This window comes from Corapipo altera, unplaced genomic scaffold (genome assembly GCF_003945725.1).
Source record: "Corapipo altera isolate COAL_440 unplaced genomic scaffold, ASM394572v1 0, whole genome shotgun sequence".
Taxonomy (NCBI): Eukaryota; Metazoa; Chordata; class Aves; order Passeriformes; family Pipridae; genus Corapipo; species Corapipo altera.
The window spans coordinates 59,549,511-59,812,095 of NW_020884872.1; the positions used below are offsets into that span (position 1 = coordinate 59,549,511).

A 262,585-nucleotide genomic window follows, 5' to 3' on the forward strand; every position below is an offset into this window, starting at 1 on the left:
ATTTTGACATATACACTTTTCTTTGGTCAGTGGATTAAGAAGCCCAAGAGCAAAATCTGCTTAATTGTACTCTTTTAGAGTATTCGTTGCAGCAAAGGACCATCATTAGAGGATAATTCAGCCCCCCTCTCCTTCCTGTGATGGCTATTGAAGGAGCCAAGGGCAACATCCTAACTTCAGTGTTTTAGGTAAGTGCCCAAATTAGGTGAAATTGATCCTGACCTGATGTGATGCACTAGCAGGATTTTTTTTTTTATTGGAACTGTGAAGACTGAATATGTATCAAAATACTGCAATTGGTTATTTTGAGACAAGGGTAATGTTTTTAATTAAACATACTCATCTGAAATACATTATATGAACAGAACCAAAGGATGGTAATCAGTGTTACAGCTATGTGCTTTGGAGAAGGCAACACTCACTTCCAGGCTGAAGCCCATTTAAGCATCCTCAGGCCTCTTAGAGAAGCCAGTGAGCTCTGATGCCTTGGGAGAATGGAGGCACAGACTGTAGTTTTTAAAAACCTGAACTGATAAACATTTTAGTTTTCAAAATGTAGATGTGAAAGAGTAAAAGCAACCAAAGCACTCAGGTCCCTTTTTATTGACAGGCCTATTTTAATAGGTCGATCTACAGCATTTAACTGACAGCTTTGAATCTGTAAGAAAAAAAAAAAAGGACCTTGAAAAGATCGGGTTTACAAGTCTAAGCTGATGAGGTATAGCAGCCAGGATCATCTTACATTTTAGTGAAGTTATTTAGACAGCCCGAGCGGTTAGCCAGGCTGCAAGGAAGTCAGTAATGTAGAAAGTAACATAGAAAACACAATTTTCTCCCATTGAGAATGTGGAGTTCATGCCGTTAGTATGCAGAGCTGGATTAAATTCAAGAGCTGCTGCAGTCATATTGGCTTTGCTTCCAAACATCACAACGTTGGAAGTTTCCTTCCAACAGTCTAGCAGATGTCATGTCTAACACACATAGGCACCTCCAGATAAACAAAGTCTCACATACGATGGGCTCCAGTGCAGTGCAAATACCACCTGGATAGTCAGCTGGGTCCACCTGAGTCGAGCTCCAGAGTTCTGCTAGAGACCCATGCTGGGTCTACTGAAAAGTGTGTAACAGTAACAAAGAAGGGGAAGAATCACCAGGACAACAGGCTGTGGGAGCCAGTAGGGGTAGAGCCCTTCCCTATAAGCAAGTTCTGTCACTGCCAACGCAAAACAGTTCTCCTCCCTCCCAAAAACTCAGTTGTCTGTCAGTGCATCAATAGTGGCTTACAGACGCATGTGCAGCCAAGGAAAAAACATAAATTCCTCCTTTGTCTTGTCTCTCTCTCTCTTATTAAGGTTACCAAGCATAATGTGTTACTACATATCAGCTGAGCCTGGGTGATGGCACCAAGGACACAGGCAGTTAATAGCAAACCCAAGATAAGATACATTGACTCAAGCCTCGGTGATGGAGGCTTAAACTAATCCAGTTAACCTGGAATTTGCGGTAGGTAAAAAGCATACGTGCAAATAATTGTTGCACCTCACCTCACACACCTTAAGCTGTGACAATGCATCTGCTTAGTCTAAGCTGCTTGTTTCCATTTCTGGGTGTGTGGTGTTGGCACGACAGTGCTGAGACTCTCTTTTGAATTCAAATTCAGCATCACAGCACAAGACTGAGGTCAAAACAAGGATTAAAAAGTCAGCCAGGCCCATTAGGACAATGCAATCTCCAGTAATGTTCACTAGGGATAGTGTTGCAGAAACCTTTTCTAGCAATGCATTTCTCAGGGCCATATGTAATCAGATGATGAACTTAAGTCATATGCATACTCCAGTGAAATGACATCTACATTAGTGCCTTCCTTCTGACACAGCAAGATGTTCAAAATTGAACATAAACTGGAGGGAATTCAGATAAACAGCTCCACAAAAGACACTCCCAGATTTTGCAGTTGATGATCTCCAGAACTGCTGTATAAGCAAGAAGTCCCCACCTGTTCATGCACAAATAAGATTAAAAAAACCTCAAGCAGATGGTGACTTAATCCCCAGCTCCATCACCAACTGATGCTAGACAAAATGAGGAACACGCCTCACGCTTTAAATCTTTGCTTGTAATGGAAAAATCTTCAAAATTGTGTGTCTGTAAGGACAAAATACTGCCATTCCAAAGTACTGTACTAATTTGGTGATTTCACTCAATAAAGGGAGATATCCAACTTTAAATACTGATTACAGGCACGGGGTATTCAACAGGATCAAGCAACATCTGAACATGCAGAAATTAAGTGGAAAACTCATCCTCAATGCCTCAAATAATAGAAACAGAGATGCAAACAGCTGTCCATTCCCCCTCACCTCATGATCGCTTGAAGTGGCCTCCTCTGAAACTCATGGCTTATTTAACACACACAAAGTCAGGGTACTCTGCCTTCAGGATGGTATCATGCACTCACCACCACTCCACTGTTCATGCTAACAATAAGGATTAAAATGTAGAAAACCAACCAAAACTGCTCTTGCTATTCAAGCAGCTTTAAAAACATGCCTTATGCAAATGATGTTTCTTAAAAGAAAAGCACAAGCTTGTGTCTGCTGTCCTGGTTCCCCTTCCCTCTGCTCCTGCTGAAAGGCACAGCATGTCTACATTTAACAGCAAGTCCTACACCAGCCAGAGGAATCCTGCATGCTGGCTTTGCAGAGCAACACATCCCTTCACATCTGGGATGGGGGAGGAGGGTCAGGTTCCCCTCTCAGTTCCACAGAGGCAGCAAAAAGGAATATTTGCTTCTGTGTGTTTACAGTAGAGTAGCAGTGAATTTTCACTGCTAATAAAGGGTTTCCTGCAGCGCAGGAGCCTATGAGAAGGACCCAGAGCAAGCAAAAGCACATCACTGTCTCAAATCTGAGTCATCCCACCTTAGTTCACAGATCTGAAGTTAACCTATAGCAGACATGAAACTTTATCCTCCTAAATGAGTTTACTCCACTTCTATACTAAGGGACAATTTACCAATGGAATCTTTTCAGCAGTAGGAAATGCCAAAAGGAGTTTTTAGTCTTCAAAAACACACTCCACCACACACCCCTCCACTTGACATTGCCCTTCTGCCTGAAAGAAGGAAAAAACCCACACAGCCACATCAAGGTTATTTCAGACAGATTAAAATGTATCAAGTTCAGAATTTCTCTTACCAATGAATAGAACAGAAAAAAATCATATGGTGTTTAATAAACCCAAGTATTTTGTTCAACTTTTAGGAAATCTGAAAACCAGGGAGACAGATCTGCACCATTCTTACAGCATTCCCATCAGGAAATACACAGTAGGTTTTCTCCAACTTGCAGAAGGCAGGTCCAAATCTATCCTTTAAAGTCCCCTGAGCTGTGCCACAGGTACATACACACTCCAGACACATGCAAAGATAACAGACCAAGGGGTCACAGTAACTGAAGCACTCATGCAACTGGTCATGAGACTGCTTTGGTCAAAATAAGAGCTGGAGTTCAAACAAGCCCAGCTCACATGGTCTGAGCGGACTGGAAAGCAACCGTATGCACAGCTCAGACAGCAGAGCCAAGTGTAAAGCCTGCAGCAGCTGGATGAGAGGTCACAATGACATCTCCAGTGCCTAATGCATATGGAAAGAATCAGGTTCTTGTGAAAATCCAGGTTAACCATTCCTCTTTCAGCATAACACTGATGTCCAGGAAGTCTTCTTAGAGTGCTTGACTGTTCTGGACCCAAGGGTCTGGTATCAAAAACACTCAGACACTTAAGTATTTTCTTGGTGCTACAGGACCTCCATACCTTTAAACTGATGGGCCAAATATCTGACCTCCCAACTAGTCCTTCATGTCAAATGGTCTGCAATTTTAAAGCTAGCTTTTACATAAAGTTTAAAATACGTGTTTTTGTCCAAATCTTTAATAACTCACTGTTATTAATTTGTATTAAAGCAAATCTGAAGTAACAGTTTGACCAGTTTTATTATTTTTCCAATTGCATTAATTTTACACAGTACAAAATTCTCTTATTTAAGCAATCACATAAAACTAGCATAACAAATTTTGCCAGACAGGAAATACACCTTTTTCTAGATATTTTAAAGTATGTTGTTTTCAATAAGAGTTTAATTTGTACTTATGTTTCAGAGTTGTCATGTACATAGGAAGCTTCCAGACATCCAGATTCCAGTTCAGGATTTATTTGCATATAAAAATATATTATAATGGAAAAAAGCATTAAAGTTCTCAACTATATAAAATTACAAATATATTTGCATAAAAGCAACTTTAAATTACAATTTAAACTATATTTTAAAGCAAAATAGAGCTGTAACATTTAAGTTATCTTATTCCATCTGCTGCAACATAAAAAAAAACTGGTATCACCACAGTTAAATACTTGTAGGAGTTTACAAAGGTTATGTGCAGAAGGTGAGTATCTTGGGGAGCAAAGTTACCAGACAAGGGCAGCAGTTCTCAGGCACTGATGTCACTTATCCTTCAGAGGACACCCACAGGCAAGCACAGTGCCAAAAATTAATTTCACATACCTGAAAATAAAGAAGATATATCATTACATTCTAAATTGAATAAGATTGCATGCTGTTGACACACCAGACACCCATCTACGCCCAGGTTGCTAGACTGCCTGACAGGCCAAATTATGTCTTTTTTAAATTAATATGAAAGTTGAAATGCTAGTGTGTAAAAATATAAGGCAAGTACTGTTCTAACAAATGCCTTAGGCTTGAAAAGGTATCTGTACAAAGTTCTATGTAACCTCAAGCATACAAATACAACTCCTCAAAAATGTGATGATATAAAATATCAGATAGAAGTTGGACCTCCTCACTGTACAAATGAGGCTCTGCTAAAATCCCTAGAGATTTGTTTAGTTGGTATTGAAAAAACCACACCAAAAAACCACTAAAACACTAGATCAGGTGGTAGTTTCTGCCCTCATCTTTGACACGCCTTGCAAGGGAAAAAACCAAAATCTATATACTATAGGCAGTCCCTTAAGAGTTAGTTGCAATGTGGCTGTGTAAGATACAGCAATGTAAATATTTACTGCTTTAGGGTTTCATTGTCCTACACAAACCTTCAAAAACTCAGATTTATTTTTTTTTTTCGGAAGAGCAGTCAATTAAAACTCAGTGGGAAAGATGGAGTTCCCTCAAGCACACATCCATGACAGAAGACAAGAAACTAGAAGTATATTTTAAATAAGAGAAGTGAAACCAGGATTAAGATACAAGTAAGACAGCAAGGAAGTAGGAAGCTCATAAGGGCAGGTGTCTTGAATTAAGTCTGGGTCTTCAAGAAATACAGGGAAGGGAAAATACCTAATGAATATATGAAACTCTCAGTTCATAGTTTGAGAAGACTTTGTTTATGCTGCTATTTAGGTCTACTCCTACAATTTGTTAGTTTGGGCTCTATAGCTTAGTTGCACACAAAACAAACAAACATACCAAAACACAAAACAAACACATATTTTATGTTTACAACAGCAGAGGAAGAAGCAAAAAGACTAGGCAGAGTAACTGGCTGGCAATAGGTGGCCAGTTTTTTAGTTTGTTTTTTTTTTTTCTTTAAAAATCATAATGAAGAATCCATTACTGTGACTGGAAGATACAATTTCTAGATAGTGAGAGAAAATGTGATCTAAATTCCATTTGTGGTAAAGACAAGTACAAACAGGATTTTGACATTTAGTTTAGGTCAATAGATACAGTTATCTGACTCCTCAATTCTTTCATAAAGCAAAGTCCAGAATAGAAATGTTTTCCTCACCTATTGTTATTCCTCCTGTTATTTAGCTTTATAATGAAGGAACAAATCCCCACTTTTTAGCTGAGTTTTGAGTATTTAGGAAAGTGATGTTTACTTGATCTGTACACTGACAAGGAGTGGTGAATTACAGCTGCCTCAGAGGTGGAGACAGGGGTTCATTGCCTTGAACTGCATGCCTTGAACATTCAGGCAAAGATCTGAATTTAGGCTCTTTCACCTTCTTATACACAATGATCCATAAGACTAGTAAACTAAAATAAAACTGCACTATATAAACTATTTCTATTTTTCCCTTGGTCATTGGCTTTCATCACTCTTTCACAGTACCAACTGACATGCAACTTACTAATAAAAATCTACTTACTTGCTAGTGTTCTGTCAAGATCAGCAATGAAGTCCTCCAGTTCTTTTGTGTCTCCAAGCTTTGCTGCAAAATAAGAGCCAATACTGCTTAGACATGCTATATTTCCCTGGCTAGAAGAAACACTGGAACCACACAGTCATCCAAATCATTTTCAGTGGTATCTAACATGCTGTGGATTATTGTCAGTCAAGTTCAATAAGGTTGCTGCAATGTCCAAATACACTTAGACAACAGGGGAGACTGAATTGAAATTCTAGCTTTCATAGTTTTCCATTGGACAGAAGCAACACGAAGCAGTCCTTTGTTTAGTTTCCTTGAAAAGCAGAGGTTGAAGTGAAGAAAAAAAAGCTATATGTCAACTAATCCATGCCCTTGCTACTGTGGGCATCTTCCTCATTTAATCTATTCAGATACTGTATGCATTGCACAAACAAAACCCCAGCCAATTACCTCCCAGTCCAACTCAAATCTCAGCCTCCTAAAATCATGTCAGTATCAATGGTTTGTCCTGTCAGATCCTTTGATCTTAGTCCATACACTATGAATTTGGAACCAAACATCCAAAGTTTTCACTCCTGACACCACTGGTTCCATTCAATCTAGTTTTGCTACAAGTGGCTTCCTTATTTTTCTAATCTTCATTTCTGTGGTCTATTATAAGCTAGTTTCCAACTCTATTTCTGTCTTTCTGTCTTCTCAACAGGAACAACATCTTGACCTTTAGTGTAATTCCTTGCCAAGTATTTCCTTTCAGTTTAACTGAACTCTTTCGCTACTTCATATTAACTATTACTCGTTATTTCTTCCTAGTATCATGCTAATTGAAAAGAAAGCATTTAACTTGTTTTTTCGTGACTGGTCACTGTGGAAAAGACATGAAAGCGTGAAAGGCTATTCAACATTCATATGAGAAGACTAGTTGTAATGAAAGCACCATGTAGTACATACATATGTGTTCATTTATTGATATGTCTGCTCTAGAGTTAATCCAAGTTAATCTGAATGAAACACTGTCACGGGAAGTTACATCAACTGCAAGACAGAAGCCACTTTGAAACAGCATAGCTTCAAAGGAGGCTTGTATCAGCAGTGCAAAGGTCTATATGGATCTGGGTAATTTTGTTAACTTAAATAGCAGCATAGGGCTTCAGAGGAGTCCCTCTACCCCTGCATTCAGTCTAAGTGTTTTTATAGCAGGTGGGACACAAGCTACTTAGTTGCTTCAGTAAAGAAGTAACACAAGTTAATAATATAACTGTTATGTAAGTTTTACAATTAATCCTTATCAGGTAGAAAACCGTAATTTTCTTTAGCTCAGTGTTTCAAAACCAAAAAAGAGTTGCCAGGTCACCTGCAAAGAAGTGCAGATACAGCAACCTACTGCCACTTAGAATCCAGACAATAATACCTGGATCTGAGATGTGTTCAACAGTAATCCTTAGTTTTATTATCATTAAAAAAAAAAATAAAGTCCGTGTAAGCATGAATCCTGGCTCACAGAAAGAAGTTGAGGAAGAAAATGCCAATGGTTAAAAATAAGCATACCTTTACATGGCGTTACAGATGGAGATGGCAAGCTTGGAGTAGATGCAGTTGGAGAGTTGAGTTTTTCATCACTGAGACTGAAACTATTTCTGTAGAGTGAATCTGCACCTGTTAAAAAGTAACATTATAAAGCAAATTTAACATCTGCAATTTTGCAACATAATTGAAATCAGAAGTGGGGCCTTTCCTATATGGTCTATTGAACTGAAATCTACAGACTTCAAAATTAGAGGAATAAATAAATAAATTCTGTATTGTTGAAGGCTGTTGTTCCCACTCCTACTGTTAAAAAGCAAGCAGTTCTAGGCTCTGTCCTCACCCCCAGTATGTAAAGTGTTAGCTTTCCCTGAAGTCAGCATCATTTGAAAAATATCATAGGAATGACAATTATCCCACATCAGCTAAATTAGACCTGGTAGGATCCATTTAACTCACAATATCCTAGGAAATTTTGTTACCTAAACTTTGCAAAAGTTATATAAAAAAGCTGAATAGAGAGCTCCAGGAAAAGGACAGCCTCCCAGAATGGAGAATATATTTAGTGTTGCTCTCAAAGTAAATGCACCCATTTCTCCATACATTACTCTGCTGCTTTAGATCTACAGCCTCTTTTCATTTTCTTTTATTCTGTGACTCTCTGGAGTTCATGAAGCAGTACATCAGTACACAAGATATTCTGCAATCTTATTTAAAGTCATCTTTCAAAGAAAGATTTATATGCCCTGGAAAGCAACAGGAAAAGTTCCAATATCATTTTGATGTTCTTGTATTTTAGACAAGGCCTTAAGTTTCAAAAGTATCAAAAAGTATCTTTACCTTGTCTTTTTTCATATAACCAGTTCCATGATGCATAGTGCACACAAAGTATTAGTCATGGCTCCACTGGAAGGAGGAATTGTCATTGTGCTAGAGACGCTAAAGCTGCTAGTTCTGTAGTTTTAAGCCAGTGGTCTGAAAACTGTAGTTGTATAAAAAGAAACCATTGTAACACGAACATGTCAGTGGTCTCTATTTATTTGGTACATTTCCTACGACATAAATTATGTCTTATTACATGGGGTGGTAACTACCACTGCTTACCATTGAGGCAATTCCGCCTCCCTGCAGCACATGCAGCATTTGTCTATGGAGCCTAGAAGGTGGTCGCACTGCAGCATTAAGTCCATTCAAGGAAGAACTGTCACACTTCCTTGGATACCTGTCCTATACCAGGAGATGACTACCTCAGTTAAATTAAGGATGTCTTGCTGAAATAGCAAAAGGGAGCAGGACCACAGCTTGCCTTGCCAAAATCTGAACATCTACACCTCCACTGAACATTGCCATGATGTTTCCAGGTATCAAACAACAAGACCATCCTCTTGCAGACTACTCCTTCACTGCAAGTTCCACCATCTTTGGGAAGAAGAGTGTGTGTCCATACCCCACACCTCCTCTAGCCTGCTGTCCCCACCAGCACAAGACCACCTTCCACAGGAGCATACAGTTACAGTGACAAATCAGACCAGACGACTGCACCCACGAAGCCTGTCAGATCTCTCCTCAGCCGCAAGCTGATTTGTTTCTTCTGTGCTGGCTTCCAAGCCTACCTATGTTACAACATATGCTGAAAATGCCTTTGTGAAAAGCTTCAACCTGGAACACTTCCCTCCTTCACATGCATTTTGGTCCACCATTGTACTGTATCTTTCAGTTTGCTCTGCAATCAGCTCTGACCGTGTTCTGGCAAACACACATGCTACCCACAGCACCATGCAAACATGAGTGATGATGTGACTGACATCTGTTGCCTGGGACCACTGCCACCAAATCAGCCACCAGTTGGTATTTCTTGTTTATAAAGAAAAGTGTGTTTCTTCATGCAATCTTTTAATTGTAATTTCTTTATCTTCACTCTTAAGAAGTGCCTGTTCTCTCCAAATTTGAGTAGATCCAAACCAATCTACTTGAAACTTCAGATACAAGAAAGATTCGATGAATACAGCAGAATTGAGATAACTTTAGTTAGAAAAAAATGGGAAAAGGAAGCCATTTTAAAAGTGGCTCCTAAAAACAAAAAATAACTTAAGGGGTAAAAAAAAAAAATAATCTAACACTGCTCTGCAATGATGAGTGTCACCAGTCCTGTACTATTATGCAGCATGAACCCTGTACACTAAGTGTTACTTTCTCTCCATTAAAGGTATTCCCTCCTGAAATCAGCTTACAGATTTCCTACTAAAACTACACTTCTTTTCAGCCAAGATGCAAGCCCAAGTGACCAAGAAACATAGAATCAAAAATTCTAGCTGTTCAGGACAAAACCCCCACCATCACCAAAAAGCCAAGTAACTTGTAATAAACAGCTCCTCACACAAACAGTGCTGTAGCCAAGACTGTAACTCACTGAAACACTGACAAAACAGACCAAAGATAAAACACCCTCCAGGTTATGTATTTGAAAAAAGGAGAACAAAAACTTGCAAATTATTTCATATTTCAAAGGTTTTACAGCTCATTGAATTAATAAAAAATAATCCAGAGAACAAAGACTACAAAACTGAGCATACTTTTAATGTGGAGTTTATGCTACTAGAATCCAGACACCAAATGTAGTGATGCTAGGGATTTATATTGCAAATCAATCCTTCTCACACACAAAATCCAAAGCCACAGTCGTTCTTATCTAGAACTGGAATAAAAGCTTCTTTCTGTGAATGTTTGTGAGGGCAACTCATATTGCAAAAGCCTTAGTAAGCCATTAAAATTGGCCACAAACTATTCACACAATTCTTTCTTTATATCCATGTACACATCCAACCTAGCAGTGACCTCTGACACGTTTTGTGGTTTTCTCTCCATGTTCCTTCTCTAAGTAGTTCAAAGTACTCACTGCTCACTTTGCAATGTATGGACACCAGAAAATGTTATTTCATACTGGCTTCCACAAACATCGTGCTGGGAAATATTTACAACTGGGCAAAGATAAAACAAAACAGAACTGTTGCTTTAAATACCTGAATGTTTTTCTTCGAGTTTCAAAAGGTAAAATATTTTCACAGAACAGTGTTATCTTCTGATGGACTATTGAAATTTTCCTGAAACTTTCTCAAAGCAAAAACATACTTGAGCTACTAGCTGTGGCTTACACACAGCACCAAGCACCCAAAGTTCTGGTGGTACAAGGAGGAATGCATTGACTCCACAATCAAGGTCACTATAACTGCTGAAAACAATGTACTGTTAAAAAAATACTTGGGACATCCATTGCAGAAAAATATCTGGTTTGGCAAAGAGTGGCTGTAGAGCTGAAAGCTCTGGGAAAAGGACACTTCAGTCCTTGCCCTCTACCAGCTGCCATGGCCAAGATTTGCTCATTCACCTCCAATAATGGCCCTTGGAAGGGTTCCACTGCTACACAAATACAACATCCTCTGCAACCCAGTAAACAGAGGCTAATGCCAAGGATCTCATTGCTGCTGTCTTTCCTCATCCAGCTCCTTCTCTCCCACTGCAAGTTTATCATTCACTACTTATTTTTCACTTTGCACTTTGATTCTAGTCCCTGTGCATATATATAAACTATGCCCCTTCCACTGTTTTAAAAAACACTCAAATTGTCTCTTTAAAAAAAGGCCTTAAAATCTGAGAGTTAAGTTACTGAGTTCATTTACATCAGTCATACTAAGCCAATAGCTACAAAATTAGGGGGTAGGAATAAATATGGCTGTATTTTACTTTGGCAGAGTACTCTGTAGTTAGTATTGACCTTTCCTGTTCCAATATACGGTTAAACCACAAAAAAAGAAAAACAGGGCAACACCATGTAAATATAGAATGTCCTCATGAAATGAGCAATTGATTGGTTCTGGGCAGTAATTAACTGAAGGAGGAAAACATCAAACTTTTCATTTCAATTGGAAAAGTTCAGCTGTATAACTTCTTTAATATTATGCTCTTTCTAGTACCATAGTTCAAGATAATTTTAAAGAGCATTGGAAGTAAAACTTTTACTGCAGTTTTCAATGGGAAAGTTTTAGAGGAGAATAATAAAGCACAACCCTAAAGCTTTCAGAGAGGAGCTTTAAAATTCCACTCAAGTGTCTGCAAACTATGAATTTATTATAAAATAGTAGCACAGAATTTAATGAATAGACTGCAAAACTAATTCCTAGTTAGAACATAGCCTACTTGCTAATAAAATAAGAGAAAATCAGGAAACTGTAATGCCACCAGTAGAAGTGAGAAATATTCATGATACAAAGAACTTGTTCTACAACACATATGTTGCAGCCCTCAAGGATAGTGTTTGTTTTTATCTAATCACAGTTACAGCTGGCTGCATTGTTTATTTTTGTGGGGTTTTTGCCTAGCTAATGAACATCTGGTCCCAGACTGACAAAAACACCTTTTCACTATCGACACATCTAAGCTTCATTACTTAAAAGATTTCAAATCACATACTTACAAGAAAGTGATCTAGGAAGCCAGAAATTCAGATCATGATATACACAAAACATATTTTCTCATTATATACAAAGTTTACCTTTCCAATTCCCTGCCACGCTTACACTCTACAAGGCTGCGTTTCCAACTCCAACCTTCCCCCTTACTAATCTTCCTTTCTAATGAGTAAGAGCAACAGAAATGCTAGAGTGGTAAGAAAAAAGCACATTTCTCAGTATACTGAAATACCTAGAGAGAAGGCTATGCATCTGAAACTTCTGATTTTTCTTCCCCTTGGACATATCAGTAATTCAACAGTTTCTTAATTTAATAATTTCTCAGATCATTTAATAAAAGGTTATTTCTCCATAAGAGTCTCACTTCATTTCTTTCATTATAAATACTGCCTTCTTGTTTGAGACAGGCCATTGGAAGTTCACAGACACAATCTACCTCCTCCTAAGGTTCCTTCTTCATTATACTGGGATTTGCTACAAAGACCAAAGCCCCATCTACTTCTACATCCTGTCTTTCACAGTAACTCATAGCAGATGCCTATAGAAGAGCTTAAGAGTGGTGCAGTCACACGCTGATAATTTCAAGATAAGCTCTACCAAATTCTTGTAGAGCACATATTAGTATCTTTTCTGAGACAGCAGTAGCATCAGCCTAAGCAGACCACAATGGCCCCATCCCTCCTGCTGTGATTTTATCTAGTTATTTTTGAGTATGTGAACTTTTAATATCCATGATACCTTAAGGCAATATATTTTACAGTTTATCTGTTCACCACGAAAGAAATAACACCCTTTTTTTTTTAAACATGTTAATTTAATTTTATTTCCTCATACTGGTGAGGTAGCAGTCACTTAGGATTTTCCAGAAGACTAGTTTGTCCCCACCCAAGGGATCTCTTCTTTAGCCTGACTGTCCCAGTCTATTTAATCATTCAAAAACTATTTTATGTCTTCATTCATTTCTGTTGCCTTTTTCTTTACCTTCTTTACATCCACATATTACAAGATTGCCAACGTAAATAGGCTTTTCAGGGTGAGTGCTTCAGCTCTAGATAACATAGGCATTAGTACAAGCAGATGGAGACATCCATGGCGTGTAATCACAAATCCTTGCACTACACCAGGCACTCAGTGTTAACAGATCTTGTTCAACCCCTTAATAAACTTGCACCTACTTGATTTTTAAATTATAAAATTAAGAGCTCTAGATGCACTCAGGACTTCTTTGTTGTGCTCAAAAGCCAGGGAGTATGGCTTAGAAAACATTTACACAGTTCTGAAAGTAACTATGAAGGAACACTGCAGGCTGTATGAGTGCAAAAATTGAATTGGTGCATTTATTTTTCAATGCTTTTAACAGAGAGGCTGGAAGATGAACCTTTATCAAGCAAACACAGAGCTACAAGTGTGAAACATTTCTGAGAGCACAAAAACAGACTGATTTAGCTTTTCAGTGTTATTGTAACTTTGGCACAAGAAATACTGAAGTGTTTCCCTTCTCAACCTCTCATAAAGTCCAACTTTCCATTCATTATCCTAAGCCTAAATTTGGAAAACTGTCCTGACATTGCCACATACTGAGCTAGCACAATGCACTGACTGACATGCAATTTAGACAGGCAAGCCAGCACTCTTCTTCCCAAGCTTATCCTGACATAAGAAGAAAATGCTACCTGTAAGAGTGCATCAATATAGCTGCATCTACGGTAGTGGCTTTTGCCACAACAGCACACTCTAGCACAAATCTAGCACAATCAACATAGGCTGTAAATAGCAAAGAGTTATAAAGTGTTCCTCAACTTAGAAGTTCCAGCATGATTAATAACCTAAAGTATGAAGCTGCTATACTTCCATTCATTTGAATACATCACGTTGAAACATAGCCAGTACTCACAGTCCAGCAACTCAAGAATGCTGGAGTAACTCCTCAGTTGCATCAAGATTTCCAGCACTGACCCAATCAGCTGTTGTGGTTAATGTAATACTTGTAGGCCAAGATCATCACGGACATCTGCACACACAAGCCTTTCTGATACTGTAAGGTCTTGAGTCCATTCTGGTACGTACAATATTTAACCACAGCCAAGCCAGACCTCATCCAAAGATCATTTAGTCAAATAACAGGACAAGATGCAGGAGAACAAAGTACTCTCATACCCATTTTCCACAGTAGAGTCTTCAAAATCATACTTTTTCTTAAGAGCCTGAAATATGTAATGTAAGAATTTAAATTAGTATTTTTGGAGCTACCTTCTCAAGAGATTTTAAGGATAAAAGCAATATTTGAAGGATTAACTACATTGATAGAGATCTTTTGTTAATTTTTCTGTTAAATTAAATGGGCTCATCCTCGGGACAGAAACCCCAGGAGAGAGAAGGTTTACCTTACCCTACTGTGCAGTATTGTTCAATCACTTGACATCTATTACTAGCTTCTCATAAAGTTGAATTTAAGGCTGATTCAGGGGCACTGAAACAAACAGTTGCAACAGTTTAAAAAGTGTTTCCTCCCCTTACAGTTCCATCCCTGACTGAAAAGATAGCACTGCAGGAGTGGCCAAAAGATACATACACCTAACCTTCAGCCACACCACATCAGTTAGGAGGATTAAACAACAAACAACAGATAGTACTAAAACACAATAGTCTGAACTGTTCTATACATATATGACAAAGTGTACTTGCAATAGTCTTGGCACTGGATAAGATTTTGCAAAGACGAAGTCTTCATAAACAAAAAGATCATTCAAACTATCTGCAGATAATATGGTTAGAATTTCTTTTGCATTGCTACATATTCATATTATCAGAACTTGCTCTTTTGGCCCAGTTTCTCCTTGATCCTGCAGTGCCGTTTAACCTAAGCATGACCATGGGAAGAGCAAGGTCATGAATTTAGAAAAAGCCAGGGTAAGCAGGAAACTTTCTGCATCTATTCTTAAAATAGGTGTAGCTGAATTACATCAGACACTGGACCCTAATTTATAAAAGGCACTTCTCATAAACCTGCAATTCCTCTCTAATACTACTCTAACTTCGAAACAGAAGTTGTTTTCACTGAATGACGCCTTTAGGAACGGGGAGAGCTAGCTATTTTTTTGTTTCCCTTCCCTTAAACATATCCTCATACACTCCTGGTGTACCCTCATGATCCCATATATGCCAGTGTCCAGAAGACAGTCATTTTGATTTCTCCAGAGCCACCTTTTACATGATACATCACCAAGGGAGGAACTCAAGCACAGATGGAATTCGAAAACTTGACAAGTTCCTCATACAAGATCTTTGAGGATTTTGTACAGAGTCATTAAATCCTGTCTATCCTACTAACCCATTAATCTTTTCAGCCTAAATCAGTGCAGATTTGTGACACAGACTTTTATTTTTCAGAACTTCCTGAAGATCTGGTCTGCCCACTTACACAAGCATGCTGTTTTCTCACCAGGCCTTCTGCCCAGACAGAGAACACCGTCATTTTCCTCCAAAGATCTTTCTTGTCAATTCTAACAGAGCAATTTTAAACAGTTTTTGAGGTTGAAGTTTTCTGAACTATAGCAGACATGCTAAGTAACTGCAGATAGTTTTATCCATGCAAAAAGTTCTTGATATTGGGTTGAGGGGTTTTTTGTGGGTTTTTGAGGGTTCTAAACAGTGGAGTATTTCACTCTATCATTATAAGTGTCTAAATTATCATGAGATACAATAAGTGTATGTGAGAGGTTAATATATAACAACATGGAAGACTGCACAAGAAATAGTAACACTGGGGTTGTACTGCTGAAGTTAACAGACTTAGAACACAGCTCATATAACTTCAGTTCAGATCTCATCATACACACCCCCAGCCATCCAAGACACAAGTGTTCAGACTAAATTGGGCATACGTTTCCAAATCTTCGTTGTAGGGAAAGAAATACTAACAAGGAGTGATTTGTCCACTACAGCATGAAAAGCAGAACACCACCTTGATCCCCGTACTACAGAAAAGACCCAAAGGCACTGCAAGGCAAGACATCCATGTTCAGGGCAAGTAAAACATTACCCATCAGTGAAATAAATCATATCCATGCCGATGAAATAAAGGGCTCCGATAACCTGGAGAAGCTATGCTTTCATAGCTTAAAGTACTAGGAAGATAGTATTAGTGTTTTAGCGCTAAGTCAACAGAACTGGACTCTTAAGTCCCTGAACTGATAGAGGCAGAATAGAAATAAAAGGAGCAGGCTTATTATAAATAGCTGCTAAATAGATAAGTTTCATAAAGCTTCCTAGGAGCTAAAAAACCTGGCTATTGTTCACTGTTAGCAGAACTTATTTCTGGCAAAGTAACCTACTGTTCCCAAAGAGAACAGCAGTTTCCATCCAGATTCACTGTCTGGAACAGAAAAGATGTTTTCTCTCCCTGATTATTAAAAACAGTAAGAAGGGTTGAACGTTTCTCTAATTTAACTAGAGACAATTTAGTTCCAATTCTATATTTTCTTGCTCAAAGCAGCTCTACACCCTCCCTGTTCCATTTTCTGCACACACCATTCATATATACATCTACTGTACTTGGGCACAATGTAACTTAAAATTAGCACCTCTGAAACAGTGATAACGCTATTCCATCCTATTCCATCCAGTTGGATGGATAGATCCAGCTAACGAGAAATCTGGATGTGTTTCCACCTGTTGTAAAAAGCACACTTTAGTTCACTCTCTTTCAACAGACACTTTTGGCTACCGAGAAACAATACACGGTCCCTGCGAACCTAAGATATCTTTTACTCCAGACGCCGGGACACCCGGTGTCCCGCAGTCGGCTGGCAGCACGACCTTCTCCCGTAGAGCGCTTTTTTGCGCTCATCTGCCCTGCATGTGGCTCCCCTCCAGCCACTCTACCCTCTATTCAACACCGCAGAGTAAAACCAGCAGGGTCAGACTTCTCATCCCTGCGACTTCTTACCCAAAACGCTAACGAAAGGCATTGTTTTTAAAGAAACAGACGGGTTTCTCCCTCCCAGATCCCTGCCTCTCTCAAGGAGGGCGACGTGTTGGTTTAACACCCGCTTTGGAGCGTCGCTTCCCGCCCACCCCCCACCCTCGGGACAGGCACAGCCGGCACGGACGGACCGACGGACACTCACTCTCGGAGTCGCTGAGGCCGCTGCCGTCGCTGACGCTGGCGCTGCTCCGCCGCTTCATGCGCTCCAGGTGGTCGCCGTAGTAGAAGCGGCGCCGGCCGGCGGGGCAGGAGAACTCGGCTAGCACCGCGTCGAACTCGCCCAGCGCCTCCGCCAGGCCCCCGCCGCCGTCCGCCCCCGGCCCTGCCGGGCGGCAGCAGCGCCGTCAGACCGGGATGGGCGCTGCCCCACCACGACCCCCCCATTCCCCCCCCGCCCGCCCCGGCGGAGGGAAAGGAAAGGGAGGGAAGGGAGGAAGGGAGGAAGGAAGGAAGGAAGGAAGGAAGGGGTCCCACCCGCCCCCTCGTCCCGCTGCTCCCACCTTGCCCCGCCGGCCGCTGGGCTGCAGGAGACTTCATGGCGGCGGCGGGCGGAGATACCCCAGCGCCGCTACCGCCTCCCGCCGCCAGCATGAGCCGCCTGGCTCCGCCGGCCCTCTCTTATAGCCCGGCCGGGCCGGGCCGTGGCGGAGCGGCGGGCGGGGGGCGGTGCCGCGGGCGGTGCAGGTGTGCCGTGCGGGGCCGGGGGCAGCGGCACGCCCGGGGCTCGGCCAGGGTGTCTGGGCAGCTGGAGCCCGGCTAGCGACGCAGTCACCGCCGGGAGGTGTCGCTTCTTGTCCTGCGCCCGCCGCCCCGGCAGCGGGATGGGGGCTCCTCCGGGGTGACGCCGGTGCGCTAACTTCGGGACCGGGTGTGTGCCGGGCTGCTGGCGGAGGAAGGATACAGCGAGCGTCAGAGCCAGCTTCAAGGAGGGACTCTCACGGGAACATAAGGCTGGATCATCCTCACCCAGCCCCGTGGCTGCTCCCGACCGAGGGCACACAGCAGGACGAGGTGGCAGCAGCTCACTCGGAGTGAGCCAGTGGCTTGGCATGCAACTGCTGCTCGGCCACCCTGAGAGTCCCTTCCATCCCCATCCCCACCGCATTGTGCTGGCATCTGTCCGTGGTTATTGCCCTGCTCCATACGTTAGTGAGCAGTGGACACGGCCGTGGGGACAGCTGAGCCACTTTATTCCAAGGGGGACCCGAGGAGAGGAGCAGGTGGCAGTGGAAATGCAAGGAATGCTTGGGCACAGGGAGCCATGGCCCCAGGTGCGTCAGCCAGGGCGTTCTCCGGTGGAGTGCTTTCCTTGTTCTTAGGAGAAAGATATTAGCACTTGTCCTGAAGTCAGGTTAACCTGATGTTTGTACATGCCATAGCTACCGACTATTGCTCTTGTGCTGTCTCTTGCTCGTTTTAAATGAAAGCTGTCTGACCAGCTAAAATACCAGTTCTGTTAAATACTCACTGGGGAAGACTGTCATATTTAGTTACACCCAGAAATACTGAAAACAGACACCAGGTGCTATTCCACGAGAATGCATCGGGAGCTATAATTATGTTTGTGTGTTGATGAGAATATTTAGAGTTAGAATAGAAGTGTCTGGAACAGGGAGAAGGAAGGAAAAACATATCTCCAAAACTTTTTGACATTTTCAGACATGCTGTCATTGCTCCTGCAAGATACAATATGAGAAAAACAATATTCTAGACAATAAAACAGATTCATTCACCTCTCCTTACTGTCTGATATAGAGGCATTTATTTATTTTTGCAGTGAATCAAAAGAAGTTCTCATGGTGAAGTTCAACTGTTATTTATTCTGTGGCTTCCTCCTCCCTGGTCGTCTTCCTCTGTTTTTCTTTCTGCTAATAAAAGTGGCTACAAACAATCCTTTTTAAAGACCATAGTGTCACAGATGGAAAGCAAGGTTAAAAAGTGGGGAACAAGGAGATACAAGAGCATGACATCAATAGCACGAGTAGGACGAAAGACAACAGACATAAGGCAGAAAGGAGAACTGTTGAGTATGTAACTAGGTAGAACTCACAGCCCAAAAAGACAAGGACTTGGCCCTGCAGCTGATGTCAGTTCTTTTTTGCTCAAGCATCTAAATGTGTGATCAGTCCTACCTGTCCACACACATCCCAGCCAAGCGCTGGTCCTGTGCTTGGTCTAAAGACGCGACTTAAGGGCAAAAGATGTTTGAGGCTTGAATCTATCCATTTTGTGAGGAATACAGGCAAAATAACCAAAGGATAGAAGTCCTCCTGTGCCCTTCCTGTTATTTCTCACAAAGATGATCAAACAATCTCATAGCTTTTTGGAAAGGGGTCTGAGATCACGTCATAAAGAAAGAGCACAAAGGGGGATGATGCTGTACAACAGGGCTTGAGTTGTTTGGGACCTTGCTGCCACAAAAAGGGAAATGACCTGCCCTGCTTCTCCCTTCTTGTACTCCTGGCCTAGACCAAAGCATGTGCTTTGAGCAGGTTTGTCTCATCTTCTGCTGAGCCAATTCAACATGCTAGAACAGCAGAAAACTAATCTGCAAGAAAGTGAGTAATTTTCAGTTGAACTGAGTTGAACGGGCTCAGAGCAGGGAGCTAATAAAAGGAGAGAGTGGATGGGTAGGGGGAAAAAATAATTGCTTCTTTGTAGTAATATAAGAATTTGTCCCCGGTATTCTCTTTAAATTATTATTTTGCATTCAAATTGACATTTTCAGAATAATTTTTAGGCACAATGTAGAAATTATGCCATAAACTTCCATTCTTCTTTCCTTAAAGACAATCTGGGCTTAAAAATCCTTGACCATGCTTACTGCTCCATAAATGAGTCTTTTAACATTTCTTTCAGTAAATACTTGTGTTTTCTCCTAAGTAGCCTTGATTCTGCTGAATGCAACTGAGACTCAGCTGGTGAACTTTAATTTTCCACATAAACCATTAGCCCTTACAGGAAGAAGCAAAGATTGACTTTTATGCTTATCAGTTCTGTGTCATAGACCATGTAGCCATGCACATCCATAAATATTCTTGAAAGGCCCCAATATGCTCCTGCTGAACTAGCTGCATTTTTGTCCCTAATGCCAACAGGAGGAGCCCATGTCTGGCAAAATGAAGAAGTCACTTTTCAGTGCAGTACCCTGAAACACTGCAGGCTGACACGCCTGGCTGCTCATGTTTACTGGGAGAAACATCCAACAAAACTTATAATGTAAACCTCAGCTACTGAATCCCTCCCATTTTCTAGGCCGCTATCCAAACTGTATCTAAAGTGAATTTCTTCTTGACCGTTCAACGCAGTGTCTCCAGATCCTCCCCAGCTGGTGACACAATGTTTACAGTGGTTTCCTACTGCATTTTTAACCTCGCAAACTTGTAAACCACACAGCTGTTTAAATCAACAAATCCTGCCTGTAAGTATGCTTCAGGGAAAGACTTTTAAAACAGACACTCTCATATAATCAAATTGCAAGGCTCACAAGGTACTAGTTTTCTAAATGAAACATGGAGTAAATTGGGACACCAAACAGAATCCTAGGAGGGGTTTACAGAGGCATTGGTGCTGCAGATTGACTAATCTAGTGGTTTTCAAACCACGACCCAGAGATGCTTACAGATCCATGAACAACTTCTGAGGCATTCATGTAAGACAGGAAATAAAAACAGGAAGAGAAATTTACTGGAAGCAGGTTAAAATTCACAGTATATATGCAGCACCATATGCACTTACACAAAAACTGGAACTGCAGAAGGGGGAATCTGCAAGTCCAAAATGGCTGAAAAGTTTTTGTCTAATGAATCATTTATTTGCACCACTTCAAAGAGCAAGAATACCCCAAAATATCATTCCTGTTGAGTAAGCACCATGTTCCCACAGGTAAAAGATGTTTTGTGGAACCTAAATCTGTCTTCTCACTGGTATTGATACTAGACAAAAGCCAGAGAGCTAGATCTCTGCCCATGGAAGCAGCCTGGAGTTTTGAATATATAATTTCCACAAGTCTTTTAGTATTTATTAGTCTGTGAAAATAATAATTCTTTACAAAAGTATCAATACCAAGTTGTTAGGGTAGATACTAAATCTAAAACCTGGGAATGACAAATAGACCATCATCACCAAACTTTTAGCTGAAGGAAAGCAAGGGAACCAAAAATTTAGACATCTGTGAAAGAGAAAAATGAAAACTGCCAGAGGACGAAAAAGCACAGGTGTCAACCAGACTGACACACAGGGAAACCCAACTCCTTGGGCCACAGAGCAGAAATAGACCAAACATCATCAGTACAACTTGTCTTCCTGTTCAGCACATCAGAACCCTGCCCTCGGGATGCTTGTTTGAAGGGAGACAGTGGTTAACACTCCAGCCTATTTTATCCTTCATGCTGCAATTTATCCTTCATGCATGCAATTGCCTATGTGAGTGAATTGCTAAACTCGTTCTGTAATGAGGAGAGCTGTCTAATTAAAACTTGGCTGAGATGAGCCATGCATTTTACGTAGGCTACCTAACTACCATCCAAGGTGTTCTGATTCATTTGCTGACAGCTGGGCTAAATACAAGCCTGTAGCTAGCTATGTATCAGCTACAGCCTTGTATTTAGCCCAGCTGTCCTGTAGCTCAATCCACAACACCAGTGGGAAGAGTGAGTGACTCACAGTGATATAATCACTCTTGAAAAACTGCCAAAATAAAAACCAAAAACTTTTACCAGAGGTCTTTCATAGGATTTTCCTTCATCTTCTCCCAACCTGTTCCATAGACCTTAAACTGAAACCTGAAGTTACTACAAACTGATGCAATTCCTTTTGGTTTTCTCTCTCTCTCTAATGCAAACTCATGGACCCGCTCACTGCCACTCACAGCTGTAGTTTTGTGAGCAAAATGTACATATTCCTGCTGAATTCTGTCAAAACCTGAATTCACTACTCTTCTAAATTTTCTGCTTCTCAAATTAACCTCCTAAATGTGAACACAATGTAGCCCATACAGTTTTCTCTTCCTATCTTTCAGTAACTAGAGGCAGAAGCTCTTGGATTTTTAATGGATGTGTTTAAATAAGTTGTTGGCTCTGAAACATGTTTATGGCAGTTTAGTTTCAATTACTATTGTTGCAGCTGGATTAAAAGTCCCTGGAACTGATAAAGTGTAATCATAACCTATATTGACATTTCTGGAATGGTGAGTTGAGTATGAGCTTCTGTCCACAGCAGAAAGATATGAAAAACTACTCAAGAATTTGAAAGTTCTGAGTCAAGGGACTTCGGCTGAGCATTACAAGGGAAAGGGAGAGAAGTTCAGGTAAGGAGAGGGATGGTTGTGAGTAAATAGGAGATAAAGAAGTTTCAAAATAACCATTGGGTGCCTTTTCAGAGAAGATGAAAGGAATAGTATTACTTAATGAAAAATACGTACATACTACCAATTCAACTTGGGTCCATAGTAATTTTGATGCAGGTCTGGTATTGTTTCCAGCTGACTTCTGTTGTTTTCAATTTCTAAGCATTTTTCTTGTGCATGAGCTGACTTCTCATCCAGCAGAAACTAAAGACTGGAAGTGAAACTGAAATGGAATACCATCCCAAATGTATCCTAACTCTACAGGAGACATGCAGGTCCCAGTCAAAGGCTAGGAACTGAAAACATGAATTGCTTTTCTTATGTACTTAGGAAAGTACTCCCTGAATGTTCTTGGTATCAGCTTAATTTTTTCTTCACACTAGTGTAAATTAGAGCTAAATTTTAGGTGTTTGGGTCAAAAGAGACAACTGCTGATAACCTAAATCCTGGTCACATTTGCAGAAACATTTTTGATATCAAGCTGCATGACAAGGCCTTTTCCTCTTTTCCTCACTGCTCGCCATTTTTTTTCCAATGATGTCTATGTTTGTTTAGCTACTGCAAAACATTGGCTACATTGTGAAAATAGAATTTGTAGAAGCAAAGCAAATCGAATGGAGTGTGTTATAAAATTAACACATGACTTACTGGGCTGTAACATATATTACAGCCAGGTTTGGGGGAACCTTCCATCTTGAGTTCGCTAAAAGTCACAGCAAAAGTTCATGTCCCTCAGAAAATCCTCAAAATCCAACTGCACAAAACATGCACTGACTGCAAAGTATGTAGGCAGTAGATAATAAAACAGTGGCAATGGAAAAAGGCTAAGAAGCTCCTTTTCAGTGTGAGATTACTTCAGAGGTAGGAGAAACCAACCAAAACACTGCTTGAAAGCTCTACTAGTGTTTCTGGATCTTAATGCAAAGAGATGGATGTCGCCTGGCAGTGAGAAGGAGCAACCAGAGAACAAGCAGACAGAAGTGGTCAAAAAGACAGCAAGAGAAATGTAAGCAAAGGGACCATGGCAGTAAGCCAGGTGGGGGAGAGGCCTGGCGTTTGGAATGCTGTGTGGCAACTGCAGGTGAAGAAATTGCCTCTATTCTGTCTCTTTCCAGTAAAATAAGGCTGTGCACGTATCCTTTGTATGGGCACATGGGACTCTGCACAAGACTGAATGAAAGAAAGAGTTTGTTCTTCTATTAAGTCCTCCCTCAGAAGCAGTCATCCAAAAAAGTCCAGTAGCAGTAAATATCAGTTTTAAAGGATAATATGATACAACTTAAAAAAATAAAAGAAATTATTCATATGAATACAATGTAAGAACTTTATTTTCTGTGTTAGGTTGTGGGCTCTAGCTGAGGGCAAACCACTCTTTCTACCTCTACTTGATGCTGCTGTCACCATAACAGGGGTGATGTGTATTAATGTGCTGGATCATGAACTGGAGAAGCTGACTTCTTTACTTTTCAACCAGTTTTGCTTCAAAACATTTAACAACTACAACTGCATCAAGAAATTTGTACTATTTCAAATGAAAATGAAAAACAATTGTTGTTTTCCACCTACTCTGAATTGTTGATAAATGAAGATAGTTGGATACGGTGCTACTTCAAAAAAAAAAAAGAAAAAGAAGGTAATTTTGTCCAGAGGAGAAGGAATGTTGACTGAACAGTGGGTGGTTACCTACAAGAAAAAAATGGGAATCTAAGACTTGAGAGGTTTGTATTTAATGAAAAATATGACACATAAACCACATGAGAAACAAATTTAAAGCCTTGTCAAGTGAAACATATAAGGGAGCTCTTATGTATTAAAATAATAAGACATCTCTCCTAATTCATCTTCTCCATAAGTAAAATAATAGGCAGTGACATTTTCCCGCAGATGTATTTCACATTAATGCTATTTGCTGTGGTTAAAAATTACACATTTTGTACTGTTTCTATTATAATATTTCACACACTCACAGACACAGAGCCTGTTTGGCTGAGTCATCTTGTATTTCATATCCAACACTGTTGGGGGACTGTGTGTTTCCAAAGCCTTAAATCTGGCCAGGAAGTATAGATTCTAAATAGATATAATTAATAACTACAATGATAATAAAATATACTCATGACCAAAATACCTGGCCAAAAAGATACTAACTACATCTAAAGAAAGAAAAACATTCCTTGCCCAAGAAGAATTCTAATTAGATTTTCCTGGGAAAATTGAATATCCTCTGGGTTTTGTGGTAGGTTTTTTGTTTGTTTTTAAAAATGTACATGGGTTTTCATTTTGTCTGTTTTACTTGCCCTTGTGTGACTAAACCAATGTTTTGGTTTTTCCATGGTCCGGAAGCATCTTTCTCTTGTTTTGCACCAATCTCAAGGAAACTCAGACCAGTACAGCCACAAGAACAGGGGATGTCAGGAATGGCAGAAGGTGTAGGATATTGATCCTATCCATCCCACTGAAGCAAGCTGCCAAAGCAGGCTGAAAAAAATCAAGCTGTACTCTCCCTCCCATGCTCTGTTGGCTTTAAGGTAGTAGGAGGTAAGGGAGAAGCCAAGATCACTTGTTTGCTGAAGGCATGCGGTTGCATACATTAGAACAGAAGTGGAGTTCTTCAATTATTTGTGTTGCAGTAGTGCCAGTCATGGACCAGGACCCCATTGAGTCAGCCACCACACAAATGTGGAACAAAGCAATAATCCTTGAGCTTTGGTTAGCCAGTAAATCACCCTCCTTCAAGGGATGGGGATTTGCATATTTATGGTAGGGAAACAACTATGCTTAAATCCACTGGAGCCTCTCCTATTATGAGTGCACGGGGGTTGTGTAGATGGGAAGAAAAGAATCAGTGTTACAGCCAGTGACCACATGCAGCATTCAGTTCTTTCCTCTGACTGAGGAAACTGCATTTCAATTTAGGAATAATTTTTAAAAGCCCTGTGGTTTTTTTCCATTTTTCTCAGCCTCAAATAATTTTTGTGACAAGTCATAGCAGCATCCTGTCTTCATCACAAATGGAAGTAAAGTAAACCATGATCTAATTCTCCCAGCCAGAGGGAGGATCTGTGACAGCAACTTCTTCCACATGCTCATTTTCTATTTCCAACTCTTCCTTCATAAATAACAGGCTTTCAGAATTGCCCACTCTATACTGCCCAGCACTGATTTACTAATTGTATGTCTACAACAGAGGATTTCCATACAAAACCAGAGTCAGAGCATTTACTCAAGAGGACGGCAGGTTTTGCCACAGTAGAGACTTAAAAACACAGCTCTGCACATTGAGGTTTATCCTGCCATGGCATTGAAAAACATGGGCATTTTGCCACTGTATCCAGGGTTACTTAGGCCATGAGTCTTCTTGAAAGCACACTTCAAGGAGCACACACCTACTCAACACTTACACAGCGTGGTTCCAGGCTTGGTACTTGACACAGATGTGAGTTTCATGTTATTAAAGCAAGATTACAAGCCCTGAGCAAGTGGGAGGAGACAACAGAGGAAAAGAGATGATCACCAGAGAAAGAAATAGTATGTTTTCTGTAGAACCTCTTCAGCCAATTTATCTCATGGTAGGCCATGTACCTGGGCAGACCAGCATGGCCACTAGTGACTGTGGTCCTCGCTCCTCAGCAAGGCCAGAGCTGCTGTCAAGATGGTCAAAGCTCATGAGAGAGTATCTAATAATAGAGCAAAATGCAGAGGCAACTTTCTTCTGATCAGTTTTTTGTTGCTGTTAGTTCCCACACCCCCACATCCCAGCTCCTCAGAGAGGGCCAATATTGTGAGATTGTCTGTGAAACATGTTAGGAAGAGCCAGGCATGGTCATAGCAAACCCAGAAGGATCAAAATTTCTTCTAGAAAAAACATACTTCCTATGCTGGGAGGTAACTCAGAGGAATTTGTACCTTCCTTAAATAGAAGGCTATGAACAAAATACTCATAGACTGATACACCTATGTATGCTCTGTTCCACAAATATTTGATCAGACACAGCTCCCTTTTCATTGTCTATCCATCTATCTCTACTTGGCAGACAACCAACCTAAATTTGCCATGTTAGGTTCATGCTAAGCTGTTGACTTGAATCTGTTCACACAAGCAAGCAGCAAGTGCCAGAGCCTGGAGAAGTATAGTGGGGAGAAGACAAAAAGGTTTTAGCAACACATTGTCAGATCACTCAGGAAATCACATGGATATATATCTTTCAGCACAATGTGCTATAGTCTAGGTGACACATCAGAAGCAAAAAGAAAATCAGCCTTGGAGGTCTTGGCACTGCAATAACTATTTTTAGATGTCTGGCACCCTGAGGTGGCCACAGCTTTGCATTGTATATAGAGGTTCCCTGACAGCAGAGCTGTCCAGCCTTCTGATTTTTAAGAATTCCTTGATTGCTAAAACAGAAAGTCTTCAGTGAAGGTTACAGCTCCCAAAGAGAAGATCGACATGTATTGATGTAACTACAGGGCTGTTTGTTTTCCATTGTCTATGTCCCCTGGAGAATCACCTTATGGATACTTCAGTGTTCACAAATGACACAGCTGAGTGCCGTGGTCCCGAGCAGTGCAGGGACAGCAGGGTATCTGAGGACATTTACACACTACTTCACACATGGATGCTCTGCAGTGCACGAGTTAACCACCAATACATGGCTCACCACCTGGATTAGTGCCCTAACCCCTGAGCAAATGAATCACGGTCTCTCTTATGGATCCCAAGTAAATCTGTATATGGCAAATCTAACTGCTTCAGCCCACTGGTTTGAATTCCCCTGGACAGACATTTAGACATGCAGGGAACATGTTATTAATAGAAATAAAAGTTCCCCCAACTTCAGGAATTCTCAGAGCTCATTTTAAATACAATCAAATGCACGGATCACCTAAAATTGATCAAACATCTCCAGTGACAGTTAACAGACCCCTTTGGTGCCTGATGCCTGTTGTGGATTCCTGGATATCTTCTGCACTACTATTTACAGAGCCAGGCCTCAAACACCTAGAGTTTGCTCACATTTACAGATAGGCTTTATGACAGTTTTATTACTCGTGGAATAAATCCTTGTCTCAAACTAGGAATGCTCTGTGCTAAGCACTGTATGGGGAACAGGAAGACAGCTCCTGCTCTGATCCTAGCTTCCTGGTTTGCTTTAAATTTGACCATTTATCATATGAAATTAGTCCTAGAAATAACCATATTTCCTTCTTCCACCTTACTTCATACCTAAAATACATTTAGGAACCTCTCAAAACCTGAACCTCCTATTAAGTATTGCCAGCACATTCTCAAATACTTTGTCTAGACTTGAAATGTGTTTAAGCAGCAAAGTCCAAGTGGGGAACAGAACTACATACTGAGTTCATGATAAATTCACTGGAGCGAAGGCTGATCTTCAGGGCTGATAACATTCTGCCTCTCTTAACAGCCTGAAGGTAGGAACTGGGTTTAATGACACTTTTTGCATAGGACATGGCATCTCCCAAAAGGCCAATCTGATCATCTGTGGGCTCAGATATCTTTTCCCAGTGTCTCTGCTCTCAGATGGTATAATCCCAACCAACAGTGCTTTCAACTTCAGATCCTCACGTCAATGCCTACAGACAGCTGGGTTATACAAATACAGGTCTAATTCAGACATTTAAGCTCATACAGAACACCAGTGACCTCTCTGCACTGCCTGAAAAGGAAAAATGAAGATGAGCATTTTTCTACGCTCTTACAGCAAAATGAGAAAACACCTGAAAATATACAAATCTTCAGCCTTCTGTTACTGTGAAAATATTCTTGATGCAGGCTTCCCTCTAGTGGAAAGTCCAAGAACTTTTCATTAACAGCTGCAGTTAAGCTGTGGAAAACCTGATGCCAAAAGCATGTATAATGATGCTGTTAAAACAGTAAGTGGCAAGTGCATTCACACATGACAGCACGATTATGCTTGAATATTTTGAGTCACATTTAACACTTGACCTCTCTCTAGATACTAGAGCTGAAGAGATGTGAGAAGCTGCCCCTTTCGCCTTAATTGCTAATTCTGGACTAAACTTTTGTTATCATACTCGTATCAGGTCAGGCTTTTCCATTAGGGCCTTGGTTTTGGAACAAGCTTATTCCCTATGATGATAAGTTTGTCAGCCCTGGGGTACACCTGCCTGTCAGGCTGTAGGAACAAGAGAAGGAAAGAGATGGTAGATTGGTGTGAGATGGTAGTAGCACTGCAGGACCTTATGTGAGACTAGATGATGGGTCAATGAGTTCCCTTGAAGTTTATGCCATTAACACAATTATTTGGTTTGTGCAGGGATTAGCGATAGGGATTTTAAAGAATCCCTATCCATTTAAATCCTATCCATGGATTTAAAAAATCCATAACAAACCAAAACAACTGGTTTCCAAATATCCACAAAACGAGACAGGTAAGTAAATAAATCTACTGTAACTAATAGCAATCAAAATTAATGCATCTATAGTTTCACATCCAGACTATGTAAGGCATTTTGAAGATGTTGCTAAGCCTGGTAAAGAACAAATGTAGCCTAATTAACCTATACAGAGGGAGAATATAGCAGAATACCTAACACAATCATATAGGTGCTATATGAGTGCAAAGGTTGTAGAATGGGGATGTCAGCAAACCCAAGATCAAGTCAAAACTGTGCCCCTGCCTTGTTGTTCTATACACATCCCAGTGGCGTTAGTTACTTAGGAAGCACTGCTACTACTGTCTTTTTCAGCTCCTTCTAACATGGTTTCACAAACCTTGACAAACAGCACAGCCACAGAGGACCCTGACTGAAATGCCGAGCCATAGAGGTGCTTCTTGCACCAGAGGTGCAGCATTTTTGACTCCCTGCTAGTGAGTGTGGATAAGTCACAACCTCAACAGCTCCTGGTTCCATCTACAGGCACAGAGTCCCAAGCAGCAGCATATACACTACCCAACCCCACGCTTGCACTGCAATGGAAGAGGAGTTGGGCTGCCTCAGATCGCTCCTGCCACTGCTTCCCCTGCACTACTTCTGGCCTGATGAATTCATTAACAAATAGAAATTAGACCAGTCAAAAGATAAACATTTCTGTCAGTTCAGCAAGTTGATTTAGCTTTTTACTCTGAACGATCTAATGCTGCCACACATGTTGAGATAAACAAGGTCCTGCACTCTGCCAGCAGCCTTGTGCTGCATTTGCATATTTTCCTTCTGCCTGGACACCTTGAGTTACCAGCAGGTTGTTAGGGCACGGAGCACACCATGCTCATCTGCAACACAGACAAAGTTTGGAGGAAGTTGTGAGAATGCATCACAAGACTGTAAAGCATTTGAATATGGTACTGATAAAAACAGATACAAATTTTAGGGACATACTGATTAAAAACATTTCTTATTGATCTATTTAAAATTTCCATATAAGCCAGATTTACCTCTCAGCAAACTAGTAAGATCTCCTTGATTACCCAAAATCTTGTATCCTTTTGAAATAGAAAAAACAAAACAAAAACAACAACAAAAACCCAAAAAACCCCAAACCAACAAAAACCAAGCCCAACCCAAACAAAAACCCAAAACTAACCAAACTACTCAGGCACCAAATCTTTACAGAATAGTTTTAAGAAATACCTTCCCTTGACATCTGTTCTTCTCCTTTATTTTGTAATCCTTCCCCTACTTGCTCTTTGCAATGATCTATTGGATTGCCAAGCATCTATTATCCTGGAAAGATCACATTTGCAATGACAGCCCTGAGGAAAACTCAGCAGCTTATGCCTCCAGCAGTTCTAAGAGAAAACCAAATCACACACTGGGTGACAGGAGACTCAATTTTTGGTATTCTCAAAAAGGTTCCTACAATTCTTAGTCTAGAAACCAAAACTGTTCATCTACATTCTCAAGGAATCAACTGCTGAAAAGATATCTCAGGTGTTTTTGCTCAAGTCTGATTTAAAAGTGTCAAGCTAAACAGATGGCAGAGGGCTGAGGAGCAGTCCTATGTTAAAGTGCCACAGCCTTAATGGAGATGTTATCACTAGAAAAAGACAGCAGACACTGTAACACTTTCATGTCTTCACTGAATCGGCTGGTAAAGCACTTCTAGGGTGCTACTGAGCCAAAACAACCTTCACTGTGGTCAACTACCTCTCCCTGCTTGAGACGTCTTTGAGCAAGTTGTCCCACAGCATATGGCAAGTGGTGAACCCGTAAGATAAAAACACACCACCATTTCTCAGGGTAGTATGTTACCATCACAGAATGGTTTGGGTTGGAAAGGACCTTAGAGATCATCCAGTTCCAACCCCCTGCCACAGGTAGGAACACCTTCCACTAGACCGCATTGCTCAGGGCCCCATCCAATCTGGCCTTGAATACTTTCAGGGATGGGGCATCCACAACTTATTCGGGCAACCTGCTCCAGTGCCTCATCACCCTCATAGTAAAGAATTTCTTCTTGATATCTGACCTAAACCTGCTCTCTTTCCCTTTGAAGCCACTACTATTTATAGATACACATCTCAATGCACTAAAGAGTGCTGAACATTTTTTTCTTAACTACTTACAGGGTTAACATTAAACCAGTGAGCGCTGCAACTCAACAGAAAAAAACCCCAATTACTGTGAAGGGACAAAGTTTGGTGTCCATAAATATGCAAAAATTCCAGACCAAAGGCAAGTGTGTACAAAATAATTTATTACAGCATAACATATGTTGGCAATATTTTACAGTGAATTTTCCATTCAACAATTTTTTAATCTAAACAGATGACACACAAAGGAGAATTTTAATTAGAACAGTTTATTTGTCTTAATAAAAACCCCTCTTAATGAATTGGTATTTGCCTTTGAGGGGCTAGTTAATATTACTGAAATTATTTACACTGCAGTGAAATAGAAACAAACCGAGATTGAATGATTCCATTACAGTTTCCAGAAAACAGATTTTCTGTACAAGCCACAGTATAGTTATTTTTTGATAGCAGTTCTTACAGAATGTAAAGCTGTCATGTGATATGTAGCCATTTTGTCTAGCAATGCTATGCTTTAAATAGGTATATTAGATTTAAACTTCCATTTTGATGTGTTGTATAATTAATAGTTAATGCACCAAAATACAAAGTAAGAAAAAAGTTCATTATGATTTGTAGTCAGCCTCTTTGTGCTCCCTTAAACAGTTTTAAAATGTAAAACATACTTCTCAGATACTATTTTGCCTTGCAGCACCTACAGCAATAGTATTTAGGCATGAGAAGTACTAGAGCATTTGCCATGAGTAGACAACTAAGACTTTTAATGGATGTAATACAGCACAACTACCAGTGAGTTTTTATGACGTAGAAAAGAACCATATTTCCCATTACTGTACCTTCTGCATTTGCTCATAACTGGAGAAGCTTTTCCAACCTAAGTGTCAACAGATGGGCAGAAACCAGAAGGAACAGGAAAAAGAGGGAAATGGAACAAAGGACAAACAACAGTATCAAATTCATTATGTTTTCTCAGGGAATTGCTTCAGGATATTAAAACTTTAAAATGTTAAATGATCATAAACTTAAGCAAACAATAGCTAAGGAACACAAGGTAGATGGAATAGTTTTCAAAAAGCCTTAGTTATTAGTTGTTTTGTTTTTTACACAAACTTAATCTTCATATCTGTCAACACCGGTTCCATATAAGACGCACACCTGACAAAAACATGCAACCCCCCAATGCTTTAATTGTTACTGTGCTTCAAAAGAAACCAAACTGACCAAAGATTAAAAAAGAAATCCAACCAAAACAACCCAGAAAAAACCCTAAAGAACAGTAAAGACAAAGAGGGCAATTCAAGCAGCACTTCAGTCTTAATCTGCTAAAAACGCTCAAATGATAATTTATTAACAAGATATGATCACATTTATCTGTATAGGTAACAACACTTAAGTGAAAGCATTCTTCAACATCCATATTTTTTGTGAGGGAGGGCTGATGAATTATTAAAAGACTTAAACCTGTACAAGTATAAACATGAAAAATGCTGATTAAAGATAATGTTTACATAAATATTGGCAGTTCTCATTGGGAGGAAAAAACCCTAATAGCATACTCCATTTAACTATCCAAATATTTTGTTTTATACCTGTTAAAGATATTAAAATACAACCTGGAAAAGTAACCCTGATCTTTATCCAGCCAGCATGTAATGAGAGTCAGAGCTTTGTATACATGTGTGCATGTAGGTATACACACACACGGGCTTGCACACACTACTTCAAATTTCATTAGACAGCAAATCGTGGTTAATGGCCGTATGATTCATAGATGCAATGCTGCTGTTGTCCTCATTTGTGGCAGGCATGAAGGCAGATGTAAAAGGAAACAGTTTATGACATGCTGCTTGATATTCTTCACATTGAGCATGGCAGCTTCCAAAACTGCCATCAAGCAGCGCCTCGAAAACCTTTGTTAATGTCTAAAGAAACAAAAGTAACAGTTAATAAATGTGACTTACGATTTTCCTATTCCTAAAAGAATATACTGTTAAACCATACTAATCTGGGCAAACTGGTTTCTCTGTTGGTATTCACATATCTTACAGTTACAGGAAAAACCTGAAACTTTGTTCTTTCAAATATTAATTTATCATGATATATGAAGCATGTACATTATCCTGTATTAAAGTATACACTATTTAAGATCCCACACTTTGGGGGGCTTTACATACTTTATATCTTTTACCTTCACATTTTTGTCTCTCATGTTTTTATCCAATCTAGTAGCAACAGCAATTGCTTTTTCTTGTCTTGATTTGTCCAGGAAATACATCATCTTTGCACCTTATCACAAGAAAAAAACCACAATGTTTAGCTTTCCTAAATGCCATACTGCATATACAGACACACAGAAACTGAAAACTTGTAAGAAGTATAATTCACATTTATTTACTAGTTTTAATAAACCATATCTTCCTCCCTTATTTGTAACTAAAAACTAATAAACCTAAAGCCATTCTGAAATTTATTAGAAGCATAAAGATTGAGTAACACAGGAGATCTGCTCCTGCAGAAGTGAAATGCCTCACTTGACTGACAGGTCTTTAGTAAAGAAATGTATCACAGAGTACACTGATGATGAAACCCTTCAAATCAGCAGGCTAAATGAAATCCATCCTACAAATGTAGAAGCAAGTAAAAGATGTTCTCTCAGAGACACTCTGAATTCTTTTCAAAAGTACGAAGTGAACAACACAGTTACTAAACAATTATGGAACATGGTCCAGAAAAGATTCAGACCAGTATATGTCCATATGGCAGAAAGTAAGGCCAAGGGAGGCTACTAACCCAGAGCTAAGTGAAGTAGCTTAGGTACAAGGAAAGTGTAATGCAAGTTTGGTGCTTCACCTGGACTGGGCTGCATCAGTGAAAAGTAAAACAGTGCACTATGTTACTATGCAGCTTCTTGGACCATAAGCAGTTTATCAAAAGTGGTCTAGGCATCTCTGCAAAATTCTGCTCTTCATATCATAGCTGCCTTAATTTAAAATCTCATCTAAGTGAATGTGCAGGCATTTCATGTATTTTTCCTTTACCCAAATACAAAATCCAGATTCACCTCACTACATAATCTACTGCAAAAAACAAAAAGTTGAAGAAATCATTTTACTGGAAAAGTTTAAACCCGACATTCTGGGTCTTTTGTTTCTTCTTGCTCAACTTATTTCCCCAATTACTAGTTTTCCCAATTAAAGAAAGTTTCCTAGTTCTTCCTGTTTTTTGTAGCTTTCAAAAATTGCTAGACTGAATATAGAGCCATCATTGCTCAAAACAGTTATCTTAACCTAGTAACACTTGTTTACAGTCAGGGAGGCTATGGTACAGAAATTGAAAAGATTAAAATCCTGCTTATGGTTTCTTCTCTAGTAATTTTAAGCTAAGAAAACAGTCTTTGTGCTCTAAGACTTACAGTTTAGGTCTTTCAGACCTTCACATTTTCAAACATTAATTAAAGACAACTGTTTGAGAAAGTTAAAAATTGTACAGTAGGTAAGTCAATTGCCTCAAATCTGTTTCAGCATAAACAGAAGAATGATTCACAGGTGAAGACCTAAAGCTACCAAGGACCTATCTAGGGACTGTACTGTTTTCCATAATAATAGAGGACCAGAAAATAGGACCTGGAAAGCATCCAGTTAGATGTTCAACAATTACAAGAGTGGAAGAATACATCTGTAAGAATCAGGAGCAACTGACTGCTGAGGTATCTGTACTTGGTTTCCCAAATCTGGAGTCTGCTCGCAGGAAAGTGGTGCAAGTATTTCTCTCAAAACGCCATCCTGAAACATGGACCTTATAGAGGCCAATGAAAGTCTGTAGTAAGTTACCTAACCTTCCTTTAAGAGAGATGAACAATCCTCTGAAGCTAAGTTTTTTCGGTGATTCTGGACAGACTCTGGGTAACTTTTAAAAGCCAGGTGAATTTAGCACTACTTTAGGCGCCTGATAACACTACACTTACAGTTTGGTAACTGCTGGAAATGCGTTTTCTAAATAATCTTGCCTTAAGGGACTGCAGATAAAGATTCTGGATTTGTATCACTTAAATCATCTCCTTTTCAAGAGCATAAAAAAGTTAAACAAACCTGACAGCTGGTGCTGAATGGAGGTAGCATTGTGTTTGAGAAATTCTTCATTAAAACTCTCCAAGTTTTTATTAACAAAGATTTTCTGCATTTCTTGAGTTAGGACCTTACTCACAATTTCTGGGAGGTTACTCTGGTCAGATACTAGAAGGGGCAAGGTAAGAGGGAGAGAAGTAAAAAAAAAAAGTCGCTTAACTGTAGAAAACTGTGAAACCACAGACATCACTGCTAAAATATCTCGTTTTAAAATCTGCGCAGAGAAACACAAATCTCAGATAAAAATATGTCAACACGAGCATTGCTGATACATTAATAAATAAAACATTCATAAAGGGTGTTCTGTCACTTAAGCTTTCTCTTACAAGTTCATAACACACTTTGTTTCAGTCAAAATCTCTCTCCTGTATCTGCCACTTATTTTCTTAAAACTTAAAGAGCTTCCAGCTTCTTTGGAACACTTACTCCTCCGTGAAATCTAGCCAAAATGAGTTGTTAGGTCCACCTGGTGGATTAAGGGAGGAAGGAGTATAATATAATACATACACAGTACCCTGTGTTTTCTTTGGCATTATCATGGAAAAAACCCAATTTGTTTTTATTTTTCTTCTTATCAGTTTGTGTACAGAGTATACATTACAAACAATACATAATTATGTCCTTGTAGAATGTAACTTTCTGCATAATTACATACATACTTCCTACATACATACCAGCTTTAGAGAATTTAATCAAGCACTCATGTAGCCATGGGTTATTACTGTTGATAGCAAAAGCTCTTTTGACAGACTGTAACATTAACAGAAACTTTCCTGTGGGAAGGAGAAAAAACAAAACATTAAGAAACAAAGATTAAGAATACAGAACTTTTTTTCTTTATATCAACTACTGTTTTCTTCAGTAAATCTAGTACAAATATTAGAAACCTCAACGTCTGAGCAGAATTAGAAAGGAAATTTATTTTTCCCCATTCAAATCGCTTAATAAAACAGAAGTGCTTGAACTCTGGCAACACTGTTACTGTCCATTTCGCTTTGTTTTCCTCTAGATAATTAAACATCACACTGCAAATATCTTTCTACAGTATTTATTACTATATACTACAACTTATTTTGCTCTTAGGTTTTTTTTTTGTTTAAGGGTGTCTAAATAAAAATCCTATTTCCCCTATTATTACTGGATATGATGCAAACCTCAGCTTTAGTCAGTTAAGTATTTATTCCAGATCATTTTAGTTTGCACTCTGGTTGCACTGAAGGATTAAAATTTTGTAAAGCAAAAATAAAATTAAGCAATACTTTACCTTTTCTAAAGTATATTTCAAATGCTAATAAATGTGTTTCTATTTCATCTCCAATAAGATTCTTAAGTGGTATAAGGAACTTAATGGCTTCTTCTAATGGATTTTCTACCTGTTTTAATAAAAATACAGTGAAATTTAAAGCTTAAAATAAATGTCAAATAAAACCCACCATTGATAGTTTCTGTTATTCAGACCATTTAAATAATTACAGGCCCAAGGTGAACCAAAGCTAGCTTTCTAAATTAAACTGAACCACAACATTTTTATTTAAACAGCAAGATTTTAAAGTGTTAACAAAGACAGCATCATTGCTAACTCTGGCACTGCTTGTGTAATTTAATCAGTGTTGTAATTTACATTCAGAAAATTAAATACAACTACCTTAGACAACAAGCTTGAAGTTATAAAGTAGTTTTGTGTTTAAAGAAATACTAGCTTGTCTTTTCAAATTTTGTAATCTGCAATAATTTCTGTTACTTTTTACTTTATTCACTGTATGAAAACCAGATTTCTTCAGGCAAAAAACGTTTTTTTGCTTAGTATCTATTTTAATGATGGATGGCCTATTGTTTCAAAAAATCCCTGAAATTTAAGGAAAGTAATAATATTATTAACATAGACCTCGGATTTATTGAGGAAAAATACTACTTTTCTTTAGTGTAAATAGAGGTAGACTACAAAAAGGTATCTTTGCATGCAAAAATGATTTTATTAAAACACCTAGATTCTTTTAGGAGAACCTGATAGTAAACTGTATCATAGGCTTTTTATGATAATCACATGAATTTAACATGAAAGACCATGCTAACCCTTTCCAGTTTTTCAGGAACTAGCTCTTCCCTGGGTCCACTAGTTTCCTCCTCCTCTTCATCTCGCTTTTTCTTTTGATTTTTTTGCTGTCGTTCTCTTTCTGCATGCTTTCTTTCTTCTTCAAGTTTTGCTTTCTTCTGTGCTCTTCTTTGCTTACTAAGCATTTTCTTCAATTCTTTGGCTGAGAGATTTTCTACAGATTAAGGTAATGTAATTTATGTTAACAGCATTTAATTACAAATCTTTTTTCCCCTCAAACAACTCAAGACATACCATTATGCTTCTCCCCATCTCAAAATGGCAAACTTTCACAGTGATTTCCACAAATACTAGCACTTCCCAGAGTATCACCACCACATTAGACCAACATTACTGCTGGATTACTATTTACAACCCAACATACCACTTGATCTTGCATATTTTCTGGTACATAGCTGTTATAGAAGCCTCAGTGATTTGAAAGGTCAGCTATGTAAAACTGTTACATCTGTGACAGGTTTTAATTTAGGAAATGGGCAGTGGTTTTCAAGGGTAATACTAAGCTCCAATATTGACTGTAACTCACCTTATTTCCAATGCCATCTAGAAACATCCAGATGGATTTACATTCCATCTTAAAACATGCTTGCTATTTTTCATTAAAGCGTCTGAACAATGATAATTGCATTTATTTTCTGCAAATGCCATGGGATAGCTAAATGGAAATGATCGGTCTAGCCAGAATAATACTGTAGTTTCCACCCTGTTTACTGTGGTGTTTCACCAAGAATAGAATTTGTGCTAAAAATGTAGGAAGGCACAGAAAAATCGTCTCCTGAGGGACTAACACATTGTTTTTATGGCTATAGCACCCTGACCTCCCTGCTAGGGTCAGCCACCATTCAGAGACAGGGAAGCAAGTGTTCTTTTTACCCCATCCACACAATGCCGTCTTTCCCCACAGACAAGCCTCCTGAATCCCCGTGCACAGCAGGTAAACGAACTAACATGACTTCTTAGACATTACCCACCTTTGTTTCTACGATATACTGCTGTCAAGATCCTCTGTCACACCCTAATCTTACATTATATACAGAAACAAATTAAAGTTGGAGAGAAAAAAGACACAAGTTCAACTTTTCAAAGATGCTTCTTCTTATATTTACTTCATTATACATAATTGGGTATGGAAAAACTTGTCATTCACTTCTGAATTAAAAGTAAGATTGCATTTGCAGTATTAAGTCGAATTTTTGGTTTAGCTTCACTTTTTCCTGTGTCAAATATTCTCCCCTTTACAAAGAGCTAAACATTAATTTCACTGCTTTAGTCAACAGCCACTGCAGTGCTTGCACAGTAGTTGCAATTCCACCAAAGGAAAAGCAATATTTATCTTAAAATAAAAAAACATTCAAGTAATTTGTCATTGAACCCTTAAGTTTCCAAATCAACCCTACTGGCTTCCTAAGAAAGTCTGCTTTCCATTTAATGTTAGTTTTAAATAATTTTCTAAATGCACTAATATTGCTAATACACTTATCCACGTATTCTTTGGCCCTGAAGTTATGTGAAAAATGATAAAAGTTAATGCAGTATTAACTAGAATTACCATGGAATAAATTAAATACATTTAATCACAATTAAATTCTTACAATTTAGATTTCTTTCCCACAAAATCTATTCATTGTTTCATAACTCATCGGTTTATAACATTTATGTAGTGGCTGAACTGAATCTGATTTTTCCTCTTAATAACCTTCTCAAGTATTCCAACTACAGCTAAGTTAATGCATGTACTAGTTTTACAAAGTGATGAGTAGAGAACAGAGGGAAGAAAGCTGCAGCATGTTATCTACAATCTCTTTTCAGTTATTGTGACAGAAGAGAGGAAAATCCTGCATTCTATTTACTCTGTAGCACATAAATTACTTAGCTTAATAAGCTTTCACTTGCAATATACATGTGAGCCTCCATTACAGTTTAGATACCTGAATTTACTTCTTGTTCTTTGCTTTCATTGGTAAGAGGATTATCATGGAGTTTCAAGTAGATTTCAATTGCTGATCGAGCAGCTTTGAAGTAGAAGGCATGTCTCCTGAGCACATCTTCTAGTCTCAAGAGGTCTACATAGGCACGAAGAGTCATCTTTCTCATGCAGTATGTGTGGAAGTCAAATTGATCATCTGTTATCTCAAAAAAGTGCTTCAAGGAAAAAAAAAGACACTCATATACTCATCCCTTGCTTAATATATTTTTTTATTAGATAGAGGTGAATAAAGTTACAACTGATATTATTTACAGGCAATATTTAACAGACATAGAAATGTCTGTCCAAAGAACCTATGGGGAGGGGAAAAATCTCAGTTTGTTAACAAAAACTACAATGTGATTGTTCGGACTTAGGTACTCTAAGAGCCAAGTGAAATGTGACTCTTCTGATTGAAAACACAATTGTTAGAAGACAGCATAAAGTTAATGTATAAATAGTTCTGTAGTTAGAAGACATGGTATTATATTGAAACCTTTTCACTTCAAATAATAGTCTTTCATGTAATGGCTAGAGACGACATCTGTTACAATAAATCATCAAGTATCAAGTTGGTTTTAGAAGTCAACATACTAGAAGCTTTATACGCTTCTATAGCATATAAAATCATGTTGATTACATCAACAAATATCTTCACTAGTTTATGAGAAATACTGAGGAAGCAATTGATGGTGTTTGCACCTACTTACCCTTTCTACTTCATGACATTTTTTCAAGGCATCACCATACTTCCCTAGCCTTTGATAAGCTGCAGCACATTCAGTCTGGAACCACATACACTGCATCTCATTAAGGTTTTCCATAGCAGAAGTTCCTTCCTGAAAGAAGTGTCATTGTCACTTTTTGCTCCTATAATTTCCCAGCTGCTTCTTTCTACTACGACTAGTTTCAGGCCATGAGTAGCAAACAATCAATCCTTCAGCTACTTGGAATACAATAGAAAGCAGACAAACACTCAGTGGCTGAGGATAATACTTGTGATATTCTACGCTCCCCAAGATAGAAAGGAATAGATTGAAATTATTAAAAAAACCCAATTACCTGAAGATTAGTGTCTCAATGGATTTTTAAGATTACCTCATGCTTGTATACACAGTCTTACTTTTACAATGTGACGGCAGAAACAAGACTATTTAAAAAAATTCCTGAAGTTCAGCAAACACTTTTAGCTGTTTTTTCCCTGTCAGGCAAGTGGCATCCACCAGTCTAAAAACCCACCAATATATTTACTGCTTTATCATGTAGTATGAGTTTCTTGGAATTTGTTGGTCTACATAAATGAAGTTAGATTTATACTTGATATTTTGACAAGAAAAAATCCTCAGATTGAGACTTCATAGTTTCAATGCTCTAGATGAGAATAAGTAAACTGAAAAAACATTCCACATATCATGAATACTAGCCACCAAGTTTTCAGAACAGTCTTTATAGCAGAAAGAAGACCCAGTTCAACTCACAAGATTTAATTACTTAGGATGAGATTTATCCTATCTTTCCAGATACCTATGATAAAGTTCTGTGTTTCTAACACTTCTGACAAGCATACACGATGAGTTGTCTTCATATTTAGTTACATAAGTGATATAGAAATCTGGTCTTTAGGAATCCAAATTTTGTTCAATGTCAAAAATACAGTTATCCCATCTTTTAAGGACAGACCTTGTTTTAACAAAGTTTTGGTCAGTAATACTAGCTTAAAGAAACTAAATGTTCAAGTCTAAACTAATTTATGTTAATGCTAAATCATCCTGTGCAGTTAGCTCAGATGAGATACTACTAACAGGAAACAGTAGGTTTTGCAAAAAAGGTATCCATCAGATGCATTTCCAGAGATGTACTTAGAAGTATAGCAATAAAAGGTACTTCTGGACAACTACCTTTGAACAATCATTTTTTCCATATTTACTAGGTCTATACAGCTCAAGCATTGCATCCATCTCTGGGGCCCCCAGTATAAGAGGAACATGGGTCTATTACAGCAGATTCAGAGAAAGGTCATGAAAAATCAGAAGGCTGGAACACCTGTCCTGTGACAAAAAGCTAAGGGAGTTGGGGTTTGCCCTGGAGAAGAGCAGGCTCCAGGGAGACCTTACAGGAGCCTCCCAATATATAAAAGAGGTTCATAAGACAGACAGGAAGAGACTTTTCACCAGGGTCAGCAGTGACAGGACAAGGGAAGTTGTGAATGCCCTGTCTCTGGAAGTGTTCAAGACTGGGTTGGACGCAGCTTTGAGCAACCTGATTTACTCAAAGATGTCCATACTCATGGCAGTGGGGTTGGACTTTAAAAGGCCTTTTTCAATACAAACCATTCTGTAATTCTATATAGTTCTTCACCACTAAATGTAAGAACATTATATTAAAAATGGGCATTAATAAAGGATTTTTTTATCTGGGTCAAAAAATTATGAGTGAAAAATAAACCAGCAGAGAGCAAAACCTCTCTTAATTAAAGCAATATACTTGCCCTCGTGAATTTAGAGCACATCTCCTCTGCATCCTTCACCATATTTGCTCGCAGCATGTATTTAGCGCATTTAGAATTGATAAATCTGTCTGCAGTATCCAAAGACTGTGCTTCATCCATCCATTTGGCAGCTTCTTTTATATTACCTACATGCTGTTAGGGAGAAATTAAATAGTTAACTTTCAGTATAAACCTACTATTGACCAACTCCTGAAGTCTATAGTTAGTGGTATTTCTCTGTCAGAAGTAACAAAAGCCAGTATTATTGTTCACTCCCCCCACTCCCAGAATTTTTTTCAGAATGACAAGTTTTTGTAAGTTGTGACTGGCTTTGCAAAACCCAAACAAAAGGGTTTTCATTCTCTTCTTGACAGAACAGTGCCAAAAAACAAACCCACACGAAAACTGATGCCCATAACCACTGCTAACTGAAACACAATCCACACATTCACACCCGTTTGATGGGTTGATTTTTTTTTGTCATAAACAAAGTACTCCACATGTCCAAATTCACTTTTTACCTTGTAAATTTTTGCTTTTAAATAGAACAGTTCTATTAACGTTGGAGTGCTTGCAATTGCAGCATTAATGTAATCCAAGGCCAAAGAACACTGGCCAAGTTTGTCAAAGTGCTGTGCCAGGAAATACCGAACCCAAAGCAATGTTGTTGGGGGCTCTTTCTCTCCATTTTCTGCAACAGAACCAAAAAGGTTACAATAACTGGTAAGGCTGAAGACTGCTATTTGAAAAACAAACACAAAAACCAAAGTTTGGCAAATTCAGCAAATATTTCCTGTGATGAATTAATTTACTAAAACATATAACTACTTTTTTTTTTTGCAAAAAGTATCAGCACCTGAACAGTTCTTCATAACTTCCATGAACAGTATTAGTAATTACAGGGTAATTAATATAAGACCATAGAAACTTACCACATGTACTAAAAAGGTCACAAGTTTTCAAAGAGGCTTCATAACCAGTAACAAGCTCCTGGATGGTAGAAACCTACATATAAAAAAATATGTGCTTAAGTTATGCTTTACTATCATTTTAACAGAAACTAACACATTGAAAAGAATACTTCAGCAAATTAGAGAAACTATATAAAAAACTTCTACTTAATTTGATAAAACATGGATGTGTCTTTACATAGTTTACTTCACTTTTTACAAGCTTTGATCATTCGTTTTAACGTGGCAGGAAAACAGGTTAATCTTAGGCAGTTTAAGCCAGAAAAGAATCAAGTACATTTGGTTAGTATCCTCTTGAACAAAAACTCCTAAGTACAACTTAATTTATGCTATTAATTTTGAAACATTGAAACTCAGCCAGTTAAAGAAAGCTGATTTGAAAAAGATTGCATGAACTTCCCACAGCAGCAAAAAATCAGCAGAGACTTCTGTGGTTTTCTGGCAGGCTGATGTGTACTATTAATGATTTTTGTTTTGTTTGAATGGTATTGTTGCCTAGAACATGGACTGCATCTTTTGACATAAAAATCTATATACTGATTGATTTAAGGCTAATGCTTTCTGAAATCAGACCTTGCCAACAATATGGTTTCTCAAAATTCACCCATTCATTTTTGAGCTCACACTATACAAGTCTGACATTTACAGTAAATACAAATGTTAGTACCTGTGCATTTCATGACAATTAACTATTCCAACACCAGGTCCATTGTTCAAAATGCCACTTAGTACTTCTAAACATTTTATGAAATGCTCAACCTGTTTTGTAGCTACGTTCTAAACATGCCTGCCATATGCAGCAAGTAACCAACCGGCCTCGTAAGAACAATACTAAAGAAAGAAATATGATCTAGGTATATATATGCTTAAAACACATAGGGGACTTAAAAAATAAGATCTGACTGTAAGCATCACAGGATAATGGCTACATTCACCAATTAGGTGAAACCTGTAGATGGTAAAAAACTACAACTTCAATGGTTAAAAGTAAGATGATCCTATATGCAAAAAGTTGGTTGCAAGAGTAAAATAAAATTGTGGAGAGACAGCAAAATTTAAAAAAGCACATATTGACAATGCATGCATCCTCTTCAAGATGCATTTTGGGACAGGTGGATAAGGGAATAAACCTTGTTCTAGAGGACCGAAGTATACAATTTGAAGGATACTACTTTATTTAACCCAATTCAGCACAATAGGTATGAATTGCCAAACATATTGTGTCAAAGAGACCAGATAAGACAACACACCCAAGTCACACACAGCCAGTGTAAATGTCTGAAAAGTATAATAAAATGTATAAATGCACATTTTGGAAAGTTCTGGGCAAATCTCACAAGAAATGGGTTTTGGTAGCAAAATCTCACAAAGTATAAAACCTTACTAGACTTCAAATAACTACAAAGTGAGAAAGGAACGTGAAGAAGTCATAAGTAAATGTATTTATTTGCCTTTGTCCATTAAGTTGTTCTCTGGCCTGCCTCAGACACCTGTTCGTTGAAAGAAATCTTCAGCAACCTCAGAAAGTATTTGAAGACTGTTTTCTCTAAAATGAGGTTAAAAGCAGAAGCATCTGCTTCAGGTAGCACGCTTGCAGTGTGTATATGCAACCGTGTGTTATTTCCTTGCTGCTTTTCACTGCCACTTACAAGTACCCCCAGTTATTCTCATCTGGCTGCTAGTAACCTCAAACTCCTCTGAGACCAGCTAGCTTTGCTAGACTGTGAGTGAACTGTAAAGAGAGAAAGACCCCTTCCTTTCTTTAAAAGCACACCCCACCACCAAACTCGACATAAAAATGTTTCCATTACTGCACACTCGGGAGTATGGCTTCACACCTGGACAAAGACCATGCTACCACCAAAACCAAGGGTGCCACCACTTCTGAGCCACATGTGCCTGGTCCCTGCTTTGGGTGACTGTGAGTGGTTGTATCCAGGCTTATGAGCGATATCCTCCCTGTTCCACCTCAGCATACCCACACCAAATTATTAGTTACCTCATCAGGGGGAACTGGCAGTGGACAGACTTGGGGCACCCTAGTATGAGGGTCGTCAAGCAGCTTACATGAACAGTGAAATCAAATACTCTGAGTATTGAGGAGATGGAGAATACCAAACTGTACTGTGTTTTAAAAGATGTCAAGTTCTTCCAAATTCAGAACTCTGCAGTGATTTTGGCTTTTACAGCTCAAGAAAACACATTGTAACTGCCATTCTGAAAGCTACTATGAACAATAAATTTGGAAACAAGTATTCAGAGAAAGCAACAGCTAAAAAAAAATAATTCAAATGAGTTAGTTGGGTTATTGCAGACATCCTTGATGAAAATGACACTATCTTTGTTTCCCAAAATTACTCAATCTTTTTCCCTTCCTTTTTATGCTTATGCTTTAGTCTCTTGCTAGTAATTTAGGAAAATAATTCCAGGTTCAGGTGCTGCTTCAGGGAGCAAACTATCTGGAAATCTGAACCCTAATTTCTGTGTCCATACGAACTGCAAATTTAGCAGCAAAATCTGTCTTTTGAATTTGCTACCATCTACTACCTGTATTCTGAAAGTCACCACTGTCATCTTAAAGGCAATAATATCTTACTATTTCTAAAAGCTACATCATTCTTCATAATTTTATAATTTCTAAAGATTAAGCTGAGGTATCTGTAAATACCATGACACTGACAATGAGCTGATTTCAAACAAAATTATTTGAGGAAAACAGTTACAATTATTTTCCTAAGTTATTATAACAGCATAACTGAAGTCATGAACAAATGTCACGTTTCATATGACAAGACTGGAGCCAATTCCAAAACTGGGGCCACCAGGTTCAGAAGTCTCTTAAGTAATCAAAATTCGAACCTCAAACCTTTTCATAGTTCACTGCCTACACCTTTCATTTCATTACAGAAGAATAATGAGCTAAGCAACAGGAATCCAAGGACAGAAAAATAGGCTTTAGCTTCCCCCATTTGCACAGACAAGTGAAGTGCTCGTTTTTCCACCTATACCCTATATAAAGAGTAAAACTGCACATGCTCACAAACCACTACAGATTCCTGCCAACAGTAGTAATCCTGAAAGTTAAGAAAGCATCTTTCATACTTTGTACTACTTGAAACAAAGACTCCATAGAGGTCACAATGCTCTTTTTTCCATTCCTGTGCAGTTTGTTTCCACCAAAAAGGACAGTTCTGTAAATGAACTTGCTGCAGAGTACCCACAGGGAACTGCTGTTCTGTAGCTTCAAAAGAGTCCTCATCATCTAGGAAAAATGGGATACCTAAAGACTTAATGACAAATTAAGCCTTTCAACTGCACCTTGTGCCAGAAAACCATGTTGACATTAACAACTACATCAGGAGTGTCTTTCAAAGACACAGAAATATCCAATACATGCCCTGAAGCAATACTCTAAATGTCTCATGGGAATACAGAAACAACAATAAAAGCATTCCATAAGAGTACTATGTGAATACTTGAAGCCTTTGCTACAATGAGATGTTATCTAAAAGAGTGATAAGAAGATGCTCATAACGTGTAGAAGCAGTATCACTGGACCCTGAAAAAAATACTTATGAACTTAGTTTCAAGTAAATTAGACCGAAAAAACAACACAGTTGCTAGATCAGAGTTCTGCAGAAGGCCTTTGATGACAATTTTGAACAGGGTTTGCAGTTGGTCTGTGGTACACAGTTAGTTACACCAAAACGAGCTTTTCTTGAGCTGTCTCCATTGTCAATCCACTTCCAAGACAGTGGTAATCAATTCACACGTCCACACAAAGCCAGCCAACAGAGCTGAAAGCTGAACCCACAAAACAGTGAAGAGGCCTACTAGAAAAAGTTGGTTCCTTGTTTTTCTTTTTATTCTATGCTGTCCACACTATTTTAAACAAAAGCTTCCCCAGCAACAGCTTAGCACTAGAAAAAGCTCTGATGCAATAACAGCACAAATAAGAACATCTCCCTTTGCTCACAGAGACACCTTCACAGCCTCTCTGTTGTCACTCAATTACTTGTGATGAATCAGACAGACATACAGCTTGGCAAGGAACTTGTAGTCTCTTCTTGAAAAGGGTGCCTAGAGAGACTGTGGTGGAGGATCATGGGTTCAGACCCCATTAAGCTCTGCCCACATGGTAAATTTGCAACCTGAAGTCCCCATCTCTACAAATGCAGGCACTTAGATGTGAAATTTCAGGCCTGCAAAAATAATTAGAAATGGTAGCAGAAGCACACTTCTGATAATCCACTGTATCCACCATGGACCCATCACATGATTAACAGTATTTCAATCCAGGGCATATTAACCATACCTTTCTGGATGGAAATACTGATGGGAAAGAAGTTTCAAATAAACAAACTGCCAATAGACTCAAAAAGGAAAAAGCTCATAAATTCAATTAACCACATGGCAGGAAAAAGGGCAGGGGCAAAAGGGCAGCTATACATTAGAAGTGTTTTACTATGGCCTAACGAAGACAAGACGCAACTTCATCTACAGCCAAGAGGTGATTGGCATGAATTGAGATGTGCTTTTTATTCAGGCAAAGAACAAAGCATGCCAAACACACGAGCCAGCTGGCACAGTTGCACTGCACAAAAGGTCCAAGTTCAGGCTCTTCCAATGTATCCACACAAGAAGGTGTTTATGGGCAGCCACCTAGAAAGTTGCACTTCAGTATATAATTTCACATCTATAAGCTTACACAGTTCAGAGAAGAACTAAAAAATTTCTGCAGCAAGGCTCACACTGGTTGATTTTGACTGTTTTAAAGTAACATTCTTCCACTATTTAAAATATGTCCCATCTACCCCCTTTGAAACTTCAGATTTATCAGTATAAAAAGGAAAAGCTGTAGGGTATGCAAGTGACTGAATACTTCCATTTTTAGTCATGGTAACTTACTTGGAACAACTTCCTAGTCTCACTTGAAAAGTTTCTGCTCCACAACCTTTCATATAGCTGATACAGATTTCCCTCACCCAATGAGGTTATGAACCACAGAACAAGCTTATATAACATTCGAATAAAGTACTCCAATTCTGAAAGCCTATTCAGCTGCTTACAGAGAACTTCCATGGCTTACACTTTAGTATATGGCTAACATTTGAATGCAATAAAAATCACAGTCAATTAAAAATTATTTTACCAACTCATGCCATGAAAATAAAAATGGAAAACTCTAAAAAGTAGCCTTTTACTAAACACAAATCGCATTAAATTTCTTATCCGCCTTTTGACATATGTCAAGTACACAGCTTTACTATTTTGTGTAACCCTCAATGAAAGTGTTGCTTTAAAACTATCAGCAATTCAGATGTAGGTGGATCTCTGGTTTTAAATTTACTGAACTGAGCCATTAATCCTCACTCCTGCTTCCCTGAGAAAACCATTGTTAAATGTGTGCATATGCTCATACGTACACAGGGAAACAAAAATCTTTACCCACACTAAAACACACATCTAAAGGCAAGTTTCACACCCAGTTAAATTTATCTAAAACAGAGTCAACGGCCAAAAAAAAGTGAAATCAGTGAGTTTTCATTCAGATCTGTTCCTCAATTGCATTTGTTAAGCAGCTGCTCAGAATCTTGCACCCTGTTTTGGTGAAAACCTAGGTATTCTACAGTCAGGTTCCTGTACCTGTAGAAACACCTTTCTAGTCAGCTTGTAATTGGTCATCTTGACCCAGATAGCAGAAAAATGTTATTATTCTTCTATAAAGCTAATCCTATGGTATCATGGTTAGTCGCCAACTTCAGCATTTCTCAGTGTGCAGTAGCTAAGAAGACATTTATCCTCAGGAATTTCACCAGAGAGCTACCAGCTTATAAGGACTGGCCAGCCAGAAAGCACTAACTCTGCAGCACCATCTTTAAAACTGTTACTGTCCCTTGCCGCCAGCACTAACAATAGGTAATCCTGAAATAAAACAAGTGATACTTTTTCTAGTGTCAACAGCACAAATGAACACACGGGCTATTTGAAATACTGAACTCCAGAAGAAAAAGCTTCCCCCATTTATATTAGTCTAATTTGTTATTTGTCATTCAAAAAGTAACTTGTAATATAGTATTCTGTACACTTGCTCTGCTAAAGCAGCACTCCCTTAAAAATAATGCTATGTACCAGCATAACCAATCAGAAAGTTTATAGTAGCAGTAGTATTTGATAAACATGGCAATTGTTTTGTAATTTTGACTAAACCATGCAACATTTCTAGTCATATGTGACTGCATTAACCAGTTTTTGTTTCCAGCTTATACACTGGAAACATATTTTTGTCCCATATGTAACAGGTTTTGCACTTCCAAGTTATTCTTAGAGAATTCTCAGCTAGGGGAAAGCTGCTTGGCACACCGGCTGTGTAGACAGCAGAGCACTCAACCAGAATGGCAAACGAGTCACAAGAACATTCTTCATTACAGAATTTACTGCTGTTATGAAGAGGTCTAGTATGGTTATGTTTATACATTGAAAGTACAACTGCACAAGCTCATTCAGAGCCTGGCAACAGTATTAGAAGATCAGTCTCATGTACAATGACTATAAATACAAGAGCCAGACATGAATTTTCAGTGCTTCAAATGCAACAATTTGAATATTAAAACAAATTCTTAAAAGTTATTTTAAAATCAATACTCCAAATATCTTTATCAACAAACTGTTATGGTATCTACTTGGGATGGAAAAACACAGGATTGATTCAGCCAGACTTGAAAATGGGGTCTTCTCTTTGTTAGGAACTTAGAATTCCTCTAATCTTTTTCATGAAAGGTAGCATCTTTCCATTCAGAAAATAACAAAAGTATTACTAAAGTAGTTAAATAATTTTTCAAATTCAACTACACATCTAGCTGTTATCAATATAATAGTTTAACTTCCCTCAAAAACTTATGGAAACTTCAATGAAAATGTATATTGGCTATAGGTGTAGCAATAGTAAAGCTACAGAACAAAGTAGGAACATGAGTGTTCAGTTGTATCATATTAAGTAATGTGACTATGAGGATCATATGTCACTTCTACGCAGGCCTTTTTAAGAGAAAGCTAACACAGATTAGCAGTTTACAAAACTGGCAATGAGAAGTTACACAATTTAGAAAATGTCAGTGTAGGCCTCTAGAGTTCAGTAGTACCAGCAACATCACAGTCAGAACAGACTTACTGTCCCAGGAAAACTCTCCCAATAGTGGTCAAGCTGCCTGTACAACACAAAGTTAAAACACAAGCCTAGGGACTGCATGAAAGACTATTAAAAGTTGGTTATTTAAATTTCTTTTCTGATTTTACACTTGGAAACACTCATCTTTTACTGCATTTTCAAACTAAGCTATAGAAATTTAACATGTCAGTCTACAACTGAAGCCTGTATGTACTTTAGAGAAGCCTACTCATTTATGTGCTATTTTCAACTACATGAAGAGCTCAAAAAAAAGTGTATTGCTGAAATGTATTAGACATCTTTCATCTAGGAACTAGCCCAAAAGGATAGACAGACTATAACTGGGATATTGTTTTTCCCCAGAAATACTGTTAGAGACATGATGGAGCCTTATGAAACAGACTCCCACAGGCAGTCATAAATTGCAAAGTTGTGCTAGGAAAGCACTTCATATGGAAGACCGAGGATCTGATGTCTACCCATTTTTTTTAATGCACTGCATCCCACTCCAGATGAATGTGAATTTAATAATGAACTGCAAATATCTGGTAAGTTATAAAAACTGACACTTTCTTGATATGAGCGTAGTACAGAAGAAAAACAATACTAAAATTCAGACATGACTAGCTAGCTCAGACTTACTGTTCCAACAGCAGTCCTGTGTCTGAGTTACACTAAAGCCAAGAGGTTGTAAGGTACAAATGAAGAAGCCATTCTAAAGCAACTACAGACACCAAGCAACACAATATAAAGCATTGTTATATGTTTTTTCCTGAAGAGCACTTGTCTCATTTAACATACACCCGAGAGTGAATGAAATGGGAAAGAAATGGTATAGTGTTCTATGGAAGCACTGAACACCAATAAAGATTTTTTCATTTTCATTTGCCTTAAAATATGCAGGACCAGATTTTCTAATATGCTGAGGATTCGGTATCAACTAAAGTCAGTTAATGTTTCTGAAGATAAACATTCCTAAAACTATAAATCCTAGGCTATATGATCAGTGTTTGGAGAATTCAGCCTTGACATCTTACTGGCTACTTCAAATGTCTCAAATGGACAACATATCCCCTTTTTATTGTATTGTGTCAAGACTAGTAACTTGTGAAATGTGTCATAAGCCACAGCATATGAGAAAACTGCCAAACAAAAAATTTGCATTATATCACAGTATGTAAACATTCAGAAAAATACTGTTAATTTTAGAGCATCTGACTTTCCAGTTAGTTTTGCTATTACTAATGATCCAGTCATTAAACTGTTGACACAATGAATTAACATAGTAAAACGAGCTTGTGCTGAAAGTTTTAAGATTCATAAGAAAACAAATTCAGAGCAAACCAATACTCTAAGATGTCACTGTGGTCATCACAAAACTAATTTAATGATTTTTTCTGAGAGTTTTTGGAGAAGTTTGCGGACTGCACTAAAAAAGCAAATCATTCCACATGAGCAGAGCACCAGGAGGAGCAACTATGAGCAGAGATATTGAGAGCATTTCTTCTGGGTCTTCAATCTAACTGTTATTTAGAGCAGTTAATCTCAACATAGATTATGCAGACTAAAAAAGTTCTCTTGATAAAGTAGTTTGTAAGTCAGCTGGCTACACCTGTCAGCTCTTGGCTTACAAGTTACCTCACAGACCCAAACTGTCAGCCATCCACATGTTTTACACTACCCATTCTCACTGCAGAGTGGAAGGATCCTATCCTTGCCATACCTACAACAAAACTTCTCATCCTTCTTCTTCCTTCACTTATTTTAAAACTTCCTTACTCCTCCTTATGATCCACTTCTATAGTAGAAATGCTATCTTTTGCTATCAACACACCAGTTGTTAACCAAATCCTGAGAAAGTCCACTTCCCAGATTTCCCCTCCTGGAATTTTAACTCAAAGACACAACTTCCTAACACTTGCACTGATGGAGTCAGTATAAACAAAAGGTTGTCCTTGGTTACTCTTACAGAGCTATTTCTTGTTAAAATGCCAGAAGATTTTTAGCAGAACTAATGTTTTTCACTTCCTTACGCAATCCACCAATAATTCACAGAGGACATCTAACTTAAAAAAAAAACAGTGGCAATTTGCTTTATATTCCTTTAGCTTTCCACATCAAGGAAGAAATATGCCTTCTTTCCAGAAAGGGTTAAAGAAATATCTTCACTGAAGACAGCCTACCTTCCTGTGTGGACAGTCCTACACCTTTTTTTGAGACTGTTGTTTCTGATGTTTCTTCCAGCCAGACATTTTCTCTCATCCAGTACTTCCTCACAGTCTCCACAATTTTAGATACTCAGAAAAAGGGCACATGTGCACTAATGTCGAGCTTCAATGGAATCAACCAATGCACCTGCAACACAATCGACGTAAACCTTGATGTTTACTAATTGAAGATCTTCACTCTTTGGACTTTTTATCTCATGGATAGAGAGACCAGCACATAGAAGGAACCAAAGAGTATTTTTGAACACTGTTCAACTACAAAAAGAGTTTTCTGCGGAGGAGGTGGGGGTAGAATTCCAAGATCCTCCTCTTGTGAGGAACATTAGCACATAAGGCTGTTCACAGTTATTTCTAATACACCTGGACAGTAGCTTATGGAATGTGAAAATTACTATATCCCATGTAATTGCTTATACTTGGTTATTAGCTTCCAGAACAAACATTCTGCCATGTGACACAGTTACATTGACTCTGAACAAAGACTTTGCATAAACAACAAAACTCATAATAATGCAGTGGCACTTCTAAACACTAGCTGTTGCTTCCCAAATATGTAAAAAAGCCTACAGCTTCATCCTGACATAATGAGTGTTATACCAACTGTGTGAATTTTATTCAAGCAGAAAGATATCAATAGAAAAAATATAGTTTAAATAGCCAAGTACACTTGCTATTTAGAAACTAAAAGAAGTCTGATAAAAAGATTTAATAAGCCTCCATGTTATATAGTAGGCTTTTTAAATTAAAGGTGCAGCATAAGAGAAAATTCAAGGAGAATGGTTATACTTTGCTGATACCCATATTTTACCAACCTACTTCAGATAAAGTACTAAGTAAAGTATAAAAACTATGAAACCACTTGTAGCACAAAAGAAGAGCCCAGCAGCTCAATAGTAAGTCCTTTTCCCTGTATAGACTAAGACACCCATATCACAGTACTCCATGTACACACAGACTACATTGTGTTGAGACATTTTCCTTGTAAATGCTCCATGTTTCTTAGCAGGTAAATAAACCATATATAAGTCACATTTCAAAACTTTTCATTAACATAATAGTACTTGAAGTGGTTATTCCAAAAGTCTCCACAAATCATGAAAATGAAACTGTTCATACTATTTCAAAAGTATCAACCCTAAGTAAAAAATCCACTACATTTCTGTTTTTCAAAGCTGTGTTTTGTTTAGATAACATTTTGAAGTTATAGCGGAAAGTAGATTAATAAAAACCTCAAACCACAACCACAAGTTTCCTTATGTAGGATGAATTTTTTTATTATAACCTCTCCTGCTATCCTCCCGTATATCTCATTTGCTTAGAATTAATTCATTTTAGTTACTCACCTACAATTCTTACTACTTAGTCCTTGGTTTAAAGTCACAAAGACAACAAATTCACTTTAAAATGCAAGTTACCTCCAAGTATGCTTATGAATTGATGATGCAAAACTTTAGTATTTTATGGCAAGATCAGGAATATCAAGTGAATAAATCTCCAAAGGCAATACAAGAACAATGTGTTTAAAATGTTAAGTAAAAGAAACTATTTCTTTTTTCAGAAATAACTACCGTTCTTCAAAACACATTATCATCACTGGCCTGACTACAAACAAGCACTTCCTGTAGCATGTGAGGGTTTTTTGAATTATGCCTGTGGATTTTCCAAATGAGGACAGCCAGTATTTTTTACTTTCCCATGTTCAATCCAACCATCTTTTCAAGCTTGCCATTGCAGAAATGGTTGGTTGAGCAGCTCCACTTTTAACTAAATAGTACAACATATTAAGAAAAAAGTTGAGCACATATTTATAGCTGTACAGATTCAGAAACTGGTGCTCAAACCCCTGCACTGCTCTTTCAGCAAAAATGGCAACTGAAAGACAGGGTGGAATGGACAACTGGGAACGTGAAGTACTCTGTCCACAATTCAAGGTTCTTGGATAATCCATTCTGAGTTGCGTGACAGATTCACGAATCAGTTCCATGAGTAACATCATCTGTTGGAGTCCTACAAATTTGGTGCCTGTTATCCTCACCTTCAACACACACAGTATATAAAGATCAAGAACTCTTTCAGCATGGAATTTCTATATATTAAGACTTCAGGACGAGGATGACAGATCATGGGACTTGCGTTGTCACCTCCATAATGCAGGCTATTTTTGGGTAAAAGGCCATCTTCTCTTTAAACATATGCCACTGCAGTTGTCACTGTAGATTACAGTAAGACAACGGGTACAGGGAATACTGAATATAAGTAACAGTCATTAAAAATTGAAGTACTGATCTCCAAAACACAGTACCTCACTTGTAACCTGGCATATGGCATCTGTCAAGTATCAGACAACTGCACCACTGAGCACCTCTCAACAGCTCTGCATTTACACTGCACTGCACTGACCCCACCACAGTGTCACACCAGTAGTTCCTGTTGTATTATGTTACAAACGCCACCAGATTTGCTAGAACAAACCGTCTTCATCAGCAGGCAAGGTGAATGCAAGGTGAACATGAGCTATCTGACTCAAGAAATAATCTGGATGGTATTACAACTTTACTAGAATTTTATCAGTCCTCCACTCTTCCTTCACCAACTACAAGAGCACCACCAACTACTTCAGTGAGCATCTACATCAACAGCCTGGCCAAATGATTGCTGATTTCTAAGTTGGAAGCTTTAAGCAGCTCTTTCTCTTTAATTGAGACTATGAGCAGATGATCACTGACAAAACACCAAATGCACAACATTGTCTATTAGAATTTGCACTGTGAAACTTAGCAGAAATAAAGACAGATGCCATATGTGCCACTTTGAGAGCTCCAAAATCAAGACTGACAGATGAAGGACTGTACAGAAACAATTACTAGATCCCTTCATATCTGTAGATCACAACCTCAGCCTAACCCTGTTTCACTCCTAAACAATCAACCTGCTCTTTTGGCAAGTGCCTACCCTGACGTAGTAAGGCTTTTGACACTGTTAAAATTATGTACTTCCAAAAGGTTGTCTGTGTTACCACAGACAGTGTTAAAAGCCTTGCTGAAGTCGACATGCACAATATCAATTGCTCTCCAACCAACATACAAGTGCTGAGATAGTAATTTTGTCATACAAGGCTATAAAGTTAGTCAGGCATGAATTCCCCTTCACAAACACATCGTACCTACTCCCAACCACACTTTCTGGGTTTCCACAGCTTCACAAGGATTGAGATGAAGCTGACTGACCCATAGCTTCTCAGATCCTCCTTTTCGTACTTCTTGAAAATAAGAGTAATGTTTGCTTTCCTCCAGTCCTGCGGAAACCCCATCCATCATAATAAAATTTCAAAGACTGACTGCAATGACACTGTCCAGTTCCAGCAGCAGTTGGAGATGCACCTCGTTCAGGTCCAATAAGCATGTGCACACCCAATCTGTTTAGCAGTTCTATAACGTGATCCTTCACTGCTGAGATTGTATGCATTTAAGAAAGCAATGGAAGTGACACCCACATACCCTCTAAAATCACAGAAGTGGTGTACATTCTGTATTGCCTTGATATACTCAACTTGCTACTTGATCAGCAACTCCTAGAAGACCTGAAGAAGAGTTACCACAAGTGTTGAGCTTGAAACGAGAACCTCATTAGGAAAGATGACAAAAAGCATTATCACGAAAGGTGCTTTGAATTTCTCTGGATTCTGCCCCATGAACAAGTTTGTAGTTGTGCTTCAGTTTGTTTTTTTTATTTAGCATAACAGCAAAAGTTGTCCATGAAGTCATTGGCAACTAGTATCTTCTGCTTTTCCTTGACACGTACAGAAATCCACTCTTAGGTATATATAAGAATAAACACAAGTATCATCAAGACAGGATTAAGGGCAACAACCAGGCATCAGTTAACCATCCACTGCCATTTTGTTGCACATAGTCTACTACAGAATACATGCAGACGCCCTACTTGACTCTCCTGTTCTAAGAAGTGCCCTATCAGAGAAGTAAATCATACCCAGAAGATCAAAACAAAATATCACCATATCCAATGTTTGCCTTGGTGCTAGCAGATGTGAGAAGATGCAGGTTGAGAAAGCATAAGAAACCCAAGTACCTGCCTGGGACATGTCTTCCTCTCAGGTGTAAGGATTTAAAAGAGCACAGTTGCCTGTCTCAAACACTGTCAAGGCCACAGAAGAAACTTGCCATAAGACAAGCCACCACAGCAGGAACTTAAGATAAGGGAAGAATTTGCAACAGGAAGGTGCTAGTTCCAGGTCTGATCAAGGTAAGATCTGGTTAGCACATTCTAGTTAACACATCCGGACAAAAATTCCCACTGTGGCAAACTGTGGGAAAGGAAGCAACTGCTCATACACATACCACCCCAAATTATGGGAACGGTACTGTGACCACCCTGTGAATACCCAGAACTTGGACTGTATAAAGGTGTTACCGCCAGAAGAACAACTCCAGGACTCCCACCACCAAAAAGCCCTGGATGAAGGACCAACAGGATGCTGGTGGATCCACGGGTGGTGACTACCTTCTGCTTGATCTCTCTCTCCCTCTCTTTTCTCTTTTTTTTCTATCTCCCTACCTCGCATTTACTGTCAAATAAAATCCATACTGTTGACTTCAGCATATTGTCTCATTTGCACCTTAGTTCAGGTAGAGGCTTCTCACTAACTGGATCATAACATTATTACATCAGGAAGATAAGACATCTGCTCTATCTGCCAATTAAAGCCATAGATGCAACGCATCAAAAGTCTAAACTGCAGATTTAGTGTCAACACCACCATGATTAGCATAGAGTGCCTTTCCTTTACAGGTAACTCTTACCCCAGAAATTCTTCCGTTTTGTGATAGAAATTACCCAGATAAATTTAACATGGAGGGGAAAGGCCCAAGAAAGACACAAACAGGGAATGAACTTAAAGTTTTGCAGAGCAGTAGGACATTCAGAGTTGCTTCAGGATATCTTAAACAATAGCCAAAAGCGAGAATGCATTTCAAGAGGAATTGTACAAACAGGCAAAGGTTGGTACTTGAAAAGGTGACTGAATTCATAGCCACGGTACACATGTTTACTGTGGAATCTCTGTAATAATTCTGTATTCTAAAAGCTATTTTAAAATCAGATATGCTTGAGGAATAGAACCCAAGTGGTTGGTGTCTGTTTCAATACATGCAACAACATGCAACAAATTATAAAAACACTTTGAGTCTATATTCATATTTTCCCCACTTAGTTTCTTCCTTCAGTTTAGAAGCCATACACTAATGCAGGTGACTAATTAAAATTTGATTAACAGATTAATTAAAGCATGTTCTTATGAGGACTGAATTTTCTATTTTTGACAGAAAACAGTAAATTGTTTCTGAATAACAGGTAGCAACCACTTAAAAACACCCCAAAAAAATTAAGAATATTCCTCTCTGATATGTGTAATTTCATAAAATCATGCTTCATAATATACTAATAAAATTTTCAACTCAACCCAACATGCACAGCTACAGTACCAACTTATGCAGGAAAGTGTGTGAACTTGATTTTGAAGAGATACCTGGTTTTGCCTTTTGTTTGTGATTCTTTTGCAAAGGCTATTTCACTGCACTTGTTCCATATGAGAAGAGTTCACATAAGTGATATTTAAGAGTCTGCAAGCTGTTAGAGCAACCCTGAAGTCAGCTGACTGACACATGAAGTGAAACACACTGTCCTTACAAGACACTACAAAGATCAGTTGAGAAAAATTAATATCAAGCTCAGAACTGAAGTTCCTTAACACTAGTAACCTGTAGGGAAAGGTCTCAGCTCTTGTCCAGATCACCCATTTCCCTTCCTTTTTCCAAACCCAACAGGTAAGTAGAACCTTGTACAGTACTTTTTACATTTGTGAGCTTTGCCTTTTATGTAACCACACTCCCTTTACCCTACTTCATTATGACCAAGAGTTTTCACATTTAAAAAGCCTCAGGCTGCCACATAAGGAATAAAAGGAAAGCATAACCAATTTCTTCACAACATGCAGTGGTTACTTCAAGAGATAAATGAAACAAACACAGAATGATGAACATTATTCTTCACCATCAAGCATTTTTTGAAAATACAAAGAAAGCCATTAAGACAGTGTTTCATCAAATGATAAAAAGTGATCTATGACTGAGTATCAATGATGTGTGACTGAACACAGTCTACATGATATTATAAACTTGCTTTGAATGAGACACTGAAAAAACACTGTAAGACTCAGTCTGACACCCTCCAATCCTCTATCACCCTCCAATTGACCTTGTCTTCAGTTGGGAAGATGTAGAATCTGGCTGTGTACCAAGGTAGTAAGTTAGGAAGTGATTAGTGCATGCCTTTGGTATCTGGAAAAAGGCAGCACAGTAACAATTATCACTTGAGAAATAACTTGAACTCTTTACATAACTTATCCTTACTCACCCATACAACCTGTAGAAAAGCAGTTACCAATACTATAAAAAACGTGAACAGACATCATCTCATGTCAGCCTTTGTCCGACATTTCATCCTGCAACCTGATGCCTCTCTCACTTCTTTTTTCAATATTAATTTTATGCTACAGAATGGGATAGATGTGCAACCAGGATACTGAACAGCTGGCATGATTTTTTAAATGATACAATATTTTTACAGTCAAAAGCTCTATCCACAGCACAATACATTGAGCAAGGTAAAATGGCAGTACAGTTTATAGGCAAAAGACAACTGGTAGCTCCATTTCTTCAGTCTAAACTACTTATGTCTCCTCCAGTCTAAGTGGCTTGACAAAGAGGAAAAGATAATTAAAAACCAAACTAGTTCACATGCTACTTATCACATTAGCATAATAGTGCAAAACCTGAAGAATCACAACCTCCTTTGAAGAGCTCTGAAGGATTAAACCATGTATTGGATAGATCCCTTCTAAAACTAGGGAGAAAAACATTAGCCACATCATTGATTTGTAAGCAGTAATGGACTAGAAAGTCTGAAACTGGATCTTGTTGCAGAAGCATGTGCAGCAATTTACAGCAAAGCAAGTTTAACACTTTCTCCCCATCAGCTTCCAGTTCTTTTAAAGTCTCCTTTAACACAATCATCAGTGGATTAACAACTTCCTCTTAGAAGGTAACAGTACTGCTGAGAATGATGAAACATCCAGCTAACCTGCTTTTCCCAGGTTTCACAGTAGCATCTCTGTTACTTTCTCAAGCATCCAAGTTTCACACAGTTACCAGATCTTGATTCCTTTTCAACCCAGTTGTGCAGTCAAATATAAACCTCTGTGCATCACAAACTGAACACAAGGCCAACATGTATATTTTTTTCTGCTCCAGAATTACACATACACTACATAATGCAATATGAGGTATATTTTATTTAACTCATTATAGTTATTATTAAGGAATGTTGTACCTCAAAACAAATCTTAGAAAATGCCAAAAAGCAACAAAACTATATGTAATCTTGACTGAACACATTTCAGATCCTCATGCATCTGGTTGCTCAAAGAAAGCTTCTTCCAGCAAAAACCTTAAGATTATTTTTTTCCATGAAACAAACAGTTTTACATTTCCCATTTATGGCACCTTTCCATGATTTCACCCAAGTGATCTTAAACAGTTCTACTTAAACTGTAAAGGAAGATTAAAAATACCTTTCCTCCTTAACCAAAGTAAGGCATATTCTTCAATGAAGAGATGAAAAATAAGTTGTACTCCACATCCTTTACCACACCAATATTGGTACAAGTATGTAAAAAAATTCCAGTTCAGTAGTTGAAAAAGTAACATCCCTTCCACCCACTTAGCACTGCAGTGATTTGACTTTTATTTTTTGGTGGGGCATTCAGTACTTCTTTCTAGAAAGAACTGGGAAAGTTTCCTCAATGTTAGTTTCATAGGTATGAAATACTCATACAATGGATACTTTGTGAAGTATAAGCAGTTCCAAACACACCCTAGTGAAACATGGAACACACAGCAGGCACCTTCAGGTTCAGGCATCTGTATGTGTATAACCACATTACAGGTGCCTGTGCTCCCTCTACAATTAAAACACATCTATCAGTCCTACCTCACATAGCTAAAAGGAGCCTTGGGAACATCTACTGAGACTGAGTAGGAAACCACATATGGTGGTGAACTGAAGAGTACCCTACAGCCTCTGACCTAAATTCCCAGGCTTGAATCTGGAACTTAATGCTACTCCTTGACTATTAAAAACATATATTCCAGAGAATCTGGGAGAAAAACCACCGAAGTTTCTGAAACATGAACACACCTGCCTAAAATAACTCACCTACTCCCCCAAAAACCAGAACCAATAAAACAGAGATAAAGGTAACTACTTCAGCCATTCTTTTATTGGATGACAATCATGCTAAATTTTTCACTTTGTCAAAAGTTATGCCTAACATACAAGGATTATACTTTTTTGGTTTAATCAAATACACTGAAAATTATTACCCAAGGGCGAGGACGTACAGAAGGACAACACACTCTATGATAAACTATGCAAAGATAATATCCTATAGGTTTTTTCCTTTCCCTAGAAATGTTCAAACAACAAAAAGACTACCTGTCTTCAGGGCCCTTTAGACACAGCTTACTGATCTTCAATGAAGTCTCAGATAAGATTTCAAACAAATAAACAAGAAATTCAGACAAATACCAGGCAATTCTACTTTCCTTAAAACAACTTAATCTAACAAACATGTAAAAATAGCACCAGAGAAGGATTGTGCCAAACAATTCTCAAAGAAAAAAAGAGTGTAGTCAAAAAAAAAAAAAAGTTGATGTTTGGCCAACTTGTAAATTAAAAATTAGTCCAGTGTATTCTTGGTGGATTACTTGTTCGTTGAGCAATTTACCTTTTAAACTCCTTATTTGTTTAAAGGATCTTTGATCAAGTCAATGCTAACATACCAGAACACAAAGACTGATGACTGATCATCATAAAACACAACTGAAGTTTTAACTCCTTTAACAGACAAAAAGAAAAAAAAAAAATCAGAATTTTTCCCACCTTGTTTTCTGATGTTACTTCCACAACTTCAGCAAATCTGGTTTAGATGTTTATTACAACAATGTCTGTACTGGAAGACAAAGCATAACTTCCAATCTATAACATTGATATTTGGAGTCTTTCTAAGCAGTGTTAAGTACTGAAGAGTTTCTAAAACCTTCCTGAATAGTCTTCATATTGGCCTGGGCAAGTCCTAAAGCTTTGCAGCTCTGTGTACCTGAAGCTAGATTCCACCCAAAACTAATGTTAGTAGACTACAACCTGTTTTTAAATGAAAGTATGCCAGCAATTTTATTTAAAACATTTAGTATGAAGTACAAACTTACAGCAATTAGATAATAAACAAGGTTTTCCTGAACACATCTGACCAAAATTTGCCTTCAATACAACCACCCTTTTTTCCTTGCCCTCCATGAAAGATCATGGACCCACACGGACTTCTAGAAAAAAAAAAAAAAAGGAACTTTCTAGGCTTAAATGCCAACTCTTTCATGAAGTCCTCATTCATATCTATGCCACTTCAAAATGCAACTGCAGTTGACAACACCAAATTGCACCTGCTTCCTAAGACATACACGGCGAACTGTTTATTCCCGACTGGTATAGAACTCAGAAATTTGCTAGGTATTTTCTGGTAGGCACAATATGATCCTGACTACAATCATCTTTATTTTCAGTCAAAACACACCTGTAATTTATGTGAGAAGCTAATATTATGCTCCAACTTAGACAAATTAGATACTGAAGTGTAATGTTTTCCTGAAAGGTGTAGCACACATTAGTTTGTCACAATTTTCTGCCACCAAACCCTAAATTTTAGCAGTTCTAAAATCAACTGTCAGGGACTAAAAGTAAGGGTTCTCTAAGTTTTAAAAGGTTCTTCTGTTACACTATAATTATCTGCAAATCCAACCAAGTAAAGTGTAAAAGATAATCTGTGTTGGTAACAGAAGAATGTAAAATATAATAAAAATGCTTTTGCAGAAGTTGGCAGCACAAACAAATCCAAGCATGTTTGGAAATGGTGACGGTCCTGATTTCAATTACTTTTTAGGATGAAGCTGGCAGTTTTGAACAGCACTGATTTGTTACAATGAAGATAACTAGCAGAAAGGCACCCTTCTGTTTAAGTCTACCCCAAAATATGGTAGCCTTCATCTTTTTAATCTATCATGTCAAAAAACAAATAAGTGCTAAAAAGCTTATCACATGTCAAATGAATGCATATGTATTTTTCAATTTCTAGATTTTTCATATTTCAAATAGTAGAAGTAAAACTTTAGATAGAAGTACAGTCTATCTGCAATAGTCAGCATATCACAATTAAAAAAATATCAATTCCATTTCAAATGTTTACACTGAAAAGTGTGTATTAGCAACAGGCACTGCAGAAAAGCTTGTAATACCCATGTGTCCTGGATTCAGCTGGGATAGAGGTAATTTTCTCCTTAGTAGCCAGTACAGTGCTGTGTTTTGGATTTAGAATGAGAATAACATTGACAGTACACTGATGTTTTAGTTGTTGCTAAGCTGTGCTTACTCCAAGTCAAGGATTGTTCAGGTTCCTGTGCTCTGTGAGCCATAAGGAGCACAAGAAGTCAAAACAGAGCATGGCCAGGACAGGTGACCTGAACTAGCCAAAAGGATATTCCATACCACAGAACATCTTGTCCAGTACATAAACTGGGGAGAGATGGCTGAGAGCTGCCAACACTGCTCAGGGGATGGGCAGTGTTGGCAATTGGATGGGCAGTTGGTCAATGAATGGAAAGCAACTGTATTGTGCATCACTTATTTCTCTTCAATTTTATTCTTCCCTCTCCCCTTTTAATTACAATTATTATTATCGTTGGTATTATTATAGTTTGGTTTGATTCAACATTAACCTGTTCCTATTCCAACCAATCAGGTTTACTTGTTTCTGATTCTGTTCCCCACTAGACAGGGGTGGAGTGAGCAGGAGGCTGTATGGTACTTAAGTTGCCAGCTGGGGTTAAACCACAACAACATGATACCAGAATTTACTAAAATTACATCAACTATGGAGAGAAAGTAGAGATTACAGAAGTGAACTGAAAATTTCCTGTTAGGACAACTAGCAAAGAAACTGTTAGAAAGAAGAATAAACTGTTAGAAAGAAGAATAAAGAAACTGTTAGAAAGAAGAATAATCAGTCCAAATAAAGCAGCATGCACTGCTTGTTGCAAAGCTGCATCATGTATTAAGGGTTTTTCCAGATACAAAATCCTCTTCTCACCTAGTCATGAATGGTTTAGAATACCCAGAGTTTTATTGTCTACAGCAAAGATAGCAATATCTGAAGACACTGATCTATAATTTATTTTCTACACATTTTAGTAACATGCTTTAGTTTGAAAATTTATTTTCACTGTACCTTACCGTCAAGTTTAAAAGGAAGAACTACATTTTAAATAATAGTTCTAATGTGACAAAATTTTGCCAAAACTGTGAGAGTTCAGAAGTACAAAGATTATACACTGACGTTTCAGCTAAAGACTGAAATAAGAAACAAGCCTTTGAGGTAAATACTAATGTATTACTGCAATTTAGAAATGTACGTAGAACAACAGCCACCTGCATTATATTTTAAAATCATTACTTCTGGTGACATCATAAACCATAAGCTGAAAGAATCCTGTAACACTTGCACTTAAAGTACACAAAGCTAATGATCATCTTTGATTTTTCAAGAAAATTCAGTGCATTCTGCACCAATTTAACTTCAAGCATTTTGACATCAAGTGACCACTCACATACGACAAAATAGCACATTAAGGAGAAAAACGTTCAACTGTATTTGGTAAGTTACAGGAAAAGTTACACAAAAACTCTTCGTCTATTAGAAATTTAATATAGAATACTTCATTAAAACCAAATAAATTTTACCTTTTCTGGATTGTAATATAAAGATTTCAAAGTGGTAAACAAGGGTGGGCAGCCTTTACTGAAGTTAACCCTCAGGAACTTATCCGTTAGTTCTCTAAATTTTTCACCTAGAAACAAAAGTGTGTTTGGTTATATGTCAGTGATTGCAAGTGTTATATAAATATACGCACTAACTGCTGTGCAACTCTGGATAACAGAGTAACTGAGAAACTGCAATTAAGGGTTTTAAACTTTCCTGTTCTTTAATAAGACACAAATATACTCCAGACTTTAAAGAAAAAAAAAAAAAACAGAGCAAAATGCTTAAACTGCTAGTGCTTAAATGTTTAGGAGTGTGCTGGCAGACATGGTAAGAGTCCTTAAACCTCTAAAGTCTATTAAAAAGAGAAAATATTAAGTGCTGGCTACCAAGAATGTAGCAAGGGTTACTTAAACAAACGTTGGAAAAAACCATAGTGTTAAGAATAACAATGGAGATCTTGTAAAAGCTTGTAAAATTCCATCATTGGAATTTTTTATGATTAAGTTAGACAAATGTGTTAGGAGCAGTGCAGATATAAATTATCCTGATTTGAGGAAGAAGGATGGATGAAATTAACCCTCTGTCTCCCTTCTGGTCCTATTTTTTATGAGTAGGACATGACTTGTGATATGATTGTTTCTGGAATCAGAAAAGAAGATTTACTGTTTCAGAACCATAAGCTCTGTATCAGAATCATCTCTATCAAAATATACCAGAAAAAGCTAATAATCCAATCTTATTATATTTTCAGATAAAAATTACATTACTTGCAGTATGTGCCATCCTTCTGAGAAATGCTGCTTAAAAAAAAAAAAAAAAAAAAGCAGGACTTCAAAAAAAAAGACATCCTGCCAGGAAAATAGGTGGCTTTCATGTTCTTATCTCTATGATGAAAAGTGATTGTTTTCAGTTGTGGTTGTTTTGTTTGGAGGTTTGTTGTTGTTGTTTGGCATTTTTTAAATTGGTACTTTTTATTGACTTTGCTTTGCATTGGGATGAAGTTGCTATACTTCAGTGCCTATTCAGTTGTGGACTTCTCTAACTCTTTAAACAAGGAAGCAGTACGCTTCACATAATGCTAACATACACACATAAAAATGACATATAAAACTGTTGAAATAAACTTCAATCCATTAAGAACACATTAAAACTGTGATTTACAAATTGTTTTATAGATAGGCAGAAAATGCAGACACTACTGCTTTGTATTTAACATTCTTACGTACTTCCACCGCTACTTAATTGTCCTACACTTACTGTTATCTGCACTGTTGCTGATAAACACAGACTAATAAAAATAACTCATGTTTTCACCTCGCTGTACTAAAATAAACTGCTATATATAGAAACTCTTACTACCTGTGGATGGGGATCCATAACTGGACTGTAAGCACATGCTTTATTACAGATAGATTAATTAAAACATATTTTCTCACACTACAGAAACTCCCCTATGTAACAAAAAAAAAAAAAAAAAATCTCAGTTTCTCCTGTTGAATTAATTTATTTTATTTTATTTCTTGGCGGGAAGAATTACAATTCAGAATTTGGGAAAGCAAGACTCCCCTTTATTAAGTACTTATTTATTTACAGAAAAAAGAACAGCTTTAAAAAAAAAACTGAAAAAAAAAAAAAAAAAGCACAGAGCTGTGCACCCACCTATAACAAGAAGCCAAGCTCACAATTTAGTCTCTAAGGGACAGACCTGACCACAGCAGCCATGAATCCACAGCAGCATAAACAAATCTAAAACTGCATGGCCACACGCACACTTGATCAGTCTGAAAATTGATTGTAAGAGCCTTCCTCCATAAAGGTGGTTTCCAGTCAGATCAAGGAGCAGATTTGTATCAAATTCAAGGTTAGCAAGATGGCAATTGCAAGGTCTGGGTAAGGACTGACCTTTTAATATAAGCCTGCACTTTAGAATATTTTAATTCTTTAACGTAAATTAAATCTGAATCAAACAGAGATGGCTGCAGCCGGTTGGTGACCACACTGGAGCAGCAACCACATTTAGCTGGAAATTCTATTGTCTTGAAATTTGCAAATATTTTTCTGCAAAGAAGTTTATTTCTACACCTTCATATTCTCACTATTAACTTTCACCTACACCTATCTCCTGTACTTATAAATATAGGAGATCATTTACTAAATAGATTAATTTCTACAGGATCAAAAACAGTCTTACACATTCATGCCTGATACAAGCTTAATCAATAAGTTAACAGAAACAAGTTTTAACTTAGGAAAATTCTTATTTGTTATGAAATGCTACAGAAAGTAGCCAAGAGATTTTTTTTGATCAATCTAGTAATAAATTTTGCTTTCATTTAGCCTATTGCTACAGCATGAACAACTAATCCTTGTTACTATACATATTCCTACTTAAATTAACATTAGCTGTGACACTACACTATCAGATACAAGGTAACCTAGGGCAAAACAGTGAAATGAAGTCAACAGCAAAACACACTATTAATAAAAATATAAGAAAGCATTTTGCAGGCTATTTCCTTTTTGCTATGTGTTATCATAACAATCCTATTACAAGAGAAAACCAATTACTGTCACCTAGCTTTTCAAATCTAGCTGAAATGCCTTAAAATCAGCCCCTGTATCTTCAAAGAAACTGAAGTATACAGGATTATAAAAGGCACAAGTGGTAACTTTTCACGAAGCAGTTAAATCTTGTGTTTTACACAGGAAATCTGTATGCATGTTCAGACTCATGAGGAACAACAGGGAAGTAGAGTAGCTGTATTCTGTAACATTTAAAGGTACCAACAAATGCAGTGCTCAGTAAAAGAGCTAAATTAAAAACTAACCTCAAAAGTATGAGCAGGTATGTTGGGAACTTGCAGCTGTACACAAATTTCTTGACATTTGAAATCTAGCTTATGTACTTTATATTTCTTTCCTAAAGTCTTCTACTGGAGTTTCAGCAGTTAGACAGCTACATCTTAAGTGTATATTTTTATGGTGTTGACCATTTCACTTAGTCTCCTTCCTTCTATTTTGGAAGACCATAGCTTTCCATTTTAAAAAGTATATATATATTTTTTCCATCCAGAACTGAGGATATTTGTGCACTGTATTTCAAAGCAACTTTTGAAAGGACTGAGTCACTGAAAGAACTTAACTATAAAACTAAATAATCTGTGCTACATAATACTGCAAATCCACTTTTTTTTCCCTATTCTTATTAAATTATCAGCACAGATAGTTTTCATTGTAGAATTAAGTTCTAATGGCTCTACAGCAAAGTAGAGCACAGTAAGTGTACATCTGAACACCAAAACTGTATTAAAGATACAGTAGTGGGTATGTATATATGCACACTTATACCTTTAATTCAAGTGTACTATACCCTCTACCTTTTAACTCGTGAGTCTTAACTTGTATGATGCAGAAAAATTATGTACAAGATTTCCTAAAATCTACATACAATTCTGTACTGTAGTTTTATCAATACAAAGTTACATAACTCATATCATCATATTCGTGTGTATGACATCTTTCTATCAATGCCTAAACCATAAAAAATTGTCTTTTCCAAGAGAAATGCATACATCTGATTTGTGTACATGTTCAAGTAAGTATTAAATGCACAAGAAGGTATTAAATGCACATTAAACAGCCTGATGAAAACTTCAGAAAAAAAATAGGAAAAAAACTATTACAGAACAGATATGCAACTTGTTACCTGAAACAAAGTTTAAAGGTAATCTTCTAGGTGAAACTGCTCTGGGATGTCTTTTACTAACTTCTTCATAAATCTGAAGCCTCTCTTCTAAAGTGCCTATTATCAGCAAATATAATAGATATAAGTAACAGACATAAAAACCTATTCTTTCAAATGTCTTTAAGTGTTGAGAATTTAAGTGTTGAGAATTAATTTAGCTAGAGTCCATATTTGGTTTTGGTTCGAAACAATTAAACAATTTTTTTTTCCAGTTAATCACAAACATTACTGTATAAAACTGTACTGAGAACACACTGTATACACAATACAAAACTACCAGCATTAAATCACTCTACAGATAAACTACAAACAGGACCATTACCTTGCACATTCAAACACACAGTACTGAGTTTGGTTTCTTTCAATTACGTGGTGTGCAGAGCCATTCACACAGCGTACAACATTCATAGCTTCAATTAATGTTTTTTCACTATGCATCCATTTCAGACGTACTTAAAGCATTCAGAGAAATATATTGCACTTTAAACCTTAGGTAAACAAATAGTGTACTATACAAGCATGCCTCTGTTATAGGTCCTCTGGTGACAGCAAAACCAGGGTACAATACTGCCAGTGTAAGTACCGAGCACCAAAACTCTTTATACCTTAATGTTTAACAAAAATAAAGCTACTTAAAGATTTTCTTCCCACTCCTCCCCTTTCCCCCATAATATGCTTTGGAGCTCCAATGTGGTTAGAACTTAAATAAAACTAATCTGTTGCTTTAAAATGCCACTTTCATGTAATTAAGGTCAGTTTTGCTTAAATATTAAATTCAGCAAGCAATTTAAAACTGAATGTACAGATTAAGACTACAATACATATATAATAAATATCTGTTTTCCTTTCATAAGAAAAACAATTTATCTTGTCACTGAGCTCAGATGTTGGGGAAGAGGGGGGAATCTATTACCCAGTGTCTCCAAGAGATGCAGAATGATAAAAGTTACACTAAAATAATGTTTGGATTGGAACTAAAGCATATAAAAGCCCTAATTGAAGTCACAAGTTGGAGCTCCAGAACTTACCATGGGGGAGGAAATAGTCCTAAGACCACCTAAAAAATAAAGTTGCATTATTAGTTTTATAGAATTAGTACCATTTTAGTCTGCATAGGATAGCAATACGTAAAAAACTACTGGACTGGTTCTTTGTTAAAAACTACATTCTTTCATCAACACATTTATTCTACCAGACAGAATAATCAAGCTCCTGAGTAATTTATTTTCTGAGACACTAATCATGGAATTCAACTCTATGGATATACTAGGAAAACCATTCAAAGGGCAAGACTACACTCTGCATATATGTAACAAACGCAATCTTTTACATTACTCAATTACCAGTCATATTCCCAGACTTCATGAGACCCAACTGTTAAACTTTCTAGAAGAAAGCTGATTGAGAATCTAATGCAGCTAAAATATCTACAAATAATATAATTGTGGGCTTATGATTTATGATGTCATCAGAATAACTCCAATAAATTTTCACTAATTAGTCAAAAATTAAATACAAAGAAACTATTCCTGTGTAAAGGTAAAGACTCAGAAAGTTATCACTGCAAAACACTCAGTATAGTACAAATAGTTGCAACACTGTAATTTTTTTAAATGAGCTGTTTTTCCTGGAAAGACACAACAGCAATAATGTGAACTGGCATTGGAGTAAAAAAGGTTTTAACACATTTATCACCTTTACCCCCAAAGGAATTTTTTTTTTCAGATGGTCTATCTTTAAAAGACCATTTAGAAATAAGTATTTGAATATTTCTCTACATGCCCCAAGAAGAGGCAGCACCTAAACAAGTCTCAAAATAGCAATTTTATGTTGTGTATTGATAGTAGTCTGACAATCAGCTACTAGACAGGAATTAATTGCCATTTGGTTTCCAAGTTCACGTGTGGCAAGGAAAGGTTCTTCATGCAAGCACTTTAGCAAATGCCACTCTTAACTCCAAGAAGATATATACTTGCTGTGGTATTTTCATGCATACAGGTTTCTCAGTGAACATTTTAAAAATGAACACATTGTATGATATTCAAGATTGGAAGGTACATAATTTTCTCACAAGTACAACTTTCTAATCCAAAGCAGTAACATAATCAAACAGGAGTATATCCTATATCATATGTATTTTTATTGTATCTGTGTAGCTAAACTTACTAGGTTGTAGGGCCTTTTCCAAGCCTTCATAATAATACCAGTTTTCTGCATTACGCTCAATTAACTCTTTGTATACTTCACCAGCTTCTTTCAGTCTTCCCAACTTCAGTAACATCTCTCCTAAAAGCAACACAGTAAAGAGCTATGAATAACATGAGAAAACACTTGCAAGTAAAGAACAGAATACTAGAAATACTAGAAAATTAGGCTTAATTATACACAGGTACTTAAAAAGAGGCTTTATTTTTCCAAAGGTATTTACTGTATGTTACAAGTGTTAATTGAAGCTATCACAACATAGCTCAGGGCTTGGAACATTCACCACCGGTGAAAAACATTACTTGAAGACGCGTATCTGAGTATTTAAAATAGTTACTGGGATTATCAAAAGAATAAGAAACTCTTCCTTCTAGGACTCCAACACATGACATCAGTTTCTACCAGGTTGTTTACTTAAGTGCATCTGTATTTTTCACACCAACTAACCAGTTTTTAACCAGTTAAATCACACTGGTTTGCTAATAAGTAAATGGTTCTGTCAGATCTAGCTTCCATGAAATTAATTTTCTCTACAGCAGCTCATGCTGCATTGTGTTTTTATATTTGTGACTAGATGTTGGTAACACACCAACGTTTTCACTGTTGCTAAGCCGTACTTGTAGACCATCAAGGCTTTGTCTTTTTACCTCCACTCTGCCACTCAGCAAGTAGGTCAGGATGGACAATAAGCTGGGAGTGTACATAACCTGGACAGCTGACCCAAACGGGCCAAAAAGATATTTTATGCTATACAGTATTAAAAACTGAGGGGAAAGAGTGGGAGGGTGGCCATTGCTTGGAGACTAGCTCAGCAGTCTAAGTAATTGCCCTTCCATCAGTTGAGGGTCTGAGATTGATTTTTTTCTTTCATCTTTCCATCACTTAACATATCTTGATTTCAATGCACGAGTTTTCTTGCCTTTGTTCTTCCTATTCCCTCTCCTGACTCAACAAGGCAGGCTGGGGAAAGTGCATGAGCAGCTGTGTGGGGCTTAGCCACTGGCCAGGGTCAACTAACCATAACTGTGCAAGCAAGGAGTAGTTGAAGAACATGGGCCACTACTTGCACATATTCAGAACTAGTTAGTAGTACTTCAAATACACAAAAAAAAAGTGAGTTATTTTTATCCAAAAACAGTCAGTTTCAGTATTCACTTAGATAGGGCAATAAAAATAAGTGCATTAAAAAAGCTTAAAAAGGAAACAAGAATTCGATACTTCAGTCAAAAAAGAAAGAAAAATAATCAGTGTTTGTACTTCAAACAGTATTCTTTATGAAATTCTTTTTCATAAGATTAAAACTGGGTTATAACAGTCCTGATTTATGGAAAGCTATTCTAGTATGTACCAATATAATAATCTCTGAGATCAACTCTACTCCTGTGTCATCCCGAGTTAAACGACCTGGTGCCACTTTCTCTACAGTAAGTGTTCCAAATATATTAAAGATTTCATATGTTTTTGGTTTTTTCTTTTACTGATTTATCATATCTGAAAGCCATTAGCAATAATTTACAACAAAATTGGCTGAGGGAAGAATAATGACTTACCTTTTATTTCTTCTACTATTAATTTATCACATATTTGCTTTTCATATGTCTCTATATGTTCTAAAGACTCCTGAAAAAGATCTGCCTCTCTCATCACTTGATTTTGATATAAAATCAATTCACTATATTCATAATCTATTTTATTAGGAGGAATCTGAAGGGAAAAAAAAAAACAAACCATATGTTAGTTAGCATTTACCTGTACCTCACAATATATGCAATATCACAGAACAAAATTTAGACTATGGAATGGACCAGGTCTACTTATATACCCATCTAAACATTCAAAATGTAAAACTCCCATTATTCACAATCAAATCAGATTCATTCAGGATATCCCCTGTTAGAGAACAGTTCAGAAGAAATCCTTTATTTCTCTTTTCTCTGTCACTATGGTAAGCTAATCAAAAACTGGAATCTTAGAAATTTTATTGAATTTTATGAGAGAAAGCAAAGATCTTCATAGTATTTTTTTTCTGAAGGACTCCACAACAATTCTGACTTAAGTTCTACAGCACATGGCTGGGATATCACAGTATTATTTCCAGCATACCAAAATTCTGGATCAAACTATTTCCGAAAGCAATGAACCATCCAAACAGTGTCCACGGCTTGACAACGGGAATTTTTCAGATCAGAAATTTACACTATTGCTCTCTAACCAAGTGTTCTCTGTACTACACTTCAATCCCCCAGAAACTACAGTGCACAAGCATGCAGAGTGTTTTCAAGAAACAGATAATTATTTTGATGTCTATTCTTGGTTGCATACCTAGGACTTTCTACAGGCTGTAGTTAAACTAGTGGTTCATCCACCTTGCAGTGATACAACAGACAATGAAGCAGGGTGACATTCAAAATCATTCATTTCAGGGATCAACTCCTTAAAATGTATTTTGGCAATGAAAAGTCTTGCCAGAGTTAAAATATTTTTTTCATACTAAATGCTCTTCCCTAATATACTCAAAAACTTCTCCAACAGTAAGTAAATTGCAAGAATTTCAGAGGTCTCCAGACAATGCCCAGCAGGTCAATACAACAGCTTACTGTATGAACAGCACTGTGTCAATAGGAATTGCAGGAGGAGACAGTTTTAATCTAACATGATTTTTTACGTAAAAAAATCAGTAAGAAGCTGCTGAGTCTGACAAACATTAATGATATTCTTTCCCATGATACTACATACTTGTTTCTTCCTGAGCAAGCAGCACTTTGAAGTCACATTGGTCATGAACAGTTTACTACTACTTTTCTGTTCCCCAGCCTCTACAGAGTCAAGTAATTTAATAAACAAAAACAAAACAAAAAAAGCAAAACATTAAACTGGCTGAAAGGAACACTCTCATTAAGGATAGTGTCCTAAACCATTACTTCCAGCCCTTCCCTAAGCATAAATTCATTTTATAGGATTTAATATTTTTGATTACATGCTTTTCAAATTTTGAGAGGCAACTTTACAGTACTGGGCATTTTTAGAAATATTTGTTTTTACACACAAGTGTTCTGAAAGATAGCATAACTAAATCAAATATTGTAAAGATGTCTATATCTGACAACCAACATGGGTTTGGAGGCTGAAAATAACATAATTCAAGTACTTCCTTTTTAGAAGCTAATACAGTATAGCAAGTGATAGCTATTGGAATAAGACTATACCTTGCACATAGTAGTGAGTGGGTAGCATGAAGTTCTACGTACTTCTTAAAGTGTATCTCCTCTATCTACAGCTCCATTTCTGTTTCCACCTTTGCTCAATTTTTATCTATATTACCCACTGGAAATCACTAAAAAACATTGTTACTGTGAAAGCATTTTTAACTGCTTCACAGAACTGGTACATGGAACAGGGATTAAGCATTTAAGCATGTCTTCTTGCTTACCCTTACTGCAATGCCACAGAACAAAACTTCAAAGCACCAATTTGGTTCTTTTGCCTTCACTTCCCCCCTGAAAATATCATTTCCTCCAATACAATACACATATCTAAATTCTGAATGCCACAAGCAGCACAGCTTTTTGGCATATCATGAATTGGGTTTAGGCCTTTCAAAACAGATAATCCAAAAAACATAAATATATATAAGATAGAAGAAGCAGTTTTAAATTGATCTCCCTCATAGCTGTTTTGGTTCAGCAGGATTAATAAAAAGATGAAATATGAAAAAAAAAAAAATCAAATTACCTCCTTCTTACATACAGAGCAAATCCACCAGGAAGATACTACACTTACTGTTGCTTCATTTAGAAAGCTATTTTTAAAAGTAATTTTAAGAAAAGTCTGGTTTTGAAGAAATTTTAAAATCTCATCAGGTTAATGACAGCTTAAATGTGTAGTTCATCAGAAGGCAAGCAGCTAATAACCCCAGTACTAACTCTGAATAATCAGATTGTCTTATAAAGATTAAGGTATTCTATAAAGAGTTTTGTCCACATCATTGTTATTGCTGCACAACAGAGCTTTACTCATCCATCCCCCTGGAAAAGTTATAATTTTTGCACAGATGTCCAACTTGAACTTCTGCCATTTCAGAATAAATTTCTTCCTCTCCTCCTGGACCAAAGAAGAATCAACTTTACAACTGTAGATGCCCTAACATAGCTGTCACTGAAAGAATGTGACAAGATGCAGCCAAAACATACCTAAGAGCAGACCCCCAAAACTCCAGAGGTTTTCTGTCCATATCTGTATTTGTGGGCCTGATGCAGAAATTAGGAATAAAATAAAAATTAAGAATAAAAATTTTGTTCTGGAAAAGAAGAAAGGAAAAATGGGACATACAACAGTAAAACAAATTTCATAGTTGTTTTACACCTTGGTTCCCAAAATTTAAATTCTGAAGTGACTCTTAAGTCATTTAATTTACCTTGGGACAGCACAAGCTGTTACACTTCCTGCAGTGATATCTGTCTTCAACCTCATAACCCTTTTTTGTGCATCTGGCCAACTTACAGTTTTCAGATGACAGGCAACACTGATACTAAGAGACAGAAAATTCACCATTTCCAGTGATAACTCAGCCACTAGAACAAAATTGTCCACAATAAAAAGCAATTTATCACTTCAATTTGTTAATCGACTTCCTTACACTACTCCATCTTCCCTGTCACGCAAGCTTCCTGTCTTTCTTCCCAAACCCAGCATCCAATCTGTACTAAAATCACCTAGGTTTTTTCTGCTTACAGTAACCAAAGAGAATCTCTGCCCTTCACAGACAGCTTTTTCTCTAGTCCTCTTATCTTGCCATATTGTTCTTTTAATTTTCTAACTTTTTTGACAACAGGCTCATCAGTAAGTCTTTATCTCTCAGTAATGCATGCTTTAGAGAAAATCTCTGCTTCTCAGAAATAAAGGTGTATTTTGCTTTCACCCATAAGCTTGCCCTGAGAGACAATTTTGCAATAAGCTAAGTCAATCTAACTGCAGCCTGGATCAACAAAGGCAGTTCACTTCCCTCTATTATTCCCCTTCCTCTTTCCCCTCTCACCTCATAGTTGTTCGGTTCAGCCAATCAATCCTTCAAAAGAGTGATTATTTTTCTGTCACTAACTTCCTGAACCAGCTCTCCACAAGTCAACCAGTGCTGCACAAGGAAGTGCAAGCACACAGGAAAAAGTCCGATTGCTGGTTTTGGCAAGAACTTGTAGCTAGACTACCTTCATTATTTTGTAATACTGCATCTTCAGATATTCACCCACAATCACTAAAATGACAGTTCCTCCATTTTTTTTTTCTTACTTCTACTGTTTCACTTTGGTTGTTTTAATTCACACATGAATGGACTCAGCTGTCTGAGTAATTCAAGTAAATAAATATGATCACTGTACATCACCATTATTTACCAATTACTATGACAGCCGCATTTTACATAGCATGTCACATTTCCTTCTCTATTCATTAACATGAATGGTAAACAGTACTAGGTTTAATACAGAATGCCATAAAACTCCTCAAAACATCGGTTTGCTGAAGACTCCCACTTGCTGTCCTTCAGTCTTTCAACCATCCTTTTAAACCTTGAACACCATCACCCTTTTATTACAGTTACATACAATATTCTATGAAGTCAGTCACAAGTTCATCTATTGAGTTGAGTGCATACAAAGTACAGAGCAAGAGGGCGGATTTGGGAAGTAAAATAAGCAAGAAGTGTAACTCCTGAAAGATCAGTAGAGTATCCTGGACTTAATTATTTTAACTGCAGAACTGAAATATCCAGACACTGAAAAACCAGTACATTAGAGGACTATTGTGAAAAAGCCAAAGTGTGGTAAAATTGAGCTGAGAGTTTGCTTGGTCTCTCCTGACTGCTCTGGACCCAACACATTGATTCTCTCTTCCATTATTTGGGGTTCTACGTGGGCCTGCACTCATCAGGGAGCACAAGATTATTTTCAAAAGAAATGAAACTTATGTTTTCATATGTATTTTCAGTGTTTTAGACAGTTAAGTTGATCACTTAACTGCCTCTACCAATCTAAAAAAGAGAGGAAATGCTTGACAGGACTAATTTTCTATAAAACTATGTTGTCCAACACATGTAGCACATTTCTGGCCTTCAATGCTTAAGCAGCTTTTCCACCACTTGCCTATGTCTGATATGATGCTAATCAATAATTAAACCAGCTCATTGTTCATGTATAAGCAATCTTCCTATTTATGGGAATTCCCAAATATCTCCAGTTTCATCAGAAAGTCGCATGACAGCTTGAGATCTTCTCAGGATTTCTTTGGTTTAGGGTGAGATTTGAGATTGTGGTAACTTGCACAGCACACTCAACTGATTTAAAATGTTCATCTATAGCAGATGGTATTTAAATCTGGCTTAGTCAATAGACTGAACAGTGTATTACGACTGCCCCCAAACAAGCATATTTACACACAACCTTTGAGAAAAGACAACAACACTAACAGTATCACTTCCATTTTCTCCAAGGGACCAATACCACTATCAAGTCCTCTTAGTCCTTGAAAGAACCTCAATTTCTCATACTACATTTGCAGTTTTTCCATCTATTATATATCCTAATTCGAACAGTCATTTTGACACTAAACTCAGATTGGGCTCTGCTGACTCATTTGAGAACCATGACTTTTTGGTTGCCAACTACTCATAATAGATGACCCAATTTTGATTTAAACTTACTGCTTTCAGTGTTTACTCAATACTGAAGTTACAGCTCTTCTGAAATATCAAGCTACATACACCTGGCTTGCAACATCCTTTGTTTGACTATGATACATGATTAAGACAAACACTAGCCTATTCTAGCAATTTATTTTCTTTCTTACAGTTAATCCAACATATAACAACTCAGAAAGGATATGTGGGTTTTTCAGAACAAAAATCTCAATCTATAGATCAGGTAATACCTCAGTATTTTTATAAAATGCTTCCAGGATGCCTCCCCAGCTGAATGCAGCTATAAACACATTTTTTTTCTTTCCATGTTACAGAATAATCAACCCATTCACTCTGTTCTGCTAATTCAGACTTTATAGCTCTGCATTACCAGTAACACAACAAGGGAATAATCTCTGCCTTACAAAAGGTTACACTCAGTGACTTTAGTATTTCTACCATTTGATTTATTCCATGTTCCATTAACACCAAATTTTCAGCTATACTTTCATGTTGCTTTGAAACCAAGCACTGGTTTAAAGTGTATTATATACAGATGCATAAAAACCAATGAAAGTTTTTCATATTCTTTGCAGAGCTATAACAGCATCCAGACTATGGTAAGAGAAAGGGCAAATGAGCACATCCAATATTAAACAGTATTTTCTGTAGTTTCATCTACTGTAAAGGGGCAGGGTCATCACAGGTTTTCTTTAGCTACAAGCCTCACAAACATTAAGTTACTCAGTTACTCCACGTGAGTCTACTCTTGTATCTTCAACCCTAACAATCTATTGAAAGGGCGGAAGAGTATTCCTGTATAATTTATATCAGCTGCTAAGCTCCTGGAACCTTTCTGCTCAAAGCAGAAAGCTCCACAAATAAAAACCTGCTTCCTGATTCATAACTGATTTCTAATTATGAAGAAATAATTCCTCAGATTCTTTCTGATTACACACTGATTCACTTATACAAAAAGTGATCTTTCCACAACAGGAATTCTTACCTGCTGGGTTTTCCTAAACTCTTCAAGTAATTTTAAGGCCATATCATAATCTTTCAGTAAGTGGTATGCAATGGCATATCCAATCCAGGAAGCCCGTTGTGTGGGGCGCAGTTGAAGCAGCTGGTATCTTGTCTCCTTCAGTAAAGGAAAAGCAATTTTAAAACAAGATGTCTAAACAGAGTTACTACACATTCATCATGGTTTACCACCAGTACAGTTCATATTTTAAAAGAACCTTTAAAAGCCCTAGGAAATTTTTTAAATTCTAACAGCATGAGGAAAAGCAGCAAGTTTCTGTCTTATAAATCTGGGAGATACATTCTAAATATAGGAATCATGGCACAAAGCATAAACTCTGTTTGTTGGGACACAAAAGGTGTCATTTTCAAGAACAATTCTTAAGGGCCTAAATTATTTCCAGAAATAGAGCATTAAAATCTCAAAGAGCAGTTTCCATTAGAAAGCACAAGCTCACTGGCACTGAAAGAGCAGTCCCACTCTCCTCATGCCTAGGCACATGGTCCTCATACTGCTGCAGCAGTTCTTAGAACCTCTTCCTGAGTCAAATCATATCCTTAAGTCAGCTCTTCCCTTTTTCCCTTTGCATTAACAAATTCAACATCCTCAGTAGGGAGACCAACTAATGCCAAGCCCAGAGTCCAGTCCTCTACTTCCCACGAAACAGCCAAATCAGTTCAGCTATTTTGAAATTACTAACTCTGTTTTTAGACAAATATTAACATTTTAGTTATGATAATAAACAACACTGGGATTCAAGAAATCAGCCATCATGGGCCAAGTTACCCACATACTCAGAAGAAACATGATAGTCTATTTCTCACAAAAACCACCTCAGTATACGCACCCAAAACACCCTTCGAAGTACTTCACATTAGCACAGTAAAGTACTCCTACTTGCTAATCTCTCATCCCTTTTTTCTTTTTGAGTGAAAAATGAGTTGAGAACTAGTTTTACAAGGTGATCCACAAATCAAATTCACAGAACAACTATTTCTATTGCTGTTCTCAACATTATCTGGAGTTCTGCTGCAATATGTTTTCATGCTTTCCTAAACAATAGCTTAAAACACTTTTGAAACAGAAAAAAAGGAGCAACAATAAAAGACTTCATAATGAAAGAGAACAACGAGGGAAGGCTAACAGCAATAAATAATAATTCAAAGAGAATACTTACTCTATATCCTTCTAAATCCCTCATCTGAATCTGCAACAGAGAAAGATCTCTCAAGATCTGTAGATTATCTTTATCTAGTTTGAGTGCATTCCGATAACACTTGATGGCTTCATCATATTTCTTATCTGAACGCTGCAAAAGACCATAGACGTGCCAACCTAATGCACATTAAGGAAGATACATTTACAGTGTTCACAAAGTAACTGTCATGTATTTGTGTTACAGTCCAAACAACTTGACATCTTCCTTGAAAATCAGCACCCTGATAAATGCAGTTTGACTACTGCAGCCAGACTTAACTGACACATTTTAAAATATTAAATGCTTCCAAATAATTTGTTAAGTCACATTCACAAACCCCTGAGCATTGTTATACAAATTAAATTATCCAAACTCCACAAGACCATAAGAGTTATTGCTAGAGATTCATTGTTTAAAACTGCAATTACAGTACAAATTCTTACTCACAGAAGTGTTTCATTCTAGCAATACAATTGGTGCACAAGTACTACTTTTTCTCTCTTGCCTATCTATAACCTCAATTAGACTCCAGATTTTAGAGAGCTCCACTTTATACATTGGCAAAGAGAAATCAGCATTTCTGTGCATCAGAAGTCTTTGTCACAATCTCAACATCTCAGTATGTCATAGCCAAAAGATCAGGTTTTGTACTGCAAAGGATACAGACATGACTCTTTACATCATTACGAAGTCCTTTACGAACAAATTCATACGCTTCTTCCTTCTTCCCTAAGCAGTTCAAGGTCAGTCCTTTCATTGCGAGCGTCTCTGTAAGAAGCATTATATACTTATGTTTCTGACTCCCCATATGTCAATTTCACAGGGAAGATATCCTTTGAAGTTTTTACACAGTGAAGTTCCCCATTAAAATATAAATTTAGAACAGGACAGCAGCCTAGCACAGCTGAAGACAGCTGGATGGAAGCATTTCCTTTCTTGAAATGAGTCTTAAAGACCACTGCAGAGCACCATACAGATGTGATGAACACAGACAACATAAACTTTTATTAATTTAAAGAAACATCTAATTGGTTTTAAGGGAGTTAACAATAAGCTGAAGCAAATTTAGAGAGCTTCTGAATGTGCGTTTAAGTTCCAGATAGGCAGACTAAGAAAAAAAAAAATTCATTAGGCTGTGTCATACCATAATGAACAAATCTGTCATCAGCTCCACTGTAACAGACTGCTTACAAAGCATTAGTTAAGGGAAGATTATTTTCTGCTATCATATTTGGGATCTAAGAGACCTTCTCAATGTAACAGCATTTTTATCAACATTTTGAGAGGCACAAGATTTCAAATAATACATTCATACGACTACTGCTCTCGCTCTTCCCCCATTCTTCAAGGCACACAGTGGGAAGCAAGTTGCATGTAATGCATGCATTATGCCTGACAGTTGTTCCAGATTCACATTTCAGTTTTTTTGTTAAATAAGAGATCACTTGTTTTGGCCCCTGCCAGAAGATTAGTCACCTTTTCATCACGGTACTCTGGTTTTCCTCCAACTGCAACCTTTTCCTCAGTATTAATGGCAACAGCCCATGATCTCAAGGTCAGCTGTAACAGCAGTTTGAGGTTTTATTGATAGACCTGTTTAACATTTTTTCTGTAAAAATGCACCTAAAGTGAACGATGACCCAAAATGAGTCATGTGGAGCTTTTTTGTGCTCCATCCATGCTGTAAGAACAGAGAAAGACAGAACGATATCTTCCAGACAATATCAAGAAGCTTAAAAAAGAATATCCCCACTGTGGGAAGAGGGCCAAGGTAGTCCTGCCTTCCCACACCAAAGAGATAACTGCCCAGCCACAGCAATCCATCTGTTTGCCACCTTCTCACTAAACTTTTGAAATTCCTAGTCTCTGAAGCTAAGTGTGACAACAGTGCAGCTTTCCATCAGATCATTTCACTGGCTTAGTTCTGCTTCAGCTGTTCATTCCAGGCTTTAATCCCAAACTTCAAAGCCATTAGTGGCTCAGAGCCCAAGTAGTACACGGATTGCCAAGGCAGCTAGTTGTCCTGGAAAAGTTTAAGAGGCAGCAAGAGCAGGAAAGACAGATCTGTGTACAGAGATGTTACAAAAACACAAGTGCTAGTAGAGAGGAACATATCAGGTCAGAGCTGGACAAAGCAACCTAGCTTTGAGGCATCAAAACTTTTATCTCTAGGGAATTAATGAAGACAAAGAAACAGCAGACATTGATGGAAGCATGAAAAGGACTAGTCAAACATTTTGCCAAGATTTGACAACATCAAATAGGAAAACAATTTTATTGATACAGTACAGATACACTCAGTTTGGTTGCTTCAACATAAAAAACCCAAGAAAACTTTCCCTGCATCAGAAGGAAAGACTGTCTGAACCCTGTAACAGAAACCTGTAATACAGTAAGACTAGAGAAGCTTACTGAGGATGTAAATAGAAGTAAGATTTTGCTGCCCTGTTTCCCACAATACTTATCAGAACAGGATCTCTAGATTCTGTCTTCAGCTTCAAGTCTTACGAGTAACAGTGTTACACTTAACTCTGCTCCATATAAGTAGTAATTTGTATGCAGCACAGGAAATTTAAGAGTATGAACTTGAGGAAAAAAAAGGCAGATTTTTAATTTATTGGCAGAACACCTTCATGCAGTATCCAAAAAAAGGCTGGGCTTGCCTTAAATAGGAACATAAGAAAAACCCACACTAGCATTCTGACCCAGAAACCTAGAAAGGCAACTTAATTGGAAGCTCCACTGAAGTGTGCTTCCACCATATATTTTGATCTTTAACATCCCACTGCTAGGAGTTTTTGATTGAGCTACAGCGGAAACTTGGTCTGAATACACAAAGACTGAAAATCCCGAGCAATTATTCAGTCATAAGGACAGAATCACACCCTGCAACAAGCTCCTTTCTTTCGTATTAGCATGAAATAGACTGATTATACATTTAAGCTCATGACAGGAGAAAAAAAACAAATCTTGAGTCTGCAGTTACCTCCATGTTCAGCAAATTTTGGGTTAGAGAGGATCATCTTGCAGAACTTGAGTCCATTTTTGTACTGTTTTTGTTCGTAACATTTCTGTAAAAGAGGTGAAATACAATCACTGAAATGTGTTTAAAGCCAGAGTACCTTAACACACTATTACAAATGCAGCCGTTCATTCAGCAAGGTAATGGGGATCAGATCACCAACAAGCTCTAGTCAAATATGGCCATTCATATCACATTGCCTTTGTTCAGCACTCAGAACATGCAGCCAATATTCTACCTCACGGTCTACTTTTTTATTAAAAAACCAGTAATTCCTTTTCAACAGAAATAAAGGGAAGTAGCAACGTCTACTTCGATTTAGAAATTCTTAAAACGGAGAGCCAAGCTAGAAATCTTGACTCAAGAGGACTTTTGAGAAGAGTTAAGTCTTAAAGAGTCTAGACACTCCTTTCAGCATCCCATTTCCCTGGCCTAGTCACCTCCCAGAGCAAGAAATAAGACAGAAGACTTTCCTAGTTGCCAATATAGACTTTTGGAAAGAGGAGTGAAAACTGAACTAGGATAGACCAATCATAACCTCTGAAATCTCTACATAGATATCAGGGTGGGAGAATTTACCAGGTTATTAAAAAAAAATAAAATATCTAGTTTCTACCTAGCTGGAATAGTACAGCTAAGGGTTACTTTTATATTTACTTAGAATACCATTTACCTAATTACTAGGTAAACTGGCAAACAATGTGGTTCAACTGTGGAAACATATAGAAGAAACAAAACATGCGAACCCGAGTCCCTTTTCTTCTTTAGAAAGATATTACTTAAGTCAATAAGGTTCTAGTAATTTAAATCAACTACTGATCACTACAGTAGATCAATAAAACAAATTATTTAAACCAGTTAAAGGCAGGCTTGTATCAACAAACATGAAAATGATGTAAGGTCACTTAAGATTTTTAACTGCAGGAAAACCACCAAACCAGGTTTAGCTTGGCACCATTTTCAGTTAATAAGAAGTATTGTCCTGCTGTAATTTAGACAGCTATTCTCAGGAGAAACTATGTCATTGCAGTTATGTGCTTAAGTGTTTTAACAGTCTCTCATCGATCATTCCCACTCCATCAATCTTCCAGGACAGAAGTAAAATCTGTGTTAAATTAACACGGAGTGTAGTAACTCCTTTGCAGTCAGAACAGATCATTACATTGCTTTCTGGGCACAAGCAACAGAAACACGCCTGGGCTCACTTTTGAGTAATCAGCTAAGGTGACAAAACAAGGGTCCCCCTCCAATCTGTGAGGAAGGGCTTAACTGCAGACAGTTTTTAAGTTCTTGTTGCCTGAAACTCAAGACACCTGCAGTTAACCATGACCAAGTGCAAAACAAATCATAGAATAATTTAGGTCAGCAGGAACCCTTGGAGGTCATCAAAACCACCTCTCAAAAAATAAAAAAAAAAAAAAAGAGAGAGAGAGCTAACTTTGATAGTAGATCAGGTTGCTCTGCCTGACTGACTTATGGCAGGATGGCCACAGGGTTCCCATTAAAGGCAAATAGTTATACTGTGGGAATTAACATCTAAACAAAAGCAACAGAAGAGCTTTGAGATTTTTTTTTAACTGAGAACTAGCTTCCACACCTTATCTGAAATAATGCCAGTTGTGGCAAAACTTGGAGTCCCTTCTAGGAGAAGGTCAAATTTTCCCATTCATCTACTTGCTTTGTTAACATAAGCTGCTTAATACAATTTTTTAAAGAATCCTAGGAAAATAGCAAGAATGCTCCAACTACGCTTTCTAAACAGGTAAGCCTAAAAATAACAGAATAGTGAACATTGATCACAATTCTGCAACTCTTGCAAGTTGAGTGAAACTCCAAATATACAGCAGTGCTTAACCAGAAGCTATTTGAGTCAAGTGTGCACTTAAAATAGATCCATTATCCTTGTTCTGACATTTTTATCCAATAGAATTCAGTTTCAGGCACTGAATTTAAGATAATTATAGACAAATGTGATTTTTGGAGAACAGACAAAATCACATTTTCCAAAGCCCAGTAGATGAATGGGAGAGAGAAATAAATGCACTCCACATTGAGAGGAAGACTAAGTTCAATATTCACAGGTTTTTTGGCTTGCTGGTAAGACAACCAGCATACTTTGTTTAGGTTGAGAAAAGACCTCTAAGATCATCAAGTCCAACCTTTAACCCAGTATTGCCAAGTTCACCACTAAACTATATCCCTAAACGCCACATCTAACATGCCTTGTAAATACCTGCAGGGTTGGTGACTCAACTGCTTCCCTGGGCAGCCTCTTCCAATGCTGGAGAACCAATTCAAGTGAAGAAATTTTTCCTCATATTCAGTCAACCTCACTCGGTGCAATCTGAGACCATATCTGTCTTGTCCTGTCTCTTGTTACCTGGAGAAGAGGCTGATCTCCACTTTGCTACAGCCTCCTTTCAGGTAGCTGTAGAGCGTCATAAGGTCATCCCCAAGCCTCCTCTTCTCCAGGCTAAATAATCCTAGTTTCCTCAGACTCATAAGAATATACTTGTACTCATAGTGCTTGTCAATAAACAGTTTAGCCCAAAACCAGACACAAAGCATTTCTTGACCACCTGCTTGTCAAAAGACAGTCTGACTACAGAAACGTAAGGAGTATGAAATACAACTTTGTGCATTCCATGCTTATCGGTCAAGTCTTGCTGGTTAATCAAAAGGTGACTTACTAGCCCCAGTGCCTCCAAATACATATATGCACATGCATTTGGAAATAAGTTCTGTATTTATAACAATACATTAGCTTAAAAGTATACCAATACAAAAGGGCTTTGCTCAGCAATACAAATTATTTGTCTTTCATCATATATACCTACACACATGCACACCCTGAAAGGCTGACAGATTCAGTTACATGGACAAGCTCTTAAAGCATCCAAACCTCATGAATGGACTACTTTCAAACTTCTGTCTGTCAAAAAACTACAGATGAGCACACTATGCTCCATCTGCAATTTGTTTACAGGAGACCAGAGTTAAATGGTATATGATACTATCTCGTTTTGTAGTACAGATGGGTATTTCAGAGATGAGAAGCCTGGTGTCTCCATACATGTTCTCAAGTCTTTTTAGTAATCAGGGCAAATGTAGCTAAAATGTATGCACTAGTATCTGTTCTACTACATTAAGTCTTTGGTTTAGTAAAAGCTCAAGCTAACATGCTGGGTTGGCTTTTTTTGTTGTTTGTATTTTTAAACTACCTTTATGTGATGCTCTCCATCACCCTTTTATGGCAATCATTTCCTGCTAAAACTAAAGCCAAATCATGAATGTTTACACACTTGAAACCTCAAAAGGAGATTTTGGCAAGGCCAAAGTGTTATCCAGAACTCTTGCTACCAGATGCTCCTGGAAGGATGTTACCCCCTCTGGCAAAAATCTCATAATTATTTATTTCCTTTCTCAACACCAACTCGAAGATATCATCTACATGCATACTTTGCCATACAATTAAGCTACACATAATTTTTGTACTTTCAGGGGAGTATCAAGTGCCTCTACAAAGATGTCAAATAGGAATTGCATCCAAGAAGTAACTATGACTGTAAAGGTAAAAAGTAATAGTAACAAGAATAAAACAGAAAAACTTTACAAGAAACTAAAGAAGAAACTTTATTCCTGTATTACAGTGCTTTGCTGCTTCTACTTAAGGAACTGCCAGTCACAAATTCTAATTTATTTTTTTGCATGATGTCATTTTTTTAAGGACATAAACACTTCCACCCTTCAAACAGACAAACCCCCCTTTGTCTACTAAATATAAACAGAATCAGGGATCTGAATCACTCACTAACATCACTTATAAAACAGGACTTCACATATCACTATTCAGTCACATGTTATTCACATGTACATTAAGTGGAACTGTTTATAACATCAGGTTAATAAAGAGATTCTTTTACGAACTACATCTCCCTAGACAAAGCATTTGCTACTTCAAGAAAGGCCTTGCATTTAGAGAACAGCTCCCTGTTTCACATACTGAAGCCATAGTTTAAAACACAGTTTGGCAATTTTGTGGCTGAAGAACATCTCATTATGGTCCTGAGATATTAACACTCACTTCTGAGAAGTCCTCTAACAAAATAAAAAAATCTCAACTAGCTACTCAGAGACTGCAGCAACCCTTCCTCACTTCATGGCCCTGAATGTACTACTGCCCCTGAATGTACTGAAATGACATTTCATAAATCATTTTCATGTGAAGGCTGGATAAAAGGTGGTATCCCATTCAAAGAATGAGGACAGCTATCACATCAAACCAAACAGCAGTGTTAAACACAGCACTCAGGCTTCCTTGACCAACTTAAATGTTTTACTAATTTTAAATTATTTAAGATGGTCTGTGACTAACAAAGCTGCAGTGAAGAGGGTCAATCCAAATTTTCCACTGACTTGTCTCATGGTGAGCAAGTGTAAAGGGGGCTTATAAGAAAGACAGGGACAACTTTTTAACAGGGCCTCTTGTGACAGGACAAGGGGTGATGTTTCTACACTAAAAGACAGTCAATTCAGACAAAACATAAGAAAGAAATATTTTACAATATGGATCGTGAAACACTGGACAGGTTGCCCAGAGGAGTTACATATGTCTCCTCCCTAGAAACATTCAAGGAGCTCTCAGCAACCTGATTTAGTTAAACATGTCACTGTTTATGGCAGAGGGGTTGAACAAGATGGCCTTGAAAGGTCCATTCCAAGCCAATGTACAATTTCTTTAAAAACAATACCACAATTTAAAAATTGGTTTTGCTGTCTCCTGACAAGAACTTATCAAACACAAAATCCAAACCATTGCCAACATTTTAACACTATTCTCAGATCCTCCTGTACAGCTCACATTCTATTCATATAGGTCTGCACATCAATAGGCTGCCTTGCCAGAAATGTGCTGCAACATCAGAACCAGTAGTGTGAAAAGTAGGACTTTCAACTGGTTTAACTGCTTTTTACATGGCTGAATAAATACAGCTTCAAGCTTTATTAGAAGAATATAGAATAGGAATATTAGGTCGGAAAAGACTTCTAAATCACCAAGTCAAACTGCCAAGTCCACCAACCATGTCTCTAAATGACACATCTACGTGCCTTGTAAGTACCTCCAGGGTTGGTGACTCAACTACTTCCCTGGGCAGCCTCTTCCAATGCTAAATGACCCTTTCAGTGAAGAAATTTTTCCTCATATCCAATATAAACCTTCCCTGGTGCATCTTGAGACCATTTCCCCTCGTCACATCACTTATTTCCTGGGAGAAAAGACCGACCTGCACCTGACTGCAGTCTCCTTTCAGGTTGCCATAGAGTCACCCCTGAGCCTCCTTTTCTCCAGGTAAAACAGACCCAGCTCCCTCAGCCACTCCTCATAAGACTCCTTTAAGTTAATCTTCCATGCTACTGTACTTCCATATAATCCTGCTTGCAGACCTCTCAGCACTTGAAAGTTTCAACATTCTTCTTGCCAGGTAGTGTCTTCACTCCTGTTGCCAAGATTCTGGTATAAAACTTGGTGGGGGGGGGGGTGGTGGCAACACCTAAGAGTAGTTTAAAAAAAATTAAATCAATACAATCAATACAGCAACATCAGCACACTGTCAGTATTCTTAATTGGCATTTAACACTGGGACCTTTTAAAAAGCCTTCCTTGTTTTATTGCACATCTGTAAAACAATGCCATTTGCACCTAATAGATAATCTATGTTTTTCACTGATAAAACTAGTTGCCCAAGTACCTTTGTTAGATTTCAGGCAAAACTCACTATATAATGTTTCTACGCTAATAAATAATAATTACTAAATTTTTCACCAATTTGATTGCAAGGTCTGTCAGTAAATTGTTTGAACTATATACGGTAAGGTTCTGAAAGAGTTTGGCATGTTGGAAATGCTTCTCATATCACAAAATATATGGGTACTATATAATACTGATACAGGAAAAGAAAGCATCATGATAACCACTGAAGTCCAGAGACAGACTAGGGACCTCTGGATGATGTTTCCCAAACAGCAATCCTCTCCACACTGATTTCAGTTCACTGATGTTTCTGAGAATGAAAAATAAAAACAACTATCAGCTGGAAGGGGCTTCAGCTCATGAAGGCCAAAAAAGCCCTCCCACAGCATCTTAGACTTGTAGTCCCAGGACAACACTTCCAGTGTAACAACATGTTCTTCCACCCATTTCCCATGCCTGGGCTGGTTTAAAAGTAAATTGGCAGGAGAAATGAACCCAACTCGAGAGATTACAAAACAGAGTTACAATTTACTAAAAAGAGTAACATAAATACAATTATACAGAGAAAACTTGGTTTGAACCCCCGAAGACAGATGGATAACCCAGCACCCTGGGACAAGAACAGAACAGTGTTTCTTAGCCCCTGTGCTGAGAACCACGTGGCCCCCGTGGGTGCAGAGCAAAAGGAAAGGAAAATCTGTTGGTTTGGATGATGGTCGGCGTTCTGTTGAGGTAATGACTGCAGTCCTGTCGAGAGTCGGAGTCGCATTCCTGTTGGAGTTTTGGTCCTCGTCTTGATCCGACAAGTGGTACCAGAAGTCCCAAATCCCAAAGTTTATATATGCTCAAATTCAGGTGGGAATGCCCAGGACAGGGAGTTTCAGTATGAGTGATTTAACTCTGTGAGTCATGGGATATTTTTGGAATCTTTGATGGTCTAGGTCATTGCAGCTGCCTATAATGCCAGTCCAATATGGCCCAATAGCAGAGATGACCCCTCAGGCTGGGTGTGAAGGTGCAATGCCTCCCTAGAGGGGAGTTATCTCAGCTGAGTCAGTGGTGTGAAGACAAAGAAACATTCCCCTGCCTCACAGCATTTTTTAACACCCAGCTTGTAGCCTGAGGTGTCAGGTGTGCCCTGGGCAGCTGCTACAAACAAGCCATTTATTAACAGTCTATCAGAAATTACATAGAGGGTGCAGAATATACAGTTTTGGTTATAGTCACACAATGATAAACTGATCCCAACCCCTGTAACTAGGACAATGCCCAACAGGTATATTACACATGCACAGACAGCCCCACCATCTGCTGCTAAGAGCTGTTAACCTTATCAGCTGAAAGAAAAAGAGGAAAGCAACTTAGATATATCCTTTCTCACTTCAATCCTCAAAATGGACAGGCCACATCGTTCTTCCCCAGACTCAGGGACTTAGCAATGCAGAACAGTGCTGAGTCACATCACAGACAGTGGTGTACAAACAGAACAAGCTGCCAGTATTAAATGTGGTAACATTTTCATCAAAGTACTAATGTCACAGTAATATCTAAGCTTTCACTATCATGATTCTCTGTATACAACAGAATAGTTTCCTTTAACCAGCTTTTCCCAATTATTTAAGTTCAAATCTACAGAAAACACAAAAACACCACCACCTGCATTATGTACAATAACAGTTGTAATCACTGCTGTCTGTATTCTTTATTATTGGCAGAATAAAACTGATGTATTTATTATTTGAAAGAACATGTATGATAAGAGAATGTTGTTTCAATATTTACTATCATAGACATCTTTAAAAGCCCTATAAACGATACCTCTTTTAAAAGGGGAAGCTATGATCAATAAGCTTGCCCTAAATTAAGACCAAGCCTAATTTCGTGCTGCGCACACACTCAATACTACTTGAATCCCTAGAATATCCTTTGCTTCAAAAGGGCAGAAACAAGAGAACATAGAGCAGAAAGAGCTCTTTCTGAGTAGTTAACATCTGTAACTTTGTCACTACTTGAGGCAGTAGAGTTCTCTACTGTTCATGAACATGCACGTGCCTCTGCAAAGCATAACAGCAACACTAGAAACTAGACCCTGTCACATATTTTTCATTAGTTTTCAATCTGCACTTGGTGTAGAAGTACTGGAGAGACCCATCTGCCACATTTCCTGGGATGAACTGCAATTTGCCTAGCAAGAACTCAGACCAAGCAGGTGGCTCCACAAGCTAGTGGAACTGCATCTGTGAGCAGTTAAGTAAATTAAACCGTGAACATCAGCACTGTTTTGTGGGACTCGATACATACACTCAAAAATAAACATCAGGCTTTAAAAGTTATGCTTTTATTTAGACATCTTAAAGCAAGTTCAAGACAATTACCAGTGTAAACTTCCAATTTCATCTCAACATCCCATACTCAATTACACAGTGATTCAGACAAAAAGTTGCATGAATTATACAGATTTGTCCAGAAAGATCAGACCCACCTGGTAAGATACAAGTGCTGGATGCATAAACAGACCCTTATGAGCAAGAAGTGCATTGTTGCAGTTCTTACAGAATGTTCAGCCTCCAGCTATTTGTATCTCACCAATCCTCTGATTTGTGTGTGTAAAGGGTGTACCTTTACACACACAAAAAAAGCAGTTGCCCACACACATCCCCTGTGGCATCCAAACCTCTTCTTAGCTAATACATCATGCAGCAAAGAGTTCCACAGTATAACTACCTTTTTGCTAAGAACTTTTTGTGAGAGCCTGCTACTCTGCAGCCACTATTTCTACCAAAATAAAAAGTAAGCATGATAGCTTGAACATAGGTAAGACCCCCCTTTTTTTTTTGTCTTATTTTGAGATCGCCCCCCCCCCCCCCAGGAGCTGGGGGGCCTACAGGTGATTTGGTGCCAGGGCAGTTTTCCTTGGAGGGCCAATCACCGCTTGTCTTGTTCACTCCTGCTGAAAAATCAGATATACACAACCGGGTGGAAGTTGTTGGCAATCAGTCTGTCTGGCTGCTGTTGTGTCTGCTGCTGTGTGTGTGTGTGTGTGTGTGTGTGTGAGAGAGAGAGAGAAAGCCAGGAGTAGCAGGGCCCCTTCCTTTCCCCTCCAGGGGAGAGGGGGCCCTGTGGCCCACAACTCTGCCTAAGCCAGGGTTGGAGGCATCACTGTTGGAGGCAGTGTGTTTGTTGTGAGGAAAGAGACTCACAACATAAGGTAAGTGGCAGAGAGAGAGGCAGGCCTTGCAGCCAAGCCCTCTTTCCCCCCACCACCTTTTGCAGTTAGACTGCAGAGGGGGGCCTTCTTTTATTCCTCTCACTGTAAAGTGGAGGAGAGGCTCAGCATTGGAGCGGAGCCAAGTGGACGGGCGGAATGCAGCCCGGTGCCAGGGAGATAACCCCAGGTGAAATTGGAGATGGACCTGAGACAGGCCCGGAGGATGTCCTTGCAGTGATTTAAACAGAGGGCAACCAAAAACTCAGAGGAGGAATGAAGATTCCAGGAGGCGTATGTACGATAAGCTGACTGAACTACAGCAGCACAGAACCGAAGTCTGAGAGAGAGAGAATCACACAGCAGAGATGGCACAGAACCAAGGAGAAAGGACTCAGAGCTATCTTCTTGGACTTCGTGAGGAAGAAAAGACTTCAGCGAACAGTTGGAGGTTGGTGGGGGAACCTGAACACTCCCATGAGAGAGAGACTGGGTACCCATCAGCCCTGAAGGGCTTTTTCCTGGACTAAATTGAAAGAGAAGCTTAAAAGGACTGACAGAAGTGTATAATATTATATATATAGCTGCTTTTAGTTTGTACAGTATTTATTGTGTAGAATAAATGTATATACACTTCCCCTTTCCCCTACAGAAGCCTCTTGCTTAAAAGTTTTCCCTTCAGAAAGTTTATCTCTGTTGAGATAAAATTGTGGGAAAGGGTGGGGGAAGCCTGGAAATTGGATTTTGGATTTTTATGGTGGCTCAAACCACCACACTTCTCCAGATTGCTCATAACTTCTGCATCTTCTGTTCTTCTGTTTGGTAATTTCATACTTACCTCCTTCTTCTCAGGAGGCTTGGGAGCAGGACCAGGGGAAAGAGCAAAGCACACAACACTGCAAATGTACACTTGCAATGTACTGGAGCAGTGGCATAACAGCGTTTTTCTTTTCCCAGGATTCAGTGGTTTTCAACTACTGCATAAGAAAACTCTTTTAACAGAACCTCAAATATCCCTAAAACTGCCAATCTTAGAGGCAATCCATCTTACAGCCCACAGCAGGTCCGCATTAAATTAGGATTTCCAAATCATTTACAACCAATTTTACTTGTTATGACTCAACTTACTCCAGAAATGTGAAGTACTTCTGCATATTTGCAGGTGGCCTTCACTGTTTGTGCACTGAATAGTTCAGTACAACTGAACTCTTCTTGCTATTCAGTGCTATAACCACCACCAATTAGGAAAAATATCCAGCACAAGGGGAATTAACTCTGAAAAATCACCATTTTTTAAAGGAAAATTCCTGTATGAAGGTCCAGAGTGAAGAAACAACCAGCATCATTCCATAGAAGCCTGCTTTATGAGCCTTTCATGACAACCTTCACAAACTCCTTTTGAAAAATTAAAACAGGAATATTTACTTAGGATAAAGTCTTCTCCAAATCAGACTCTCTCAAATTACTGACAAATATGTAGTCTCATCTTCCCTTATGAAAGTCTTACTAACTATAATCATTAGTCTGCTCTCTATCCTCCACAACTCTCATATTAGAAGAATGCAGCTGGTCAGGCATCCTCACCACCTCTCTTCAAAGTTCATATCAAGGAAATGGCCTGCACTCTTCCTAGGCTGCCCGTCCTTAGCAGCACAAGAAACAACCACACCACTGATCAGTCTTAGAAGTTACACCAAGAAGACTTTACCTGACTGCTCCACACTCCTCTCTCTAAAGGAAGGCATCTTTAATGACTTCAAACACCCACTACTCCAGTGGTGGATTACAATGGCTACCTCAGATATGTTATTCATCTCATTTGGGAGGCACAAATTAGCATAACAACATACCTTCACAATTATTGAGTTTAATAGTTCCGTAACTCCCCCACATCATTACTAGGAGACTGATTATTTGCATGCTTATAATCCATTATTATTTAATTAAATAAAAGCTTAAAAAAGCTCTTAGAATTCTACAAATGAGAATTAATTTAATTAACTTCTACAAACACTTGTATATTTATATTTTATCAAAGAATAAATTTCATAAGATTATTGAAGAAATTACGGAACAAAAAGGATACCACAGAGAAGTTAAACAACTCCTCAGATAGGGCACTTTAAATAACTGCTAAGATCTCCTCACTTCAGAAAATGGAAATTACAGGCAGGAACAAGTCACTGCTGCAAAGGGATATACTTGTGAACTTTTTGTGTTTTATTACTTGAAGTCAACTGCAATTAAAACAGCAAACCTTATTTGATGCAACAACAATAATTCACTAAGAAATCAAAGGATTAGTTATTTACAGTCATGATACTGTCCTCAGTTATTAGACATGAAACAAACATCAGGTAAGACCTTATACTGTGTGTTACCTGGGGACACCAATAGTTACTAGAAGACACTAAGCATTCCTTAAAAATAGAAACAATTTGGCAAGTAAGCCAAGAAAGTACTACAAGAAACCCAAGGCTTTTCCCTAAAGCACTTATAAAGACTACTAACTGTACTCTATCCAGACAGAGCTGATTTGATTCCATAAAGCCAATGTTTAAACTAACTCTAAGATTAGACACAGTTTACAATCTGGATTCTAGGGTGAAGGGGGGGAAAAAAAAAATAATCAAAGCAGCTTAAATGCAAACACACTCTCAAGGCAAGCTTACAAATCTATTTTAAATACAAAACACAGAAGATCTGCCTAAGCTTACCAGAGGTAAACACCCAATACACATTACCAAACTTCAACCCTAACAAGAAACATTTCTAAGTTACCACCAGTATGTGTTTTAGATTGCATCTGCCCCATTAACTAAGGAAATCACCTGAGCTGAAGTCTGATTTTAGATGGCAAGAAACACACCAGCATTCCTGTATTAATTCTTGTTTATGATGCCTTTCTCTTTCCATGACAGGGGAGTAATACTTCAGATACTTCATCCATGCTTTCTCTGAGACTGAGAAGTGGAAGATAAAAGCTTGAAGCTGCTCAGCCCCTTCATCTCGAACAACATCACACCTGCAAGCACCAGCAGATCTTCCAGGGCAAGAGCAACTAGTCTGAGAAAAAGTCTCTGCAGAAGAGTCTTAGTCCAAGCCTAAGAAACAAAACAGACTTGGAAGTCAGGACAGCAAAAGAAATGAGCTCTAGCACTACCTCACAGTACTCCTGAGCAAACAGAACTATTACCTATGCTACAGTTGCTATTACTTCCCTAATCACCCAACTGCTAGTTTTAAGTCAGCTTCTTCAAGCACTGCCAAGCATGCATGCACACAAACTGATGTGGCTTAGAGACTATTTACTCAGCTTCTTGAGCAGACTTCACAGCTTCCTCTGAACTCCAAGAGGCCACAACACTCAGGGCAGCTCTGTCAGCTTGGTTGTGGGCATCTTGTTCAGACCGTTGATAACCTGTCTCATATGTTACATACACACACCACGTCACTCACTCTGAAGTATTTCTAATGCTCTCCAAATGAGTTTCCCATTTCACAACTGCTAATTCTCTGCAGAGCATTCATAAAAACACTTAAGTCTTAATATATGAGTACAGTTTCCTTGCATCTGTTCCATTTCATTAAATCACTACATGCTTGTAAGGCCTTATTATACAGCCGCCCACATAATCCCCCAAAATGCCCCCAACTTTTGAAATTACTAGGGATGCTACGGGCATTTTAAGTATTCTGGCAGTGCCAAAGTAAGTAAGAGCTGGATCAGTTAAAGAGCCTTTAGCACCACAAGCTATACTACTACATTAAAATACTGAGACATGTCAAGCAGCCAAAGGGTTCTCTTTTTACTATGTAGACATTAACATTCCAGAAAGAGAGTGCATCATGAAAGAGCTAGAAAAAAAGTAATAAGAAATTAAGTTTCAAGAAGCAACAATATATGAAGAGCCAAGCCAACAGTTTTGTGATTAACACTTTAGGAACTGTGATTTGACACTACACAGCACCACCTAAAGCCTTCTGAAAGCTTTGAAAAGAAAGTAAATCTCTGTATCCACTGAAGTTTTATGCATCCCTCTTATCCTTGCCTAAGCACTAATTCACAAGTTTTATCCACTGTTTAATAAAAAAAACCCTCCGTCTAAAATATGATCTCCTGAAAAGCCCTTCAGTTGAAAAAACTTTAGAAGTGACTGCTACTGTGAACTTGTTCGCTACTAGTGAGAATAATCACTTAACTGTTCTAATATTAGTCATTTATTTTTAGCAGAGAGAAAGAGGAGTGCTAGAATGACTTACTGAGATGCATACCATAAGCATGCAGTAGGCAACAAATCCCCATTAAGAACCATTAAGTTTTTAAAAATCTGCACACTACCCAAAGCAGGTAAAAGAAAACAGCTCTGAAGCACCTGCTGAAATGCACCAGCTCCATACTGAGTACACAGGCCTACACAGTGTTTTGAGCTCAGCTTCCTGAAGCCAAAATGCTCACCTCTCAATCACAAAGTTATTGAAACCAGCCAAACCAATTCAGGGATAACTCAAGAAATTTGTGCCTGCCAACAAGATTACTTAGTGTGCTGCACAGACGTCCTCCTCCTGCAGACTGGCAAACTGACAAAAAACACCTCAGTTTTGTTGAGGCTGGAACTCCATTACTATCACACTGACAAGTTCATGAAAAGGGGAGTGTGTTTGCTTGTGTGGAGGTTGTGTTTTCTTCTGGGGAGGGAGGAATAGGGGCTTTTTCTTTCCATAAAGTGTTAGCATTTTAAAGGATACAGTGATTGAGTACAAACTTACAGCTAAAGTGAGCTCCTCCTTTAAAGTTCTCTCACAAATACTCAACGTCCTCTAGACCCTGAAGTCTCAAAGAGCTCAAGTTGCCCAGCACATAAAAGTTATGTCTTCCAAAGGACGTACAGAACCAGGAAAACTTCAATCCGCCAGACGTCTTCAACTACACTCAAAACTGCTGACTGAGCGAAATCGCTTTAACCTGGCCTCTACACTGAAACCGACACTCTTGCTGGAAATAAACCACCGATGTAGATCGACTCGGCAACAGCAAAGCCCTGCTACGCCTGCCCCCTGCTTCGAGGTCTCCTTCTTCCCCGCTCCGCAGGCGGGAGCGGCGGCGCAGCCCCAGCTCGCCCCGCACTCCGGCGGCGGGCGGGGCGGGACGCGCCCGGCGGCCCCGGGGAGGTACTGGCTCCCCTCCTCCTTCGAGCCCGCGCCCGGTCGGGGGCCACACCATCCCTTCCCGGCCCCGACACGAGCAGGGGGGGCTCGCCCGGCCTGCTCGGCGGGCCTCAGACAAAGGAAGGAAGGAAGCGGGGACGAACCGGGACGAGAAGCCGACGGCAGCCCGGCCCCCCCTGGGCGAGCGCGGCCGCCGCATCCGTGTTCGCTCAGCCGGGGCCAGCTCCGGCGGCGGCGAGCGGAGTGACCCGGAGAGCACCGAGCAAGGCTGGAGTGCGGCAGGGAGGAGGAGGAGGGAGAAGCGGCGACGGGAGGAGAGAAGAGCGGGGCCGGGGGCTCACCAAGATCCGCTTAAAGAGGTTGCTCTCCTTGGGCGGCAGCGGCACGGACGGCATGGCGCGGGCGGCCCCGGGGCAGGCACGGCTGGCGGGGGTGGGGGTGGCCGGGCGGCTGGCGGTACGAGGGGCGGGAGGACAGGGGAAGCAGGGAAGGAATACCCCAAACTCGGCAGGGCGGCGGCAGCTCCTGCCCGAGCGGCGGCGGCTCTTTAACTCATAGCCCTGCGCCGCCCGCCCTCCGCGCCGGCTCCCCCGAGCCCCTCTGCGCAGCTGCCGGGGCGGCCTCGCCACCCGCCTGACGCTGCAAAATGGCCGCCGGGGTCCCCTCCGCGCAGGCGCACCGCCCCTTCCACCTCACGGATACCCCCCTCCGCCCGCCTGGCCCCAAGGCCGGGAGCGAGGATTCCCTCTGTGATTGCTGGCGTGTCGGCTGGAGCGCTCCTCTCTCGGCGCTTGGACGGCCGCCCCGGAGAGCCAGGCTGCCCGGAAGCCTGTGAGGCGGTGTTGGGAGAGAGCGAAACCTCTGCTAACGGCGGAGCTCGGGGAGGCTCTGCGGGCTTGGTGTTACCCTGGCTGGTCTTTAAGGAAACAACAGCAAACTTAAGCAGTCAGACTTTGAGCAAGCGGGGACGTCATTAGTGCATTTTCAGCACGTTGGTTATGTAAAAGTTCCCGGCACCATCCTGCATGCATGGAACGGCGTCGTTTATTCATCGCTTGGCTCTTCTGAAAATATGTTTTTCTTCTTGTTGTTCCCAGAATTCGTCCTTAAAAAACAAAACAAAACCCCCACAAAACAAAAAACAAGCAAACAACCCACAAAAAACACCAACAACCAGGAACACTAAAACCACATGGCCTGGGGCGTTATTTAGAAGGAAAACTGCTTAAATTGTCAATGTTACAGCTAATTAAAAAGACCATCTTACAAGTGAAAAAAACCCCGGTGGCTTCAATTAAAATCTGTTTATGTAATTACCCTTTAAAAATATTAATTGTATTTTGCTATTTTTTTAAGGTATTTTAATTCTGTAATAATATGGTTATCCTCCTACATCCCAGATGATGAACCCAACAGATACCTGCAGTAAAGCAGGGGTGCAGAAAACAGGATATCACAAGAGCCAATTAGAAAAACTATGTACTTAATATATCTAATTTGGTTCACAATAAGTAGATGACTGTGACTGAGGATCCTGAGCAGCCTGTCCTTGACTTGACACAAGCCTTGCCGAAGCTGATGCCATGATAGCTGCTTTCCTTTCAGGCTAAAGGAGGGAAGAAGCGAGTAACCTGGATGTCAGCCTAACTTAAGAACTACTAACTAGAAGAAAAAAAAAAAAGATACGTTTAGGAAACTTCCAGAGATGAAAATAGCAAAGGTATGGAGAATATAAAGGGTATGCTTTCCTACAGTTCTTCTTAGCTGAACATTAGCTTGTGGCCACTGTTTTTGTGAATGATGGTTGGTTTTCATCGTGTTTTGTTAATCTGTCTAGATATATGGTCTGTAATAAGGAATATCGTTATTGTATTTATTTCTCACTTTTTTGTTCTGACATGTTTTTAAATTATGTCAGTCACTTGGGTCACTGAGAGTAATAAGTGTATTTTCCACACTCAGTACCATCATCCCCATATCACCATTGGCGAATCAGAGCTCAAATCAGTCCAGCAGTTTAATTACCTAGGTAGCCTCATCTCCTCTGACGGTAAGATTGACGGAGAGATAGACAACAGGTTAGCAAAGGCATATAGTGCCTTCAGTAGGCTTTATAAAAGAGTTTGGCATAATAAACACTTGAAGAAAAGTACAAAGATCAGTGTTTACAGAGCCATTGTGCTGTTTACTCTCTTATATGGATCCGAATCATGGGTCATCTACCGCCACCACCTGCGACTCCTAGAACGCTTCCATCAACGCTGTCTCCATACAATCCTAAACATCCACTGGTCAGATTATGTGACTAATATGTCTGTTTTAGAACAAGCAGCAATCACAAGTGTTTGAGGCCATGTTGCTGAGAACACAGCTGCGTTGGGCAGGGCACGTCTCCAGGATGAAGGACCACTGCCTCCCTAAGATCTTGCTCTATGATGAACTTGCCACTGGCTGCCGCAAGAGAGGAGCCCTGAAGAGAAGATACAAGGACTCTCTGAAGCAACATCTCAGCCTTGGCCATATTGATCATCATAACTGGTCTACTCTGGCCTCCAATCGGGAGGCCTGGAGACACACCATCTATAACACTGCTGATGCTTTTGAGAACGCACGCAGGATCACTCTCGAGGAGAAAAGACAACGCAGAAAGAATCGTGCCTTGCAGAATATACCACCTAAGGAGTCTTTCTGCTGTGCCTTTTGCAACCGGACGTGTCTATCTCGTATTGGCCTCTTTAGCCACCAGCATGCTTGTAACAAATGTGGGTAGAGCCCTTCCCAAATCTTTGTTCGCGAAGCCCAGCCATGATGACCCAATTCACTCTTCTTTCTGCTGTATGGTATAGTAGTGTTGTACTGGGTCTGATTTTTACAGAGCAGGAGAATTGTTGACAGGGACAGACAACTTGGCTTTGCCCTGCAGCATCATTTTGAGAGCCTGTTTGTACCATGGCATGTCTTCAGCATTTTTTATAACTAGCTGAAGCCTTGAATTTATGAACTCTAGTTTCTGTCTTAGCAAAAGGCATGTTTTTGCCTCTGGTTGGGTTGAGTGATAAACAGATGCACCACCGAGATGGGTCAGGCGCTAGGTAGACCTTTGGTCTGAAGCAGTAAGGCTGTTCTTGACAGTCAAAGGGCTCTGTTTCCCACTAGTCCAAACACTAAAAGAATGCTGTGTGAAAATAGGCAAATTGCAAATAAGAGGCAGGGGTTCAATTTGCATTTAGATGTGTCCGTATTAGAAGTCTGTGTTAAAAGTGGCAAGAAAAGAGAAGCGGGGAGGCAATAAAAGGAACGTTTGTAGACTAGCTGAGAAAGAATAAACAAAGAAATGAGCTTTGCAGGGAGGCAGAGCTCCAGTTTCAACTGGAGGTTTGGGAGCACAGTCAAGAAAACTTCTTGTCATTTAATCCCACTGTGCTGGGCAAAACAAAGCTCTTGCTACAGGCTTTGTTAATAAACAGCACTGTATTCAAGAAGCGTATGATTCTGTCACCAGTTTTTTCTTCAAACAGAAGGAATTCAGAAGTCTGTTGACATCTGTTTGGGCTGAAAGGGGGAAGCAATATTAAAGTGATCTATACATTATAACAAGCTTGTGATTTTTGCCCTGTAGCTCACTTTACTCTGTGCCCTGTAGAAGTTGTGGCACAATGCTTGCACATCGCTAAACTCAGCTGGGGCCCCCTGAGCGAAAAAGGGCCTTTGTGTGGGCATGGACCTGCCTTCAAGCCAAGTGTGTTGTAAGGCCTAGAGCCTGTTCTGTCTGATGAGCCATTTCTTTGCTTCCAGTTTCTAAAGCAATTGGTAGGTTGGGATTGCCAGGTTTTAAAGTACAGGACCACCATCTCTGTCCCAAATCCTTGAAGACTGTCTGTCTTTCTACTGTCACTCTTCCCTTCTGCCTCCAATGGCCCTGCAGGCTGCCATGGTTGTTGAGGAAGGCAGTGGCACCCTGCTTCAAGCAGCCCATGCTCCATAACCCTTGGTCCTCACCAGCTCCATCACCAGCTTCTGCATCAGCCATGCAGGTTTTAAGGCATCAAAACAGTGAGAGGTGTGAAAGCACAGACAGCAATGCAATTTTCAGTCCCTTATACTCTGTTCCTATATTGCAGTCTAAAAGTGTACGGTAGACTTAGGGAAAGAGTGTATCCTACATGTCCAACCTTTGTCTCAGCAGTGTGGCCCCTGTGTAATCTGCTGCCTGATGGGAGAGGGGGGATATGGAAGTTTGTTATGGTCTCTATTTTCACAAGTAATTTGAAGAATTCACTCACAAGGCACAATAAAAATTGAACCATGATCACATTTAATCAGAGGATTTAATGCAAGAACCATTACTGGCTGGAGTAGAAGCTGATTTGATTTTCCTTTGCCTACTCTCTTCTTTTGAAACCGATTTTGAAGCAGGTGGTCTACTTGCAGTTTCATGTTCTTATTAGGTTCTTGGTTGTCCTTCCCAAGATTCTTAAGTATCTAACTGCATATTTGATACTTACCAATGCAACTGTAATTTTATTATTTCATTTCACTAAGTCCCAAAAGTCATAGTGGAAGATGAGTGAGGCACAGCAGGGATGGTGTCCGACCAATGGCATCTCTCATGGCCCAATCACTGCAGGCTCGGGCCTGGTGAAGCAACTTGGAGGTTTCAGGGTGCTGTTTGCTGTGGCCCTTTTGTAAATTGGACCAGTTCCAGGGTGGGCCCTGTTCTCTGGAACAGCCTTTACCTCCATCTGCCTTGACTTCTGTCGCAGGGGGTGGAGCAGAGCCAAAAGCTGTCCTCAGGTCTAAGCGAGCAGTTAGTTGTCATTCATGCTCTGAAGTTTGATCCAAATCCTCCCCATCAACCAGTCTCATTTTCAGTCTTTTGGAATATTTACCACACCAAACCCCAGTGATGTTTTACATGCCAAAACCCAAAGTTTTGCCTTTTTTTTTTTTTAAAGTCTCGTTGAATGTCAGTAGCTGGGAATAAAGCTTTTTTTAAAGTGATTATAGAGATAAAAAACCAATGCTACTTAAGTATTTTTAAAATTCTGATTAGGGAGGTAGTTGTATAATCTGTTTAATACTATCTATTAAAATATGTGGTTTTAAACATATCTTATTAGGAAACTGCAGCCAGCTAACATAGTGATAACTGGAATGGTTAAGTTCATTAATATTTTGTAACCAGTGTTTGTCTTTAGTAACATAGTAATAATTCATTTTAAATAGCTTTGACATAAAGTGGAAATTAATGTTATTTTATTCAGACTTATGTGAAATTAATCTTTAATAATCAGATTTGAAACAATGTTTATTTTCAGACCATGTTTTGGGAAAATACATGGAATGAGGTGTGTAATTTGTTCTGACTCTTGCCATTCCTCCCAAGGTGTTGCTGAAGTCAGAGTGTGTTACTGTGCAGCTCTGAGGAAGGTACCGAAAACAAAGACCTATTTTTAAGGTCACATTCCCCATTTTTTTCTGTTTCGGGGCTTGGGTTTCACACAGCAGAGCAGAGGCTGCCTCTCCTGCTGGCAGGGCTCAGGCAATGCCCGCAGATGCCGGTCCCGCCGTGTTGCGGAGGGCTGGCCGGCCGGCAGCACGCCGGGAACTCTGCTTTTCCGAAGGCATGCTGGGACTCGAAGTTTGCCCGCTGTACTTCCCGTCTGCCATGGCCTCGCGCGCGGAGGCAGGATCTGTGCGGCGCCCGTGTGTGCGGACGGTGAGTGCCAAAGCTCCCGGACGGGACCGGCGAGCAGAGCTCGCCGCGCTGCCGCCTCCGACCCCCCGCCACCTCCAGGGCTCCCTGCTCTGGCTCTGGCTCCTGGCTCTTCCTGCGTCTCCCTGCTCCAGCCTGCCCCGTCCGCCCGTAACACCTGCAGCGGGGAAGGGCTGCCAGGGGGGGCTTCGTGCAGGGCGTTCAGGGGTTTAGCTCGGGGTGGCCGTGGTGGGGGGCAGAGGTGTGTGGAAGGTGGCCTCGGAGGCGCGACCTCGAGCTGATCCTGGTTCAGTCTTTGTGCGCCGAAACGCATCCTCCTGTGTATTCCTCTGCCTCAGTTCAGCTGCATGGAGTTACTTGCATCTTTGATTGCTAGAAATGGTTTTCATAACCTCTTAAAGTGTTCACGGTATTGACAGCTCTTTCCTGTCTTGAAATTGCGATTTTATAAATTATTATTTTAATGAGACAATTGCAGTTGTCACTTTTGCTTACCGGTTTTGATTTGTGATGTGCACAAGATAATTTTGTCAAGTAAAAAAGTTATTAAAATCTGTTTTGGAAAGCATTTAATAGGTCATTTACTGCTCATAGCTCTGTAAAAGCTTTGTATGTGCTTATTTCTTCACAAATGTAATGCAGCAACATCTGTCTGAGAAGAAGATACCTGTTTTATTTAGGATAGCAAAGCTATTTTGAAATTTCTGACTTCATTGAGGGTCTGTGTCATGCCATTACTCATTTTTTTTTAGGCATTTAAAGCTAAGAATTTTAATTTCTGGGAGCTCAGGCAAAACAATACTACACATCTATTATTATTTGAGTACATTGCTTCTTAACTACACCAGTAAAAATAAGTTGGATGGTTATAATTAATATCTTTAATGAATTAATTAAAATAAGATATAACATTAATATTGTAAAATGGAGTTAATGATGGTTAGCACTTGACCAGACAAAAATGGCCCATGCTGACCTGGAGCAATTCCAGTATCATCAGTAGCATTTGGTCTTTTGGAACTGAGTCCACTTATGCCCCTGAGCAACTAAATCCAGGATTGTAGATAATGAGCCCAATTTGTGCCTTTTACTGTGTTCAAGGTAAAGGGAACAGGATCTCTGCTACAGCTGGTTTTAGTCACTAGAGCAATCCATGAGAGGTATAATTGGCTTTCTGTACATTAGAGCAGTCCTGAAATTACTGCTGTGGATTCAATAGCACCTGCTGGCTGGGGAGTCTGGGAAAGTGCAGAAGTAGAATAAAGGTCCTTCTCTCCTTCTGTAGATAGTAAAACAGGCATCCAGGCAAGCAGGGTGCAGTACTTCTGGTTTTGCTGTATATTGCTCTTTCTTCCTTGTGGACAAATGGATGAAAGTAAACAGGCGAGAATAATGGGTGAGTTGAGTAGTTAGAGTGTCACAGTAATTTGTTAATAAAAAACCTGAAGATGCATAGAAGGTCTTGTCACTGATAAGTGACAAAATTGTGTCAGGAAACTGAAATGTATGTTCCAAGGAAATCCTGCTGCAAAAATGTTCATGCTCTTATTTTCTCTGAATCCACTTCTTTGTAAAAATCAACAGGCAGATGGGATGTGGCAATGGCAGAGTTATTAGGGAGCACTTCTTTGTTAAATCTTTTCTGTGTGAGTAGTCCTAGAATGCGGATGATTTCAATTTAGTCTTCTTGGCAGACTCTTGTGCTCCAATACAAATTTTTAGAACACAGTAGTAATTCATAGCATAGTTTGCAATTTTGATGATACAAAATGAAAAGATCTTTCCTAGAGCAGTAGTGATGCTAAGGGGAGCATGTGTCCTGAAAAACTGTAGGGCGAGTGTCTCAGAAAAATACAGGAGTTGTATTTCAGAGTACCTGCTTCTTACTCACTTTTTGGATGGAAAATATCATGTCACTTGCATGTAAATATATCATGGTAAGGAGCATACAGGTGACATAAAACACTGTTCCTATGTCTTACCTTCTGCATATATGGGACAGTGATTTCTTGCATGTTGCAGTCCTATTGACTAATCTGTTGTGTGGTCAGGTACTAATGTCCTCCTGTTATGGTAGTGGATATACCTTGGCACGTAATCCTGGACATTTCATACATTCCATACATAGAATTCTTTACCTCTGGTATAGATTTGTCTTCTCGGCAACATTTTTCTTTTACCAGTAAGGCATGAAATGGTTGGATTTTTCTGATGAGACATGTGGCAAAATGAAGCTGTTGTCTGTAAAGCCACGTCTACAGTAGCTTTTCCACAGCATAAATAAACCGTTTGAGAATGTGAGAGAAGAGACTTTTTCCAATCCTCAGTCAGTACAATGGTGTTGCTAAGAGTTTAAACCAGGAATAATTTTGTCCATGACAGTTGCATTTGTGTTGATGTAATCAAAACTAGGATTTGGGCTTGATACAGCTCTTGCATTTGTTTGTTGTTGTGGGTTTTTTTCAGTAGAATGCTTTCTTTTTCTAGATAATAACACTGTCTACTTTTAATTTCAGGTGGTGGAAAAATAAGAAACAAAATGAAACCTTTCCAAAGGATCTGTCTGTTCAAGAGCCTGCTTGCCAATTGCTACTGTCACAGTCAATTTCCCAGCTGTCTTTTCCCTCCTGTTGCAAAGAAGATAGGGTGTGTGGTGGGACTGCACAACCATGGATTTTGGAGGCCAAAGTCTTTATTGGACACAGCTAGATTCACTCTGTCTTTTAACAGTTGGCATAGGGAAATCCATCAGGATTCTCAAGCTTTGTGGAAGCATGAGGCTGTGCAGAAGTATCTGGAGACTTTAAGCAAGGAATACCAGCAGGTTAGTCATCTGTTAAATGCAGACGCATTAAATGACTTTGAGCAAAGAACCCTGAGGAGAAGATGTGCCGATCTGTCCCCCATTGCAGCTGCATTTCAAGAAATCAAAGAGGCTGAAAAAGAAGTTCAGGAGTTAGAAGCTATGTGCAGAGGTAAGGAGAACACTTTCAAAACAGTAGCTGTGTTTGTGATAAACTTCATTGCCCAGCCTTTGAGGAAAGCTTGTGAATAAGTTCAGCCAGCCCTGGAACACCCTCTGGTTCTCCCTGCTCCTGGGTTTTCTGCATCCAGCCACATCCTTCCACTTTTTGTCTCACTTCACTTTAGTTTGAGGTCTTAATACAGTCAATTTAGGAGAGTAGGGATCGTCTGGAACCTTACGACCATCTGTCTAACAGAAATGGCTGGGAAGTGTTTGTATTAAGGTTATTTTTTTGGTAGAACTGAGAGCAGTTTGAACTGAAGCAAAGTATTTACTGAGCCTAAAACATTTGATAGATGCAGACTTCAGCTGTGTTATTTAAAATGGGAGTCCATCTGGCTAGTTCATTGATATTTATTGACCAATTTAGATGAACTTTCATTAGGCTCTGAATTGTCAGCTTCCAATATAAGCAGCAAAAGCTAGTATTTCTTTGAAAATATTTGGGGAGTCCTTTAAGGAATAAATCTGATGGTTGTCTAAGAAGCTGTTGCTTTTCAATGCTCTGCTACAGTAGAAGTTGAGGTAAAAAAAAATTAAAAATTGTTGCTGGTTTTTGTACCATGTGGGAATAAGAAAGTACATGGAGGATAAAAGAATTTATAAAATAAGTAGTGATGCAACATTTGGGAGAAAAAAACTATCATTGTTAGAAGTGCGAGGAGGCACACACAGTAGGAAAGGAAAAGGAAAGGAGAGGGTCGGAGAGGAAAGGAAAAGAGAGGGGAGGGAAGGGGAGGAAAGGAAAAATGGCAGAAATAAGTAACTGTTTGTGCTTTTGGAAAAAATGGTTATTTAAAATGTTTTAATCCTCAAACCTCTCTAATTCCCTTCACTGGCGAAAAAAGGAGAAAGTGAAGGAGACAAGGGACAAAAATTTAATGCTGAAAAAGAAATATTCTTGAAAGAATAAGAAAGTATTAAGAAAACTTTGGGAAATTCATACTGCAACTTAAAAAGGCTATTTTTAGATCAAGTAAATATAATGAAGAATTTTTCCAGTTCCATAAATTATGATGTGGATGAATAGAGTGCATTCTACTTGAAAGAAGGGAAAAGAATGGTAGAAAATTGCAGCCAATAAATTAATTAAATGGAGCCAAATTATTTTATCTTACTGTTTATCATGTGGCCAAGTTAAAACACAGATGTTCCTTTCATTTGACTGCTCTTTTTTTTCCATTTAGCTCTGTAACTGACCATCTTCTCTCTAGTAACTGAATTCCTCACTACTGATGTAGGATTTTATATTTGCAACACTCAGTGAAGCAGAAAAATATTTCCCAGTTTGCCACTGGTGATGTGAGTCATGAGGTAGATTAAATGAATTCTGTTTTGCAGGGAGGTAGGAATGGGATATCAGTCCTTCAAACTGTAAGCTTACTGGTCACCACCCAACCATTCTCTCACCTCTGCTGACAGTAGTTAATTTGATATTGTGTGTCTGATTGATCAGTAATCATACTTTTTGGACCAGCTAGAAGCCTTTGATTCAGTAACAGTTTTAGGCTGGAGTAGTGACATACTGGCAGGGAAATTTTTACAGTTCTGAGGGGGGACCTTATCAATATATACAAATATCTGAAGGGAGGGTGCCAAGAGGATGAAGCCAGGCTCTTCTTGGTGGTGCTAAGAAGTAGGACAAGAGGCAATGGGCAGAAACTGATGCACAGGAAGTTCCGCCTGAATATGAGAAAGAACTTCTTTACAGTGCAGGTGACTAGGCACTGGAACAGATTGCCTGGAGAGGTTGTGGAGTCTCCCTCACTGAACCATCTGGACACAATCCTGTGCCATGTGCTCTAGGATGACCCTGCTTGAGCAGGGATGCTGGACTAGATGACCCCACTGGTGGTCCTTTCCAACCTTACCTTTGCCTTATGTACAGGAGATGCCAGGTTCAAGTCTTGATCTGACATATTTTATTTAAGGAAAAAAAACCCAGAGCATACATTAAAAACTGTGATATGGAACAGCTGCTGCTGTCCTTGCCCAGGATACAAAGCTGATCAACATACCAACGCATTTAGTTCTTGAGGGTTGCTGCTGAGACCACCAGTAAATGTGTGTGTGCCCTTGTGTGTGTGTGTTGGCTACTGCAAAGGGGAGCCAGGCTCCAGATGCCCAACGATGTGGAGCCTGCGGTACTTGTGCCTGCTCTTGGGATACCCAATTCCTGCTGCAGAGTCCAGAGCTCTGGTCCTGCAAGGTGAGGAGATGCATTCAGTGACTGAGTGTCCAGATTTATGCTGCATCTGAGGCAGACCTATGGTTTCTATGCTGGTCACAAGGGAAAAGGCTTTCTCCTCTTCTTGCTTTCTTCCCTTGTTCTCACTCCCAGCTGTTCAAACCTGTCTTCACCCATTCCCTCATTTGTGCTGGTAATTGTCCAGTTGTAATTTAAATCCAGTTCAACTTGGCATGGTAAAAACATGTATTTATTTAACCAGACTTGTTTTATATCTTCTGGTGAGTTGAATTGTTTTACTTTCTGATGAGTGACAGAGCCACTCCTCAGCAGGTAGAACAGTGGGAAGAAAGACAAAAAGGAGAGGATGATCCCTGTTTCAGCAGTGTTGGGTTTTCCACTTGACTCCAACTGTCTTCCAGGTTTCTACTTAGTGTATAATCTAGTGTTAAGTGATCAGCATTTTTAGTGATTGTAAATTGGAGCCTCCATAGCAGGAAAGGTTTGGAGCTTCTGTAAGCTTTACCTGAAAATGTTTCCTAGTTTGTTAGTAAGCTCTAAAATGTGGGAAGGGGCAGTCTAATTACAGGTAAGATACCTGCTACTCCTTCCAGCACACCTGGAAAATATGATCATTTAGTTAGCAATGGACATCACGGCTTGGGCAGTTCTTATTTGATATTTTATGCTGGTAAAATGCTGCAAGCTTTTATGTGCTGCAGTCCATGTCTTTGAATGGCCGTGTTGTAATTTGCTCTAAGATGGATGAGATTGGCTAACATCTATTCATGTTATTGGAATTTAGAGCTAGACAGGAGAGATGAGAAACAACTTCTAGAGCTTGCCTTAGAAGAGAAGGAAACTCTGGATGAAAAAATGAACCTGTTGTGCAGAAAGGTGAGCCTGAGGTAAAATTTTACAGCTTTGTAAATAAAGATGTCAGAAAAATGTTCCTTTGTGATCTTACCAATAGACTGACACTTGTGTTAGATGAAACAGAAGTCCAGCTTCTGTATTCTCCATGAAAAGAAGTGGCAACATTAATTGTTAGTAAGATTCTTAGTGACAATTGTGTCTTAGAAGCTCAGTATTTTAGTAATTTTTCTTGCTTGCTTGTCTGTCTGCAAATGCTGAAGGGGATTAAAAAAATGGTGAGTCTGTGCTACTGAAACCTAACATGACACCCTAGTAACTGTTTGTGGCAGCAGAACATGCATTCTTGAAAGATTTCTGATTGAAACCTTCCATGTTGTCTTCAGCTGAAAGCACCACAATTAATTATAAACAGAGAAGCTAAACAATTCAGTGGGAACTTCTGTGTTTGGGCTCGTTTCTATGTTCAAACTGAAATAATATGAAATGGCACTTTCTGAAAAATAAGACTAATGCAAAGATTGGCTGGGTTAGCTAGTAGCTTTGTGTTCATAGGTAGGTGGGGCTGACCGGGGTAACCTGACACCTGACTTTGCAGGACTGAATTTTCATGTGAATGCACCAGCATATCCCATTTCCACACAGACTGCACTGAGCTGCAATGGCCATTGGACAGCTTTTTAGTCCTACTTAACTAGCTTGCCAAAAGAAATTAGTGGTTGTGTGTGCTGAAGCTGTGGCAGTTGCAAAGGATGGCTGTAAATTCGATTAAGAGGAGATAGAGAGTCATGAAGGAGATAATAGCATTCTTTTTTTTTTTTCTTTTCAGCTTTTCCAGCTTCTAGTGCCAAAGGAAAAATACGATAGAAGTCCTGTTGTATTGGAAGTGACAGCTGGCAGAACAACCGGAGGTCAGCAAAGTCCCTACAGTGAAGATTGCTTCAAACCTCTATCCAACTTTATTAAACCTCTTATGGGTTATTCTTAATGCTTTTTTATACTTTATTGGCATTAAGTGATGCTTTCTAAAGATGAGCATTAACCCGTGTAACGAGTGGGGTTAGAGTTGCAGCGAAATCTAAAAACTGGTGACTGCCATTTTGTTAACTGCTATTTATGTTGTAGTGCCTTTATATTTTTAGGAGACATCTGCCAGCAGTTCACTAAAGAAATGTTTGAGATGTACCAGAACTATGCAGACTACAAACGTTGGACCTTTGACATTGTGAACTATACACCAGCTGAGATAGGTACAGTAGTTCGTCAGACATTCCACCAAGACAATGAAGCTAAAGGCGGTGTTTCTCTGCTATATTTGTCACACACTTTTTGTCTCTCTAGGAGGGTTGCATCATGCTGCTGCTCATATTTCAGGAGAGGATGTCTACAGGCATCTGAAATATGAAGGAGGGACTCATCGAGTCCAGCGAATCCCTGAGACAGGCATGTCATCAAGAATGCAGCGTATTCACACTGGGACAATGTCAGTTATTGTCCTCCCTCAGCCAGAGGAGGTAAACTGTTAATTGGGGTGGTAAGGTGATGGTGTGTCCCCGCTCACCCATTTTGGCATTGGACTAGGTGTTATTTAAAAGCATGTTACTGTTTGGGGGATTTCATCAATACCCAAGTGCTTTGTGCAAGTCCCAGCAAAGGAACCACAAGTGCTCTGACTCTGGAAGACGATATCCTTGGCTCCATGTGTAAATGGATCATCAGAACCAACTTTGCAGAGATTTGCTGTTGCCTGAAATGGCATGTAAATGAATGATCATTTCATTAAGTGTTCCAGCCCCAACACTGGCAAGGCTCACTGTAATGAGTAAGCCAATTTTAAATTACATCTTGTATTAATACAGGGAATATATCCAAGAAAATACTCAATGTTGCATATTAATGTGATTCTGCAGGTCCTTTTGATTTTTTTTTTTTTTGTTCATTTAAATTATTGGTGTCCTTCTCTGTTAAATCAAGGACAATCTCCTTCGAATTTGAATGAGTGTGTTGGCTAGTCTTTCTGAGATCTCACTGATACCAACAGTTCTCACTTAAACCAGATATATACACATAAAATGAACAAACTCAGATCCTGTAGGCTTTCCCTGAACCTTCTCTTCCTTCTTTGTAATACTTTCCTTGCAACATTGATCAGATCTGAATGTTCCTTTCCCATCCACTGAGCTCAAACTATGGTCCAGGTCATCATGGACTCATATTTCCAGTGTGGCAATCCTTACTTGAATGGATCTGGATATACCTATTTTTTCCTTGGTTAGATGAGTCTAAGTACTGTTGCAAGAATCATTCAGGCTTAACTCATGAACAAGATCTTTGCACTGCTGTTTAGTAGTAGTTTTTAAATATTTGCTTATTTCTTAGTCTCCCTCCAAAGCAAGTGGTTTTACAAAACGTTGATTTTGTTTTCTTTCACACACACACACACACACACACACACACACACACAAACACACACACACACACACACACCCCCCTTGTCTTGTGAAGGACCTGGAGTAAGAGTTTGAAAAAATAAGTGAAATATTTAAAGCATCACTTGCTTTTCAGAGATATTTGGCACTGCATTTTGTAAGTTATAATGATTATAGCTGTTACTCAGGTGTAGAGGAGCAAGTTTTTGAGAAGTGATTTTTTTTTTTAAATGCTGAGTATCATTGACATTCAAATATTTTTAGAGTGAGGAGGAACTAGTAATTTTCTTTGATTCTAGGTTGATGTTAAAGTGGATCCCAAAGATTTGCGTATAGATACATTCAGGGCCAAAGGAGCAGGAGGGCAACACGTTAACAAAACTGATAGTGCTGTGAGAATTGTACACCTTCCCACAGGTAAGTCTGGCTGTATTCCGTACTTCTAATCACACGAAATCTGTATCCCGAAAAGAAAGCTGATGAATCCTGCAGGTTGTCTCTTGCAGATTGGGCCCTATACCAAAGAAAGGAAGTAACCCTTTCTGGTTTCTGCCCCTTTTGTAGCAAGGCAACATGTGAGAAAAGGGCTGTGTACCAGTGGCACAACAATTATGCCAGTTTGTCTTCAGAGGGAGTGTTTAATGAATACACTGTCTTTGAAGGATGAAAGAACAAATGGAGGGTGACAGGGATGGGATGGAAGATGCATATGATTTGTGCTGTGTGCTCTGTACCTTCAGGCATAATGGCCACTGGCAATCCAGGGCATGCTTCGCTTGGCTGAAACCTTTGTAGTTACATGACTGATAAAAAAGACGACTTAAAGATTTTCGTTCAGTACTAGATAATGCTATCATACGTCGAATAGGAGGGAAAATGTATGCTGATGGGAAGGTATCATGTAGGCCGGACCACTCTGTCTTTCTCAGGATTTGTGTTTATTGAAATTCAGAGAGCTTCTATCTGTTCAGATGCAGAATCCCTTTAAGCACAGGAAATTCCAGTAGTGACCTGAAAACAGCTGTTTCCTATATGCCTTTTTCTTTCAAAAATCAAATGAGAAGTAAAAATAAGTACTACATTTCTTTTAAAGACCATTATTTTGCTTTATTTCATTATTCATAGTTCAAGACGCACCAGTTTTGATTGGGAACCTTTTTCTGCCAGAATAATGAATTTTCCAGTCTCCTAGAGCTTATCTGGACTAAGACTTTAAAAACTTGTGTTACACTGTTTTATACATGCTTCTGTAGACTGTTCAAATTGCATTTTTAACATATGACAGCTAATTGGAGTGAACTCATTTTCTGGAGGCAAGGTCAGAAACTTGTTTGCTTCATGAAATTTTAAAATATCCCTGATTTTTTATAGCACTGAACAAAGCCCTCCAGTGCAGCTGTGACAAGTTTAAAAACATGCTAATGGTTCTGGCCAGTGTGTTAAAATGACTTTTTATCCCACAGCTGAAAGGCCCTACAAACCAGCACTCCAGTAGATTTCATTTGCCTAATGTGTTAGAATTAATTTAGCTTGTTTGTTCCTTGTTATAATGGGCTTTTGGTCTGAGTTCTTGAATCCCTCTGTAAAGGACTGGCAGTGGAGTGCCAGCAGGAGCGGTCACAGCAGCTGAACAAGGAAATAGCTCTGCGGACACTGAGAGCTAAGCTGTACCAGCAGATAATTGAAAAACAACTAAGTCAAGAGCAGAGCGCCAGAAAACTGCAGGTGAGGACATGTGATGGCTGAGATTCAGAGGGGGTGCTGTGTTGTAGATTTGTTTCTGATCTTTTTGAGGGATAGTGACAGAGCAAGGAAGAGTGTGTGTCTAACCAGGTGTGCTTACAAGGGAAAATCTTGTATTTTAAAATGGTAAGTCTGTTTCTGCTTATCCCAGTTCCACATTATTGTAGACTTTTCAGGCAATGAAAAGAGACGTGTGGCTGGAAACAAGAGTCAAAAGACTAACTGGAATTATCCAAGAGGCAAAACTCAACATCATATATTTAATGTCCCTGTTAAGGCCAGAGTTACACAAATAAAGCATCAGTAAAAAGTTATTTTGCGTGAAAAACTGGGATCAGAAGTTCTCAGAAGTTTCTAAACCAGAGTATATGATATAGCCATACAGAGCTTTTGAAAGAAACAAGTAGATAAACAATCTTGACACTACACATGTAGGTAGCAGTTTATTTGATGTGGTTTAGGTAACCTTTTAAGGAAGAAACAGCTTCCCTAAGAGTTACCTCAAGTTAGGCTGCAAAGTGTGCGTTTCTCTCAAAATGTCCTGTCATTCTTTGAGTATTTTCCCATCTGTGGTACAAAATTCAACAGTGATCAATGGGAATGAAAAACTTTAGAATCAGAAAATTACTCAGTACTCCATATTTTCCAGCTTAGCTATTTAATCACTAATTTCAGGTTGTATTTACATGTATTGTTCCTGTAGAGTATTCCCCCATCGTTGCAAGCAGTGAGCCATTTATCTTTTGTTATTAATTTCGGCTTGAGAGTCTTCAAAGTTGCATAAAGGACTTAGATGAACCTTTATATGAATACTGTGGAAAATCAGGCAAAAGTGACTTACCTTTCCTAATATCTCAGAATTTATCCCAAAAATCCCTTCTTTTGAATTACACATATTGAGTCCAGATGAGTGCTGCTTGCACTCTCGCACTTTACCACTAGAGGGTAACTTAGCCTCTCACTCCTGATTTACTCTTTTGGTGCTAATTTCCGATAGCCACGCGTTGACTGTGTTGCTTCCGTTATTAATGGAGACTACTTTCATAACTTTTTTGTGAGAGCTATAACCCCCCAAAAAGGAAAAATACTTACATTTTGAAACTAAGGACTCATATAGATGTATCTCTTGCCTTACATGACTTTTGAGAGTTAAGTAGTTCTTCCAGCTACAGAGCTGGAATAGAAATGTGCTGGAGGATATAAAAACTTGGCCTGTGATACAGAATCACAAACAATACAGTTTAGTAATGCCACAATATTTAAAAAAACCCCATATGCTAAGGCAGTGATTGCTAGGTTTGTGGTTGAAAGAGGCTCATCCATTAAAGTTTATTCTAAATATGCTGTTCTAGAGAAGTAATTGATTTTTTAAAAACGTAACATAACAAAATTTGTTTTTTTCTGCTTTGCTACAGCTGGGAACAAGAGCCCAGTCAGAGAGAATTCGTACTTATAACTTCACCCAGGACAGAGTCACTGACCACAGGATCTCATATGAGGCACGCAATATCAAGGTAATGGTTGCTTATGAGAGTATTTAAAGTTAGATACTTAGGTGTACCATAAGAAGAAAAAATAATTTAGTGAAAACAATTTAATATATATACATGATAAAGTAGCCAGTTGTGCTCTGACAGAACATTGTAGATTTGGAAAGCTTAAACTTTCTTTCCTGCCTTCTTGTAGTGTTAGAGATTACTGACACAGGCTATAGCTCACTAGTCTACTTCTCTGTGTATTTTTCTTCTGCTATAGGAGTGGAAAATGATCAAGCATGTAGTCCTCAATGAGCTCCATGAGTTTCTCGGCCAAACTGGGCAGGTGACATTTGAGATTCTTGAAGCATAGTACATCCAAAAGAAAAAGCTGACATGAGGGACTTTTTATTTTTGTTAAGCCATTCTTTTCTCCTCCTAAAGCTGAGGTGAAAAACAAAAATACTTTTATGTTTGCCTCAGAGGTCAGACTTAAAAGAAACTGCAACTGAATTGTTTTCATTTTAAGATTATCTGAGATCTTATTTCTGAGTAAATATCTACATATGGCTTGAATCTTATTGATCGTTAAGCCTGAAAAAAGAGAAGGCTCCGGGGTGACCTAATTGCATCCTTCCAGTATCCAAAGGAAGCCTACAAGAAAGGTGGAGACTTTTTACAAGGGCATGTAGTGACAGCACAAGGAGGAATGGGTTCAAACTCAAAGAGAGTATGTTTAGATTAGATATTAGGAAAAAATCCTTTACTGTGAGGGTGGTGAGGCACTGAAACAAGTTGCCCAGAGAAGCTGTGGATGCCCCATCCCAGTAAGTGTTCAAGGCCACATTGGATGGGGTTTTGAGCAACTTGGTCTAGTGAAAGTTCTCCCTGGCCACAGCAGGGGGGTTGCAACTAGATGATCTTTAAGGTCCTTTCTAACCCGGGCTATTCTATGGTTCCATGATCCAATTTATTGCAGTTTTTTAAAAGTGAAAAAGACTCCTGATAATGGATTTTGAGTATTAAATTTATGTAAATGTTTTGAATGTCAGAACAAAGTTTAGGGTGATCCCTTGATATTTTGGCTTAGATATCCACTTACAGCACTTAGCCATAAGTGCTATTGCATAAGGAGCAACGCCTTTCAAACTGCACCCACATGTGTCCTGGGTAAATCCAGAGACCGCAGGGCATGCTAAATGGTTTATATTTAATGGAGTGCAGAATACCATGGTGGAGGAAATAGTTCCATGATTGCATAAAGGTGACTTTTCTTAGTCAGTTACTTTGTGCTGGGAACTCGTTACTTTTTTGAGTGAAACTGGAACCATAAATTGCCTAACAAAAGTTATTTGTGCTTTGCTTGCAGAACAACCTAGTTTTTGGCACAGACAACAGCATTAGAATTAGGTTCTTCAGTCCTTGATTGTTCTTATGGGGGATTTTCATGTAAGCGCATGGGTTACATGAAAATATGGTGGGAAGGCACCAGTAGCTCCTTTTGTTGCTACCAGAATCAATGTACCTTTCACAGGCAGCCAGCCAAGTCCCACTGCTGTCCACCACGTGTTGCTTTCACACAGGCAGAAACTGCAAGAGTGAGCAAGTGGACAGGCTGCAGAAAAAGAGCATTTCAGGGGGGCTCCTCATTGGAGTAGTCAGCGTTTCAGAATAGTACTGAAGTACAGTCAGTAATGCTTTTGTCTGCTTTTTTTTCCATAGGAAATTCTGTGTGGGAAAGAAGCACTGGATAAGCTAATCAACAGACTACTGGAGTTTGCAGAGATCGAGGCTGTCACCGAATATCTAGAAAATCTGCAGGCTTCTGAAGGCGGAGGCTGCTGACAACGATGTGTAGAGTTAAACCAAAAATGTCGTATTCAGTAGCAAAATAAAACAGGTGTGTTTGTTGGATGATAGGTTGATTAAAATCTATTCCTCTGTTTTTCAATGTGTGATACTATTCTTTTTATGTTTTGGTGCAAATGGGTTGAATTTATTACAGTAGACGTGGCAGAAAAGAACAGGCTTGAAGTACTGTGTGCAAACTCCTTGCGTCTCGGCAGCTGGGCTTTGTTAAGCTGGTCTTCTTGACTATATTACAGCTGGAAAGAGACAGAATTGTGGTGGTGGAGCAGGGAGTGCACTTTTTGTTTTGGGGGTGGAAGATGTTCCTCTGCGGGTGAAAGAAACTGAGCTCCCCCAACAGAGTCTAGAGTCTGGCCTCCTGAATGCTACTTCTTTTTTATCCATTTATTGTGTCAGCTTCCTAAATGAAATCCCTTAAAAATATTATGATACTTTAGAGTAAATATACAAAAGCAAAGGGAGTGATCTTGGTCAAGGGGCCAGAATGTTAAGAGAGAATCCTGTCAGCTTTCTTCCAGCCATTCTTGGGTCAGCTTAGGGTGGGACTGGACCTTGTGCTGTGGTGGTGTGTAAAAGGTACGTGTTCTAGTTTTAAACTAAGTAATAAGAGGCAGCTCCCTGCTTCTTGGCAGAGCAGACAAGTTCATAGTGTAGATGCATTTTAGCAAACCAGGTAGCTCTGGAATTCAGCTTCTGCCTTGATGTCTTTGGGAATGTCTGCCTGTCCCTGAGGGTGATCCAGATGTCTATGAGCACACTTGGCTTTACTGGGGCTTGGGTTTATGTTTTTCCCCATGCGCGTGTGGTGCTGTGTGCCGACAGGCACCGACCGGAGGCAGGCAGACGTCACACCCAGTGACTCAGGAATACTCCACGTTCAACGTGACACAAAAATAGGTGCTCTGCTGAACTCAGTTGACTTGCAAGATCATGGTGTTTTCTTTTTATCCTGCTCATCCTAGGTTCTGTAAAGCTCCTCTGCACAACCTTCTGCACATGAAGAATCAGTTTGTTGTTATGATTTAAATTATGCCTTGTGGCTGATTTATATTTGCATATGTATTTTGTAACTATGAATGATACAGTGTGAGAAAATATCAGTTATTTTAAGAGAAATAATACTGAGTTCTCCTGAATGGTGTAGTTTTTACTACTGCATGTATAACAACAGTTTTAACATTATGCAGCTATATAAAGAAAGACAGAATTTGTACCAGGAAGAAAGCGGGAAAACTATACTCATTTCCTCAGTTCTGGAATTATTCTTCAATTCTTTTGTGTGTTCCTATCAGCAAGCTTTGTCTGACAATTTCTGACTTGCTTCCAACACTTTAATTACAAAAGCTTCTGGGATTTGATTTTTTTTTTTAATTGATAGCTCTGTAAATCAATCAGGAAATGTATTTACCATGCAATCCAGTATTCATTTGAACTTTGACTTTTTGCAATAAGCAGTTCAGAATTCAGAAAAAAAACCCTCCATGAAGATCTGCAACTGAGCTTGTACTTCTGCCATACTGACAGACTGGCAATAACAAATATGATCAGCTGTAGTAGGAGAGTATCCAGATAATATGCTCATCCAATTACCATGCTCACTTTTGTTACACAAACCAATTTATTTTATTAATGATATCTCTTGAATAATCTTAGAAACTTCTTAAAATGTACACATTTTAAATAATCAGATTTCACTTCCAGGATTAATTAATACCTATGAAGTATTTTCCTATGAGAAACTATTGAAACACTTAAAAAATGGTCCTCATTTTACTGGAAGAAAGATGGTCATATTTCTGCAGGACTTAGGGATATTTGTGATTAATTAATTTTCTGTAGCCCTTTTTTGTTGCTGGTTTGGTGCAGAGTGATGAGAAATGGAAAAACAGACAGCAGCTGCCCTCTTCTACTAAGTTTTGGATGTCCCAAACATAGGCATTGAAATTCAGCAGCTAAACCCCTTCTGCCAGCCTGGCCTGGGAGATTCTGGAGATTCTTGTTAAGCTTCTTCTGCAATCACATAAATGTGTGTGTGTGTGTGTGTTAGCAAAATATGGCTATGAGAGAATTCGGGATAGAGCAGACCTACTTCTACAGGAGGTCACTGCCTGCAGTGCAGGAATATTTGCTTCTCCTCATTGAGAAAGCATTATTTGAAACTGTTTGCTCCTAACTTAAAAAGATTCGAAGCCGTATTTTATTCTAAGTTTTTCCACCCTTGTCTTTCTGTGGGATGTAAGAGCTGAGAGATTGTGATGGGGTTTGACTGTGGCTGGCATTTGTCCTCAAAGAAGGGATGTGCGGTATAACACTTCCATTTCTGAGGTGTTTTCAGGATGGAATACTCTGAACTTGGGCTTTTTGGTTCCTACAAGCAATCACGACTTCCAGCAGTGAAATCATCAGCAGGAAAAATTACAGTAACAAAACACAGGGAGGAAAAGGGGTAACAACTTCTTGGGGGCCAATGAACAGCCCCTGGGGACAGTGCAATAGAGCAAGAGCTGGTTCCTCTGCTAGAAACAACAGCTTTCTCCTGTAGCTTTGCATTTCCTTGTCAAACAGTGTTGAAACAAACATAAACTACCACCTATCTGCCTGGCTTCCCCTCCCCACCATCAGTGTGGAACCGGGCCCTTACCCACAGACATCATGTTACAGGTGGTGCAAGGCACCAACTTCATGGCTCTGCAGATCCTGTCCATTGCTATGAAAAGTAGTACCTCGATCTCTTTCCTTTCCCTGCTGAGGTCTTGTGCAGCAGCATCTCACTGAGCCAAGAAGGAAGTCAGACAAAAGCTGTGTGTGCCATTGGAAGTAGCCATTTCTATGGCAGTGGAAAGATGGATGCTTACCTTCTGCAGAAGGAGAACAGCCCAGGTATCTCACCTTGATTACTTCCATTTAGTCATCAAGTGTGTATCTAACTCTCAGGGCACTGCTCATTGTTCTTGAGACCAGCAAATCTGTAACTACTGAATCACAATCTGTCATTACAAAGTTCATATATTCAGCTTTATTCTGAATGTTACTAACAGTAACTGCAACAAACCTTACCTGAACTCTATTACAAATAATTTTTAAAATAACAATTTTAACCCAGGCCTTTTATTACTCGGTGCACAGAATAAACAAATTTGCAGTAACCACTTAATGTGCTACAGGAAGGCACCCAGACACCATGTTGGTGACCACAAAATAAAAGTATTTCTTTTAAGAAGCATTTCCATATTTTTATTATATATTTTATATAGTTTTTATATATCTATATAGTTCATATTTGCCTCAGGCCCCACTTTTACCAGAATATGCACCCATAAATCTTCCAGGTTGTCCTAAACCCCCTGAACAGATGAACAGTAGTAACGCAGATTGTTCAAATTAAAGCTTTATTCTGTATTTTCATATAAACTCCACATCAAGAGCTTGCAATATTTTGTAATTGCAACTGAGAAGCAGTTGAAGATAAACCAGCTGTTTAACTTTGCAGATGTTACTTATAAACTAAAACAAGCACTCTTCAGTCACCCCAAACAAGCCATTAAAATCCACTGTCATCATCCCGTGGTCTGTACAATGCTCTCTTCTGGTTTTTAACACAGACTGTTTCTGGTTTTACATGTAAAATCAAACCCACTTTTGCTGACACTCTCTGGGAATCCTCTTGGGCAAATTTAGCCTTTTTGAGATTATTAGTTGCAACATTTCTTGCTTTGTACAGAAAATTTTATTCAAGCTCTACCCTGAAACATTTCACAAAGCTAAACCTGTTAATCACACAAATGGTTAACACAATTTCTAAGTTAAATAATTTAGCAGGTAGAAGGTAAGGTGACTAAAGAGGTAGATAGAGACTGAAGAGGTATGGCTGACAAAACAGTACCCAAGGGTTGCAGCAGCTCATAGCAGAAGGTATAGACAGCTTTTGTACCAACAAGTAGAAGGATTTTAGGGTTGCAAACCCCATAGGAGGAACGGAGTGGAATCTGTCTCAGAAAAATGAATTATCAAGGAAATCAAAAGAGCACATGTAGTCAGTCTTGAAATAGCTTGTGTGTTGTGTGGAAATAGACATGGTTGTAGTTCTTCAGGGCACAGTGCAAACAGGCAGCAGAAGTGGTTGGCAGGAGCTGGGGCCTGGAGACACCTTGGCCTACCTGGGAACACAAAGCTTTCTGAAGATCTCAGCAGAGCAGGGGATGAGGTGAAGGTGGACACCAGAAACATGGCACAGCAGCGATACAGAGATTTGTGTATCTGAGAATACTGGAAGAAAATGATTCAAGGAAGACAGCAATAATAAGAAAAGTACTAAAAAAGGGAGGCACAACTCAAAAAGCAAATCAAGGAAACCAAGCGGTGTGAAATAGTTTTTTACTCCCTTTCTGAGATGCCAAAATTTGCACTGAAATAAAATCTCTTTCAGGGAAGAAAAAAAAAAGGAGAAATGGTTTTATACATGCACAGATTAGTGAATTTAACTCAGATCCATGTCATGACCAGCCCTCCCACCTTCTAAATCTCAATATCGGGACTGGCTGATGCTGCAGCACAGACTTTATATGTGATGGTCAAACGAAACTTCACCCTAGTGGGGAAGTCTGGATTTCAATCTACCAATCCCCAGGTGAAGGGTTAAAATTTGTCTTAGCCTAAATAGGAACAAGGATTATTCTATAACACGGGTAAAACTGAGCAGGTCTCTGCACAGCTCCTGGCATAGCAAATGCAAAATAAAATAATTTTTCTTTTTTCTGTATATGCAGTATGTTTGCTTCTAAAAGCATCACCAATTTTAGACAGGCCCTGCTGTAAAAACATGCACAAAATGTCCTGTACTATGACGCTGTCTTTCTAAACAAACAAGGCAGGTGAAAATATTAGGCAAAGAAAGAAAAATACAGAGCAGTGAATTGACTTGCTCTAAACCACACAACAGAAATCGTCATCAGAAATTGCAATGACTCCCGTTCTCTCTGACTCTCCTTCTCATACTGCTAATGATATCTATGGCAGCCTGTGAAACCAAGGATGTAGTCCTCACTCGAGCTTGCAATAAAACCAGGCAAGCAGATAAAAACATGTTGTAGGATAGAAAATGGATTAGTCAGAAAACACTCATCTGAAACAGTAACATTCCTTTGTCAAAAGCCAGTGCAGCCCAAGGAAGGATTAGCAGATGAGGAGCGTAACTGTAGTAATACCTAGAGGATTCGTACGGCAAATTTCAAAAGCAGAAGATTTTGCAGGGAGATAGCACAGAAAGGAGAGTGATCTGTGAAAAAAACAGATGTCTTAGAAAAGCAGTGTCTGCCTTAAATCTCAGACAAGACAGTATTTTTGTGTAGAACAGAAAAATATTTGGCTTAGATACACAATAAGGAAAATTGATTGACAGCATGCTGCAAAATTAAACAGTGGCTTTGTGTATATAGAATTTAAATCAACTGGCCTTTTTTAAAATTTACAGTTAGGAATAAACTAGTCTCTGACTTTCAGAGGTAGTAGAGAGCAAAGGGCTGTATCTGTATTTCTTTGTGAAACACAAGCTTTAAAAGTCACATCAGCAAAACCAAGCATAAGGTATTTAAATTAACTTTACTAGCAGTGAGCAAAGAAATCTTTTAATCTCTTTTCCTAATGTTTTGGTTTGTCTGTTTAACACAGTACAAAGACCTTTGGTTCATATTACAACTAACAGCAGCTCCACAAGAACAAAAGTTTTGAACACTCATTTTCAGATGTTTTTAAACATCTACTCAAGGGATGTAGTTACAGGTATCTTTAATCCCTGCCTGTGACTTCAATGTGTCAAAATATTTTAAAGGAAAGATGTTCATATTTTGGAAACCTCATAACAAGAGTAAAGATGCCCTCCTCAGAGGATATTAAAAGTGGAGCCTACAATAAAAAAATGCTATACTACTGGATAAAACTGTACTAATAAACAATAAAATAATTTTTCAGAAATCATAATGAAATGTATATATCTTAGGCCTGGAGTAACAGAAGGAGGATGACTACAGCAGTACAAAAAAAATTGTGCTTGAAAGGAGAGCATGACCAGCTGTTAATTCATCAGCTGGCAATGGCAAAGGAGTAGAGAGAGCTGGTTGTACTGTTAAGTCACAGGGCACCCCTGGCAGACAGTGTGATGTGGTCATGTGAAAGGCAAATATGGTTTAGGGACATATCCAGAGTTACTTCCAATATGCTAAGGAAGTATTAGTGACATCACGTGTGGCCTTATTCTAGGCAAACTAGCCCAAGCAAAATCACCTAGGCAAATCTAGTCTAGGCAGACTCAGGCTGGAATGGGTGAAGAGAAGTGCTGGTGGAGCACTGAAAGGTCCTGTCACACAAGGATGCTTTTTGTGATTTCCAAGAGAGAAGATCTGATGGATTCAAGTTGAAGAAAAGCTACTTAGCTCAAGGACAGTACTTGTGTGAATTAGGAGGAAGAGTGTAAACTGGTCAAAAACATAAGGAGACTAAGTTAGAGCAGGCTCCTAGCTGCCAGAGTAGCGTTCAAATAAGAACAAAACCTGAAAAATTTGATTTAGAAACCTGACAACCTCTCCTTGGCAGGAAAGACGCTTCTGTTCTAGCCTTGCATGTGAGGTCTTTCATGTGGAGTGCACGTTGTATATTCCTGAACTATGACTGTGAAAGCATCCAGCATGTCCTGCATCTCTAAATGACAATCCAGGGCCAGATTTTACAGGAAACCTTCAAATTTATCAGAATAAACATCAGAAAAAAACCCCACAACCCTGATGAAGCCAAGAAAACACACAGTATTAAATATAATACTTAATTCTCTTCTACACATAAAGCAAACGTCACATAATAGAAAAAAAGACTTCACCTCTATTGTAATACACAATAAATCAGATTTCCTGTCTTGCACTCCTTTCTCCACTCATCCAAAAGATTAACAGTCGTTTTCTCAAAGCAATTCAAGCTCAGTAGTTACCAACTCTATTTTGCTGGACTCTTGACAACAGTCTTAACTGCACCTCTTTTTGACTGAGACTTTCCTGAACAAAATACTGTGAGCTTTAGGAATACAGACATAGTTTTTAATGGATTCATTATTTGAACCTTTATGGTCCACTGTTTCATTGCTACAGAAGCAATAAGTGCAGCTGTATTCTAACACAGGCAATGAATCTTGATGATGCTAAATGCAGACCAATGCCACCAAGTGAAGAAATCAAACCTACAATCCTTAAGAAAATGTCCAAGTCATCTTGGACAGTACAGCCATCAGCTCTACTGATATTTTGTTTTCCTCTCCTGTGGTACTGAGAATGATCAAGCTTCAATATACTAAGTCCCTCTCAGCTTATTGAACACTGCAACTATGCAACACACTCTTCTTATCAGCAGACAAAACACATTCACCTCAAAAAGGGTCCTGTATGCTAGAGCAGGGCCAAGTCTCTAGAGTATTTTTTCATTAAAATATCAGGCAAGCACTTTTTTTCTGGGAAAGAGACAAAAAGAAAACAAGACCAAAAAAAGAAAATATTATAAGTAACAGTTGAAGTAGACAACAATAAAGCAAAACACAACAAGAAAAAATGTCTACTCCAACAGGGCTCTGGTGCTGTTACTACAAGTCAAGATTCATCAGGTTTAAATCTTCTGCAGAGGTTTAATGCATCTATCATGCACGTACAGAAATAATTTTTCAGAACATCATTTGGAATGGGTGGCACTGATGTGACTAACTCCTCTAAAAACAGCTTTCAAATGATCAGTTTGAAATGTTGGCAGTCTCACCACCTACTCTTTGGCAAGCGATTGACCAAAGGTTAGTAAGCACAATATTTTTATTCATTAGTGGGGAAACTACTCCACATAAACAATCTTGGGGGATGATTTTGCTCTCTAATACATGCTATTGATCCAGTTCCTCTGTAAAAATAAAAGATCTGCTTCATTTTTGCCATATTAAACATTTCTACATTCTCACATACTTAGAAAAGAAGTAAAATATGTTATGCAACATATTTAAAACAGCATATACAGAGCAAATAGAACCTAGATGGCATGGTTAAAGTAAAAAGTACATGTATTTACAATATTGCATAAGTAACACAACACGAACTTCCATTCCAAAACCAATCACATCAAAATAAAATAACTCACATATGTTTTAATACCTATAAATCCTCAATTTCTATCCAACATTTTCTTTATAAAAGCCTGTTTAAAATATTAAACTTTTGATTCACTGTAGCTTAAACAGAATCTAAAATGATTTGTTAAGTACTACTGATCACTTAGTCTTTGTCTTAAGTTTCTAGATTTTCCATTTTCAAATTTTCTCTTTTTAAATGTTGGCACCCCTTCTGTCAAGTCTCCAAGGGAGGTGACTGTCTTCTCTTTAAACATCACTGTTTCCTCTTCTGGAACCTCTAACACTGGGAGTGCTACATTGTCACTCTCTGTACTTGGAAGCTCCAGGTCCACTTTTTCACTGGGAGGAGAGAGGAAAACATAAAAGGGTTGAGCTACATGGAGAAAACAACATGGTGTACTGCAGACCGTAACAGCTATTTTTATTTGTCAAAGCAGCTTTCAGCTAGATGCAGTCTTCTAGTCAGCATCATGACAGGCATCAAGAAAAAAATCCATGTTCTTTGTTTCTTCTGTGTGGGTTGCCATAAAAAGTAACAAACTGAAACCTCATTCTGTGCTGAGCTTAGACCACGGACAAAGTACTCATCATGTAAACAGTCCCGCAAAAGAAAACAGGGCTGCATGTCTGTAAATATAAGAATATTGACAGACAGTAGTCAGTGAGTAATTAGCAGTGGTTCTCCACCAAAATACCATTGAGTAGTTCTGCTCAAGTGTCCATCCTCAAGGGACTGCACGACAGAAGAGAGGACAAGCTTACCAAATCAGCCAGTGTCCCCAAGTTGGGAGAGGTGGCTTTGGAGGCCAGGATCACAGCTAACAGTGATATGAACAAACTAAAAACATCAACTAAAAATGACCAATTGGTTTTAAGGGGTCAACAGCAAAACACTGTGTTCCACACAGATAACCTGTGGCACAAATATACGGTAGAGAAGAACAAAATGTTTTACAGAAAGTTACCTAAATCACAAGTCCGTCAGGAATCACACCAGCACAACACTGATGCAAACAAGATACACATTGGCCAATCCATGCAAGAATACTCTTGGTACTACCAAGTGTTAGTCAGCTCATGTATATATACTTAGTTTCAAGTCCTTCCTTCAAGGAAGACATGGATCAGCTCGAGCACCCAAAGAAGAGCCACAAGAATGGTTGCAAGTCAAGTACATCAAGAAAATGCAAGTGCTGCCATATCCTGAAAATATAAACCTCCTGAAAGTGGTTGTCACTGTGCCTAGACTCAATTTAAATTAAATAATGAACTGCATTTGTCTCATTGACATGTGTTTATCTCAAGCCTGCATGCTCATGCAGAGACTCATCTATAACATTCAGTAGCTGAAAGCACTTTTTACTAGACAGTGCTTTCCAAAACCCCAAAAGAATTTTTCAGCTCAGAAGTCAAGGAGCAGCTAGCCGATCCAACACAGGTGTTATGTGGAGAATGGAGTAAGCATAAGGAAGAAGACTGTTTTCATTCTCCAAAACCTATTTTCTCCGGACTCCTAGAGGGAGCCACAAGAAAATGACAATAAAAGACAGTATGCTTCACAATAAAAAACAAAACCAAACCCCAAACAAACAAACAAAAAAAGCTACCTCAGGCACTATGCAGTAAAACAAAAACAACCCTCCTGATCAGATGCACATCATGAAAACATCTGCTCAGGCATGGGGGAGGGAGAGAGAGAGGGAGAGACAGCTTCCCAATTTAAAACTGGTATAACTACGTTAGACATATTTCATCTTTCATCTCCCAAGTAAAATCATTAGAGAAAGCGTTTCCCACCCCATTTTAATAATCTTCAGGACTTAGTCATTGTGACAGCAGAAAAGGCTGTAGTGGATTTTGTTTTGGTTTTGGTTAACTTTGTTTTGAAATGATAGAAAAAAGGGAACAAGAAAATAGTTGAACCAGAAGTCTTACTGTAATACTGGGTGAAAGTAAGATAGACAATTCGAAGTGTCTTCTAGGCTGTGTCCTTCAAGCGAACAGTTAAAAGTTAGTACAATACCACAAAGTGAGAGATGATCCACTGCTTGTGGCAGTAGCCCAGACAAACCAGTGTTAGGTAAAAATTGCTTGGAGTCTAAAAAAGCACACTCATTATATCAGCAACTATTGATCCCATAAGGAAGGAATTCAAAGCAGTGCTAACCCACTGCGATCAACATAAAGTTGCTGGTGGTCCTAGAAGATCACGATAGATCTCAAACTCCAGGTGAAGTCTGCCCAACTAGTTACCCATGAAAAAGAAACAGAATTTAGTCTGAAAGCTGGAGGCCCCAGGAAAGCTGCCTCTACTGTTCCAAGGCTGGAAGCAGTTCAAAAAGCAGTCATAAGAGTGCCTGAGGAAGCTGAACCAGACTTATGAAGGAGATGATGTTAAGCTTAGAGTAACAACATTTAAACATTTGATACTCAGCCTCTGAAAAAATGATGCATGACTAGAACTCTTAAATCACTTTAATTTACTCAGTACTTACAGTAAAATTCTACACTAAAACCAAAACACCACTGATATATGTAATGGAGAGCTATTACTTAAAATAATCATGGTAGAAAGAATTGTATTCCAATTACTGCTGTGCTAATGCTTCCAGAATTCAGAAGAAAAAGCTTCAGCTCTTGAAAACAACATTATGACAACAACCAAGGTAAAAAAGATACTCACCCTTCTTCTTCTTCTTCTTTTTCTTGTTCTTCTCCTACTTCCTTAAGTGCTTTCCATTTTCCATAAGGGTTGGTCGTGTTAGATCCATCATTAGAGGTTTCTTGGGAAGCTGATGTACTCTCCTCTTTATCTCCAGTTTCTTCTGACTTAACTTCTCGCCATTTCCCATATGGACTTAACTTTTTAGCTTTAGGAGATTTCTTTCCTTCCTCTGATTCTTCACCATTATCTCCTTTCCTCTAAAGAGGAAAAAACCCACCTTAAGCAAAAATGCCTAAATAAAAACATAATGTATCTTTATTTTACATCTTTTATTTAGTATTATCTACTATTCATAGTTTTCAACCAAGAGTAACTTGAAACAAGTTCATATTGTAATATAATTTGCAAATTTTTCTTCTTGAGCTTTCATTACATGAAGTTGAAAAACAATTCTTAAATGTTACAAGAAGTTCAAGTTGGAAAATCCCATCTTACCAATGCTGAAGTTAGCAAGGCATAGCCAATTCAAACTTACTTAAAAACAAAGCTTAGGGCGTCTTAAAATAAAAAATGAGGAAAAAAATTCACATGCAGCTTTATGTACATGAAGACACACACACTTTATTGCTAATACCTGATAGCAGTTTATAATGATGCACAGTGATACAAAAATGCATATTTTAGAATTAACATCTGCCTACGAATGCATTTTATATTTAAATTGTCTCTGTTCGGAAAAACCATTTGACCCAACCAAAGCCATAATCACACACTTTTATCTAAAGTTTTACATTTACATTTTAAATATTTAATTGATACAGATGTTGTACTATGTGGTGTCAATGCTTTTTCTCAATTTAATAAGGAAACTACAACCATGCCATTTTTGGTCCAAAGCATTCCCTGGAGTCCATTGGCAGTCACATTTACCAATGAAGGGTTGAAGTCATTCTCACACTGAAATCCAAACCATTTTGTGGATTATCTCAGAGAGATGACAGTGACCTTTCTCAGAGAACATCACATATCTTGCAGAATTCAAGGTACTTCTGGTGAGTTGAAGGAAAGAACATGCTTTCTATCCTGGAACAGTGCCACTAATGAGCCAAACAATTGAACAAAGATTCATTTTACTATTTAAAGAAGTGCAAAATTCTACGTTCAGTCATACGGTTTAATCTCATTTCAATGAGTACAGCCTATCACAAGAGATAAAAGATACAGCAATAATTTTTTAGTATAAGATGATGTATATAAAATAAATCTGAAGAAAAATTACCTTGGAGTTTGTTTCTGAACTCTTTGCTTCATTTTCACTATCTTCTGAGTCTGATTCAGATGCTGTTTCTGCATGCTCTTCGGAATGCTTGTCACATCGACTCTTCTCATTTGAAGATGAAACAAAACCATCCGGTTTCTCCCATGTGGATACTGTCCAAGACATTTGAACAACCAGATTATTTATGCTTCTAATTTTGATCTTTCATTGCTTTGACAACATTACCTTTTAGAAGCAGTGCTGCCTTATTCGAAAATACAGCAAATAATTTAGCACGAGGGTTTTGTCTTTGTTGGGTATGTTTGTTTTAATAAACATAATTAGAAAGATAACATTTCACTTCCCAGCAGAGATACAGTCATGACAGCTGAGTTCACTGTTGATAAAGCTTGTTTTAATTAGCTCAAACACACGGTGAACCGTGGTCCGCAAGACTGTGGTCGCTCTCATCCCTACACAGGACCAATGAATTAATTACCCTCTAGATGTGCCTATTTGATCTGAGTTGTTCACTGATTACAAAGACAGGATAAAGTAAAGAATGATAACTGCAAGCCTCAGGTCTCCAGCATGATAAACCCCTTCCGTGTGCTCCTTTGCTTGGTAATGTTAAGTCTCTAATTGAAAGCTGTCAAGCAAACAAGGAAACACAAACATCAATCTGAAAATACATCAAAGTATGTACAGGATATGTACATACATATCCTCATTTTCAATTAAAAGGTAGTATTCCAGTAAATACATCAAAAGGAAATATTTAAATAGAAGTTGATTCAGTGGTCTTAAAACTGGTTTTAGTAAGAATAAGGTGAAAGTAGGCCAACTTTCCACTTATAATTTTATATAAGTTTTCAGATGTAACAAAACTACTGCTTCTCCAATTATTTTATCCATTTCCAAGGAAATCCTTAACTGCAAACAACATTTAACAGGCAAGCGTCTAGATGTATCTTGAAGGAGTAAAGGTGTAAAAAACTGGCAGTGAAGGACTTTGCATGAACAGCACAGTCACTAAATGATACTGCTGTCATCTGGCTTTAGATTAGTAAATGAGAAAGTTCACTTTCTTAGGTGCCACATACAGTGAAGTAAAGTACAGCCTCCCAAAGCACAACTCACAGCACTAAGTCTAGAGATATCAGTCTCCTAAGTTACATGTCTAAGATGAGACAATTATGACTATTTACATCAGTTAAAAATTGGTCCTGTCCTCAGAGGATGGGATTACTCTTAGCAGAACTGACAGGTAATTCTCAAACATTTCCAAAGACATTTACAGCTATATAAAAGTAAAGGATCAATTTGAAATCTCACAAGCCAAAATTTTACTAAATGCAACGACTATAAACACATTATTCACAAGTGTCATATGTCTCTGAAGAACTTAAAAAAACAATACACCCAAATGCACAAAATGCATCTGAACTTAGATAAGCAACACCTCCTTTCCCTTTCCAAAGAAGAAACCACAAATCATTGGGGCAGGGGAGTGACTGGTTTAAAAACCGAAAGGTTTCGGTTGGGTTTTTTTCTGTTCTTGGTATCATGAGGAATGCCACTTCATACCCAACAGCAGTAGAAAAACTCACAGCCAGCATAAAAATCACTTCCTCTCCAGAGAGGCCTCATTGACCCTAAAATAATTCAAACAGATTTAGAAAACATTCTGAGGGAGTCACCATAAAGTTCCCATGTAGGGAAAAAAAAGGGGAAAAGAAGTGGGAGGTAAGATTCTGGACTCTCTTATCAATGCTATGTCAGCAAGATGAAAAGTTTAGGAGATTCTTATTTAGTCCTACATATCCATGAAAACAAAATCCCCTTTCTAGTTTCCTAACTCTAATTTCAATATACATATAGAAAAGAAGAATGCTTAAAGTTACAAGCTGAAGTCTAAAAAATCCTACAAAGCATGAATTTATACACACTGACAATACAGCTGTAAAGCCAGCAGTGACTTAAGCAACAAGTACATTTCAACTAAGACTGCAGCTTAAAAAATACAAAATTTAGTAAGGGCCTTAAAATGCAGTTAATTTGCAAAACAAAAAGCTTCTCTGAAAACCCTCTCTCCTGAAACAGAGCTTAACACAGTTCCCTCCTTACCTCCAGTTTGCGTGTTATAGTAATAGGTATGACCATCTTCAGTGACACCTTCTACCCACTCTGCTCCCTAGAAAAAAGATACAAGAGCTAATGAAAAAGTTTTCAGGATCAGCCAAAGCATCACTTGTAAGATTATTGAACTCCTGAGTATTTTTTGTCTGTGGTTATTTTACTGGTTTAAAGCTTGAACCCCTAATGTTGTTAGAACATACTCCCTTTGACTCAGATGAGACTGAATTCCACGACTCAAAATATTGCAAATGCACATAAACAATTATTTTTCAAACAGTGGATAATCTGTATGAGCCTCTATAGTAAATGTTGCCATAAAGTTCAAATTATTATATAGACTATTATTTTACATGTTTTCTTTATTTTCCAAAGTATTCACCCCTGAGGTTGTAATTTCCTATTTGTGTTATTGTCCTTACTAGAGACTGATGAAAAAATTCTCTAGAAGACTCAGGTCTTAGTGAGGGTTAAAAAAAACCCCCAATACCAATAAGTACTATCACAAATTAAATAAACAAACAGAAATGTATCCCAAAATAGATTTTCACCACAAATATAGAATCAAACTTTGTATGAATGCACACCAATGATTTTACTTCTTTCATAAAGCACTGATTTCAACAATGGACTGTTTTTCCCTACTGATTTATAAATACATATGAAATGTGGCAGAACTTGCTGGCGTATCTTTGTGGACATGTAATTTTTTTTTTTCAGAATTAGCTACAGCTAGATGATCAGTCATTACCCATGACCTAACATCTTCCTTAAGAACCCGATTTTTAGCTACATTAGCACATACAACTACTTCACTGCTCCTTAAGTACGAATACTGCCCGCTCCCCTGTGTTGGGCAGAATATCTGTGCTGCTTCACCATACCTTATTTTGGCATTAATAACATCTATGTTTTGCACACACATACCTACATTTGCTTAATACTCTTAATAAAACTTGGGTTTTTTTTTTTTTAAACACAACAAAATCAGAAGTTAAGCTTCTTGCACCCACTCTGTAAACATACCAAAAAAATGTACCAGTAGGTTTAGAGCAAGCAAAGGCAAAAAGGCCTTCAGTAAGCAAGTTTCTTCAAGATTTTGCCCTCAAAAGTTTCAGTGTGCTCATTTCAAGAAAAGAAGCAAAAGGAATGTTTCTTTTACGTAAGTAGAAAGTGGATCAAAAAAGCAGTCTTAAGTACAACCTATCCTTTTTGTTAAGTGTTAGATCCTGATCATTTTAAACCTGGCACCTGGAGGTTTTCAGCAAATATTTAACGCCAGGCACACTGAGCATCCTATGACACAAGTGCTAACAAGCACGATGGCAATCTAACTGGTTATAGGTAGTCTCCAACATGCCTCCTCATCATTCTGGTCTCCCCACCTCTTACAAAGTCTGAGCAGCAATGTAATGTGCTGTAAAACCAGGAGGGCTCCTGAATCTCACTTGCACGGCATATTGCAAGCATGCCCTTTAACTTCTGGGCAGTGAGTCCTTGTTGGAGATCTGGAGCGCTCCCAATATGTTTAGCTCAGACTAAATAAGGGAGCAATCAAACGCTTGTTTTTAGCTGTAGCGAAAATAACTCAAGACAGCACAAAGTCACCGAGCAGGGTGAGGAAGGAATGGCAAAATACAGCCATGTGGTATTAGAGATATATCCAAGGCTGAAGGTGTGTGTTTATGATATAGCTGAGCTAACTTCAATTTGTTGCCAAGAAGGGAGTGCCTTTTCCCCCCAGTCTGCTCTCCCCACACTGGCATTTCTCTGATTAACCAGACAGCCAATGGCAAGAAAATAAGCCTACAAAGCACTAACCTAAACTCTGATGCCTTCACTCCCTGAACTAGTTCACTGTCAGGGTAAATATGCACCAAAGACCATACAAGATTAGCTTCAGGACCGCCTCCTTCTGTGGAAGGCTACAGCAAGATTGGCTTATAAATATTGCAATGCTATGCCTTGACTGAAAAGATAAAGTTGAAGTGCTGATTAACAAGTGGTGCAAAACCACAGGATAAGGGAATCAGAAAGCCAGAGCAGCATGGGATGGGACAATATAGAGCTAGAGAATGTTAAGCACTCTGAAAACACCAGGTTTTTTTGAACTCTAATGTAAAATCCAACATTGGCAAACCAAAAAAAACTTACGTTAAATCATAGTGTACATATGACACTTCTCTTGAAAATGAGAAACATTACATCACTTAACAGGAGATTTGGAAAAATCCTGGTTTTAATGCTGCAAAGCACAAAAATCCTGGAGTGATAAGTATCAGGGGAAAGCCCATTAATAACAGTCTTTCTGTCTTTGGACTATTCTGCAAGTTTTCCTGTGCCTCAAACAAGGAAAATAGAGTAACATGCTAAATTTCTAAATATGTTAAATAATTGCTTGTACATAGGTTCCATGATCATAATACACCAAGGAAAACCAGAAATTATTACATAACTGTATCCTAAAGCAAACACAAAAAATAGGCACTCTTTTAACTACCTGCCAATGCAATCTCAATGTTTCCTAAGATAAAGGAGGCTTAACTATTTCAAATATGTAAGATTTTTTAAATTACATTTTGTTCACAAAAGGTTCAACATAATTTATTCAGAATTTCCCCAAAGCTTTCAATTTTATGGGCTGAAGCATAAGAAAAAGCATATTCTGCAAGAACCCAACCACTATTATCATTTCTCCTCCCTTGATAGACAAATTAGCCAAATAAGATTTGTGCAGTAAAATTTCAGTTTATCATAAATGATTCTATGTTTTCTTAAGTTTATAAAGGGCAAACAATTTATTTTCTGCAACCAAAAGACTTGCAAATTGCTTAGATTATTTCTGTTAAGTGTTTACAAGGACAAAGAAAAGTATGAATAATAGTATTTGATTACCGTTTGTGAATTTTGAGAGTTGCCTTGGAATCCTTTAGGTTTCTCCCACTGTGATTCTGAAAAAACAAAGGCACATTTCACCCATCATTCAATCCTGTTAATGTTTAATAATCTTTAATAAAACGAGATCTAAAAGATATAACACTGATGTGTGCACACATATAAACAAATAATATAGATACACCTCATTGGAATATGAACAATCCTTGATAAAACTATTGTATGAAAAATAAATCAAAGTATCATAATTACACCTGGCTTTACTGGAATTAGTGACCCTTCAGACTCTATATGGCTGATACACAGATACTGGAAATTCAGTTAATAAAAAAGGTGGGGGGTTTGTTTGGTCTTTTTTAACTGTTAGGCCAGAAGAAACCAAACACACAAGATTTTTACCTTTTGGACGTTATCTTGTATGAGGAAAGACTACAGTAAATACTAGTGCCAATCCTTAGATTTATAAGAAACAGTTTGTAACATTCTGGTTAATCATAAAAGAGGGTGGCTTTTATGCTCTAAAGTAGATCACAATACACAGTTCTTCAAGAAAAGTCAGTTAGATAAAGCCTGTAAATTTGGAAAGAAACAATTGATTTATTTCACATTCCTGATCAGAAAACTTGTTTAGGAAGAACACAGCTACCTTTTGTATACTTAACCTCTGACAGGCTAAACATTTCCAGAAACTGTGGAATTACTGCATTCTTCTATTATTAATCAACAGCAAAACTACTCTGAAATTCTGGACGCCTAAGTCTTGAATGTTAAATATCAAAACTCCATCAAATCGTTCACATTTTAATAATCAGCTTACTTACTACTGGAAGAGCAGAAGAGTAAAGAAATGCAGGTAGTCATTTCTCACTTAGATCCAGTAACTATATCTGCATTTCCTTTTACCTCCAGTTTTTGTGTTGTAGTAATATGTATAGCCTTCTGGAGACAGTCCTTGCACCCACTGCTTCGTTTCAGTTGTCTTCTTTTTCTTTTCTTTCTTTTCCTTCTTCTCTTTCTTTTCTTTCTTTCCTTTAGTTTCCACTGTGTTACTCTGTGTTTTACTTGGTGTTGAACTGGGACCTACAGCATCTTAAAGAAAACAATACTGCCCTTATAAAAAAGAGTAATAATCTGCACTTAAATATTAGTCACCTGCACAACAGAAAATAGGAAGTTTTGTTCTTATGAGTATTTTTACTAATGTGTGACAGTTATCAATATTACACTCCTAGCAAGCAGTCTTAAAAGACTATATTCAAAGAATCTTACACTGCAGCACTTCCATAGTGTCATAACGAAGTCCAAATTTAAAAAGATGAATAACAAAAACCATTTGGATCAATTAGCTCTAACCAAACAACAAAAAACAAACTAAAAGCGTTATGAGAAAGACAGCTGGTACAGCAGCCTGAAACTACAAACTTTTTTTGAGAGTATAGTATGTCTTCATAGGGACAGAATAAAGGTACTTGCTGAACTGCAAGCTGAGTAGGAGATTCTCATCTCCACTGTCAGACACAAGTGGGAACCCAGTCTTCTCCTACGCATAGGAACTTTTGTCTCCAACTGGCAAAAGTGAAACATAAAGTTAATCAAGGGAAGCTCCACTGGTCATTCAAAGCACCAACTACAGCCTATTTTTTTTTTGTTATCACATTGTTTCATTTTTCTACTCGTAATTTGATTGTTCCATGGATCAGAGGATACCACAGCTGAAAAAGTTCTGGGCTGCCACTTCTATTACTCGCGAATTGTAGACTACTCTTTTTTGTTTTATTATTAATGAGCAAACACAGTCCTGGAGGCCTCCTCTCATGTTCCTAAACCCAATTTAAGACAAAACTTTCCTATTCAATATTCTTTCAATTCTGCCTTTTATCTTTTGGCAGCTATGTGAACTACCTGGCTTAATTCCAAGCCTTTTCATATCCTCTTGATATGCTTTCATTGCAGCCTCCTCCATTGCCGCAAATTCTTTTGACATGTTTTCTTCTTCTTTTGCCTTTTCCAAGCTTTTCTTTTTAATCTAAAACAAAACAGAAAACCCCCAAGAGAATAAATTAAACAAATATGATAAGAGAGTAAAAATAAGCATTTGTGCAATTAAGATATTTGAGTTACCTCACTAATTCTTTTTGCCACATTTTCTTTATGATTCTTTCCTCTTTCATGAAAATCAATGCTCTTCAAAGTGAGAAAAAAACCAAGAAAAATTATATGTATTATACAATTTAAAAATAATTTTAGTTACTTAAAATTTAGTTAGACTAAGCTTAGTTGAACAAACCTAAATGTAACCTGTTCTGAGAACACTTACAGCAAAACTAAAGCTATGAAATGGGTGGAACACAGGAACACTGAGAAACACTCAACATAGAAATAATGAAAAATCAGTAACACGCCAGGATGGTATCACAGAATCTCAGTGTATTTATAAGATTTAATTTTTTTCAAATAATACTGTTCAGCAACATATTAGAGACAAGTAACAGGGAACCTGGGCTCCCTCTTCATGCTATCCTTCCAAGTGATGACACTTCCCAGTGTCATTAATTTTTTTTTTTATCCTGTTCTCATGCAAACTTTTAAAAACCATATGGGTTAATTAGTGTTCCAAATATTAGCTACCACCCTTAATTAGATAATGTTAACTCCACAAATATCTCATGAACTCGAACTGCAGGTCCACATATCTGAGAAAGAGAGAGAGAAAAAGAAAAGGCAAAGTGGGAGAGCTGGGTAACTAAGGACAACAGAACGGTCCGCAAGCCAAAAAGCTGCCAGTAGGAGCTGGAAGGAGTTCAGAAGCTCCCTATGGGCACAACAGTGGAAGTCCTTTTGTGGTTCTCAGAAAAAAAATGTCTGAGCTCATTTAGGTGTTCAGATGTTAGGTGCCTAAACCTGATCTAGTAACCCTGGAATTTCTTTCTTTCCTCTGCATGAACTGATGTGCAGAGGATGCACATTCAGGGATAACTCATTTGAAGACAGACTTTACAAGGTACTCATATCTCTCCCTTTACATGTAGTTCTCTTCACTGACTCCAAGAAGATACCTGCAGTTCTTGTGAGCTAATTAATTGAGGTATCTTACTGTAAGCCAGATGAAGCTCAGCTCTAAGAGTACTCCTGGCATCCAATCAGGAATGCAAAACTTATTTCTAAGTAAGAAACCAATGGGTCTAGTAGTCTGCAAAAGACATCTACAAGTCAGAAACACCTGTAATATTTCTGTGGGCTGTGTGAAATGAAAGAAACCTGCTTTAAATGCTCAAGACTGCTGGCTGTACCATGCCTACCACATAGAAACAGTACAAATGCCAGGTTTTGCTTTCTTCTTGCACATGAAAGTGAGGAACAGGAGCAGATAAAGTTTCAAGACAGATCAAATGTTAAGTTACAGAACTCAAAGAAAAAGCAGGGTCAGATATTTTAGTTATTATCTGTACTGCCAAGTAGAACAGCACACACCATCTTGTATGCAGGTAGCTGGCTCTCATGCAGTATATTTTAAGGATCACAAGTATTACAAAGACATTTTTTAAAAACAAATTTCATGCATCAATAGACTAGTATCAAAAAGTGACATTAAAAGTCTGTAATTCAAATTCCTAGTAATTCAAAATAATTGACATAGTATGGTAGACCATCATACAGGTCTGTTGTCTGCTATCCAGCACTTGCAGTAATCGCAGAATTTTTTTGGCTGAGATTTCCAGTAATCGGCCCTGGGGAAAGAAAAAAAAAGATCTTTAATCTGAAACAATAACCAAAGTCACAGGTTTTCATATATATCTATATATCTACATCTTCAGAAACTAAATTTAGTCTTCTTTGGGTGATTGAATGCTAAGAGGTGGAGGGCTTTTTGCCTTTTTTTTTATTTTTTTTTGTTGGTTGTTTTGGGTTTTTTCTTTGGTTGTTTGGGAGTTTTTTTGCTTAGCAAAGTCTGGGGAGCCAGCAAGAGTAGCTATATTGACTACTGTGTCCCATAAAGCACAATTCAGTATTAGGATTCTGCCCATCTGACCCCTAAAGACTGCAAAATTTTTACATAGGAGGTGGTGCTTTAAGAATCAGAAATACAAGACAAAGCAAGTCAGAGATAAAAAAGCGGCTCTAGATATCCCAATTAAACACAGAACAGTCATAAAAGTGCAACTTAAACTCTTTCCATAAAAATGTATCAGTAGGTGTTTCTAAGCGAAACTTCAGATTTAATGCTGAATCCTGCTTTTGATACTGTACACAATGAACTCAGCAACACAAAGGTGCAGCTCTGGATACTGCGGAATGAATCCTAGACCAGATTCTGACTTGCGGGGTCACAGACGTGGCAGTAAATTGTTTGGATGTTTCAGTGTAAAAATGCAACTGTTCTTGAACCATGCAATTAGATAAGTGAGGAAACTTGAGGAAAACGTCAGAGCTCAAAAGCTAGTATGTAAAACTATTTAACAACAAAATAAACAATCGCTCCAATGGCTGTTTCTTCATCAAAAACCACTTTATAATGCCAGATAAGACTTGTGCAGAAACAATTCTATTTCTCATAGGCTTGCAGCAACAGATGCAATGCATTGATTCAACAGTACACAACTGAGCAACATACTTCTACATTTTTTAAGTTAAAAAGAGAAAGAATGAGGGACAAAATAAAAAAAAAAAAATTCAAGATTACACTGACAACATTAAAAAAGGTCAGCCCAAAAAATTCATCTTTGTCTTCTGTCTGAAGATCAATGCACAAAGTCCAAGGAAAATACATTCTCATTCAATAAAATCAAAACTTTTTCCACACACAACAACAGCACCCTCAATCCTCATGATACCTGCAATCAGATCTTTAATTACAGAAACAGATCTGATTGACTCAACTCCTAAAATTTAAGCAGGTATCAAAATACACTCTCCTACCAGTGCTCAATGTAAAAGTACAATTACCATGAAGATACAATTATTTAAAAGTGTAAGTACAAAGGATATACTCTGCAAAAATGTACCAACCTGTAAGCAATACTGTGTTAGCAATGTGCAGCTTTTCAAGTAATTTTCTGGAAATCTAGAAAGCAGTAGTTGGGTTTTCCCGAATTTAAACAGAAATCTGCTCATCCCTAAATGGTGTATTTTAAAATTGTGTGATTACTTAGTCCCACATTTAATTCAAAGGCTTTTTCTGTGAGTTACAAAGAAGTGTACCAGGGGCAAAGCCTGAGAAATCAAATGCTCTGGCTGAAAAACCAGATGAGTGGAAAGGAAAAATTCAGAGCTCAAACTACCTTGAGATCCTTTTTCCTATTTGAGCTATAACTCTTAAATTGTCTCTAAATCCTTCAACATCATTTATAATAAATTTCCAGCTAAAGGCATGGTTAACCTTTCCAAGGCAATGGAACAATTCTGATATAAAACACATAAATTGGAAAAAAGCCACACTGAATGTCTTGGATATGCAGGAATCTCTGCCTACTTCTAAGTTTAACCTAACACAGGAGGCTCTTTCTCTTTAACAGAATCAAGTGTAAGTGCTAAAATTAAGACTGCACAGCTGCACCCACCACAGGTCAACACCTGAGAGTTTGGCGAGCTGTATTTTCACAGCTATATTTTTCACTGATTTTTTTCCTAAATGCTACTGGACATCACATCTGTTGCAAACCACTGTAGCTGCACATAGAGTAATCATGCTGGAGAACTTGAGGGCACACCTATGCGCTCAGTACAAATCCACATCTTGAACACAGAAGCCTTTTGTCTTCATCTTCTATTGTTACATATAAAAGAAATGTAAATGGTACTCTGTGCTGAAAACCAGATATCCTAGGAACTTTAAATTCTGCATTTCAAATTAATTGTGTAACTTACAGTCTCAATTCTGTGCCTTATGGGCATGAGAAATCTTATATACTATGTAATTCTCTTAAAGATTTTCCACTTGAGTTCACACCACTAGAAAAAAGAGCAAGCACCGACACAGATGGGTACCGGGCAACTTCTGGACAAACTGCTGTAAACTTCCATCCAGAATTGGAAATCCTATACTAACTAACAGCACCTGCCCAATCTGCCATTCCAAAAGACATGAAAATGATGAAACTCAGAGAGAAAACACGGAAACTCAGGTATTTTTACTGTGCATAATTCATTTCTTGAGCCATGAGGATCATGCAGCCTACGCTGCAGTGACTGGGACTACTATATTATTCATGTTTAAACAGGTGGTGCAAACAGCAGGCCTTATATACAGAGGCTTAAGAAACCCTCATAAAGTAGCTATCTTCAGCTGAGACAGCTTTGCCAAACTCTACTTGGAGACTGGGCTGGAGGATTTTGTTCCTATCATATAACTGAAATTAAGCGGGGAAGGAGGAGAGACAACTGGTTTAGGTGGTTCTGAACACAATAAAAAAGAATTTGGCTGTGCAAACAAAATCTGGAAGCATTTGCTTTGAACAGCTCTGTTCTAAAACAGACCTAAAATCTGGCAGGGATGCAGGGGAGTTTGTATCAGGGATGTATTTGTCCAAATTATAAGCCTTCAGGGGGTAAAAAAACCTAATATATAGGCTCAGCACTCTTTTTTGGTTTGAGTATCTACAACCTCTGAAGACTTTACAGGAAGTTAACATCTTACAGCTTTCTGCAGGTTTGAGCACTGAACAGCTGCTGCATGCATCATCTTCTTGAGTACAGGTGTGTGAAGTAAGTAAGACTCAAGTTTTTGACAACACAAAGATTAGTAACTCACAGTAGATATTGTGGTTGCTCTAAAACAGCCACCCAAAAGGACACAGAATCTGTTACTATTTCTGAATACTATTTGGGAATACTGTGTCTGTCTAAAGAAATGTAATAGTTCTGTAATTGAAAGAAGTAGAAAGAACAAAAGAAAAAGAAAACAATCACATGTATTTTACAATAGACCCTCCTCCACACGGGAAGCCATTCCAGAGCAGCTAATTCCAATTCATATAACCCAGTATTGTTGAGATCTAAAAAGGCAGTAGTAAGACTGGCAGGAAAGAAGGGCAAAAAGGTTTTCTTGTGAAGTAGGTCCCAGTGTCATGGTTCACGCTTTCAAATAATTCACAGCAACTCCAATCACTCACAGTGCACTACTCCTACCTTAAAACCTCTTCTTAGATATGTACCCTTAATTTCTATTTTTTAAAAATGGTATTTAAAAATAAGGACTAAAGAAAATAGCATTCCTGACACTGTGAATACACAGGACTGTCCTTTACCTAACCTTAGCTTTTTGGCTTTCTAATAGGTCACGTGTGTGTCCACATATGTCAGAGCCCACATATGTGGACACAGAATATATGTCGGTATGTGGGCTCTGAGAGAGTAGTACTGGATGGGAGCTTCATCCACATGAAACATGGCAGTTCTCTATATGGCTTTGTTCTTTTCGCTCTCAAGTCAATTATAATGTTTGTAGACCTTCTGTAAATTCTAATTTACAACCCAAGTGGCTACTTCTTTTTATTACTGTGTTAGCCCCCTCTGAACTACATACAAATCACAATATCCCATGGAGAGCAGAGTTTGCAGAAGGTGCTAAGTCTGACCTGTATTGGCGCTGAAGATAATTTTCATGAATCTGCTTTACCAGACCTCTTCTCTAAATTGGAAAAGACCTCAAAGATCATAGAGTCCAACCCTTAACACTGTCAAATCCATCACTAAGCCATGTCCCTAAGTGACATATTTACATGTTTTTTAAATACCTCCAGGGATGGTGACTCAACTACTTCAAATGCTAAAAATATTTTTAATAATATACAGGAATGCACAAGGCTATCAGGGAAGGCAGCCTTCTGCATGTATGGAACTCCAATTCTCTAGATCATGTCCTATAACTTCAGTTGCCCAAATAGAGAGATTAGCATTGTCTTAGTTTTCCAATCCAATGATATTTTAATCTCCAAAATATTGCTCTTTCCATCCTAAAGAGGCACTTGAGAAGCAAACTGAACTCCTTAGGTGCATGTTTCTTCCTTATACAGGGAACCTAAAAGCAAACTGCCTCAGTCAGCCTTTAAAAGTTAAATATCTGAAGTCAGGGATATCTACCGAGACCAGAGGTCTGCTGCTGTAGATGCAAAGAAAGATATGGGCTATGTCAGGAAGACTTTGATAAGAATTAGAAGAGAGAAAAAAATAGCAACAAAAATTGGGTCAAGAAACTGTTCAGGTATAATTTTAGCAATACCTAAAATTAAGAACACTGCTGTACATAGTACCAGTCTGCAAGACAGCCTCACACAGCTCACCATCAAATATGGCCCTAGAGAAAGACCTCTGAAGAAATTTTTGACCAGTTTAAGATTTCTTTTTTTTTTTCTTTTTTTTTTTTAGCAGGGAAGTTAGGATATCCTGAAAAGTAACAGAAACGAGCAAATGCCATTCATGTGCCATTCACACCTAATAAAAGACCTCAACCTGGATTTCTACCCCCTCACACTTGCTCAGGTACTAACAAAAATTTCCTAATCAAAGACTTAAAGGAGGTAGCGATGGCCAGGTAAAACCAAGGTACAGAGGTTTTTCTTCCGCGCGATTCACCCCGGACCAGAGACATCGAAGGAGCCTGAAGGGTGGGGGGACTTGGGGGAGAAGGGGTGAGGGAGAGGGGTTGCAGAGGGGACGGAAAGAGAGGGAGGAAGGGGAGTGCAGGGGGAAGAGGTGCAGGGGAGAATGGGGGGTCAGGTAGAAGGGAGCGGGGCAGGGAAGACGGAGACAGGACGAGGAGGAGGACGGCGTCTGCAAGGGGACGGAATGGGATCAGGAGGACGCAGACCCCCTTCCCCGCAGCCCGCCCGGCTCTGCGGGCCGCCGAATCCCCCGCCGGCGGGAGGCGCCGCTGCCCGCCGTGTGCCAGGGAGATAAGGGGACGAAAGCGCAGCAAAAGCAAATAAACAAACAACCCGAAGACGGAGGGAGGACGGCCGGGAGCAGAGGGACCTGAGCGACGAGGAAACCCCTCTCTCAGCGGGGTGGGGGTCGCGGGCCGCAGCCGGGGCACCGCCACAGCCCCGCCACCCCTGGCCCCCACACGGCCTGCGGGGGCCCGGCCCGGCCCGGCCCCGGCACGCAGGGCGAGGGGCTGTGCCCGTTCCCTCCCAGCCCCGGCACTCACATCGCCGCTCCCCAGGCAGCGCTGCCCGACCAGTCCGCTCCGCTCCGCTCCCCTCGGCTCCCCTGCGCCCGCCGGGGCGGGATGGGCGGCGCCGGGAGAGGGAGGGAGCGCGGCGACGGGAGCCGGGAAGGTTCAACCCGCGCTCTCCTCCCCCGCCCTTCCCCACCTCCTGCCCTCGCCCGCTCCTCCTCCCTCACCCCTGGAGCGGCGAGCGCTCAGCGGGAGCCGCTCGGATAGGGAGCGGGAGCTGCCGCCGCTCGGTGAGTGCCGCTCGAGTCCCGCGCTCGGGGGGGCGGGGAGGCTCTGCCCTTTCCCCCGCGGCGGGGAGAGCCACCGCGGGCCATGGGTTCGAGCCCCGCCAGAGGCAGCGTCCCGTACCGCGCTGTCCCTGCCCCGCCGTGCCCGCGGGAGATGGGAGGTGTGGGAAGCAGAGGGGCGGTGATGGGGTGCGGAGGGACTTGGGAGGCGGCGGGCCCCAGCCGGGCGACGGTGCGCGCCCTTGTGTGGCGGCCGGCGGAACCCGGTCCCGCAGGACGTCCCTGCCAACTTTCTGGGAGTTCGGCGGCGCGTGTGTCGGGAGGGCTGTCGCTGCGTGACGGCTTCGCCTCCCCCTTCTCCCCGCTGACCCCGGCGCCGCCGCCCTACCCTCCCTCCTTCTCTCCCTGCCTATCTCCCTCCCCGCCCTATCTCCCTCCCTCCCGGCCGTCGTGGGGCAGCCGCGGCGGGGAAGGGGGGCGGGGGGGGGAGCCAAGAGGCGCCGTCCCGGGGCGGGGGGACGGGGACGACACGGTCGCGCACGGGCGTCCCCGAGACGCTGGCCCCGGGTCGCCTCCTCTGCTGCTTCCCCCCCAAATACAACTCACCCCGGGCTGGTATTCCACACCACCACCTCCGCGCCCCCCGCCCTGTGTGACTGATCTCCCCACGGTTCTGCGAAAAAAGTCCTGTTAATTCACCGGCTGCAGCTGGCAGCCTGTTTGCTACAGTCACGCACAGGGGTGGAGGAGAAGCCTGCGGAGTGAGTCATGGCTGTAAGAGGCCCTCCGGTTGTTTATGGCGAAAACAGGAGGTGGCTCATTCAACATGTGGGAAACACGGGTCGTAAGAAGTTGCCTCGATCCATCGTACAAGGATAAGGCAGAGGTACCTGTACATACCACCCTCCACCCCAGCTTGCTGTCGAGCTGCCTGCAAAAGGAGGTGGGGAGGTAACGTTGCTTTTTCCTGAAGGAGGGCTTGTGGTCAGACTGTCATAGCTAGCTGCAGGAGTTATGCATTTGTCAGCATTTCCATTATAAGTGTAGTTTTTATGTAGTTTACAGCTTGGTTATAAAAATATGCACTGGGTTGAAATTTGTTTCGCAGCCTCTTCTGCAGAAACATCTAAGCAACTTCTGAAATGGTTCTGTTTAGATGCTAAGTGGAAATACATGGAAAATACTAGCTTTTTACGTTTCTTTGAACTTTAAAACTTAGCTGCTTACACACGTGGACACATTTACAGCTCTTAGTCCAAAACAATTCCTCCCTCTTCCCCCCCCCCCCGGAGTTTGTTAAATTGAGGAAGAGTTGAGAGGTTTGGCCTCTGTAGGCATTACTCGTTAATTAGGGCAGCAGAGACTCTGAAGACTCACAAGGTCCCTGTGGCCTTGCATGAGGGTACCCACCTACAGAAGGGATGTGGGGCACCATGAGTCTGCACAACCCTGGCCCTTGAGTGCCAGAACAGTTCCAATGCCTCAGCACTGTGGACAAGAAGCTGGTGTTAAAATGGAGGCAGAATATGTTAACCTTGCTCTGTGGGATTTTTAATTTAATTTTTTTTTTTTTTTTACCCTGCCTGTTCAGTTGCTGCTTCTGAGACAGGGAACAAGCCCAGTATTTAGGAGCTTGCGTTTGTATACCTCTGTATATGTATGTCTCTGGACGTGAAACGTCTGCCACCCAGTGGATGTCGCTGATCTCTATACACTATTCTATACATTTACTACCTCTCCGCCCTGCCCTGCCCAGCCCTACCTCGTCTGTGCTAAGTTTGCAAAGGGAAGTACTCAGGAACTGTAAAAAAGCCAGGCTCATCTGGCTGCCGCGGGCCTGCGCACGATGATGGTGTTGGTTGTGACGGGATACACCACGTCCTTCCTGGCTGGCTTGGGTGATGGACCAGAGGTGAACCTCCAAGGTGTAGCGGCTCTCTGGCTGGGCAGCAGTGAGAGCAGGTAACATGAATGAGGCAAACAATTATATGCGGAGGGAGATGCAGCTTCATGCCTGAGACAGCTGGAGATTTGGATTTTGCCACCCTTGCCTTTGCCAAAGGATTTCAATATGAAGGTTTTCACCCATATGCTGTTGGATTTTCTCGGAACCTGGCCTAAGTCCCTGGGATCTGCTTCACAGTTATGCTGAACTTATCCATCTGGAACAGAAGTGAGCGGCTGTTTGCTCTTGACATATAGAAGATGTTTGTAGGTCTAAGTGTGTTTAAAATACAAGTTTTGAGTATCAGAATTGCTCGCTCCATGTCTGTAACTTTTTGCTTTAATCTTTTCGTATCTTAATTTCCCATATTAAAAAAACATGGATAGCAGTATCCTTTATCTTACAGATCATTGTGGTTATGAGACCCATAAAAGAACCTGAGAGAGAAGAAATAATTTCCTCTGGGATTTGAAATGTGTGGTGATGCTCTAGAGAACAAGGGTAAAAAGAGGAATTTGTCTGTTAATTATCTCAAAGCTTCAGTGGGGAAAAAAATGTGACCAGGTCAGTTGCAATTAGAGATTGATCTCCATGCGTATTAGCACTAGGAGACATTTTTAGTTACCGTAGACCACTTAATTCTAATAATTCCCAAATTCTCCTGTCTTTGTCACATTTTTAATACTGCGTTCTGTAATTTCCTACGTTTTCTTTCCCTTAGGAAAAGTGCCAAAAAGCAGATAGGCAGCTTAGGGTAGTGTGTGTGTGTCACCATCCTTTGTCAGCTGGATTTCTAGTGTAACACCCAGGACTCTGCTGGTGATAGGTCGTGGCTGTGGTCTGTGTTGCTGTACTTGCTCGTGTCTCAAATACCTGGTGCTGTTGTGGCCTCCACCAGCCCTGATGTGGAAAGCCTGGAGCCTCCTGCTCTTCCCTTTCAGCTGCAGCCTTGTCCTGCACCAGCTTTGGGGGAGAAGTTGCTTATGGCTGTGGGGAAGGCCTACATTGTCTGATCAGCATGAGGATTTGAGAAGAATGTGAACATGGCCTAGCAAACACCTATGGAAAATGCACACAGTGCGATTTGTCTCTGTATGTTTGACCAAATGCAGGTGGACTTTTCATGGGGGCAGCAATATATGGGCCCCACCCCTCATGTCAGATCTGTCACCAGGAACTGGAAAGGTGCTACAGCCTTTAAAGTTTGCCAGAGATACATTGAACATATAGCATTTTCCCTGTTCTTGTTCTGAAAACAGCTCAAGTGTTTCAGCTGAGTTCTTGTAATCACAGTCTGCCTCTTTCTGCACCCCTCACTCAGAGGTAACCTTTACAGCACATGGAACAAAATTTAGCCTGAGGCAGACATTCAGCTTGGAAAATTTCAACCCAAACAGTCAAAGTCTGGCCAAGTTACAAGCAGCTGGAAGCAGCATACTGCATTGGAAGTGTTCAACACTGCCTAACAGGCAATGCTACAACCTTCATCAATACTGTGTATATGTTTATGTACATGGAAATACAGTGCTGAATTACGATATTATTTGATAGGTTACCTGATCCACTGTCAGCCAGTTGATTCTGATTTTTTCATTTTTTTTTTTTTTAATTAGAGAATGGAACCTAAACCTCTTTGGTTAATGGTATGAATGCCTTCCCTTACTCACATTATTTATTGTTGTTTTCCGGGCTGAAAAATTAAAAACTTTAAAATGGCGCCTCTGAAATAAATGACAAGCCAGGGCTTACTCATTCTGAATCTTTCAAAATGACTTAGTGATTGTTAAAGACCAGTTTATAGTAGAACTAGAGCAAGTTGCTTCCCAGTGTTTTGAATTGTAAAAAACCACATCTCCCAAATTCCTAAGCTATTCATCAACTGTTCTATTGTAGCAGACTCACCCTATATTGTGTCCCTGATATATCTATTAAATCTGCAGTGAAGTGTGAGTTTAAAACAGTGCCATGGAGTCACTGTGGAATAAATACCACAAACATTGGCAAAGTTGCTTCATAAATCCTTCTTAGTTTAGAGAAGAATTTAGGCGTGTGTCAGAGACTGAAATGGTTAATGATTTATGCATTCTAGGAGACTTATGCAGGCTTTTGACTTGCATGATACCTCTGATGAGCAGTCGGGCCCCTCCCTCCCTCCAGTGCTGAAGGTGTGAAGCCCTGAAAAGGCAAGAAGCCGAGCTCGCAGGCTTTTGACTGTTGATACATCTGATGAGCAATCAGGCCCCTCCCTCCCTAAAGGCGGGAACCGGGCGAGACACAAAAAAAACTCAGCACAGACCCAGGAGTTGTTGGAGGCTCGAGGCATGACCCGTGATATAATAACTCATAACTTCTTAGAGTATGGGGGCTTCCCCCCTTCACCCCCAGCAGATCAAGGCCACCACTTCAACTGACAGACATGGAAGCATCGCTGGACCCCGTGGGCGGTGACTATATACATCTGTCCACTCTCAGCTTTTCTTTCCCTTACTCTCCCTTGCTCTTATCATGCCTTTCTCTCCCCTATGCATTTTCTTTCCCTCCCCAAAGGTTATCTCTGTGTCACATTGTTGTATGACAGCACCCAAACTGCTAGCATGCCTGTTAATACAGAATTGTTAAAATAAATCTCGTCAATATATGTTTTCAAACACCGATTATTTAGTGTCGTTTCGCTTTAATCCACCCCAAAGGAATTATTGATAAAACCTGGGTTACCCCCTCTGCCCCCTTTTTCCTGGGGCGGGACGTAACAGCGTGCCTTTTTTCTATGGGAGTGCAGCTGTTTCTTGTAGGGTTCCCCAGGGGCTGGATCTTGGTGTAAAGCTGGTTAATATCAATATATTCACAGCTTTTGTGATGATACCACGTTGTTACCAGTACATTACATACAGGTTTGTGCACATACGGAGCAAGTTATTAGCATGGTGTACTCCAAATAATTTTTTTAAATGTTCAGTATCCATCAGAAGGCATTTTTCATGCAGCCACATACAAAGGAAGCAGGACTGTGCTTACACCAGCAGGATAGTCGACTGTCTTCAAACTGGTAATTTAAAAGAAGATTTAAGAATTTGTGCGGACAATCATCTCAACAGGAATTTTCATTGCAGTTTTGCAACTGCAGTGTAGCCCTTGGCTGTATAGCAATATAAATATTGCACAGAAGTAGAAAAGTACGTGGCATTAGTAAGATCACAGGAATTCCATGTCTGGTTTTGCTGCTCTCACGTGAGAAAGGATGTGAAATATTAGTAAGAGTAAAGTGACAAAAGTGATCCAGTGTTTGGAGACCAGTTTTCACAATTTTAGATTGTACATCTGAGAGAGGAAATGATGCCTGTATATATCATACACTTGTGTAAGGAAAATACATGATATTTACTTGACCATCCAGTGTCCGAGAGATGAAGTTAGGTATGTTGTACCTTGAAATAGTAAGTAGCCATGAGGACAGTAAAGCATTGTAGTGGATTTGCTGTTGCTGGGAGTGTTTAAAGTGAGATGGGGTTTTCTTCTTGAAGATGTGCTTTGGCGTGCTTTGGTGGAGGACATTTCCAGTGTGCGTGGAAAGGGGAAGAACTGTGCTCCATTCACCTGCATTCTTCCCTAGATTGAAAACCCAAGATTATTTGCAGTGCCTTCTGTGTATTGTAGCACGTGTTGCTACTTTGGCAAAATTAGAATAAAATATGCTTCAGAACCTGAATGGTTTTCTCTTGGGTCAGGAGGACCATTTTTTCTTGGTGCCTAATTTGACTTCTGGGATTATGATTAATTATTGTGTACTTTCCTCCAGAGCTTCAATATCTGGTGGCAGCTGGAGACAGAATATCGGATCCTTATTTACAGAGTCCCCTTGTATTCCCAGGTTGGTGTTTCATCTTTCTTTGTTCAGGATGCTGACAGTTATATTCAGGGCTGAAAAAATTTTCCCTGCCATTAAACAGGCAAGGATGTTGCTCACTGTTCAGAGGTCAGCTGCTCAGTGCTCTCCCCTTAACCACCTCTCTGTCCTTCAGGCACACCCCTCCTGCTGCCAGATCTCCTGTACAAGCGGACAGAGACAGAATGTGTGTGTATGGCTTGGCAGCTTAGTACCCCCAGCAGTCACTAAAACAAAAGTTATGGTGGTGAAATCATTTTGTAACTTGAAACATGACTGATTGCTTGAATCGAGTTGAAGCATTACCTGCAATTCTCCTTTTCAGGCAGCTTCGCAGTAAAGCTGAAGGTTTAATTTGGCCTGGGAATTGCACTTCAGCCTAGATGGCTATGAGATGATGTTTTATAATTCCATAGTTCATTCTTTTTAATATAACAAACAGACACATTTTTTCCTTTGGCAGCTGAACTAGAACAAATATACTCTAAGTGTAGAAGTATTTCTTTCTGTAGAAAATTTATTTTATTGCACCTACTCTAGGGTAAATAGTATCAAAATTCTGATGTTCAGTATTTCACACAGTGGTTTTGATTTGGCTTTTTGATCTACACTTTGAAATATCCTAGGAATGTTTTAAGGTAACGAATTGCATTTTTTTATATAAGATGAGTTTACTGTAAGTTTTCTTGTTGAGGAAAACTGGAAGTTGAGACCAAGTTCTTGTAAATCAGGATCTTGAAAACACGAGTGTTTCTGCTGACTTGGAAATACATAAGCACTAAAGCACCGCTCTCAAACATGATTTTTAAATACACTTTCCTCATCTGCCCTACTGAGATGTGCATGTTTGAGAAAAAGACAGTACAGCCTTCAAGGGTTTGGCCCATATGCCTGTTGCTACATGCATTGGAGTTAGTGATAATGCACTATTGATTTCGAGGACATACAGGATCCAACTTGATAATGAAGTACAAATCAGATTGGATCTTTTCAGTTTTTAAGGGCTCTAGTTAGATTATTTAATAAATTTCTTCTCAAAAAGCGGCAAAATCAAAGAACCAACAGTAAGTTTTGAATTCTATTTTGATATTTCAGTAGTTGGATAAAACTTGGTTTGCAGTCATGAGTTACAGTTTGCCACTTTGTGACATTTTACTGTGTTTGTAATATTTAGTGAGTTTGAGTCCCTTCCTGGCTGTGAGGTGAAACAATGTTTGAGGCTGAGATTAAAGTTTTCAGCATTGTTAAGTGGCTAACATCCCTTTTAGGGGCATATTGAATTTGAACATAATACTATTAAATGGTTGAGCTATATTGCTTACTGTTTGTATGCTTAATAGCACAAATTGTGTGTGTGTGACAGTTATGCACCCAGACAACCAAATTAACAAAGGCTGGAAATAGTAGTAAGACTGTTATGTTTGTCAGGTTTGGTTTCTCCTTCACCACTGCCAAATGTAACTATAATCAGGATAGTGAAGAGTTAGGTGTTTTTATTGAGTGTATTACTCTGTACCTGCTGTGTATGTACAAACTTTCCATGTGGTCCCTAATCCAGCACATCTGTGGCCACTGAAGATGTAATTTTGCCACTCCCCAGAATTAATTTAATTGCTTTTGGGGTGTGTTTGGGCTCTTTGGGGAAGGGGCATGAGCTGGTGGTGGAGCAGTGGAACTGCTGGTGGAAAGTTGTAGGATTCTGCAACTTGTTGCAGACCTTCAGAGGCCTTTTTCAGGCAAAGGTGGAATTGAACAGCATCCTGGCATCTGTTCTGTGCTGTTTAATTTTGTTAAGAGAAGTTCAAGGAGAAATCGCAGTCTGTTGTTTTCAAGGTCTGACATTTATCAAGAGAATTACAGCAGATATGTTTGTTTTGAGGGAAACTGAAAGAGCAGACTTTGTCACCACTTGAAACTGCTGAAGAGTTGAGTAGGTTATGCTACCCTGCATCGTGGGATTTGGTGTTTTTTAAGATAAATGACAGGACAAGTGGTATTGTGGCTAAGAGGACAGTGAGACTAGTCAGAAAAAGGATGGTGACAGTAGTTAGTGTTCGTGTACTGCTGTAGGAATACTAACTGATCCAGCCTTCTTGTTTTTGAATCCAACATCCAATTATGTTATAATAGTAATGTGTTGTCTAAGGAACAATGAATCTCTAGAGCATAGTCCATAGCTGTGATGGTTGCCGTCTTCTTCATCACTTGCTCCCCAGCAGCTTGTCATTCCTCTTCTGCCTGCATTTACTGCCCCCCAACCTGCCAGCTGAACACAGGAACCCTTCTGTTTCTACCAAAATTATTTTGCTTACCTTACCTGGTTAAAATAATAGATTTATTTCCCTCAAAATGGACTGAGAAGCATAGGTGGCAAAGCTGTGGCAGGTACTGGTGACTGAACTGAGAAGCTGCTGGGGGAAGTGTTGAGGAAATTAGTGATGTGTTAGTGGAGATGTTAGAAATGAGATGTGTCTGGGATCTGTAGAACTGTAAGGCTTTCTCCAGCCTTGTGCTGGCAGACTTGTGCCAGCATTTTACTTTTATGTTTCCTTCTTGTAGAGGGAAATTATACCACCACGTAATTTTGTGCAGAGAACAGGTCCCCCAGCACCTGCTTACCTCCACTGAGGTTGTGCTGAGCTCTTTTCTTACATATTTGCATATCCATGTGCTCTGTGCATCTGTCTTTCATTGGATGACTTTTCAAATGAAATCTTCATCTTGAGCCACCCAAAACAAACCTAAATGTTTCTTTTAGGTTTTCCTACTTGAATTAATTTTATGGGTTAACAGATTTGGTCTTTAGGATTTGTAAAAGTATTATGAACAATTTTTCAAATTCAGCTTTCAACTGTTACCATTACAACCATTACAGATGTAATATTTTGATGAATGAGTGAACTGGCTTTTGACCATAAATATACTACAGCTATGATGGTGAGAGACAGAAATATACTATTATATTCTTTGCAAATGACCTGTTGTGAAAATTTTCCAGGACACATCTGTTATGTTAAATAGTTTTCATGTCTTTAAGATTAAATTTACTTTAATGATACTTTTATCATTATTTTGCTCTTTTGGGAGGGGAGTGGGTTAGTGCCTACAGCAGGATGTTGAGTTTAATTCATTACCTGTAGTGAGAAATTTGCATTTCTCTCATCCAACTTAGTGGACATTTGTTTAGTGAAGGATTTTTTTTGTTACCTTTTTAAAAACAAAGTGTTACATTTTACTAAATGTGAGGAAAATGGACTCAAATCCGATGCTGCTACCAATGGACTGAAATCTGAACGCTGCTACCAAATAATATTGAGGAGCAGTTATCTGTATTCACAGCTTAAATTTTTTTTTCCTTGTTCTTTGAACATTGTGTTTTGAGGAGATGGAGAGCAAAAATTGTTGACAGGCAGTTTTTTCAGCTAATTAATGATCAGATTTTCTAAGTGAACAGTAGCCATCAGTGAAGCGCCAGAGCTTTTCCGGTTGGATGTGACCAAGAACTCAAGATCTTCCAATTGCTTTTAGACAGTTCCTTTAAGTCTGGGCTTACTTTGTTGTGCTTTACGAATAAGGAAGAAGGTACAGAAAGCCCTGAGCAACTCTGTGGGGAGTCACGTGCTGTTGTTAGCTGGGCGTTGGTGCCAGTGATCAGATCCAAGCAGAAAGTTATGGGGAAAGTGAGGCAATAAGGCCCCATCAGGGACGTGGGAAAAAAGAGTATATGAATTAGCTCCCTGCCACCAGCTCTATTTTATCTCAGTAGTGATTTTGTTTTCCAGAGGATTTCAGGTCTTTGGTGTTTAATAAAAGTGAAAATAAATGGATGATGAGTAGTCATCTTCTCGGGTCTTGTGCAAGCACAGCTAGCAGAAGTGTGTTTCTGCTCTGCTCAGTGCAAGAAATTGTGTGTATGAATGTGTTCAGAGTAGATGATTCTTCCCCTCTGTGCGAGATCCCACCTGGAGTGCTGCATCCAGCTCTGGGGTCCTCAGCAAAAGAAAGACGTGGACCTGTTAGAGCAGGTCCAGAGGAGGGTCCCAAAAAAGATCAGAGGGCTGGGGCACCTCTCCTACGAAGACAGGCTGAGAGAGCTGGGAGAAGAGAAAGCTCCAAGGAGATCTTATCATGGCTTCCCAGTACCTTAAGGGGGCTTATAAAAATGAGGGAGAGGGACTTTTTGTGCGGGCAGACAGTGGCAGGTCAAGGGGCAGTGGTTTTAAAATTAAAGAGTGTCAGCACAACTACTGAATAATTATATGCAGTTTTCCCCATTTCTCTGTTTTGTTTTGTCAGTGTAGATTAACACTTCTGTGCTGTATTAACTCTGGCCTGCAGATCTTCAGATCAGATCTTCAGCCTGCTCTTTTCTGCCTATAAATGTGAATTGTTCCTTGGGCATTGTACCTGATGATTTGTACCCAAAGCGTGGTGTTCTCTCCTCTGTTTTCTCCCTGCATAGTATCCAGCTGCCATTTCAACAAAAGTGCGAATGTGCATTTTCTGATGATGCAAGTAGCATTTTTCTTGTTTGCTATCTGGTGTTGCTAGTTGCTAGTTTTTGTAGCATTTAATGCTGCGAGTGAATTTTTTCAATGTGCTGTGTAATTTTGCTGCAAAATTCCTATACCTCCAGATCTGACTTTTGCCCCAATGGTGCACAAATGATATACTTGTGTAGCTTTGAAAACATTCACTGGATAATGTAATATACTTGACTAGAAAGGGGGAATTTATTATATTTTCGTATTTAAGGGAAATTAGTATATTTTCAGAAAGTAAGTAGAAATAATGTATCTAACCCTGTTATAATCACCTGGAACCACAGGATACCTTGGGTAGATTATTCTGGATCTTCTGGGGAAGCGACAACCTGCTGCATGCAAGTAATGACTAGCAATAAAATAATTAAATGGTGCTTGTTTAGGGCAGAGGAGTTCCATTTTCTCATAAAACAGAGTAGCAGGGAGTAAGCTGCTCCTAGCTTGTGCAAAGCAGCAAGGGATCATATCCTAAAACCAACAGGCCCGAGGATGAGGACAATTAATGGAAAAAAACCAAAAAAGTAATTTTCTTTACTCTGTCCCCTTCCTGAGTGAGCTCATTGACTGCTGTCTTAAGGAAAGTTGTTTTAATTATTGTTATTCTGAATACTGAAATTAAATTAGTTTGATGTTACTCTTCAGTTACTCACACAGGAAGGCTTCTGTGACCACAGTCACAAGTGGTATATTTTTGTCTGATATTGAAAGCTGGAAAACATTTCTAATGCATCTTGCTAAAATGGGGGAGCATTAAAAGGAAAAGTTCAAGAAATGAAATTAGTTACAGAGAAGCAGTGGATGAAACACTCTGAATTTAGGCTGCCATCCTAGAATGTGAGCACTTCCTCAAATTAGGTATCTGTCCATTGATGGTAGAGGGATATGAAATCAGTCCACTGCAGTGGGATGTTTTCCAGAGCACACATATCTTTAAAGCTGATGGACCCTCAGTATATGCAGGACAAAACTGATTATAGGGTTAAACATTTATAATGAAATGCTAAGTGGACAATATTAGACTGAAATAATAAACATAATATAGTACTTTGAATGGAGTCTCCATGACAGGTTACTTGAGGATAATAGAGCTCCTTCCATTAATAACAGAATGACCTCTCTTAGTAGAAAGCAGGAGGAAAATCACATCTGTGAAACCCTGCCTGCCATAACGTCTTCTTGTTTTCTTAGCCTCTGGTTCCCAGTTTTGGTTTTGGGCTACCTAAACCACAAAACCAAGAAAGATGATTCCTGAGAGGCTTTTGGAAAACACATCACAGTAGCACCAATTCTCTGGAACCAAAGTTCCTTGCCTGCGTTCAGTGAAATCTTCTAGGATATGTTTGACTACTGTACCTCACTTTTATGGGCAAGTGACAATAGCAGAGGTGATGGGTTGGTTTCTTGGAGTGACCCACAGTATTTTAATCTTACAGGATTTGCTGGTAGGACTGCTTGTCTGGCTGAAGATGAGCATAGAGATGGAAGCTGCTGTTTTTGCAACTCAAAATGTGGTTGAGAGATCAAAATGTTGGCCTTCCAGCAGCCAGTTCACCTTCCCTGCAGTGCCAACCTCCCCAATACCCCTCCTTTTTGTGTCCTATGGTTTTTATTTTTTCTCTCTTCTCCATGATTTATGTATTCACCAATTGGTTAATGTAGCATGTATTTGGATAGGTAAGCCTGTTACTTAAAGTATTATTTCCTGAACAAGCAAGTAACCGGGTTGTGTTTCTAGCTAACTGTTCTTTAATAGCCAGGTCTCTACCTGAGTGAGTTGCAATGAAAAATTGATTCATTCAGATGAGCTTACTTTTTTGCACAATTTATTTTCTTTCTCCTGCCTCTTCAAATTACCACTTTTATCTTTTTCCATTAATTAGAGCAACTGGAAGAGCAGTAATAAACATGCTTTCCTTCTCTTTGTGTTCACATCCTGAGTAGTGCAGAAAAATACCCTGTTGCATTCTCGTAAGCATCTAAAATATTTGTGGAACTCTAGCTCAACATTTTTCTAAAAACGATGTTTATCTGGATTTCCTTTAATTCCATGTATTTGGTCTGCAACCATATAGGGAGTCTCAGCACAAGTGTGTGAGGTAGCCAGTGTGGCCTGCATAGAGTGGTAGGATTGAAAGGATAACAAAAATGGGAATAGAAGCAAACAGTTTTTCATCTGACTGGAGCAGTGGAAAACCTTGCAGCAACCACACCAACATGTGCAAATACTGGAAGCTCTTTTTGTTATTGTCTAAAACACAAATGTGAATAAATAATTCCCTGGTACTTCTTTAAGATATCAACAATAATTTCCTGTAGCATGGCTGACTTTTTGGGACTGCACAGCCTCCGCAACCTAACTCTCTAGTCTTTAAAAGAAAAGTATTTAAAAAAAAAAAAAAAAAGAAAGAGGCAGCTGCAGAAGTGCAGCTTTGGGTCCAGAACTGTCTAGCTAAGGGCGGTGCCTGGCTGTTCTCTCTCAGGAGAGGGTTTGATGGGGAACATTATGATCCCTCCCCCCTTCCCTCTCCTCTAGCTCAGTATAAAGGCCAAACAATAACAGCAACACTAACACAACCGTGCTCTAACTTTGGCGTGTCTGTGTGCTTCTCTCTGGGTGTACCAAATACTTTGTCTGTGATTAATAGCATTTCTTGCATATAAACTTCTACAAATCTCAGCTTCATTCTTGATTTTTATACTGTATTTTTATCTGTATTTGATTTAAAAATGCAGATATTAAAAAAATCCAGTGTGAACACTGTTGGTTTTTTTTCTTCTTCTTCCCAGTATCTGTTTATTATTCATGAATATGTTGCAACATCCAAAAATGTAATGAGTGACTCACAAAATGAGAAGAGGAAAAAATACAGTTACAGCTTTTTAATGAGGCTTCCTCAGTCGGCTAAAAAGTGTCCCAGTTAAGAAACCACTGACCATATAAAACCCACCCAATACTTGGTTTTATCTTCCTTCTGGGTGTATTTACAACATAGTTTCACTTGGTATATATTTATCGTCATTCATATGCCTGATTTTTTTTTCTCTCTTGTATCGGGGATTACAACGTTCCGACATCAAAAAGAAAAAACACAGAACAACATGTTTACAAATGGTTCTGGATTTTTCTGTGTGTGTGTGTAAGAAAGGAAAAGAGCAAAGGCTAAGTTTATGACTACTGGTGTAGTAACATCTTTAATAGTTTCAAATTGAGCTTTTATTCTTAAAAACTATCCTTGCAAGGACTCCAGAGCAAATAAAACCATCCTGTTAATGCAACACTGCCATACACAGAAGGAGTATACTAGTGGGAGATCTGAAGCTTGTGGGATTATGTTCAGTGTTGTTCTGCTTCAAGAATCAAAACTGACTTTCTTTATGGAAAGATTGTTTCTTACTCTTGGAAAATCTAAACCTTTCTTTTGTGTGTTTTTGAATTTTAGCAGTATTTATCAATTTTACTTCATGCCTTCTATCCCCTCACCTATGTGTCTTTGTTGCACAATAGCGGGAAATCTATATATTCTTAAAAGCTTTTTTTTCAGTGCAAATCTGTAGAAATAGATAGGCAACCTAATACTAGTCTTTCAAACCAGATGTACACCCAAGTGATCATTTCCTTTGTAAAGTTAAGGATCTAGAGTAATCTTACTGCAGTCAGGCTTGCATAGCCTTGTATATTATTGTATATTATTTTAAAGGAATTTTCAGGGCTGGCACATGTACTGCGTGAGAATTTGGGATAAAAACATGATATTGCTATGCCCTTAACTGGTTCTCATGGGATATTCAGTAAATATTACCATATAAAAATGAGTTCATATTAACTTTGTTTTGTTGCAAGTATGTTATAGTGAAGTGTTCTGTACATAAAACAGTGTTGCCTTTACAGTGCAAAGCTATACTTGGACCTTAATTAGAGCAATACTATCTTCTGCCTTGTTTCAGAAATGGTTTCTGCCTTTTCAAGCATTAAGGTCTTCTAGATTAAAAAAATAAATTCAGATAGAGTTACCCATGTGTTGGTATACAAAAAATTTCTCTGTTCATTTCCTTCTGATTAGTCGCCTTATTTGTTGTAGGGTCCATGCTGCAACAGAGTCTAGAAATGACAGTCAAAGATGTAAGGAATGTTGGCCTTTTTGTTGGCCAGTTTAGTGACTTTGAATGAAGAACTGGAGAGTAGCAAATTATTAGTGAGTTGGATTTCAGGATACAGGAGTCTTAGCTGCCTGTCTGACTATGGTTAATGATAAGGTTAGGTGAGGCATGATGATTTCTCCTGTCTGTCATCTGAGAAAAATGGGTAACATTGCATGTATTTTGCAAATATTTTCAGATCATCATTAATTATTTTTGTTTCATGATTTTTGTGCCGTTTAAAGCTCACTGAGAGAAGAAATATAGGATATAAATTTGTCCTGTCTTTATTTTAATTTCTTTGCATGAATTGCCTTAGAGCTGTGGGTTTATCAGTGTGACTTCTGTCATACCTACTGGCAGGGGTATTTATAGGATGTTAAGTGACTTCCAGTGCACTTTCCAAAATAAGTGGGGAAGTAGCTTGCAGAGGGAGGGCAGAACAAGAGCTAGCTCAGGTCTGAAAGCCGTGGGTTAAGCAGCACCCCTGTCCTTCCTCTCTGTCTGGAGCATCCCCCAAGTAATGTGCCTTTTTTTTTTTTTTTGTGACTATTGTGCAGTCATGTGAGTCTTAGGGTGAAAATTTACCTGAGTGGTGGCCCAGACTAGTAGTTCACTACCACCCACAGAGGAAGGTCCCATGTCCTTTGCTGGCAGTGCTCATCACAGTCTGAGCTGGTTCAAGAGCAGCCAGTGTTTCCCACCCACCCCAGTCAGCTTTCTGCCACTGTAATGCATTTAATAAGATCAGTGGAAGATTTAACAGGTACCACATGGACCAGAACTAGTGCAAGGAGAGGATGGGAAGAGAAAAGTGTGGTTGGGGTTGGCAGAGAAGTGTCAGAGAGGAGCTGGAGCCTGCAGCTTCTGGATGAGAGTAGATCAGAGATTATCCTATGTCAGAGCTGTATCTACTACCTCGATTTTTGCAATTCTTTCCCTGTAAAGGTTGCTTGTCAGTAGAAAGGAGAATATACCCACATGTTAAACCATTCTCAGAAATACCAAGGAGCATTACTTCTCAGCGGAGGCAAACCTATAACAAAAGCAGGAAGGAAGGAACTTGAAAGAGCGAGGAAAAGTGACTATATAAGTAGATTTTCCTGAAGGCTTGTCATCACTGGGATGTGACCTAGGAATACCTTAGAGATGATCCAAGAAGAGTTTGTGCAAGGCTGTACAAGGTCAGGGGTTTTAGCTGCGTGGGATGTTGCTGTGCAGCCACCTTGCCAAATCTGCCCTCACTAGGAAACTGTGGAGGCAAGGTTCAAAGCATATAATGGATGAGGTTAAAGTTGCCTGGTGCTTGGTTCTGAATTCATCTAATTTTAGACACCTCTTTTGCCCCTTCTGGTACCAAGGCATAATTTCTGGAGGCTTGTGCAACCACAGGCTTGAGAAACACTTCCTTATATATTTGAAAGAAGATGACATTGACTATCTGAAGGATTCCAATTAAGCACAGGATGGCCAGGATACTTTCCCTCTCAACTTTTGGTAAGTGTAGTGATCTTTTCAGATGCACTCTGTTTGCTACCACCTTTCCTTTCCTACAATTCAACTCAAGTTCAGAAGACCAGCACAGTGAAAAAGTAGACTGCTTTCTCTCAAATCATTGTGCTCTACTTTCAGCCTGTACTCAGCATGCACTAAAACAACAGTGAACCATACTTTTAAACTGCAAATTAATAACTGATAGCTGCATGGGCTGCACTCCAGGTGCCTAGAACCCTGAGTTCTACATTTCTTCTTTGAGATGCTTTTTTACCAAAATCTCTGGAAATGTAAATCTGTAGATGGGAAACAGTTGTCTTAAAAATATCACAAGTGTATGGTCTGAATTTGTGATTAAGTTGTTAAATAACACAGTTACAAGAATTTTTCTGTACCTAATGTCCTAGCAGAGACTTCCCTTGGGGATAGGAGTAAGTTACCTTATAATTTCCTGATGCGATTTCTCCATGTCTAAATGTTTAGGCCATTATGCATCTGGCAGCATTAGAAACCCACAATAGTGTTCCTCTGTGTTTTATGTGGCACCTACCACAGCGGGAGGAGCTGGTCCACAAACCCAAAGTACCAGGACAGCAACGCCGTGATAGACATATATTATATTTATGATATTAAAATGTGGTAGCAGTGCTACTGGTGTTTCTTGGTGACTTGGGTGAAGGCTGGTTCAAGTGTTGTCCTTCCACACACAAACAGTGTGATCTTGGGTGTATCCATTGCTCAGGTGTTCTTTCCTGCCATGCTTGTGAATGGGATTACTAGAACTTCCTTCCTACAGGGATGCCTGAGATTAAATATTTTGCAAAGCTCGAGATACTGGGATCCTACAAAAACAAATGCAAACCAGAAGTTCCTTAAATCAGATTTTTGCCCAGTGTTGAGGCAGACTTTGATGAGGCCCCAAGCCTGTGCAAGTTGATTGTATGAGCCTGAGCTGAGAGCAGGGTGGTGAGATCTCTTCTTGGCAATACTGGAAAGTAGTTAACAGCATCTCAAGCTGCTTTAGGAATGGTACCATGGGGTTTCACATAAACGGGGGCTTGGTAGGGCTTCTCATGTCGGGAACTTGTATAGAATATAACAGAAAAAAAAAACCAAAGAGCTTTTAAATTTAATTTTTCTGTTCCCTTCAATACAAAACAATATTTTCTCCTCCCCACCCCCCATCCAAAAGTGAAAGCTGAGCACAGTCACAAACCTCCCTCTTGGCTTGTTTTTATGAGACTAAAATGTATGTCTTTCACATGGGGCAGGAAACCTCCAGTGCACATCATTCTGGTCTGTCCTCACATGGCTTCAGTCTCATGCTGCCCCTTGTGCGAGAGTGCTGCTGTAGTCGGCTCCTGTGCCTCCTGGTGACGCGTCCAGTCTCACCCCATCCCATCCCATCCCATCCTTGCAGACCTATAGGTTTCAAAGCCAGTTACAAAGGAAGGCAGTGATTACCAAACCAGGGTGTAAAAAGAGAAGCAGCTTGCGTGGTGTCATGCTTGAGGCCAGCAGAAGTGAGAGCTACATCCAGATCTCTGCTACCCCAAGCCTGCTTGGCTGCAGTGCTCCCCTTGGGGTGTGATTTGGCATGTGTTTCTCTGGGAGCTGGAGCCATTGAAAATGTGAAAATTGTAGTATGTATTATTTATTTATTTGTCCAGTCTTAACTTTTCTGCTGCTGGGTTTTACTCTCTGCCACGCTGCTCGGCTGCACAAATATTTGCTCTGGGAAACAGTGGGGGGAGTAGCTCAGTGTGAGGAATATGAGGCTGGGATGGAGTAGAGGGCTAAAGCTGTTTAAATTGGCTTAAGCTGTGCTGTTGGTCAGTGTCTAGCTATGTCTTTTGGGCAAGCAGTGATCTAAGTTTTGTGGAAATACTCATCCCAGCAATGGGCAAGGTCACTTATTCTTCAAGCCAAAATTATAATTATCAAGAGACCTGATGCGGTTCCAGGGATGAACATCCACCTGCATTCTCTCTTGCTAAATATGTTTACATTTAACATATGCTTTTAAGAAAATATGGCTTCCATATTTAGCTTAGAAACAGCAAAATGTTTTCATAGCTTGTGCTCATACATCTCTACTAAATGATTTTTCAATTTAGTCGATTGCCTGGATAAGACTGTGTTGTTTCTTTCCCCTCTAAAACATAACTATTAGACTTTCTTTAATAATTAAAATGGCACTCTCCCTGTGCCAATGTTACAGTTCCTTGTAACTGCTGTGCACCTGGGTCAGATTTCTTCCCTCCACGCCCCATGATTTCCAAAGCACAAGAAAAAATGCTTTTAGGTGTAAGATTGGATTAGTCTTAAGTTGTTGGAGAGAAGGAATATACATCTGTTGCAAGACGGGGAAAATTTATAGGGACTAAAGTAACCATGCAGTGTTTCTTCCTCGTGGTCTTTTTTCACCTGAGAAATACAAATGAAGACATTTTGATAAAGAACTGTAGTGAAGATACTTTAGTAATTGATACCTTTAATCAGTAAGTCATAAAAAATGTGCTGCTGCTTTTTCCAGATTTTCCACTAAAGCAGGCTGCAAAAATAAGATAATAAACTACAGCTAATAAAATCATACTTGGGTAGTTGCTCTTTAAACAACAAACTGGGACCTAATTTTGCCTTAAAGTGCCATGCAGGTATCTTAGGGACTAAATTACTTGAAAGTAACCCCAAAACTTTCTTCTTGATAATTAATATCTCCAACTAGTGGCTATGTTTAATGTCCATAAAACAGTGAGTTTTGCTCAGCACATTATTGTGGGACTACTGTTTAATTATTACTGGGAGCGTTAATGATAGCTGTGCTTAAGCATATTTGATTTATTTCATTGTGTTTGCTAGAAGTAGTTTCAGGCTTTTACTCAGGTCTTCCCTGCTCATTGGAAGGTTGCCTCTGCTGCTTCCGTGCTTCCCAGTTTCTTATCCTGCAGTTACACCCTCTCGTCTGCTGCATGGGCTTGGGTCCTTGTGCCATGCCTTCCCTTACAGCTGGCATGCTGCTTTGGACTCTGCCCTTCTGGGAATTTGTGGAAAACCAGTGCACATGCCACCTGCAAACAGAGTGTGCACTTACCCATGCCACAAAACAAGGTGGAAGTAACTCTGTCCTCACCCTCTGTGCCATGTTTTTAAGATTACACGTCTGTCAGGCCTTTCGGAGTGCCCAGTGTGTATGCAGAGCCCATCCCAAGCCTTTACACTACTGTGGGCTGGGTGGCTTTCAGGGTATTGTTTATTAGGCACAGAGGTTTGTTTAAAGAACGTGAAAAGCATATCAGAAATTTACTGGGGATGCTGAGAACCTTGGCTCTGGCACTGGCTGCCTGTCAGTGCTCCATTGGGAACTGCACTTTAAATTTCCCTGAGCAATTTAGGCCCTCCAGAGTTTTGCTTTTTTTCAGAGCATAACCACTTCGGTGTGAGCAAGATGACATTGGTATAAAATACCAAATGTTCCACAGAAATGTGTTTGTTTATTTAATTTAGAATGAGAGTAAAGACTATGGACATAGTCTTAAGCTGCTCCAGGGCAGGTTTAGGTTGGACATAGGGAAGAATTTCTTCACAGAAAGGGTGATTAGATATCGGAATGAGCTGCCCACTTCATGGTGGAGTTGCAATCCCTGGAGGTGTTTTAAGGAAAGACTGGACGTGTCACATAGTGCTGTGGTCTACTAGTTGACATGGTGGTATTGGGTCAAAGGTTGGACTCGATGATCTCAGAGGTCTTTTCCAACCTAATTGATTCTGTGAATTATTACTCATGAAGGGGAGCGGGGTGGGATGTTTCGTAAGGATCCGAGGTGTGGGCAGCCTGGCGGGTCGGCCCGGCCGCGCTGGGCACGCTCCGCACACGAGGGAGCCGGGCCAAGCCGAGCCGGGTCGCGAGGCCGCCGCCGGCCCCTGTCCGGCCGCGGCGCTGCCCTTTTCCCCGCACCCACGGCCGGCACGGGCCGGGCAGCGCAGCGGGGCCGCCGCCACCTGCGGGCCGGGCCCGGCGGAGCGCCGGCCGCCGCCCGGGGCGTGTCGTGTCGTTCCGAGCCGAGCCGCCCGGCCCCGCGGTGAGTCACCGGCCGGGGCTCGGGCACCACTTCCCCCTCTCGACAGGAGCCATTTTAGCTGCACGAAGCTGCGGGGAGGCCGGGGCGGTGCCGCGGGCCCCGCGGCCGAGCGGTACGTGCTCCCCGGGGAGGGAGAGCCGGGCGGGGGGGACGCGGCGACCCGGGGCTGGTGGCGGCGGCTCTGCCGCCTCGACGTGCGGCCGCGCCCGGGGCAGCGCTCCGCAGCCGTCGGAAGAGCACGGCGGGGAAAAGGGAACTTCTGGCAAAGCGCAGCACCGGGGGAAAAAACCAAAATATAAACTAGACCGTGAGTAAAGGGACGTTTCGGGGCAGCAGCGCGGTAAGCTGCCTGAAGCTGAGCCTGTTGCTGCGGGCAAAGGGCACCCCGGCTGCCACTGTTGCTGCTCTGAACAGCGTGCTGCACGAGTGTGGCAGCTGGTTTGTAATTCTGTTGTGTTTTATAGTTTTGTCGCCTTTGAAGCGTGCGGAGGTGTCAGGCAGGCTGCCGGCCCGAGCCCTCCAGCCACCGCTCAGCGGACTGGTCAGCAGACGAATTTTGTTTATTCCGAAGCTGCTATTACCTGGGCCCGGTTGGCTTGGAGCAGAGCACGGTACAGAGCGATTCGGGCTAAGTGTTGGCTGTCAGCGCTGCGGCTTTGAGCACCTTTGCTCCACTGCTGTTCGCCCGATGTGGTCCCGAGCGCCTTTAAAATGGCAGGCTTGTCATTGTAGGGACAGATCACCCTCTGCGCCCGCGACCTTACACTGAGGTTCTGTTTCTGCCGAAACAGACTCGTTCAGCGGCAGCCGCCCTGGTGCCCTCTTAAAGTAGGAGTTAAGTTGTTAAGTGGGCAGGTACTCACCTTTTCCTGAAAATGATTAAGAAACGAAAGCAGTGGGGATGGTGTACATGGCAGACCAATTATAAAATGGGCTTAGTGGCACTTTTAACGGGAGAAGAAAATCCTGGAGGTAATTGCGGTGTGTCAAATTGCTTCTTAAACTTTCGGTGGATGAAAACCACCTTGATTTTCCTAATTATGTACTTCTGAACTCTAGCACAGTATTTTGAAAAAGAATCGGTGTTTCCACCTTCTTTGTTGAACAGAAACGTTCCTTTTTAAAAGTTTTGTCTGAGTATATAGCTTTGGACCCTGTATTTCAGTCTTTCACTTGAAAAATCAGGTTCGGTATCTTCTTACTGAAAGTTAAATGACAGGGCACTCGAACTGTTGTGCACAGGGGAATGCTTGCCAGGGTCATTTACTGCATGGAGCCTGTATCTGAGAAGTATAATGGAGTCTTGCTTAATACTGTGATTGGTTGCAGGGGAGGTAGAGAGGGTGGCAACGATGAAGTAAATGATCATGTTTTGGGTGAGGCTGTCTCTTGTCTTCAGCCTTTCCGGTGTTCACCCATATCTGCCTTCTGCATCTTACGGTATAGTGTGTTTCCACCATCTTTTTATTTTAATTTTTGCCTTTTTTTCTTTCTAAAAGCGCCAAGTTTTGCAAGGGTTTGGGAGATTTATTTGGTGCATTGTTTCACGTTGAAAAATCACAAGAGGAACTGGTAAAACTACAGAGGAACTACTTGGAAAAAAGTGTTCTGAGTTAGTGATAGAAGTTTTTTCCTGAAAAATTCTTAAACGTATTTGCATCTTTCTTTTTCTCATCATGATATTTATTTTCAGATCTTAGGGTTCCATGCTTGAAACTAGCGGAACATGAACCTCCCTTTCTTTATATCTTTTCTCCCCTTCTTTCTTCTGCATTGGACCCTGTTGAGACATTCAGCCTTAAAAACTTGAGTTTTTAAGTCAGCTCTCAAGCTGCAGATGCTTATCTTGGGCAGACCTCTTTGTGTGCTAAAGGGTAAATAGCTGCTGCTACTTTCTCTTGATCAGGGCTTCATGGAGAAGTAGTTCCTCTTTGAAGGCAGAAGCTGCCATGTTCAGGCTTTCCGGATGCTGTTCAGAAGCATCTGCAGTACAGTGGTGGAGCTAGAAAAAAGTGATTTGAAAGTCCTCCAGGACTTAGAGATGACAGCTTGGACAGATCTTCTAGCAGGCAGAGAAGTGGATTTGAAGTTACAGAGAAACGTTGTTAGTTTTTTTAAATTTGTATGCCTGTGTTTGTCTCAAAAAAACCCCCCCAAAAATAAAGAAATAGTATTTCCTCCTCGCACACTCTAAGGCAGGAATCTTTCAGTTTGGATTGAGTTTGTGGTTGTTGAGAGATGAGCCGTGGGAGTGGTATCTTTAGATGGCAGTTAGCTTGAACGTTATTTCCAATCCATGCTTTTACGGAAGTGTCTGTTTTCTAATGTGCTCTTTTTTCATCTGTTGAATATTAGAATTGTCAAGTCTGTGGTCTTGGCACTTGAATGAGAAAAATAAAGAAGTAAATGTCCAGATTTGAAGAATGTTGTTGGCCTGGTATAGCCTGATATTTTGGTATTGCTGCAAACTCGTTCTTCAGTCGTGTGCGTTACTCTTTGGACACTTTATGTATTAAAAACCCCAAATACATGAGGTGTATAAGTGTACCCTTTTCTCTCTTTCAGCACAGCCATATCCAAGGGAGGGAACTACAGTAGGACTGTGTTTGGTGAGATGGTAGGAAAGACTATTTAAGAAAAGTGGAGGATTTCCCTCTGTATCAGAGGAGAAGCTTTGATCTCCAAAACATCTTTCACTTCTTACAAGTGTTAGCAAAAATTTTTCAGCTTTCGCTTGCAGACTTTGTTGTTTTCACTGACAGTTTTGGTAACTTGCTGGAGTTTTGTTGGGTGTGTGAGGAGGAGCAAGGACTTTCCCCCGCTGGGGTGATTCAGCACAGGAGTGGCAGGAGGTGGAGTTCACCTTTCCAGCCTTGGTTACAATCTGCACCATAAGTGCTGAAACTTTGCTACCATATGCCAGTGATTTATTGTAGGCTTATCATTTTAATGCCACTGATGTGTTTTTAGAGATTATTTGCTTTCTTAAATCTTACTTAAATGTTGCTTTCTTAAATCTTACTTAAATGTTTCTCCACAGATAAATTAGTTGACAGAGACTATACATATTGCAATTTTAAGTCTTTTTCTTATCATAAGTCTGCAGCAGCCATGTGAAGGGCTCTAGACAATTTCACTTTCCTGATCCAATGTGATTAATTGGGTAGAGATAAAAATGATTTATTCTTCGGTATGGGCCCGTCCTGTGGCAAGGCTTCCCACTCCATTAGTGTTTGTGAAAGGATCCCATTAGATAGGGTCTAAACTTTATGCATTCTTACCTTGATGTGCTTTGGGCCTTAACTACCAACCAGCTATCTTCGGTGGGCTCGAGCTCAGGTCATTTATTTGTCCTTAAAGAGATCACTCATCTTGGGTCACGTGTGACTTATACTAGGTTCAGGCTTGAATGTGAAACTGATAGTAGTTTTGTTAGCCTGGAAAGAACCTCCAATTCTTAAATTTGCATGTAAAAAATATTTCTCTCTGTATTGGGGGAAAGGATATTATAGTTAAGATAATTTGCTAGGATTAGGAATACTAAATGCATAGGTTGGAAACTGTGGGAAAGAGTTGGTTTTAGATGGATTGAATGTCACTGTCTGCTTCTATAATTAGACATTTTAGTCTATTTCTAGAACACCCTATATTTAACTCATCGTCAACATTTCTGTGTGAATATACCAAGTACATTTTTTATTTTGAGGGGAATGTTCTGCACTTCTTTGAAGTTTACCATTAGTGTACTAATGGTCTCATCGCTTCAGTTGTGAGCTCTTTCCACCTTTGCTTCACCTTGCAAAGGTGGTTGTGGTTTGACTTCATAGCGGGGCTCGGTGTAAATGTCATCCCACACAACGCTGAAGTTCAGAACTGGAAGAAAGGGGTGAGCTTGGTTGGTTCAAATTGTTGTTTGCTGTTGAGAGAAAGAAACATGTTTGTATGTTGTGACTGCATATATTGTTTTGTCATGCTGCATCGTCCTGTAAAGTTACTTGTGTTTTTCATGAGATCTTTTGACAGAGTTAATAAAGCTGACAGGTTAGAAGAAAACTGCCTTGCTTTTCTAATCTTCATGTCAAGTCACTTCTGCTGTTCTCCACTTCCTGGCTGACTTGATGTTTGTCCAGTTTTATGTTGCAGCTAGGGAAAGAAGCAGAAAAATACGATTGTGAAACTACAGTTACAATTTGTGATACCCAGAGCTGACTACTGTTAGAAAATTAATGTTTAACTTGCTCTTTCAACCAGACTCAATTTCAAGTTAAAAGCAAGTTGACAAGGATACTGTTAGTTTTCTCCTCTTTGTATGTGTTACATGTGCTGCACTACATAATTTTGGAGCTAATGAGAATAGTTTCCCAAAGATGCGATGACATGGTTTGTTTTTAGTGGAGACTATCTTTCCAACCAGAAGATGACCCTCTTAGGAAGTGCTTTCATGATGGCTGTGTCTTGAAGGCACCAGGGCTTGCACATTGTCTCCTGAAGACAGAATTTGCCTGACATTGCCCTTGGAGGTGGTGTTTACATTATCCACTCCCGTTCCCTTGGTACTTTGCTGTTCTGTGCTGTTATTCTCCTCCCTCTCCAGAGTCTCTTTAAACTTATTTACTCTTTGTAGCTATTCAAGCTTTGTCACGATGCCTGTAATCTAAGCATACAAGTGAGAGTATTAGCTATCAAGAAAATAATTATGAAGCTTACATGCCGTGGAGGGCAAAGGATGGCAAACTGCACACATTCGCTTCCCTGTCTTGCAGTGCCTCTGACCCAGCTTGTTGAGGGCTCTGTGAGCCCAGGAAAGGACTCCAGGTGTCTTGGTGATGTGCTACTGAGAGTGCTACTGCTGTTTGGTTTTTTTTTAACAAACCCGACCAACTTTTATTTATTTCAAAAAGAGAAAAGAAGGAACTGTAGAGAGGAAGTGCCTATTTGTGTTTTTTTTTCTTTACAAAATAGTGGTTTAGGCATATGAATGAAAATGAAACTTTCTGTGTTGAGAAGTAGTCTGAAGTTTGACTGCTCAGGATAGCTTGTGGCATTTTAAAAAGTGCTGGTCTTTTTCTGTGGAAAAAATATTTCTTTTAGTATCAGTTAAAAGCAACAGAGAAATAAATTGCTTTTGAATCAACTAAGTGAAATACAGTTTTAATTTGTCTGAAGGGACTGTAATCTGAGGAACCTGATCTAGTTGGGGGTGTCTGGTCAATGTAGGGGGGGTAGACTAGATGACCTTTAAGGACCCCTTCCAACCAAAACTACTTTATAATTCTGTGATTCTTATATAGAAAGCCATTAATTTAGACCATTTAAAAATGGACCATGGAGGAATTTCCGGAGAAGAAACTAAGAAGAATGTTGGAAAACTTTTGCCAAACTACGAGATAAGTGCTTGGACTTGCAAATGTTTTGTTTCACAATAGTAGGGATATTTGCAGAAAAGGTTTAATAGTTTTGTAGCCACATGGTTAGAAAGGGTACATTTTGTATCTAGATCCTGATATTTGTAATGTTTAGAGCTTCTCTTACAGGTGCCTTGTGTTCAGGTGGACTTAGGAAGCATTTTGTTAATTTGTACTTCCAGGCTTCATAAACAGAAAAGCTGTGATGGCATTTATTGATATATGGTAATTTAAAATGTGTGCATTTGAGGGGAGAGATGTTAGAAGTTATTACTATAGTTATTACTACATTACTAGGAAATAGCTAGCTAAGTAAAATAATGCCCTGAGAGAAGAAACCCAGAATCACTGATCCCATACGTGCTGCAACATGGCAGGGAAAAAAAAGAAATAAAAAAATTAATGGGAAGTTTTGTGGGTTAATTTTTGCTGCCTTTTATGGGATCTCTAGATGGGGTGAAATTTCCACTATGAGAAGAAAGCAGCTTGCTTTCTGACAGAGACTGGCTTGGGAGAACCTGTTCCGCTGTCTGTCGTGAACAAGCCTGGTATTTACTAGCTAGATGGGAGAAGGATACTAGCACCTCAATGCTGTCCCTGGTATCTTCACACACCCTGTGTTTACAGAGCTTATGTGCACACTGAAGGTTCCTCAGCCTCACACCAGCTGCTCGTTTTTGCTCCTAAATGCAGGCAGCATCTGTAACCTCCACGGTGGCTTGGTGGCACATCCCATTAGGGATGGTTTACGTGGATGTGCCCTGAAGCACAAAAGGGAGTTTTGGGCCAAGCAGGTTTTACTTGGATAATGAACTGTCCTGGAGGTGATGGGTTGTAAATCCTTAAACAGCTCATTTAGCATCTGCCCAGGCCCTTAGCTTGCCCTTAGGTAAGACTCAAGAGTAAGCTGCAGTAGTTGAGGTAAAGTTGCAATTTAAATTCTAGACATACGTTTTTGTGAGCATACAAACTTGCACCGGTCTAATCTAATTTAAAATGTGCCTTTAGTGAAACAGTCAGAGGTAGGCATGATCATTCCTTGGCAGGAGCACTTATCCAGCTGCCTCAGTGCTACTTAAGTGCCACCCTTGTTTTTCCTCACTGACAGCATAGCTTGTTTCCTAGTACTTTATTGTCCTCCCCTCAAATCTGCGGTCCGAACTGTGTGAGCAACCCCTTCCTTATCTTGTTCAGCCGAGGTGAGCCAAGTTGGCAGGTCAGATGTCCACACCACAGGGAGTTGCTAGGCTGGTTGGCTGAACCAGGTTAGGGATTGATTTTGGAGTGGAGGATCTGTGGTGGTTGTAAGAGCTGGGGTTGAGAAATAAGGGTGATAATGAAGAGGACCATTTTCCATGGCCAAACCTTCAACAGAGTGATAATTATGGTGGTTAACTAACTCTTTTCTACACTCCACATCAAAACTCTGTTAAAAGCTTGTTTTCCAAATGAATTGTCTGAAAACCACAGCTATATCCTTCTGAATGAGAGGAAGAGTGTGTTAACTAATAAATTAGATATTGCCCAAAATTATGTAGAGGCATAAGTCTCAGTAATGTAAAATGAGAGGAAAAGATGTTTGCTTGTTTTTTGGTGATCATGTGCAAATAAAAGCTTTTGGTGGAGGGAGAAGCTTGGGCTTTTTTGTTCCTTTTCCTTCTGGGAGGAGAAGGGGAAGGAAATGCAGGGATGAGAACTGCACTGCTGCAGTTTTGAAAGAATGTTAACTTCTTACTTTGTTTAAAAATATTCTAGTTATTCCTGTCTGCCAAATCAGGTTATTGAAATGAAATGATGACCTTTGCTCTGAGCCTTAAACAATCCAAGAGGAAAGTAGGTGTTTGGGAAGATTAAAACTCTGACCTCAGCTAGAAAGTGTTCAGATAGACCTGAAGTTCTAAGGATGCCATATTCTAGTTGAGACAAAAAATGTGAGAATGAGGAAGATTTTTACGAGTTGATTATGGTCAGTTGCTGTGAGCAATGCTGTGATAAATTATTAACTCATTGCACTGTACTGCCTCATAGTGCAAACAGAATAGCTGGTTATTGTGCTCTGCTTAGTAAGTCAACACTGTAAAAAATTCCTCAGTTATCTGGAAAATGTCTTCTTTGGGGTGTTTATTAAAGGGACATAGTAGAATTAAAAATAATGTTCCCCTCTGTTGTAGCTGGTTAAAACAAACAGAAACCCATCAAGGCAGTTTGTTTCTTGCTGTCCGGGGAGCCTCTATGGTGGTTGTCGATGAGCTTGGTTTCGCTTATGCTCTTCTCTTTTCATAGTGCTTTGGTGAGGTGTGGTCCCTCCTACGTCCCCAAAAAGCACACTGATAGCGAGGCAGTGAGGCTACTCTGTGCAGAGACATGAGACAAGTCAGCTCATAGCTGTTCTGCAGGAAAAGCAGTTTTGTGGAGACCACTCCTCCCACATTAGCTGTAATTGAGTCAGAAGAATAAATGCAGGGGCAGGCTGTTTGGAGCATGCAGGTGCCTTGCTGGTGCCATGCAGCAGCAGTCCTGAGGAATAAATTTCTGACTAAGTTAATAATGTATAATCAATATAATAGATATCATTATGCTTGTTAATATAACTTTTTGTATGTGTTATGCTTAGAGCTAGTACAGTAGTAATACACCATGAAAATAAATGTGTATAATAATTTTGAAATGTTTGCTGTGATGAAATCTGTTGTTCTGTAGCAGGACACAGATGAACTTTCAGGGTTAAAACGAATATCCAGCTTGAGAGTAAACTGTTTCTGGACCAGTTACAGCATCTGCCACTCTGGTTTTCCCAGGAAAACACTGAATCCTGCCAGTACACGTTGCAAGATATGACCAACGTGACTTAAAAAGTAAGAAGCAGATCTCCAAAATGCTGTTGGCTACATAGTATTGTTGGAATCTGAGATGGAAAATACTTTTTTTTTTTTTCAGTTCTCCATTTGCCAATCCAGCAAAATTTAGTAAGTCTCAGATCATGCTGCAAGGCTTTTTTGTTCAGAAAGGCTTATGTACAATCATTACTTTTTTGTATCTGTTTTTTTTAATTTGTTGGCTGCTTGGGAGTACTTGTCAAGGGTGGGACATGCGTCTGTCTTAAGTGGATGTCAGAAATGCTGCCGAAGCGAGTTTTCTCTTAGTGTCTGATGGGTCCTAGTTTAGGGCTTTCGTTCTGACTTTCAAGGCATGGAGGGGTCAAACACCCAGTGACATGCAGGGATGTAGTCTTGTCTTTTGAAGTAGTGGACAGCTGAAGTTCTGTGGAATAACCTGGGTGGTCATAGAGCTCAGATGGGAGCATGTGAAAGCTGTAAACAAAGTGTGATCTATCAGAGGAACCTACTTGCGGAATAGGTTTCTAAGTTAGAAATAAAAATTTAGAGCTCCATCTTTTACAGGAAATTGCAGATCTCTGACTTTGTGTCTACTAAGAGCACCAGTCACCATGTGAAGGCATTTTTATTCTGAACAGTTCTGAGCTGGAGATGGAGAGCAGGTTAGGGTGGAGCACCTCATTTCCGTGAAGGGTAAAATGTGGCAGAAGCTCCATGAAATCCAATGCAGACTTTTTTACTGCTTTTAAGTTTATATAGAAAATGCTCCTAGACTATAGCAGTACGTGATGGTGTTAAATTTGCTAACTATCTACTGGTTGATATATTTTCCAACTTAATCACACAAGTGACGTGTCTTCCATTGCTTTAATTGGCCTGCAGAGAACAGCTCAAAATTAGTTTTCCTCAGTTTTATACCACCAGTTGGCCATTGGTGGAGGAAGGATATGAAGCCATCTTAATAATTTCTAATCTTACCTGAAAGTACAGTTTTTAGGCTGACTAAGGAGAAGATGTTTTCTGAGAGATGATACTATGGGGAAACCTAAGACTGAGCAGAAGACTACTTATAGAGGGGCTGCATATAGCATATTGCTTCACATACAGATACCATAGAAATTATAGCTGTGCTGGAGTTTCTGCTTTTCACTGAAGTTCTACCTTGTCTAGCAGCTGGTTTTTGTGCTTACCATGTGGGTGCAAAACACTTCTTCAGCATTTCAATTCAACACTGATAGGTGTGTTACTCTAGGTATTAGTGTTGGACAAACTGTAGATCATTTAACCTGTCCCCTTTTCTAGGGGTGGTCCTAGAAAATGCTGATGTCGTATTTGACAGTGGGTTTTTTGCTACTGGTTGTGGTTAATTTCTGAAGATTTAAGGAGGAAATCTTAAAGTATTTTGCCTGTTAAGTAAAGTAACTTGGTTTCTTGGCAGTGTACAAGCCTATTTGAGGAAGACCAGACTCTAAAACCTCCAGAGCTGGCTTGCCTGTTGTCCTGGGCCATGCCAGATGAAAATGGGCCACCAGTATTTTATACCCTGCTTTGGTGACCTTCTGGGACCACATTTCGATACGCTTGACATGATTACTGCTGGCTGACTTTCTGTGCGTGGGCTTAATTTACTTCATTTTTTTTGTTTGTTTTTTTTTTTTTCAGAAGGTGTCACAGAGTTTCTGCCCCTCATGGGACGCCATAGCCTGTGCAGGAGGACATGCGTGCGTGGGGGGCAGACCTGTTTGTGCAGGCAGGAAACACTCGTCGCTGGGTCCTGGTGTCTTCGGCTGTGCTTCCTGTCAGTTAAACCACGAGCCGGGGAGCAGATGCACCCAGAGATGACAACTCTGCTGTCTGCCCCAGGCAGCCATTGAGTAACCAACTGTCTTCCCAAGAGCATACCCTTGCATCTATGTTTTTGGCTTTGCTGTCCATCCCAGCCCCTTCTTAAACACCTGACAGTAAAGACCAGAAGTTAATTAGTTCAACAGAAAGCAGTACTTGAACTCTTCAAGCATGAATTGTAACCATGAGAGTTAGGATATCATCACAGTGACAGCTGAGGTCCACTGCTTCATTTTCCACAGCTACAAGTGTGGGAGTTTTTATGTGAGTGCGAGAAACGGGCAGATTGGGCATCAAAGTCGTGCAATCCCAGGAATATCTTTTTGGGCAGATAATTGCCACATTACTTGACGTGATGAGTTTTTGTTGTAAAATCTTTTTAATTATTATTTTTTTCATTTCACTGCACTTGTGGATCTCTGTGGTTTTGAGACAACTCTGGCGTTTGGTTAAACAACTCTTTACAAGTGCACAAAAAACCCACGTAAATGTAATGTTTTTCAAGTAGATCGCATGATTTCTGAAGGTGTGCACTTTATTATAACATAGCTAGGACTCAAATAATATCTCTCCCAGCATCAGATTTTAGAGAACCAAGTACTTTCCACATCAAAATTATTTTAGAACTGAAACTGCGGATACATTTCAACCTTTTTATCTGATTTGATGCTCTTTTCTTCCTCATATGACAGTGTAGCTCCCAGAATATTGGGGTTTTCCCTTAGACTGTGTTTACTGACTAGCCAGCATTGAGTAGAGATGTCTTTGCCGTGTGCAAAAATGTTTCTGTACTATGTACTCTTTAATATAGAGGCTCTCAGCCCGAGGGGGGCATTCCTTAGGGTTGGGAAGAGTAGAAAGGTTGTATGGGCAGTGAGATTGGATGGGTAAGGGGTTTGGAGGGGTTTTTTCATGTTTGTTTTTTTTTCTTTTTATTCTTCTGGCTTGTCTTGTGTTATGAGGCGCTGTGCATCGCACTCTGCACAGGAAGTTCTACACACAGCAGAAAAGCTGCTCTCACAGATGCAGTCACCACTCACAGCTCTGAGCTCCTGGTCCCCTGTGTTTCTGCAGGGCCAGGAACCAGCACCATAAGGGTAAAATTCTTTTTTTGCCTCTCTGAAAGGCGCTGGCTCTCGCATTTCTAATATAGCTGTGCTTTAAGCCTTTCGCAGTGACAGGATGCTTCTGCTGACCTTTTTCCCTTTCACTTTTGAGCACCGTTTTTCTCACCGTTTTCTTGTTTGAGAGAGGAAAGGTGCAATTGGGCACGACCCCCTGGAGCAAACACGTGGTAAAACCTCCACAAAACTGCCTGAAGTCTATGGCATCTTGGAAAAAAGCATAGGTTTGGGGTTTTTTACCCACTCTCACGCAATTCTGATACGAATTCATTGTATCTATGGTCACAGCAAACCACTGAGACTTCACAGGAGATGAAATGTTAGACAACAGAAAAGAAGAAAAAGAAAGGAGGGTGGAGAATAAATTAAAGGATGAATTAGAAACTATGTAAAGCAACCTCTCTCTGCTTTACCTTGTTTATTGTCCTAGTTAATCTTCCACTTTAACTTCAGCTTTCCCTTGTTTTTATTTATTTTTATTTTGGGTTTTGTGTGTTTTCGTTTGCCCCCCTCCTTTTTTTTTTTTTTAGTTTTAGTTTTTTTGTGTGGGGTGTTCCACCCCCATTTTTTTTCCTCTTGACTCTGTACAGGTTGAATGTTGTGCTGGGAGAGGAAAGAGTAGGGTAGAAGTGGTAGACAGAATGCTTTTTATCTCTGATTCCTACAATAATTCAGAAGTTTTCGTAACAGAGATGATGTCTGCTGATGAGCTTTCTGCACGAGGAGGCTGTTGTGCTGTGGAAATATCTGAAATGCTTACTTCAGATATGCTGTATGCTTGTTTTCCCAGAGATCTAAATGAAAATCGTCAGGGGGCTGGAACACCTATCCTGCAAAGAAAGACTCGGAGAGCTGGGGTTGTTCAGCCTGGAGAAGAGAAGACTCCAGGGAGACCTTATTGCAGCCTTTCAATGTATAGCTGAGACGTATTAAGAAAGATGGAGACATTTTACCAAGGCCCGTAGTGCCAGGAAAAAGGTCAAGGATTTTAAACTGAAAGAGGATGGATTTAGGTTCGACATAAGGAAGACGTTTTTGACAATGAGGGTTGTGAGGCACTTGCAGAGGTTGCTCCGAGAAGAATATGCCCCATCCTGGTGCATGTTCAAGCTCAGCTTGAATGGGGCTGTGAGCAATGTGATGCAGTGATAGATGTCCCTGCTCATGGCAGCAGGGCTGGACTTGGATGATCTTTAAAGGTCCTTTTCAGTCCAAACCATTTTGTGATTCTATGCATTGGGGCCTGCATGAACTCCTGATAATTTAGACAAGTCAGGTAAGTGACCCAAGGAAGGGCCTTTCATCTCCAGGAGATGCAGCCTACCTTTCCTCCCATTGATTATAGGGAAAACTTATGGCAACCTAAGTCCTTTCTCAGAGAAGTGCTTGAGGTTCTTAGGGTGAAGGAAAAGTAAAAACAATCTTGCTCTTGTAGGTCAAAGGGGGAAAAGCTGCTATAGGAGAAAATTGTTTCCTGATGGTAGAAGCTGTGTGGATGCATGTCCTCTCAATGGCTCTGCTGTGTGCGACACCGTCAGGGTTTCTCTTTTGGGAGCTACAGGTGTACTTGTGCAGCAGTTCCGGTCAGTGCCTGAAAGACGGGGCAAGTGCATGTCCATATTGTCTGTATGACTCACTCTGCAGAGCCAAGTGGAGGTAGAAAGAGGTCTCCAGGTTTGTGAGCCAGTGGCTGCAGTGAGGTTGCGCTGCTTCCTTTTGCAGAATGAGACCAAGTTGGGCACACAACTTGGCCCAAGGTGACTGGGCAATTCTGTGTTTTCCCCAGGTGATTTGGTTCTCCCTAGCCCTGCTACCTTACTTCTCTCCACAGCTGGGATCAGTCTGGTTCACAGAGCCCTGTGGTGGGGGCTACAGCTGAATAGCACGGGCACATGCGCCTGATTTAGTTCTGATTTAGTTCTGCAAAAGACACAGGAACTTGAATGGTGAAATGAGGAAGAGGTGAGATCTGAATTTCTCTACACCTACTTTGTGGGAGCTCTAAAAGTTTCCAGAATACCCCAATTCTGTGGGTGTTTTTATGTAACACTCATAAATTCTGTGTCAAGTTCATTAGCAGTGAATTCCTATGTCTCCCAGGAGCAGGTGCGTGCTCATATGAGAGTGACTTAGGCTTCAGAGTGAACACTTCCCCAGACATTACGAAATGAGAAATACTGGCAGGTCCAGACGCTGCTTTCCCTGGAGGGACCTTTGCAGACCCTGCTTCTTTTCCGCAACACTCTTAAGAGAAATCTTTTTGCTTTTTTTATTTTGATCTTGTTGGTCTTTAAGTCATGTTTTTCATCACCGTTTGAAACTGCATGGTGGGAATTGTTAGTCTAGCAACAAATCAGGAGATAATTTATATTCTCTTAATAGCCAAGTTCGCTAGTTTGAAATTCCCCAGACAAATAGTCTCCCTTCTTAATCCCACTCCATGCAAATACTTTAGAATACAAAATTTAAGCTATGCTGATTTGTAAAAACAAAAATGTACAAATGGCATGGGAATATTAGCTTCTGTCTTATCCTGCATAGCTGCAAGTTAATGTATTTATTATTGTAATTATGCTTAACATCATGAAGCATATACATTTTCAGAATAACCTGAATGAATGTGTTACATTTCAGAGTGCATTAAAATTGGAAGCTTAAGAAGTATTACCTAATTTTTAATTATGGCGTTAGTGAATGTTGTTCTCCACTATAACTGCGTAAGCAGTCTCTTGCCTTGCAGAGGTTTTAAAGGCATGATTTTAGATGCAATATTCTCTGTTTGGTTCTTTACCTAAGATTTTTTCTGCAGACATTTAAATGACTCAGGTCTGTAGCATGTTATGCCCTCAATAGGTGTTCAGTACAGCAGAAATGCCTGTACTCTTCATAGTGTTAACGCTCCTTCTCCAATTTAGGCAACCTTCAGCACCTCATTGATTTAACCCAACAGTGGCTTTTGGGGAAGGGTAATACTGAACAAATAGGTGAAGGGCATAGTTTTAAAAAAAGGCAGCCAGTTGGTTCAGGACTCTTGCTGTGCAGGCTTAAAAAGCAAAGACACCACCATACTCCCACATCTAAGTACTGGTGGATGAAAAGCTGGGCATGACCTGACAAGGTGCACTTGCAGCCCAGAAAGCCAACACACATCCTGGGCTGAATCAAAAGCAGCGTGGCCAGAAGGTTGAGGGAGGTGATTCTGCCCCTTTACCCTTCCCTTCTGAGACCTCACCTGGAGTACTGCATCCAGCTCTGGGTCCTTGGCACAGGAGGGACGTGGACCCGTTGGAGCAGCTCCAGCGAAGGGCAACAGAGATTATCAGAGGGATGGAGTTGGGGTTTTTCAGCCTGGAGAAGGCTGCGGGGAGACATTATTGCAGCCTTTCGGTATGTATAAAGTGGGCTTTGTGAGAAAGATGGGGACAAACTTTTTAGCCTGGCCTGTAGTGACAGGGCAAGGAGCAACAGTTATAAATTGACAGAGGGTAGATTCAGACTGGACATAAGGAAGAATTGTTTTATGATGAGTGTAATGAGACACTGTCACAAGTTGTCCAGAGAAGCTGTGTTAAAGGCCAGGCTGGATGAGGCTTTGAGCAACCTGGTCTAGTGGAAGGTGTCCTTGCCCCTGGCAAGGGGTTGAACTAGATAATCTTTAAAGGTCCCTTCCAACCCCAACATTCTGTGATTCTGTGAAAACAGCACAACGAATCAGTGTATTTCTGACGTAGATGATTATCTTTTGAAAAGCTGGCTGAAATGAGGCAAACATGCAAGAGGAAAATAAGAACAGCATAGAAGCATTTGCCTCTCAAAATGTTATTCTTAAAGCGTATCGAGTGAGTAATGCTTAAGGTGCAAGGAGGAAAGATCAAGACAAAAATTGGAGATAAAAATCGCAAACCTATGGTCTCTCTGCAGGTTTAAAGGAGTCATCTCTTGAAGGCTTAGAGACAAGCCAGTTCTGTTCCTTTTTCCTGGTACAATGGGGAGATATTCAGTGTGTCTACATTGAATGAGATTATTGGGATAATCTGCACATAGAACTCTGTGTGCTATGTGCTTGACACCCATAAGCAGTTGGCTCTCTAGTAACAGGGTGGTTTGTGTACCAAACTAGTTACAGCGAGAGCCTAAGGTTCCTGGAGTTTTGGTGGATTTGGGTTTTTGTTTGTTTGTTTGCTTTGTTTTGTTTTTTAAGGTCTGGCTATCTGGCTATGTAATATTCACTTTTTCTAACCAAGACCATATCACTCCCTTCATGTCTCAGCGTATTTGTGTGTTGAAGTTGTTTCCAGTTTCAAGTTCCATTTTAAGCTAATGTTTTGAGAGTATTCCTTGATTTCAGAGTAAACTGGTCAGCAAGTGACTTCGCTCCCTTTCCTGCATGTTGCCGGAGAGCTTATTAATCGAGTTTACTTGAACAAACTGGAGTATTTAGTTGCTTTTTGCCTTTCTCTGTGGTGAGCTGTGACCAGGAATGCTGGTACAAATTACCCATGCAGCATGTGTCAGCTCAGAGCTGTGACTGGTTGTGCTGAGGGAAAATATAGTTACAACCTTCCAACTGAAATTAGCCCTCACCCTTCTGCCTGCAGAGTTAGTTCCGTCATTCTATGATTTTCAATAAATTTAAGTATTTTTTTATTAGTCCTGGAGATGACACGTGAGTTGCAGCTACAGTGATCTGTAAAATACGATACTCCGACGGATTAGTGGGAATGGGGGAGACCTCCAGGCTTTAGGCTGCTAGCCCATTACCTGCGAGGTGAATGCCCTTCCCCCCGCCCCAGCACTTGGCCCTGCGACCCCACAAGGAGCACACAGACCACCAGGGAGGGACGGACGAAAGAGAAAGTTTATTGTGGGGTAGGGGTTTATAAGGCTTTCAGGAGGGTCAAAAGGGGACCAATCACAAGTTCAGGGTCACACAGAAAAAACCATCAAGTGAAGGGTCAACAGCCAATAGAAAGGGGTTAACAAAGGCCAATGGGAAACATCTCAGGACACCTTCCCAGGACACCCTGTGTGGGAGCACAGGGGATGTTGGGAAGAAGATCAGTGACTCTGCAAAAAGGTAAAAACCATTTTAAAACCTGTTTAAACCACCTTAAAAACTTCGGTTTCTGTAACATTTGAACTGCTCTCATTTTCTTCACTAATCCATCTCTGACAGGACTTCTTCCATTCTGCATATGGCAAATCCATTGCCACACGATACACTGGAAGTCAGATAGAAGATTTCACCTCGGAAAGAAGTAACAAACCCCATGCCTTGTGAGACTGTCTTAAAGGTGTGGAATTTATTTTGGTGTCTCATTTAAGTGACCAAGTCTATCATGGCCTACATGAATTCTCCTTAATATGAATGCTTTCTGAGCTACAGTAAAGAACCTGATTAAGCCAAAAATAAAGTTGAATGCTCTCATGCTAAAAACCCCCAGACAGTTATATTATAAAAGACAAACAGTGGAAAAAAGCACCCCAGACTCGTCAAACTTGGAGGTTAGTGGGAAGGAGGTCAAAAGTCTGACTGACAGCCCTGATTTCCTTGTCTGCAACTGTTCCTTATCAATCTACCTGACTGTAGGTATGGTTTGATACTTTGCACCTCTTCTTAGATTACCTTTTGTTCCTGTTTCTACAGACTTTTCAATCAAATATTTCTGCTTGTGATATGTTAGGCGGTATTGTCACTGCTCTTGGGTTGGGCTTTTTTGTTGCTTTTTGGTGATTTTTTGGAATCTGTATGAAAACAGTACAAACATCAGTTTTGTGATTTTGGCAGTAGGAGGTATGCCTTAATTTTTCTTTGAGATTTGCTGATGAATATGTGTCTCACCTGTTCCAACCTCATAAATAAATCCCTGTCTGTGTTACTAATAGTACTGGACTCTCCACAAGCCCTTAAAACAAAAAAGTTTACAGTACTATTTGCCTTAGTTTGCTCATCAAACTATTTCAGCCAGAACTTCTAAGAAGTATTCTCAATGGTTGTGGCTGAATGGGTGCCAAAATGGACCCTTGGGAATGTATAGGGAAGGTGTATGTTGGGTCACCATATGGAAGCTGTGTCTGGTTATAGACTGGAGAAAACAAGTCGCCTCTTGCCTGGTGTGAAAATTCTCACTGATAAATTCCTATGGTATAACCATTGGAAATGTGTGACTGAGTGCTTAATTTCTTATATTTATGGGAAAAGTTAAATGAGGATCTTTGTGACAAATAGATTTAAAAGCTTCAGGTGCTGTTTGCAAAAATATGTTTAAACTGACAGGCTTTATAAATAACAAAGACTGGAAATCTGATGTTTATATTTTACCCATGTCATTGTTAGCCACAGTGCTAACTTAAATATAAATAAAAGTGCTCTTATATATGCAGAGCTAGAATCTCTCAAAGACCAAAATGCTTGTTTAATGCTATGTTAAAGGAGCTTATAGATAATTATTGGTTGCAGTGCTTTTTGATATTGGCTGTACTGTACCTTATCAGAAGCCCTCTTAGCCATTTACTTTTGCTTTGCTTTGGTTGGGTCTGTGATTCTTGATTGAAGGGTTAAAAGGTTACTTGAGTAAAGATTTAGGTTAAAGCAGTATGCAAATAAAATTCTTTTTGTGTGTTTCATCCCTGCTCTCTGAGTTAGCTCACTTGTTTGAATGTAATGGTGTGAGTATTACCTTATATTCTTAGCTTTAGCAAAACGGACCACTGGTCCCAAGAAGGAGGCTGCCTGAACAACTCTGGGTGAATTGTAAGAATATACATATTTATTTGTTAAAACTCTGTTTAATTCCAAGGTGCATGATGAGTGTGTAGGAAAGCTAAGGTACCTGTGATATCATCATGGCTGGGCTTCAGGAACGAAGATTTGGGAAGGGCTCTACCCACATTTGTTACAAGCGCGCTGGTGGCTAAAAAGGCCAATACGAGTTAGACATGTCCAGTTGCAAAAGGCACAGCAGAAAGACTCCTTAGGTGGTATCGACAAGACACAGTTCCTTCTGCGTTGTCTTTTCTCCTCAAGGGTGATCCTGCGTGCGTTCTCAAAAGCATCAGCAGCGTAATAGATGGTGTGTCTCCAGACCTCCTGACTGGAGGCCAGAGTAGACCAGTGATGAAGATCAATATGGCCAAGGCTGAGATGTTGTTTCAGGGAGTCCTTGTATCTTCTTTTCAGGGCCTCTCTTGCGGCAGCCGGTGGCAAGTTCACCACAGAACCTGTGATGTAAGAACACCTGAAATACCTTATGTAGTCCTCTGAAGCACCACCATCACAGCTGATGGCCATAGGATGGCCATGCATCATGTGTAAAGAGAGAAATTGCTGCTCCTTTTTTTTCAGCATTACAAAGTTTGTCTTGCCACTGTCTAAATTGCAGACCCTAGACTGTGGAAATAGGATTAGCAGCACAAAGGAAGGTTGTGCTTCAGGAATGCCATCAGGGTGGCATCAGGTGGAAGAGCCAAGCCCAGAGCAGCACCACATCCTGGCTGGACAGAAGGAAGCCAGTGATGCTGGGAGAGCTGTGGGCTGGAAATGCCATCTGCTTACGCCATGCTGGTCACGTGCAGAGAACATGCCTGCCTGCCTCCTGCTCTGGCACCAGGGTCTGAAGGAAGGCAAGGAATTAGTAGAATCAAATGATCTTGAACTCAGAATGAGCTGTTGGGATTTTCTCAGACCTGCTAAAATAAGCAGCAAGTGGTTCCAGGCCAGGGTTCTCGTTCGAGGTGGGGTCTCCAGGTTTGTTCTTGTGGGCATCTTGGAGCCTCTGTTCTTGGCGTAGCCTGACTGTGTTCTGCAGTTCATAAAATGAAATCTCACACTGTCCTGTAGCTGTGAGGTAAGAAGGAAAAACAACTCCTCTACTGCAAATGTTTTTTAGGTGATACATTCTAGAATAAATGTTTGTCTTGTTAGTAGAAAGGGTTAAAATTTGAGGGCAACAGGTATAGGCAGACTTAGGTATGTGATATGTTCGACTCTTTTGCAAGGTGCTATAAACGTTGGCTCCGTGTAATCTGATACCAGGGTAGGACAGGCTAACCTAATGGAGGAAAATAGACAGCAATGTAAAAGAACTGGAAATTCAAGTCTAGCTGACTAATACCAGCCTGCTCCAGAGGCTTTTGACTGTTCGTATTGCTGACAGCTGACAGCAAATGAGAGGCAAGCAACAGAAACATTGCCTAATCTGCTCTATATTCACACAGATTCTTTAAAGACACTGCAAAGGTAAGACCCTTTACGTTTCTCAACCTGGCAGTTGTTGAATGCAGCCCTGAACGTTATTCATTACCGTCAAGAGTAAAGACCTGAAGTCTGTGTCTGCATGCTTTGGAAAGGGGAGGCTTCAGCAAGTTCTGTGTGGATTAGTTTGTGCCCCTTTTTAGCTGGTGCACATCAGTTAAATTCAGATTTCTAAAACTGCTCAAATACTCAAGCATAGAAATGCAAATCATGTAACATTTGTATGGCTCAGAGAGTAATTTTGAACTTATTTAAATATTTTTGTTTGTTGTGCTTGACAGTCCAGCTGGAAAAGTTTTTTAAAAAAATTAATTGCAGAAGGAAATGCACAGAATGCTAAAAATCTGTCTTGCAGAAGTTGTAATAGGGTTTTTACTGAGCTGAGTCCTGTAGCAACTTCAGCAGAATGCTGAAAAAGTCCTGTGGGAGTTTAACTCCCTGATCTAGAGTTACCGATGCTTGGCTGGAAGAGGTTCCCTGGAATAAGAAACTTTTAGCTTGAACCTGATTTCTGCTGGCTATTTTTTTTTTTTTTTTTTTTGCTTTCGGCTTTAATGTATATATTTTGTGTGCATTTATATTGCAGCTGAAAAAAAAAGTCATTGGTTTTGGCCATTCTTTTTTCTTCAGTAAACTTGACTTTTACCTTCAGATGATTTAAAAATAATGACTGAGTTACTAATTTATGGGCAAAGTAGTTTTTAGAGAACGATTGACAGTTTTATATCAGTATTAGGTACAGACTGGCAACTGGTAATTTGTGAAGTTTGGCACCTAGCCAAAGCAATTATATTTAGTTTCCCTGATCTTTCTTCCTCCCACTGCCACTACTTCATTCTCCTGTGTGTATGTTAATCAAAAGAGCAAAACATTTCAGGGTCAAACAGTTCTTCCCCTCTCCCACACCTCTTTTACAGATTTCCTCATATCCTGTTTTAGCTGTTTTGGAGCTCAGCCCTTCATCTCTTTTTGTATGAGACCCTTTTCCTTTGAAATCGGTGAGATTTGACTGATCTGCAGCTTTATTGTTATAGTTGCTTACAGGATTGTGGTCTTAATGCTCCATAAAATGTGCCGTTAAATGCCAGAACACGTTTATTCTGTGCCACTGGAATAAGTCATTTGGTTTCCAGAAATTTCTGAACTAGATTCGGGATTTTATCAATTTACTGTTTTCTTGGTGTCTTTTTTTAAACCAACTTTTTGAGATTTTGTGCAGTATAAAAAATAGTAAGATGTATTTGATACTAATACAAGACATAAAACCAGTCCTGTCTCTGCAAATTTACTTTTGGATAAATAGCACATAGTAACTGTTGTAGGAGAGGAAGTAATGAGAGAGCTTTTGTTTTCCTTTCTCCATAATCAGTATCATTTACCTCTTGTTGAGCTAGACTAAGTGGACACTTGCAGTGTAGTGTCAAACTTGTAGTCCATCTATTCTAATTTTGGAATGTTTAATATATTATTATTTTTCTGGTGGAGAATATGTGAATCCAGAAGTGAGCAGTTACCTGGAAAAAAATGACAGCCAAGTCCTGCATTTAGAGATGTATGATTGCAATCTGCGTTACTGGAGGTTTGCTGTGTGTTATGACAGCTCTTTTTCATTGTTTAAACAGAAATCCTTATGTAATGGGGCTGGTTTGTTCTAATTACATTGAGCTGTTTTTAAAACATTTTACAGTTTTCCTAAGCTTTTGACTTCTGTCATGTCTGTAGCAAGGAGTTTGAGGAAGTACATGTAGGCTGATGCATTTTTAATTATTTCCTTTCATCATTTCAAAACTAATTGCTTCTCAATTTAATCGGATGTCTGATTGTTCTCATTCTATCAACCTGGAAATATGAGCACCTGATTGTCCTTCTCTTTACCAATAGTGATGAATTATCTACAAAGACAGAATCAGAGGACAGACCAAGTTCGTGATTGCCAAGAGTTTTGGACCAGCAAACCACAGTCTCTAGCTTCTGCATTTACTGGACATTAGCATGCACATTTGCCATTATGCGGAGAAGCAGGTCTTTGCTGTAAATGTTATGTTTTCATCTGGTCCTTGAATCCCTGTTACATTGCTAAACAAGTCCATGGTTTTGGAAATAACCTTCATAATAAAACCTGATGGTTGTTAGGATAAGTGACCTTCAGCTAGTCGTAAGTGGAGAAGTTCTTAGAAAGATTGGCAGTCATGCTGTTGGCTGCCAGGAAGGTTGGTGTGACAGTGTGCTTGTGGCCAGTGTTTTTCAGGTGAAGGCCTGACTTTTCATGCACACCTCTTCCCTTTTTGACTTTAATGACGCACAGATGTTATCTTTCAAGACCAAGATGTTAATGCTGCTCCGAGATGTTAGTGCTACTCTGTTTCCCCGGGCTGGTAGACTGACTGCTGAATTCTCTCAGACATGGCAGACTGTGAGAGCTCCCTGTCCACTGCCTGGGGAACACTGCCTTTTTTAGAGGCGGCCCAGTTCATCTTGTTTGTTTGGCTTTCGGTGGATGAGGGGAAATTCAAGCTAAATACTTTCCCAGCAGTACTGTGGTGGTGATTAGCAGCAGTGGGTGGAGGTGACTGAACTGGAAGCAGAGAAGGAGTACTTTTGTGTATCCCTATGTTGTAAAGAGATGTGGGAAATTGTGGGTTTTTTGTATCTTTGGTAGCCAAAACAGCTGCACCAAAAGTAAAAAGTCACATCAGTAGAAGGGCACACATTTCATATGTATGTTTTAGTGTGTATGTGAATTCTTGTGCTTATGGGTATAAAGTATGTTCATGTAGCTGTGGCTGATGTGTGTGTGCATGCATCTACACAGGCATGTAGAGTAGGGGCCGTGCTGTGAAGCAACATTTATCTGGCTCTTATCTAATGGTAGTCCACATACTGTGGTCTGTCTGTGAGCTGAGGCTTAAGTAACTCAAATTCAATATGAAAAGTTTCAGAGCTGTATGAATAGCCAAGGCTGCTAGGTCACATAACCACTTCTGAAAATTTACCCCCATCTTCTCTTTCATGTGTCTAATGTGCCGAATAAATGAAACAGTTTTGATGGAGGGATGGGGAAAGGAGAGATGGGGAGGGCTGAGGGGGGGCAGACAAGGAGGGAAGGAGGTCCCATCTCTGGCATGATTTGGGGACAAGGGGTGGGATGGAGTTGTCATGTCCCATCTCCCTAACCTCTTCTTATACTGTGCAGCCAACCTATGGAAATGCAGGGTTCAGTTATTTTCATCCATGGAGAATGGGAAGTGGGAGAAAGGATTTGGACCCTCTATTCTTCCTGGGGTGCCCTTGTTCCCTTGCTTTAGCGCAACCTACAACTCAACTTTTCCTGTTGAGTTGGCTCTACTTTGCTAGAGCAAACATTTTGTAGAGAAGTGACTAAAACCCAGTGTGGCCTTTCTCTTGTCTGATAAGATTAGGGAGGCTTGCTCTTCGCAGATGTTCAGATACTTTATTCTGAGCTCAGGAGCTGCAGTAGTAAAGTTGGGTAGAGCCTTTTTTGCCTCAGTTTCTTTTAGGTTGCTCTTTAGGACTGGCCTGTTGGTGGTACTCTGATCTTTGTTGCTGCAGCATAAATCAGTTACTTGTAGTGCTCGCTGTTTACATGCCTACACTGATTTGAGGCTGCCTTGACATATCGATCATGCTGGCAGGAGAGGATACAGAGGAAAAAAAGTCTCAACTACGGTGTAATTTTTTTCAGCTTTCCCAGGTCGCTGGGTTTGTGTATAGCAACTGTGTAACATAAATGTGCTAAATAAAAGGGACTTAAAAAGTATCAGGAAATACGGGAGATAGGAAGAAAAGGATTTCAGGGGTAGGGGAGTCTATAAAGAGTGCTGGAGCTGTTAACTGTTAATAGTCTGGAAAGGAATCTTGTGTCAAGTTAAATATTCAGGCTAAAAGAGGTAGTTGCAAAAAAAAAAAAAGATGAAAATGTGATTTTTGTTTTTATTTGTTTTGATGATGCCAAAGAACTTGTTGCTTGTGTTTGTGCTTTTTGCTCTCTTTGGAGTAAATGTGTTTTTATGTGAGATTTAGGGTCAGGGGGTTAATTTAATTTCTTTTATATTGACTGAATTATGTGTCAGTTTTGGTTATTTATGCTTGTTTATGTTTAACAGATGAATCATCTTACTCTCTGTCCTCCTTTCTGTATAGGTAATGAGAGCCTGTGGTGACACAGGCTGGTTTTCAGCTGGGCTACAAAACAGGGGTTTATTGATACTGATGATTTTTTGTCCTTAATGAAAGCTCAGTGGAGGTCACTGTGTTGGCTTTTATGATATCAGCTGCCATTTGCACAGTTTGCCATAGGCAGCGTGGATGCTTTCAGAAGGTTTGAGTCTGTTCCTTACATTGTTTCTTTCCTTCCTCAGTGCTATCCCCTTAGCATGTTGTTTTTCTATCTCCTTTAATTTTTGTGAGCAGCTGAAATACTGAGCCTTTAGAAACTCCTTGTGCCAAGTGACTTGTTCTTCTTGCTTGTTCTTTTGCCAACTGAAGATGTCATTTTGCTGACTGAAGATATCTGAGAACATGGTTCAGAGCCCCTGTCCTGTGCAGTTCATAATATTACTGAATAGGAATAATTAGTCCATGAAGAATGGCACAGTAGACTATACTGTTAACATTTGTGCTTAGTGTGGACTATACGTAAAGATCATTGTGGGTTTGGGACTTCTGTATTCAGAGAACTGCGATATCATTCAGCTTTGCCCCCCTGACTCTATGATGATACTTACAGATGTCACTCTGCAGAGGGTGGACTGACTCTGAGTTGATCCATCCTTAACCTCCAGTGGTAGAATGGAGTTAGAAACTTGAGTGAAATGATGTGGTTACCATCCATGTGTTTGTCTGACCTCACCTGAGATGGTTTTCAGTCCTTCTGTTCAGAATTTCCAGGTGATGTCTTTAATCTTCCCTTTTCTCTCATTCACTCCTCTCTTCCTGCTCAACACCATCCCAGATGGAGAAGGGAGTTCAGCTTTGTCTTTCTGTTAAGTCACAACTTTGACGTTTCTAGGCTAGAGCTAGTGCTGCAGTCTGTCTCAGGAAATCCAAGGGGAAATTCCAATCTCAAGTCATTTGTCCCTGTGCTGAATGACTTGAGATGTTTCATCAGTAACTCAGGATTCAGATCTGCATTTGAATCTTAAGGCAGCTAAGCTGGTTCTTATTTCAAATGTATGAATGATCTTACTAATCTCATGAAAAAGGCAGTGCAGGATGATTAGAGTCATCTTTAGTAACCCTAAGTGGGACTGGATCCAGTAGCTTGCTGGAGACATTTTTCGGCTCAGCCAGGATGCTCTCAGTACCAAGACTTGAGCCTTCCAAGTTCATAGCTGAGATTCTTCAGCAAATTTTTGGGTTTTTGCCTGGTACTTTGGTAACTGCTACACCTGCTCCAGTGTGGTGCCACTATGTTAAATTCCAGTGTTCTGCATTACAGGGCTTGAATGCTGGGATAGTATGGGCTATACTGGCTCATATTGTCACAGTGGTAGTATGGGCTGTATTGGCTCAGGAGTTAAAGGAGAAATGATGGCTTTGTTACCTCAAAGTTGGAACCTAGTTTCAGTATTGCAGCTTCTTCAGCATTGTGACCGAAAATGTTGATTCTGGAAGCACTTCTTACAAGCTTCTGAGCTAGTGGCTCAACAGGGCTAGGATTAAGTGCAGGGTATATGTGAGGAAGAGTGATGGAAAAGAAGTTATGATGTCTAGCTGGAAGGAATACTGCAATGTATGTTCTGGGATACCAGAGTAGCATGTACCAAGGGTTAAATTGAGTGAATGTGCTTTTTGACAGACTGACTGAGGAGCTTGTTTCTAGATGTTGAAATCAGTGGATGAAGGGAATTTCCAGAGAAATTGAAATAATTTATTTTTGAGTTCAGTTTCAAAGAGTAAGTAAAATTAAGATGTTTGTTTATATTGTAGTGTCTTAATACTCCTTTCTATAATATATTTTTACAACAAGTAGTAAAAATGAAAGCAAGACCTTACTTCCTCTATAGTTCTGAAAATTTGATGTAAATTTTATGGTAATATATACAGAGTTCCCTTTCTCCTAGGATTATTTGTATGTAGTCAGGCTTACTGTGCATGTGAATACAATTTACACATTTTATGCTGTTTGCAAATAACTTATTTTCTACTCACAGATGTATGTAAAATCAGATAAGTGGCATTATTTAGCAAAAACAATAGCCATGTTTGTGTTAGCCTATAGACAGCAGGACCCTGTGACAGTTGGAATAATGAAAGCACAGTTTATAAGAATAGATGTGGAGGAAAATATAGCTGTTTTAGAATTCTGCTGGCTTTTGTGAAAAGCTGCTCTTCTTTTCTATATGGCAGAGAAAAGGATATGGGTTAAAGGAAAATACTTTTGCATTATTTTGCCATACCATTATTGCCCAATAGATCATTTGCTGTTATTACGTACTAATACAGAAGTAATGAAAAATATGCCGCAAATAATAATAGTTTGAGTCTTTAATCTTTATAAGGTTAGATATAAAAGCTTACTAAAGCCTGTTTGATCATGTCTCTTTCTCTTTGGTCCTAAGGTTGAGGTTAGATGTTTCTTTTTGTGTAAGAAGAACATATCATTTGACTTTACTTATAGAGTCCTTGGTGGCTTTGGGGAGGGGGTGTAGGGGAGAAGGAGTATACTTACATCACTGCATCACTGTGGGCAGGATTTGTAAAACAGCTTTTGAATGCCTGTTCCTGCAGTGGTATCAGATGATTAGGAACTTCTCGTTAGCATGAAGTGTGACTGGTTTAAGTGGTGTTTGTATGGATCAAACGCATTATGCTGCTGCAATCTCTTAAATGGTATTAAATCATTATGTTTAGATTTGCACTGGAGGTTTTATTATTTCTTTTTTTTTTTTAAATAAAGTAAGGAAATGTTTCTCTATGGCTTTTAGTAAGTTTGCTGCCACAGCTTTTGGATCTTATGCATTTAGTGTGCATCTTGGTATTGTAGTATCTACTGTAAAATATTAATATTTTACAGAATAATGAATAACCTGGCACGGAAGAAAATGTTATTTGTCAGTGCACATGGGGAACCTTAAAAATCTATCTTAGACTGGCTTCACCTCCGGTTTTCCTTATACTTCATGAGATTGCTAGAGAGCCTGTATCTCTAACTTGTCATTTATCCTGATTTTACATTGATGCTGTTAATTGTTACAGACCTTAGAAAGTTACTGGATCTTAAGAACTTGTACTCCTTGTTCATACATGTGGCTTCAGGTAGTGTAATGGCCATGATTATAAGCCCTTGCAGTATTCTGGCTCTGATTGTCCCTGGACAACTAGCTTAACCCTAATTGAAAAATAAGTTCCATTTGGTAATGGAGGAGATTCTTGTATTTGCCTTGTGATCCTTTAGAGTGAAGTTGCTCTTCACTGATTAGAGGGAGTGACTTAAAATATTATTTAAACTTATTGGAGAGTTACAATTTATTTCTAAGCAGTAATCAAAATAGAAGTTGTACTTCAATAAATTTCCATACCTGTTCTCTCTTCTGAAAGAGCTGGTATGTCCCTGTTGACATAGATTGACCCACTTCAATCACTGTCTGTAGGAAATGTTAAACTATATATTGTATAGTTATGTACTTTATTTTCAGGCTGGAATATAGGATGGTAGGACTGTAGGATAGGCCAAGTTGAGCTAAGTTCCACTGTGCAGGCAATGTGTGTCTAACTTCTTAACTATCCTTATTGTCTAAAAGGCAAGGCCAAATAATTGCATTTGGGAAAGTCACCCAAGATTATATGGTTGCGTGTAGTGCTTTCAGTGCTATAACCCTGCTGAAGTATAGAGAAAGCCGTGTTAATTGTTCAAGTCAACCAGCAAAATGACAAGGGCTGAGGTTGAATAGTCGTGGTTCCTACGGCACATCCTTCTCTGTTCATGCATGTGACTCTCATTAAAGCAAATATTCTCTAATTAGGGTTGTGGCTACTCTTATGAGCCCTTTAACAGTTAATTAGAGCACACTTTGGAAGTTGGAGAGGTTCTCCTGTTTGCATAGTCTTGGGTTTCCTGATTTCTTAGAAGGGTAGGGTCTAGTGACTTAAAATGCTTGAATGCTCTGCCATCACTTCTTAGGAATTTGGGAATACCACAATCTATATAGGAAAAACAGCTGTTACATTTCCTAGAGTGAAGGAGTATGAGTCTCTGACATGATCCTCCCTAATTAAATTGCTTGGCACTGGGGTGAGGAAGATGCCCTTCATTTTTTCGAGTTTCAGCCTACTGCAAAAAAAAGGCCAAGTTAAACCTCCTGTACAAAGGCAGATGCTGATCCTTGCCAGTGGCACTGAAGTTACCCTGAGGCTTTTTTTGGGGGTCTCACTCTGGATGAGTATGTGTTAGGCAGACCTCTTCCTGTAAATCTTCTGTCACAGCTACCCTTAATCAAAGGCAGTGTAAAGAATTTTGCTCAAAATGCTAGGAACTACACATTTTGCTTCTTTTAAAATACATGGGTTTAAATTCCTAGGCACCAACATACTCTCTTAGGTTCCTAATTTTAGACACCTGGTCCTGTTATCCTTTTGAAATGGTAGATTTTTTTGTTAACACATGGGTCACCATAGTTGTATACGAAGATGAGGTTTTGCATTGGCCTTTTTCCCCAGGAGTGGAACAGCACAACCTCCTCCTAAGCTCCTGTTCACCATATTTACCTTTGGTGCTGATGAATAAGTGAAAACATGGGATCTGTAGGCACATATCCCTTCACTGAAGCTGTTTACATTCTGTAGTTTGGGAATTTTTTTTTTGCTTTGTACTGTGCAGTTTTTTTGCCGATTCTAATTTGCCATGACGTGGTCAGTGCTGTTTCCTTCCGGCTGCTTGCGAGCCTGTGGTAGAGATAAGGGTACGTGTACAGTGCATTTTTAACATGAAGCTGAAGATCTGCTTCAGGTAGGAACTTGGGGACTCTGTGGGTTGTACAAAGAATTTATTTACTGGTTTTGTCATTTTCACACTGGGAAAAGTCTAGAGCGCTTTGCTTGGAAAATAACAACTTTGCTAAATTTGAACTGTGCGTGAAGAAGAAAAGTGATGTACTTGAGATATCTACAGCCGAGTAGGTCAGCCTAGGGTTTGTATTTTTACTTTGAGTAAACTGTAAAGATGAGAGTTACTAATGAATGTGAAAACTGCATATACGAATCAAATGAAAACATGGATTTTCTTTTTGTTAACTAATGTCACTTTTCCTTAGTTGCATGCCTTTAATACGAAACGCTTTGAAACTGATGTCTTACTTCCTGAAACAGTTTTGTTTCAGGAATGAAAATTTGTTTCAGGGAATGAAAATTCACATATGTTAGTCAGTTAAACTAATACCTTTGGAGACACAGAAGTGTTCGACTTCCTTGGACTTAGATAGAACAGTTTTATTTCTTTGTTGCAACTGCTACTATTTTGCATAGCTAAAGTAATGATAATTTTTTTTGTTTTTCTCTCTGCAGTGACAAAGGCTATTGAGGTGGGAAGAATAACTCAGGAAAGGATTTGCCTTGGTTTGTTTCACTTTGAGAAGAGAAGAACCCAGGAACACTGATGATCTAAGAAATACAAACACTGATACTCAATTCGTTTTGTGATCCTGCCTTTCTGCTCAGCTGGACCTCGGTGACGCTCTCCATTCTTTTGCATTTGAGAACATTTTTCTTTGTATGTGGAGCTGAGACCTGGGAATGCGTTATTATGGCAGCAGTTGTACAGCAGAATGAGCTTGTGTTTGAATTTGCCAGCAACGTCATGGAGGATGAGCAGCAGGTATGGGACGGTGTAAGAAACCATATTTGTACAAGTCAGTGCTAAGAGTATTGTTAAACGTGAGGAAAAAGTGTGGTGTAAAACACAAAAAGGAAACATTGAGGTCATTATTGTTGCAGCAGATCTTTGTGCTGTTTCAAAAGCTTCTGGTTGCTTCCTGTAACTTGCACGGGCAGAACAGAAATTGGTTGAAATGCTATAACTTCTGCAGTATTGGAGAGACATGCTCCTCCAAAAAAGTTTTTTTCTGTTTTGCTGATTTGTACCAGTAGAATCCATTTGTGTGTGATGTAGAATTTCCCAAATTCTGGTATTTTACAGTAGTTTCAACTTCTCTAGAATATGCTAGAATGAAATTCTGAATAAAAGTAATGGTCACGCTATAGATGACTGCAAGGGACAGTATGTACCTGCTTACTGTTATTTACAGATTGGTTTCTAAATGATGTCATTGTATATCAACTATTCAGAAATAAGCTTGAATGTAATTTAAATTGGGTTTTTTTCACACTGCAGAGAAAATATGCCTGTTTCTACCTGAGTAGTCTCTCAGTTAGATGTTGATTATTTAAACCACATCCTAAGTCCTGAAGCTTCAGTGTCAGATTCCTCTTGTAAAAATCAGGTGCCTGCTCTGTAGCTGGTAGTTAATAGCAGATTTTACATTTATTTACAAGAAATTAGGTGTCTGGGTACTGTGGAGAAACAGTTCTTAAAAGGCCGAGAAGTGCCATGACAAACTGTTCCTCTTCTTGTTAATGTGAAAAGCATTTATTCTCCTCTGTTTAAAAAAAGTATTTTTGGCTTTATAATCGTCTCTGTTTTTCTGTATGGCCTAATATCTGACTGGGTCAGTGGCCTCTTTCTGCTGTCAGAGTCATGCGATCATTTCAATGAACTGAGTGTTGTCTGTCTGAAGTGCTAACTCAGTTTTGGGTGGAATTAGTAATGTAACTTCCTTCCCTGTATTTTTCCAGAGCTTGTGGTAGCCTGGGGATTTAGATATGGGAATTGCACAAGTGTAGTCGAAAATGAGCCTGTTGGTTGTTCATTGCTGTCTTTACTTTACAAGCCAATGGGAGAGGGGAGAATTGAGATGGGAAGGGTTACTTCAGCAGTGTGATTCCTGGGAGGGGCAGTGCGAGCAGACATGGTTTTGGTCAGTTTAGCCTTGTGTTCTGCCTCTTGCAATGTCTTCGGATGCGCACCTGAAAAACTTAAAAAATACTAAAGAGCACTCAAAAGGACAGTAAAACCTCCCTTAACAGAGCTTTCTTCAGCTTCGGAACAAACTCCATCGTGATTTTTATCTCATAACCCTACTAAATTCTGCTCCAGAGAAACCTAAGGCAAGAAGGCATCTTGTAGCATACGCTTAAAAGTGATGAAATCAAAGGTAGAGAGTACGTAGCAGAAAGTCTATCACTGCAAACTGTCAGATGCAAGCTCCTCTTAAATCACTGGGTCGACTTAGTTCAGATATCAAAGGTGCAGTTAGTTAGATCTGGAATACTCAGTTGTAGAAGAGAAGTCCTGCAGAGACTGCAGGAGTAAGGACCTGGGAAGCTGGAGCAAGATTTAGTTCGGACAAGGATTCATAGCACAACATTAACCTGAAAAGGCTGCTGCTTGCTTATACTTGATGGATCTGCTTCTTACCACATAGGAGCTGTTGCTACTCTGGAAGTTTTTAAATTCTGGATAGATTAAGTGTATTTAAGAATGGATAACATAATTTGTACTTTTCGAAAGTTTTAGCTCTGTAAGTGCATTTTTTTTGATTTTCATCGGTATACAAAAGGTGACATTTACACAGAGGTGTAATTTAACTGATCTTTGGATAATTATTTTTGTGATGCCCCCACATCATTGCAAGCTGTCATTGCAAGAACTTTGGTACTTTTCTTCTTGACAAAGCTTTGCCTGGAGCTCAGTTGTGCCAAGAGCTGTTGGGACATGGAACAGCTGCGGGGAGAGGTTCAGGGTCTAAATGGCAGCTATGCTCAGTATTTCAGGGAAGTCATAATTCATGGCTATTTTGTTTAATTTTTTTTTTTTAAGTCTTGGTTAAACAACCGTAAATTATGAACAGTCCATTTGCAAATGTAAGCATTCAGCATTCAGTGGCAAATGGCAATGGGAGGGGCTCAATCACATGGACCCGTGTGAATGGGAAAGGCTTGCTCTTATCAGCTTTATCCTTTGCAGTTTAGAACAGAATGACTTTTTTTTTTCTTGAGAGATTCCTTTATCACATGGTAGATGTATGGTGAGGAAGAAACAGGAAGAAAATATCCTCGTAATTTTGAAAAGGGAACAAGTGGCTTGGGCTAAGGCTACTGATAACCTGTCTGGCTTCTGCTACATGACAGAGATCTGGTTAAAATAGAGGGTTTGCTATTTTTCCTCCTTTCTGTGTTTTTGTTTTTTTCTTTGTTTTGTTTTGCTTTGTTTGGGTTATATTTTTGTTGAGAGAGTGGGAGAGAGGGAGAAACTGCGCAGATAAAACTGTCCAGTAGCTTGTACAGGCTTTAGCTGAGTCAGTGCTGCTCCCTAAACCTACTTCTCTTCCTGTCTGCAGCTTCTTCTGTCAACATCTTTTCATTTAGTCCTTTGTGGACTTACAGCTAATGTGATATTCGATCAAGACATTCTTAATCTAAAATGTTGAATAAAAGCAGCCAGAGTGGCTAGATCCATACTAGGAAGCTTTAAATGGTACCAGGGACAAGCTGAATCATTACAACCATTAAGTTGGTAACAGAGTTCCCAGCATGACTGTTCTTTGCCAGGATGTGCTCTCTCAAGTGGCTCTGATGGGTGTAGTAACCAGTGCCTGAAGACCCCTTTTGTATCTCTGAGGGATGCTTCTCTCTTCCCTTCTTCTGCAGAAGAGAGGTCCAAGCCCTTAGGTTGGGCCATGACTTCTGCACCATCATCTCATGCTTCAGTTTGCTCTTCCACATTCCCCGATGTCGCCATGGGCTTTCTGAAACATTGTCACCTGGTCAAGACCAATGTCTTAATTTTTTTTGGCTATTTCCAGCTTCTGCAGAAAGTTCCTTCCCTTATCCACTTGCAGTTTTATGAAGACTTTAAGGAAAATTGTGAAATCTGTAATGAGGTTGTCTCCCCAGGAAAACAAGCAGCATATACCAGCCTGCAGCATCCCTCAGATGCTGGCCATGGGAATGCCTTTAAAGCCAAGAGGCTGCCTCTGCCTCCACAGAGAAAACTGAAGGCCATTTTCTAGTCACTAAGGTCACTTCACCTAGTTTTGTTTAGTTTTTGCGTTGTTTTGTTTTTGGTTTCCCTTTTAATAAATAGCCATCTGCATTGTGAGTCTGAATTCTGTCATTTGGTTAAAAAGACAGACTTTTTTTTTTCCCTGAGGTTTCTTTCTCCTTTTTTTTTTCCATGTAGCTTTTCCCTTCTCCTCTCTATTACATGTGTTTCTTCCCACCCATCTCTCACTTGCACAAAATTTATTCCACCCAGTTAGAAGCTAGTTACCACATTCCTGGGACAACTTATCTTCTTTAGAAGACTTGTAGTATGAGAAGACAGTTCCAAAGCAGAAGAAGTCTCCTTCCTTATTTGCCATTTCCACAACCAGAATAGTGTTTTGATCTTCTGTCAGTTGGTGACAGCTGATGAGACAATTCTCAGAGAAAAAAAGAAACACCTTGTCACCATGTCAAACACACTGGAAGAATTTGAGAGCAGGAAGGAAGATTGTTGTCTTTGACCCTGGAAGAGGAGACGGTTCAGTTTTCAGGGGGTTATGGAGCATGACCAGTGCTTTCAGGGACCTGCTCATGCGATTTTCCAGGGACTTCAGCATCTGTATGAAGCTTTGCACTCCTCTGAATTGTTAAAGATCAGTCTACAGGACAGGTTTGTAGATAAACTATAGCAAGGAATTTGGTGTCTGAGATTTGGGAGAGTTTCAGCAGTAGCTCAACTCCTTTATGTATCCAGCAGATATGGGAGATGGGCTGAAGTCAAGTCAGAGTTTGGCAGAGCTAGGGTGTCATATTTTAACTGTATTTTACATAAGAAAGATGAAACAGCAGAGGTAGGCAAAAGGAAAAAAATGCACAAATTATTCTTCTATGGATCTCTGTGTCAATTTCTTGAAAATCATTGCTGATTTATCCACTCTAATTTCGGACCTTTTAAAGCTTTGGGATAGTTTGCACTCTACCTTTTGGTTAGTGCATACAGAACCACCTTTATATTAGAAATAAATTATTTTACTGATGAGTGTGTGTGGGACACAGTTGCCTACATCAGAAATGAACACTCCAATGCCTCCCCCCTTTTATAGTCAATGCAGAGAAATAGGTGGGTTTAGGGCATGACTCACCCTATTGTAGTACAGGAGCCTAAAACTGGGGAGGGGAACTGTGCCCTAGAAATACCATTCCTGTCTGTTGGCTCTGAATGAAACCTGGGGTTCCCAGCTCATGTCCAAGTGCCTGCACCACCAACTGTCCGAAGTTAGGTGAGATGAACCTCACCCTTAGCGTCTATAAACTAGAGGAGGATGAGAAGACTGAAGCCTTCTTACTTGCATCTTCCCTACCTAAAATCCATAGTTCTTACGTGGTCACTGGAATACTGAAAAGGTACTTGCAAAGCATGTACTGTTCTTGCTTGCAGGTGACTGGAGCCTTGAGCGTGTAGCTGTATGTAATCCTTTTTCAAATTTTCTTTAAATGTAGTGGCATATGGGCATGCAATAGATGAAACTTACATCCCCAAATTATGTACTGTGGCATATTACTGAATTTGAGGTATTTAAATTACTTTCAGAACATGAATTTTATCTCAGAAGGTTGTCATGGACCATCTTCCTGTAGCTTATGGAACGTATTGTTAAAAATAAAACTTTTTTTTAATGCATAGAGGTTTTTTTTTTTTTCTTCTCTCTTTACAATGATTTATCTTTTTTTATTGATGTGGCTTTTATTTAATTTAATCTTGCCTGGAAGCAAATAGGATCAAGGATGTTGGGGTCAGTAAACAAATAGGATAAACCGTGTGGACATGATTCTTTCTGAGGAACAGCAGGGACCTCTTGACCACCAATGATTTCTGGTTTCTCTGCTCTGGCACGATGCAGCGCTGGTTAGAGGTAGCCACAAAGGTGTGGGGTAGAAGCTATCCCATTGCTTGACTCAATATATGCCTATTATCTGGCAACATGATTGCACAAGAGGGCTTTAACTGGTCTGCACTTTGTTCATTTTTATTGATCTCCTACCATATTGCTCTCTTTTGAAGCTTATGTTTAACAGAGTCGGTCAGTTATTTGTTGGGATTTTTTTTAATTTTGGTTTTGTTGGCATTTTTTTGCTTAGCAGACTGTCCATGATAGAAGCCCATTAAAATACCAGTTTTGTGTCTTAGTTATTCCTTTTATCCTGGTTGCCCTTTAACACAGTTTTTGCTGAGACATGTTTTACAAAACACAGAGCAATTTGAAGTGGTAATTACTGCCTTTTAAAACTTCTAATTGCACTTTCTACTTTCAGTACTTACTTATGGTCCAGACTCTTCCCTAGGGGAAGCTTTGTCTGTGTTGAGCCAACAGCTCTGATACCATTTTCCATTGGTGATGGTGTGTGTAGTGGCAAGAGTGAGACATGAGCAATTCCTGAGCAAGATCATAATCGTATGGTTGGGTTTTTACCTTTTGTTTCTTCCTTGTGTGGTTAAATAAAACTACCTGCTCTTCCTTCCAGTACCTGAAGGGAGCCTACAAGAAAGATTGAGACCATATACAGGAGCATGTAGTGACAGGACAGGTGGGAACGGCTTCAAACTAAAAGAGAGCAGGTTTAGATTGGATATTAGGAAAAAGTTCTTTACTGTGAAGGTGGAAGGGTAGTGGAACAGGTTGCCCAGAGAAGTTGCAATGCCCCATCCCTGGAAGTGTTTAAGGCCAGGCTGTATGGAGGTCTGAGCCACATGGTCTAGTTAAAAGTGTCGGGCAGGAGGGTTGGAACTAGGTGAACCTTGCAACACAGGCCATTCTACGATTCTGTAATCTGTACATATCTGTACTCTTCTGTGGAGAGCAAGACCAAATGTACTTATACTGGTTCTCTCAGAAACATGTTTTAGCAACTTTCTGGTTTGTCTTCCTGCTTTTAAGCTTACCACGTTCATAGCATGTTTTATTTTTGTAATGAGGGAACCTTAAAGTTACAGTAGACTTTCTTTGAACCTACTCTGCTATCACCAGCTATGACTTTCTTCCTGCAAATGACATTTTAAAAAACTCAGTTTAGAAAATACTGTGTCTGTAGTAGATGTTATTTTCTGAAAACCTCTTCCTGTTGAATGATTTCAGAGTGTGTGCATTTCATTATTATTGCTGGTCAGCTTGATTTCTGTTTTCCAGCTACGTCTTCTCTTCTGTATCTCTGATGCAAAATAACTCTCAAGACAACAGTATGATGTCTGAAAACAGACTTAGGAAGGAAAGTGGCAGGGAGGGTGGGGTGTGAGGAATGTCAAGTGACTAAAACCATAAGAATTAGAGAGGGAATGTACTAGAGCACTTATATCAACCCATTACACACCTTCATCTTTTAACAAGTGTGTCCTAAAATAGTGAACTTCAAATAATGTCTCATGGGAAACTTAGTGCCTGTGAGAGCTTCATCCAGTCCTGACAGCCACACGACTCCACCCCCAGCTTGATGGGAAGAGCAAAAGATAAAGGTGCTTGCAGCAAGTCGCTCATGCAGTATTATTGTCAGCAAAATTTTTCACCTACTATGCTATGCCACTCCTCTGTATTGTCAGCTTTAATGCTGTAAAATCATGTCATAGAAGTCTGGTATTACATACTGGAGTAAAGTCAGTACATTAAATACTTCAGTGATATTCAGCCCCTGTCTCATAGTGGGACACTGCTGCTATTTGGTTTCATGTGCTAAAAATCATCTTGTTCTTAGGTACTCTCTCCTGACAGTCTGACATTCAAGTGATGTAGTATAGGTCTGTTGAAGTATTAATCAATAAGTGGTTAGATTGGATGTGGTCTAACTACTGTTTTGTTGTTGATTTTTTTCCCCCAATCCTCCAGCTTGGTGATCCATCCATTTTCCCTGCTGTCATCGTGGAGCATGTTCCTAGTGCGGAACTCCTACATAACTACTCTGGATTAACCTGTGTGGATGAACCTAGTGACATGATCACTGAAAACTCTCTGGACGTCGCAGAAGAGCAAATCATAGAAGATGATGATATCACCCTCACAGGTTGTTAATAAAAACATTTTCTATGAGATGTTTTTGCACCAAGATGGCTGTGACTAATGGTGGAAAAAAGCTTAATGACAAAAAACAACAAGGGAATAACATGAATAGTTGTATTGAATGCTGTTAATTCTGTAAGAGACAGAGAAAATGGCATTAATACTGTTGGCAGGTGGCTTGCAATCCCAGTTGCACAGCTGATAATGGTGAAGAGTTTCATTCATCAACTTCATCCAGAGATTAAGGCAGGGTCCTGCTCAGAGTACCAAGGAGATTTTTCTTTCCTCTTCATAGGTTTAGTTTGCTCTTATTTAATAGCCAGTACATTCCTAAGTAAACATGTATACCAAAAAGCTGGAATATGCAGCTTGAGTAGATGTACTACTTCTAACTTTCTGAGGGTGTACAGTTAACTATAAAATGTGCACATTAGCGTGACTTACTGGTGTAAGTATGCTCAACATAGTAATTATTTTGGATGTCTAATAATAATTAATGCCTAAAATACACGTTTTGCGTAAGTTCTGTTAGAAAAGGTATCCCCAAAGAGAAAACAATTCTCAAGAGAAAAGCTCAAAGAGTTCACATTTTTTAAAAAACAACTCCTCACTTAATGCATGCATTTGAAGCATTTTTGGAGAACAAATTTCAAAGGTGGGGTAGTCTCCTTTCATCCACTAGGCTCCACACCTGGACTGTCTCCAGGGATGCAGACAGCTTTTTGGTTTCACTCATGCTTTTGACATTGTTTCTGAAGGGATATTCTGATACAACCTTTTACTACCAAAAGCAAAATAAGAACTCAACATGACATGAAGAGCAGTTCACAGAGTAAATTGACATGAGCTGTTCTCAGTAAATTGCTGATGAAAATCGCTCCTTTTTTCTTTCTTAGTAGTGAATTATCTGAGAACAGACTGTGACCAAACAAATAAGTTAGGTTATTATTCAAGAAGGTTTTACATACTCAAACATTATTTGAGACCTCTTGCCAACTATTCCCTTGCTGTTCATATTAATTATTCACACTGCAACTGGCATTTCCTCAGTGTGTTACTTAAGCACCACTTAATGTGTCTGTGTGAATTTTCATAGTGGATTGGTTTTGTGAATCCATATTCACTGTAATAATATCTTGTGTGTGAACTTTTACTTGCATGAGTAATTGTGAAACTCTGCTTTTGTGGAGTTTAAGAAAACTTCTTAAAGTTTTTTTTTTTTGTTGCTGGTCACATGAGAATGGTTTGCAAATTGCTGCCAGAAACTGAAAATATGTAATCCTTGTAACCGTTGGTGTCCAAGGGTTTCAGGGATACTTTGGAGGCAGACAAGTACAGTATTGTTCCTATCATCCGTTGTAGTTGAAGCAGTCTGGTTTTCTTTAAAAGCAAAGTCCTGAGAAATGGAGAGCTGCCACTTTGCAGAGATTATTGTTGTGAAGGAGATGCTACCTAATTATCTGTTTCACATTCTCCATCCTGCTAGCTACTGTGCACGCTGTGGGTTTCCTTGGAAAGTAGATGAATGCAGGCTGGGCAGGGACCAGCATAGCTGCTGGAAAGGTCCTGCTCAGGATGCAAGACAGGCAGCACTGGTAGTAGCTCAGCCCATGGTTTCTGGCAGGGAGCTATCCTGCCTGACTCTAGTGGGGTAGAGTCTGGGGCCCAGGGCTGTGAAGGCACCCCACAGGAGATAAGGAGAGGACATGGGGGAAGAAGGCCCCTGTCACCTCTCTGCCCACTGCAGACAAGCATTGGCTGTGGCCACAGCTGCCAGCTTGAACTGCAAGACTACTTTGTGGAAGAGACCCAGTTCAAGCACAGCTTGCTGTAAGCTGCCTCTGAAATGAGGCTGATTGTAACTGGAATTTCCCACCTACTCTTTTTTCAGCTGATTTTTTTTTTTCTTCCCTTCTTTAAAGTTTCCTTGATTTTATTCATGGGCATGTTTGGTCTCAACAGTGAAATGAGTTGTTTTGCTCTTTGAAGTTTGTACCAGTCTTTTCAGTCACTTCCACGTTATGCCTTTGAGAGAGGATCAGACATTGTAAAGGCTGTACTAATTCCACAGTAAAATATTTATAAGCCTGAAGTTCACAGCAAAACAAAACTGAAACCACCATCATTAATGACTAAACTTTACTAAGCGATGACTGCTTAATATGAAGGATTTAGGTTTTTTTAAGTTATTGGTTTTTTCAGTAATGTTTTATGACTCTAAAACAATAAGCTTCTCTTTTCTCCTGGACTAACGGAAATTAGCAGTAGGCCTCATGATACTGAAGCACTTAGTTTTTAGGGATCTATGTGCAGAATAATGGATGCTGGTAGGTTTTTTCATCTCTAAGATGTAGCTTCAGCCCTTCAAAAGCACAGCTGTCACACATTGGTGATTACTTGCCTGTAGTATAAATTATAACCTGCAGAAAACTGTAAGAACAGCATCTGTTTCACGTGAAGCCCTGCTGAGAGATGGCCAGCAACCAGCTTTTTAGTTATGTTAATGTTCACGCTGTAATTTTTTTATAATGAATAGGCAGACCTGCCTTATCACCCTCTTCTTTAAAAGCAGTTTTCCCTGGAAGAAACTGTGATGGCAATTTTATGGTCAGTTTGTTACCAGTATTATGGAATTTTAAATGATTAACCATCATGTAGTAAAGGGTGATTAACAAAATTAATTGGAGCATTTGGCTTTGAATTCAGTTTTATGTCTAAATGGAATATTGAATTTTTTTTTTCTGTGACAAATATAGGGGATAATGTTTTGTGCAGAAGAAATTCCAAGCCAACTTGTCAGATAGTACAATTTGCTACACTTTATATATTTTACCAGTGTGGCTAATTATGCTTTTAAGGTGCACAGGAAGAAAGAACTAATGTAATTCCTGAAACCGTTCTTTTAATTATTGTTATAATTTTTTCTTTAACTTTACCATGACTGGTGAGTTTAATTTAGAAAAAACAACAGTTAATCGAAACCTGCCACTTTGTGGTTCACCTGTTCTGGCATTGTTTCATGGGAACAGGAAAGTGGCAGCACTGAGACAGTTTTGGGGGGAGATGACAGAGGAGGGACAGAAAATTTGCACTTAAATGCCCTGTGCCGTAGTCTGAATAGGGAGCATGGAGGTGTGCATTTTCAGAGATCAGTAACAGTTATTACTAACCAGTTCTGAAGTTATTTTACAACATTTTGAAGTTCGGTAGCATTTGCTTTGTACATTTTGTGAAGCTCTAGCGGTCCTGCACAAACTCAGCATCTTAGGTAGTCATTTGTGATGTACAAAGAAATCCAAAGGAGTAGTTAGGTGGAAACTGAACTTCAGTGTTAATCTGTGAGGATTATGGGTTGATGAGATGCCAGTTGTAAAAAAAGGGGTATGGTTTCGGTTACTTTGTAAAGAAATTATTCACGGCTGCCTGTGGCGTCTGGTTAAAAACAGAGAGGGTTTTTTCATATATCTCCCCAGTGAGGTAATTTTCTTTATCAATTGTAAAGCCTTATTTTAAAAAGAAAATGAAGGGTGATGTGCAGGTCTTCTGAAGTACTTTTGTTCTTAAACCGAGTTTTCCAGTGTCCGATAACAATCAGCTCAGAGTTGATAGTAAAAAGTGAGTGCTTAAATTTAACAGCCAGCTATGCTGCAAAAGGAGGCTCTGTCTGTGTTTTGTGGATCTCTTTATACCTTTAGTAACTTCAGATTTCTTCTGACATTGTTTTGAGGCTCTGCAGTGCCTGGTTTTGTCTCTAGTAAAGCCAGCAGTGAATTTAAACACAGTTGTGACTACCACAGCCCTTATCTCAGCCTGAACATGGACTTGTGTTGTCCACCCTCCAGAGCTGCCAGCCGCCAGGGAAGCAAAGGGAGGGGACAGGATTGGCTGGAGTGGTGTAAAAATTTCAAAAAAGACAGTAGTAAGGAAAGCAGGACTTTGGACTGAGGTGGGGAACTTCCAACATGAGGTACAGTTACAGAGCAGAAAGCTCTGTTTGGGCAAGCCTCGGGCTCACACTGATTCATAGCATACCTGGATTCACAGTAACTGGGCTGTAATTGGCATGCAGCTACAGAGTCTTACATTTGTGGCTTGCTCAGATAAACAAAAACTTGTAGAGGACCTTGGGAAAAAACTGAAGATATTTTTAGGTGTGGTTTCCCCCCTCCCCACTCTTTTTTGTTTTCCCCTTTTTTCTCCTCTGTTTTTCTTCTCCCGTTTTTCTTCCCTGACTCTTTTTCCCTTTTTCATTTTTTCCTTCTCCGTTTTTTTTTACCTCTTTTTTCCTTTTTTTTAAAAAAAGCCTACACCTATTTAAGATAATGTTTGAAATGTGATACTTGTCAGAAATTACACCCTCCACCCTCGTTCTTTCAGTTCTGACTTCGCCGAGTGTAACAAATAAGCCATCTCATTCCAATTCTTAAATCTGCTGCTTGTTGAGGAAGACATCTAGTCCAGGTAGCTTTGCTTACAAACAGATTGAGCTCTGGGTGGGAGCCCAAGACACATGGCTGTGAACTGCCAACCTTTGGGATAACGAAGGGCACAAAGATGGGTGAAGCCAGCCAGGTGGATGGAGACACAGCAGGAACCAGGAATTGCCGACCTTTTAGGTAACAAAAGAGAGGAAGACTGGTGACACCAGTGAGGTGAAGGGACACGGACAGGAAGAGCAAGACTTGTGCATGGGTAGACTGTAAGGGTATAAAAGCCCAGGAGTTTCTTGGTTGGGGGTCCTCCTTGGAGGCACCAGCTCGGGCTGTTTCTTTGTTACTGTGCTGTGAATAAATGACTTTGTGGAATGAGACATCTGAGACTACCATGGGAAACCTGGGGTTGAACCAGTAAGGAAACCTGGTCTGACTGTGTGAGTGGGGTGTGTGGAGAGTCAAGCTGGGCACCGTCAGCTCACTGGAGCCATGCCCTGTGAAGGGCCTTCTGCCCCAGCAGTGGCAGTCTCTGGCCTTGGGAGTGTGACTGCCAGAGAGTCTCATGAATGGTCAGACTGGGTAGTTTCCTTAACATGCTTATGTTTTTTGTGAGCATCAAATTATATGAATTTCTATGCTTACATTATTTATATGGCTATTTTAAGTTCATTTATTTAGTCTTGGATAAGGATGGTAAACCTTTAGCTGTGTCATATAACAGTGATGTAAAGCTGGCAACCTCTGCTGTCGTTCGGGGGAAGAAGTGACTCTACTCCATAACCTGAAAGCCAGTGAGCAGGTTTGGTCCTCCTACAGCTCTCAGTGGGGAAAGAGGAGACAGCAGCAGCTCTCTCCTCCCTGCCTGCAGCACTGAGAACCTGGGGGTACCACTGCTGGCTTTTAAATTGTATGGCAGCGTAAACCAACCATGCTCCATGGCTTTGGCTGAGCTGGATCGTGGTGGGTTAACCTTCCTGTCCATTCAGTGTTGGAACTGAGAACAACTGCTTTGTCAGTGCTGTGTGCCTATATTTAGGGTCACATCCTTATTGAGCTCTTGGTAATGCTGGTAAATGGTATGGAAAGTTTGCATCCAGATAAAACTTAGAACCAGAAATGATCAAGTCATCCGCACCAGGCCAAGCATGAGCATGCCCACAGACTGCATGGGCTGTACATGTTCTGTCTCCTCCTCAGCTGGCTAGGCATTCCCTGGTGATGCTGTTTGGCCCTTGGGGCTGAGATGCTCTGTGGCTGAGCTCTTGAGCTTGCCAGCTGCCTGATAATTTGCTGTCTTGCTCTATGGCTTCCCAGACCAGGAGCTTAGTCCATTCTCACTGCCTCTCCTTTTCTCTTCATGCTGTCCTCCTCCCCAGCTCTGTGTTTCTCATTTCTTAAGGCTGTTTGGAGATGTCAGCAAGAAGGTGCAGACCCTTAACTGTCTGAATGTCTTTGCAAGATATGGAGTGGAGGTGTTCCTGTAGGCAACAGGATGAGTTGCTGTGTGGTTCAGGGGTTCCCAACACCTATCTACTTTATTCTCTTTTAGCCTAAGCCTCTTACTCTTGGGGCTGGTGGGACTAAGGTAAAGAAAAAATCTAGAAGGTAAGGAGGATTCTGTAAAGCACAGCTGGGTGGAGGAGGTAGGGCTTTTGTGTGCACCTCAGCATTCATCTTTGCCCTCTCCTAATGATACAAATGCTGAAGCTGTAAACGTGGGGTGAAACCAGGGTTGGTTGTTTGGTTTTTTTTTAATTGTGTAATTGCTTATTGCTGACTGAGCTGGATGCTCTTGTTATTGCTCTGATATTTTTAAGGTTTTTTGTGGTTTTTTTTAAGTATAGAAATTTTGGCATAAACTTCTTGCTTTTGTGCGAAGAAATGTAAGAAATGTTCCAAGGTCATTACATTGTGTCTGAAGGTGCATGTCTGCCTTTTTTTTTTTTTTTTTGTGACTGCACCACCCAAAATTCCTCAAAACTAAACAAGGAGTGAGGGCCTGAAGCTGACTTATTACCACTGCTGGACTGAGAAAGAAGCTGAGGTTTCTTGGTGTCCTAGGGAGGGGAATACTAATACAACCCTTTTTATCACTTTGATAGATGCAAGTGAATTCCCCAAAGTTGCATCAAATTCATGTCAAAGGATAAGGAAGCCCGGCCCATGCATTTCCATCCAACAAACAGTAATTTCTAAAAGAATGTGAAAACCAGTTTTAAATGTTTACAGTACCAGGAACTACCATCTGTCTTATTTTTCATAATACAATTATTTTTTAAAAATTCTCTGGTGAAGTACTCTTCCAGTTAAACCAATATTATCTTCTTGGGAGAGCTGTTATTTTGCAAAATGATATTTTACTGGATGTTTTTGGTGTGTACCCTCAGATGACCTTCAGATGTACCTTAAGCATCATAAATTAATGCTCAAGAGCTTTGGGTTTGTCTAATGGCTGCCCTCCTGAGATTGAAGAGGAATTGTCTAGAAGTCAAAAATTTTGGAAGATTTGCCAGCCCTTTGTATTGCTTTTCATGTTTCATGTTTGCTTTCCAGTATGTTCTTGGAGCTTGCACTGTTAGCCTTACCTGTAATTCCTATGAGTTTGAATGGTTTAGGATTCATTTACACATTTAGATCGTATGCTGTCTAATAGAACTTGTGGAATATTTTTTTAATCTCCTCCAGGCTAAATTTTTTATGGATATTTTTTATAAGCATCTCTTATTTATGGAATTCACTTCCATTCATAGAACCATAGAATCGTTAGGGTTGGAAAAGACCTCTCAGATTGTCAAGTCCTACTGTCAGCCCAGCACCACCACCATGTTCACCATTAAATCATGTCCTCAAGTGTCATATCCACATGTTTTTATGTGGATAACACAAAATATCGACATGTGGATAACACTTTGGACCACCTTAAGAAGTTAGCAATATCATGTTTTTTAAATAATATTCTCTGGACTATTGTTTGTGATAGTGATATTTCTTAGGTTTCATGGGTTTTGTGTTTTACTGTGTAATCAGCAAAGAGAGGGGTTAGAACAATGAGGCAGAAACAAAAGGTTTGTATTGGGTTTGGGTTTGGTTTTTTTTACGTGTAATCTGAAAACTGTACTGTACTAAATAAATTATTGCAGTCTGCATTTTCTCCCCAGCTAATCTGTTTCTACTCATGTACTAGAAGACCATGTTTACTACGTTTTCTTTTTTTTTTTTTTCTGGAAATGAAATAAGAATAAATATTGTGTTAAGCTTTAAGTCCAGTTTGTAGCTTCTTAAGATATATTTTTTCTCCTTTACTTTTAGTTGAAGCATCTTGTCATAATGGAGATGAAACAATGGAAACAATTGAGGCTGCTGAAGCACTTCTCAATATGGACTCCCCTGGTCCTATGTTGGATGAAAAAAGAATAAGTAAGTTTTTTATAAAAGAAAATCCAATCTGTATTTGCCTTGTTTGTGAAAGGAGGAGGGATTCAGTGCAGTGTGGTTGCATGGAATTGGAAAGATTATTTTATAACTTCCAGATACTCTTTACGTACATAGTTTGGGTATCAGAAATCCAATGTTATATGCATTGAAAGATTTCATTGCCATGCCAGAGTTGAACAGGAAAAGAAAGAATCAACAATTACAAACGGAAGGTATGAATGAAGTTGGGTGGTTTAGATTGCAGTGTTTTGCTTGGCTGATAGAGGATTAGCATGTTGCAGGATAAGAGAACATACACTTATATTTGCAGATTGCCTTAAATGTGAATGTGTGGTCACCAGATAATTGTGCTTTTTTGGGGAGGTGGGTTATATCATTAAATTTTTCTATTTTAGTAGTGCTTCTGCTTGTGTAAAATGTTTTCAGCTCATATATTCCCTTATGAACTAGTCTTCTGTCCCTTGAAGGCCTGAGTGTCACAGTTTTATTTTATTCTATGTTTAAATTTTTGGTCTAAAACCAACTTTTAAAAGTCCTCATGGCTGTGTGAAAATATTCCTTTTGTCCTCTTCTTTTAAGCAACTATGTTTGGCACAGCTGAAGAGGATGATATGGTGGCTCCTATTACACATGTGTCAGTCACACTTGATGGGATCCCTGAGGTGGTGGAAGCCCCAGACCCTTATGCTGAATCACCAGAGACTCCAGAATTTGAACAACCAAAGAAGAGAAAAGGTAAGATGATACCGGAGAACAACAGTGTGGAGTAGGAGAGCAGGGGGTGGCATGGTCGGTTCCCCTGTGCGTGTCTGGAACCATTCTAGGTGTCAGGCCAAAATAATTGAGTGGGCTCAGTTAGAAATACAGAAAAAGCATTTTCTTCCTGAGAGGCGTGAGCACATATACTGATGCTTAGACTAATGATGTTGTAGAGATAGCAAAGATGGCTTATCCTGCAGGAAACAGAAATCTCTGCTTCTTCCTATTTATAAGAATATTTCTTCTTCAGAGCAGAATTGCAATACAAGCTATTGTATTGCAATACAAGCTTTTGTTATTGTGAATCCTGAAGTACTTTAATTAGCTCTTACCTAGCTTCAACTGAAGATACTTGATCAGTTCAGAATAGGGGATGAGAATGAGGAGGGCTTTTTAGCTTTTCTTAAATATGAAGGATTTAAATTTTTTTTAATAGTTGCATGCTATAATAAGTGTTAATCCCATTTCTAGTTTACGTTTACACAGTGTAGTGATGTTCCATTGTAGTCAGTGCTGTGCCAAAGAGTAATGAAGTGGTGTTAGCCAGACCTTCTGCTCCTGTTTTCCTACCCTACTTCAACGTGGACTCCATCAGAGGTCTGAAGCTGATGTCTACAAGGAAAGAGAGTCATGTAATATAGACAGATGTTAGATGCTGTTGCAACAAATTAAAAAAAAAAAAAAAGTAAACCAAGGGCATTATGTTTCTGGAGCTAATCCTAAGGCTAACCCTAGAGCATGATAAATAAAAGCCTTCCAAAACAGGAATCCTGCTACCCAGCCAGTCAGCTACCTACCCAGTCAGCTATCCTGCTGAATAGGAGTGCATTTTTACTGCTACTTTTGCTGCTAATTCCAAATGTTGGGAGTTATCTGTGAGAGAGAGCATAGCAGCCTGTGGAGATCTTGGGGAAGCCTCCTGAGCCTCATATGTGTCACAAGGTCCTGCAGGCAGGGGTGTGGGTCAGGAAGTCTCTGATTCCCCTAAGAAAGCTGAACTGAAACTGCTGTGGAAGGGAGCTTTACCAGCAGCTGCTCTAAAAGTACTGCTGGGAAGCTACCGTGCTGTGTGCACTACTGTGAGATAACCACAGCATTTTAAACTGTTTTTTTGTTTTGTTCTTTTCTTTCCTTCTTCTTTTATACTGTTGACTTCTGTGTGTGTCAAAACAAGGAGCTGCTGTCTGCCAGACATTTAACCTCTTTGGTTTGATGCTTTCATACCCTCTTTCGTGTTGTGCTTCTGCTTACACCCACTCCTTCCTCCTCCCTAGCTGTAGGTTAGAAAACCAGTTGCTTCACAGCAAATGTGTGTATTTGTTTTAGAAAAAAAAAAAACCAAAAAAAACCTAGAAAAGATTCATCAGCTTAGTGTTTCATTAGCTACTAGTTTTCAGTGAATTTCAGTGTTCATGAGGTAGGTGGTATGGCCTGAGTGATGTTGAAGTGTTACTTCAAAATGTCCCGGCATTTACAAGTCATTGATGTACAAGAATTGCTGCAAAATGTTATTAATTTTGCAGTGCACTTTAGGATGATGTGCAGTGGGTGGGTGGGGTTCTTTTGGGTGTTTTGTTTGTTTGTAGGGGGGTTTTTTAAGTGCAGTCTGTTTCCCTTACTTTGGTCAGTTTTGAGGCATGGGAAATGGTGGTGGTTATTTTGCCCTATCCATGTCACTCATGATTTTATAGGGTTTTTGTAGATTTTATAGACTTCTAGTGTATTAACCCGTCATCTAAACTTAGAGGGATGAATAGTCCAGAGCGTTGCCAGCTAACTGGGCCAGAATGGCATTGTCAAGTAGAGCTTCCCCAAGAAAATGTTCTCCAGAAGTGATGAGGTGATTTCACTTCCTTTCCTTGTGGGCCTTACTGCTACAGTAGGAGAGCTGTATCCACCCATCTGCTCAACTCCAAATGTGTTCAGTGTGATGTTTGTACTCCTGAATGTCTGAGCACTGAGCTGCCAAACTACGCATCAGAAAGACAGGAAAACCAAAGGAGTGTCAGACAAAGAAACTTGGAAATTAGCTGTACTGATACCTTCAGTCCTGTATTTGCTATGGGAAGGTAGTGAAAATACCAATTATAAATTCAATTAGCTAGCCAAAACTATGGTAGCCCCACATAAGGCTTAGCTCTTGCATGTTCTTCATCCTTCCTCTTTGTAAAATTCTTTCCTAAAAAGGAATTTAGTGATGTACTCCGAAAAGTAATAAATTCATGCTCTATTGAACCAAAGAAGAATGTGTGCTAGTGCTTAATGTGCTTTCAAAAAATACCTTCTTTTAAACAAAGGAAACATATCTGGTGTGTCTCTGTTAATTGTTTCTCTTGATGGTATCAGTCAGCGCCTGGAGATTATAGCTCACAGTGTGGTCTGAAACCATCGTCTTAAGTATCTCTAGCCTAGATATACAGCAGTAACATGGATACATTTCTGTAAAGAAGTTTCACGTTCTTCACTGGTTGCTAATTTTGGTTGGGCTTCTGGTAGAAGACTGTCCAAATGAGATGTCCTGAAGTAGTCTAGGCTGAAGAAAGAGAGCCTAGAATTGCTGTTGCCAGAGTATTCATATTTAGTAGCCTAGGTTATCTCTAATCAGAATTATGTAAATTACATGGGATCAGTACTTCTGTTTCCTGAAGCTTACCAGCGATAGTTCAGTCATGACCCAATTGCAGTCTCATCCACTTCATTGTGTCTTAAGAACTGAAGGTATTTAGAGATAAGGTCTAAATTAGTGACATCAAAATAACACTCCCTACTCCTTAATAGCTACATTTACACCTGTTCAAGAGGGGAAATAAGACTAGTACCCAACAGTCTTCCTGTGACACAACTTAAAGGGGGGAAAGCACTTAGCCAAAGTTACCCTGAGGGATTTCTTGTGCCCTAGAGGCTGATCCATACAGTGTGACTTCATCTAGATTTTTGGGGAAAACTGACATTTTTGCAACCTATAATGGTGAGTGGATAAAAACTTTCTAAAAATATACCCCAGTAGTTCTTTATCCTTTCACATCACGGTATATGAAAAAAACAATGTAGGATTTCTCCCTCCCACTTTCGTTCAAGTCAAGGAAAACATTACTGGCCAAAATGGTGAGTGTCGTTTGTGTCCTGTCCTCAGTCATGAATCCTGTCTGAATGAAAGCAAGAAAGTTAGCGGACTCCAGGTATTACTAGAGTTTCTTCACTATAGCCCTCTCAACTAACTATCCCTCCTCCCTCATACCCTGTCAAAAAAAGAGAAAGAAAAAGGTGCAAAGGTGGACTAAGCAAGAGTGCTAATGTCAGAAGATGAGTGCTCAAACCACTGTTTCTTATGACTTCCTTATAGATACTTGGAAGTCTAGAACAAAGGAGACAGTGCAACCTAGCACTGAGCTTTTTTTTTTTCAGAGCTAGTGAAAAACTGTCACTCTTACTCTGCAGCAGAGCTGTTTCCTTACTAAAACAACCCCTAAAAACCAAAAGTGGAAAGTTACAGTGTATGGGATTGCTCAGGCCTATTGGTCTTGCCTCTTTTCAGAACGTCAGTTCTTTTGAACTGCAATAAATAGAGAAAAAGAAAAATATTTTTCTTTAGATCTTTAATTATGACAATATGGCATTTGGACTAGAAATATGTTTCTCTGAGTCTTATATGTGCTTAGTCTGTTCTGCCTCTCAAAGGATCAAAGGCAGTAATTTAAGTAATGTCGATGTAGTAAGGGGTCACTGCAAAACCTGATAAGATAAATTGCTGTTTCATAAGAAAGTTCTGAAGGTTTCTGATTAATTACTTCACCTGTAAAAGCTACCATTGCAGAGAATGAGAACTAATAAAGGAGTAGGTTCAAGGTTTTATATTGAAAAATATTTCAGCGTGACTTCGATTTTTTTATTTCCTTATGTTTCAGTAGTTGATTTTGCAGCATTTTCAAATGAATGCTCTTCATTCTTCTAATCGGTTGTAACTAACTTCTTTCTTTCAGTCTTCCTTACCAAATAGAGCCACCATGCTTATGACTTTAAAAACTGATTTTTTTTCAGAGCTTGTTACTGGTTCTTCTGATCGTTATAAACAAATTACTTTCCTCTATGTGCAGCCACTGTTGAAAAAGGTGTAAAAGACAACAGGATGGAAAAAAATGTTTGTTTCATACGACAGTGTAGTTTGATGCTGTCAGTGGAGACTTGCAATTGATTAAACAAGCAAGCAATCTTGTTTTGCCCCTAAATTCTAGTTTGCTGATGAGGGAACAAGATAGTGCTCTGTACTTTGTCTGTCTTTTCCTCTTTAAACTCTTACTCAGAATTAATAGCTTATTCTTCTCATCTTGTCTGTTTTAAGGGCTCTTAAGAGTACCTAAATAGCCACAGAAATTTCCAAAGCAGATGGACTTCAGGAAAATGAATACAGTCTTTACTAAAAGTACAGTAAGAGCATAGGGGGTCCAATCCTGCTCTAGAAAATGAAGAAGTTCAGCATAGAAGTGAGTTCCTAACTTAGTAGAAATTGAATATTCTTTGAACTGGGGAAACATATCTCTTCCCTTTTTAGGTCCTTGTTTGTTTTTCTTTGTTTGGGTTTTTGTTTGTTTGTTTGTTTGTTTGTTTAAAGCTGCAGTGACTCACTGGTGGTTTATTTCAGGGAAAAAACCGAAACCATCTCGTTCTGAGTCCCCTACTACAACTCCAAACATATCTGTGAAAAAGAAAAACAAAGATGGAAAGGGTAAGTCAAAGAGTTGTCACTGAAGTTTTTAAAAGAACGTTGTTTCTGAGTGACCTGTAAAAAGAAGTTCACAGTTCTCTTGTGATGTAAACCCAAGTCTTATGTTCACGGATGGTTAACATATTTCATCATAAGGCAAGTAAAAGACAAACATATGAGCTTGGTGAAATACTCAGTTCCTAGGGAGAAAAATGTATTTGTCACTTCAGTTGCAAGGGTTCTTGGAAACTCTTCAACCCCCCACAGGGTCTGCTGTGTTTTCAGTGAAGTCTTGGGGAGTGCTTTGCATTGTATTAGTGTTTCTTGGGCTGTGGTTATTTTGACAGATGATCTTTGAAAACGTGTTCCATCTGTGTCTAATTCTGCATGAGGAGCTAATCAAGGCTGCCAGTCAGCAGCAGGAAGTACCGAGCCCTGCATTTGGAGAAAAGTTATAACACAGCTTGAAGACTTCAGCAGAAAACTTGGGGGTTTGATACTTTAATTCCTCCTGTGTTTAAAAGGGAGAAATAAAAATAGATGCCACATAACTGATACAATAAATCATTTCCTCCAGACTGGACTGTTCAGTAATGCCTACCAGTTTTGTCAGCAGCTCTGTTGCTTTGCTGTTGGGTCCAACGCCTGCACCCGTGCCGTGTCTCAATGGCAGCCTGATGCTGTGGACCCAGCGAGTTGTGCTGCACTCAGTGGGAGCTGGAAATGAGCGTCCCCCATGTCACAGCTGCCTGCTTGTATGCCTAGGGACTGATGGGCTTGCATGCATGTGGTACTTGCCGGGACAGAAGCCCAGCCAACCTTGGAAAATGGGGTCATAACAATGTCAGACTCGTGAAGTCAGAAAAGTCTCTATACTGACAAATGAATATGTTGGGTTTTTTCTTTTTGAAGAGACGTTTTCTGCAATAACAGGAACAAAATACTATTGGCAAGCAGTAAATATTTAACATGTTAATGCCATTAATTTTAAGTACACCTTGTTGCCTTTTTTTTTTTTAATTACAACCTGATTTTTAAGTAAAAATGAAAGAAGAATATCAAAGGAACCTCCATGTGGTGGTCAAATGAAATAACAGAAAATATGAAAGCAGCTAGCCACACAAATTAAAAGGCAGAAGATTCTGATGTTTCTGTTGATGATGGCAAGGATACATCATAATTCACATTTGTCCATTGTTACAAAATTGCTAATTCTGAAGGAAATAAAAGGGAGTGTGTTGCCTGAAACCACTTCCTGCTATGAAGAGCATTTGTTTTGCATTTTGAGAAACACAGAATTCAAGTAAAAGACATACTAATATGACCAGCCGTGGCAGGGAAGAAGCTAGAAAATCACGAGAGCTGCCTGTGTATTCCCTAAGGGGAACTTGTATGCTAAAATAACAAGTTCTCCATATAATTATATTATACAATGCTTAGAGAAAACTGAGTTTTCTACCTGTTTCTTCTGTTGTGACTCAGAGGAGGTTAAAAAAGCCTGTCAGTAAAGCAGACCTGGTTTTTGCATCCAGTCGTTTTCATAGTGATTTCAGTGGCTAAGCAGTGACAAATTTTCAGATTGCCTTGATGCAGCTGAGCATTTTTGGTCTAGACTGCAATAAAAGCACCCTGGATTAAATTATAAATGGCTGGGAATGCTCTCACTCCTGTATGACTGTCTTAACCTTTACCTCTGGGGTATCTGAAGGCAAACAGACTATTTTATTTAAGCTGGGAGACATTTGCAAAGGCGTTGTTTTTTCTCTAGGAATGCTCACTTTTCAAGCTTCCACCTGCTGAAGGAGCTGCTAACATTTTTGTACTGCCAGTGCTGATGACTTTGATGAGTATTTACTAAATATAGCTTATAATACAGTACTATGGGAATTTCATTTTTTAGGAGAAAAAGATCAGACTGGTGGTTGTTAAAATGGAAAAAAATGTGCTGGATTAAATTGAAGCTATCAGAAGTGATCCTGTCACCTTCTGATGTGCTGGGCATCATATTTTGTGGAATTTATGAAACTTGCACATGCTGTCATTGCTGTGTTTTTGCACAGCTACTTCTGGGACGTGATACAAGAAGTTTTTACTTACTTTCTCAGACTAACAACTAAAAAGCCTACGTGCAGTTTCAGATTCCCCAAAGAAAGTCAAACACCCAAAAGCCTTAAAAAAAGAAGGCAGAAAAAAGGATCTAATTGGTTGTATGAGTTTAGACTCCTTAAATGTGGTTCAGAAAAAATATGCAAATTTTGTGCTTGTTTTAAGTATTCATAATCTGTGATTTTAATACTGTTTCTTTATACGTGATAAACACTGAACAGATGTGACAGATTTCCATATATAAGTGTTTGTGCCTGCTTGTTTGTAAAATTAAATTTGAAGTTGTCTACCAGCAAGTGCAAGTGCTTACTGGATTAAAAAAAATTACCTTTTTCTGTACTTTATCCTTGAAGATATACCTACCTCAGCACATACTACTGATTGCCCCATATAAATCTAATTCTTAAAAGTAAGGATTTTGTTTAGCCTTTTAAAGGATTATAACACTCACCTCAATTCAGCAAAGCATTTAAGCAACAGCCTAATTTCCAGCATTTTTAGATCATAGACCTGAACATGTTCCTATTCAAGATAAAGCAGTAGTGACTGCTTCTGTAACTGGATTAGGCAGGAGGGAAATGGATACGTAGGTGACTAATGCTGTCTAATCTTGGTGGTTGGAATGGTGCAGCTGTAGGCTGACTGGTGCCTGACTGGTACAGAGAAAGTGGCTGGGGTGTTTGGGCATCCAGATTATAATAACTCACAGGAATCTTTTCCTATCCTCTTCCATCACTATTTCCTAGTCTTGATTATATATTACAATCTATTTGTAAAGATCCCAACTTCTTACTTCTAAGATTATTTGCATCATTAATAAAATATGGTCAACTAATATTTTTTCTATTTTTTCTGTGTTTTGAAATACTTTCACTTTAGGAAATACAATTTATCTCTGGGAGTTCTTACTAGCACTGCTCCAGGACAAAGCTACGTGTCCTAAATATATCAAATGGACTCAAAGAGAGAAGGGCATTTTCAAACTGGTAGATTCCAAGGCTGTGTCCAGGTTGTGGGGAAAACACAAAAACAAACCTGACATGAATTATGAAACAATGGGTAGAGCTCTCAGGTATGTGCATTTTTAATAAAAGACTGGTTTTGTTGCCTTAGTGTTTGTGTGCATTTAATGCCTCATCTAATTTGTATAACAACATAGTATTCTATTAGTTTGGAAAATGAAGAAATTATTTCAGGAAAATAAATTAGCTAACTAAAAGTAACCCCTACTAACCTCAACTCCAAGTCAGTCACCTTCACTTTCAGCACAGACATTTTTCAGTGCTGCTGCAAAAACTGCATCTTCAGAGTCAGACACAGACAAAGTAAAAGACTGAAGATTTCAAGTGGGGCAAGCCTTTTACATAAATTTGAATGTCTTTTCTTAAAAAAAAGAAAAAAATCTAAATGCAGGTGTATTCATTAAATTATTTCTACTTGTTGCACATGATCCCCTTTACAGTGGAAGATAAAGTTTTAGAATTCAGATCTGATTTCAATTCTCTGAACTTGTGTGCACAGACAGTTTTAAAACATAGAATTGTGTGCCACTGCCTATCAAGCTGGGGGTTTTCTCATACATAAAAGACTGCAAAATAAGCAGATGTCCGCAAAGCTTCAGTCTTACCTGGATAATTGTCCGACTCAGCAGCTATGCATTTCTTTTAATTTCCCTTCACCTCTCACCTCAGTGTGCGTAATTTCAAATTGTCATATTAGTTTGTAAATATAATAGAAGTAGTGCCCTCCTGTCCTGTTCCCTTTGCTTTGTTGTAGCTAAAATGTCTGCCTGTGCTCACTGGTGAATAAGCATGAATTCAGGTAACTGAAAGAACTGTATGAGTCAAGAGGAGAATTGAAAGTTCCATGCACCTTTTTAAAGTGTATGAGTTGATAGCAGAGCTGCCAAGTCGTGGAGTTCTTTTCTTTTTCTCCTCAGAGGTATTTAAGGTTGGAGGTAAAACGTGACATGAAATACCAGTAAATGAAAGTTGTTTGAGGAAAACAATATGCTATTAAATTGGCAACTTTTTTATAATGAAGAAACTAGACTCTTAAAATTTTGTTTACTTGTTAGTGCTATGTTTATTTTCTGGGAGTTTTGTGGCTTTGTTTTGGTTTTGCCAAAAAACCTGTGTAACTTGGTGTATGTATGCTTTAAACAGATACTATTACCAAAGAGGAATCCTGGCTAAAGTAGAAGGTCAGCGGCTAGTGTATCAATTTAAAGAAATGCCAAAAGATCTCATCTATATTGATGATGAGGATGCGAGCCCTAGCACTGAATCATCAGATTCAACTCTGCTCTCGACTGCGGTGGCCAACAGAAACCAATCAAGCAGAACTAGAGCATCTGCAAACGCAGGAACAAAGGGAGGATCAACCGCCATGCTAAAAACAGGAAACGCAAAGCCTGCTAAGCTGAAGGAGCATGTAGAAGTTGGACAGCAGCAGACACCTGGCTTGGCTTCAGAAGTTTTGAGGACAATGCAATCTCCACAGCCAGTACAATCCACTCAGCTTTTTCGGACAGTTCACGTAATGCAGCCGTTGCAGCCCCTCACAGAAGGACATGCAGCTGTAACCAGTAATGTTCCGGATGAATCGTTGAATTCCTCAGTTCAGAATATAAGGTAAGAAAATGTGCAGAACATAAATATTTGAATAATAATAAATTCACTGACTGATGGCTAGATAGACTAGATTGTTTTGCTTCCAAGAAATGCTAGTCTTCCAGTTTAATTGACATGAAACAATGTCTTTGTGGTTGATCCTAGGAATTTAGAGTGAGTACAGCATACTGTGACATGTACACACATAAACACTCTGCCTTTGGTGGGGGGAAGTGCATCCTTCCCATGGTATTAGACTTGATGCATGTCCTTTTGAGAGGAAAAATACACAACTCCTTAAAATTGGCATTGTCAATTCTGTTCCACAGCAGAAACTGTGTTTTCATGTCTCTGCTTCTACACCAACTGTTTGGTGTCTTTGCTTTTGAATTATACATGGTGGGTCTGCATGATCCTTCAGAAAGATTTTCGTTCTTGCTTTTTCATCTTAAGAATTTTTTGTCATCTCTTTAATCTTTTGTATTGTCCCCAGTTACAGCAAGGGAAAGTTCCATATTATCTACTCTAGCATTTTGCTGCTGTTATAAGAACAAGTTCTTTTGATTTTAGAAAACAATTAACAGAATAATTTCATGGGAGCTGTGTATCTACAGACTGGTTTTGGAGACAGTCATGCTTCCAGGCTGAATTTGTAAGTCAGCTGGCTAACATTACACAGTATTATGACTCTTTTGCATCTACCCCTTAGTAGCAGCATCCTAACTGAAGAGGCTTTAAAAAGTCACTTAAGCCTGAGGCGTCACCCAATGGACGGGTGCATGTGGAGCTTGTTCATCTCAGCCATACTGACTACAAAAGACCTAAAACAAACAAATGTTCTTGCAATCTAGGCTCCTCACAGGAATGTCAGAGTTGTATATAGCAATTGTGGACCTTAAAGCTGTTTCAGGAAAGCTTCAGGATATGATTCAGGAGCTGCACATTCTCAATCAATTATCATAACTTTTTTTGATATTTGCTTTGTTAGTGGTTATAATTTTCTGCTGCAAAATGGCAGTAATGCTATTTCCTGCTCCCTTCCTCTGTTCTTTCCTTTGAAAATTACATCCAGAGCCACCAGTAGTTTTGGAGTGGTACTGACTCTCTGAGATAAACCATCCGTTTTTGTCAGAGAAGTGGGTAATGACAGTAATGAGACCAAATAATTTCTTTGTTTCTGAAGAACAGGAGAGAGAAAGATTGTATTTTATCAGAAGTTTATCTGAAAGATGATTATGAAGGATTTAACAAAAAAATTCCAGTTTTGAAATGAATGTAGAGAGTTAATAAAAATCTCCATCAACAGATCTGCATCAACATCATTGTATGTTTTTAAAGCTTAGGGATGAAGCTACTCAGTACAGTGCAGTCCATTGAGTTCAGGCTTGATGAAGGATTAACTTACTTGTAAAAATTGACAAGGGCAATATATAGTGAAAGGAAATAAGTACAGACATAATTGAGGCTATGCAGTACCACATAAGTCAGAAGAACAATAATATTAAACATTAATAGGGAGAAAGTTCAGGAATTTACAGAGTTAAATAGGTCTAGGCTAGACCTACACTAGATTATGTATCACAAAAAATGTCAGTAGTATAGATGGTATAAAGAATGGTAACAACAAACAGAAGTAAGACTTAATGCAGGCTAGAAGTCCAGCCTAACATTTGGAAAGCTGTTCAGTGACATTATGACATCCAGTTATTGCATTACAGTATTTCACAATCGGACATTGGGTAATAAACTAAGGGGAAAAAGTAGTAGAGATGATATATGTGTGAGGTTCAAATTAAATAAAAGCCTTAAAGCCTTAGAGTTCTATGTTGCATTGGTTCACATCCATTGTTTGTAACTTAGAACATTATTCCATGAAGTCTTCAATTGCACTTTTCTTAGCCAAGATGACAAAGTGTCTTAAATGAAGGGGAAAAAAGGAACCATCTGACCTTTTCAGAATGGCATAGAAGTATTACTGATTAAGAAAGATTATACTATGGCTTCTGAGGAGTTAGAATGAAAATAATAACCACCAGGATGGGACAAGCTGCAAACCAAGGTGCTGATGAATCGTGTGCCATAGTCACTGCCCATTCCAGGCTCTCAAAATACAATTTATGACAGATACATTTCTGCTCAACTTCAAAGTGCAAACTTAAAGTAGTTTGGTGAGGTAGAATGACACATTGAACTTATTTTGGAGCATATGTTTTTTCTTGTTTTATAATAAGGCTGAAACAAACCAACAAAGGTTGGTTTGTTCAAACAGCTAAATCTCTAGCAGTTAAATGTGTTTGTGTACACATTCTGAATTGCTACAGTGGGGCTTCCATAAGGGTTGAAATGGATGGTCTGCATGATTTGAAAATGTACAGCAGGTATGAATGCCATAGTAGACTAAGAGTTGGCAGACCTTCTGATGTATGCACATGCTCTGTAGGATTGTGTTTGGAGTCACTTTATAGTAGGAAGAATGAGGACAAATAGCAACATTGGTTGCCAGTTGCTGTTCAGTGGTTGGGGCATGTAAATAGTCAAGGTCATTTGGGCAAACCAGAAACTAGGGTCTGGTTATGATTCTCAAAAGTTTTTCTGATGCATACTGGTTAGTGGTTGGGCTCTGTCTCGAAGCGTGAACATCTTGAATCCATATAGTTTGTCTTATGCAATGTAGTTCTAAAGTTTTATTCATGTGAGTGTTCACTCCTCTACTTGATGGAAGTAAATGGTCTTCCCTCTGCAGTAATTTGCTTTTGTTGTGTTGTAAGAAGAAAAAAAATAAGAATATATTGAGCATCTTTGAGGTCAGAACAATTGGTTTCTTAACACTTAACTGTAGCCTTCAGAGAGTAAGTTTTGAACCTACATCTTCTCTGTTGAGGGATTTGGTAAAAGAATCACATTTGAAGACTGTTGTGAAGGGCTCATGTCAGCATCCCTGCCCTGCACTAGGCAACATTGTCTGGTACAGACTACTCCCAGAGCATCACTGGGAGAGTGTTGCAGCTGTTCCCCAGGGCCTCTTGGCGTTTCTCAAAGAAATGGGCATGCCAGTGAGAATCCACAGTTGGTTCTTTACAGGAAACAGGCAGCAACTTCATTTATAGCTGCACAGAGCTTGTATCTTACTCTGAAGTGGAAAGGTCTTGGCTTTGGGATGGCTTTTAATGTGCTTTTTATACAAGTTTTGGTGCTGTTGTATGAAGGGGAGACAGAGAGAAGTGTTACTTTCCAAGGATAAATGCCTCTTCAGCCCCAGTGCTTAAAGAGAAAGGCTGTGGTGATCTGTTAACTGAAGCTTAGGAAACAGGGCAGGAGCAGGGTCAGGTCAAGCAAACTGGATTTTGCTGACTGAGGAAAACATGTAGCATCCCCAGTGGGAATATTTGAAATTGTAAAGGCACTGCTGTTCTGCAGATCTAACTGTTCTGGCTTGGTGTATGCAAGCACAGTTACTGTAGTCTCCAGTCGTGTAACTGGGAGCCAAGTTTGGCACCAAATGTTTGCAATGATAAGACAAAAATAAAAATGTCACTCTGGATGAGCATTTTATTGCTAACTTTTTCCAGTGAGACACCGTTTACAAGGAAGAAAAAGTTTCTTTGAATTTAGTGCTTGTAAAACTCTTCTGTTTAAATCAGACTAACTTACACAGGTTAACCAGAACATCTGGTTTATTTGAGTAATTGTATTTTAACTTGGAATTAGGAGGCACTGGCCTGGGATTCAGCTTCATGGTTGCTGGGTCATTCTGAGTGTAAAGAGCATCCTTTCTGTTGCTCCAGAAAGTGTACCTCTCCTGTGAGGCTAGGGACTTACCTTGTGTAGGACATCATACAGGGCTGTAAGGTGCCTGTGTTTGGGCAATTAAATTTCTCCCTTAAATGATGAGGACTGGAGATAAGATTCATGAAAATGCATTTTCATTTGCCTTTAATCTAGAGTAGTAGTGATTTAAGATGTAGTGAAAAGAGATTCTCACATTACTTACGGTTCAGAGAAGATTATATAGTGAGTAATTTTAAATTATGTGTCTGTCTCTTTTATTGACTGTATGGGACATAGCTGAATCATCTAGCTGGCAGCTCTGTGTACCAAGAAACTTGGAATTAGCTGACTGCTCTCAGACCTTTTACAATGCTTTAGCAGGCTTCAGGTATGAAACACAATGTTTCTATCAATATTCAATTCTGAGTCCGAATTCTGGTCTTCTAACATGTTCTGTCCAAGCTATCACAATGACAGCTCAACTTCTGGCTAATTTAGAAGGCTATCCTTTGATCGGCCACCATCAGTGCCCATGCTTTGCTTTGCTTCTGTTTGCAGTTAGATAGTAGTCTTCTATCAGTGCTCCAAAGGCAGGCCTGCAGTAGAAGCTCTCCAGCACACTGACTAGTAGATACCGTTGGATCTGACTCACTGCTGCCATAGCCTTCCCCAAAGGAAGGCAAACAGGTGACTGTTACAAAGAGCTGATTTCTGTAATCTTTTAAGTGAAGGCTTGACTGCAATGTAGATTTCAGGATGGTGAGAAAAAATTCCTTTCTGAGGGAGATGTTGGTCAGGAATAGACTGATGTGATCTCAGTGGGCTTCTAAAAGAAAGTCTCTTTATCTTACAACAAGGTTTGTCTCTCAGAACGCATTTGTAATAGGGACGACTTCTATCACAGCTGTCTATCGTCTGTCAAGACTTTGGTTGTAACTAAACATTTCAATGTGATTTTCCTGCAGCTGAGAAGAACTTTTCTTAAACACAGTTCTGATTTAGTTTCTGTGGTAGGCAAGAAGGCAACTGCTTATGACAGGAAGGACTTCAAAATCCTCTAGTCAGAATAATTTTGTTTCTGCACAATAAGAAGCTATCCGTAGGAGCTCTCTTTCCATGTCTTTCCACTGTTGAAAGAGATAGGGGTCTCTGCAGATTTCTGTTAGTAGCAAAGTTCCTGAGTTTTAATTCAGGTGACTGTGCAGTTTTGAAAAATTCTAGTAAGAAGAATGTAAAACTCCATGGGTCAGTAAAAAGAACAGCCTTAAGAGCTGAGTCCTCTGTCCCCATGATGTTAAGAAATGATGTTGTTCAGGCAAAGTGTTAGACAAGAACGTGCACCGCCACCGCTTCAGAGGAGGCTGTGTTAAGACTGGGCAGGAGGGCATCAGCATCAAGCACATTTCTGCCTCTCATGGACATCTCCTGCTGGACTGCTTAGCAGCACCTGTCCGTGTGGCTTGTGCTGTAGAACAGCCTGTGGCTATGAGAAAATACACTGGGGTGAAGTATTGATAAGATTGCTGATGACTGAGGATCATGTCCATGAGTGCAGCTGTGGAGCAGTTTGCAGCAACAGTAGAGCTCCTGAGTAGCATTTGGTTGATGCTCTCTGTATAGTCACTCAGAGGAGATCACCTCTCAACTTAGGCATCCAGAGTGATTCTAACAAGCTCATCCCACCTCTTCACCTCCTTTATTCTTCCTAGCTTGACTGAATGAGTTCTGGCAACCAGTTAATTGAACAAATGGGCTAAGTCTCTGGAAATTAGCCTATTTACCTCCAGGCCGTCATTTCCTCTGTAGCTGTAGGTTGAACAATGTGTATATTGGAGAGGGAATTCTGTGGTACATCTCTCTCTGTTTCTTAATATTGTATTGTTTCATTTTCTTACTGTGCTGTGAAATACTTTGTTTACCTTGGCTTGTAGCTTCAATTTTTTTTATATCTTCCTTGGCTCGTAGCTTCAGTATTTATTGGTATCATTTCCATTTCATAATTTTCACGTAAATTACCATGAATAAACTTGTTTTTCTTGCCTGTCACTTACTGTTTGCTTTATCACTAGTTACCTCTTGATGAGCTAATAAGATATTGCACAATTCTAGGCCATTAACAGTAACAAATGGACCAAAAAATAGACCATAATTTTCTGCCAAGCTAAAATGACTTCTGAATTTTTGTCATTCTTTTCTCAGTTGTAACCAGATTGTTTTATGGCAGCATTTCCTTTTCATCACTGTTGCTCAATGTTCTTGTTCTTTTTGAAACCTCAGCAGGAACTTTTAAAATAATCGACCAAAAGATTTGTACCTTAGAGCAGAAATGGTGTTAGCAAAATATCAATGAAATTCGGAAGCATAGCAAAATATACAGTTCAAAGCACCTAAAATAAAGTAGCCCAGTGTTAACAAATCACCTTAATTAGTGTGTACTTTTTTTTTTTTAATGGAGAAAACGATTAACCAAGCTGTATTTTTTTTCAGTGATATTCAAGGCAAACAATTTGAGCAGGTAGATTTTTAGTTAGTAAACAGATACAGCTGTCTGTAGTTTTAGCAATTAAGGAAAATGTCTTGCTTGGCCACCAGTAACGTAAACAAATATTTATGCTGTGCTTGTGCAGATGCCTGCTGCATGCATTCACTTGAGCAGGTTCATACTATATGTGTATACATATATCTGTATGTACAGGTTTATATACATGTGTATCATACATCTATATCTTGACTGATGGAAAAGACAAAGCATCTAGAGTAAACTATTAATCACAGTATGGTGTACAGGTATGGGACTGGCTTTCAAGAGAAATAAAATGGCTTAGCATCGATATGCAGATACTAATTACAGTACGCTAAGACAAATGGCCTGATTTCTTTTCCCAGAGGTGTTACTCCTAGTGCTTTAGAGATGCTTTCTGCATTGATTAGATCCAGTTCACACTTTTCGAGGTTGTCCTTTTCAGCCATTTAGCAGTTAGAAGCTTTTATTTTTTACAAAACAACTAGAGAACAAGAAAGTAGCTTCAGAGTAATCCTTGGATGACATACCAGTACAAGCTGTCAGCTTCAGGTGCTGCTTTCAAAACTGCAGCTACTGAGTTGATCTTAATCCTTCAAGCTCAGGTAAGTTTCTTCATGAATTAAAGAGCTGACTCAGTATCTACTCTGAAACTTTTAAAGCTTTTCTGATGACAAATGTCAGTTGTCTTTCCTTCATAGCTGTTCCACTGGCATTCGTTGGTCCCTGTAGACTTTCCTGGGTTGAGCTGTATGCATGTGACACTTTGGTTTTACTCCAAGTTTGTTTAACTGTAGGTAGTTTACTTTCCCCTCCCTCAAAAAAAATCTAGTGGATGCCCTCATCCTATTACTATTTCTGACTTTTCTGTGAAGGTCCCAGGAGAATTGTGGGGGCAAGAAAAAAAAAAAAGAGAGTTAGCACTAATAACCTTTCTCACACCTGATGTGAACCTTGGTACTGTCATTCTGAGCCTTGCACTTTAAGCTCCATGTTGGTATTTGCTGTGCAGCACCAAGTTCTCCAGAAGTTTGAAAGAAAAAAGCAATCACTCTAGGTGGTGCTTCACCTCCAGCCCCATTTCCATGAGCTTCTTCCTTGGGCTGTCTCTAGTTTAGTGAAAAAGGAGCTCAAGATGACTCAGGTGTCAGTCACATCAAATTTTGAGTCCTGGTTATGATGGCCTTTGTGATGAGACCTGTGTGGGAGCCTTGTTGGCAAGGATTTGGATTTGTTTTGCTATTGCAGCATCGCTGGGTACTGCAACCTCCTTTCTTGGAAGGAAGAGAAAGCTACAGATGGAAGTTTTGTTCCTTGTGTTAGCAAGCTGTGTGGGAGCTGGGGGAAAAGATTGCATGCAGCAGGGACTGGCAGCTGGAGGCTGCTCAGAGAGTACCCATGTGCTCTGAGCCTAATACCAGCAGGGTTACTGGGGCTACTCTTGCTGGAGCAATCTTTGGAGCTCAGCTAGAGGCCTTTCCCAGAGGACTGAGCTGAGTAGGACCTGGCAAATCATCTACATATATTCCTTCACTTGCTTCTGCTGCTGCACTAAGAAAATGGGAATGCAGCTCCCTGTGTGGTTGGACTATGGCCAACAGCAGCATCTGCATCCACATTGCCCTGTAGCTTCAGCACCACATAAGTCCTGCTTTGGTAAGCTTTTTGTTGAAACTGGGATAGCCAGAGTGTAGTTTTAAATTGACATTTTGAATATGCTGAGTCAGAGTTGATTGGTCAATGGCTAAATGCTGGCAAGTAGGATTTCACAGAGCTGTGAAAAATAGATGCTACACGGATAGAAGGACTACAGAAAGGAGGATGTTCCATGGTAGATGTATGGTGGGCAATCCTTAGAGCATATCTGATCTCCAGTCTTCAGAAGAAAGAGCAGGCAGAGCTGTGCGTGGACTTCAAAATAGAAATGTTGACAGTAAATTCCTTTGCATCTAAAGTGATTTCAGCAGGGGTAGAAATAAGGTAGGAGGAGATAGTTATTTTTGTTTGTCTTTGAGAAAATACAAGGGAGAGCTTAAAACTAAAAAAAAGGGGAGGAGGGCAGGCAGGAGAAAACACTAAAAAGAAACAGGAAGGTTGGAGAGAACTTGGCATGACAAGCAGAAGGAAAGAAAGATTGTCAGGGACAGCATGGCACAGTGGGCTGGAGCAAGCTGTAGGAGAATGTCAAAGCAGTTATCCTTCCCTTCCTCTTTCCCTCCCCAGTAACTATTTATGTTGTGGTTTGGATTTTTTATTTTGGTTTTATTTGCTTGACTGGAGTGTATTGCAAAGTTTAAGTCACTGTCATCCACTGCAGTAGCTGTGTACTCCAGCAGTACAGCTGTTAACCTTCTAATGTTGCCCTTGCAGCTGTATATCTGTTGAGAGTAATGTGGCACCCAAGTCTTTGAGCCTGCAACTGATGGAATTACTCCTAATTTAAAGTGATGTTTTTGGGAGCAGGTTCTGTTCAGTTGTTTTACCAGAAGTCATGTATGAGCCTGGCAGACAGAGAACTGTGTGTTCTGGGAGTCTGAGAAGGTCTTGAGCAGATTTACTGCTGCAGTGTGAATTCTTTTGCATATAGTTAGATGTATATATGGATGTCAGGAGAATCAAGGCCTGACTTATGAATTAATTAGGCTCGTGATTTGTGAATTATTTAAGGTAACTTGTGAAACTGATGGCAGATGTGTAGTGGGTCATGCTAATGATGTTGGTTGATGCTTTAGATGGGGGGGTCTTAGATGTGATTCCCAGGTTTTCTGATGACCTACTCAATGTCTCAAAGGCAGGCTGTTCAGTTTGTTGATGGCAGTATTGTTCATGCACGTTACCTGTACTTTCAGAACATCTTGCTGAATTCAGGGGTCAGGTCCAGTTCTTTTTTATTAGGAGAGATACTGCTACTACTTTTGGAAATGTTGGGTAAATAAATGTTTATGATGCCAAATGATTTTTCTATAGTAAGTATTTTTTTAAAATTCAGCGTGGAAGTGTTCTGACCCTATAATCTTTTCTAATCTTAACAGGACTTTACAGACTCCAGCCCAGGTTCCAGTGGTTGTTTCTCCTGGAAATCAGCAGCTGCATACTGTAACACTCCAGACAGTGCCTCTGACTACAGTTATAGCCAGCACAGATCCAGCCTCAGTAACAGCAGCCCAAAAATTCATTTTACAAGCCATTCCGACTTCACAAGCCATGACGGTTCTTAAAGAAAACGTCATGGTACAGTCTCAGAAGCCAGTCTCGCCTCCTTCCTCAATTGTGCTGAGCCCAGCACAAGTTCAGCAGGTGCTCACCAGCAGTGTGCAGACAATTTGCAATGGAACAGTCAACATGGCTTCGTCTCCATCCTTCAGTGCCACTACCCCCGTGGTGACGTTTTCGCCTAGCAGCTCCCAGGTGATGTCTCATCCGTCGGGCACAGTGATCACTTCGGTTATCAAAGCACCAGAAACCAAACAGGTTGGCGTACAAGAAGCAGTGAAGGAAGGGGGTGACAAATCAGACGATACTGAGCAGTCGGAGCAGAGTTTCCAGCAGCAGCCATTTGTGATGGTAGTGTCCAGTCCGAATGGTATCCCATCTAACATGCAAGTGAAGCAAGAAAATGAGCCATTGGAACCCAATTTGTATTAATAATTAAATAATTAAAAAAAAAGACCCTGTGGATGATTATTTTCATAAATGTGATGGGACCTTTTGGTTATGTATATATGATTTGATTTTGAAGCAAGATGTTGCAAAGCTACTTAATTTCTGCAGTTAATTGTTAGAATTCATGCTTTAGGATGGATTTTGATTTTCTGTTAATTGCTAAGTGTTATCATATCAATAAAATTATATATTACTCATTTTTCAAAATACAGGCATGAAGGAACATGCTTTTTATGCTATGAAGACTTTCTCCTGAGGTTGTTGGCCAAAGTTTCAAAATTCTTATTTTAGGTTTCCAGTCTCTTGCTGATTTACATTGTTATTGTAACCTTTTCTGTTTAATCTGTATGTGTATCACTTAACTTTTGAAGCAGCAGTTACTTTTAGTGAGACAGTTTCATTCCATGTGTTTGAATTTTTATGATCGAGTATTTGTTTCATACCAGTGAATTACATCAGTTTTAGAATTTGATAACCAGGTATCCTCTTGCATTTTTGCAGCACAAGCTCTTGTGTGTGCAAAATAGAATATACACTCCTATTGAGAGTACACAAAACATATATTCCAGTAATGGACAATGCCATGTCTATATTTTATATGAAAACATTGGATATATTTAATTACAGAAGCTAATGGCATCACTACAGGTGCAAATATTTCATGCCATTTTGTGACTATGAAGCTTAACAATCTTGCTTTCTACTTCAGATTATTTTGTAAGGGGGGGAGGGAAATGAAATATATACAATTTATGCAGGTTTTTGGAGATTAATACTGCAAAGAGTTCTTTTTTTTTTGATTGTAAATACTGTACATTCAATGTCGGAGGGAAGTTTTTTCAGCTAATTTGTTTCCATACAAATTTTTGATAGATGCAAATAAGATCATTATGTTTAGAGGTCTAATGTTATATGTATTCATATTACAGAGTGAATTTGTATTTAAGGACAAATTTTTAAATGATGGAGCCCACTGAACCTTGGGTCCTTGTCTTTTGTATTTTTAATTGGTTTATTATGAAAATAAATCAAATGAAAAAAACATTTTTCTGTATTTACTCTGAAATGTTTTTATATTATTGTAATGTTTTGACAATCATAAATAACAAAAATACAGTGAGAAACAGGACAAGGTGATTAGTTGGTGTGGGTCTGTGGTGGGACATGAGCAATTCATGAATCGCTTCTGAACAGACTTGAACACAACCAGCGTATTGTGGGTATCCTTTGAAATAGCAGTACTGTATGTTCTTGTAGCTCAGCTGAAGGCTGAGCTTAATTCAAGAACTGGACTTCTCCTTTTTCATCAACTCTCACTACATTGAAGACAAACAACGTGAAATTTTGAACATAATTCTAGGGTGCCATTCATTGCAAAGGTGTTTGTAGCTTGTGCCACACAAATGATAGCTCAGACTACGAGGGCTTCAAAACCTCACAGTTGCAGTGTTTCAGCGGAAGGTGGATTAAAAATAAACATACCTGGTATGATTCTATCAGTATAAAATTAAAGGAAATATGACTTTCTATGATTGAATTCATGTGGGAGTTTTATTGATGGGTTGATAATGTTAATTATAACTTCAAGCGTATGATTACTAGAAAAACTAATAGGAGAAACGTAGCAGAGGTAGTTTGGTCTAGTTGCACAGAAGTAACTCTACAAACAATTGATCAACTCTCTGCCACAGCTGCCCTGTTAATTCAGTATTTATTCCTTCTGACTCCCATGCAGTCAGGCTTCCACCTGCAAACACAACATGCTTCACCCCAATTCCAGGAAGGCTGGCCATACCCAAAACGGTGCTTGTTTATCTGGCAGTGCTCCCTGCAGCTGGGGAGTGCTGGCAATATTGCTAGGAATGTGGAGAAGTGTTGTAGAAGCATATCTGATAACAGTTCTCATCCTGAGGGCTATGTCAGATTGATGAAAGCACTGGAGAGGGAGGCTAGTTTGTTTAATGAAAGTATAAAATGGGGAGTTTTTCCTATACTACAAGTAATTCATAATTCTAGGAAACCTGAAGTGATAATGCTTGACTGACATCAGTGTTTTTAGATGTTGGGAAATTGTTCTGGTGATTTACTGGAAATATGAAACGAACAAAAAAAAGCACCATAAGGTTACAGCTTCAGCAACAAAACTTCATGCCATAGATATAACTATTACATGGGGAAAATTATTTGTCAGCTTAGTTTATGTCAGTTGGAGAAGTGGAGAAAATAAAATCTCCAGCAGCAGTAATGTGTCTCTAGCAGCAGACACATTATTGTTGTATAACAAACAGTGAATGGAAATCACTCTGTTCCCACATCCCTTAGGCTCTGATGTACCAGCCAGGTGGATCTGTACTTCATACTGTCTTTGGTATGGTAAAGGAAGGGAGAAGCTGGAGTAAATCATAAAACAAGGCCCCACATTGGGAATTTGAGCCACCCTTCCCTTATCGCAGCTGCCTTTGTGGCAGCAGCCAAAAACATGCCAGTGCAAACCCCAGCCACTTCTGAGTCAGAAATTAATAAAATTGAGGCCGCAGTTCTTCCCCGCACACGTGTGAGGCTGCAGAGGAGAAAAAGGCACTTTTTTATCTCTGAGGCATTTCACAGGAGGGAGCTGGGGGAGGAGGAGGATGGAGGCCTCAGGCTGCTTTTGGGAAGCCCTGTCCACCATCCAGGCACACTCCTGTTGTCCTGAAGGTGGGCTGGATGCCCAGTGTGCAGCATCAGCTCACACACTGAGGCAAGGTATTTCTGGTTTTTATTCTGGTTTATGCAAAGCAGGGAGGTAGCTGGTAACCCACAAGAGGCTGGCTCTCTGATTATCAAAACTTCACACTAATTACAAATTTTAACAAACAAAGGTATCAGCATTCATTGGTTACAGGTTATGCAACTTTTTCATTGATTAGTACTCTAACTTCTATTGCTAGTTGTATCTTAAGCTGTGCCGGGAGAGGTTTAGGTTGGACATCAGGAAGAGTTTCTTTGCAGAAAGGGTGATTAGATATTGGAATGGGCTGCCAGGGGAGGTGATGGAGTCACCATCCCTGGAGGTGTTTAAGGAAAGACTGGATGTGGCACTCAGTGCCATGGTCTAGTTGATATGGCGGTGTTGGGTCACAGGTTGGACTCAATGATCTCAGAGGTCTTTTCTAACCTAATTGATTCTGTGATCTCTGGCTTCTCATGCTAATCAGTCCACAGGGACAGTTCTTCCCTCCATTTGAATCTGGGATCCATTTCAAGTAGGTGCTCAATGGGTCAGTGGTTGTGATCTCCCACTGCTGGCATGGCCTTTCCCCCAGTTACTGCCCAGCCCTGCTGACTGGACTCCTGGGGGCTCTTGTCAGACAGTCCATTCCCCTTGAAATTGTCTTAGCTTTTCCTTTAAAACAAAAGATTAGACAAGCATATGATGCTCACAATGCAACTGCTTAATCATAACTGGTCCAGCTGCAGCTACCAATTAACAACTAAAAAAAATAAATTGCAAGATTTGTCTTGAGGGGCTCAGCATAAAGAGGAGGGGCAGACATTGATCTTTGCGGTGGCCAGTGACAGAACCGAGGGAATGGCCTGAAGTTGTGTCAGGGGATGTTTAGGTTGGATATTAGAAAAAGGTTCTTCACGCAGAGGGTGACTGGGTGCTGGAACAGCCTCCCCAGGGAAGTGGTCACAGCACCAAGCCTGACAAGAGTTCAAGAAGCGTTTGGATGATACTCTCAGGCACATGGTGTGACTCATGGGGATGGTCCTGTGCAGGGCCAGGAGCTGGGCTCGATCATCCTTGGCGGGTCCTTTCCCACGCAGCATGTTCTGCGATTCTGTCATCGCTCCGGCAAGGAAGGAGCCGCCGAGCGCCGCCAAGGCAGGAAGGGGCGGGCGGCAAGGGCTGAGGGAGAGGCCTCTCCTCCCGGCGCTCCCGTCGCTCCGTGCCCTGGCGGGGGCGGTGCTCGGGGCGGTGCTCCGGGCGGGGCTGCGGGGCCGCTTCCTCCTCCCGTCCCGGCAGCCCCCGCGCGGCGCGGCCTTGGCGGTTCCGTGCGACGAGGGCGCCGCGGCGGCTCCAGAAGTTTCCCGGGGGCGACAATGGAGGAGGAGGAGGCGGGAGCGGGGTCGGGAGCGGCCCCTCGGCGGTGAGCACCCACCCCACCCCAGCCGGCCTCCCCCGCGGCCCCGCCGAGCCCGCTCACGGCGTTGTGTTTCCTTGGCAGGTTCTCGGACCGGGACGTCGACCGGGACCCGGGGGCGGCGGCGCAGGTGAGGGCCGGGCCGGGCCGGGGGGGCTCCCTGAGAGCCTGGCTCAGGGGAGGTCTGGCTGCGGGGGTGCCCAGCGCCGTCCTGTCACGGTACCTCTGTGGCAGAGAAGGAGGCGGGGGGGAAGGCAAGACAAACCAACTTTCTCTTCCGTGTAGGTAGGTGGTAGCTCACATAACTACATCAATTGCGATTTGTGGTTTAAAAAGCCCCAAGCTTATTGGAGAAATGTATTCTGTCTTAGTTTTTATTCTGCCCTGGTCTGGTTTTTTGCCTTTCCCTACGTTTAGCGGGGACCAGGACTGATTTTCATTTCATCTCGGCATAAAAAAATAAATTTTTTGCGGTGAGAACGATCACTCACCAGAACAGCCTCCCCACGAACGTGATGGAGTCCACATCACTGGAGGTTTTCGACACACCAATGGACAGGCTGCTGGATACCCTTCTCTAGGCTGCCTTTCCCATGAAGGGTTAGACGAGATGGTCCTTTGAGATCCCTTACAAGATGATCTGTTCTATGATTTTGCCCGTTAACATGTTTTAATGTGCTTTCTAGGGTTATTTTTACTTAAAGCAGATGGTTAATGGGAAGACGGAACTGGAGGGTGGATAAATATTTCTATTTAACTGCTTGGAAGGGGAGAGGATGTAAATGGTTAGTTTTGCTTGAATAGAGTAGGTAATAGGACTCTAAGATGATACTAAATTATCTTTCCACAAAGAAAATGGTATGCTAAACTTTTCAGTTCTTTGGGGTTTACCCTGTAACTTCTAAAAGTTTTTCAAAAGATAAATTACATCTAAAAAAATGGGCTTGGAATCACCAAATATATATGGCATAATAAAACTAATTCAAGACCTAAAAAAAAAAAAAAAAAAAAAAGTTTTATATGGTGTGGTGAAAAATACCCGCCAAAACAAGCAAATCAAAAACCCCTGACATCAAAAGGTCTTCAGAAGTATTAAAGAATATTGACAGAATATGCATTTGTATTGTTTCCTGTATTAACATAGTTGTTTTGTTTTTCAGTTCTTTGTACATTCAGTGCTTCAGAACATTATGTAACACATTGTGTAGGCATTATTTAATATCTGTCAGTGTCTTCTAAAATTTTTATACCAGTGTCTTCTAAAATTCCAGTGCCTTATTTAAAACTCCTGAATTGAGTAGGCAGGTGGTGCTTGGTAGTCTCTGAGATGGTAAGTCGCATAGTTCAGTGTAGCATTTTGCTGACTTACAAGCTTGGATCTACAGGTGGTATACCATGCTTACATGGTCTTAGGTGAGGTCTTCTAATTCATGTCCTTAATATTTCTAATCTGGGAGACGATTCTGTATAAGTGCTGCTGTGTAATGCTTCCCTACCTTGCTAGACTTGTGTCCAGTTGGCCTGGCATTTCTGCACTGTCTCTAGGATTTTTGATTCCTTTAGTTCCTGGAGAGCATCTCTTGGTTTTCTGCACCTGGATCTGATGCAAGTGCAGGATCATCATCCTTTTTTTAGTACTATCTGAATGATAAAGCTTTGAACTCATCAATGACTTTTTTTTCATTGTAAGTTGAAAATGTAGATTGCTGTGTGGAGTCAGAAAGAGTCTTTAATTCATATAAACTCTTTATCATTTAGCATGAAGGGACTTGAAAGTTCCCAATGTGTTTAGAAATAATTTGCAATTTGATGACACGGTAAGGGCCTTTAGAGTCAAAATATGCAGAAAACACATACTTGAGTGTGAGGACAAAGTCTAAGCTTGTTGCTGATGTCCATAATCTGGACTTTCTGGTGCTTGTCAAGTATTATTTGGCTTCTCAAATAGGTTATAGGAGTTATTCTGTGCATGTGTCTGAGTGAGATGAGGTGACTTACTGATAAAAAGCCAACAAAGAGACTAGTTTCACACTGTTGAAGATGCTTGGCTTTGGTTTGCTTTGCTTTTCTGGATCTAGTTCAACAGGAGAATCCATTCATGTGTTGCTGGCTCTAATCAATGCTTCTGTCATCAACAAAAACCACAGGGAATAATGTCCGGAGGGAGAGGTGATCTGTCATAGAAGTGACTCTGCTTGTAAACGTGCCTGCAATGCTCAGTGTCAGACTCAGACCCTGCTTGGTTTTGAGTGTCAAAAATGTTTCACCTCTCAGCATAATATGAACTAATTTTAATATGTGAGTTTCCTCATGTCCCTGCCATGTGAAATAGCTATAGCCATGAGTATTTCTGTAACGACAACTGCTGTTGAATGACTCTAAATCTTAGGAGGGCATCAGTTACAATTGTCTTCTGCCTGCCACTTTCTTCAGACACCCCTCCAAGGATTTAGATTTATGTGCTGCATCTATGTATAGGTTTGTGTATCTTACACTGGTAAGAACTCATGCTAGGGCTAAAAGAAGCTGTTCTGGCCACTTAACTCCTAGTTGGCATGAACAGTTTATGTGACATCTGTTATACAGAAAAAAATACTGATCTGAACTAGAATTAAGGCAAGTCCTCCTTCTCTTCTTTTTTCTCTGGCTTGGTGGGACAGAGTTTTGGCAGCTGTGCTGTATGAATATTTATGCAGGTTTAAAGCTTGTATCTTAGCTACATTCATGCTTGCTAGATTCCAAGTAGTACTCTGAGTAGAAGTCAACTTAGCAAACAAAGTTACTGTACTGTAGCAATGTACTGTAGTGGCTTTGGAAGACTTACTGTCTTCTAGCAAAGAGGAAGAACTTCTCTGAGCAATAAGGAGAGAATTGGAGGTGGTCTTTCCAGGTGTGTGCTGTCACTGTGATGTTACTCTATGTGCAAAAGCCATGAACTTTTCTCATAGAGAGCAAAGTGTAATTGTTTCAATTCATGTATCCAGTGATTTCTCCTAGCAAGGGACTACTTTATGCTTATTTCCCTTGTGCAACAATATATCCTCTCAGGCCTGTGCTCCCTCAGTCTTTTGTTCTCCTGCTTTTATGCTCAGCATTTGAAACAATCTCTTATGCTCAATAATGTGTTATGTGGTATTTCACTGGGTTACAGTGCTTTGAGCACGTTATCCCCACACAAGCGTTTTGACGTAGTGTGTTGACTTCCAAATTCCTAATACTGCACTGCTCTCTCAAATCCAGTGGACCTGTTGAGAATTGTAGGAAGGTCTTTGGAATACAAAGGGTCATCTATGTGTGAGATTTCACGTTTAAAGCATTTGAAAGTCCTGTTTCCTTCTCAATAAGAAACAGGCTGCTTGAATTTGATGTAATTGGCAGGTTGCTTGTACTTCAAGCTCTGATGTTTAAGCTTAGTGGCTGAGAACTAAGCAACATGTAAACAAATGCCAGTTAGGATGTTATCATCTGAAATGTCTCATAGTTGACAGAGTTTGGTATTTTTTTTTATGGGGACTTCTGAGGTACCACTTAATTTTTTATTGCCATGTGTGTTTACAGGAACTGACAACAGTTTTGGAAAAGAATCCAGATGATGCTGAATGTTACTGTCAACGAGCTTATGCTCATATTCTTCTACAGAAATATGCTGGTAACATCTTCAGACAACACTAAGAATCCTCTTACCAAGTGTATTATAACACATTCTTTACAGAAGATGTCTTCAATCTGAAGCCAAATACAGTAATGAAAGAAAGTGTTATCTGTAACTTAATATGATGCTTTTACAGTTAGTACATAATTTTGTAGTTTTCTTTGATTTGTTTCAGCAAAACTTTCAATTAATTGGGTATACAGGGTCCCAGCTTTCTGTTTGATTTCAGCATACTATTATCTTGGCAGCTTTTTTTAAGTAAACTTTTTAGGCAGTTTTCAAGATTTGTGTTGTAAGTGTCTTCCATCATTATGTTCTTGGTAGAGAATGAATCCTGTCATGGTAGGAAAGTGTTAAGTGAATAATGCCTTATAAAAAGATTAGCTGAATAAGATTTGCTCTGTTTTTTCTTTCCAGTAAAAACCAGACAAACAGATTCACAGTCTGGATCTAAGTAGAGGATTTCACTAAATGAAAGTCATGCTACATCTTACATAAGAGCTCTGCAACTGCATTAAGGGTTCATCCATAGCAGTTGTGACTAGATTTAATTCAAATGGTGTGATTTGTGTACAATCCAAGAAAGCTAACATAGTACAACCTGAAAAAAATTCACTGCTAAAAGACTGACAATTTGCTGCTTTTTATAACATTATTATTATATTTCTCAACATTAAACTGACTTTCAACAGATGCAGTTGCAGATGCAAAGAAGAGCCTAGAACTCAACCCAAATAATGCTGTAGCGTTCCTTAGAAAAGGGTATGTATCATTTTTTGTGCTTTGTGAATATTGTGATAATCTGTAGGTCAATACTAGTGTTTGGATTATGGTTCTGTACAAGCTTTTTGCAACACTGTGAATGAATAAACTTACTGCCCTGCTGCTTGCAGCCCATCTGTAATAAAGCAGTGGTTATGCAAAGCCATTTAATTTGAAGTGGTTGTCTAAACACCTTCACCATTTCAAAACCACACCTCTTGGGTGATTTAAATTCTTACATGTGTCATTTTAACCAATACAGCACGCCATATATAGAACGTGTATTAGACTGAAAAGTAATTACCACTTTCTTATGTTTTTCTTTATTCTTGTCAGGTTAGGTGAATATCATATGAAAAACTATGCATCTGCTTTAGAGTCTTTCAGAGAGGGACAGAGGTTGGACAGTAAGTATTAAAATTTCTTGTGTGTACAGTACTCCTTTGTTTATGAGAAAAAAATGGGTAATGTGTTAGATTAAAGTGAAGAGTAAGGATTTTCTTTTTTAAAGGCTAATGAATTAGATGCCTGACTTTAGATATCTGACCTTTGGGAACATTTATGCAGTCACTGCATTGAAGTGTTAAACTGTTTAAAGATGTATATCAAAGTTCTTAGCAATTAGTGTATGATTTCTTTCTTTCTTTATAAAATGGGGAGTGCTTTCCTACTTCTTGGAGGTCTTGCAGAAAAATGGTGGCAACAGTGTAATATTAAGTGTCATAGTAAAGCTTCTGAACAGAGCAGGCTCCTTATATATACCTGAAATTTCTTAAACAATTTGATATAACAGTCTTTAGAAAGAATGGTGGCTGCTCAAACTGGCAAAATGGATTTTTACCTCACATTACATACCTCTTAATAACAGAAGCGTATTGATTATATCTCTTTTTTTCTTAAAGTATTGGCTCCCCAGCTGGACTTGGGCCCTTTTTAGTTTGGGAACAATTAGAGCTTTTTTAAAACCTGACTTTATAAGCAGGAAAGGAGTAGTTTAAAACAGAAAGCTTTGGTAGAAGACATGGGAAAGCACAAAACAAAGCAATTGCAAGATGGTTGTGGCTCTCTTCTCTTTCCTCCTATCTCCCACTGTAAATAAAACCCTCATTCCATTCCTTCTCTTCCAAACAGCAAGAGAAAATGGTAAAAAAAAAAAGGCACCTTGAAAGGTTACACAGAGTGAAGCACTAATCTGATAAGCCTTGTCATGGTCTCAAATCTTCTAGTGTGTTGTCTGATCTGTAATAGTGGCTTAGCAAAAAGTTAATTACTTTGCCTCTCCCATATACGTGATCTTGATCCTCTGATTTAAAAGTGGAGTTTCATGGAAGTGTAAGTTAATTTGTGCTTGATGCCAAGTGATCATTCTCCCTACTATTTATGCTTGCTTAGCCTCTTTCAATGCATTAAGTCTGCTGAAACCTACTATTTTTGGAGTATTTTCCCACTGGATAAATGTGTCGAAATGGCCCAATGAAAGGTCTAAGTGCCAGCAGAAGTGCAGTGGCAGAGCACTGTTGGGGCAGTGGGAGTGGTGGTGGAAAGGGAATGTGGTGGAATTGCAGCAAGTCTTAGCTGTCAGTTTAGGCTGCCCTGAAATAGGAATTAGAAATAAGAAATTTCATTAAGTTCTTTCTGTTTTGGTGGTGTGGATAACTAGATAGTCTCCACTAGTTTGTTCAGTAGAGAGACAAGTTTCTTTGCAGTCAAGCTCTCTATTTAGTATCTTTCCATGAAGGAAGTAATTCCTTCCAGTGACTTACGTAGCTTTCCTTACTTGGTAGGTGACTTTTCATACACCTCCGAACTCATCACTGGTGGATTTTGTTGAATGACTACTCTTTATTTTTTCATAGTCTTGCCTCACCCTAGGCAACCAATATGAATTTGAGTTTTTTATGTGCATAGATAACCTCACATCCTACTTACGTTATAGGGCACAACAGCACACAGAACTGCAGGTGTCTTTTTACCTGATAAGTCAGTGAATACCAAGATCCTCTTGGCTAATCCAGAATCTCTGAAATACAGCACAGTATTCTACTGTGTTAAATTGCTTGACCTCTACCTGTTTTCATTTATTTTGCCATTCTTTTGCTGCTTCCTCAGTTGAAATGTTTTTGAAGCTTCTTATCAGTTCCTGATTGCTTTCACATCTGAAGATAGTTTCTGCTGTGCTTCCTGTATTGCATTACAAAATTCTGTGAGATGAGGAGTCTTCTGAAGGCCTTTTTAAAATTACAGACTTAGTTGATTCTCTTCCATATATTGCCTAATTTGCTGGCAAGTTTGTCAGCAACAGAATTTGCCTTTGTGGAATGTTTGATGGATGCCAGGTGAAAATGGTTGTGACCTTAGACATTTTGGCAACACAATTAACTTCCAGCTAGTGCAGAATGAACAAAGGACAGAGGGAAAATTTACTGCGTATTGAAAGCAGTTGATGAAGAGAGAAGACTTTAGCTGTTACTGTCTTGGGAAGAATTGCTGTGTTGGGGCATTCTTAGCTGGCAAGTCTGGTTTCTTTGCCACACAAGGAGCAGAAGTACACTGGTAGACATTTCTGTTTCTTGCTGATGTAGGGACTGTTTTAAATCTTAGTCTGGAATGCTAACAATGAAGAGCTTTCTACTTGTGTAGGACTGACAAGCCCAGAGTATCACAACAAGCTTCCCATTACCCACCTACAGGGATATCGAAATAGGACCTGATATGATGAGTGGTGGATGTGCAATGTTCCTTTATTTTATAAAATAACATTAGAAAGCAGTATTCCTTTCCCTCAATTATGCAACTAGATGCATGTGGATTTTTGGAGTTCATACTGCCTTAGATAGAAGGGGTGTAATCTGTTGCTCCTTAATATGTTGTGTGGATTTAGGACAATTATACTCAAATTCTCTGTTGTTTTTTTTTTTTTTTTTGCTCTGACCACCTTGTGAATTTAGTAAAGGTGGAATGGGTCAACTTTTTAAAGAAACTTCTTAGTAGGTACTTTTCTTGTTTTCTGAGAATTAGTAGATTTTCAGTAAGTGAAGACGCAATTAGGTTTTCTGGGCTAGAACTATTAATAGAAATTACTGGTAAGTTCTTTGGGAGGGTAATGCATTTATAAAGAAAAAAAATTCATTTCCGTCAAATTACAAAATGTGCCAGGATGCAGGGGAAGAGGCAGTGGCTGGTGAGTAGGATCCTCTTCAGAAAATAGGGAAGATATGGTGGACTTTTGTTTTTAAGTTTGTGTCATATAGTGATCTTAGGCCATAGTTAAAAAGAGAATTCCTCACCTGCTGCTGAAAGAGGCCAGACCAGTGGAAACTTGACTAGGTTTCTCTTTGCTTAGGCTCCTGAACCTACTTAATTTCGCTTTTGATTAATAAGCTTTGTTCCCCCCTGCAAAACTTGGAAGTCTTTTTAAGTTATGGGTGCTAAATTTTGAAAATATTGATCAATTTAGGTTGCAGGGGAGCTCTGGAGCTCATAGAATTCCATGCTCTGGCCAAAAGCAGTATTAACTTGGAACTTGCATGTGTTTGCTTGGGTCCTGCTACCATTGTTTTCCAAATATCTCCAAGACTGAAGATTCCACAGTCTCTTTGGGCAACCTGCTTCAGTGTTTCACCACTCTTTTAGTAAAAAAAACTTTTAAGATGTCTGGTGGGATGGCAGAAGTAAAGGGAGGAGGAAATGGCTTGCGGAGTGGGGTAGCAATTTTATGACCTCAGGTGCATCTCAAAATTTATGTACATTTTTATATTTGAAGGAGTTGGGGTGCATACTTTGCATAAATGCAGTGGAGTCAGATTTGGTGTTACATCCATGTCTGCTGGGAACTCTTTTGTTGACCTTCTTCAAGTCCTTTGCTGAATAGTTGCGGCATGAACTCCCTCAGTGTGAATTCTCTCTGTTGTAAAAAGAGAGGGAGTTAAGCTATTCTTAGTGGTTGGTCAGTAATGTTGCCACTTTTTTTACTTTCTTGACTGTGAAAGATTTTTCTAGGAGTTTTGATGAAGTAAGATGGTTGCTCTGTTGTTACACTGCTACCTTTTTAGCTGCTTTCCATTGAATTCATTTCTGTCTGGGGAGTGTGCTTCCTAGAATATCAAGGTCTTCCTAAGCTTCTGGGATTTTGATTCATAGGGTAGAATTGGCACCTGTGTATTTCTTAAAACTTTCTGAGACTTTATTTGTGTTTGTTTGTATGAAACCATCTGGAGAAAATACTTGGTGTTTGTGAAAACTAGCGGAACTTTGGGTTGTCCCCAGAACAGACTATCTCTTCTGACGTTTCTCTAGAGAGGAAGTGTGTGACTGTTTGAAAAAACAGTTTGAAGAAAAATGGAAAAATGTGTAAAAACTGTACTTCTTGCTTTCTAAGCAGTTACACAGGGTTGAACAGGCTGGAAAGCAATAGCGTATGTGGGTCAGTTATTTAGACAAAATCTAGTGTCCTACAAATTAATTTGAATTTAATTAAATATAATTAAATAGTGGAGCTGTGCAAAAATACTTTATTTAAACTCTGTCACTGAAGTGGCAGAGGTTACAAGAAGATAATAGGAAATACTACTTTTTTTAGTAAATTGATGCAATTTGGTGCAAGTTTGGGATGGATTTGTTCCAGTTGGCAATTGACAAGAACTTTTCTTCATGCAGTACATGGAGTGCTTGAAGAGTTTTAACGTTACTGTGTTTGATCTCTTCTAGATGTAGATGATACCTTTACTATTTGGATTAAAAGATGTGAGGAAACATTAAACGGTAAGAAAAAACACATTTACTTCATAAGGGATTTGATTTGCCCTGTGCTTTGAAGCTGTGTTATGTTTTTCAAAGATTCACCAGTTTCCTCTTACTTAAAATAATGTTTTTTTAAAAAAATCCCACTCAGAGCACTTGTGTACTTCAGATTCAGAGGAACATTAATATTAGGTTTTTAGCGTAATAATTAACTGTGACAGGGGAGTACCTATTTAGAGTTCAGACAATCATAATTAATTTTAACTTACATTCATACACAACTGCTAACTAATTTTAACTGTAGAAGCATGTGTCAGCTTGCTATCTAAAAACAGACATAAAAATAAATTTTCAAGTCTTACAGAATATCAAGTTGGAAAGAGGTAGAAATTTGGTGTCTTATCTGTGGTAGTCACTGAGTGTGAGTATAGTTTCCTTTCATACCATCTTTCAGACAGACACCCCTGACAACTCATCCACGGTGCTTAAACTGTGGATTTTAATCAGATAGAACACAGTGACCGATGTAGTTTTTCCCTCTGCCTGTTGTGACTTTGCCTTCTCTTTGTGGTGCACACTGGAGAACAGGACAGTAAAACAAGTTCATGTCAACCTGTTCACTAGAAACCAAATAAAGCAGAACCCTTTTGTGTTGCATAGGAATGAACAGATTTCTGCTTTGTGAGATATTTTTGCCAAGTTTAATTTTATTTGGAGAAATTAGTTAAGTGATTGGCATGCAGAGTCTTACTTGTAAAGAGTTATCTTGGGTGACAGCTTTCTCTGCCCTCTCAAGGACGTTATCCTGAATATTCAGTCTTGTCTTTTTTGAGCCATTTTCTTAATTCTCTGATACACTAGCAAAACAAAACCAAACCACCAACAAAACAACAACTGATTTTTTTTCATTACAGCTTAATATTCCTTTTTTTTTGATCTTTCTCTCATTTTGGCAGCGTGCATTATAAACAAGCAAAGAAAGTTTGTTTCTTTTCAAACATTTAATCTGAAGTTTAAATTTTTAAATTTCAAAAATTTAAAATTTAAATTTTTAGGAAAAAATATTTAGAAGAAGGGCTACTGAGCTATAGTTTAGATGCAAGTATTACAATATATATTTTAGGTCATACAAGTGAATTTCTCTGCCAAATTTTCATCTCATTCCTCAGTGAAGTTTGCCTAGCACGACATACAAATTTGATGAGAACTTTGTGCTCACCCTATAGATGGATGGATGATAAGCCTAGTGCAGACTCCCAGAAAGTGATTTTTTTTTTTTTTAAAACTCGTGTTTGCTGTGATGTTGCTTTGATTAAAAAAGGTCTGTATTGGCTTCTGGTAAGCGAGGAAAAGTAATGGAAATTTTGTTCATTCAATTAATCAGAACGTGCTTTATGTTAGAGTTGTTCCTTTACACAAGTTGCTGATTGAAGTCTGGTTAAAAAGTAGAGTGTCATAAAAACACAGTACTAGAGGTAGAACTGACGTGTTTTTAAGTCTTCTACCGTTGCGACTGGAGTAAAGGCAGGATGTTTGGGGTAACTGATAAAAGCTACAATAAGATTATGCCTCGTAAGTTCAATATGTCTCTTTCTAAAAGTGCAACTCTTTTCTTTCTGCAGCATCACAGACAGATTTGGTAAGATGTTTTCCTTAATATGTTTATTATCTCGATTTCCTTGTTAAGCTAAAGCATACTTTTGTGCTTCAGTGGTTTTCCAGGCATTAAAAATAATCTTTTTTTATTGTATGCAATTCTAAATATTTAATTTTTCTTCTAAACATGAGTGCTTTTATTTGAGACCCAGGTTGCAAAATTTGAACCCTGAAAACCCTTAGAAATGGCATACAAATCTGGCAATTACTGTATGTTTATTGAGTTAAATTTTAACTTTCTGGCTTTCCATCTGAGACCTAATTTACAAATTAACCAGCTCATGGTGTCGGTACTAACTTGATTGAGATTGTTAGAAAATAACTTTATTTTTCTCGAAGCTTGCAAGTGGGTTGTGCAGGCTTTTCTTCTGCTATAATGTGCTCAGCTTTCGGGGGTTTCTTTATTGGAAGTATTCATAAGGAATGTTAACACTGACCTCTCCTTTTGTTTTTTCTTGAGACAAAAAAAGAAAGGCAATTTGCATTGGATGTTCTTCTCCCTCTTTAATAGTTACTTATATTTTTTATATTTGAAGAATAGGGTGGAGGAGAAAGTGTACAGAAAACATGGTGATTGTATGTAACGACAAATCTCAGAGTTAAAAGGTTTTTATGTTTAAAGGTTGGACCTTGAGCTTTTAGACCTATTTCAGGTTTCCTTCATGATTTATAGATTAACAACCTAGTCACTGTATGTTTTTCAGGTATACATCTTATCTAGGAAGAAGGGAGTTAAAGATGAACTTAAGTGTTATTTATAAAAAGACTGACCAATATATTCTGAGTTACAGATTGACATATTTAATGTAAATTGAAACTTTTTTAATCTGGCATAAATGGCTAGGAGAGCAGTGAAGAACTTCACCTGTAAGTTAATGGTATTACAAAAATCAAGACAAGGGGAGCAGTTGAAATCAAGAAAAGGGGAGTAGTTGATATGAAAATTATTTGTGTCTTTGAAAAGTACTTGATGGTATATTTTCACTTACACTGATGTAACTTTCTTTCCAACTGAATATGCTTCAAGTAGAATATGCAGCAGCAACCTCTGCCACCAAAGATCAAGTAAGTTGACTTCAACTTTACCATGAGATTTAAAATAATTGGCATATAACTGCTCTTTGGCTTGGGGATTGGAGAAGCAAGATAATGACTGTAGAAATTTTTTGGGGGTAACTTTAAAAACGTGGCAGTCTAAGTGAAGTCTTTCTCAGTGTCATCACTTTTGTTCAGACTGAATGGTACTTTCAGGAGGGTTAAACCTCACTGGATAGAGGGCAGTAGCATAAGCATTCTGGCTTCTGTTTCTGATTCTCATGCTGAGCTTAATTCAAAACTCCCATTGTGCCTAGTGTAGGTAACGTTTTTAAGATCCTGAACTAAAAGGTGTATTTAATTTATAGAAGCCAAACATTGGCTAAGAAAGTGATCTAATTTTGATAATGCTGCTTGATTTAAAAATTATTTGTTCTTTAACTAATTATCTTGTCAATTTTACAACTGCTTTTTCAAGGAAGGGGAAGAAATCTTCCTTTATATGTCTTCTCTCACACGTTAACAACCTACATGAGGTACTGCTGCAGGTTTTGCTATTCATCTGTTTAGCTCTTTGCAGTCAGTTTTTCCCTTTTTTTTCTTTTTTTTAGATATGACTGGTACCAAACAGAATCTCAAGTAATTGTGACTATAATGGTCAAGAATGCGCAGAAGGATGATGTCAGTGTGCAGTTTTCGGAGAAAGAGGTGATTTGTGTTGGTTATTGATACTCATCCCTGAATTGCCTAAGATGTAGTACTTAAACCACTGAACATTATGTGCTGTAGTAGCATGAAAAGAATGGTACGGTACGGATGGTCTTCTCTCTGAGCTTGTTTTGTGTACAAACTGTGTTAGTGCATGTGCCCCATCAAGTGAACCTGGATCAATGTCACAGCAGTGTCCATAGGACTGATACACAAGCAGTAGTGTGCTGTGCATGCTGTAGAGGGAACATCTGGTTTTCAGCTGCCTCTGTGTTGGGGGGGATAGGGGAAAAAGTGGTCTGGACTTTAATGTTAGAGTACACATGCATCTGGAGTGGCAACAGACAGACGAGGTATTCTAAAAATAGGTATAAATGAGAAATATCTTGCTTTAGGACAATTATAGAAAAAGAATGAACATTGGTCAGTGGGATTTTTTTGCTTTTGGCATCACTGAAATTGTTCATAGCAGCAAAATATGTGTTTTAAGGAAGCGCAGTAATCTCTTCAATGAAATACCATATGTTGTACCAATGAAGTTCATGTTTAATTTAGCTGAGAATATTGAAGAGTTAGGTTCTTAAGTAAGTTGATACTTCATGAACTGCTAGAAATAGTTAGTTGCTATTATCTGCTTTAGGTTGTTAAAATTGTGTGAGCACTTGCCATGTAGTTTACATATATTAGAAGAGAAGTTGCAGATTGTTTTCATGTTCCACTATTAACATATTGATACTTCACTTGCTGAATAATTGTTTCCCCGAAGAGCGCAAATCAAGCTGACAAGGTAACAGGGGTTTTAAATACTTATGGCAAGAAGTGAAATTTCCTGTTCATTTTCTAGTATATTTTAGAAACAACGTGTCAAATAATGCAGCAATTTAATGACATCACCTGAAATTATATTAATTTAATCACTTGATGATAATTTTGGTGCCACATGACAGTCCTTTACTTGAAAATGGAACTACTGCCAAAGATGACCTGATATGGTTTTTTGACTTTTAACAGGTGAATGCATCAGTGAGACTTCCATCAGGTGAAAGCTTCAACTTAAAGCTTGATCTTCTTCATTCTATAGTGCCAGAGCAAAGTACATTTAAAGTGCTTTCAACAAAGGTAAGCTTCTTAAAGTGAAATTATCTCTTTGACTGTTCTGATTTTGAAATAGTTTCTGCTCCATCTCTCTGTAATAGTCATAATATCTTGCTTTTCATATAGGAATGCTTTTTCTTTCTTCAAGGTGCCTTTCAGATAGTGGGAGGCTTTCTAAACTTGTGCAAATATCAGAAATAGTAATATGATGGTGCTTATTGAAGTGCAAATGATGGGGTTATGCTGAGGATTCTTTCACTTGTTGCTGTAGAAAGAAGACTGTGATCTTCATGATTAAAATAGAGGTATTAGGAAAGTATGAATGTCTTTTTGCAAAACTTTCAGGATACAGTATTGCCTTGTGAACCATTGTTACCTTTTTGTGCCCAAGAAATAAAAGTCAGACTTTGAAAATTTCAGTGTTGAAATAGTTCTTTACGCTTTTATGACTTCTTCCTGGTGAAGGTTAACCATGAGATGAACTGCTCATGGCTTTTCAAGAGAGTGCATTCCATGCTGTTGGTGGAAATAGTACATGCTTGGAGACGCTTGAAACTTGCATGGTATGAGGGAATGCTTCTGTCTCAGCATCCTGTTTGTTCTGTATTACTGGTATAGAAAAATCAGAAACAGTCAGTGGTCTGGCACAGCATTTATTCTTGGCATAACCGATAGGCAGATATGTCCTTTATCCACTGACCCAAACCTCAATCCCTGGTACTGGAATGTGATGTTGATTCTTCCCCGGTGTTTCAGTAGTGGTTCTGCAGAGCTTATGGAAATTCTCTTGTGTACTCGTGTTCCATTTTACCTGTTTCATTCTCAGAAAGGTACCTGTGATAGTTCTTGCATCATTTCAGGGACAAGGGACTTGAAGATGGCATGAGAGGATTATCTCAGAAAGTTGGTCTTGTTTTTCCAGTCCTTGCACTAAGGAAACCAGGCAGGTTGTGCGATTGAACCATGTGCACTCTTATGCTGTGGGGAGTAAGTGAAGTTCTCAAAGTATGCAGAAAATCTGCCAGTCCATTAGTATTTATATAAATTTGAGTGGAATGAGCACGAACCTTGTCAAGAAGGGTAGCTGTGAGGTCCTGTTTGCCTTATGTTCTTACCCAGCTTGTGTTACACTTTTCCTTTTGTCTTGAAGTTTACTGTTACTTTCTTAGGAAGCATCTACATGCTGCTGAGCACTGTGAAATTCGTTTTGTCTTTCTACACTGCCATCTCTAACCTGGGTTTATCTCTGAAATAATCTCTAGTAGTCTAGAGCCTGGTTTAGGTTGATGTTCCAAAAGTAGGCTGAAAGCCTTAGTTATGTTCAGGCAGTGTCTGAATTGTAAATATTTTGCATTTACTTTTCAAATTTTCCTAAATGTTTGTGAGAGAATATTTTTGATAGGATAAGAGGGAACACAGAGGGTGATCTAACTACAGAAGTCAGTGCTTCAACATGTTCTTATTTTTGCAGAAAGAGTAGTATAAGGCCATCCGTGAAGGTGTAGTGAAGGAATACAGTTTAAATGATGCCCCAGCTGGTTCCTGTTCTGACCACCAGATGGAGTCTGGCTGAAGAAAAAAAAATTAAAAGCAGGTCTATGTTAAGCATGCAAAGACTTCTTTACAGGTTTAGAATATTTTACCTTGAAAAATATTAAGCACTTTAGGAATGGTGCAGCCTTGGTATTTAAATGATAGAAATTCAGATTTCTTTTCTTAGGTTTTGTGTATGTGCTTCGTTTTTATGAGCAGTATGAGAAACATGCAGTTATTTGAATAAACTATCTAATTGATCAGAACATCTCAAACCCTTCACAAATTATTTTTTTAGTGTTTACATGAAGTCCTTTCGTAAGGACTTTGAAAGAGAGACATAATCTCATCATCTTCCCAATTATATGAACTTTTTACTACACACTATTAAAGACATTGAATTTTCATGGGATAGAAGCAGATCTATTCCTGTGGATAAATAATTTCAGGTAAGAATAACTGCATTTGTTCCCAGTGCTTTATTTTGTGCTGCTGCTTTGAATGTGTGAGCCATGTTGCCACTAGCATTATGTAGTCTTCACTGGGCAACATAGTCTGACCTTTTTTTTTTTTTTCAATTATATCAGGAAATACATGAGGAAACAGTGGAATGTATGAGCAGGTTATGTGGTGGATAGTTTGGGTTTCCCATGAACTTTGTAAAACTAATAAATTTAATGGATAAAGGATGAAACAACAGAAGTGGCAGATAGAACAATCCTGTGTATTTTGGAACTAAGAGAAGCAATAGAGGCCTTCCTTGATACTGCTTGAACTTGATCATCACTTGACAAATGCAAAGGCATAAAGGTAAAGATGCAAATTCAGGAGGAGAAAATAGCCTGACCTGTATTTGCAGAACTACAAATTCTAAAGTAACTACAAAGAGCAGAGAGAACTTCAAGACTCTGGGATTGGTTCTTTCAGGGAGCGTTGACAGTGGTGAAAAATGCAGTTGATTGCATAAGAATTGTTTCTGTTCCATCAGTGAAATTAAAATTATACCTTTCAGTCAATCCATGCTGTGTCTCGCTCTGAGATGCAAAGTCTGTTTGGAAAAGAACAGAACTAGCAAGTGGTACAGAGGTAGCATAAATAGATGTTTTGAGCTGTTTGAATGATTTCTGTTTGAGCAGAAGTAAATTAGTATTTATCATCTGAAGACTTTGACTTCAAGCTGTGAGTTAGAAGAGGAAAAATATTTGATGCCAACTCAAGAACAGCGTAATATGTGGGCAAAGTCCACTTAGGACAAAAAAAAATCTTAAATCTCTTTCTTCATGCATTCTCTAGTGTTGTATATTCTCCAATTGGCAACAGTTTTAGAGATGATACAGGCTGCCTCTAATGGTGACTGTATGTGTTACTGCCATACTTGAGGCCATTTTTATTTTACCTAATTCAAAAGTTTATCTGCTGTTCAGTAGATAACACTGCCTGGAAGTTCAGCTTTGAGATAATTATGGCTCCCACTCGCATTTAGTTTGCAAGTTACTTAGAATTACCTGGTGTTGTTCAGCATGTAATTCTGATAATCTAAAGCCTCAGGTTAGTGTTTGTGTGAGAAAATGCTGAATACCACTGTATTGAGCCATTTTCTTGAGGGTATTGGTGTATCTGCATAGCACATTGTGCATGTACAGCACAGTAGATAGATCATAACTAAATCAATTGATGTTATTGGTTGTACTCCTTATCTGTCAAAGGTGTCTGACTATAGTAATCTGATCAAGTAAAAAATAACAACTCCTCCAAAAAGCAGCATATAGATTTGAAAATTTTGTCTTAAAAATGGAAGGTGACCTCGTGTTTGTATGTAGCATGGCTTTGTATACCATAGATAGGATTTTGTGTGTTTTGGTGGTCACCTTCAGTTGTGTGTCTGGTGTTGGGTGACGTGGGAGAAAAACTACCACGCTGAAAACTGCTTGTTGCATTCAGCATTTAATAGGAGGAAGATGCTTTTAGTGGTGCTACTTGGTTTTTTACTTCTTTCCAGGAGAGGGAGCCAAAATATAAAGGCTGGACCAAGTTTGCTCTTTGGAAGTTGTGTATGTGCAGTTATCCTGTAGCAAAGTGTATGTACTGTCATCATTCTTCCTTCATAAAGGGAAAAAAGGCATAAAAACTTTAAATGAGTGACTAATATGTTTAAGACAAAACTAGCTGATCTGTGTCTGTCCAGAAAATTTGTCAGAAAAGTGGAAATGCACAAACAGTGTAAGGATTTCTAAGTTCTCTTTCTTTTCCTTCTTCTGTTCAGTCTATCAGTCCACGTATTTGGGATTCCAGGGGAATACTCTGCAATGTTCTCTTGAAAACTTGTGTAATATGAGCAGTTTCCCCAGGTCTTCTGATGTGTTTTAGGTGATGCCTGGGGTTTTCTTCTCCTTAGACCTAAAGGGGAAAGTAAGGATGAGTATGTACTTATAGCACATTTGTTTATGAGCTTGAAGGAAACTTGAGCTGGTGCTTTCTCTATTTCTCCCCATCTACAAATAGCCTAGGGTCAATTACTGTGAGTTCTCAGTTTTTAGTGGTTTGGGCTTTGTGCAAGCAATGACTTGCAGCAATTTAGAGCCATTTGAAAAAGTCATAAAAGGGGTTGCTTTACCTTAGAACTGTCCTTTAATTAGAGATCAAAGTTGTGCTGCAAACAGGGGAGGTGTTAGAAATCCTCAGCCTCTTTTACAGTTGACATTTGTTGCTTAATAGAGATGTCCGAGCTGGAAGCACAGCTTCATGCCAAGAATATGGTTGTGTGCATCAGTGGAATGTTGTTTTTTAACTCAAACCAATATTTTGCTTTGCAAACTCTGAAATATCCTGTGAAGCTAACTGGAACTGATGCTAGTTGCTGAACGTAAAGAAAAAGACAAAGAGTGGAACTATTTCACACGCTCCTGGTCTGTCATCAGAGTCTCTGTTCAGAGGCCGGTGTACACAAATAGATAAGCAGAGGAACAGATTTATTTTAACTGAAGTTTGTTCTTGCTGTTGCAGTCCAATCCTTAAAAGATAGTTTCTTGTTTTGGATATTTTCATTAAATTGCTTGCAGGGACTTGAATGCGTACATTTGTTGCTCTTGTGTACTTGTTTTCTCTGTGAGGCTTTCACGCAGATTGATATCTCCCGTTCTTGCACATTTTCTGTAAATTGTGAACTGATAGTTAATATGAGTTAGGCACTTTTCTGAAATATCTTGCATCTTTTAGGCAGGTGTAGTTGGAGCAGTTTCCTGGATAGACCATAAGAAAACCTCCCCAATGATTGCTATGATATTTACTTGGCTCAAAATAACTTTGATTTTTTTTTTTCCCTTATGTATGAATTCAGATGGATGTGAGGCAAATATAAGCTTCCTAATACTCTGAGAACTGTATTTTAAACAAGCATAGAAGTCAGTGCCCGTGCTTTATTTAAATGCATAAAACTATGCATAAGGGGTTTTATCTGTCTTGAGAAAAGATGGATTTAAGAACTGTTGGGATAGTGATGGTTTACATTAGGGATGCAGTGACATATGGCTTTAGAATACCTAAATGATCTGTATTGCTTCTTCTCTGAAATTCAAAAATGTAGTAAGTGTCGGCAGTATATTACCAGTAGGAGGAAACTTGAACCTTTTTTGCCTCAGTGCTCTATAGTACATGCCTGGCAAAGAAAATGAAGGGCACATGATAAATCCCTTCTGTTGCAGTATACTCCCTATAGAATAAATTTCTTAATTATCGTTTATGCGCGATAACACTGTAGAGTTCATTTCATCCTAATATGTTTAGTTTCAAGTTATGGACCAAAGATCTTGGAATTATACTATAAGCGATATATAAAAGGTTTTTGAATAACTATGATACCAAAACTGTAAGTGCATGTGCTCTTAGCACTAAGTTTGAATAGGTCATACATTTTTAGAAGACTGTGCTATTTTGTCCTACAAAATTCGTGAGATGACCGTAAAAAAGGACAGCTCTAAACATTTAAAATTTACAACTTGGCCAAGGCAGTCAGTAGTTCAGTAAATAATGAAGTAGTTGATTATAAACCCTGAATTCTTATTTTCACGTCTTTGATATAGCAGAACATCAGAATTGAAAAGGGTATTTTTGATGGATCTCAAAATCAGCAACTGAACTGCTACTTAAGCTTTGCCAGTTCTGATTTCCTTCATCCATCTGATCAGAGCTTGACAGAAATTTGTCAAGTCCCATAGCATGGACTGTAAAATATATTAAAAAAAGTAGAAATTAGAAAAAAAATCTTGCAGTTTATCAGTGTACACCACAATCCCCTTTTAGGGAGGAAGATAAAAATTCTTTCCGTTTTAATGTATCTCAGTTAAACTGACGATGTCTGTCCCAGAATGTGAGTTCAAGTGAAATCTAGTTCACTGGAGGTTTAAACTTTACAGAAACCTAGAAAATTAATGTTGGCTAATTAGTGTTGTGTTGATCTTTAGCAAAAGATAAATGGAGAAATTATTTCTTTAAATGCTCCAATCATGTTAAGTAAGGGGTTTTTGTGGTTTTTTACTGTCAATGAAATGGTTCACGATAGCTTTTGAGAGTAACTCTGTGACATCTTTTCTGATAGCTAGCACTTGGATTAAGCTGCAAACATCTGTATCTAAATCTCTGATAGGCTTTAAAAAATTGAATACTTTTATGACTAGAAAACTGAGTAGAAATTTACCTGTGTCTCTTCCCTGTGGGTGGAATTTCTTCTAGACAAGATCCCCCATTTGACCCTCTTCTCAGAGGGTTAGGTTTCTCTCAAGACAGTATTTCAAACAAGTAGTGCATGAATTACTCTCAAAATTCCATGTTTCTTTTCCTCTTTACTTTGCTGTCTTTGAACCCCAAATACAAGGGACTTAAAAATTAAAAGAGAAAATTTATTATATCTGCACTGGAAGTTTTTACAGGCTTGGAGTACTGTGTCCAGTTTTAGGCTTCCCAGTGCAAGAAAGGCACTAGTGCAGTGGAGCAAGTCCTAGCAGAGGGCTACCAGGATGCTCAGTTGGCTTCACAGCATGAGCTACAAGGAGAAGTTGAGGAATTAGGCTTGTCCTTAAGTGGCATGCAAAGCATTTAATTTGCAGTTAAATTTTTCTGTATTTTATTCTAAAGTTGGCACGAGGCACACAGGCATACGTTTTATGAAATATAAATGTTAAATCAAAGTAGTTGGCAAAGTGTTGATGTATTTCTCTTGCTCAAATGAATTTTTTTCAAAGGGGAGAAAAAGCTAACAGTACTTGTGTGCTAGATATGACACAAATGTCCGTACTGATGTGTTACTTTTCTGTGTGGCAGCTATTAGTATCTGTTTTAAAACATTCATTAAAATGTATTTATTGCCATTTGTGAACATAATTGGGACTCGCAAAGTTGTTCTCCCTTGGATCAAATAAAGCTCTCAAGTTGAAGAAATATGTGCCTTCAGAAGCAGAGTTTCATAGCTTTATATTTTTGGAAAATGTGGTTGTATAATGGTATGAATTTAATGATTTCCCTAGTTTTGCTCTTGCCTGCCACTTGGCCTAATGAGTAACTTCAATTGAAGTGGATGGAATAGATGGGGTAGAAGTTTAATCACGTCAGAAATACGTTCTGTCTCAGTACTTCAGCTGTCTATACTTGTAACTTGGTAGGGTTGAAATGCTTTAGATTTAAGAAATCTGCATCTTACACTGGGAATTAGTTTGTATCGTTTGCTTTTCTTTAGGGATGTTTGTCATGTGGTACTGGCTTAGGAACAGTTTCAGAGAGGAAAATGGAAGAGCTAGCAGATTAAAAAAGGAGAAGGGGAATTACTGCAGCAGCAAAAGTAAAGTTCTTTCATATTTTCTTTTTTTTATGCATGGGCACAATACTCTGGGGAATAGCCAAAGGTCTTTATAAGGGCTCTTTGAGGTGTACTGTATTCTGACTAGAAAAAACTCCGTGTTTAGTAGCTCACATCAAGCGTTATGTTGCATTAGAGGTCATATTTGCTGTGGATGAAATAGTCTGTACTTGAGATACTGAAAGATACTGATGGAAAGCCTGAAGTGTAAGGGCAAGAGAGGATAGTGAAAGAAGAAACAGAGAAACTGAAGAGGTATAGGGCCGAGTATTTCAGTATCAAGCATTTGCTTTTTTTTAAACGCAACCAGGGATGTGCTAATAATCAGAGTGTTAAAATTAGAGCCTCCTCAACTTAGATACGCAACCCAAGTGATAATAGGGTTTCCTCAGGTTGAGAAGGGTTTACATAAGTAGAGGAGAGACAGGTTGTTTTAAATTAATACTCACTTTTTGCTTGTAACTAATTAGTGCCTTTGTAAAGTAGCTAATTAACTTAAATGTTTGACTCATGAGATCCAAATCCATTGGGGGAAGAAACCCTGCTAGTGCTGCCACTTGTGGAACTGCTTGATTGTCTTATATATAGATATACAAATTTCTTTTACTTCCTTAAGCTAATGGCAGAGCATTAAATTTATGTGTAGGTGCTAAAAATTAAACTTTTAGGTTGTAATTTCCAAAGTGATTTTAAAAAAGTCCAGTGGAGGCAGATTTGGTGAGTTCTTGTGTTTTATTGAAGAATAATTATTGGCACAGTTTGAATGCTTCTTCTGCACAGTTTAACAGAAATCTCTGCATCCTTACAGATTGTGATATTAAACTCTGGAATACAACCCTTCTTTAGGGGCAGTAGGTTGGGCATCAAGATCTAACACAATATTTTAATTTTATTTGGTTATTTTTGGTTCTACAACTTTATTTTAAAAACACATACTCTGATACTTGATTTGTGACTTGTAAAGTGGCTAAAAACATTGAAAATCCAACGGATTCAGGGAGTGGGAAGTCAAACATATGGGGATGTTGGACTTACAAATTTACTGAAACCCTCCCCTGCCTTGAAGGGCATTCCATACCTCATGTCTTAAACTTTTTGTTGTTCTCAGTACAAGTTAGTTGTGGAAATTAAGTATTTAAACTTGCGTAGAGAAATGGTAGCTTCCCCGGGGAAAAAAAAAAACCAAAAACAACAATCATAAATGAATATTCTGATTCTTAAAATGTGGCATGGTTGCAGACATGGAAGCTTTGAAACTTCAGTGAGCTCATTTCATTATTGCTTACCAGTGATTGATTCGAAGACTGGATTAAATAAAGTTAAAATTTCAGATCAGCATGATGCTGTGCAAGGAGCTTGCTGTTTGAATCTGAGCTTAGCTCTTACAGTGGTGCCTTTGTTCCTGGGTCTGCAGGGATCCCCAGGTTGTAGTGGCTTTGGGTAGAACTGAGAACTTGCCTCTGCTGAGCTGTTCACAAATAAGGAACTGCTGAAGTTTAGTAAGCAATTTCAGTTAATTAATAGCATCACATGAACTTTGTGACATTTCCTTAAATGAATTTGAGTTAGACAGTCTTTGTTTTGCAGACATTGTTTTGCAACTTTGTAACCCTGTAACCAAAGGAGAAGGTTAATTACAAAGAAACATTTCAGTATTGTTGTCTAAAGGGATTATATGTAGTTTTGAATAATTTTATTTCTCCTATGGTAATTGCAACCATATCCATTTTTAATTGCCAGTTTTGTCAATGAATACTAGACAGTTTTCTTCATAGCTGTGTTTGTTCATTGAACCAAATGAACACAGCTTCTGAATTTCTCCAGTGGGAAGATCTGCATAGTCTCAGGATGTTTCTCTGGTTTCTGTACTACACATCAGACATGAAATGTTTTGGTAAATGAAATGTAAACTTAGATAAAGTTGGATTTTGTAGTCTTTCAAAACCACTGTTTAATTATTAGAGTTGACTGGCAAGAAAGGGATGCTTGAAAGATAATATCACCTTGGTGCCTGGCAGCGTAGAACCATTGGGATTGATCATTACTTTGAGGATACCATAGTTTACAAAAAAATTAAGTGAATAGTAAACAAAAGAAAGTTAACTGATCGTAAGCAAAAGGGTACAAGAGCTGTGCAACCACATAAGAGCTCGGTTAATGTGTGACTTGAACTCAAGTAACTTCATCTTGTAAGGTAGGTAAATCCTGCTACAATACAGGCTTCACATCAGAGGCTGTTTTTCTAAAACCAAATATATGTATTTTTTTACAGCTGCAGGATCCAACTACTTTGGAGCTATTTGACAGAACTGTTTGCCATCTGGATTAAGTTGTTCTTTGTCTCGTGTTTTGTAGGTTGAGATAAAAATGAAGAAGCCAGAAGCTGTAAGATGGGAGAAGCTGGAGGGCCAGGGAGATTCTCCTAAGTTGAAACAATTTACACCAGGTTTGTTCTCTGAAAACTATTAAGTATTACAGGGTTAATTTGTATTGCTTGCAGTTATTAATAGTTTTATGCTAAGCATTGTTAATAAAATCATAGTTTCATATCTGCAATGAAAAGCCTAATATTCTTGTTTTCACTGCTAAGAATTGACAGAAAAAGTCTGCAGGCCGCTATTGAAACGTAGGTATTAAATTTAGTCATAACTTTCATTAATCTGATGGATTGTTAAGGATATATGCTTGTCATTAATTCCTCTGGGGTTGTCTCTTTGGCCATCTCTTTTGGTCACTGTTTTGCAGTTCTGTGTATTGTTATGCGCACTGTTGCTCTAATAAGTATTATTTAATTAAGTATTGCGTTTCTCATGGAAACGCATGCACCTGCCTCCAAAGATGTACCTAAATTAACTCTAGCATGTTGGAATATCAGAACCATGCTCGATTCTGCGGATAGCGGATGTCCTGAGCGTCGTTCTGCCCTAATTGCCCATGAACTGGCTCATCTCAACATCGACATTGCTGCTCTCAGTGAAGTTCACCTTCACGAGGAAGGCAGCCTCAGAGAACATGGAGCTGGTTGCACACTCTTCTGGTCAGGTAAACCCAGAACCGAAAGCCATCTCTCAGGAGTTGGCTTCATGATTAAAAACTCCATTGTTCCTAAACTCGAAAATCTGCCGACAGGTCACGCTGACCGAATTATCTCCCTACGCCTTCCACTACACAACAAGCAACATGTTGTCCTCTTTAGTATATATGCCCCAACTCTCCAAGCTGACCCTGCCGAAAAAGATAAATTTTACACTGACCTGCACCGCCTTACCCAAAAGGTTCCTGGAGGTGATAAGATCATTATCCTTGGTGATTTCAACGCCAGAGTAGGTAAGAACTTTGAAACCTGGAAAGGAGTATTAGGCAAGCATGGTGTTGGAAACTGCAATGATAATGGTCGCCTTCTGCTAGAATTCTGTGTGGAGCAGCAACTCACCGTCACTAATACTGTCTTTCAGCAGAAAAATAGTCTGAAGACAACCTGGATGCATCCTAGATCCAAGCATTGGCACCTCATTGATTATGTCTTGGTGCGACGGAGGGATGTCCGTGATGTCCATCAAAGCTGTGTGATGCTTAGTGCAGAATGTCAAATAGATCACTGACTTGTGCACTGCAAACTTAACTTCAGTTTTTAAGTTCAAACCTAAAAGGGGCAGTATCCCAAGGAGGAGACTCCAAGTTAACAATCTCCAATCAGCCACAGTGAGAGACAGATTCCAGGCAAACCTTCAAACTAGGCTCGAAAACCATTCCATATATTCTACAGATTCCTCTCCTGAAACAATTTGGCACCATATTAAAAACAGCATCCAGCAGTCCTCTGAAGAGACCTTAGGGTTGTCCTTCAAGAAGAACAAGGACTGGTTTGAGGAAAACAATCAAGAGATCGAGGAATTGTTGAGGAAGAAGAGAACCGCTCACCAAGCACACCTTGCACTGCCATCCTGTCACGCAAGAAAAACAGCCTTTTGTCTTGCATGCAGCAAACTTCAACAGAAACTTCGTGACATCCAGAACAAGTGGTGGATCAATCTAGCTGAGAAAACTCAATTATGTGCAGTTAGAGGTGATCACAGAGGATTCTATGAGGCCCTGAAAACAGCATACGAGCCTACATACCAGGTCCAAAGCCCCCTACTCAGCGCAGATGGTCAATCACTTCTGACAGATAAAACCTCCATTCTGAATCATTGGTCTGAACACTTTCAGACTCTCTTCAGTACTAGCCGTGTAGTTCAAGACTCAGCAATTCAGTCCATCCCACAACAACCGGTGAAGGATGATTTGGATATTGCCCCCACTTTGGGAGAAACCCTTAAGGCCATACAGCAGGTGAAAACCGGCAAGGCAGCTGGGATTGGTGGAATTCCACCTGAAATCTGGAAACATGGGAGCCATGCTCTCCATGTTAAATTTCACGAGTTTGTGGTGCACTGTTGGGAACTAGGCGAATTCCCATCAGACCTTCGTGATGCAGTCATCATCACTTTGTATAAGAAGAAAGGAGTTAAATCAGACTGCTCAAATTACTGTGGTATTACTCTGCTCTCTATTGCTGGCAAAATTCTGGCAAGAATACTTTTGAACAGATTAATACCCGCTATAGCAGAAGGAATTCTACCTGAAAGCCAATATGGTTTCAGAGCCAATAGGAGTACCACAGACATGGTATTTGTTCTCAGACAACTGCGAGAGAAGTGTAGGGAACAGAACAAAGGTCTCTATGTAACCTTTGCTGATCTCACCAAGGCTTTCGATACTATGAACAGAAAAGGTCTATGGCAGATTTTGGAACATTTAGGATGTCTCCCCAAGTTCCTTAAAATTATCATCTCACTTCATGAGGATCAGCACAGCCAAGTCAGATATGGTGATGCACTTTCTGAGCCCTTTCTAATTACCAACAGTGTGAAACAAGGCTGCGTTCTTGCACCAACTCTATTCACAGTCTTTTTCAGCATGATGCTCCAAAGGGCCACAACAGACCTCGATGATCAGGATGGTATCTACATTCGATACCGTACTGATGGAAGCCTATTCAGCCTAAGGCAACTGAAGGCCCACACTAAGACCTTAAATCATCTTGTCTGGGAGCTGCTCTAAGCTGATGACGCCGCCCTTGTCGCCCACACAGAAGCAGCTCTGCAGCGTTTAACATCCTGCTTTGCAGACGCTGCCGAGCTTTTTGGGCTGGAAGTCAGCTTAAAGAAGACAGAAGTTCTCTATCAACCTGCACCTCAGGAAGTCTTGCATCATCCCCATATCACCATTGGCCAATCAGAGCTTAAATCAGTCCAGCAGTTTAATTACCTAAGTAGCCTCATCTCCTCGGGCGGTAAGATTGACCGAGAGATAGACAACAGGTTAGCAAAGGCATACAGTGCCTTCGGAAAGCTTCATGAAAGAGTATAGCGTAATAAACACTTGAAGAAAAGCACCAAGATCAATGTTTACAGAACCATTGTGCTGTCTATTCTTTTATATGGATCTGAATCATGGGTCATCTACCACCACCACCTGCATCTCTTAGAACGCTTCCGTCAATGCTGTCTCCATACAATCCTAAACATCCACTGGTCAGATTATGTGACCAATACATCTGTTCTAGAACGAGCAGCAGTCACAAGTATTGAGGCCATGTTGCTGAGAACACAGCTGCACTGGGCAGGGCATGTCTCAAGGATGAAGGACCACCGCCTCCCTAAGATCTTGCTTTATGGTGAACTTGCCACTGGCTACCGCAAGAGAGGAGCCCCAAAGAGGAGATACAAGGACTCCCTGAAACAACATCTCAGCCTTGGCCATATTGATCAACATAACTGGTCTACTCTGGCCTCCATTCGGGAGGTCTGGAGATACACCATCTATAACACTGCTACTTCCTTTGAGAAAGCACACAGGATCACTCTCGAGGAGAAAAGGCAACACACAAGGAACTGTCTCTTGCAGAAAATACCACCTTGCAGAATTTAAGGAGTCTTTCTGCTGTGCCTTTTACAGTTGGACATGTCTATCTCGTATTGGCCTTATTAACCATCAGTGGGCTTGTAACAAATGTGGATAGAACCTTTCCCAAATCTTCGTTTGTGAAACCCAGCCATGATGATCTCATGGAATTTAATACTTTGGAGTTTTTCAAGGCAAATTAACAATCTGTCTTTGGGAGAATTTGAATTTCCTGCTTTATTGATTTCAGATATTTTTTGAAATTTAGCTCAACTTTTCCTATGGTTCTGGGCTGCTGTTTGGGTTTTTCTGTCAACCTCATTTTGACTTTAATTATCTGTGTTGCTGTTGTCCAGCTTTTTTTCATGTTAGGTAACTAAGTTATGTAACTGTTTACTTAAAAATAAACTTTTGTACTTCTTAGTTTCCTTTATTTTTGTTACTGAGATGCTTATATCATTTAGGAGGAATCCATTTGCATTTTCATGTTCCATTATCATCTCTGATTCATCAGATACATATGTGTCTGTGTTCTCTGCCGCCCTAAAAGTCGTGAGAAAACGTTTAGTTAACTAACACTTCTGTTTTCAGATACCCAGCACTTATATCCGTCATCCTCTCACTATACAAGGAACTGGGACAAACTGGTAGTTGAAATCAAAGAAGAGGAGAAGAATGAGAAGTTAGAAGGAGATGCTGCATTAAATAAACTATTTCAGCAAATCTATTCAGATGGTACAGATGAAGTGAAACGTGCCATGAACAAATCGTTTGTAAGTCTTCATTCTCTTTTCCTGAAGAAATGTGTGACTTTTGCACATTGGCACAATTTACTAAACTTTGCATCAGTTGGCAAGCCAAGCCATCAATTGGGCCTATAATGAATGCCTATGGTTCTATTGGAGATATTGGTACAACAACTCTCATTGAAAGCTACAATGTTGTACACTAATGAATGTGACTAAGTCCAAGGTTGTGCTTTGTCACTGGTCTCTTCATTTCAATCAATGTTATCAAAGGAAACAGAGCGTTTGGCTTGTATAGAGCTTGAAAGGATCAAATTCCTCTTGATTACTTGTATCTACTTTAATTTGTAGTCATCACAGGCAAGAACATGACTCACCCTTCAAAAGTTTCTTGTTAATGAAGTAGCATCTCACTGTGTCCAGTACTGATAACAGTACTCTTGAGCTGAAGATGATGGCTTTGTCAAACTTTATTCTGTATGGACACAGAATTCTTGTGTAATCACTACTCTTTGAAGCTTACTGTGAAATGTGGCTTTTTTATTACTAGAGTTCTCTAGAAAACTAAACAAGTTTTCTCCTGTGTTGCAGATGGAGTCTGGCGGCACAGTTCTGAGCACCAACTGGTCTGATGTTGGTAAAAGGAAGGTAGAAGTAAATCCTCCTGATGATGTGGAATGGAAAAAGTTCTAATCCTATTTTTGATCTTTACCATCCGTGTGTTGCCATAGTCATGTACTGACCACTGTATATGGACATAGTATTCTTGGATTCAAAGCACTGAATGTTCCCTTGAAAACAGAAATTGTCTTTACATTTTGTGTGCTCTAGAAAATTCTTCATCCACAGATGTTAAAGATAGATTCAAAAGTGGAGCCCTATTTTTGTCATCTCTGTCTAATTTCTGGAAATTGAGTCAATCAGTCCAAATTTTCTACCGCCTTTATCAGCTCTACTCTTTGGGATAGGGTGATCTCTAATGGCTGGTCAGGATTTCTGCCTTACACTTGGTGTTTCTGTTCAATAACTTATTAGATCTTGGCAACTTTGGGTAAAAACACTTTTCAACAACAGTGTTAAAATTGTTTGCTCTTTAACTCTGCTAAATAAAACTGTAAATACAACTTTTTCTATACGGAAGTTGCTTTATTTCATTTTTAGTGTTCTTGGTTTTTGTTGGGGGAATCACTTAGAACATATAGTTAAGGATGTGAATACACTGCTTAAAAAAAACCTGGCATGTATAGTAGTAAAATGTGCATTCAGGGAAGAGGATGACATTACTATTCTTGATGCAGACACAAAATACCCTCTTTTGGAGTTCTTCCCCCTTGGCGATAGATAGCTGTAGTCATAAGTGATGGAAGGTAGAAAATTTGGTGTGACTGGAAATTCTTACAGAAAAATGGGTCCTCTGTCTGCCTTGTGTATTCCAAAAGAAGGATCTTTTGCAATTGCCTGAAAACAAAGACAACAAGCAGTTGCTTTAAGTTCTGTAATTTCTGAATACTGGAGAGTGTTTAGAGAAGAACCTCTATGTCCTTAATTGTGCAGCTTTTTTTGTCATGACCAAATTGTAAATAACAATATATACAGAGAATATTTACAAAAGAACTGGGAGTGTAAGTACTGTCTATGTTTGTACTACCTAGATACAAGTCTAAAAGGCCATATAGATGCTCAAAAACCACTTGGACATGGTCCTGGGCACCTGGCTCAAGGTGTCCCTGCTTGAGCAGGGGTGTTGGACAGGGTGATCTCCAGAGGTGCCTTCCAACCTGAGCTGTTCTGTGAACAGTGATTCTGTGAAAGAGACATGAACTCACAAAGTTGTCCTAAACATGCCTAGTCCATGGGCCATTGTCTTTTGGGAATTCAGAGATACCTAAATATTCTCTGATCATAGAAAACACCATGAATTGCAAATATTGACAGCACCCTGAAAGCCACTTCATTCCTTACTAACCATTGGATGCTTCTCTAAGTTTACTACTTTTCCTTGCTTTCCTAATTATGTGCGGTTTTCCTGATTGTTTGTTACTCTACCTGTTTTCTTTGTATTGAATAGGTTAATTTACTGCAGTGTGAATTGGAGGAGCTTGGTATAATATAAAGGCTGTTAGAACAGGTGTTTGAATAGAACAAGTGAAGTCTGCAGCTGTTCAGTAATTAATGATGATTGAAAACTAAAGAGGAGGAAGGAAGGATGTATTCTGTCCTTTCTGAGGAACGGGAATCTAGATTTTGCAGTGATGCTGGGAAAGTGCAGTGGCTTTTTTCCTACTATTGTTACTATGCCTGTACAGTAGAGAGATACCATTATTTTAAAGTCCCACAAATCCCAAAAAGAGAGGGTTTTTTTGCATGTACGCTGTAGCAATGAACTTTAGATAGTCATAGTGGGCAGCTGTAGCTGTGTCTACAGTCTTGACATAACTGCAGTTTCTTCAGGCACTCTGATCCTGATTATCCTATAGTGCAAGCTGGGCAGTGGTTTCTTTTGCATCACTTCTGGATTCAGAATTGATTCGTTTTTTCCAAAGCTCAAATTTGATAACCTTCAGAACTGAATGTCACACTGCTCTTTGAACACTATGAACTGGGGTAAATTGGATTTAGGAATGACTTTGTGTGTGCCTTACCTCTTGGCACTTACTGAACATCTGCTTCTTGGAAGAGTTTCTCGAAGAATATACTTGTGGCCTGTTTCAGTGATTTGTTAGCTTCAGTGGAGCTTTTCTTGACCTTCAGAGAATTCTGAGTAGCTCAACATGTAGAGCATTTGCCATCCATATGGGATGCTAACATTGAAGTTGACTTGATTTGGGATAGGTACTTGAACTCAGTTCTCCTGGATAAGTGCTTTGCTGCTTTTTATTTATGCTCTGAAAAGCATTTCTTCCTTTCTAGTGTAGAAGGAAGACAAAAGTCTGAGTGCTTCTCTTTGTCAGAAAATTGGGTTCTTGTCTCCTGGCCAGCCTTGCTTTATAAATGTCATTTGGAGCACTTAACAGTGCTTAGCAAAGGCTTGCTATGGGCAAAAGCCTAGATAAAAATCTCTTAAATAGAAATTAAAAAGTAATGTGAGGATATTTTCTGCCAATCAAGTTGCTCTTACTTACTGAAGAGAACACAGTAGAAGTTTCTCTGTCTACTTTCACTTACTGAAAGACCATGGGAGTATTTCATCAGATAAGCACAATGTATTCTTGTATTAAGTGGGTACTGTTTCACTGCTTTGAGATTCAATTCACTTAGCTTAAGGCAAAAAGTAAAATAAAATGCATTGATATTTATGTACTCCTGAGGCATATGTAATGCAAATATAATGCTTTAGCTTCAGGCTAAAACTTGTAGCAATCAAGTGGTAGAGCTCCCTGTCCATCTCAATCCTGTAAACCAAGTTTGCAGGTCTAAACATAATTCTGTCATGTTTCTGAGCACAAGCAGATAATCTGTGTGTGTTCCACCTTAGAATTTAGGTGAACTTGTAATGCAGCTCTTTTTGCCTTTGGGAAAGGGTAATGTGAAGATGCGTGTGTTGAATTTTTCTTCTGTTTGGAGGGGATTGGATTAAAGCAGTAGGCAAAATTTCCTTACAGAGCTGGGGAGAAGGTGCTTCATGAACTTTGTGAACAGTATGTTTTGTTCTTGACAAAACGCACGCAGAACAGTTCCAGAAGCCCTAGGTCCAGAGAAAGCTAGTGGGAGCTTGGAGGTTGAATAGAGGACAGAGTGGATAATGTTTTAGTTGCATTTAAACCTCTTGAGGGTTTCTTCCCCCAAGCCTTTTGTCATCTGTAAAGAGTACTGTCTAGAAGACCCAGGTAGTTTCACCTCAGTGCTCTGATTTGTGCATCTGTTGCAAACATGGGAACAGGACAGTGAGAGGTAACAGTAGATTTGCCATTTAACACCACAGGTGGGGTTACTGTGCTCCTGGTCTGGAGGAAGAAGCCTGTCTGTTGCAGCTTAAGGCTGTCTCTCTCATCTTTGGTATAGGTACAGTGTTTATAAAAGATCACTGAAACTTCCTTGGAATTTGTTTGTGCTGCAGTAGGAGTGAAGTGTTACATGAGAGGCAGAAGACAGATTCCTTCCCCTACCCCCACTTCCATGCCTCCCAGCTTCTTATTGATTTTTCAATGTAGATACAGGTGGAGGGTGATTCCTGTATCAAAAAGGACAAAGAGAGAGACTCTGGTTCATTTGTTTTAAGTGGGGAGAAAGCGAACTGTAGGTTCAGAAAAGAGACTT

At 39.4% G+C, this 262,585-nt stretch overlaps 6 protein-coding genes across 22 annotated transcripts; 3 read left to right on the top strand and 3 right to left on the bottom strand.

Moving 5' to 3' along the window:
• Positions 1 to 3,973: 3,973 nt before the first annotated feature.
• Positions 3,974 to 17,783, bottom strand: RGCC (regulator of cell cycle). Its single transcript, XM_027649797.1, has 5 exons — positions 17,646 to 17,783; positions 17,288 to 17,467; positions 7,717 to 7,824; positions 6,172 to 6,234; positions 3,974 to 4,561 (listed from the first exon to the last, which is right to left on the bottom strand). The coding sequence occupies exons 1-5, from the start codon at positions 17,734 to 17,736 to the stop codon at positions 4,554 to 4,556; spliced, it is 450 nt and encodes a 149-aa protein (XP_027505598.1). The 5' UTR covers positions 17,737 to 17,783; the 3' UTR covers positions 3,974 to 4,553.
• A 13,372-nt stretch (positions 17,784 to 31,155) lies between these two features.
• Positions 31,156 to 96,601, bottom strand: NAA16 (N(alpha)-acetyltransferase 16, NatA auxiliary subunit). 4 transcript variants are annotated; one of them, XM_027649809.1, is made up of 20 exons: positions 96,345 to 96,598; positions 81,842 to 81,926; positions 79,519 to 79,623; positions 78,835 to 78,992; positions 77,640 to 77,774; positions 71,514 to 71,667; positions 69,925 to 70,044; positions 67,720 to 67,815; positions 63,992 to 64,098; positions 42,632 to 42,704; positions 42,221 to 42,390; positions 41,700 to 41,852; positions 39,922 to 40,050; positions 39,174 to 39,387; positions 37,206 to 37,399; positions 36,397 to 36,505; positions 35,807 to 35,905; positions 35,097 to 35,240; positions 33,197 to 33,294; positions 31,156 to 32,930 (listed from the first exon to the last, which is right to left on the bottom strand). In XM_027649809.1, the coding sequence occupies exons 1-20, from the start codon at positions 96,396 to 96,398 to the stop codon at positions 32,730 to 32,732; spliced, it is 2,598 nt and encodes an 865-aa protein (XP_027505610.1). In that variant the 5' UTR covers positions 96,399 to 96,598; the 3' UTR covers positions 31,156 to 32,729. The 4 variants fall into 4 exon arrangements, 3 of the variants coding, with proteins under 3 accessions (XP_027505610.1, XP_027505621.1, XP_027505631.1); XM_027649820.1 differs by lacking the exon at positions 67,720 to 67,815; XM_027649830.1 differs by lacking the exons at positions 63,992 to 64,098; positions 67,720 to 67,815 and adding an exon at positions 68,787 to 68,815.
• On the top strand, positions 96,342 to 115,403 carry MTRF1 (mitochondrial translation release factor 1). Of its 5 annotated transcripts, none has more exons than XM_027649867.1 (11): positions 96,345 to 96,362; positions 101,322 to 101,433; positions 104,236 to 104,694; positions 107,738 to 107,829; positions 108,635 to 108,716; positions 108,948 to 109,055; positions 109,147 to 109,319; positions 110,534 to 110,651; positions 111,823 to 111,959; positions 113,393 to 113,491; positions 115,175 to 115,403. In XM_027649867.1, exons 3-11 carry the CDS (start codon positions 104,259 to 104,261, stop codon positions 115,295 to 115,297), a joined length of 1,368 nt encoding a protein of 455 aa, XP_027505668.1. In that variant the 5' UTR covers positions 96,345 to 96,362; positions 101,322 to 101,433; positions 104,236 to 104,258; the 3' UTR covers positions 115,298 to 115,403. The 5 variants fall into 5 exon arrangements, with proteins under 5 accessions (XP_027505677.1, XP_027505668.1, XP_027505658.1 ...); XM_027649857.1 differs by lacking the exon at positions 96,345 to 96,362 and adding an exon at positions 96,683 to 97,723; XM_027649848.1 differs by lacking the exon at positions 96,345 to 96,362 and adding an exon at positions 100,274 to 100,419.
• Positions 115,404 to 118,693: 3,290 nt separating this feature from the next.
• Positions 118,694 to 141,674, bottom strand: WBP4 (WW domain binding protein 4). Of its 3 annotated transcripts, none has more exons than XM_027649988.1 (10): positions 141,570 to 141,674; positions 136,080 to 136,152; positions 134,546 to 134,608; positions 134,327 to 134,450; positions 133,328 to 133,513; positions 132,425 to 132,480; positions 129,521 to 129,587; positions 127,415 to 127,566; positions 126,158 to 126,392; positions 118,694 to 123,810 (listed from the first exon to the last, which is right to left on the bottom strand). In XM_027649988.1, coding segments are annotated over exons 1-10 (1,167 nt in total). In that variant the 5' UTR covers positions 141,572 to 141,674; the 3' UTR covers positions 118,694 to 123,601. The 3 variants fall into 3 exon arrangements, with proteins under 3 accessions (XP_027505789.1, XP_027505779.1, XP_027505795.1); XM_027649978.1 differs by having other exon boundaries at positions 118,694 to 123,809; positions 126,154 to 126,392; XM_027649994.1 differs by lacking the exons at positions 129,521 to 129,587; positions 132,425 to 132,480 and having other exon boundaries at positions 118,694 to 123,809; positions 126,154 to 126,392.
• A 52-nt stretch (positions 141,675 to 141,726) lies between these two features.
• Positions 141,727 to 227,524, top strand: ELF1 (E74 like ETS transcription factor 1). Of its 8 annotated transcripts, none has more exons than XM_027649910.1 (11): positions 141,727 to 141,829; positions 147,568 to 147,639; positions 157,697 to 157,832; positions 190,899 to 191,208; positions 198,311 to 198,485; positions 206,224 to 206,331; positions 206,929 to 207,084; positions 211,748 to 211,831; positions 214,796 to 214,988; positions 216,082 to 216,549; positions 225,850 to 226,462. In XM_027649910.1, exons 4-11 carry the CDS (start codon positions 191,137 to 191,139, stop codon positions 226,460 to 226,462), a joined length of 1,869 nt encoding a protein of 622 aa, XP_027505711.1. In that variant the 5' UTR covers positions 141,727 to 141,829; positions 147,568 to 147,639; positions 157,697 to 157,832; positions 190,899 to 191,136. The 8 variants fall into 8 exon arrangements, with proteins under 8 accessions (XP_027505711.1, XP_027505701.1, XP_027505747.1 ...); XM_027649927.1 differs by lacking the exon at positions 141,727 to 141,829 and adding an exon at positions 142,648 to 142,712; XM_027649900.1 differs by lacking the exon at positions 157,697 to 157,832 and having other exon boundaries at positions 225,850 to 227,524.
• A 2,995-nt stretch (positions 227,525 to 230,519) lies between these two features.
• SUGT1 (SGT1 homolog, MIS12 kinetochore complex assembly cochaperone) lies at positions 230,520 to 259,463 on the top strand. Its single transcript, XM_027650008.1, has 13 exons — positions 230,520 to 230,613; positions 230,692 to 230,737; positions 234,166 to 234,256; positions 234,952 to 235,021; positions 235,358 to 235,428; positions 239,729 to 239,782; positions 241,384 to 241,400; positions 242,448 to 242,482; positions 243,064 to 243,160; positions 244,172 to 244,279; positions 253,992 to 254,082; positions 258,174 to 258,355; positions 258,920 to 259,463. Exons 1-13 carry the CDS (start codon positions 230,567 to 230,569, stop codon positions 259,019 to 259,021), a joined length of 1,011 nt encoding a protein of 336 aa, XP_027505809.1. The 5' UTR covers positions 230,520 to 230,566; the 3' UTR covers positions 259,022 to 259,463.
• Positions 259,464 to 262,585: the final 3,122 nt, after the last annotated feature.

Bases quoted from the DNA above. Each gene is read 5' to 3' on its own strand.
- NAA16 (XM_027649809.1), bottom strand. From the start codon at position 96,398: ATGCCGTCCGTGCCGCTGCCGCCCAAGGAGAGCAACCTCTTTAAGCGG. The intron at 64,099-67,719 runs GTAACAAGTTGC...TTTTGTTTCTAG, and splicing joins ACCTTTAAACTTTGTTTCAG to GTGAAAAATTTAGAGAACTA. The intron at 41,853-42,220 runs GTAAAAAGTGAA...TCTCCCTAACAG, and splicing joins TAAAAGCAAAAATTTACAAG to CATGTAGGTAATATAAAAGA.
- MTRF1 (XM_027649876.1), top strand. From the start codon at position 104,259: ATGAAACCTTTCCAAAGGATCTGTCTGTTCAAGAGCCTGCTTGCCAAT. The intron at 107,830-108,634 runs GTGAGCCTGAGG...TTTTCTTTTCAG, and splicing joins TGAACCTGTTGTGCAGAAAG to CTTTTCCAGCTTCTAGTGCC. The intron at 113,492-115,174 runs GTAATGGTTGCT...TTTTTTCCATAG, and splicing joins ATGAGGCACGCAATATCAAG to GAAATTCTGTGTGGGAAAGA.
- WBP4 (XM_027649978.1), bottom strand. The intron at 133,514-134,326 runs GTAGTTCACATA...GTTTTCTTTAAG, and splicing joins AAGGCTTGGAATTAAGCCAG to ATGCTGTAGGTCCCAGTTCA. The intron at 126,393-127,414 runs GTAATTTTTCTT...TTTCCTCTTTAG, and splicing joins GTTCAGAAACAAACTCCAAG to AGGAAAGGAGATAATGGTGA.
- SUGT1 (XM_027650008.1), top strand. From the start codon at position 230,567: ATGGAGGAGGAGGAGGCGGGAGCGGGGTCGGGAGCGGCCCCTCGGCG. The intron at 242,483-243,063 runs GTAAGTTGACTT...TCTTTTTTTTAG, and splicing joins CCTCTGCCACCAAAGATCAA to ATATGACTGGTACCAAACAG. The intron at 243,161-244,171 runs GTGATTTGTGTT...GACTTTTAACAG, and splicing joins TGCAGTTTTCGGAGAAAGAG to GTGAATGCATCAGTGAGACT.
- RGCC (XM_027649797.1), bottom strand. From the start codon at position 17,736: ATGCTGGCGGCGGGAGGCGGTAGCGGCGCTGGGGTATCTCCGCCCGCC. The intron at 7,825-17,287 runs GTGAGTGTCCGT...ACTTTTTAACAG, and splicing joins CGGCCTCAGCGACTCCGAGA to GTGCAGATTCACTCTACAGA. The intron at 6,235-7,716 runs GTATGCTTATTT...CTTATTTTGCAG, and splicing joins ATCTGTAACGCCATGTAAAG to CAAAGCTTGGAGACACAAAA.
- ELF1 (XM_027649900.1), top strand. From the start codon at position 191,137: ATGGCAGCAGTTGTACAGCAGAATGAGCTTGTGTTTGAATTTGCCAGC. The intron at 198,486-206,223 runs GTTGTTAATAAA...CTTTACTTTTAG, and splicing joins TGATGATATCACCCTCACAG to TTGAAGCATCTTGTCATAAT. The intron at 211,832-214,795 runs GTAAGTCAAAGA...CTTTCACTTTAG, and splicing joins GAAAAACAAAGATGGAAAGG to GAAATACAATTTATCTCTGG.